Source organism: Xiphophorus couchianus, chromosome 5 (genome assembly GCF_001444195.1).
Source record: "Xiphophorus couchianus chromosome 5, X_couchianus-1.0, whole genome shotgun sequence".
NCBI lineage: Eukaryota > Metazoa > Chordata > Actinopteri > Cyprinodontiformes > Poeciliidae > Xiphophorus > Xiphophorus couchianus.
The window spans coordinates 22,276,867-22,560,082 of NC_040232.1; the positions used below are offsets into that span (position 1 = coordinate 22,276,867).

At 39.8% G+C, this 283,216-nt stretch overlaps 2 protein-coding genes and 2 long non-coding RNA genes across 7 annotated transcripts; 2 read left to right on the top strand and 2 right to left on the bottom strand.

Annotated features, from left to right (window-relative positions):
• Positions 1-4,393: 4,393 nt before the first annotated feature.
• LOC114144220 (low-density lipoprotein receptor class A domain-containing protein 4) lies at positions 4,394-242,287 on the bottom strand. 2 transcript variants are annotated; one of them, XM_028016799.1, is made up of 7 exons: positions 242,105-242,287; positions 210,034-210,122; positions 157,725-158,328; positions 126,483-126,623; positions 21,166-21,320; positions 17,139-17,189; positions 4,394-13,356 (listed from the first exon to the last, which is right to left on the bottom strand). In XM_028016799.1, the coding sequence occupies exons 3-7, from the start codon at positions 157,762-157,764 to the stop codon at positions 12,763-12,765; spliced, it is 981 nt and encodes a 326-aa protein (XP_027872600.1). In that variant the 5' UTR covers positions 157,765-158,328; positions 210,034-210,122; positions 242,105-242,287; the 3' UTR covers positions 4,394-12,762. The 2 variants fall into 2 exon arrangements, with proteins under 2 accessions (XP_027872600.1, XP_027872601.1); XM_028016800.1 differs by lacking the exons at positions 126,483-126,623; positions 157,725-158,328; positions 210,034-210,122; positions 242,105-242,287 and adding an exon at positions 45,406-45,836.
• Positions 214,641-216,619, top strand: LOC114144222 (uncharacterized). The gene is made up of 3 exons (XR_003595444.1): positions 214,641-215,762; positions 216,110-216,270; positions 216,451-216,619. It is a non-coding gene; the product is annotated as an uncharacterized LOC114144222 (long non-coding RNA).
• On the top strand, positions 216,637-220,696 carry LOC114144221 (uncharacterized). Its single transcript, XR_003595443.1, has 6 exons — positions 216,637-217,092; positions 217,489-217,560; positions 217,956-218,027; positions 218,315-218,386; positions 219,146-219,247; positions 220,146-220,696. It is a non-coding gene; the product is annotated as an uncharacterized LOC114144221 (long non-coding RNA).
• A 1,817-nt stretch (positions 242,288-244,104) lies between the features above and the next one.
• On the bottom strand, positions 244,105-282,483 carry cep192 (centrosomal protein 192). 3 transcript variants are annotated; one of them, XM_028018256.1, is made up of 52 exons: positions 282,265-282,483; positions 281,680-281,851; positions 280,969-281,076; positions 280,041-280,198; positions 279,126-279,181; positions 278,729-278,864; positions 277,625-277,740; positions 277,399-277,479; positions 276,434-276,580; positions 276,045-276,198; positions 274,951-275,165; positions 274,342-274,446; positions 273,095-273,226; positions 272,216-272,477; positions 271,095-271,244; positions 270,947-271,011; positions 270,584-270,808; positions 270,311-270,452; positions 269,731-269,813; positions 269,378-269,647; positions 268,288-268,882; positions 267,530-267,650; positions 267,270-267,402; positions 265,648-266,302; positions 264,924-265,064; positions 264,610-264,758; positions 263,250-263,480; positions 263,015-263,140; positions 262,489-262,629; positions 262,262-262,325; positions 261,998-262,137; positions 261,639-261,731; positions 261,351-261,469; positions 259,863-260,060; positions 259,345-259,435; positions 258,207-258,386; positions 257,176-257,436; positions 256,911-257,032; positions 256,544-256,653; positions 255,742-255,904; positions 255,392-255,482; positions 254,668-254,746; positions 254,451-254,574; positions 253,450-253,555; positions 252,916-253,126; positions 252,620-252,696; positions 251,235-251,330; positions 250,732-250,851; positions 248,824-248,936; positions 248,529-248,655; positions 248,134-248,192; positions 244,105-245,512 (listed from the first exon to the last, which is right to left on the bottom strand). In XM_028018256.1, the coding sequence occupies exons 2-52, from the start codon at positions 281,844-281,846 to the stop codon at positions 245,380-245,382; spliced, it is 7,941 nt and encodes a 2,646-aa protein (XP_027874057.1). In that variant the 5' UTR covers positions 281,847-281,851; positions 282,265-282,483; the 3' UTR covers positions 244,105-245,379. The 3 variants fall into 3 exon arrangements, with proteins under 3 accessions (XP_027874057.1, XP_027874058.1, XP_027874060.1); XM_028018257.1 differs by lacking the exon at positions 282,265-282,483 and having other exon boundaries at positions 268,300-268,882; positions 281,680-281,846; XM_028018259.1 differs by lacking the exon at positions 282,265-282,483 and having other exon boundaries at positions 264,924-265,049; positions 281,680-281,846.
• Between the last annotated feature and the right edge of the window lie 733 nt (positions 282,484-283,216).

Consider the following 283,216-nt stretch of genomic DNA (forward strand, 5'->3'; position numbering starts at 1 on the left):
CTAAGTATTTTGCATTTCAGAATAGAAATCATTTATTATCTAAACAATTTAAAGGGGGCGGCGCCCAAGCGCCCCCTACTGGCCAGCCGCCACTGCTTCCAGACCAGACCTGGGCAGTAACACGTTGTTCATTTCCCATCAGATGGCTCTAACTTTGGCCCGGTCTTTTCTACAGGAACACATTTTCCATACATTTCACCGCTCAGCTATGGTCAGGCTTTCTTCACCTGGCTTTTATTTTTAACACTCTCAGTGTCAGGTTCTGCTTTAGAAATGCACCACAGGCCTCGAGATCTAAAGTGTCATCAGACATTATTAAGCCATTTAGTTTTCCTGAGAGTTGAGGAAAATATTGAGTTTAACATTTGTGAAAGTGATTTAAGACCCAGGTCCAGACCCAGACACACTTCAATAAATACTTTTTTCCAACATGTTAGATCTTCAACATTTTCTGCCCCCTGAAAGTTTGTACAATAAAAGTTGCTAAAGCATTCTAGCATCAGAGGACTACAGACCAGTTGCTCTCACATCTCATGTGATGAAGGTCATGGAGAGACTGGTCCTGGCCCAGCTGAGGCCTCAGGTGAGGACGTTTCTAGACCCCCTGCAATTTGCCTACCAGCCCAACTTAGGAGTTGACGATGCCGTCATCTTCCTGCTACAACGAGCACTGGATGGTGGAGGAGGCACTGTGAGAATCACATTCTTTGATTTCTCCAGTGCCTTCAACACCATCCAGCCTCTGCTGCTGGGTGAGAAGCTGTGGAGGATGGGTGTCAACGACTCAGTGATCTCCTGGGTGACTGACTACTTGACAGGCAGGCCACAGTTTGTCTGTCTGGGCAGTGTCCTGTCTGATGTGGTGGTCAGCGACGTAGGAGCTCCACAGGGAACTGTGCTTTCTCCCTTTCTCTTCACCTTGTACACCAGTACAACTCTGAGTCATGTCACCTACAGAAGTTTTCTGATGACTCAGCTGTTGTCGGGTGTATAGGGGATATAGGGGATGGAGGGGAGGGGGAGTACAGGACACTGGTGGACGGCTTTGTGGAGTGGTCTGACCAGAATCACCTGAGGCTCAACATTAGTAAGACCAGAGAGATGGTGATTGACTTCAGAAGGAAGAAGATACCTTCACGGCCACTAAAGGTCAAAGGGGAAGTGGTGGAGGAGGTGGAGGATTACAAATACCTGGGAGTTGTAATCGGCAACAGACTGGACTGGGCATCTAACACTGACGCTGTGTGCAAGAAGGGGATGAGCAGACTCTATTTTTTAAGGAAGTTGAGATCCTTCAATGTGTGCAGCAAGATGTTGGAGACCTTCTATCACAGTGTTGTTGCCGGCGCCATCTTCTTTGCTGCTGTGTGTTGGGGAAGCAGCATCAGAACCAGCGACTCTAATAGACTAGACAAAATCATCAGGAAAGCTGGCTCTGTACTGGGACTAAGGCTGGAGTCCCTGGAAACTGTGGTGGAGAGGAGGACACGGAAGAAGGTTCTGTCTATTATGGACAATAATCAGCAGCCTCTCCACCACATAGTGGACAGACAGCGGAGCACCTTCTCACATAGGCTGCTCCAGCTCTGCTGTCGTAGGGACAGCAGAGCTGTCCCTACAACAGCTAAATCATTGTTCTGCACTAATCAGTCCAATTTTGCACAACTGCACTGTGGCACACTTGCTGTACATATATTTACATATACATACTGTACCTGCATTTTTGAATCTTTGCAAGGACTGCTCTAAGCTGCTTTTTATATTGACAGCATGTCATATGTTATTTTATTTTTTATTTTATCTACAACTACTACTCAGTGGTGGTTGTTGTGTGTCTTGTCTCTATGCTGTAACTGCGAAGTAATTTCCCTGCTGGGATGAATAAAGTAATTCTATTCTATTCTATTCTATAATGTGGATGCCTGAAGAAAAGACCATCAGACCACATCAGGTTTACTTCTATGGAATGGTAGATGGCAACAATGATTGAAAAACTGGTTTATCAACAAATTTACTTCTTTTTTATATAAAACAATCCGCCTGGGTTTTGAGCCGCACCAATGCACTGAAACTGCACTTGTAAAAGTTTCAAAGAGTCAGTATTATATAAAATCCACTTTTTTTGGCTTTACATGATGTTATCATGTTATTCCCTCATCATAAACATATCTGGAGTGTTGCCTTGATGCTTTAATGCATGTTTGTGACGTCATTTATTCTCCATGGCAACCATTCAGCTGTGCAAAATGCCTGGTTGGACCTAGCCCCGCCTTCGAGGACAAAGCTCCTCCATAGAGCTGCAGACTCCAGGTCTTCAAGCTTCTGCTCTGAGGGAACCCTCCCCCACTCAGTTTGGTTAACTGGTCATTTTAAGTTTCCCTCAGGTGTGTGTGTGTATGTGTGTGTTTGCATGGCTGCAAGTCTATGTTGCCCAGGACTGGCGACCTGTCCAGAGTGTACCCTGCTTCTCGCCTGATGACCACCAGAATTAGACACCTTTGGGCCCTGTGAAGATAAGTTGCTAAGGGCCAGCGGTCCTCAACTCCAGGCCATGAGGGCCGGAGTCCTGCAACCTTCAGATGTGTCCCTTGTCCAACGCAGCTCAATCAAAAGGCAGAATTACCTCAAGTTCTCCAGAGTCCCGCCGAAGACCCCATTATATGACTTTCTGGCCCTGACAATGCAAGGTCAGAGGAAAATGAGACCAGAAACAAGCTTGGAAGCAAAACATTTCACCACAGCTTGATGATGAAATATGACGGCTTAAAACTTACAGAACAGTTTCCTCCTCACTTCCTGTTTCTTGTGCTGCTAAAGGCCTGGAAGACGCTCCGACTCAGAGACTGCCTACTCGGCTGAAAGGCTGATGTATGCGGGATTTCTCCACATCTGTCTGAGTGGTGTGTGTGTATGTGTGTGTGTGCAGTCTGACGAAAATGAGTTAAAAGGGGATCTTGTTCCCAGCAGCATTTTGCAGCTCCAGGTTCACACAGAGGACAAGACGTTGTGAGTGAGTTGAAGGGCTTTGAACACGAGGTTTGTTTCACTCCTGAGGATGTTACGACAAGTCGCCAGATGGAGCCTGTCTATAAATAAAGCATTCTGGCTTAAATATACAGAAACGCATGTTTTATGCATAACCTTACTTTACATGGCTGAGTGAGTCATTTCCTGCTTGCTCCTCTGAGCAATCTCTCTAGATTGCTGCTGATGACTCTCTAGAAAACAAAACAGGGAGAAAAATGAGGAGCGACGCTTCCCTTCGGATCTGAGCAGGAAGCAGAGGAATCAGCAGATTTAGAAAAGCAACGCTCTGAAAGCCATGGCTGAAGAGTTGGGTCGGATTAATTGATTATTGAAACAATCATCGACTAGGACTGGGCGATATGGACGTAAAGTTTTATCACGATATTTTGTGGGACTAATCCGATAGCAATGAAAATGATGATAAGAACCGTTTTATTGCCTCTTTTTTAGGTAACTGGACACAAACACTGATATAGAAAACATTTCCATTTTGTAATGGAAACATCAAAGTGTGATTATTATCACTAAACTACACCCAGCTGTATTTAATGGTATTTTCAAATTCTGACAATACAGTTTTAAACATTAACTGAAATTTAATGTTTAAATTAGATTTAAACATTAAATTTTATGAAATAATGTAATAATTTATTAATTTATTTTAATGAATTATGACAATTTATTAAAAAATGTTTAACATTTATTTTACTAAATTTATAAATTCTTTAAAATAATTTTTCTCATTAGAATTTTGAATTGCTGTTAACATTATAAATTTCAATTAATGTTTAAAACTGCTTTAATGTGATAAATGCCCACCCATGCCAGTTAATTTAGTAATTAATTCATCATTAAGAGTAGTAGACTCAAAAATTGCTGTTTGCTGAGGAGTTTTTAAGCCAAAACTCTACAAAATTCACATACATTTTGCATTGAAGCCCTGCACTGTCTGGAAATGTGTTCTACCCAAATGGCAGTTTTGGCTTCACCTGGTTGAAATCCTGCAATTATTAGACCATAAAATAAACAAATGAACTTGTATTTTGTATGTGTTTTTTTTGTTAACATGTCTTCAGTGCTGTCTGAACAACAAATGTATAGAAACTTTCTTGCTGTGATGCCAAAACCCAACCACAACGTTGAGTTAGAGACTAAATTTTGAATCTCATCACTGAAGCCCGTCGGGAACGCCAGGCGCGTAAGCCAACTCCTAACGTTTCATTTATTTCTCAACAAATAAATGAAGCATTATGCTTCAACAAAGGAAGCATTAGGTCTTGGCCCTGGGAGCAGAGCAGGAAGCAGCAGCCATGTTCTGGAGCTCCGCTCCTCTTTCCTTGAACAGACAGGAGGCCCAGCAGCAGGATCACTTTTAAAGTTTTATTTGTTACGCTGCAGTCTGACTACAGCATAAGTACAAGCATAAAATCTTTGACTACAACAGCACTTAGAGCGACATTTTTTGACTTTTTTTTCTGCTTTTCTGTAAAAGTATTGCAATAACAGACCTTAGGCCTAAAACCTATTACATCACAATTGCTTAAATAAAAAGAGGCAAAAATACACAACAATTTTACCTCTGTGTTACATGCATAGATATATATATTTATATATATAGATATATGGTTACTAAGCATGACCATATAAATATATATCTATATATATCTATGTATCTAGATTTCAGCACAGAGGGGGTTGGAGGGGTACAAGAAGGATTCATTTTTGTAAATAAAGCAAACTGATGTTACAAAACCCATAATGGAAGCAGTCCTATGGTAAATGTCAGGACAAACTGTTGAGGCGTTATTACTGGAGGTGGAACGATACGGACAGCTGCTGCACTGGAGTACAGACTGCTGAGAGGAGCGAAGAGGGAGCGTCAGTCTTTTCTCTTCCAGGAAACAAAACATCCAAACAGGAGGAGAGCAGAGGCAACTTTATCCCCAAATCAAAACAACACAAGTGCCACTTATTTGGTGCTGTGAAGAAAAAGAAGAAGAAAAAAAAATGGAGCGTAGCTATGTACATCGTCTATAGATAAGAATGAACATGCTCTGCAGTTATTGTACAGTGGAGTTCTTTTTAGTACATATTAGAAGTAAATGGCTGCAGGTTAAACATGATGCCCGTTATACATTGTGCCACATATACTGCCGTTATGTAGAAAATAAGCGACTAAATAGTAGAGTAAAAGTAACTGATAGTTTTTAACCCGGAGCTTGTTTCCTACTGCTGGTGCAAACTTGTGAAGCTAACTTCCTTTGGTGCTTTGCCTTGCCGTCGTCCTGACGACGAGTCTCCCCGCTGACAGGAAGTAAAACTCCAGTCACACTGCAGTGTTCCTAACTGCTGCCGTCACAGAGGCTGATGAGCCTGGCTCATTCGTTGGCACGCCTGGCAAGGATGTCAAAAAATAAAAATAAAAGATCAAAACTTCAAATACATCCAGCTTTAGCTGCAGCACTGAAAATTATGAACTTCAGAACATTTATTCAGTGGGGAATTTCATATTTTTTATTTGTTTTTACAGAACCTCTACTGCCTCAGCCTCTTTATATTTTATATTCTTCTGCAAATGCTTTGGACACCTGCGTTTTTCCACCACAGAGTGCTAGGGCATCCTTAAAAAGTCTTAAATTTGTGTATCTAAAAATGAAAGCCTTAAATTAGTTTTGAAAAAGTAAGTTGGCCTTAAATATGTTTATCACAGGTCTTAAATTTTATCTTGGCAGGGCTCTTTAATTGTAAGTTCTATGTATTTTTTTTCTTGAGTCACACACCGACATCTTGACTGTGTTCTGTGACTCCATGCTAACATGCCCTTCCTAGCTAGCAAGGAAGTTTTTTGGCGTCCATCACGGGTCAGTGTAAATTTATCACCAGTTGACTGGACAACGTTCATACATGTCTTTGGAGATATAGTTCTTAAATTCTATTCATAATGGTCTTTTTAAAAAGTCTTAAATGTCCCATCCATCCCTTCTAGGACTAAAGACCCATTTTTAAATAATAGCTCAACAGATTTTTAATCAGAAAAAGGATTTTCTTGTATATAAAAAAAATATGTTTTTGCACATTAATGAGGTTTTTCAGACTTCAGGAAGAAAAACAAGCCCACAGCATCACAGATCCTCTGCCAAACCTAACAGAAGGTTTTTCCTACATCCAACCTTTTTATCCCATATGGTTCCTCCAGCCATGACGCTACAGCAACAGGATCTGTTACTTCTTATTTGTTCCCCAGAGTAACAGGATGTTATGGATTACTAATTATAAATTCTTTGATATTTTAATCAACTTTTAAAAAGTGTACACTTAAAAAATTAACTATTGCTTTACTTGCATTTTTCCCACTGAATAAATGCGCCAAAATGCAAAGGTTGCATTTGTTCACGTTTTCTGAGCTGCTGCAAGTAAATCTGGATTTAGATAAAACATTTGTACATATTTTTAATGTCCAATCTGTGATACCAAAAGATCATTTTGATAGAACATTCCATCTGTTCGTCGGTCGGGATGAACCCGGCACCTTGTGTCCGGGTTCTGAGTGACGGCTGGCGCTGCGACAGAGGAAACCCATCGACAAGCTACTGAAGCTCAGCTCAGCCACATCATAACAGCCTATTATTAATAAGAAAATATCAGAAGTTGTAAATTTGTGTTGCAACCATATATTCTGAGCATACTTTGGAAAAACATGTTCTCTTATGGAAAAAAAAAAAGACAAAGCACATTTTTAACTGTAGGCATTTACAAATTCGATGTTGCCCTCTTAAAATTTTTATATTGTCTATACAGTATATTACATTATTCACAACATCTTTTTTGTGGTTTCTACCCATTGGGTAGGATATGTGCATAATATATTCAAGTTATATACAGCACCTTACAAACAAACATAAAGAAAGACAGACTACTGAAAAAAGCACCGTTGGAAGTGAGGCACAACGAAGGTGGGAGCTTTTTGAGTGCAAGTGGGTTCCTATGTCTGCTCCAGTCCCGTTACAGTGCTGCTCGGAATACCTTCAGGTGCTGTCAGGGGAGAACAAGGCGGAGAGCTTGATTGATATCCGAAAGGACTTTTTCAGATGAAATTTGGGATCCGATTCAGATCAGAAAGCTTTTGATTGCCCAGAAATAGATGATTCCGGAAGGACCGTGAACATTTCAGCTGTACTCCGCCAGACCGGAGACGGCGCCTGCCTGCATCCCGAGAAGCAGTGTGACAGAGGCGTGATCTGCTCAAACATGAACATTAGGCACCGTATTTACTCATATATTAGTAACATGCAAACCTCCTTGTAGAAAACATAAAATTTATCTTATTTATCCTCCATTTACAAGCTTATGACTGCGCAGTACGAACAAGCCAAAAAAATGAAAAAAAAAGAAGGGCGGGAAGGGGAAGAAAAGAAGAAAACCATAGAAGAGATTTGAGTGTGAAGCAGCTCCCTGCAGCTTAAGACCAAAAGTACCAGGAGTCCCAGGGACCTGTGGGGTTCACTGCAGCTTTCTCTCCTAAGCTTCAGATGAGTGGAGGAGGACAGGATGGACAAGACAGAGGAAGGCTGGCAGAGGAAGGGATGTGAGAAGCAGCAGTAGCAAAGACAGTGGTAGCAGCAACAGCAATAGCAGCAGTGATGTAGTAGCACACACACGCGCACACACACAAGCAGAAAGACACAAGCCGAATATCTGCATACGTACATTCAAACACACTGAATTAGAAGGGATTCAGGCGCTTTAACCCAAAGTGAGCCAAACGTCCCTCTTTGTGATGTTAGAACTTAAAATCTAGCTTTAGGTTAACCCTCCCGCGGTCTTAAGAGACGGGGCCATTTGAACCCCACAAGCTTTTCGCACTTTTACAAGTTTTTTTCTGTGTGGTTTTGGGAACTGACGGTCTGACAGCTTCGCCGCTGTCCGACTGTGTCATCTGCCGCGCTCCTCCTGAGCGTTGCGCTAAGACCACGGGAAGGTTGAAAAACACAATGTGGAGGAACATGTGGACTTCCAGGCACATTTTCTGTTTGTTTGATATTTCTAATTCACTCTCACTGCATCTGTACTGCTCAAGTCGCACTAAACTGTAAAGAGGCTGCAGCCGATGGCTGAACTCCAGGGAAGCTAAGGTGTTACTGCACCTGGAAATGTGTTTGCTCCGTCTCTACCCAACGCAAATCAATGTTGGGAGGTAAAACAGTGTCGAAATTAATTCAGCCTCTTCATATTTTATATTCTCGGACCCGTCCAACAGATCTCTTCTCAAGAGAAGAGATCTGTTGGACGGCAATAGCAGTCTTTAGATCACTAAAGATGATCTAGTTGTAGTTGGTAAAAAAGTTCTATTTTGTAAAAAAAAAAAAAAAAAAAAAAAAAAGTCATAGTCTAAAGTCTGGATCTAGAGAGAACCACTGTCAAACATTTGAAAACCTTCATCATACTACGTTTACCTGCCTTGTTTTTCAGTTGTGGAAGTAGATACATTATAACTATCATAAGGGTAAAAATGCTCCTCAGCTTCGTGGCCTTCAGGTGCGTCTAATATTGCAGTGACACTGTTTTGAAGTGCTTCACCAACAGGGGGCAGTCAAAGACCACCCAGACAGAGTTAGGTTCAAAATTAGTTAAGGTTTTGGTAGATTTACACTTAAGATAAAATTTTCAGTTAATGAAAATGTTTCTTCTAACTGGAAGTAATATTATTAACTGGTCAATAATACCAGAATAGAAATTCTAAGATTTGATTGCGGTAATGCCAACAGAGATTTCTCTAGTGATTCAAACAGCTGAGTTTGCCAAATGTTTGGTAGGTAGAAACGAGCAGAGATCCACTAACATTTCCTTCATTCAGAGCACGGGGTACACATGGTTTTGATGTGTTCTGTTTAATCTTTGTGTCTGAGACATTTAAGCTCAGTTTTTCATCTAAACCATTTTGGTTTCTTAGATACTAGTGAAGGGGAGAAAGCTATACGGTTGTGTGTAATGTTACTTTCATAGTAAGTTGATAACTGCGATAAAGAGGCCTTCTGAATCGTAAGCGAACGGTGAGGTCTGCGGTTCGACATTCCTGTTTCCATTCAGATCAAACTTCTTGGTTGAATGAAAGCAACTTTTAAGTTAGCCAGCAGCATGAATCACTTAGGGATGGAAAACAATAAAATACGATGTCAAGATAAAAGCAGCCTCATCTGCCAGAAAAGAAGAAACACTGTAATGAACACCATATAGCCCAATCTGCATACATTATTTTTCATAGGGACGTATCTAAATTGACACAAAAACACTGTGGAACATTGATGTTAGACAGAAACATGCATGTCAATAGAAGCAAAAATAGCTGCGTTTCCATTACAAACATGAGCAAATCTTTGTCTATATTCCGCTAATATAAAAAACCCCTAAATTTTGACATTCCGTCATTTCCATTAAATAGAAAATTAGAATCACACATGAAGTTTATTCATGTGATAAGCCATGGCAACGAGGGTTGTAAACATGAAATATGTTCATAATTCAGCCATGGCGCTAGCGCTAATCTATCAGCCAATCATAGGAGACGCCAGTGTCTTATACAGGCGTTTGAGCGGCAAACCACTTATACATGCAACTATGTAGTTGGTGTGTTTACAGAAAAGCTTTGGATTAAACACGCTGGAATGACACACAACTCATTATGAACTGTGTGATGCTGTGAGAGCTGTAGTGGAACCAGCTGCATACTGTCTGGAAAAAAACAAAAAGAAACCATCATCCTCCTACCACTTCCTGTTATCTTATTTGTCATTTCAGCCAGTAGTAATATCAGGCTGTTGACCACGTGACTTATGTGGTGGGAATAAACTGCTTCTATTACAGTTCTGCGAAATACATCTATTCTGATACGGCTGAAAAACCACCTCATCCTAATACTAAAACATTTTATCGAAAAACTGTTTTTTCAGAATTAATGAGTTTCCATTAAGAGAATTTATTTACGTAATTTCAATTTGTGCATTTTTTTATGGTCAATGGAAACGCAGCTTGTATGATAGTAGATTGAGCAAATTAGATAAATATGATGTGATCTGAGAACTGATATTTGATCTCGTGAGTCATTACTTCTCTGTCGCTGCACATCTGAATTTATTTCCACCAGATCTGAGTGGGTTGGAATGGTCAGAAAGTAAATTTGTCAGGAGATTTGTTGATACCTTGCTGCAGCTTGAAACTGAATCTGAAGCTAACTTTGTGAATGTTACTAGAACCTGTTGCGTCTCTTTGGCTACTGACCCTCGTCCATTCCTGGGTTTTTAAGAAATGCTTTGCTGAATTCAAACAGGAGAAAACAAACAAAAACAAACAAAACAAACATGTATTTAAATGTTAAAAACTCTAACCAGTCAGATCAGAAATCACTCAGCTGTACGCACATGCACACATACAATACCCATGCAGGAGCTTTAAGTGCTTTTCAGTGTTGCCTAGGGTCTGAGCAACAAACACGCCGACACACTCGTACTGCAAGGAGGAGACTGCATCAGCGTGCTGCCAAACGACGACTCCACTCCAGTCTCAGCTTTAAAGGGCTTGGCTGACTCTGCATCATCTTTGCACACAAATGGCAGGATGGGCGATGAGCAGTTTATCTTTGCAGGGCAGGAGTGGAGGAGGAAGAAGGTGCACTGAAATGTGCTGAAGTGAGATAGAGCAAGCGTAACAGCAGAGATTGAAGGCAACAATGAGGTGAAAAAAAGGCTAGATTTTCTAGTTTATCAAAAAGGACCCTCTGGTAGCCCTTTGACTTCAACCACAGTCAGTTTTTTTTGTGGAATCCTTAGTTAAGCGATCTTTACTTGATCTTTTTGTTGTGTGTGTGTGTGTGTGTGTTGGGGGGGGAGGGAGGGGTCGTCGCTGATGTGAAGACGAAGCGTTGAGCCTTCTATTGGTTGGCAGAACTGCAGGAGGGTTCTGAGATCCGTGTGGCAGAATGCACTGTGCGGGTCGACAAAGAAAAGGGTCAGGTGCTCAGAGAGCAGGACAGGTTTGAAGAGAAGAACCTCCTCTGACCAAGACGCCAAATAAAACCTAACACACGTTGATGTCACCCCATGGAGTCAAAACACAGTTTTAAAGGGGCGGTATTATGTGTTTTTCAGGGACACAGTGCCATTTTATAGCACAACTCAGTAACTATGTTACTTTCAGTTCTTAGAAAACTGCTGTACATATCAAATATGGCTTAAAAGAAATTTGACTTTTTTAACTTATCACCTTGAAATTGGGCCTTTGTCTCTTTAAAAACTCCTGTCCTGGTGAAAGGTGATGACTTCCACCTTCAGGAAGTCATCACAACATGGCTCATTTATTAATCCTTTAACAAAGCTTTTACCAATAATGAGCTCAGAAGATATGTAGTTCCACCAGATGCTTGCTAACTGCTGCTGGCTAGTCTGAAGGAGCCGAGTTGGGGAGTCGGCTGCTCTGTGAGGCGGAACCTCTGAAACTGGGAAGAGCTTGGTCCTCAAAGGCAGAGCTAGGTCCGCCCTGGAAATTTGTCTAGCTTAATGGTTGTCATGGAGATTAAAGAATTTCTTAAACACTCATGAAAGAATCCAGGCAAAACTCCAGGTATGTTTTTGATGAGGGAATAACATTACAGCATGACGCAAAGCTCATAAGAGTCGATTATACATAATACTGCCCCTTTAAGCTTGGTTTAAATTGATGGTCAGTTCAAGAACTGACTAAAATCTTTTTAGTCAAGATTTTAAGAAGCATCACTGCTTGGTCACAAGACAGATTTCTCTCCCGGATTAGGAAGCAGACGTAAAGCAGTACACGGTTATTCTCTTACTAAGTTTCAGTGTGTCTGTTGTGTGAACAGATGGTTTAGGCTGGATTCAAGGATTTCTTGCGCTTTTCGGAAAAGGATGTAGATAAGCTTATACTTGTTAGTTTTTGTTCAATTTTTTCCTCGTTTTTTTTTTTTTTTTAATGACAACTTTGGAGCGAGATTTCAGTCAGTCGTTCAGTCCATCCATGAAAAGAAACCCTTGATTTAAAAAAAACCAAAAAAAAACAACAACAACAAAAAGCAAAGAGTAACCCTGCAACAAAAATAAAATGAAAACACAAACATCAGCATCACATGACATCATGTCCCTCCTCTCTTACGACAAAAGAGATAGTGCAACTTTTAGGGAACTTTTCTTTTTGTTGTGTTGTGAATGTTAGAAGATGTTATTTGCCATCTTTGCTTTGCTTCCTCGTGAACCTTGGCACTAAGATTTGGGTTTGTGAGTCTTTTGTTTTGTTTTTTGTTGTGTTCTCTGTATGTCCTGGGTTCTCAGTTCTCGCGTTGTGCACAGATCCCGGTCCGAAAAGCAAATCAAAAAGACAAAAGAAAATAGGAACTTTCTCCCCCGTCCCCATCGTAGAGCTTTCACTGAATGAAAAAAACCCAAAGGCTGTGCTAGCTAGAGTTTTTCTCTCTCTCTCCAAGAGAAGAAGGAAATCAAAATTCCCCAGCGGTGCCGGCTGGATAGAAAGTGAAATTAAATCAACTCTGGGTTTCTCCTTCCTTGTTTTGCTGTAGCTCGGATCGAGATTTGTTTGTGCATGGGAGTGTGGAGAGAGGACATGAGAGCGACAGAGCGATACAGAGGCTGATGCTTCCATGTCAGCCGTAAACATAGGAGACGGTGCTGAGTCCGGGGTGCTTGGCCCCTGCCTGCCCCACTCCCCCATTCCTCACACCAGGTCCTCTGGTTGGCCATCCTTGGCCTTGGCAGGTACTATTGTGCTTTCTGATTGGCCCTGCTGCTGGATCGTCCTGCTCCCCAGTCCCCCCGGATCCCCTGGTCTCCCTATTCTCTGGTTATTGCTGTGCTGGTGTAAAAAGAACGTGGAGCCTGGGAAATGGCCCATCACCTCACTATATGCCGGCGGGGGCCCCTCCATGCGCCCGTGGCTGCAGGAGTTGGCCACGCTGATGCCAGAGTTACTGCTGGGCGGCCTTGGGCCCCCTCCTCCCAGGCCCCCCCCGGCCCCGACTAGGCCGCCGCCGTTCCCTATGTCGATCAAGTCACTGTCGTAGATGGTTCGGTTGGGCGGCGCCCTCACCGACTCCCGGTTCAGCTCCATCTGCTGCTCGGGGTCGCGGAGCTGCAGCGTGCAGGGCCCCTGGTACGGTGGGGGCTCCTCGCCGTCTGACAACGATATGGTGGGCGGCAGGTCGATCTGGTGCTGCATGTAGGGGTAGGTGGGCTGGAAGCGGCTGAAGCGGTCGCGCTGCATGAAGGAGGGAGCAGTGAAGCGATCCCTGGCCTGGGGAGCGTATAATACCTGGATGAGAGAGAAACACACAGGGAAAACCCAGCATTAAGAGGAGGAGGGACACTGATAACATAAAAACAAACAAAGAAATGTTCTCAAATGTCTGAGTTTTACTCATTCAGAACCTCTAAAACCAGAATCTATAAATGGCCAAAGGAACTTTGTTTGTTTAGACACATTGCAAGGTGACATCACACGCCAGAGTTCCTGGCCTCCAATGAAGATCTGCGATAAAAAAAAAAAAAGAAAAGCACAACTCCTTCACTAAAAAATGGCAAATACTTACTTTGGATTCATTTCAAACCTACTCCACACAATGAGAACTCTAGTCATCGTGAGAATAACATCCAAGGTAATAAATCCATTAGGTCTGTCTCAACATGGTTTTATTCAAAAAGGATCATTTAGTGCTTTGGCAATTATAGAAATTCTTTAAAGTCATAAAACATTTTTAGCAACAAAAACAACAAACATTGGCAAATATATTTCTGGCTGAGATAATGGTGATATTTTACAGCTCAGCCTCTCACGATCTCTTTTATTTCTTATTTTTGTTAACTGCTTAAATACAGATGCAGGATCAATGGCTTTGATGCAAACGATGGCGGATCATCGTGATGTACCTCCACACAGACCAGTGAACTACCAGTTGGTGGTTACAGATGTTTTAGCTTGATTACAGGAGAGAAAGGAGATCCCTCACTCAAACAGGACAACCATCAGCACATTAGTTCATCTGCCAGCTTTTGTTCTTCACTACAATTAACTCCTCAGACTGGAACGTCATGATCCATGTGTTAATATCTAACATCTCTATCCAGCCCCACTCCCTGCTGCTGCAGCAACCCATTATCAGAGGGAACTTATTTCAATTAGGGACTGTGTCTCTAATCATCAACCCCCACTGACAAAGCGGTCTGGGTGAAGAGAACAACAGGCTTGGAAACAGAAGCTGGGGGAGAGAGGAAGAGAGAGGATCTGGGCAGCTGAAATGGAGAGACTGGTTGAAACACAGAAAGAGTCAATCTGAAAGGATTTAAAAAGAAAGGCTGTTGAGATAAGTACGGAGAGAAAGGAGAAGGGAATAAAAAGAGCCATGGAGAGAAAGAGAGCAGGGCGAGATAGGGAAAAAAAATACAGAAGAGAGAAAGTGGAGACGGAAAGATAGAAAGACAGAGGGGGGAGAAAGGTGTAGAGCTGATGGAGGGAGCAGAGCGCAGCGGAGCAGGGCAGCTCTCAGACGGCTGTCTAGACAGTGTCAGGGGAGGTGTTGCTGATTAATGACGCACCAGAATCCACTGGCCCCCGTCAGCCCCTCCTCAGCCCAAACTGCCACACACACAAACACACACAGATTCAGACAGCATCCCTGCATCTATCAGCCACCCACACTCACTGGCTGTGTCTCCCTCTGTGTTTGTCTCTGCATGGCCTTTTCCTCTCCAGCTGCTGCAGCACCAGCACTGTTTCCACCTGCCGTCACTCTCTTCCTCTTCGGCCGCTGGTTTCTCTCAAACCCCACTTCCTGTCACTTCCCATTCTCTTTTCTTGTGTTTTACCTCTAAGGTTCTCACTGAGGGAGAACAGCAACTTTATATCTGATGAGTATGTGGAAGCACATTAGGACCATTTTAACTCATCGCTCTAATGACACCATGCATCACATGTTTCTCTCTTCACCTCTCCAACTCTCTCTTCTCACCTGGACTCAAACTCTTTCACCAAGCAAACAATCATTAAGCTAAGCTCGCTACCGGTCATGGGAAGTATGCTGGCATTAGTTTACGTATCTGTACCCATGATTCTTTGAGAACACGCCAGCTTTGATCATGTCTGATGTACGGTGCCAGACTTGCCCAGTGCGGCATATGAGCTCCATTCCTGGACGATCAAATATTTACAAGCAGCCAGAATGCAAATGTCAGGCTGCTTGTACCTCAACTGTATTCCTGTGAGCGTTGAACATTTACAGAAGGCCGCGTGCCAAGAAAGAAGTCGGCAAGGAAACAAAATAAAGAGCTGAGAGCAGATACTGAGAAGATTTGCTGAACAAAAGCATTCTGATTAGATAACAGACCCACTGGAGCAGTTTCAGATTTGCTTTTAAGTATACTACAATGGCCACCTGGTATTTGCGGGGGTTGGGGACCACAGCCACCTGCAAAAAGACTAAAATCCATTAACACTTGAGAATCCCTCTAAAAATGCTCATAATTTCATGTTTTAATAGTTCACACACCAAATATTCCTGAGTATGCTTTAATGTGTACATTGGAAATCATCTTAATCTAACAGCAGAAGCCAACATCTACAGTCTTCCTTAATTCGTTCTTGGGGTTTCAGCCAATACGCACCAAGGAAAATAAATTGAACTCCTTGAAGTGAGAGTGCTGGGCAACGCAAGTAATGACCCGGCTGGAACACGGTGCGCTAAATAATAAAACATAATTTAACAACGTTTCGAGGCAGATAAATTTTCCTCGAGGAATTTTAATAATCGAGCTACTCGAATCAGTCGGGGAATCGTTTCAGCCCTATTTGTGTACATCATTCAAACTGAGCCATTCATCTGCCGTTAATCAGCTGAGAGACATTACTCTTAGATGTGGCGGCTCCAGAATTAAACAGGGAGTCAGAGCTCTGAGAATGTTGAGCATGAACAGCAGCACTTCAGTGTTAATTGTTGAATGTGTTTTGAAGCAATTAAGTTCAAGGCATAAAGAAAAACACTCAACCTTGTAGTAATGCACGACATTTACAGGTTCCATTGATGTACATCTAGAGCACATTTCTTAATTCATCTGCTGCATTTGTCTACCTTAACGTTGCAAACAGATTCCTGGTAGTGAGATTAAAGCATTTAATAGGAACCATTTGATCAGACCTGTTAGTGTTTGGCTGTTTCACAGCAGTTTTATTCTAAAGCACAACCAACTAGTGGTGGGAGATAAAATCTGGTTTTTGGTCAATCCAAATGCTTACCTGAGCGATCCTGACTGGATGAACGAAGACCAAAACTTGGTTGTCATTAATATTAGTACCAAAACCTAATTTTGAGGAACACCAAAATAAACACACAAGTCTAACAGTAGAGGGAGAAATGTCTTTTGGTCTTTTGCCAAAGATGAGAGAAACCTGACGCCACTCCATTTTTGTTTACCCTTTGTGAAGAATGAAGTAGCTCTCAGTGTCTTCTTCACATGTTTCTGTTTACTTCAGTGGTTCGTGGTGCAACACCCCCACAGGCGACGGGGAGTGTGTATGTAGTATGTATGTGGGGCGATTATGTCAATAATTGATACATATTTGTATATCAGTATGGAACATAACCCATATGGAACAATGAAGTGTCTGAAGATTCTTGATCTTCCAAGTAGAGGTGATCTGTTTGCTTGTTGTCTTTTTTCTCCTCATTTTGTATGTTGTGCTTTTGAGTTTGGAAAAAAGAAAAAAAAATCTACATATATACATGTATTACAACTTTTGTTTAATTCTGACATTCTTGCAAGATATAAAAAAAAAAACTAATAATAATAATAATAATAATAGCCTTTGCAATTATTTGACCTTCCATGCATTCCCAAAGCTAACCTGACAATTACAGAGCTGAAATGAGTTTTCCTCAAAACGTTAAGACAAGAAACATGTTAAAATTATTTCAGGACAACTTCTTGTTTTTGAAATACATATTTTATGAAATATTCTATTTTTGAATGTAACATTTGAGTCATGCTCATGATGTGCAGAAGTCAGAACTGTGTCTAACATGAGGACCAGAGTGGTGGTCTTACCTCTGAGGCACCTTGTCGGGATCCGCTGTCTGAAGGCCACAGACAGCCATCCTAAAGACAGGAAAACAACAGAGGTCAAGCTGCTGGCTCACAGATCAGGAGCTTGAATGTTTAGCTGTTGACAGCTGCTAGATTTTCTGAGCAAGTACAATGCAAATTGTATACTACTGATGATTTATGACTTATGCAGCACTTTGGTCAATTCATGTAGTTGTACGTGTGCTCTATAACATAAACTTTGACCTGCCTTTGACTTCTGCCCATGTTGTTTATGTTCATATCAGTCCTTGGTGGGCAAACATTATATTTCCAAGTGCATGTTTCCATAGCAACCAGAAATTACACGAGAAGTGCCAAACAGGTTTTTTGATTGCTTTATAGGAGCTTTTATTTGTGGTGTTTTTGCTTTGTAACTGTCTCTGAAGTACAACTAATTTGATTGGTTAGCATGGTTAACATACAGACAATATGGAAAAGACAAGAAGCTAACACAGCATTAGCTCAGGTGTAGAATTAGGAAAAACATTTCCAGATGCTGGTTTGGAGTACCTGGTTAGTTTCCAACATGTTTTGTACTGGAGCTTGTTTCGCACTGTTTGTGAAAGTGCCTGTATTTGACTTGTAGTTGAAACCAGAAGTTTATATGGCCAGAATGAGAAAGATGCACCTATTTTCTCACTGCAAATCAAACCAAACTGTTCTTGTTTCACGTCATTAACTACATTATTTCTATTTGCTAAAGATTTATTCAGTAATGTCACAGATCATCATCCTGGCTTTCCTCCACTGCTTAAGGAGATCGTAATCGTAAACAACTTCTGATGTTAAAGACATTAATTAATAGATCTCGAAATAGAAAAAATGTAGGTAATTGTGACAAACTTTAAATACAAGAAATTTTATCTAGTTTAACTTCAGACAGTCAGAAAAAAAGATGCATGTAAACTTCTGGTTACTTTTTTTTCTGTACACATTCCCACTTTGAAAATGGTCTGCAGGTTTGAGACAGAGCTAGCATCTCCACGTCACAACCCAAAGTAACGAGAATGCTGTAGCCCAGTTGATTCAGCTGAGCCAGTTTGAATTGTAGAATGTTTGGCAGCAAATATTTTACAGCTGTGTTGTTAAAAAACAACATAGAGACCGGTTCCACGGAAACCAAGTCAGCGAATTCACTTAACAGACTGCAGCAAAGCTGCTACCAGTGTAAAACTGGGACAAAAGCTCTAAGTGGGATAAAAAGATTCATTTAGCTGCACTGTAGTTTACTGGGAACATACTGGTAAGGGTATGTTTGTCCTGTTTCACAAATACATAAATGTACTAACACAATGACTGCACAGGAACACTCAGTGAGAACAGATGAGCAGACAGTCAGACAAAAAGGGCCTCACTCACTATCAGTTTGGATCAAAACGACGGCAGCATTAACTAGACAGACTAGACTTTGCTAGATCTACAGCAGCTAGAGGGAAATAGTCCTCAGAATGAGGAATCATTTTACAAATTCAGCATTGGAATGAAATAAATGTTACCTCAAGTGAATGAGGTGACATTTAGTTACCTCATTAGTTAAACTAATTAGCTTACGTGAATGTGCTGTTACACATTCACTTAAGCTAATTCTGTTCAAAGTGACATTCCTCTATATAATTTGGAGGATTGTAGAGAAACATTTTGTCTTAGTGGTCCTTTAGATAGTGTCTTCTATAAAGGATCTAATATTTTTGTTTGTTTTGCACCAAGCCCCAAAAGAATATTTTGATCTGGACTTTAAATAGGCCACTGCAACACCTTGATTCTTTGTATTTTCAGGCATTTTGTTTTAGACTTGTTTCTAGGTTCGAGATCATTGATGATCCAGTGTGAGTCAATCTTCAACAGGTCCAAACCATTACCCCACTACCACCACTGTGCTGCAGTACTTAGAGTAAGTAGTTTGTGCTCTGTTATGTCTAGTTTTTTTTCCACTGTTGTGAATTATTGTCAAACATCTGCACTGTGATTTATTGTGTCTAAAAGAAATTGTTAAAGGCATTATTTACTTGAGTGCAATACCAATGAAAAGTTTTTTTTCCTGGTAACACTTCCAAACAAGCCATCCATGTTTTTCTTACATGCTCTTAGTGTACTGTAATGAATTGTAACCCTGAAGGCCTTGAAGAACTGATCAGTTAGGATATACAGTATTTCCACTGTTATACTCATTTATGTTCCTGGATAAATCTTAGTGAACCCAGTTTGTCAGGTTGGATCCAACCTGACAAACTGGATTTGATATCAAAAATTGGATTACTTATTTTTTTTGCTTTTGAATTGTGACAAGACAGGAGTTTTGTTCTTTACTCACTTTGGTCGGCATTGAATTGTCCTCCATAATCTAAATGACTTTGGTGTCATCTTGACTGGGATTTGTCATTTAAATCAGGTTTCTAGGATTTCCTTCTTTCACCTTCACAATACTGCCAAAATTACAAATATCCTATTCAAAAATGATTTACAAAAACTAGTCAATGCATTTGCTTCTTTAAGGCTAAAATATTAAATTTTTTTTAATATCAGAAAGACCACCTTATCCAAAACAAAGAGTGAGATTTCATTCCGGAATAGAATATAAAACTCTACATGAATATAAAACCATTAATAATAAAACATAATTCTTCCAACAGAGCCATTTTCTCTCACATGGCAGGTTTCCTGCTGGTTCCTAGAGGTTTTAAAAGTAGAATGGGAGGAAGAGCCGTTAGTTCTCCTAAGGAACAAGGTCCATGTTTTTGGCCTTGAGGCAGACTCAATATCATTGGAAATGGTGTGACACTTTATGTCAAATTACACCTTAAACACTCATTGGATGAGACACGCTGAAGTGCAACAAAACACAACAGATGGCTTTTTCTATGGATTTTAGCCAAATGCAGTTGTCTAATTAAGTGAGCTGGTGCCATAGTCTACCAGAAGAAACTAATAAATTACTTGGTACACTGAAAAGAATTTATTACACCATAAAAAGTTTACTGTGTCAATCTTTCAGATATTAACTTTGTTAGAATAATTATCTAAGTTCAAAAGACAAAGACAATCGACTGGTTTGAATCCTTGCTAGATAGGAATTAAAATAAACCTATCAAGCTTACCTTTTCTTCTATATGACCAAGATTTGTCATTAGAATAGCCAATCTTGTGAGAAATTCATCACCAAGTCACATCATGTACATAGTGATTGCATTGCAGGTCCTTTATCTCTGGATATTTTTCAACCTCAAAAATGTCTTTAATTTTATTTTTTATTTTCCAACAAGAAACAACACTACAAAATAAGCACAGAAGAAAAACTTCCAAAGTTCCAGAATGCAGTTGAGTTCCTCAACATAACAGGTTGAAAAACGATTGCTGGACATTCGGCAACGGCTGAACGAACCATGAGGAGTTTGACTTTTGACAGATGTCTGATGTCACCAATGTGCATTGCCCTTTAGGTTGTTGGAGGGCATATCGACCACATTTCCCTCTGATACTTTCTTCTACTACTTTCCATTACTGCTGTCACTAACATCATGTTCTCTCTCTGTTTTTATGCATTTCAGTTTAAGCTGTGGGACATTATTGCAGGGAACCAGCGGCTCAGATTCCTGTTAACTCTTCCAATAGATGCAGATGAAGGAGACATTGCTGCAACTAAAGTAGATGCTACCAGAGCAGCTACTGCTGTCATTAACTCTTCTCTTTTTCTTTAACATCCAGGAGAAGTGCTTCTGTCCACTCGGTTTTCTCAAACTCCTGTTTGATCGTAGCAGACAGCTGCTTACAATGAGCTAGGTGTGGATTCTTCTCAAAGATGTGATTTAAAAGACCGTAGAGTATTCTATTCTGTACATCAGCACATAAACAGGATGGTTATCTTGTAAAGTGTCTTGAGAAGATGTATGTTATGAATTAGTGCTTTTGAAATAAACTGAACTGATGTGAACTGAATGGTGACAGTGAAGACCAGCAGGTTAGCTGTAGAGTGAGAAGCAGCGGTCCTGACCTGCTGCAGGGCGTGGTCGTGCCTGCGGGCCTGGCTCTGCCGTGTTATGAAGGACCAGGTGGAGAGCTTGTAGTGGTTGAGCAGGCAGATGATCACCACCACCATCACTGTCATCACCACAATGATGATGACAATCTGAACAAACTCCAGTTCAGCTGCACAAAGACACAGAGAGAGGGAAGAGATTAGAACTAAACATTCAGTGATGATCTTTGAGTTGCTGATGGAGCACCGTTCTTCCAGTCCAGGTGTGACATTTACAAGACAAGCTTAAGAGAAACATTTTTTTGGAAGTCCGGACACATGGTACATTCTGACATTACAGTTTTTATCAAGTCATTCTGGTAACTTTTGTTTCCCAAGGAAACTGATGCATCCCCCTTGCCTGCTCTTTTCCCACTTTGGATGTATAGAAAACAGACACAAAAAAAAACAAAAACAAGAATCTCTACAACTCTTAAATGCTGCCAAGTGAAAGCTCCACAGTGCATGGATTTTCTTGAAATTAGTGCTAAATGAGTCAACTTGTTGGGAAAAATGGGGCTGGATCTTGTTGCAGCAATCATCTTCCTCCAGTTAGGTTGACTGTTCTGAACAACAGCTGAACTTTGGGGACTCACAATTTCAATTCACAGATATAAACAGTAAAACAAAAAAGCTTTTTACCACAAAAATAAGTCAGTGTTGTATCTCTACAGTTTGATTTCACATATGCAGCACACTATAGACTACCATTTTCACTTTGAAACCTACTCTAAAAACGTGCTGTAGCGTTTGTTTACCAGCAGGGGGTAGCACAGGTCAAACTCAGGGGAAGACTCAGTAATAGTGTGTATGTGTGTGTGTGTGTGTGTGTGTGTGTGTGTGTGTGTGCGTGTGTGTACTCATGTATGTTACCTATTTTGGACCCTTTCTGGCATATTCTCTAACCTTCTGGAGACAGAGGGGCCTCATGGGGCCACATGGGGCCCAAAGCCCAGTCTTAGTGAAATGAACCGCCTATTTTAGGGTTAGATTCTAGGCATGGTGCAAATTAAGTTTTGAGGTCAGGGTTAAGAACACAGGTAATGGTTAGCACAAGTTAAGCATAACTTCAGTTTCTAAAATAAATATAAGTCCTAAAATGGGTAGAAACACAAACTGGGGCTGAAACTGATGATTAGTTTAGTAATTGAATACTCTATTGATTATTCTGATGATGTATTGATTAATCAAATCATCAATTAATTTAACTACTTAAGCTTGTTTTACACAATATTAATGAAAGCAATTTGATTCCATTTTTTAAATAAGAAAATAAACATTTTATTATCTCAAATGCAGTAACAGCATTCCTCAAGTGAACACTTGATCATCTGAAGCAAAAGATGCATCTGCAGCTAAAAAATATTTCTAACATCAACATGTGAAAAGCCCTTTCTGCTTGACTTATTATCAATACAGAGTAGGGCTGATCTGCTGATTATTTTCTGGATTAAGCAATTAATAATTGAATAGCAAAAGGTGCTTAATAGGAGATTTTTATTTATTTAACAGAATATGAACCAAGTGAAGCAAAACTGCCACTTCTGAGTAGAACAGATTTACAAACAAAGAAGGGTATTATTATTATTATAAATGCAAAATGTATATTTTCTGTACCATTTTGTCTTAATTACTGCTCTGACTTTCTTTCATCAAATTACTAAATTAGTTGACTATTATTTCAGTAATGAATTCATCACAATGTATCTGATTAAACTGTGTTTGTGTGAATGCGTGTGTACACTCAGAAAGACTTCACAGGGGAGAGCGCCAACCCAGAGATCTGAATCTGTAGTGACTGTCCCACCATACAGTGGTTCTTTTGTCAGAATGCTGAATGACTGTGTGTGTGTTTGTGTCAAACAGCAAACACACACATCTGGGATGACCTTCCAGATCAGGGTAGAACTGCCCACCAGTCAAGTTTCCATTTTGTTATTTTCCACTGGTTTGTGATTTGCCTCACTTGCCTGCTGCCTCTTCATCCACATTCCCTCCAACGGTTCCCATTCATTCTCTATCATCTTCCTCACTGCACAATCTTCATCAGTTGTCTTGCATCCTTCTCTTGCCTACAACCTCTCGAGTTTCTCTTTCTTCCAGCTTCTCTCCTTTACCTCACTTTGACCTCGTCTTAGCCTGCAGTCTGATCTCTGACTCACACTCTGACTCCCTTCTGGAAACTCTGTGCATTTCAAGTGACTTTCTTTGTCTCTCTGTGTGGATGACACATTTCACATGCAGCAATCTGACTTACTAAGGCTTCATTCTGGTGCATATTTTCTCCAAAAACCACATCCACAGTCCACCAGGAAAGCTTTAGAAACATAGTTTGAAGTTTTGAAAAACTGGCAACAATTCAGTTGAAACATAATGCGACCCAAAAACGTGCCTGCATTCTTCAACAACAGCCGTAGGGGAAAGTCTGGCAGGAATAAAACCAGCCGCGCTGAAGTAGGAGGAAAAATTAGATAAAAACCAAAAACAGACAAAAGGTTTAGGAATGTGGTACCATGTGGAAACCAGCAACACAAGATCCTCACATCTGTCTTTTAGTGGAGAAACAAATGTTGAGCAACTGAAAATACTGGATCAGAATATGGTTTCCTTAACTCTCAGAAGAACAAACTTGCTGACAAATCGGTGCTGAATAAAACTTTAGATGATCCTGTGAAGCCTTGAGGAGCAGGACTTGACCCGGAAGTTCAGAAAACTCATAACTGTCATTACCTGGTTTCTTCAGGTTGAAACCCCATAAACACAGAGTGCTAATGAACAAATGAATCATTTCTCCAGCAAAAGAACCGCTTCATAAGTCCATTCACAAAGAAATCATGTAAAACTGTTCACAATAGCAGAGCCCTAAGGCCAGATGTTTTCAAAGTCCCCAGATGAAACAAAGTCTAGATGGTTGCAATGCTAAATTAAATTTTAACTTATTTGCCAAGTCTAAACAGCAAATACAGAGAAGACTAATGGAAAATGTCCCTTTTATTAAACAGAAGTCAGTGTTAATTTTCACTTCAGGGTCATGTTTAGAGGCAAAAAACTGCTGCCAAATGTTTTCACATGTAACCTAGACAGTGCTTTGAAAAAGTATTTGCAGAGGTGTGAAACAATTAATCGCATCAGTCGTGATGAATTTATTACTGAAATTATCGTCAACTAATTCAGAAATCGAATAATCATTAACTTTAGTACACTGACTCAAAAAAAGGCCAGGATAACAAACGATATATTTAGAGCCATAATTAAGCAAAAACTGTATAGCAAATATAGATAAAAAGACAAAAAAAAAACCTTCATAGAAGTTTTACCTGGTTCAAATTCTGCAAAATAAATAAAGTCTGAGTAAGCACCTTTTGCTATTCATTTATTAATCAGCTAATCAAAAATATAATCACCACATCAGTCCTACAGTTCTGTATTGATGTTAAGTCAAGAAGAAAGAACTGAGCTTTTCACATGTTGATGTTAGAAGTATTTTGTTAGCTGTAGATGCATGATTTGTTATAAATCACACATTCACGAAAGGAATCCTGCAATTTAACTTTATTAAATTTTCAAATTTATGAAATGAGTTGAATTATTATTTTATTTGCATGTTCTAATGTATTACTAAGACTGCATATAAAAGGCTTTAATGAAAAATCTGCATAATGCGCCAGTTCTTTATCCAATTAATTGTCAGAATGATAGATTAATTGATAGCAAAAATAACCCTTAGTCGGAGCTCTACTTGTAATTTGAAAATAAAAAACAACATGCATGTAAAACCAAAAGTGATTAGTATAGGTATTGTGTGAAAATGTTATCAGTTTGTCACCATCAGTGTTACAATCACCGTTGGTGGCAGTAGTATTTGCGGAGTTTTTCATCATTTTATCACACTTAGAAAGTCTTCTGTATTAAATATGTGGCATGAATAAATTGCAGCCTGCAGCCCGAACACACAACGCACACTGCATTCACTGTGCTGTTATTAGAGAAGATGATATTGTATGTGGCTTTAATTAGCTTTATGCTATTTGAAGTTCAGAGCGCTTTTATCTGGATAAGGATGTTATTGTAAAAGGTTTGCTGTATTGATGCTATAAATAGAGCCACAGACCATCATGTTATTGTTTTAGCTGTTCTGTTCGGTGTAATCAGAGCCTCTGTTGCAATGCAAGCAATCACAGCTAACAGTTAGAGATGAACTGGAGTAGCTGCTAGCAAGTTCCAAGCAGAAGTGTTCTGCTGCTGGGCGTGCTGTGGTGGCGTAGGGGATAGCGCGACCCACGTTTGGAGGCCTTGAGTCCTCGATGCGGCCGTTGCGGGTTCGATTCCCGGACCCGGCGACATTTGCCGCATGTCTTCCCACCTCTCCTTCCCCCTTTCCTGTCAGCCTACTTTCATATAAGGGACACTAGAGCCCACAAAAGACCCCCTGGAGGGGAGAAGTGTTCTGCTGCTGCTGTAGTTTCCCTCAGCACTTACTGGAAACAGAAAGACTTCAGAAAGTCTTCCTTCTGCACTTGTAAAGTCCAAAGTTCTCTCTGATAGTTTCAATATCTCTGCTCCGAGAATGTATGTATAGACATTAAGGGCCGTATAGACATTAAGGGCCGTCAGACATTAAGGGCCGTTCAGTATCCATAGAAAATACATATTTGATAGCACTTAGGAATCAAAAATGTGTTTCCTCTCAAAAAACATAAAGTATTGAAAATAAAAACGCCAAGACGAAGGTAAGGAAAGTGATGACGATAATGATGCGGTGAGTAGGAGTTTGAAGTAAGTGGACCGGCTCAGCCTCAGTCTGGTTATGTGCAGATTCCTTCCTGCTGGTAACCAGACAGTTAATGCCGGGGAAAACTTCCTTCTGTGAATAATGAGGGCATGCACACTTGCTCTGTTTGGCCCTGAAACAAGAATCAGGCTAATGGCCACCTATGGAGACTGCGCTCACTCAGCTGGGGCCTCTAACATTGTTATTGCTCAATAAACTTCACATCTGAGATGGGCCGACCTTAGACGCTTCGGTAAGGGAACCAGGGGTGTCTAGTTTAGTTTGCACACTGGAAACGTTGCTTTGTCTGCAGCTAGCAGGCTGCGTTCTGAAATGCAGGTTTGAAAGCAGATTTATGCTGACAGCCAGGAGGAAGTGCACGCTAGCTGCTTGCTAATTTGGACTAGGAGCGTTCCTCCTACCAGCAAAAGGAAATGCCGTCCCTCTAAGCTTCAGCTGTCAGGAACCCGTGTGGCTGGAAAAAAAACACTTTATAGAACCTAAAAGAGGAAAGACTCCCATCCTGACTGGCTGCTGCCTAGGGAGGCCACAGGACAACAGGAAGCAGCTTAGGAATGACACAGAACTTTATCTAAAGCTAAGCTACTGCCTTGAGTTCAGATTGGATTTCTGTATACAACACAACCCACTCATCAAAACCCTGCAGCTGCCTCATTTCCTCTGTTGCCGTTTACAGTTTCCTGCTGCTCTCCAGATCTCAGTCATGAGCAAAAAGTAAAAAAAAAACCTGTTACATTCTCACAGTCACACCTGGCAATCCAGAGCGCACTTGGCCGTAAAACACAGCACTTTTGCAGATGTGAGGGGTGGTGGGGGCGCCTGTGTCCCTGTGCCTTACAACGCTCGGGTTTTCACGTTGAGCCACCGTGTGTGTGTGTATTGGCGTGCGTGTGTGTGTGTCTGCATGTTTCGGTGATAGCTTGCGCCGTGATGTGTGTGTTGAGCGAAAAGAGAAGGAAGATGAGTGAATAGAGGGTGCTTTGTTTGCTCCGACTCGCTCGTCCTTCTCCTGCTGCCCAGATAGAGGCCTGCTGAGTTCACAGCCTGCTGCCCACCACACTGGGCCCACACATACACACTTCTTCTACACGGAACCCTGTCTGCTGCCACTGCCGTTGCCATGGGAACCCCTGGGCACGGTGCCGTGATCAACAAGGCCCGGAGCTGCTGAGGCGCCATGGCAGCGACCTGGCTGGCACACATACACACACACAAGTATGCTGTGGCACAGAGAAAGATGGAAAGGGACAGACTTGAATAGGCTGGAAGGAGGAAGAGTTCTCAGTAATAAGGAGACAGAGAGAGTTGGTCGAAAAGGAGGAAATGATGCAACAAACACATGCTGAGCTCTGCGACGTCTAGACGGCGGCGAAACCCAGGCCAGTCCGGCTGGATGTGCTACAGCCGCCGCTGAGGCAACACTCTGCTACAGTCGGCCAGCTCTCTCTGTGGAAACAAGTGAACTAGTTTAGTTGTGATTAACCCCAAGAAGAGGGCTGCCCACTTGTGCGTGTGCGTCTTCCGCCCATTAGACACGCAGCTCGGAGTCGGGGACACAGATGCAGACGGTAAGGACAAAAAGGTAGGGTGGATGTAATGAGTGAGAAGAACGGAGAGACGGCGACAAAGAGTGGAGGAGAAGAAGAGAGCGAGCGAGCGAGCGAGGTGCCAGACGGGCTGTGGGGACTTAGGGCAACAAGAGAAAAAACAATTACAGCTCTGCAGCTCCGTCTCTTTCCCCCTCTGTCTATCCAGACCTTCTTCTCGCGCTCACACAGCACAGGGGGGACACACACACAGCACCAGCTCTAGGCTGTCTGGATTACAGAACACGCTGCCTCTGACTTGTTCTCGCTCGATCACAACACATCCATTTTATCATTAGGGACTAAAAAATGGAACTGGATTCAGGGCGCCACGGGATTTCGACTAGCCACCTGAAGGTTGTTGAAAATATTCAAAGAATTCAGCCATTATCATCTCAAGCTGTTACGATCCATCAGAGTGGAGTTAAAGGAAGACTCTGATTGCATAGTTTGTTACTCACATCCTAGATGTACAAAGGAGTGTTACAGGAGATCCTTCCTTCCAGTAGCATTCCAACTCTAGAACCATCAACCCGATAAGTGTTTACATCCTTGTTGTTGCAGATTATTTTTGTTGTTATTTATTGTATATAGTTTGTTTTTATAATGTTCATATATTCGTGGTGGGACTCAAAATTTTAATGGAGGGTCTCTAACTAATTGAAATTAATCCTGTTTTTTTAGTCAAAAACCCCATCTCGACAAAATAAAGTTTTGCTACATTGTTGAATAAATAGACATATGAGCTTAACAACAAAGATATTTTATTGTTTTTAATCTGTTATTTAGGTTATTCAACGATAAAACTGGTGCAAAGTTTTATTCTATCCATTCAGCTTTCCAGAGTTTCAGAATCTCTGCTCATTACAGAACTACACAGTATGTTGAAATATTGCCCAAGTTACTGTACAGTATTTTGCTCCTTATTGAATTTTCATACGTCTTTGTGTGACTCTACTTGCTCTCATTGCCTGTCGCAGAAATTTCCCCATCGAGGTGCAATAATATTTCTATTCTCTGATTCCAACAGACCTGCTCAGCCATTTTTATCCACCACATGAATTCCTCCTTCTGCATACCAGCAAGTCGTCTCTTCTACCCCTTCCTCAAACAAAGCTGAACTTTGATTACTGCTAATGCGGCCCATCATGATGATGATGCTGAGGCGGCAATAAATGGTTACTTTGGCTGGTGAGGAGGCCTGACTATCATCTCCAGCTGCATGAATATAACATTAATAAGACAGGGAAAAGGCTAGGCTGTGATAACATATCATGAATATTACAGTGTCGCCTAATATTATCAATATTCCAGTGCTGTAATATTCATGAAGAGCGGTAAAAGGGGAGAGGAGGGCAGTGTTAAAGAATTCATTGGCTTGCTGAGCTGTCACATGCTCTTGGTCTGCGGTATCTCAGGTGAATGTGTGACTGGGTGGACATGATCAGAGCCAGACAGCAGAGTGTCTGAAACATCAACCCCTCCCCCCATCCCACTCCTCTGCCATGAAGCCAGACTGACTGCACTCTGAATGTCTGAACCAGACTGGAGGGTCAGACTGATGTCAGGGTCAAAGTGTACACGCATGTGTGTGTGTGTGTAGGATGGTAATGGGGGTCAGCTGGGGTCGCTGTGCAGCAGGGCGTTGGAGCAGAATGTGTGTGTGTGTGTTTACAATAAGAGCTCTGTATGCTGCAAGATGGTGAGCTGCTGAAATGTAAACTGGAGTCTGATGGGACATAAAGCTGTTTAGTAACACTGTGGAGACAGTTCATCTTCTCTGTGTGCAGAAAGTTCCATCAGCTGCAGGAAGAGTTGATTGGTCTCTTCTACTGGAGACACTGAGTCACATTTTGGACCGCTGCTCATTTCACCACTCCGTACTTATGCAGTTCTGGTTGCTTCCCACCCAAAAAACATCTAAGTCTGTCGCAATAAGCAATTATTCAATTAATAGATTGACAATTTTCCATTCTTATTACTAATATTTTATGATGGGCAATTTCATTTACAGAGTCGTCCGATTCGGGGTTTTTTATGATTTTAATTTTGTATGTGTTTTTGGTTGTTGTTTTTTTCAGTTGACTTGTCGCGATTATAAATTTTGCTGAACAATAAACCGTCCCAGAAATTATTGCGATATATGACAATATTGTTTAATTCTCAGTGTAAAGACAAATGAAAGAAAATGAACACTGCAAGCAGCATGCCTAATGTGAAACATTTTAGCGGCAACATCATACTGCGGGGACATTTTTCTTCAGCAGCAATCAGGAAGTTAGTCGGAGTTGATGCTGGAGATAAATGAAGTTAGGAAGATGAGGTGGAGGTTAAGGGTCAAAGCACATGTACGTTTCCACGACATGCTGTAAAACCACAGAGCCATATAGTCCGCCTGGCATGACAACCACAGCAGATAGCAGAGTTAAGCTATGTTGGAGGTGCCATTGAAACCTAGAACTTCTCGTTCACACCTGAAAATACGGGCAGTTTCCAGGCAGCGGTCTCATGCCGAAGAAGAATAATAATAATAATAATAAGAAGAAGATATATTTCAAATATCCAAAATAAAAAACAACAACCAAAAACAATAAATAAATGGGAAATAAAAAACATGTACAACTGAAACTGTAGATAAACTGGATTATAAAGTCTCTGTAGACAAAATTGCTCTTCAAAAAAATATCAATCAGAATGAAAAGGATCAGCTCATTTTAATTCATCATGTGATTAGTTAATTAACTGCTTATTGCAACAGTGCTACCCCTATAAGAGATTTTCTGTGAAAAGCATGTGTCATTTCCAAATCGTGCACAACTTTGAGTAGCCAATCACATGAAGTCCCAACTGAATTTTGTTGTCGTAAAGAATCAAAGCTCCAGGGGTGTGAAGACATTTGTAAGAAAGTCTAATCATCTACATTTGGTGGGCAGTTTTCTTCGGACTGTTTGAACTCACAAGCTTTACATCTGAAATAAACTACAGAGGAGTGGCTAAGTATCAGGCCTAGTCAAGCTGCAGAGCTCCTGTATTTTTGCAGTATTGCTGCTGGTGAAGGCCAAGGTGTGAAATTATGATCTAGCAGAACAGAACCAAGAAGAGAGAGGAAAAAAAGAAAAAAGCTAAGCAACACAAAAATAATTTGAAAGCGGCAGCCAATAGCAGCCAGACTGGCACAGAGGCAGAGAGAATTAGCCATGGAAATAGAGAACATAACTCAGACTGGAGGGAGATGGAGAGATTGGCAGAGAGGGGAGACAGGAAGAACGATAGAGGGCGGAGAGAGAGAGGTGCATGGAGGATGAGGCTCCATGCACCCTCAATGCATGGGGGCTGCATGCAGGCTACATGCCTCCTTCATCAAGATGACGAGGAACTGTGGAAGCAGGAGGAAAGGAGTGGGATGTTGTATCTTCTACCAGGCACGTGTTCGTTTGGTGAAACAGGAACCCTTCCAGCCCCCCTTTCATTCCTCTCCGGTTACCACACACCTCCACACTCGGATTCATGGCGCAACGCTGAAACAGGTTTTCAACATCAGGGGGGTGAGCAGACACCTCGCAGACGTAGGCTGCACGCTGCATATGTGCTGCAAACCCTGGGTGGCTGCTGTGAGCGGCTGAAGCTAGACGGCAGGAGAGGCTGTGGGTGGAACATGGGAACAAACCGGAGCCGAGTCGTCTCCTGGGGTAACAGAGAGGTACTGGGATCACACCAGACAGGCTGCTGCTGGGACAGCGGGGGGAGTTTGAACCAGCTTTAACTAAAACTACATGATCAGGTATTAACTAAGGCTGTCAACTTTAGCGCATGAGATTAACCACATGTTAATACTACATAACGCAGTGAAATCAAACTACCTATCTTGACCTAAAAGCCTCTCTCCATCACAGGGTTATCTAGTTCACAGTAGCTGTACACACAGAGCAACAAACTACAGCAAAAGATGAAACTTTTCCATGACAGCAGCAAACGTGGAATATTTTTCAACTTTCTCATGTTGTGCCGCTAGCCCTCGTGTGCATATCTACGTGTACAAGATCGAATTTGCATGAATTAGGCCAGTCGCCGGGCTGGATGAGGACAGAAGACTGTCACCTCATCGCACAAGTTCTATAGGAACTGAATGGAGAGGGACATTTCTAAATGAATGTTTAAAACTAAACGACTTCCTTTAAACCTTTCTGAATACAAAAACCCTGGACAGCTGAGAACATTCAGACATGTTTGGTGAATTAAACATTTTTAGAAAACGTGCATACAGTGGCAGTTTTTGATATGGGCAGCTGCCCAGGGCAGCATCAGAAAGGGGTGGGGCACTCAAAAGCTAGAAAATAAAATATATCTTATCTGTCAGTTGTTCTCTCAACAAGTTTGGTTCTACTTGTTGTATGCATTTGTAGGGGAGGAAGTTTCCATTGAGTACTGGGGCTTGTTCAGATCACTACACTGCATGCATATTTATATTCCAAGCTTACAAAGTTAGACAAAGAGATTAATCATGATTTATCTGAATATTTTAATCGACTGACAGCACATACCTCAACCAGCAGTGGTTAGAAACATCATCTGGTGTGATCTGCTCAGGTCTGACCGTGTACTGAGTTCTTTAGGCAAACTTTGACCTTCGTTGAAAAAGGTTTGCATATGAACCGTTTGAAACAGTTCAGAAAAATTGTTTTTTGTGGTTCTAATTACTCCAAAAGCTAACATGACTTCGCTAATAAACAGGAATCTGTTTTTGTATTTCATATTTCTTTTAAGATGTTATTTATCTGTAAAAAAAAAAAAGAATTCTTGCTCTACACAACGAAAAAGTGTCTATCTGCATCAACCACCTATGCTTGCACTTTGGACACTCATGCCCTTAACATGACAGCTAAAGTCATCAGCTTTAGTTCCCAATCAGCACAAAGCAACAAGAGAAACTTTGATACATTCTCAACATCCAGAATTTATCATTAGTAAATGAAAAGTTTTATGTGTCAGAAAAAAATTCCACATTCCCATTAGCTGTAATAACCCTACCATGATACACGCAAAGGTTTTATTTTTGAATTCCTGTCTACAACGTTCCTAACTTCCATTTTAAAGAAAGACGGCCCCTCAGCCGCAGCATATGCTTGTGTGGCAGTTTTTCAGCTATGACTCACTGTCACACTGGCTTTCTCTCCTCCAACGGGGACCGTCTCTCCGACTCTCTATTTTAGTCTGTCCTCTTTCTCTCTCATTATGTCTGTCCCTTTCTGTGTTTGTCACACTCCTCTCACTCTATTCCATCTGCAGTTTTTTAGTTCAACCCGTCTATCCTTCCCTTTCATCATCCATTGCTCTTCTCCTCCTCTTCTTCTTCTTCTTCTTCTTTCCCTTTCAGCCTCTTCTGTATCCCACCTCTTCTCTTTTCCATTCACTATATATACACACACTTTTGTCATTATTTCTGCCTCCCTCACTTTGAATCCCACCTCCTCCTCCGTCTCCCACTTCTTCCTCCTCTCCCACTCCCTCCAACTCGGAGATGAAGGGGTGTAAACATGTCTTCCACATGCGGTCTCATTGTGCTGAGCCAACAGAGCAAAACAACCACGCTTAAGTTGCTCAATAGGCTTCGGCGGATGACTAGAACCTCCTCGTCCTCCCGTTAGTCTCTCTGGCTTTTTTTTTTTTTTTTTTGCAGCCCCTTCGGGTTGAGATGCATAACAACCATGAAGCAATGCCTGGCAGACAGGATTAGGCAGGAGCGGGACGGAGACAGAAAGGAGGGGAAGGAAAAGAAAAAGAAAGCAAGAGCAAAAAGACAGTGAAAGTGAAGCGGGGATAAAGACTCTGGGAGGAAAGCAGAAAAGAGGGAGTAGAGTGTAAGTGCTAAGTTCTACAAAGCAAGATTAAGGAATGTATAAGTAGGAGAGGGAAGGGGGAAAAAAATAGAAAAAGTTTTCCCCTCACTGGAACACTTTGCCGTGACCGCAAGCTGAACTTTAGAGCGGTGCTGAGCAACAGCTGCCGACAACAGAGAGAACTACACACATACACAAAGAAGAAAAGGTAGACAGGCTGGCAAGACCTGGGGTAGGAGGGGTGAAGGAAGCAACCCGCACTAATGATTGCACTGGTTTCTTCACGTGTCGGGATGTTTTAACGTTGTTGACGCTGGCGATACACAGATGTAGCGTGCCAGAGGAACAGAGTGAGTTCAAAACAGAAGGGAAGACTGTTAGAAGGTGAAGAATAACTTGTGTCTTTCTGAGGAAAAAAAAAAAGCAAACCTGGAACACTCTGGGAAAAAAGAAAGAAAGAAAGAAAAGAGTCCACCCTGCCAGCCAGACAGTGCAGAAACATGGTGTAAGTGATGCCCCGGCAGCTGACAGCTTCACACAGCTGGCACCGGGGCAGGAACGAAGGGAATTTTACAGCCCCGATGCAGGAATTTACAAGTTGTATATAGGTCATGACATCACTGGCAGAGGGTTTGGTCATGCCGGTCTTTCATCTGTATTTTGGCGAATGAAACGCTTCTGGAGGCGCAAGTTCTGCTGCCCTGCGAAAAGGTGAGGAGAGATACTCCTTAAAGCGTGAGGTGGGAAGGTAAACCAACCCATCTGGTTCCGACCGCTTCCCAAATTCCGCAAGTAGAAACTCACAGGAACAAAACCAGGACTAAGGGTGAGTTGGCAGCAGCCAGGGAGCGCCAAACAGATCAGAAGATCTGCAGCAGGTTGGAGTGACTGCAGGAAAACTGTTTGATGGAGTGTTCAGGTGGCCTGACCTTGATGCTGATAAAGAAATCTATCATCATCAATATTTTTACTCCACACACTGTTTTTAGATTTTCATCTTTATTTTCTTGAAATTTCTACCAGAAAAATCGCGGCTTCCTCTAAACGCTGTGTGTGCAGAGAGTCCTCCATCCCGTCTGTGCCTTTAATTCAGTCAGGGTTTTGGTTCCAGTCGTCTGTGTTGCAAAAAGCCTGCCAGATGTACCGTTTGATAGCTTTATAACGAGTGGGGATATAAAAGTCTGGAAGGTTTCATAACGACCCTCAGCAGCCCAGCGGCTAGCATTAGAAGCAGCAAGGATGAACCCAGAGGTAGGATTCATGGCTTTAAGCTGCTGATGTAGACACATCTACTGCTTCCCTATTTTCTCCTGCATGTTGGGTTGATTAGTTACCTGAATATATGGTGTCAATATGAAGAGCTTGAGCAAAAAATCCTAAATGATACATTCAGCTAAGTTACAGTTTATTTTATTACACTTTAACTAAAATACTGATATATATTCTCTGGAGTTCCACTGAACCAGACCGGCTAATTTAGTTCCACTTTAATATATATATTAAGTAGAAATATTAACATGGGAATCGGCCGATGTTAGTTATTTTTTAACATATCGGCATCAGCCCGACAAAAATAGTAATAATGATACTAATAGTAAGTAACAGCAGATTTTATCTCCATCTTACTGCTGTTTGTAAATGTCTTTTGGGTGGAAGAGGGGCCTGGTCATGTTTGGTCATGTGACATTGATGCAGTGCAAGATTTGGGATTTGTGTTTAACTGAAGCAAAGAGGCAAAGTAGGTAGTTATAGATAAAACGGGTAAATATCAGCCATCAGCCATAACTGCAATATTAATGTCAGATATCAGTATGGGCCAAAACTTTTCACATCAGTTCATTCTTATTATTAACATATACAATCTGAACACCCAGGCTTTTCAAGATTTTTAAGTTATAAATACATGTCACTTGATTTTTTTGGATGCAAAAAACAACATTAAACCAGCCAGTTTTTTGAGAACTAAGCATTGACAGTTACCATAATGTTAACAATGTGGAAGGGCAATCAGCAATGATCTTAGAGAAACAGCAGTTGCAGAGGGTTTTAAAAACTTTTCCAGCTTCACTATTGTACAGTGAGACTGACTACTGACAAGTAGAAAACATTCAAGACTGTAAAATGTCTCCCCTAATATCCCAGAAATATTTGCCCAACTCAGTCTGATGTTGGTATGGTCTTTCCGCCCTTTTGGCAATTACTCTACCATATACTCAGGGTGTCATAAGGTGTAGGTGTTGGCCCAGTCAAAGTCCACACCTCAACCTGTCGCTGTGGTGGGACTGCAAGAGATTCAAATAGCTGCAAAACTCAGTCAACTGAAGCAATGTTGTAAAGAATAGTAGACCAAAGTTCTTCTGCAGATACTAAGGCCGTTTTGCAAGCAGTGGAATCGTGTTCTGGCCTTTACTTGTTACATATGTTTTACCATGATTCGTGGATCTTTACCAAGTGTATTATTGTATTATTTTTATAACTCCACTGTCCTAATATTGGAATAGCACAAAGAAAACCATTAAATGAAGGTTTTCTTGTTTTTTTTTTTATTTCTGGACTAGAGCCCAGATGGCCCAGTTCCACTTTAGTTCTTAACTGTCCACAATTTAGCATTTAGTTAGTTGCCTTTAAATTAGGGATGCACCCATCCACTTTTTTTATTTCTGATACTGATATTTGCAGTTTAGCATCAGCCAATACCTAAAAACAGTGGTGAATTGACGTAAGCATGTCTTTCTTGACTTAAATGTACTGAATTACAAATTTATTTATAACTCTGCACCAGTACAGCACACTTAAATACACCAATAGCTTCACAAGCTTGGTCAAACATGTAAGAACAATACAACTTTAATCTGTTTAGTCAGTGCAACTAGAAGTGGAACAGTCAACGGAAAATAAATAATAAGGAAACTGAAAGTGACAAAAACAATAAGTTGACTACCTCGGTAAAAATAAACTAACAGATCTTCTTTTATGTGATTCAAAAAGTGCAACTAGGAATTTTAAATATAATGTAAAATTGATAATAAAGTATGATGTGCTCTACAATTAGGCTGACTAGATCTGCCCTTATGGATTGAGCACATTGTCATATTTTTTCTTCAATATCAGGACTGCTCTAGATCTTAATATCAAATTGTTGCTTCTCTGTTTTAAATGTCACTTAAGCATGATGCACACTGTAATACCTGTAGCCTTTATTTGCTTAAAGTAAGGAATTTTGGCTGGTGTCAAGAGGGTAGAGGTCAGATGGAGGCCATGCTTTAGCACTGACCTCAGGAGACACTTTAAAAACAACACTAGTTCCTGGTTCATCAGCTGAACGTTGCTGCAGACTCTGTTGGAGTCCAACAGCACTTGGACATGTGATCCAGCTCCTTGGTATTTAACTACACAGGTTCACGTTTGCGGTCTACTACGGGAGGAAAGCTATCCGACGGTAGTCGGTGAAGTCACCGTTCGGAATCCACACCCACTGCAGACACGGGTGTTTGTGATCTGCTGGGTTAATCTGGCTGACAGATGGGCCAGGCCGTGGGTAAGCAGAGGGTAAGCAGGGGCCGTGTACTGTAATAGTGCTGGGACGGGCACTGGGCCGGGCCAAGCCGGATGCTGTGACTATGACCTATATTAATAATTTACACACAGGATCTCCATGCTGCTCAGACTGGGAGCCCTAATTATCATTAGCAACACTAGCCAGAAGACACACATGCAAGCCTCCAGGAAGCTGTCAGAGAGGGACAAACCTTTCGCCATCCCTTTCCTCGACAACATGTCCCACACAAAACGACAGAGGAACTGCTACAAAGTCTACAACTTCCTTTTACTCAGTGATCAATTATTTCCATGACAACCAGCTTCAGGGTGAACACTAAACCTGTTCCCCACATAACTTTCAAGTCGACATGATTACATAATCACACAGACTGAAACAGTCAGTTTACCAGGAGCTGCTTTCAGGTGCGGATGCATCTACAACTGGTGCACCAGTCGGTATTTTTGGTGCTGTGTTGGTGTACAGAGTATTCAGTGTCAGCACCGTTAACCTTGATGTTCTTTCCAAACAACACAATGCCGATCCGTAACACTTTGCATAACAAGCATCAGATGCACTTACCAAGAGGGGAGGAGGAAGCAAAGACTGAGGTGGAAAGAAAGAGAAATGCTGCGTTATGGTTGGGGGTTGGGAGTCAGCACAGCAGGCTAGACTAGACCAGACAGCCTCTTATCTTTCTGACCCCCCGTCTGTGTGTGTGTGTGTGTATGCATGTGTCCAACAGTGTGTCCCCCTATTCCCAAGCCAGACAATAAGGAAGGCCCTGTGCCTGATTGGGGTCAGCTGGTGGCTGCCGAAGGGTGGAGGAGGAGGCGGTGGTAGCAGAGGGAGATGGGGGTGGGAGGTAAGTATCAGACACCACTGTCTGACTTGTATGTCTGGACTTGGATGATGACGGACTTAAAAAAAAAAAACACACAGACACACACATACAGACAGCCAGCCCTCTGAATTGCTAATGAACAGAGAGGAGCGGCGAGACAAAAAGGCTGTGGCTTCTCTTCCTGTCTCCCACATTTGTCCTGAGCCACTTGACTCCCTGCTGTGTGGTTAAACTGGGTCAAATTCTGAAACAAATATATATTAGTGAGATTAATAACTACTCCAGTGCCCTTCTGTGGTTACTGCAGAATACCAACAGAGCAGAATTTATATCTTAGACAATCCCTTTCAGATTTCAACCAGCTGACCCAAACTGTCAGCCTAAGGTCAAAGACATCTGGGTAGGATGTTTAAGACTAACCCAGGAACTACCAAGGGTCAAGCATGCATTTATCTACAAGATACTACAACCAGCGTTTCACTGAGAAAGAACTCTTGTAATGAGCTCAGCAGATGCGTCGTTCCAAAAGGTGTTTGCTAATTGCTGCTGGATAGTCTGAAGGAGCTTAGTGGGGGAGTCAGAGGAGAAGGGGTGGTGCTCTGTGAAGTGGAAGATTGGAAACTTGGAAATTGCAGTCCTGAGGAGGAGCTTTGTCCTCGAAGACGGTGCTGGTCCAACCAGGTGTTCTGCACCGCTGAATGGTTGCCATGGAGATTATAGAACTTCTCAAACATGCATGAAAGAATTAAGCCAACACTCCTGGGATGTTTTTGGTGAGGGAATAAAATTATAACATGATGTAAATCTTAAAAAAGCCAATTGAACATAATACTGCCCCTTTAAAACATTTTCTTTCGCCTTCACAATCATGTTAATCTATCACAAAATATACCAACTAAAGTTAAAGTTTGTTGTACTTTGACATAATATGAAAAGGTTTAAGGGGTATGAACACTTGTGCAAGGCACTCTGTTCTCAGTATTAAGAAGTTGCTAAACCATCAGCCTTTCTGTCCAAGTCCACTCACCCATATCGGGCTATTTGACTGTAAAGGATTCGTGCAAAACATTTCCTTGGAAGTGATATGAAAATGGTTGGCTTTTGGTGCCTCTCTAGCAGAAAATGTTTTAAATGCTGCTTAAAACACTCGAGGTCCTGTACTGCTGTAATCACAGAGGCTTCCGAACTGCCCCCACCCCGGAGCCACGCCACTGGAATCTTTTCCATGTAAGCCCCCTAAAATCTAAGGAAAACCTTTCTAACCACTTGAAGAGACATGCCGTTATTCCTCTGACTGGGTGTTCCAGCTCACATAAACAAACAGATTAACAGAAATCTGACAAACAGCGGGTGGTGCAGCATTTCTTTTTTTTTTTATCATTTGGAGCTTGCATTGTTTCATACGATGCACCATTAGTAATTTCAAAGCACGGAGGTTCGCGGAGGCTAATAAACACGCCAACCATTTCATTTGTCTGAATGCTGAGAAAAACTAATCAACAACAAGCATGGGTGGGGGGAGCTGCTTTTGTACTGTCTGCCAGCACGTCTGCAGAACAGCATCTATTTTGACTGTAATAGCTCCAATCCAGCCCCACAAACATGGAGTCAGAAGAAAGGAGCTCTTTAACATCTCAGACAGTGCAACTTTGTGTAAACTGTGTGTAAATAGATGCTGACCGAGACACCCCCCCCCCCCCCCCCCCCCCCCAAACTTCCACCACCACCACCATCCTCCTCCAACAGCCATCAGTGTCGTTCTCTTCCTTGACGGACAGGCCTGTCCTCAAACACACTACAAATGCAAATCTGTCCCAGTCCCAAGGGCATTTTGGGAACTCGGGGAGTAGGTCTGGGCCGTGGCTGGGAGTGTGCTGGGGGTGCAAAATCTAGACACAAAGGGAGTCCCAGCAGCCAGTGATGACAATGTAGTGCTGAGCAGAGAGACCAGAGCTAACCAAGTGCAATTTATGACATTGAATAGAGTTTAGACGGCACTGACTAAAGTTAGCCTGAACAGAAAAGTGAGAGTAGGTGAGCTCTGGTGGGGTTCAGAGCTGCCAGGGGTGTCACATTCAGTTCACAAAACACCAACTGACACAGCACACAATATAGGAACGACAAGTTTCTTCCTTTATTTTTGGAAAGCCCAACACCTGTATGAAAACGTCACATAAGCAGATAGCATCGGCAGTGTTTATACAAGTCGACCAGTTATTCACAAAATAAAAAAAACTTGAAAATATCTACTTGAATTGCATCTAATACAATAGAACTGTACTGTAGAACCTGTGTTATATTGAACCATGATTGCAATATCACAATTCTAAGGGCCAGCTTGGATCATTTGGTATGATATACTTTTATGTTTGATATGCTAGCAGCTCATATCTCATGTATATGTTAGTGGCTGATATCCTAAAGCTCATACAGAGTGGAGATGCAGAGTCATGCTAAAGAAAGAAAAGAATCATCAAAATGAGGGTTAATTATTATTTCAGTAATATTTTTTTTTCTGAAGTTGTGCATCCCTAGGATTGAGGTTTACAAATGTTTCTTTCTTTTTTCTTTTAAATACAGTTTCAACCCAGCCAAAACTTTCCATCACTATTCCTGTGACTCCAGATAAACTGCAAGAGACTGGAGTTTCCTCTACTTATATGAAGCATAGAATAATGCAGCACTGCCCCCTCCCCACCTGTTGCTGCACACTGCCGGTTAGTTGGCTCAGAGAAGACTCGAGCCTAGAAAAAGGCTTTACCCAACTCAGACTATTGGGAACTACTACGGCTAACATTTGTTGGGTGTTTATGCTATTCTTTGCATTAGTTTATAACGTAAAACAATGACAACTAAATTGAAATAAAATATAGTTAGAATCAAAATATTGTAATTTTTTGCAACAGTGTGTAAAGCATTTGCTTTAAATAACAAAAATTAAACCATGTTAATAATTTTTGTTTGAAACTTTTGTTTAAATACTGTGAACATTTTTTTTTTTTCCAATTCATCTGGTATTTCCAACCCTGAGGTCCACATTCAGTCAGAATCTGATCCCGACTCATATCCAACAAGCCCAAAGTTTCCAAACATATTGATTTTACTCAACTTAGAATGAAACAACTGTCACTTAAACTCTTTCTGTAAATAATCTCCCCGTCTTGAACATGTTTGCAGAAAAAAAAAGAAAAAAGTCACAACTTCCTCAGGCCAGCAGTGTGACTCTATGTAAACCCTGAGGACCCAGAAGTGTGGAACTGTGCACCAATACATCCTGATGTTTAACAAGGAACTCCTTATTGCTCAAATTTTATGAACTGCCAACTCATTGCAACAAGCCGTCCGCTCAGGAGACATGGTGGATTATTTAAGGCTCCAGAGAGACCCACCAAATATGTGCAGAAATCCCCGCGCCCTCAAATTACTTACAAGAAAAAGGAAAAATTTTCTTCTGTAAAAAAAAAAAAACAAAGTCAAAAGCTCCCCTTCACAAAAGGTGCACACCTTTCCATTCATACCCAAAGTCATAATGAACTTCTCTTTTAAGCAAAAGCTTACCTTAGGTTTAATTACTAATGAAACTGAAAAAAAATGTGAAAAGTTACTTTTGTAACACACCCAACCCAAACCACAGAGCAAGAATGTTCTCAGAGTACTGAGAAATGTAGCTTTCTGGCAGGAGACTACGGTAATAAATAGCTGAGGCTGCCTGTATCTGGATGGAAATGTCTTATGCATAACACCTCACTGAGTTTCAGGTGGATGATCTGATCGCTGCAGACTTAACGGTTCCATTTGCAGACAGTCATACATCTAAGAAAAAAAAACAAGGCTACCAGGACGCAGGGGGTGAAGGGTGACGTGTGTTTACTTTAACGCCTAAAAAGATGATGCTGGAAAAAATTTTAAATATGATTTGGTAGACAGCAATATATATTGTTAATTTATCATTAGCGTAACATGCATATCACAAAGAACTGCTAGCGCTGCAGTAAATGTTAGCTAATTATTCAAGTATTTGGCAATCAGCCCCACTATACAATAACAGATGTGCTGCTTATTGTTTGTTGTTGAGCTATAGAGATGATGAACTGGCAAAGTCAATAAAGAATTATAACCAAGTGGTTTTATTGCCTAAACAACAATAAAACTCTTGTTTTTGAGATGGAAATAATGCCTTTTTTTCCAATAGCAAGATAGACAACTCCCTCCCTGGACTCTATGTACACGATAACAGGATACCTGCAAGTTACAGCAAATCAAATCTAAGACTTTTTAAGACCTTCAAATTAAATTTAAGACCAAAAAACCATAAATATTGGAGATGGATGGGAGATCCTACTGTATTATAGTCAAGCAAAGCAAAAGCAGTGAAACTTCAGGGTTCCGTTTGTGGCCGTTGGCTGCAGCTTTGTGCTTCTCATACTGCATGAGGTTGGTCGTCAACAGAAGTGAGCCAGTAATGAAACCTCATCCAGCCAACTAGCAATAAATTTACACTTTTGCCAAAAACGCATAAAAGCTAGCCATGTAGCTAGCAAGGGTATATTAGCAGCTAGTTAGCAGTAGCCTCAAATAACCGAATGTATACAATGTTTTGCCTCATAGAAAAGTCCTGTGATAAAAACAACTATGTACTATACAGAAGATTAAATTTTTGACCCGTGATTAACGTATTTCAGGCCAACTTACATTTTGTTAAGAATGCAAGACATTTTAAGGCCTTAAATTTAGACACAAATTCAAGACTTTCTAAGGATACTCAGACACCCTGAATAAACCCAAAGAATGAAGATAAACACTTGAATTATTTACCACAAAAGTCAAATGATTGCAACACTCGCCAATATTACTACTGCATGTCTCATACTTCAGTAATATCAACTCTGCAAAATATTACTGAGTGCTTTTACTTGTTATTTTAAGAAGATGTGAGAGCATTGTTACTATCCTCACTAAAAAATAGTCACAGTCAGAACTAGTGGTGCACAGATAAATCGGCCTCAATTCCCTTCATTTTGGGCAATTGGTGATCGACCGATACATAAATGTGAAGTCACTGCCAACTCAGCAACCTTCTTACTATATTTTGCAATATTTCAAACAAACAAAAACAAAAAAATAGTAAAAGGAAAAAAATCAGTGTTGGCCAAAATTTCAAACTACAATTGGTGCGCCCCTAGTAGTTTTCCACACAGAAAATTAATCTGTCATAATTGTCGACAATATGGTTTGGGCTTTACCAGGCATGACATTAAACTGAACAAGTGGCTCACTTCGATCTGCTGAGCGGCACAACTCTGCTGCAAACCTTCTCCACCCAGAGCACTGAGTCAAATCCTACATTTTCCTGAATGTCAGTTTACTTTTCCCTTCATCCCAGAGTCCCCCAGGATCCACATTGCAAAACAACCCCGCTGCACTGTGATCAGTGTGACATCGCCTGATGGAAATGAAAGGGGCAATTTGCATTAGCTTTAAGTGAAACGTCCTCACTGCATTTCCCTGCAGGGCAACCGAAAGACAAGGCTGTAGAGTCACACAAGGCGATAGAAAGAATCAATTCTAGATTAAATGGCTTCAGAGTGGAAAATGTTTGCAGAACACGGGCTTGTAAACTCACCCTGTGGGCACCGGATGTTCACAAAACACAGCAGCCGGGCATCTAGTTAAAAGCCTTCCCCACCATCTGACGAGTGAGTGCAAGTTATCGGCAGAGAAAGCGCGCCTACAACTGTTCCGACTTCGCGGCTCCATTATGTTACAACTACAATAAGAACGTAGCAACAGCGAGGGGAAGAACACTTGTTAAAGGGTTCCTGCCTTTCAAATCCTACATGAAAATCCCAACGTGTGGGACGGGGTTCGGTTCCTGGCCGTGACACGCCGTCTGAGCTGTGATCCCTCTGTGCTGGAGGTCTCTTTCAATTCCTCTCTTGTCGAAATAAAAGAGGGAACGCACAAGCAAGACGGCTCGCTCTGGTTTAAAGGAAAGAAGAGAAAAAAAAGGGAGGGAGGGAAGAAGAAAATGAATAAAAAGGAGAGAAGAGACTGACTGTAGCTCTTTTCTTTAGCCAGATAAATCATCAAAGCATGAGCTGCAATATTCAGCCCTGCAGAGTCTGCATGACAACACAGCCGACAAACAAGAGCTCTTTTCAAACCAGACGGCCACTACAGTAGGGCAGAGCTATTTCCAACCACTTGTGAATGGAGCTCCCTCCGACTAGCGAGACGTTGGGGACGAGCAAACTTAGTGAAAAATCAGCCGCCTGTCGTTTATCTCTGAGAACACACACATGTGTTAACCCAAAACGCTGCACGGTTTGCTTTTCTGTTTCATGTTGGCACAGTAGTCAGTCAACACAATCTTCATCAACCTCCCATCCATCCATCCATCCATCCATCCCTGTGTGAGCTAATTAGGCGCCCTGCTGTATCATATAGTCCAAGCCCGGCTATGTGTATTTTTCCTGGCTAGCATCACTGTGGAGCCACAGAATAGTGGAACACCAGCCTTTCTACCACACACACACGCAAGCAAGCAAACACACTTCTTGGTTACAATGTGGCGTCAGCACAACCACACGCAGCTGCCAGATCTAAATCTAATATCCTGGGTTCATCTCATGTTCCCCAGCTCTGGCCTCAGCACCTATGGAAATTACACATCACAGTAACTCTGTCCGTCTGTCTGTCTGTAGATTGTCAGTGGGTCTGTCTGTCTGTCAGTCAGTAAGTACATATGCCTGTCTGGCTTGGGAGGTGTCTGTGCCTCTCTGTTTATATCTTTGTCGGTACTTGTCTGGCTGACTGGTTATGAATCCGCCCGCCTTGTCTGCTATGTGGTCCTCTACTGTTTGTTTGCCTTTGTCTGTCAGTGGATCTGCCACACTGCCAACAAATACCCCCATCCCATGGCTGTCTGGCTGGCTGGCTGTCTGTCCCCTGCATTGCTAGCAGCCCTGTCTGCTCTCCTAAACGCCCCTGCCTCGGCCATAAAGAGGAACATCTGCAGTGGATCAAGCAGGCAGCCAGCAGCAGGGCAGAGCTGATAATGATAGTTTCTCTCTGGGCTACTCTGGAGAGCAGACAGACATAACATACCATTCCAGCGTTTCCTGTCTGCGCTGACAGGCAAACTATTTAACCCTCTGTGGTCATTCCTCCTCAGCATATGCGCTGCTGCTTGGAGGACAAGGAATACTTCTAGAAAACTACCATAAAACTATAGCAACTCGTTAAAGTAACCCCGAATGTTAAGTTACGGAACTAATTCAACCATAAGCTACCTATTACATTTTTAGAGCCTTTATTTTTCGAAAGCGTCTTTAATATATACGCAGACAATATCACTTTCGTTGAAATACACGCATTGAAAACAGTAGGTTTGCATGAAGTTAGCTAAAAGTTTGCTCCAGACAGCGTAGACAAACTGCAGCTCCTTAAAGAGGACTTATAGGTTTAATGAGAGGAATTTTCAGCCCACCGCGTAGCTGTTAAAGATTAAGTCTAACATGTTGTCCTTCTGTGGCTACACAAAACGCATTAAGCACTAAAGTCTCTCGGCAGCTTTTTAAGGTCAGGAGACCGTGAGAGGAGCAGCGAATGTTACTCACATATCTCCATTCCCTGTGGCTGGGAAGCGGTGCAGTTGCAGGAGCAGGTGACATTGGAGTTGCCAGGGCCGCCAGGGGCCGTTACGTTTTGCATGGGGCTGGGCAGACCGGGACACCGCTCCGGGGAGAGAGCCGCCGCCACCTCCGCCGCCGCCGTCGGGACACCCCGACGGAGAAACAACAGGAGGAAAAACTTCCAGGCAGCGGCAGCGCGCAGTCTGCCGCTACGAGTAAACTCCCCCGACAGCCTTCGCACTTAGTGTCACACGTCTCGTCTCACGCCATGTTTCTTCCAGGGCGGCTCGGACGGAGAATTGGAGCTAGAATTCGGGTTCGAGCCATCGCTTAACGCATTCTGGCAACAGCTCTTCTTTGCCTTCCTCCGCTGCTGAGGGCAGCTGTCCTTCCTCTGTTGGTGCGGAGCAGACACAGAGGGTTCTGGCCCCGCCCCTAACAGACAGACTTTCACTGAGGCCAATCACATTTCTGCAAGGGAGGGACTCAGCGGCTCAGAAGCCGCTACCTTCAAGTACTCAAAAGAAGTCAGAATTTTGACATAGTCGAGAAAAAGCATCCCTAAACAAAAATAAAATTAAATCACTTTAGCATGATTCATTATGGCATAGCAAAAATATTTTTACATTTATTTTTCATGATTGCTTAGTTGATGAGAGATATATTTAAATAAGAACTATTTAAGCAGAAATTGGTTGTTTAAAGAAGTCTAGGCTTGTGTGACAACCTGGGATGCTCGAAAACCATTAATAATTGTCGCAGGAGTAACTGCCTTGTTCACTGCAACGTTCATGCAATTACAACCCGATATCGAAAGCACCCCAATGTGTGTTGCTGACATTCATCACTACACTACGCAGGAATGCATAAAGAGTACGTGAAAGCACCACCAGGGTAATACTAGTTCTCCTGAGTATGTCTGGGTGAAGGGGCATGTTTGTGTGCCTTAGCCTTTTTTTTTTTCCAATAGTGTAAGTATTTGTATTGGTGTGAGTGTGTGTCGGTGCTCGGGGTTGTGGGAAGGTTGACCTGACACAGAAAACCGGCAGACGGCCGGGTCACAACTGACAATGGCTGTGGGAGAGCAGAACAGGGGAGATGAGGAGGGGGAAGGAGAACTAGTTGGTCTGGTGTGTTATTTAGGGAGGGTGGGGAGAGCGTTTCAAGTTTCAATCCCTTGTTACGGCAGGCCACAGCCAATGGAGACGCTTCTTTTAGGGATCTAACCTTGAGGTGACCCCCTCCGGCCCCCACCAATTCTGGTCTTGCGGTTCAGTGGCACATGTGCAGCTGAGAGGGAAGAATCCTCACCAAAACACAGCCCCTGCTAATGTAACCAGAAAAAGCACAACTCTGAACCAAAACCATTTAAACTCAATCATCAATCTGGAGTTTGCAGTTTGAAAAAAAAAAAAAAAAAGGTCAGTCATATCTGCAGAAAGGCTCTGGACCAAAGGCTACCCAAACTACGATCCAGAGAAAAGATGAAGAGCTGTCAGAGTTCGACCAATGGAATGACATAATATTCTCACCAACATTAACCTTAAAATCATGGCTGTCATGCATGTGAAATTATGTATTCCTGTACTGAAAATGAATCAGTTTATCTACTCGTCTGATAGTTTATGTATTTTTACTCAACTACATTGACAACTTCCTATCGCGAACATGTTTCGGGTTTGAATGCAAAACTTGCTGAGATTAAATTTGGTTTTAGATTGCATTTCTCTCAGTAATTAGTAATTAGTATATCACAGTTTTCATCTTCTTTTAAATGAAAAACGGTTAACAACATGATCCAAACATTGAAACATGGATGATAGATGTTAGATTTCTTCCATCATCCTGAGGTCATGTTCTTCATAGGTAGAGAATGAGAAAGATGACCGGTGCAAATTATAAGTAAATTCTTGAATGACACCTGTTGGAGTCTCCCAGACATTTTAGACTGAGATACGGCTTCGTGCTTCAGTAGAACAATGACCATAAGAATACAACAAAAGACAATACTGCAGTTTATGGGGGAACCAATATATGTCCCAGAATGTCCCAGTTTCAAGACCAGACCAGATTATTTCAATTAAGAATCTCTGGTATGATTTGAAGATTGCTAAACATAAATCATGTCCATCTAACTAGAAGGAGAGCATTATTTCATACACATTGTGCTCAGATTTTAGGAAATGGGGAAAAGCCGCTCAGAGAAGGAGCAGTAACCAAAGGCAAGAGAAAAAGGAAATGGAACGTTGTGAAGGGGAAACGAGAAGAAAAAGTCAACACCTCCAACAGATGTTCAGCATTAAGTGCTGCAACACTTTGCCAAGTTCCATATCCAATCATAAAACAGAAATGCTCCTTGACTGTAGCTTCCAGTGAATTCCACATTCCTCAATGAGTGCAACACCTTTGGTAAAGGGAAGAAAGGCACAGGGAACAGTGGCACACTATTCAGACGCCTGGCACCTGTCAACATTTCAGTGAAACGACAACCTGACATGCTGCCACTTTGTCCGCTGAAGAAGCAAATACCAAATCCATGCACTTTGCTTTTTTTTGTTTTTCTTCCACGTCTTTAGGCTGAGGTCACGCAAATCCTAGACAAGCTCTCATCCACAGACACATTCAGACAGCCATCGATTCTCCCTCACACAGCCCACCTCCATTCCCTCACAAACACACACGCGGCCGCACAAACATGCACAGTCTGTCTGGAGCGTCAATTCAGTCCCCCAGGGAGTACGTACGGTGACACCACTAACAGGCCAGACCAGACTAGACAGCCAGCAGACAGATAAATACTAGGCACGGCTGAATACCAAATGCACTCCAGTCTACCAGATCCCCTCCCATCCCCCCCTGTCTACAGTCTGCACACGCACACACACACACACACACACACCAGCGCACACACACAGAGCCTCTCTGTGCGTCTCCTGGGAAGTGTCTGTCTCATCGTGTATTTGAGGAACGCTAACTTTAGGTTGATAGGTCTATCACGCTCGGCACGTGTGCCTGCGTCTATTTTAGGAGCAGTGAGTGGGGTTTCCTTTCTACTGATGCCTACTCAGAAGTTCACTTCGAGCCTTAACGCTCTTGTTTCAAATTCATTCAGATCAAAGCTGCTCATGCAACACAACCTGCAAATCTTTTTTGTTTTTACAGAGTTACAAACAGGCATTGAGGAAAAACAGCATTATCACGAGACGTGCATGCTGGTGCAGCTATTGAGAGTATGGAAGTCGAGACTGTATTTGAAGTCACTGGAGGCCTGTCATGTATCAATGTGTGCATTCAGTTTTATCTTACAACTGAATGCTGGAAGGTTTATTTCTGATGTTAGAGAAGAGACAGTGAATGCAGAAAAAAAGGATTTGAGGTCCATGTGGGGAAAATAAAAAAAAGCAACACAACTATAAAATTCAATTCTTCCCCCTTTTCCAGTGCAGTTTAACCATGTAAACCTGTAACTGTTAAGCTAGACAACACTTCATAGCGCCATCTTGTGGCTGATATTTAAAAAGGTCTGTTAAATGCACAATCCTGACCATGGAGTGAACAAAACTGTTTCACTGACTGCTTTTAGTTCACCTCCCATTTAGGACAGGTTGCTCCCTTTTCTTTCTGAACTGTCTTCTGGTTCAGCTTGGAGTTATAAACACACCATAGACATGCAGATAAACAGAACACAGAGATATAATGTACACAGAGATATGTTCATAGAGATATGAAAGTATTTTAAAAATGAAGGCTAAATATCAAATACTGTTCTAGACTTTCAGGATGGTGTGGTTAGGGAAGTCACAGGGTCTCAGTAGTGTGAAAAAGTATTTGTTAATTTATAAATTTCTTCCATGTTTGCTTTTATACCTCACTATTTGTTTTAGATTTAATGTTTTTCTTCTTGTAGACTTGATCAACCTGTTGTAACTGATGGTCCTTAAGTATTTAAGGAGAATGTACAACCTTCTACTCAGGCGCATTTGGGTTATGCAGAAGAACAACGATTGAAGCAAACCTCTAAATGTTATGCAGAAGAACAACGATTGAAGCAAACCTCTGAATGTCTAATTAAAACAAAAGAAATGTTGGATTGGCCTAGTGAAATATGACTCTTCAGCTCATTTGAGTTACTTTGACATGGCCTTATTTAAACAGGTCACTCATGCCCATCCACCTGTCAATGTGGCTGGGTTACAACTGCAAAGAAGAGTTGACCAAAATTTCTCCACAATGATGTAAAAGACCCTCTACCAGTTCTTACTAGCACGTAGTTGTTGCCACCAAGGTTTATTCAACCAGTTATTAGGTTTAGGAGGGAGCTCCTTTGTTATACAGGGAAACGTTGGATCAGATAGCTTGTTTTTTAAAAAATATTTCTAATTTATCAAATCATAATTTCTTTGTCCAGATGACAGGGGTTTGTTGAAGCAGGTACATGACGGCATCATCAACTCCAGTTCATTGAAGACAAGCAGGATTGTCAGATGAGCTTTCTTTGGTACTATAACAAGGTGATGTCACAGCACTGGAACTTTCCCCTGGGTCAAATTAAGGTTGAAGAGGGGCTAAGGAATCTCTCAAGGCTTCCAGAAAGCTTCCAGAGTCTAAAATCTGGGGTTGCATCTTCCCTTGACTTCTACAGAGATATGAAAACTCCAAGGTTTGGTTCTACAGGGATATGGAAACAGGGCTGGCATCTCCTGAATTGGTTGAAGACAACTGTGAGGGAGCATCATGACCCTTGACTGCAGTGAAAGACAAACCATTTGAGGTGCAACAGGAAAGTTGTTGGTCAAGGAGAAAGGATGGGAGGTCTGATTGGCTGGGGGCAGGAGGATGCTGAGGTTGTACCTGAACTTAGCTTAATCAACACACATATTTTACTGTTCTGCTAGAGCCAGCTTTCCAGCTACTTTCAGTATGCCTCCTTGTTACCTCTAAATTTTGCTTTGCGCTGCTTTTGCATGAATCACATGCTCTCATTGTGAGAGCACCTCACTGTTCTGGTGAGGATGGTGCTGTTCACAGAGGTGCTTAGATTCAGTCATGCTACAAAGAACTTTAAAAAGGCCATGCTTATCACTCTTCCTATTGTACCTTTTTTGCCACACTGTTCCCTTATACTGAACTTTGCATTCAAACACTCTCTCTTCAACTCCGTCACTGCATATGTAACATGACTATAACATAACATGTATGCATCTAATTCCATTTTCTGTAATGTTCAAATTTTCTGAGAAAAAAAGGCTTGGAATATATGACTCTGCGTCTAATGATAATAATAATGATAATGTATGAGTTTCACATTCTGAGTTTGATGTAGGCCCCCAAAATGCTTGGAGCCTACTACAACCTCAAGCTGACTCTGTGGACGGAAGTAACTCCATGCAAAATAAGCATTTTGATGGATGCTGAATTTACAAATCCCAATAGAATGGGCAAGAAAGACCTGCAAGATATAGGCAAAGTGTCAATAAGCAGTAGGTAGTGACTGATTACAGACATGGTAAAATGTTATGCAACAGTAAATGTACAATGCTGGTTTGTAATCTTCAACAGAGCTAACAAAATACTTTTGAATCACAGAAGAACTCACTGAACCTCTCGTGGACACAACCGTCATCATGTGACGCGCACTACAGAGGCTGTTAGGCTTGAGGATGATCCATTTTGCCTGTAACGTAACATTTTCAGCAGAGCTATAGCTCTAACTTCCTTGTGACTTCTATGTGCACTAAGTATGTCATTACAAATGTCAGAACAAAAAGAGGGAGATGACTCAGTCTTCATACTAGATCAAGAACAGGACTCATGAATTCACCACGAGGCATTTCAGCCGCTGACGAGCTGGCAATAACAGACAATAACAGACAATAAAAGGATGCGTTTGTTTTAAGCGTCCAGTGGAGCCTGCCTTCTTGAGCAAAGTACAGGTGAACAAAAAGGCCTCTCCAGACAGTGACAAAGCAGAGCGGAGAGCTGCGCTCGATGAAAAACAACTGGCACGCCACATCACATTTGCTTCTTGCCCTTGTCTGGCTGCAGCGCCGTGTCATATCCTGTCCACACAGGTGCACCAGCTGTCTGGCTTCCCAACTCTGTTATTGCCGCACACAAACACACACACTTCCCTGTCATTTAAAAAAAAAAAAAAAAGGCACCCCTCCTCGCCTCCCTTGCTGCCGCAGGCACCACTGCAATGACACTACAGCATTTACCTAAAGGTTGTTTTGTATCTATGTGTGCCAGAGACAGTCAGGGTTGAAGAAAGACAGAGGAGAGAAAAATGCAAGAGTGCATGGAAGAATGACTGAATTCGAGACATAGCCAGACAGACACAGGTTGAGGAGACTGACTTAGTGAATGAATAAATCAAGAGCAGAGCAGAAAAAGTAACAGAGATGATGAGGGAGACAGGGGAATACAAGAAGGAGGTAAAACAGCAAGAGAGGACAACAGGAGATGGAAAGAAGTAAGGAAGGAAAGAAAACAATCGTAAGGAAGAGAGATAGCAGGGCACAGCCGATTAAAACAAAGAGAAAAGAACCTAGAGACAGCGACAGTGAGGAAGAGTAGATAATCAGCAGGTATTGAGCTCTCTTCACCCCTGCGGTAGGGCCCTGCAGAGCATTGTAATGGGCTGTCTGCCCAGCTGGGGCGATGAGCTCATGTCTGGCTTTTAATGCCAATCTCCTAAACTGGCACACGGCGAGGCTCGATGAGAGCCGATGCAACGTTGCACCTCCGCTGGCCAGCCGCCGTGAGGAAAGGGTCAGAGGAACACTGAGGAGAACGACAAGCGAGGGGGGGAGTGAAGGTAAGAGCCATGGAGGACGAAGGTGTGCTCCCGAAAGCCACTTACGTCACCATGCCGATAAGAGCCTCAACCAGACGGCAATAATCACACAGCCGCTGAGACGGCGGCTGCAAATGTGTGTGTGTGTGTGTGTGTGTAAAAGTGAAGGCTAGAAAGAGAGAGAGAGAGAAAAGGGAGAGCTAATGTGCGTGTGTTTTTATGCAGCCATAAACAGCCATGATTATAGAGTGCGGATGGGACAAGTTACAGCTTCCTGCTGTTAGGAGGACATACATTGCTGAACACACACCGGTAATAAAAGGAAAAGCAGGAATGATTCAAGAGTGCGCACACACCTGTGTGTGTTTGTGTGGTTCTTTGATGTCTTTTAAATGCCCAAATTTGAACTACTACACAAATGGGCAGAGAGCTTACTTACTTGCAAAGTAGAGGCTCTGTTGAACATCAGTGTTTGTGAGGTTTGTAAGAAACATTACCACCCCAATGCAAGTGTTTGCTTTTACTCCATGTGATAGTTATTCTCACTGCAGGCATTTGGAGCAGCCATTATCCATGTTTCTCTTGTCCCCAGGTTGGCTGCTCAGGCAGGGTATTCAGTAAAGGAGAGCCATCAATCCAGTAAGCATTAAAAGCTCAAAGCATCTACTTCAGTTCTGTTTAAAAAGCAGTGTGAGAAGCTCAATACAGAATGAATCTAATTCTATTTAATCTAATGAGATAGGATGTATTTATTTTACTACAGCCATACATGGGAGTGGAGTGGTTAATAACTACACCAAGGCTGTTTTCCCACCTGATTGTTCGAGCCATCGCTTAGCGCAACCATATGTTTTCCCAAAATTGCAGCATTTATTAGATTTTCGGTTTCACACTGCATTGTGACAAACAAATCAAACCCTTCGAAAAACCAGTTTCCCTTCCTTGGTTGTAGGAATTCGCTTTTGTCTTTGGTAAAAGACCATGAACCATTTCTCCCACTAGCTCTAGACGTTGCATTTATTTTGGTTATATTTACACAGAATGCCCTGCACTACAGCTTCCTTCCTGGTTTTGCAGCAATATCCAGTCCACTTGGTATTCACATTTACTCTCACACCAGACCAGAGTTCACTTCATCCGAACCCAGACCGAGGTGTTTAGGCAAACCAGAGTTAGTTTTTTTGTCCTCATCTAAGTTCAATTGAGCATTCACTCCTTTCAAAATGAAATGGACTTTCTAGGCAAACGGACTAAGGTTGAATAAAGCAGACTAAACAGGGCTGGTGTGAATGCACACTAAATCTCTTGACTACTATAAACATTTTGGCCTCCATGTTTTGGGTTTCAACTGCATAGGCTGGCAGTTTGAGACAAAATAAACAACACGTAAGTGCCACAACTATTTGATTACCCATCTGCATCATTACATTTAGATGTTCCAGTCTCTTCGATGGCCACAGATATATTAAACTCAGCACCCAGGAATGCAGACTAAAAACAAACATTTAGGAAAGAAAGAAGGTTGGGGAATTCCAGTGCAGTGAAGTGATGGGATGCAACCTGTCCAAGTAGTCAGGTCGTGAAATTTCCTCCCAATGAAATATTCCATAGTCAACTGCTCATGGTGTCATAATAAAGTGGGAATAACAGCAATTCCATGAAGTGGTAGGCCACATGAAATCACAGAGCAAGTTGCATGGACGTGGTGCAGAGAGCACTGAACTACATTCCTTCAAACTTTACATGGTCTTCAGTTTCACTCAAGAACAGGAGTGATTCATTATGAAGGATTTTCATAGCCAAGCAGCTGTATCCTAATCTTTCATCACCAAGTAAAATGCAAAGCACATGGTGAATTGATGTAAAATATGCTACCAGTGATTTCTAGAGCAGTGTATGCATGTGCTTTGGAGTGACAAATCATGTTTCTCTGTCAGGCAATCAAATGGAGCCGTTTGTACGGAACTTAGTGTTGAAATGGTTATCCAGTGGATACTTTTACAAAATCACCAAGATTTCTAACAGTCTTTCTTGGCAAAGATGAGACGGTGCTATTATGGGCAGTTACCAGTAGAATGGTAGTAGACAGACTGCACTGTGCCAAGTATTAGCGTTGGCTTAGACGAGATTATGACGGTTTATCAGGAGTTACAACCAGTCCCTTTGTTCAAAATGAAAGGAACTCTTAATGCTTTCAGTACACTGTAATATCTCAGACTGAAGTCTGAGGATGCCATCCTTCCTGTTCCAATATGAGTATGTATCATTGCATAATAACACAAGGTTCATAACGTTGAGTGAAGTTGGTGTGGAAATGTTTATTTTACATATGTATTCGTTTGTCTAAAATCAATGCTACATGAAGCGCCTACCACTCCATACTGAACAAATTAAACACTGTCTCTGGGCGTCACCATGCTGAAATCCCAACTTCTCTAACTTTGTTAACGGGAACGTTGTTACCTCAGGAATGACGTCCGATGTAACTGGAAAGTAGCGTAACACTCTATGCCTGTTCTTAATGCGACAATGTCCCCTGCTGTTGTGACTGATGACTCAGTCAATGTAACTTTTCATTTAGAGAATGTGACAGGATGATGACCCTGGACTGGAAGCTTGTTCTGGACTTCTCTGTAATGTACAAGTTGTCAGTTTGTCCCTGGTTCCACTATTGTGGCAAGAAGGGCTGATGTTTGCGTGGGTTCTCAGGCAACGGCCGAAGTGGTGGGTTCCCATTGGGTTGTCTGTGGCCTTGGCTGCAGGGGGGTTTCAGAGTGGTTGGGTCAGGGTGTGGCGGGAAGTGGGGGTGGCTTGGTGCCTTAAGTTTCACTCTGTCCCCCTTTGGCCTGGGGCTGCTGCTCCTGTGAACTTTGTTGTCTGTCCTCATGTTTATCATCACTCATGTACTTATTAGCAGTGTCTGCCATCCTTCTTCACTCTAAACACACAGCGCACAGCTATTACATTTGCAGTGTTGCACTTTCCTAATTAAAAAAAGGATAATTATCCACTCTCAAGCTCACATATTTTGAAAGCAGTGTGTTGTACTTTGTTCTTCAGCTCCCAATATCCTTCAGTGGCAGTTAAAAAAAACACAATAATTAACTGTGTTCAGCTGCTGCATTTTATGCAAGTGAATTATTCAAAATGATACTTTATCCAAAAGTGAATTATAGTTTTTGTGAGGCAACAATTTAGCATTGATTAGTATGTTAGTATGAATTTGTTTCAAATCAATGTAATTCCTTTTTATCCTCTCTATTGACGGATTAGGTTTATCTTCTGTGACCAAACATTTTACATTTGGAGGAAAAAGGTGGATGATTACAAGCCTAAGAACCCCATCCCAACTTTGTAGAACAAGATTGGCTGCATCATGGAACAACGAGTACAACTTCACATAATAGATGGCATCATGAGGAAAGAACATTATGTGGATGTAGTGAAACAACATCAGTCAGGAGGTTAGGCTTGGGAGGTCTTAAATAATCCATGAATATAAAACTAAATTAGTTATTATCAGTAGTTTTGAAGTAGCCAACAAGACCCAAATTTAAAAATTTCAGCAAAAAGTTGAGGAAAATGTTGAGAAAGATTTCATATCCACATGGGGAGCTCTAGACAGGGGCCAACAGGGGCCAATGGCCCTATATGAACTGGATCTGGCAACTGTTACTGAAGAGATATGCACTGGCAGTAACTAATTGATCTCTTTGATCAGTTTCATTGTTTCACATCTGCGAATGCTGCAAACTACAGTAAACTACTGTAGGGTTTGCACTGAAAACACAATACAAACATTTGTATTGCCTTTCTAATACAAATGTGAGGAAATCTTTGTCAATATTCCACTGATATCAAAATAAACCAATTTTCCAATTGCAATGTTCTCATGAAATAACAAATACAATTAAAATCACAGGTGAATAAGTTTGTTCTACATTATTTAAAAGACATGCGGCGCCACAATCCTCCAACATCCTGTCGTCTTCTTTCTTCACGGTCTGTGCCAGTGGCAACATCCAGTTGTTGATCATGTGACTCGTGTGATGAGATAAAAGTGTTCCCATTGCAGTTTGGCGACATAAACCAATTCAGATGCGGCCGAATAAAACCTATCTCTTCCAGGTGGCAAAACTTTTCATCATAAATGTGAATTTTCATAAAAATTACATTTCAATTAAGCAAATTTATTTTCGAAAATGTCATATTGCTCAATTATATGGTCAATGGGAACGTAGCTTCTGAGGGCAGCAGGTGTGGAACAGACAGAAACTCATGTGAATGTTTAACTAAACCTGCAACACTGAGGAACACAATGAAAACATTACATTAGGTGAGAGATGCTGGACTCAGAGCAACAGCTAACAGATGGATAGTAGTGGGAACATGTTGCAGCGCCCCAGACCTGCTACCACCCCAGCAGAACTTCGTGACATGTAGGTTAGCACGGCCCGTGAGCTAAAACTGCCTACACTAACACAGCTGCTTCCAATGGACTCCTGCCTGAACTGGTTTGGTTTATGCATAACTGGTATCGCGCCACATGGCTTTATTAGCTCCCGCATTAGCCATGTAGCTCATAAACATCAACCTGTGCCTGCTTGCATCGGTGCCATCCTCCGGCTCTACAGCAGGACAAAGAAGGAAACAGCTTGTATCAGTGAACGTCTCTGCTTCACAGCTTGGTTTGCTAGAGTAGGTGCCACTCCCCACCCACCCGTCTCCGCCCCACTCCCTGGCTTTCTGTTGCGGTGGTGGCGAGCAGGACTATGGGGAGTCAACAGATCATCCCACAACAGCTTGTAACCGCAGCGTTGACTGCTGAGGTGCTAAAACCGAAAGCAAGGCTCGGCGACAACATTAACGCTGCATCAAGTCAGCAGTGGCAGATAAATCGTCTGACAGGGTGGAATTAGCAATGAAAATGATGCTTATTTCATCCATGACTCCATATGTGAGGTATGCTGACAGATGCCACCATGCTTAGCCATAACCTGATGAGACTGCAGGAAAAAAAAACCTCTTAGATGTAAATATTCAATATGGAGGTTTATTCATAAATTATAGACTTAGGAGACAAAGACAAAGAATTATTGTGGTGGTTTGAGCACCAGCTGGAGTTAGGAAGGTAACTCCAGATGAACAATGGACTTGGATGGTGAAAAAACTATACATATCTTTGTTACTAGCAATTTACTGCAAGTGCTAAGCTCTATGAAGAGTGATCATAAGGTTTACACTTCAATGTGTGCCCAACAACACATAATATATTTTATAAAGAATGCAAAGACAGTCCAGACCACTGTAGGTGTGATATCACTGACCATAGGATTGTGCAATTTGACATTTCGAAAATGATTTTGCTTAATGGAAACACGCCCATTTCGATAAAAGCTCTCTTTTGTAGATAAAAAGTTTTGGAGATAGGATGTGATGTTTTTTGTATCGAAATTGGTTTATTTTGCAAAATTGACAACAGACGTCGACAACGGGCCAAACTCTCGACACACACAGAGAGATCAAACCAAATTAAAACACTCGTGATGTCAGGTGTAAGAAATTGGAATGAAGCTGGAAAGTTTTGAACGCGCTTTAGAAAAACAGCACTATTGACAATGGCAATTTCTACACTTCTATTATATGGAGGAACTAGTAACTAAGGTCTCGTTTTGATCCATTCTTTCACAAAAACTGTCTTCTATTCTGGAAAGTTCTTTGCATGAACTCTGACATTCATTTCTTTCCACAGATTTCCAGCTGAATACAAGTCATTTGATTTACAGAGCCGCACTAATAGTTCAACTTTCGTTGCCTCGGCTGCATGTTTGTGACTCTTATGGGAGTCTTATAATCTGTACATTTCTTTATTCATCCTTCTCTCAGATAAATGAAATCTGCCAGCAACATAAACTTTAAGTCCAACACAACACATAAAAAATGTATTAAATGATTTTGAACTGATGTGAAGACCTATTGTTTCTTTAAACATAGTGTGCACAATGTCATCCAAAATGTCAGTTTTGGCCAAAGTTTTACACATTTTATTTTCTCAGATTTCAGTGTTCTCTTCTACAGGAAACAGGCTTTAACATGTTTTTTCTTCACCAGTAGAGTCATGTGCAGTGAGTGTGTCACACAGGTGTAGTGCATTGCTTGTTGTTTTCTGTATGCTGTACATAACATATAGGCTGTTCCCCATCATGCAGGGTGTAGAGATGCATAAAGTCGTCATCAATCAGTAACATGACAAGGCCTACCAGACATTTATAATCCTGTGTCTTGTGATCTTCAGAAGACACAGAATATACTGCAGCCTTCTGTTAAACTCCTGCTTCACTCCTGTTGCCACCACATATTTCCATTGCTGCCATTCTAGACTTGCTGATTTTAAATTAAAAAACTAAAATACCAACAAGTATATCCTCATCCCACCCTTCTAGGGGTTTTACTTGTGTTTTCAGCAAGTGTAAAGTGCTTCTTTTCCATAGCAACAGTCTATACCTAACATGAATAGCTAGCTGGAGAGCTAATCCAAAGAATGGCACAATAGCTTGTCAGTTTAAATCTAACATCGACCCTCTAGTCAGACTTGGTATTCATGTGTGCTGGCTGATTCAGATCCAGGTAGATGAGGTGTTTGATTTTAAAGCCAAGTACAACTTGGCTTTAAAATCAATATTGAGAAATTAGATTTCAGTTGCGTGAGAATGATCAGGTAGTCACATCACACACTGGGACTACAGCTGAGCAATAAAGAAGATGTCAACAAAGCTGGGATTCAGGGGAGGCATATTTTAGGGAGTAACTTTGACTTCAGACTCTTTATGAGAATAATGTAGCATGTAACAGATAGAATATGAGAGAAGAGAGGAAGAATAAATAATGTAGGACTTTACAGAGGTCAGAATCAATACAAAGACTCTAGATTTTACGACTGCATACAAAAAATAGCAATGTTCAAATGATGCAGACAGAAGCATCTCAGAGCATCTCTGAAGGTGACCTGCATACGTAGCCACTCCCAAGTAGGTGGTGCTTGTCCCTCCAACGTCTGAGTAAGAGGCCAACATCTCCTCTGGTGGCTCATGATGATGAGTTCTAGCTTCATGGCTGAATTATGAATATATTTCCTGCAGGGCGTTGAATGGCTCAGTTGGAAGAGTGTGTGCTCCATGGATATAGTCCAGGGTGTACTGGGTTTGATTCCCAGTCTCAGAAATTTACTGCATTTACTGGCCATTTACTGCATGTCTTCTCCTTCTTTATCAAATCTATTTCGTGTCTCTATTGTTCAATAAAAGCCGCTAGTGCCAAAAACTTCTTTAAAAAAACCTCAATGTAACTATATACAGCCGTCGCTGCCATAATTTTTAATGGCTCATTGCGTAAAAAACCTTATTCACCTGATTGTGATTAGGGATGCACTGGTTGCAGTCGTCTGGCCGATCTCTGATTACTGAGCTTTAAAAAGCCTGATTTTTTGATTCAGTCTTTGGTCGATACTGTCTTTTTTTTTCCCACCTGAAATGTTGTTAAATATAGCAAGAAAGTCACTGAGTTGGTAACAACGGGGTGACTATTATTTACTACAAATGTAGTAAATAACCAGAAATGGTTATTTACTACTAGACTATTTACTAGACATCCCACCAGAAATGATCTGGTGGGATGTCTGCCGAACAAACCTGTCTAAAAGCAGAGCAGTAGGACAGTGGTTGATTTTAAGATGTTTTCTAAGATAGATAAGATCGGTGGATGAGATCAACTTCACTTATCTCCCAAGATTAAGGAAATCCATGCTGTTTTCTTGGTGCAACCTAATTTTAGTTGCACTTTTATTTAATGAAATTGCCGCAATTGTGAAATTGTTGTTTTTTTTTTACATTAGCAGAATATTGAAAAGTTTTGAATGCATTTGTAATAAAAATGCACCCATACAACATACAAAAGTGTGACAGAACTTTTATCTTAGTAGCAGGATGGAAGCTGATAAAATTTTTGCAGAAAAGGCGAACGCAGCTCACTGCAAATTGTGAGAATGATTTACTGTCACACTCCCTGACACTAGAATAAAATAAGTCCCCTAAACTGAGATTAGACAGCTTTATCTTTCACCGTACCTTGTGCATAAAGGATGCTCTCTGAGCCCATATTGATATTCCATAATTCTCTCTAGAATCAAATAGAACTCTGTAGATGATGTCAAATTTGAATACGGGGAGAAGAAAAACTTGACAGTGACAGCCCTGTCTTTTTGTCACCAGCTCATGATGCGTGACAAACAGAGCTTGCTGTCACTCTGCCTCTCTACATGGGACATTGTGCCCAGAGCTCATTCGTCTCATGAGCTGAATCGGCCCTTATCAGACTAACGCTGTGTGGGTTGAAGGGTGTGGCTTCCAGCCACCAGGTCTATTTCTCTCAGAGGAGCAGTATCGTCAGACTCTGTTCTTCGGTTTTCTGTTGGAAGCATTCACTCCATCTTGTGTCTAAATCAGCTCTGACTGACGTGTTTCTCTAGATCTACAACATATCAAACACATCCCACAAAAAAATAAAAATGAAATCAAATAAAACAAAAATCAAAGCGGAACAAACAATCCATGCAGTCGGCAGAAGAGCTGGAGAGGCTTAGAGAGATGGGTCGGGAAAATGGGTTCTGCTGCAATTTAGCCAAACTTGTCTGATTTGTGTGTGTGCTTGTTGTCTGCCCGGTGACACCCTGTGAGAGGCTGCTTCCTCAGAGAGTGATTGGTTTGCTAGCGAGGCAGTCTGTCCGTGCAGGTGGGACAGCTGCCCATATCATCATCTCATTTTCTGTCTGCTTTAACCACTGTCCACTTCCCGTCATTTACCATTTCCCAGGCAGCTAATCAAGCCGCTCTCTCAGTCAGCTCCATGTTTCACGCTTCAATTTATCTCTGATGTTTATCTCACTGTGATCCCACCTTCCCTTTTTATTTACTTGTTTTTCCTCCTGATTTAGAATATTTTGAAGAAATGAAGACAAAAAGCAAAAATCAGGATCATTTACATAAAATGTTATCAACTTCAAAAAGAACAGCTCTATGCAACCACACAGCAAGGCTTAAGGAATGTAGAAGTAATTATTTTAAATCAGATCTAAGTCTTATCTAATCTCAAAGCTGCAGTTTTTCTCTCTTTTTTTTTTTTTACATATTTGTTAAAACTGTCATCATGTGACAGAATGATATGAGACAGATAATCTGTGAAAATATCGAGTTCATCCACCTCCTCTCTGAGCTACTGCTGCCGTCTGAAGAAATGCACCGCTCCCAACAAAAAACAAAAAAATCAGAGGCAGGAGGAGGGGCATAGTGCTGTCAATCACTTCATGTTCTCGCTGCTAAATGTGCTAATGGCGAAGAAACAACTTACAGTTCCAGGAAAACCATTTCTCCGCCATCATCAGTGGCCATGCTAACTAGCCTGAGCATTAACAGCTGTCTGTAGAACCTTACAGAGGTGAAGCTTTTTTCCTGAATTTTCTGTTGGCGAATGGAAAGTAACTTTGCGACATACAATATAACGGTGATTTCATGGGGGGGAAATAATTACATGCGCAATAATCTCAAAGCTTTCATCATTTTTAATTAGAACAAATCTGTTCTAAAGCAACACCAGTCAAACCTCTTTGAAGATCTTTCGTTTTTGGCCGAGCTTTATTATCCTCCATGAGTGCAGAGCTCAAAGAATGAGAAATTTTGGCAGTATGCAGTATTTTTTGCAGATGTGGTCAAAGCATTTGGGCACATCATTGTAGGAATGTTATCGATTCTGACAGATTGGATAATTTATGTATGCAATGTTCAGCCAAAAACTCATTCTTGTTTAATCTTCTGAGGATTAAGTTTAAGTTTGCTTGAGTAATGTACGTCCAAAAAATCTGTCAAAAATATTCAACTCAGTTGATATTTATTTGAGGAGATAAATACAAGAAAAAATGTTCTGTAAAACTATTCACTAACTAAAGTAATGTCTGATGTCATGTTGGTTCATTTCCGTTGAAAACTTCTTTGGCTGCTGTGTTAGGAGATGGAGAAGATTCAGCTCCATGCTAAGCCATTAGAAAATGTCTGCATATTTGTTATGCAATAACAGAAGTCTCAATTTCCTCCCTAAAATTTATTTGCACTAATATCTGGTGACTTGTGAGGTCACCGAAGTCCACTGATGTCAATTTTGAGTTCATTGAACCAATCTGACATCTGCTTTTTGACTTGATACATTATGATACAAAAGGTTCTTTCTCTTTGCAAACAGAAGTACAAACTTCTGAGTTTCAAACTGAAAAATAAACTGAGATTCCAGATAGAGACATTAGATTTGTCAGCAAGGTAAACATAAAATCCAACATCTGTTCTTTATATACTGTATAAAACACAGCGATAGCTGAGTTTATAAATCAGCCTGGCTGTTCTTCATATGCAGTTCCACTTGATTCTCATCTCACTTCACCGCTCCATCTGGGATTTCTCACATTCAGGAAGATTTCCCAATCAGAGAGCAGAAGGAGTTTTGTAAGATGACTTTTCTGCACTGTTTTAGAATTAGCTGTTTTGGCCAAGCAAGTCTGACATCATCACCAAGTGTAATCCAAGGCATTGGAGCGAGTGGCGTTAAGGACAGTGGACTCTAGAGCAGTGGAGAGCTGTTCTCTTCAGGGATGAACGCTGTTGTATCTGGCAACCAAATGGACAAGTCTGGAATTAAAGCTGCAGTATGTAACTTCTAGAAAAGATATATATTTGTACACATTTGTGAAACTGTCACTTTGTTATGATAGTTTGGTTCCTCTGCCTTCTCCCAGTCCTAACTAGAAACAACCAATCAGAGCCAGGAGTCGGATCTTAGTGCTGTCAATCACCCTCCGTGTGGTGCCACTCATCCCACCTCCTTCTCCCACTCTTTGTTCTCTGCTACTGCAGCTAGCACAGCCTGTTCTAAATGCTCAGGCTAGTTAGCATGGCCACAGATGACAGCAGATAATCAGTTCTCCAGTAACAGGAAGCTGTTTCTCTGCCATCAGCACATTGACTGACAGCGCTAAGACCCTCATCCTGTCTGATTGGTTGTTTTTGGTTGGGAGCGGTGAACTTCTTCAGACAGTACTAGCTGCACAAAGAGGAGTTGGAGGAGATCAAACTTTTCCTAGATTATCTGTCTCATACTGAGAGTTTTAACAAATATGTAAAAAACATTATTTCCTTTACAAAAGTTACATACTGCAGCCTGAAAAAAGCAGCTTGTTAAAACCCTATGCACCATATGTTCAGCTTTGTGTTTTCCCTAAACTCCAAAAGACAACCAACATCTCTACCCTTGTAAACAGGAGTACTACAGGTAAAATATCTTAACGTAATTTACAGATCTTAATAAGGCTTTTGAGTTCTTCAGGGTTCTGCCTGGGTTTTTTCTGAAGTTTCAACGATAGTATTCTTAAGATTTTTTATTTTATTTTCTGTTTTGCAAAGGACGATTACCCAACACTTCAAAGTATCCAACAAGGTGGTCAATTGCAGTAAAAAAAGAATGAAATTAAAAAAATAATTACAAGACGCTGTTGTTCCTTTGAGTCTTTCAAGCTTTTCATCCCTCACCATTTTCATCTCTCATTTATCTCTCTGTAGCTCCTCTCTGTAGGAGGTTCACCTCAATCATAGTCTCAGAACAACCCCCATTTACCCTGCACAGCATAGGGAAAACAACCATCCAGGAACACACACACACGCACACGCCCACACACAGTCATTATCAGCTTTGCTCCGTCTTGAAGACATACAGGCTTACACACACACCCAAACATGAACGTGGCCACATTAATTACATAAGCGGTGGGGGTTTTCCTCCCTGCCATGTCCACTGCATGCCCTGAGATATTTAATAAACCTGTCACTGCCACGACTCCCCGCTACAACCGGGTCTTAATGAGATACACCACAACACACTCATGCAGATGGAGAGGAAGTCCAGCCACACAGGTTTGTCACTTGGAGTGGATTTGGAAGCCCGTTTGATATCATAGTGGGGGAGGGGGAAAGAGAAAAAAACCTGATCTGAAAATCTCTAATCTTCCATGAAGATGTCCAAACCGTGTGGAGGAAGTTTTATGAAAACCCAAATATGAATCTTTGAGGTCCCTCCATACAATTTTATACAATTTCACAAAAAGAAAGTCCGACTTTTATTTGCACAAATGTTTCATTTATTTTCACTTTCATGGAATAAGAATGTTCCAGAGCTCCTTTATTGCACTGACGAAGGATTTAGAACTATTTTAACTTCAATGTTAACAGCAGAGAAACATGGAAAGAAACGTTGCACATGAGGAATGTAATCAGCATTAGGCGTGATGATAAAATAATGTGTTTGGTTCTAATTACATGAAACAGCAACATGAATTATGTTTTTGTTATTACTCTGGAACTGGAGGGAGTGGGAGGATTACATCTTTTGTACCACAAAAAAGTTAGAAACTGACGGTACAAGTGAAACTTTAACTCTGTATGCAGCAGCACAAATTGCAGAAGCAGAAGCCAGAATGATGTCACTCCTATGGTTCTATGTGTGTAAGCCTTCACTGTGTTTGGTTTTAATGGACTAGAAAAACATGATGGGATGGGAAAGTAACAGGCATTTAACACTGTAGCATATTCAACCTGATCACCAGGTAGACCAGGCTGCCACAGGTTGTGGAATATGTCACATAATTCTGCTGCGTCAGCAGACAGGCTCGGACGCGGCGTGCGTTACCACAGAATCGATGCAACTGCTGCTCCAACATGGAAGCAGACCAAACAAAACGGCTGAATCTCGTGTTCTCTGCTTTGACGAAGAGTCATTCACCTTTTAATGCTGGATACCTGAATTTCATCCACAATTGGAAAGTTGTACCTTTAAACAAAGCTGCAAAATATAAAGGATAGAAAATGAGGTCTTGAGGCGCCACAAGGCTGCAGGTCATTAGCTGCATGTCTTGCCTTTCCACCTCTGACCTTATTCCTTTCCAGCTACTGTTAAATAAAGGCCAGTAGTGCCACAAAAACCTAAAAAAAATAAATAAATAAATAATTCAAATATCCATGTTTACAATTCTGCAAACAGAAAGAACTGCTTGGATGAAACATGTTTCAGGTTGTCCTGTTTCAGGCTTTCCAGCCATATTTTTGTCAAATCAGATGAACTTTCACTTTAAGAGTAAGATCAGCATGTTCTACACAATGTGTTGACAGACAATAATTAAAAAATTTTGGAGTCCTCATTTGAATCTGATAGAGAATCTGTTGAGGAAAATAAAGATTAGAAAAAAGGCAAGCAGGCTTTGTAATCACATCGATTTAGAGCTCAGCACTAAAGGGAAACTGACAAAACAGCAGCGGAAAATCATGAAAAGCTGGTCAGAGTTTGACTGCTGTGATGCCACTCCAGATTGTTCCAGTGATTATTAAGAAATTGATATTTTTTAATTAAAATATAAATAAAAACAGTAAATCACTTTTTCTAAACTGATCCTCCGTCTACAATGCATTATTATCTTTAGAAATGTGTCTATATCTTTTACTATCATAACCAAACTTATTTGATGACAGAAAAAAAATATGAATCAAAATCTGCCAGGGGTAAGATCAATTCTAGCCTTCACTGCATTTCTAAGATGATCTTATTGTTCCACAAAATCCACCTAATTTTAGCCTAATGCGTCAGAATACATGGCAAAATCTGAAACAGTTTGGCAACAGCTTAACTTATCCACATCCTAGCTTGACCAATTAAAATCATAGAAAAGACGTATCTCCATTTTTGGGAGATTTAAGCACTCAACGTGACAAAACCAAACAGCTACCTCACCCTCAGATCATTAGAAGGTTCTATCTCCTGGCACCTTTGGGGCCTTTGAGTTGTTGCAATGATTTACAGAAAAAGGAATGAAAACATTTTCATCAGCCTCTCCTTGTGGGACTTAAGGCCTCTGACTCCTTTTGTCCACATCGAAAGAAGAAAATAAGAAAATAAATGGCAAGGTACAGTAAGGAAGTCAATGAAAAAAGTCAAATTATGTTGAGCCTTGATGGATAATTGAAGTGCCACATTGCTTCATTGAATGATTCCTCATAGATCCATAGAAGTGGCGGCAATTTCTACAGTTGGCCTTGCATTGCCAGAAAAACAACATTAAGGAGCCTCAAAACCCAATTTCTTGGAAATTAGTAAAAATATTTTGACATGTTGAAGCCCAACTCTGTTCACATCCACACCAACCTGATGTGGTTTTGTGGTCGTGTTACATGAAGGCCCTGTGATATTTGGTTCACTGTTTAAAGTCATTTTCAATGTTTCCATTTGGATGTTGACATCCTGAGAAAATATTATGTATTCAGAAGGGCCTTTATGGAAGGAATTCATTCTGTGATGATCATATGGCAGCATAAACAGATTCTGTGAAGTCATAGACTAGATGGTTTGTGTTGTGGTTTTATTCAGATGTGTCTGCATGAGTCAAAGCCCCGGAAAAAAGCCGCTGAGGTCTTCAGTCATTCAAAATCAGAGCTGGACATTTACCATATTGTTTGTCATTGTGATAAATGTTTCATCATGATCATTTTGATTTATCAAAATCGGATTAAATACAGTTATGATTTGCAGTTTAATTATAGAAAACACACTTCCTTATGTGACCGATGTCCTAAAGAATCGTATTACAAATAGAAATGTTTTCCAAGTGCAGTATTTGTGTTTGTGGGGCGATTATTGCCCCACAACTAATAGTCCCACAAATTTGGGGCTATTTGAATGGCAAAATTAAAATCTGTTCACCCAAAAAAAAAAAAAAAAAAAAAGATATAAAGGATTTGTGCCACTTCCATGTGTGGTACTAAATCGGATACGTAAACTTAACACTGCTGAGAGACGTCTATGTTCTTCTTCTGCACACGCGGGTCGCTTTGGGGTTGTAAACCTTTTGCACAATATTCTGATTACAGTTGCATGATTCAATAGTATGAATGGCCGTACAAAAATTTTTTTTAAATTCTGCAAAAATTCACAATTGAACATCAAGACCTTCTGTGTGAACATAGCCTTAGAGATTGTAAACATTTCAAAAGTCCCTTTGTTGTATTCCTGAAGACTTTGCTCGGATAACAGAAATCAACCCAACAGCAGGTCATCACAGCCGGACCAAAACCAGGGGAACAAAGTTTGTGAAACAAAGGAATATAAACTTCAGCTGGTAAAAACTCTGCTTCAAAATCCAGTCGGAGTTTAAGCAGGAGCGTTAATATTCATCTGTGTAGATACATTTCAAAATGGGGTAGGCTACTGCTGTTCTACCAGATACCCTAGAAAAAGACGAGTGGAAAAACTTGGCTGAATTGTGTTCTGTGTATACAGGGTGGAACAACTGATATCAAAAACACGGAGACTGACAAAGAAACTCAGAAAGCACCCACACTCTGTACAAGTCAGAGAAATCCCAGTCAGCCTACATCTGTCACACACCAAAGCCCTGTGTGTACTCAGAGCTACTGTCAGGCTTCTGTGTGTCTTAACCTGAGTGTGTGGAGCAACAGACTACTGAACCAAGTGGGGGAGGATATAGGCCGTGCGTATGTGTGGATGTGTGTCTGTGTGTGTAAGTACCTAGTTTTAGAACCACTTAAAGTCCTTTCCTGATATAATCACTGACATTGTAAAGTCAGGCAGTTTTTATGGGCACCTTGTCCAGTTCTACTGTATGTTTTGGGGTTAGAGTTTAGGGTCAGGCCTAAAGACAAAATGTGTCAGGAACTCTGTAGTTTGCCACATCATTGGACACATATGGAAGAGCACCAATTCAACACAAATCACAGGACTTACACTTTGAATGATTTTATCAGAAGCTTTGGCACTCGAAAAAAAAAAGAAAATAACTAATTTCTAAAAAATATAATTTGATCTGCACCAATTTTAACATGAAGGATGTTAATCCAACCACTAAAAGATATTCATGCACATATTTGGTGGCTATGGTCTACTTCCTCCACAGCGCCCCCCAGCTTTAAAACAAGCAGCCACACGCTGTCGTGATTTCATTGAGGATTGCGAAATTTTGTCCTGAAAAACATATCTGGACTACAAAGTAGTCAGAGGGCCAAACAAAGAGATTTTTTTTTTCTTTTTGCAAAAATAGTCATAGTATCAGCAGAGTAAAGATGCAATATTGCCAGCAGAAAGTTGTAAAATTGCAAGAAAAAAAAAAATTACAAGTAAAAAGTCATTTTATTGAGAAAAAAGTTTCAATGGCGTTATCAACATCTAACATGACCAGCCCAAGAAGTCCTTGTGCTCAATCATTTCTGTCCTGTTACTGATAATAATTTGATGATGATGTGTTAACCCTTTAAGCCTCACTCCCAAAAAAGCCAAAGTAAAAACTGAACTAATACTACTACTCCTGATTTTGGACCAGAGAAACCACACAGCTTGTATTCCTATTTGAAATATAATATTTTAAAACCAATGCAAACAATAATCATAGTAAGGTGTTTGTCCTTATCTTGTTTTAAAACTTTTCAAGATTTTTCCAGATATGGTTATGGTTATGGTTATGGCTAGGGTTAGAGTTAGGGTTAGGCCACACAAAGGAAGTCAATACGATGTCCTTATAAGGACAGAAATACAAGCTATGTGTGTGGGTGTGTGTGTGTGTGTTTTCATCCAGACAAGGTTTTAGAGTGATGATAGGATTAGATTAGACTGAGTGTAGCAACCAGGCCACCGTACATCTGAACCCTCTTCTCAGCCACTCTTGGGATTAACGTAGAGCTTCACACACAAACACACACATTTTCCCCCCACTTTAATTGTGTAAACACAAAGCATACTGGACTATGGATCGAAACTGCGTTTCACGACCACACACACACTCCAACGTAAGCAGACATTACATACAGGCACAGACATGAAAACACACTTGCTTCCCCCCTCCCCCCTCCCACCCTGCTCCTAGATTTGTAAAGAAACACACACAAACACGCCATCCCACAAATTCAGAGATGCACACACACACACACACACACACACACACACACACACACACACACACACACACACACACACACACACACACACACACACATAGCCCGGCACAATAACCTGATGAATTCTGCCTTTTCGTTTTTCTCCCATCGAACTAAGTCCCATATCCCCTAACTACCACCTCGTGGTTTGCACAAACCGCTCGCAAACAAATCACCCAGCCACCTACCTGCACACACTCCAATCCTGAGGCCCACCCAGAGGTGGCAGGCACCGTACCACACAGTCAGCCTGTCTCCTAAAACTGTTCTCTCCTCAATCAGCCTAGCAGGGTCAGTTTGTCATGCAAATGCAGTCCTGGCTTGCCTCCTTTTGTGCCCTTGACAGATTAGTGTGTTTTTGTAGGTAAGTGTTGTATCTGTTGGATAGTTTTTCTTCATGTCTTTTTCTTTTAAGCTTTTCCAGTAATCCACAGAGAGAGCATGACGATGTACCTTTTTTTTCCCTGCTAGTCCACAAAAACTATCTATCATTGTCCTACTGTTTGGTCTCCCTCTGGTCTTCCTTGACCATGAACAGTCCTGATAAGGCCTCAAACCTTTCCAGATTTAGGAACATTACAAAACAAACCCAAACTCATTTCATTGGGATGTTAGACCAACACAAAATAATGATTACCTATGAAGTAGAAAGGTAATAATTATAGCGGAGTTTTTGCTTTAACAAATAAAATCTGAAAATTGTGGTGTGAGTTTTGCATTCAATCCCTTTAACCAACCAATCAAGTTTACTTGCATAGCACAGTTCAGCAACAAGGCAGTTCAAAGTGCTTTGCATCATGAAGACATAAAAACGCCACAAACACATCATACAGTCAACAATTGTGAAAATCAATAAGATTACATTTTGTCAAGCCCCAAATAATCATAATACAAAGTAATTTAAAAAAACCATAATACACATCATATACTGTATGTTTCATTCATTATGTTTCAAGATCAACTCTAAGCAGGTGGGTTTCTAGTATTGATTTATAGAATAGAATAGAATAGAATAGAATTACTTTATTCATCTCAGCAGGGAAATTATTTTGCAGTTACAGCAGCATAGAGACAAGACACACAACAACCACCACTGAGTAGCAATTGTAGACAAGATAAAAATAAAAAATAACATGCTGTCAATATAAAAAGCAGCTTAGAGCAGGAATTTGGTGTTTTGGTTGTTTTGAAACAAATCTGTTCCAGATTTAAGGTGAATAGAAACTCAATGTTTTAGCTCACCAACATTAGTGTCGCACACTAATGGTGTAGCTACATTGTAGCCAAAGCTGCCCTGGGGCTATTAGGCTGCCATGCATGGGCACCTCCAGGCCTTCTGACCACCACCATCAGGCCAGAAGGGTGAAGGATCTTGCCCAAGGACACAACAATGGAGACAGACAGTGGGGGGTCATACCACCATCGCCATTGTCACCTCAATGTCTAAAGCAAGGTTTGATTGTAAAACACCATCCAAAACTGACAATTTTATGGTAATTTAGGATATTTGATGCAACAGAAGACAATGGAAAAAGCATGACAGAACTGAAAACCTACACAGTCATCTATCTATAATAACAGGGGAGTCTTAATCAGAGAAGAAGCTCAAGTTAAATGTGAAAAGGCTGCAGAAATCCACAGTTTGGTATGATAGGATAGCTACTAGCCATGCACTCCAACAAGTTCCATTTGCAGTTTGCCAGTAGGGGACATATTAAATATGAAAGAAGACGAGAAGGTGCTCTCTGGTCAGACAAAACCTAAAATGGGATTCGTTGGCCTACATGCAAAATTATATGTGTGGTAGAAAACAAATACTGTATGTGATCCTGAATATCTCTACATCTCTACAACACATTAATGGCTGCATCATGCCCTGAGGATGCAGCGAAGATATTCAGAGGTGAGGGAAAGATGGATGGAGTTAGATACCAGGACGTTCTTGAAGGAAGTCTTTTAGAGGCTGAAAAAGACTGAAGACACTGGAAAAGGTCCACTGCCCAGAAGGACAACTACACTAAACCTACAGCCAGAGATGATTTACACTCGTGATACAATACAGTACAATACAGTACAGATACAGTATATGACTTTTTGCCAACCTAGACAGAGGGAACTGGACCTAAGTAGCAGTCAAACAAACAGGTTTTTAGGTGGATCTGGACCCAGTTGGGCATTGTGAACTTGTAACCAACCCAACAGTGAAACATGTTGCCGACAGTCAAAGTGTGGCTGGGAAAAGGCAAAAGCTTGGAACTGACTTCAAAAAACACAACAACTGAGCACAGCAGCAGACTAAACAGCACCCTTCTGATGTTTGAATGTAGGGTAAAGTAATCTCTGATGTGCCATAATTTGATGCTAAAGATCTGACAATTACACGATCTTGGAAAGCTTCAGATCATACTTTAAGCTCCGAATAACTTGAATGAAAAATGAGAAAGTATCAAAGAAAACTAACTTTAGCTAACAATGACACAATCAGAAAGGGAAGCAAACAAGTAATCATTTCAGTGATGTTTTGTATGAACTTCTAAGCATTTGTCATAATCACAATCACACTGGTCCCACTGCTCCTGCATTACAAAAATAATCCATTAAAGAATTCATGTGTTTTTCTGTAAACACACCCACTGAACACAAGTAGTCTGCACAGCTTTATTAAATCAAAGTTGTGATATATGGTTTAAACCAAATGTTTACATACAAGGAAGAAAGTAATTATTATGATTGAAAGTGGACCTAAACATTAGCTGCATCTCAGACTAACAATTGTGAAAAGCTAAAGCAATCAACCCACATAGGAATACTTTGCTAAGCAAGGTGATCTCATTGTTGTCTTTGTGTGTGAAGAACCCAATGATAAACAGATCTGGTATTTAGTTAGAACACCGGCTGTTACAGCTCATGTTAGAAGCATCAACAGTTTTACATAGATTTCTATTTACACTCTTAATTAGCCGTCTACACACTTTACTAAGAACACACACACACACACATGCGCCCACGCCCGCCCGCACACGCCCACACACACACACACTACAATGCTATTTTTCCAGATTTTAATAGTAATTTACTATTACTGGTAGTAATAGTAATCTGTACACAAAACAAGGGGCTCGAATCTAAAACTGACACTCTATCAGTCGGTGTGGATTTAGAGTCCCAGTACAGTAAAAGACCCAAATTAGAATATTCTTTGAATTTAATTTGAACTGTAAACACAGTTATATACTTAAGTATGTATCTTCTTTTCAGACTAATTGCTCTCATGGTACAAAATTATGCCATCTCAATGTACAGTCGTTGCAGGGAGGGAATTTCCAAAATATGATTATGATGCGGCGGTGCGGGGGGGGATCAGCAGTGCGTTATGTAAACGGGAGTGGCAGCCATTATAATTTAAAACATTATAATCCTTTAGAATACTGTACAGATCCAACTTGGAATCCAAGCATGTTTGTTAAAAGAAAGAGAAATTTTGGAAATCAGGAGTCAAGGAACAGTTGGGGTGAGATGGCTCCTGCAGAACTTCATAGCCTTTAAAACATTAAGGTTAAGCCATCCTTGGTTTTGTTGCCAGTTTTTAGTGCAGCATTTGATAATAGGTTAACCCACAATTCTTTATTGCTTCTAATATGTTGTTCTCTCTATGGTGAAATCATGTACTGTTGGGTCCTTTTACTCTCCCAGGTTCCTCATGCATACGTGCCATTAAGTTTTACAACCAATTTATCTACACTTGTGGCCAAAGTCATTGGCAGTTATGTTGTGCTTTGCAAACTTTCTGGCTTCAGATTTTATACAAAAATATCCACATCAGTTTTGGCTTATATCTTTAGACTCATTAACTCATCGTGCAGTACCGTGTTAACTTAAAAAGTATTTTTCTAGTTTTGTCCTACATCAGACACATCTGTGTAGATACCTTTTTATGATTGTGTACGCATACTTGGTATTGCACAGTAATCTGCCTGATGGGAAACGGTTTTCAAAACGAACTGTTTTGTATGCGACACAGAGAACCAACTCATTCTCACTCCCGACTCGTCATTGTTGCGAAAACCAGTGCAACAAGTTGCAAGGACTACGTTTATTTCTCCAGAGGGAGAAGAAACATGCTAAAATCCATTCGGTTTGTGGGAAATAACAGAATTTGTCACAAGAGATGTAGGTAATCAGTATGCTTCACTATGAAATCCCAGATGTTCGCGGACAGTTACCTTACCTTTAGTTGCCTTATTTACGTCACAGTCATTTCATAAGCAAAGGTAAAGCTGAGAAAGAGTTTCTTGGGCATCATTCTATCAATCTAATTAGTCGACTGATTCTAAGAAAAGAAGGAGAGATTTGCTTGAACTTATTAACCTCATGTGTTAGCAACAGTGATGGCATAGTTACTTTGAAAAAGTAACTTTAATTGGATTACTGATTACTCCTTGAAAAAGTAACTTAGTTAGATTACTGATTACTTGATTTGGAAAGTAACTAGGTTACATTAAAAGTAACTTTTCTAGTTAATTTCAGTAGCTCCTAACAGCAACACTCCGCCACCTGTGAAAATTACATTGTTCTTTGCCAATACTTAATTGCAAATTACTTTATAATAGTAACATCAACAATATACAGTATCTCCACTTATAAGGCTGAACAGAAGGGGAGATTGTTTAATGGTTACAACAGTACAAAAAGAAACTTTAAAAATTTGTCCGTGGCTTTGTGTGGTTTTTATAAATAGGATTTTAGCCCCCCTACCCCAGCATCCAGGTTGTGCGTTACGTCTCCTGCGGCTCCACAACTCAGATGGCTGCACAGATTTGTGACACTTATCTTAATATTAATAATTATAATGGCGTTTAATTGCACAACTTTACGGACTCGTTCATTGCGCTGTTCAAATTATTCTCGATGTCTGCCGTTCTCTGGAGCGCAACGCGAAGCTCGACGTAATTCAGAGGTAATATATTAACTTGACATTTACAAAGACACGGTGGGACGGATCATCCAGGAAATGATGGAGAGGGAGAACCTGACTAAAACTAACTGGATGCCAGACTTATGTCTGTTTATTTGCAAGCCCCAAAACAGCAACCGTCGACTCATTAAATCTGCAAGTGACTTTAGAAAAAAACAATTCCAAAGCTGCTTATAATCGGATTTGGTGAGCGAAACTCAAAGTAGTTCCTGTTTTTCCAGCAACAAAATGCGCATCTCCCTCTTCCCTCCATTGTTTATGTTTCTGTCGCTGCTGATAACTGTCTCATAGAAACGGTGGTCACTCCGCAAGACGCGTAGAGGAAATAAAATTAAATTACAAAAGAAAATAGTAACGCACAGTAACGCAAAGTGGTTTCGATAAGTAACTGTAGTCTGACTACTGGATTTGAAATGCATTAGATTACTCATTACTGAAAAATGTGGTTCGACGTCAATAAAGCGTTAGTATGTAAAGCCTAACTGACATCACTGGATAGCAATGCCTTCCTTTAAAGAATTGTGCCACTATCATTTCATTGTTATGCATGAAAATGGACACATATGCAAGGAAAGGTGTTGCTAAAAATTCAAGGTCAGAAGATCACATGCTGAGAAGACTACAGGATGTCTAACTAGCTCTACTGAATCCTGTTACAGCATCATAAGGCCTGCTTATGAAGGGCAGCAGGTGGGAGCGAGCACAGCTGCATGTAAAGTGAGGTAAAGACTTTTGGACTATGGCCCTTTGACAGAAAGAGCAGCAGAGCTGCAGTGGAAACCTTTAACCATGGCTGCAGGTTTGCTGAAAATGGCAAACATGGCAACAGCTTCAGTCAAGTGACGGCAAGTTTTCATTAAGCCTCTGGAACAATCTGCATCCTCTCCCCCATTCATCCGCTGAATGTGCCGAGTCTGGCATTAAGAAGGGCTTTTGATGAAACTAGCTGTGTGATCATTCCATTTTGGTGCCACTTCAAGGGTCTGTGTAAAATTAGCTTGACAGTTAGATGAAAACACGTCTTTGGTTATTCTTTCACTCTCTATTAGCGCTCCCTGTTTTCACTTCTCTTCTCTCCGTATGTTAACATCCCCCCCAACCCCAACATCTTCTGATTCCCTCATCTATCCACCTGTCTTCTCATCCTCTTTCCTCTCTTGACTATTCCATCCTCTTTTTGCCCCCATCCCCTCCAATGCTTTCCTCTTTTATCAGCCTCCTCTTTCTTCACTCGGCCATCTATCTACTTCCCCCTGTGTCAGTGCATTACAGAGCAGTCAGAGCCAATTGTGTCCCAGTCAGCAGCACAGGTCAGGTAATGAATCTCTCCCCTCTGGTGCCTGGTGACACAGAGCTCTTTTATCACCTGGCTCAGTGGGAGCAGGACAGAGTGGGGTGGACATTTGTCTGCGTGGGTCTGGGTTACTACGCCGAGACCACCATACAGGCACTTGATCAGCCTGCAATGTGGGCTAGAACACCACGGAGTGGAGCATGGAGGTGGAGCTGGGTCAAAGAACGCAGATGATTTATATGTAGTGGTGAGACAAAGTATTCACCCCCTTGGAGGCTTTTGTTTTACCCTCTTATTGTGTTTACAAAATCAATCATCATCAACCAGATGATAATTAAACATTAGACAAGAGATTGCATAAATATTCACCACCTTTAAAGTGACTGACCTAATTCAACAAAGGTCCAGCCAATTGGTGCTAGAAGTCTCATGATAGATACGTTTCCATCCAATAGTCATGTGGGTTTAGAGCGAACTTTTTATATGTCACCAAAAAAAGGAAACAAATCACCACCCGAGATCCAGAGGTAATGAAAGAGATCTATAGTGGAATAGATCAGGTCAAAACACACGCGTGTGTCAAAATAACCAAGTCAAAGACCTAAATCCAATGATGGAAATCTGTAGCAAGATTAAAAACTGTTGTTCACAGAAGGAGATTAAATATTTGTGATATGTCTGCCTGCTAATAAAAATGTTTCAATCCAATTGTCATGAGAATTTGGAGCAAGCTTTTAAAATGTCGCAAAAAAAAAAAAATTATTTTGACGCTATGCAAGTCTGCAATAAACATAAAGTAGATGTTGCAAACTAGCATGCAGCGCACAGCTCAGGTAAATGAAGAGAGGTTTCAGGAATGTGTTGCTATCAGGCAAGTTGTAATTGTTCCATCATTTACCCTTTATGGAAATATTCAGGAAAAAGGAGACAGAAAAAACAGCTGATCAGTCCTGTGAGGTAAAAGTTCGACAGAACTTATTCAGAAAATCTCTTCTCTCGAAAATAAAAAAACAAACTAGCATAGAAACTTTTTTGCAAAATTGAGGACATTTTTCTTCAAATGTTGTCTGTTGTTTCCTTGCTCTAATGAACCTAATGTCATGTATCATTTAGTCTTGTGAGACGTTCAGTATCGCTACATTGAGATGTGGCTGAAGGAAGATGTTCCAAGTCCGGATCGTCCCGCGGTTATTTCGTTCGCTCAAGCTGAATATTACACTGTGCTTAAATTGTTTATCAGAGCCAGTGGCTGCATTTTTTTACTCCCTCTGCCAGTTGATTCACTGACAGCGAGGACGATGGGCTCAGCAGACAAGTTTCATTTAACATACAGAGTTGTGAAATATTAATTTACTTCTTTGTGTAAGATTTTAACTATGTTGACATAGCTAAAATGTTGGTCACAAAACATTTTTGTGACCAAAATTGTTTCACACAAAACAATTTTTAACATCAAACAAAAATAATCTGAGCAGCTTTCACATGACAATTTCACTCAACGCTGCAGTATGTGGCTTTTATAAAACGTACTTCTTTACATATTTTTTGAAACTCATGTCATGGCAGCATGGTATGACACAGATAATCTGTGAAAAATCAAGCTGTGAAAAATCTAGCTCCCAGTGCTCCCTAGTACTAACTAGAAACAACCAATCAGAGAAAGGAAGCGGATCTTTGCACTGTCTGTCTAGCACCCTGCATTTGTCTGTAACTGTAAGTTGTTGCCCTCTCATTAGCATGTTGAGCAACTACATGAGGATGATTGACAGCACTAAGACCCACCTCTTGGCTCTGACTGGCTGTTTTTAGTCAGGAGTGGTGCATTTATTCAAACGGCAATAGCAACTCTCCTTGGAGGAGGAGATCCATCTTTTCGCAGATTGGTGACATGGTGACAATTTTAGCGAATATGTGACAAACATATTTTTATAAAAGTTACATACTGCAGCTTTAAAAGAAACAAACAGTCAAAACTGACCGGGGCCTTGGAGAAAAATGAACAGATAATGATATACAGAATTTTGTTTCTGATCTAGGTTTGAGTTCCTTTAGATTGGGGTATGGCAGCTTTACCATCCTATAAATGGAAATCATACTTTGAAAACCAAAAACCAGAAGCATTGAAGTGGAATAAAAACTAAAGAAAATAACAGAAGATGTCGTCTGGAGGGTGGAAAGTAGTTTTTCATGGCACTGTGAGTCACATCTGCAGGAAAAAAAAAACTTCTGCGGCTGTAGAGCATCACAGTCTCTGCTACTTTACCTTTCTAAAACTTTGATTGCTGGTTTTGTTTAAAGGAAAAGTTATATATATTCCTTTATTTAATCAGGTAAACCCCGTTGAGATCTAGATCTCATTTTCAAGAGGGACCTGAGCAAAAAATTTGCAATACATAGCGAAGTTATGCTACATCACCACATAGCCACTTCCTCCCTTGCAGTTTGGGTTTATTTACTCAAGGTCATTGTCAGTTTGACAGAGTAGGTTCATTTGGCTTCAGGTTTATTGACCTTGTGATTACTACAGTTTCTGCTTCGATTCACGTCACGGCTGCTGCTCAAAGAAGTCTCAGTTTCATTTCTTTTAGTCCCGTCTTTTTCTTTGTAATAAACGTATTACTGGGAGAGCAAAAAAGGACAGAGGTTGGTTTTTAAACCTTTGCTGTGGTAGATAAGATTCAGGGAGAATATCGGCTTCACATGTAAGTTCGGCCCATCACCGGCCTCATTGTCATAAATCGACGAACCCTTAATTAATAATAATACATGCTACTTATAATGCACTTTATATTTAAACAAATCTCAAAGTGCTACATGACGAAAGAAGAGCTAAAAAAATACAACTCAAAAAGGAGCAACAAAGACTGTAACAAAAACAAATGAGATAATGAATGCAGCAGAGAACTCCTGCTAGCCACGAACAGGAAACTAGGGCAATTCACACAGGCTCATCAAAAATGGATAAAATGGACATTTAGAAAAATTTACATGTCACCTCAGAGTTGGCCCGAGCCATTCTGGTGTCCTAAACAAAACCCTGGTTATCCTCAGCTAGCTCTGTAGCTATGTTGCTACGGCTGCTGGAGGACAAACTCACCACTTCTGTTTGCTCTGCTATATTCTCCTCCTGTCCAATCTGTAGCCTGGTCGTTGCCTTGCCACGCAATTTCACTCGAGTTTCATCTTCTTTCAGTGCGCCATCTGGGATTTCTCCCATTGGCCTGGATTTCTCCAGTACAATTTCTAGTGGGCCAATCGGAGAACAGTGGGGCCTCTGGATGAAGCAAAGCGTAGAACAATGAGCTGGTTTTTACCTAATTTATTTGCTGTTTGTTCAACTTTTAATTTAGTTTTCTCTCTTAAAAATCACATGAATTGAATTAATATCAGTTGACGTATAATTTGAACTCCTTATTTAACAGAAACACATCCATTCATTCATTTTCTTTACACCCTTGTCTCTAGTGGGGTCGGGAGGGGCGCTGGTGCCTATCTCCAACAGAAACACAGAAACAGCAAAATTGTTTGTAGTTGTTTGTTTTTTTGTTTTTTTACATTAGTGGAATACAGACAAAGATTTGCGCACATTTGTGACAGAAACGCTGCTGGTAAGTCAGTCGCCTTTTCGCCCAGCCTTACTTCATCGCTCTTCATTCCAGCCAAATCCATGACTAGATTCCTCTTTGCTGCTCTCATCATTCTCCCTCATCTTCTCCATTCAGTTTTTTTCTTCCTCTCCTGCCACTCTGGACATCCCTCTTCTTCCTCCCCTCAAACCTTCCATCTTCCCCCCACCACTCCCTCTCCTCTCTCTGCCTCTCTGCTGGTGCAGTTAGCAATGATTACTCATCCTGGATGGCTGAGTCTCAGCCTCTGTGCCCTTCCTGTCTGCTTTGCCTGCAGTGTGTGCGTGTGTCTATGTCTCACAGATTGGTACAAGGGCAGTGCGTCACACCTTCTTGTGTGAAATGAGTGATGAATAAATGACTGTATAATTCAATCTGAGCGCGGTCAATATGCAGAGGCTGAATATTTAAAAGCCTGTAAGCCAGCGGAGCCGCCAGCGGAGCAGAGCCCAGCTGGACGCTTGGGGCTGATCCGATGACCCTTCTCCTGACGCGGTCATTGGTGCCGATGTGCTCCAGCCTCAGTTCATGCAGTGCTGGTTGCTCCGTGTAGCGACATGCCGGTACATCGGCGTGCACAGTCACTTTTTTTAAAAAATAAAAGCTCTTGACTTTAAACAATCCTAGCTCTTGTCTTTCCCTCCAGCTAAAAAAAAAAAAAAAGTAGAAACGAGAGGTGCTTAGTTTGTAAAAAAAAAAAAAAGATGGTGGTGGGGGGCGGGTGGGCTGTGCGCCTGATCAGACAGGCTGAGTGGGAGGAACAATGACCTAGTTTCCAAAAAATACTCAGCAACTCCACCGGCTCCATCAGCGCACTGGAGAACAGATCACGCAATGCGCTGCCTCCATCAGATCAGCCTGAGAATGTGTGTGAGCCTTTTTCTATTTATTTGTGGTTCCTTTTCTTTTTTTGTCTTTTTCATCTTTCATGTTCCGTTTTTTGCCTATTCAATTTCTCCGCAACCCAACATTTCTCTTTCTTCCACTCCTTTTCTTTTATCTGCCCTACTTCCGGCTCCAAGGCACCGGGCTGGAAGCAGACAAGGGTGTGTGCGTGTGTGTGTGTGTATGCAGAATGTTAGTAGCTGTGTCACGCTGCACTGCTGGGAGGCCACAGGGTCCCTGACTGCTGTCTGAATCTGAGCAGGACGAGTCGCAACATGCAAGCACCCTTCATCCTTGGCATTTCCGCTCTCTTCCACCTCTCCATCGGTCTCCTGCACACACACACCCCCACGCACGTCCACACACCGGCTAACTGAACTGAAGTGACCTGTTGGCCCTGGAGACAGAAGGTGTGAGAGATCTCACTTGGTTTTACGTTCATTTGAAGGATGTTCACGTGGCCCAGCAACACATTTGCAGAAACAGTTTGGGCAGCCGCCTCAGAGCTGCTCCAGATCGAACTAAATGCATCGCGGTGACGTGTGGTACGAAGGGGCAGACGCGCTTTACTCTGAAGAAAAAGAAAACACGTGATCCGCCTTCAAAAAAACTGACTTCATTCATTACAAGTAATCAAAAGTTTATCCAAGTAAATATAGTAAGTTTATTAAGCTGTCATGCTAGGTTTGACTAACTTAATTCAAGTTAACAAATTGTTTTTCTTTTTTTTAAGGCTGGAGCTCCATTCACTTTTTTCTGTGAAGCTGACTGGATCTGTTTCCCATGTAAAGCATTTAATGGAGGCTGATGTATTTCTATATGTGTATCTCCATGTGAACGGTTTCTCTGAACACTCAGGTAAATGAACAACCTTGAAGCTCAAAACTGTCACAATGTTGTGATTTTGGTATGAGGCAGATAATCAGTGAGAAGATCAAGCTCTTTTGCTTTCTCCCAGTTTTAAATAGAAACAACCAATCAGGGCCAGGTGGAGGGTCTAAGTGCTGTCAATCACTCTCCGAATGGCGCTCCTTATCCCTCCTGCTTTGCTCTCTGCAGTGCTGAATTAGCACAGCCTGTTGTAAATGCTAAAGCTAGTTAGCATAGCCACCAATGACGGCAGATAAATGGTTTTCCTTTTACAGTAAGTTGTTTCTCCGCCATTAGCACATTCAGCAGCGAGTGCATGAGGTGGATTGACAGTGCCAAGCCCCGCCTCCTGGCTTTGATTGGTTGGAGCAGTGCATTTCCTCAGACAGCAATAGCAACTCAGGGAGGAGGAGGAAGAACTCAATCTTTTCACAGATTATCTGTCTCATAACACACTGTCAACATGGTGACACTTTATGGAAAAACTTTTTTAAAGAAGTTGCATCCTAACTAGTGACCTTTTTTTCTTCCCTATTCAACTTGAGTTGCTAATTCTACCAAATAATATTTCGAGAGGACGGCACAGTTAGACTGTTGCCTTGCAGCAATAAGGTCTGGGGTTTGAGTCCTGACCTGGGGTCTTTCTGCATATTTGCCTCCTATCTCTGTGTATGTGTGGGTTCTTCCTGGGTACTCTAACTTCCTCCCACAGTCCAAAAACATGCCTGATAGCTTAATCTCTCTAAATTGTCCTTAGATTTGAGTGAATGTGTACGGTTGTTTGCCCTGTGTTGCCCTGGCGACCTGTCCAGGGTGGATCCTGCCTCTCGCCCAATGAGGTCACCATGACGTTAAAAGTTTTTAAAGGTAAATCAGAATCGGCAGAAATTGGTAAAAAAAAGGGCAAGGTTTTACAAAACTTGGACAATCAACCACAGATTTGTGATCTAATGACAAGTTTAGTGGTTTTGTTTGACTCTTTCTCTCTAACGCTGTTTACCATCATGTCCACGCAATAGATATGAAGCTCAGCATGGGGAGCTATTTATAATCGAATATTATTAGTTATGAAAGCATTTCTGCTAAAAGGTTGGCGGCAAAGCTTGAAGCCAAACCTTTTCCCAAAATACTAGGGCCCACTAATATTCAGAAGACATTACAGTGAACCTGTAGCTGAACCTGTAGCTGAACCCACGCTGCGAGTAGCTAAAGTCACACTGTGTTGGGTTTATTATAGAACCAGATGTGCCCTGAGGCTCTGTGACACAGTATGTGGTTTGATCAGTGGACCCCAACCTGGAGGTCAGGATCTATTGAATGGTTCACAGAATTTAAAAACAGAGGACAAAAGACAATCTTCCACTTATTTCTTAGTAATCCTGTTTTTCTCTCATGCAGATTCTAACTACACACAGTGACACAATGTTCAAATTCAATTAATACATAGTCTGCGTCGCCTTTAGAGTCTATGAGCTCCACTAGCTCTAAACAAAGTCTTTAATTAACACAGAGTCAAGATTGTACACACAATTTTGACTCTGCAAACCTGTTGGTGTGCATGAATATGTTCATCCACACTAACAAGTTGTTGAATTCCCTCTTGCAAGTTGAACCTCAAATTTACCCTTTTTGAAGCCATTCAAAAACTTCATTTAAATTTCCACCTAGATATTTCATCGGCCATCTTGGTAAAATTAGTAGAGTTCATTTAAACTGATTGGTTTCCTGGAACATCACTTTAAGCTCAAGTAACCTTCTGTAGGGTTTAGGCCATGGCTACAATGGTTTATTTATTTACAGTAAAATCAGCTCTCATGTATGTTTGGAATAACTGTCAGCTGTGCTCAAGTGTTAAATTATTGACAGCCATGTGAATCTCTGCAGCAAAACAAGTCTGACCTCATCTTTTACTTAAAGAGTCTCAACCTTAAAACGAGGCAACTACTCCAAACACACCTTCAAATACACACCTTCACGCTTGGCTGCAAAAATATTTTATGGTCAGAGAAGACAAAGATTAAGCTATTTATCCACAATAACAAAAAGTATGTTCTATAAAAGTCAATATGAAGCTTTCAGACATAAAAACACTGTACAACACGCTAAAACTGTTATGCAAGGCAGACTTCCTAATGTTCTTTTTCTCAGCTGCCAGGTGAGAAATGTAGGATTATCACACCAGAGATACATACTGTATTTTCCGGACTAGAGCGCACCTCACTATAAGCCGCACCCACAAAGTGTTATTTTTTAAAACTGGATACGTACATATATATATATATATATATATATATATATATTCCTTTATTTAATCAGGTAGACCCCGTTGAGATCTAGATCTCATTTTCAAGAGGGACCTGAGCAAAAAATAAAAGTCGCACCGGGCTATAAGCTGCTGGTATCTCTGCCGCTTTCAGTTTTCCACAATAAATCTGCTATTAAGGACGCAGCCCTGCGTCTCCAGCGCCGAACCATGGATTCGGTCACACCGAGCTTACGTGCAGCAGCTATCGATCTGCACTGCCAGATCGATAGCCTTCAACTTAAAACCTGAATCGTATGAACTTCTTCGTGTGGTCTCCATGATGAGGGGGGTATGAGTTTGAAAACATTTCTCCGTCATGCCTGCTGCTAGCATGTACTTGTTCTAAATGAAAAGGCGCGCTTCCTTCTTTGATTTCCAATTTTGACTTCCAATGATTCACTGCCCGCTAAAGAGGCCCCTGGCAATTGAAGAAAAATCCACAGATTAGCCGCGCCGGGCTATAAGCCGCATGGTTCAAAGCGTGGGGGAAAAGTAGCGGCTTATAGTCCGAAAAATACGGTAATTAGCGTATTTTAAGGGAAATTATCTTACACCTGTCACAACCAAAATAAGTCTATGGATGCGCTGTAGTCACTAGTGTTGATTAGCATCTAACAGGCAATCACAGCTTTGTGCCGTCAGTACGGAATGGATTCAGAAGCAAGGCTCTGCTTCTTCATTTCATTTTTTCTTCTTTTTTGTTGACTGGCTGGAGTTTCCAGTCAGTCGTGCATCTGTTTCTGGAAGCAGATGCTTTCAGGGTTTACAACAGACAGTTGCGACAGGCTGATTACAACCGATTACAACCACATATTCACACAATGGACAAATTATCATATATTTGGCCTTTTTTGGGATTATTAATCTTACATCACGCAGAGGGCAAAATTATCATATGACTACGATAATTATGGTACACCTGGCAACACTGTTGTGTATGCTTCAGTGTCACATGTGGTAATGCCACGCTGATGAGATATTTCACACTAACATTGTGTCATCTTCCACCACTGAAATGACAGGTAGATATAAACAAAAGCATGATGGAGGACTAGAATTAAATGAATTTGTCATTTTTCCCCAGTCTGCTGGTCCTAGTTTCGCCCTTTTTTTCCAGTCCAGATGTAGCACCTGTGCTAACTCTGAGCAGGAGGTGATTCCGAAAATTCCTCAGGTCATTGGCCTGAGTTGACTTTTGCCATGTGTCCCTCAAATATCATAGCAATCATCCTAAACGCGTGTCCCAAATGCTTTTATCGCCTCACACAGCTGACATGTTACTCTCACCAGCAGCATGGCGGTTTGTCATTTGTTGGCAGGTGAATTCCAAAAGGTGACAAACTTTCTGCTGATTTACTGGAATTGTGTCTTTAAGAAAAGGGGGGACAAAATCTGCTTGCCCATGTTGACCAGAATGTGTTCCTTTGGCCATGCTGGTTCCCATGGCGACCAGTGTCACTGGCGCCTGGCACTTCCTCCAGACTGGCACTGGAGAGACACTTTCTTGCCCTGCTTTTCTTTCCTCCTTTTCATCCCTCCTTCCTTGGTCACTACTGGCTCTGCTTTACTTCTCAGTCGTTCTTGGAAAACGTTGAAGCTCACTGCTAATCTTCCCCTCCCTCTGCCTGAGTTTGTCTTTATCTTGACAGCCCCACTTCCTCTTTGCAGTATTTATCGCAGCATCTCTATCTCTCTTTTTCTCTCATTCTGTCTCTTTCTCTCTTCCCTCTCTCTGATTCAGCATCCCCGTGCTGCTTTCTCTTCCTCCATGCTTCCTCCTCATTCTGCTCTCTTCCTGTCTCTAAGCCTCTCAGCCCTTATCTCGCCCTTCTCTCTGCCCTTCCTGTGCTCTGTGAATTTCAAACTCTTCCTCCTCTTGTGTTCCACTCCAGTTTAATTCACAATAAAACAGGCCTGCATTTAGAGAGAGAATGTGAGAGAAAATATGGGAGAAAAAAAACAGAGAGAGCGTGTGTGTGTGTGTGTGTGTACAGGACGTTTTCCCCATACCAATTCCTGCATTATTTCTAGCACAAGCACAGTCCATTTTCTTTCATTTTCCTCTCAGAGTATCTCAGCAGCAGTACTTGAGTCAAAAAAGCTGGCGAAGCTGCAATTTTCCTGATATGCATTTTGTTGAGCTGAATAAAGGGAACTTTTAGTGGAGGAAAAGTAGCGAGGCAGCCGGTGCTCTGGTTTCACAAACTAAAAGAAAACTTCTTCTCTTCTTTGTGTTCTTCTCTATCTGCTCTGTTTCCAACATTCAGTGGTGGGGTGTGTGTGTGTGTATGAGAGCGTTGCTGGTCCAATCAATAAAAGCTTTGCAGTGGTAATAGTTAAGACATCTCCTTGCAGTTATCGGAGATGTCTTGGTGATATAACTCAATTGGAGGATGACTGATGGTTGAAGGAAACATTTAAGCGAATCACAATCAGCATGTTTGACAAATGACATCTCCGGTCTTTACGCCGTTTCACTGATCAAAGTCGAGGTAGGAAACACCCGCAGGCTTTAAGACGTGCCGAGTTTCTTCCTTGCAGTGCAGAAGAGATTCAAATCATAATGGCAGATGGGAGCAGGTAGGAAAAAAAAACAACAAAATATGTTATAATTAGAGATTTGGATTGCATGGAAAATGTATTATTTTTATTTCACCCGGTTTTAGAATAGAATAGAATAGTTAAGGGGGACATGCATATTCATACAAATGTAAAAAAAATAAATCTGTACCTATAAAAATAAGAATAAAAGACTGTACAGTAAGAAAAAAATTGACAACAAAGGTAATGAAACACTGCAGTTACTAAAATAAACTCAGATTAAAGGCACTCTCCATCTGAGCAAAGTTATAGTTAACTAAAACTAACAAAATAACTAAAACTGAAATTGAGATTTTTGTTACCTGAAATGAGAACAAACACTATAACTACCTGGAACTATGTCCAGTTCAAACATACTGAAATGATACATATATCCTTTGTTTTTATGTTTATGAATCTATTCCTTAGTCTTGTAAACCAATGTGAATGTTTTTTTCCCACACAAGGGGTCTTCGTCAGCTGTCAGCAAATTAATGTTCTCCATATTCCCCCTGGTGGGGCTTAAGCTAGACCGCAAAATGGCGACAGCAAAAGTTGTGAGAAAACTCCAGAGTCAGTTGATTATTTTTAAATTGTATCTTCTGTTGAGTACTCATTACCCAATCAACCTATTCATAATCACAGTACAATACTTTGGTTAAGTGCAGAATTCAAACTGGTCAAAATATGAAAAAGCTAAAAAAAAAAAAAAAAAAACACAAAACCAACTACTATAACTATTAAAATCTAAAACTAATCAATATTTAACAAATGATAACTAGTTATGAAGATTTATTGAGTTTGCTTAGAGCAGTCATGGTTCTAAAGTCTTACAGCTGCTGAAAGGAAGGACCTGTTGTAATGCTCCTTTGTGCACCAAGGATGCAGAAAAATCCAGCCACTGGCAGGGTGCACCCATCATCACCGATCCTGTTTGGGACAGATCTCAGGTTGTGGAGGACAGTGTCTGATTTTGAAATGCATCGTTTCATCCTTGCTTTTTACAGATGACACTGTTTTGTTGGCGTTATCGAAGAGTCAGTCACACCTCCTTCGTCCTTCAATCCCAATGTAGCAATTTGTAAGCTCACACGTGGGGAGGAATTAGTTTCTGAAAGAGGTGAGTGTTAGCTTGAGTCCTTAGGAAAAGGTAGAAAGTCTTAACATGTGAAGCCCAAAGATTATAAAACCAAAATGTGATGGTTTACAACATGGTGCTATTGCTGTTCCACTGGCCCACTTGACTGATATATCCCATTAATTGAGTCTCACGCCATGTAAAGCAGGGAGTCTGAGAGCAGAACAGAGATGGGCCTGAAGCCACCCAGGTGGAGCCATCCATTTATTCTCTGTGACATGAAGCGAATCCCACATGGAGACCACAAAGACGTGACATGTGGCCAGAGAGACAAGAGGGAACCAAGAAGAGGTCAGTGTTCAGATGAATGAATCATAACCCTGAAGCAGCAGAGTCACTATTCAGGTTTGACATCTATTGTGTATTTAACAGATACATTTGAACAGCAATTTTTACAGGGTGTCAATTTGTGGCAGAACTGAATAGCAGGCTGTACAATTCATTTAGACAGCTGAAATGTACTAAGATGGCTTCAGTTCATTAGATCCATCAGTTTCCAGATAATGTGTTTTATATAATTTTTTCTTGTTTTTGTTGTAGACATCAGAGGCTCTTCAAAATATGACGCAGACATTAAATAATGCTCACAGATAATTTGACTTCGAATTTTTTGATCTGTTGTTTATTACTGTTGTTTTTTGTCAACTAAGTGGTTCTATTAGATTATTCAATTTGTATTTTATTTGTAATGATTGAAAGAAGAATAGTCATCACAACCATGAGGGTGTGATGTAAAGCAGTGACACTATGATGGGAAATACCGGTAAAGGGTTAGGGTTAGGGTTAACATTCAAGAACACTGGTGCAAAAATCATCCCAATTTTTTTTGTACTGGTGCATCAACATTCAGTGGTAGGTGTGCATGTGTGAGCGTCATCTTTATATATGTTGTATATAAAGTTTGAGATTTCCAAAGATTTTTCCCTCAGGGTGTTTGTCCTAAAACCACGACGCTCAGGCCTGCATCTCAGTTAGCATCTCTTTCCCCGTTTCATCAGCACTCTTTCTGGCATCGCCACGCAGCTACTACCACACACACCCACAGACAAACACACAAATGCAGTTATGTAAAACAGAGAAAGAAAGGGCTGCACACACAACTGCTCACACAGACATAAAAAACACACAAAGCCACAGAAACGAAGAGGTTACACCAAACCTAAACTCAGTTCATTATCCTAAACTCAACTAATAACCCCAAAAACAGCACTTCTTTTTTCCAGGCCCCATAATAAGAAGTGGGTTGGTACAATATAGTATTTGTTAGAAAAATGGTCCTTACAAGGTGAGAAATGCTAAAACACACACACACACACACACACACACCCGCGCACACACACACATTTGCATTTTTACCCATATTAAAACTTTGTATAGACTTCCATTCATTTTAGTAACTGAATTTATGCCTAACAAAGACATTTTCCCTAACCAATGCTAGTCTATTCCTAGCCCAAAAACACACACACACACACGCACACACTCTCCATTTTTTTCCCATCTTTAGTAACCGACTCTGAAGAATATCTGGACCATGAAGCCCACATGGTTGTATCCAACAGTGTCAACATGGAAAACAAAACAATATTGAGGACTTTACAAGAATTGACTAGTACAATACTAGAAGTGGTTTATTGCATCAATATATTGGAAAAAAATAGAACAAAAAACTTAAATGTTCCCTGTATGATGCTCATGAATTATGTTTAAACAATGAATTATTATGAATCATCGTGTACACAGTTTTCACTGAAGAGTCACGTAAAAGCAATTCTCCTAAACCTATCAGCTTCCTTGTTCATACATCAGCACAAAATCTTTAGTAAGAACATTTTGCCCAGCAGTTAGTCTGATGTTTGCTTGTTCCTCATTTCTGGACTGCAGCTGTAGAAAGATCTTTTGGTGCTGTTTTTCAGCTTAATGTTCACTGAAATGAAGTTGCACCAGCGAGTGTAGGTTGTGTCAAATCTGTTGACTTTGATTTGCCAAAGTGAAACTCTGCTCAACTCAGCCCAATTTTGTTCTTCTTCAGTCAAAGAAAACCCAGTTTTCCTTTAAGAGAGTTTAAGATCCGTATCCAACGATCTCGGCGCTTTGATAAGACATTCTAGTTATTAGTGGGAAATAACTAGAATGCCTCCAGGCTAAATCCAGTAAGAACTTAAAGCTGTAAAGCAGTACCGGAGAAGGTCTTGTTTTATTAAGCAAAACTAAATTTCATATAGTTATAGTGGATGTAAAATGCCTACACAGCTTGGCTGGAGTAATGGGGTTTGTGTTAAATCAGTAAATTATATCTGCTGCTGTACATTGTGGTGAGAAAATGTCCTTCTTCCTGGGATTTACAAAGTCTGTCTATATGACAGATATCCTGGACAATTCAACAGAGATGGGCAAATCTGTTGTAGAGGGACAAAAAATGAAAAATAATGGTTAAATATCCACCCTTAAACTACTACCTTGTTAAACTTAATATAATTTCAGCCTTCAGAGCTCCTTATTCATATATAGTGAATCTAATGATGTTGAAATAAAGTATAACTGTTCAAGTGATGCTTTCTTCACATTTAACTAAAGTCATGGTTTGCTGAGGGATTAGAAAGGAGCAAAAGCATTTTTTGTTTCCCCAAAGGTCATGAATAGGTTACAAAAAATCCAAAGCAAACTGTTTGCAATAACTGAAAAAAAAAAGTAGAAAGAATATATATATATATATATATATATATATATATATATATATATATATATATATATATATATATAGTGACGCTACCAGTGGAGTCCTGCTGGAACGTCTGGTTAGTACAGGTTGTGTTCTGCATGTGATGTAGTTTACTGTAATCCATTATGTTTACACTAAGGAGGTGGAGAGGCAGAAAGCATGTCAGCTATCTCCAAAATCTGTGTGAGAAACAGGTTATGGTTTGATGAAACCAAAAATGAGTTTTTTAATAACAATTTCAGTAGTGAGTGTGGTACAACATAGCATCACAGAGCGGAGTTGTTTTCAAAGTGGATGGACTCATAAATATTTCTAAACATCAGTTGTTTTGATGATAAGCTCTTCAAAACCAAACCCTGAAGACTTGGAGTCCCAACTGACTGGTGTTTGGAACTGGTTGAGTTCATCTACATTACATAAAGTCCAGTTTCATCTGAAGAGAAGTAAGAAAGCTGAAGAAGAAAGATTTCAGTTTTCAGCACCAGAGTAAGCCAATGTGTGAAAACTGACTAAAAGTGGCTTCATGAGAGTAAAGTGACAGTTTTGTCATGGCCTAAAACTCAATCTGACAGGAAATCAGTCGGGTCAAGTGAAAATGGCCTAGGACGAGATATATGCCCACAATCTGAGTCAGAGAAGTTACTTACCTGGTACGTTACCAGGAAATGATAACTTCTACCATTACCTGTGGTACAAGTTGACATCGTGAGCTTGTTGGAAATAAAAAAATAAAAACTTGTTAGTCTGACATTTAGTAAAGAGGTAGAATTTTGATAATCCCAACTGAATTGAAACATGTAAAGATTAGTCTGATTTAATGTCAGGAAAAAAAACCAATTAGCTGTCTTTACAGTGCATGAAAATATTTGGTTTCATCGGTATGCCCGCTTCTGCCCAAAATCCAAGCAATTAAAAGCTGGCTTTTTGACACATTCGGCGATTTAAAATCCTTAACTAAAGTCAGCCGAAGTCAAAACACAAGAGAGCCACCAGCAGCATTAAGGACAGTTTAAAGAGATTTGTCAACTTACTGTTAACTCTACTTGACAGGACTGGCAGAACAGCCTTGTGTTCTTTGCATTTAGTCTGTGGGCTTCGAAAAATATGGAAGAATAGTTACAGGATACAACAAATCCATCAAAAAACATTTAGAGATCCAGAAACCACCTCAGGCTCCCACACATCTCAGTCGATATCTGAGAGCACCACAGGCCAGACTCTGCTCTCATACTCCACTTCTAAATCATATAGAGAACAGATAAGAAACACACAGGAGTCAGTGTAAAGCAGCTGCTGGAGGTGCGAAAAGATTATAGTGGATGGACGACTGTGCCTGTTCCTGGCAGCACACACAGCTGGTTCCCAACAGACAAAGGAATCAAAACAACCAGAATTCAGCAGTGTTACTCCATGGTTTACTATGATGGAGAGATAAACATTAAGCATTCTATAAACTATCTGCTCAATTCAAGAGAAAAAAAAACACGTGGAGGAACAGAGGCGCGTTGATTCCCTGTGTCTCCTCCTCACGCAGAAAACAATGACTGATTTCACTGTTCGCAGACATTCAAACACATTAAGCTCTGAGGATGATGAATCAGAGCCTGGATCAGCCTAATGGCAGGCAGATGTAGAGCAGCAGATCGCTTGCAGAGGAGAAAAAATAAAGGCAGGCAAAAAAAAAAAAATCCAATTCCAGAAGGACGCAAATTTCAAAAAGCAGCTCACGACGGCACAAACAATCGATTCATAACAGGAACTGCTGGTGTGAGGTGTCGAGGGAAAAGGATTAGGAAGAAGGAAGAAAGTTAGGAAGGAAGGAAGGAAGGAAGAAACAGAACAAATGAAAAGGAGGTGAGAGGCAGCAGAGTGAGTTATATTTTTTGTCTGCGCTTTTGTTGACCATTTGCCAGAGCGTTATTGCAAAATTTAGCCAAAGAGTTATCAATTTCTCCTTGAAACAAAGAGAGCCGGCGCTAAGCTGAATACTAATAGGAGCCCGAGGCGTTCCAAATAACTTTGAAAAGGGCAGAGCAACTCTGTCCAAAAAGGAAGGCAGAGAGGGAGGTGTGGAGAAGCAGGCAGATTAAGAGAGAGGACTGAAGGACGGAAACCCTTTTGTGTTTGAGACCAAGTTTAGACCTCTGCACACAAAATCCTTATTTGATGAACGCAGTTCTTACATTTTTTTCTCTAGTAACATTAAAAACATTCCAAACGTGTGGTATTTTATGACCACATGTTAATGAGAAGAAAATAGAGTTGCAAAACAGGAATAAGTAGTTTTATATGTAAATTCTGATTCTTGTGTTGCCACCACGCAACAGTAACATACAGAGCTGTAAAACAACGCATTAAAAAAACTAAAATCTATGAGGAGGAAAACAGTTTTTACAACACTGTATGTTTCATGTTGCTTTATGTTGCACACTTTTGCATCAGTAAGCGTAAGCCATAGTTTGCTAAGAAAAAGGTTGCAGTCAGGAGAAGGATACAAAACAAATCTGCCCTATTTTATATAAAACAAGTAAGCCAAAGAGTTTAGAGGTATTGTATTTAAAAATCCTCATCAAACCTTTGAAAGTGAAGACCTTACATTTCAAAATAATTGTCTGCAGCTGCGTGTCTGTTGACCACGTAATTGCACAATTTGACATTTCAAAAATAAGTTTGCTTAATGGAAACATGACAATTTAGAAAAAAAGTTTTTTGATAAGTTTTGGCGCTACATCAAGATGGCTGTATCGAAATTGATTTATGTCTCAAAACTGCAATGGAAACAACTTTTTCTCATCATATGAGTCCCATGATCAACAACCAGCTGTTAGTATTGGCACAGGCAATGAAGAAGAAGAAGAAGACGATAGGAAGTAGCTGGATGATGATGGTGTGTCATGTTTTTTAACCCATGAACAAACTTATTCACATGGGATTTTAATTGCAAAATTGTGTTTTTCGGCATTAGTAGAACAAAGTTTTACACATATTTGTAATGGAAACACAGGCAGAGTTCTAGTTCTCTCACAGAACTACTAGTACAAGACATGAGAAGTTTTGCTTCAAGTCAGCACATTGTGAAAGTGACTCAGGTTGTGCTGCCATGTCACTGCTCTCTGGATCAATAAAGATTTTAAAATGAGTGTGACTGCGGCAGTAATGCAACTGGACATGATTGAAACTCAATGCTTCTGGTCAACTCAAACGCAAGAGTTCATTTCCCTCACGAAAGTGACAGATCACCGACACTAAAAGTCAATCAAATTTCACATGCGCCGTTCTCAGAGAAAAGAATCGCACGCATGCACGCGAACACACACACACACGCGAACACACCCACCCACAAGTAAACAGAGATTGGATGAGCGGAGGGAGCATCGGCGGTGGGTTTGACATATGAGCCAGAACCATGGGGGTTCTCTGCTTGACACGAAAACATGCCAATGTAATGTCATATCTCTCTGTCTTCTCCTAAAACACACTCACTCACACACCCCTCCCCACACACACACAGTCAGCATGGACCCCCTGGGGTCCAGCAAAAGTAGCTTTTGATTTGCATACCACATCCACATTTTTAGAATCACGAGTGTTTGTTGGGTCGTCCTAGCTGGTAGGGAGGAAAACCGGCGCCGCGCGCTTCAGTGATGTCCACAGGGACTCTCTCCATTGGTCTCCATGGCGATGTGAGGATACAGGTAGAAACTTGCTCACGCACCAACACCCCTACATGCGCACAGCTCCCACACATGACTGACGGACTGAATGACTGACTTGCTGCTGTTCTGAGAAGCCTCCCAGTCTGGATTCCCCGAGGTGGCAGACGGTTATAATTATTGCTTTGCTTCCTCACACACTGATGCACATAGGAGCACACACACTCATCTGTACCAGTTTTGAATGGCATCCACTTCAAATCAAGTCCTGTGCACCAGTTTGGAGTAAATAAGAGGAAAGATGCTCTCTGGAAGGCTGGTGTTCCCTCGCTTGTACAAAAGGATGTTGACTTCCAGTTTTTACCGTCTGTTATCACATTTTGGAGTCATAAATAATTCATAAATAATGTTTCAGGGCTACATGGGGCTTGTGTTTTCTCTTGCACCGTGCATAAAACTCTGCTGAGAGGATTGCTTGTGTAGTCAAGATGCACCTTGACATTATCTGGTTATTAGAACTGGCTCAATTTAATAGGTTGATAAGCTATTGGTGATCCGAATGTCAGAAGCTCAAAACCAAAATCGATTTCCAGTCATTGAACTACTAGGTGCAACCAGGTAACAGCAAATTCTCCACTATTTAGTGGAGAATTTGATGCTGTTAGCTACTTTCATATTATGCAAGGAGTTTAAAAGGAAGGTAACCTGGTCACTGCCTTCCTATAATAATGGCATAAGTCATTTTTTGCCAAAAGTGATATTTTGGCAACAAAATGGGACAATTATTTATTTATTTATTTTTACAAAAATCATTTTGGCAAAACATTTCTAATTTAGGAAGATGACGATATACAATACAGCTCGATTCTCATCTCCCTTCATTGCTCTGTCTGGGATTTCTCCAGTTGAGTTTAACTTCTCAGGATGAATTTCATCCTGGCCCATCAGCGAACAGAGGGAAGAGGAAGGAACGATGACTCAGATTTTCTGTACTGTTTTAGAATTGTAGTCTGCCTATGTTGGGTTGCAGTTTGGCAATGGCAGCAGAGGAATTGAATGAAGCCATTCAGTCGGTGTTAGCCATTAGCCACTCTTCCGAATATTGAGTGGTGAAAGATGTAGTGACCCTGCCAATTAACAGCCATCTCATTCAGCTGTGGATTTCTCTCTTCGCATGGAGGATGGTTGTTTCCGGTATGGTTGGCTCCTTCATGATCAAGCTGGAGCATTATGTCACGGCCACGCATTAGTGATTGGGTAAAATCAGACCCAATCATTTCAAGCATCTACAGTGTCCAGGGAGCAATCGCTCCTCAACAGCCGAGGGTCCAGACACGAAGCAAAGCGTAGAACAAGAAGCTGGTTCTTACCAGGCTAGAAGGATGATGGCAGAGAAAACACAGAAATCAGAAAAGCTTTCCTAAGACAGGTCGAGACCTGTTGAAGTTTGATTCAATCTGCAAAACACCTTTTGTTATTGCATTACGGTTTTGGCATTTTGGTGAAAGCACTGTGGAGTCCTCAGGCTTGATGAAGCACTTTACGTCCATAAACTGTGAACAGTTGGATTTAGTTTGGTTTAAAAAAAGCAAGACAGATTTCTTTAAAAACTAAGGATAAAATACCTAACTTGCACCTCGTCAGATGCTTTTTGCTTTTGTTATTATAATTGTAAACGTCTTTAGTTAAAAATCTTTGCTTGTTTTTCTCTACTATGCCACTACAAAACTAGTGCTAAATCTTAAAAGTAAAGTACTGGGTGGAACAGAAACAACTATATATTTTACAATAGATGTGACAGAGACTAAGGACATGTTATTTCAGAAAGAAATAATGAAATTGATGCCTAAGCAAGCACCTATCAGCGCCACGGCAACCAGCCATCCGACCGCACACGCAGAGGGAGAATGAGCGAGGAGAACCCTCGCTGTGAGGGCTCACACTGCGTTCTCAACTTGTATAGTATGCTGCACAAACAAACAGTAATGTATGTAAATGCATGGGTGAAGTAATTCACTATGAGAAGTCACTCTTCATTTGAACATAATGGCTTGTGTAATGACTAGATTAGCCTCCAGAGAGGCTTTATTTACAGTGCTTAAAACTGAACTAAGGACAGAGGCAAGCTAAAGTCATTATCGACGTACAATCAGCTAACTGCATGCTAATAGCTGCCAGACACTATGTAGGCAAACATGTTAACTCATACACTAGCTCTATGGCAAACGGATTCTTTAAACTCTGCACCAGTTCAAACCAACTCACACTGCCTTATCTAAGTATGCAGGTGAAGAGATTAATCTCCACAAAAGGTTTCAAGATATTCAATATCACCACCAAAGGAATCTACAAGGCTACTTTTATTTTGTTTACTTTAGTTGCTATGGTTAAGCTACTCCATCTACTCCATTGAAATGCTTCTCAGTTTCATAGATGAGGTTCATAATAAGTATCACAGCTCAACCTGTGAAGAGCATAAAGCAATAAAGATGAATAATTAGAGTAAAAGAGGAGTGATTACTGGGGTCAATAACACTTGTGAGTGAACTGTGAGATTCTTTTTTATAAGATTTACATTATATTGAGGAGACGCTGGTAGAACCGACATCCTTGCTCTGATTCTTGGCTGCATATTAACTCTGATGTAGCTTTGGGTCTGTGTGCAACCAGTAGATTCATCAGAGATCCAGAATTCGTAATGAAAGAGTTATAATGGAATAGATCAGCTCAAAGCTCACTTGTGTGTTAGAATGGCCCAGTCAAAGATTAATTACAAATCTGTAGCAAGACTAAAAAAAGTTGCTTTTTTCAAGGAATGAGATGGAGCAAAAAAATCTGCCTGGATACTAAAACTTTAGCAATGCACTATGTGTGTGTGTGTGTGTGTGTGTGTGTGTGTGTGCCTGGTAACAGTTGTGGTTTGATCTAATTGTCAGGTGAATTTTCAGCGAACTTTTAAAATGTCATAGAAAAGAAACAAAAATGGTGAATTAGACAGTTTTCCCCTTTGAGCAGGAGGTTTGGATCCATCCCAGCTAAGAGTGTCTCTCACCGGCCACTCCAGCCTGACAGACCTCCCCTCCATGCTTCAGGTTTGGATTTTTACTTTTCCAAGACTTTCACTGCCAACCAGACAGTACAGTTCAAATGCTAATCCCACAGTCCTCCTCTCCCCACTGGAGACATTTTCCAAGTCTTGTACGCCTGTTAAGGCACTGACCACCACCAGTGGATGGGAGCATTCCACCACTCTGGTTCCAGCCACTGCAGGCTAACAGTTCTCACACTCCATCCGCCACTGTCACTGCATCCTTGGGCAAGACATTTCACCAGCCCTGACTGCTGCTGGTGGTGGTGAGTGTGCCAGGACAGCTGTGGCTACCAACCAGTAGCTTACCACCATCAGTGCGTTAATGGGGGAATGACTGAATGTAGTGTAAAAGACTTTGGGGGCCTCTGGGCTTGATAAGGTGCAGGTTATTTACTTTTTTTTCTTGGGAAAAGCCAACCCTCTCTCAAACAAGTGTAAACATGTTTTTGGCAAAACTGAGGAAATAATTTTGAATTTTGACTCTTCCATCAACCTCTTCTAATGCAATACTCAACAATATGCACAAAAAATGTCAATGGAAACATGGCTAATGACTACTAAAGATTTAACATGTCAAACTTTTCATGTTTTTAATGTAGTGTACTACAGCAAAAAAAAAAAAAAAAGCTATGTATGTGTATGTACATATATGTATGTGACAAAATGGGAAAAACGTGAACGGGCATTAATAAGTTGTACTACATGTGTGCACACTCACCCATCCTTCTGTCCCTTACAGTGGACCAGAGCCTCTCTGACTGGCATTTCTGTTCTTCAGATGAAAACAGCGGACCACCCAGAACTTTCAGAATAGAAGTGCCGACCTCAGAGGCTGATGGATGAAGCTTATTCACATCAAGCCTTCAACACCTTCAGTTCTTCCTCCATGCCAACAGAAATACACACACGCACCCGCACGCAACCCCCCACGCCCACCCCCACATGCACTCACACACTCAATAGTCAATACAAGCTGTCCACAATCTTCTAAGACAAATGGACAGACTTCAAACACATACATACACAATTTTCCAAAAAGATGTGGGCGTGGGAGTGAGGGAGGGGGGGAGACAGTCGATAGAGACAGAGACCTAACTTCAGCTCTCTTTCTCTGCACACCCACACCCCTCCCTCTCCTTTCTGCAAAACAAATGCACAATCCTCATCTAGAGAGAAATGCTCAGTGTCAGGGTGACGGCTCCATTTACTCCCGTGGGGGATCATTTGGGTCCATTCAGGGCCTGTGTGTGTGTGTGAAAGTGTGTATGTGTGTTGGGAAGGGGTGCAAGGAATGAAAGGCATGGGATGCTGTCAAATAGCCCTCCCCTGCTTTTAATGCCCCAGCTGCATCATTACCTAGCACACACACTGGGCCTAAATAGACTTAGGGAGGAAGAGGAGGAGGATGACAGACAAGTCTATCAAACTAAGCATAACAGGGATGGCGGAGGGAGCGGGGGCTTATTACCTAGTGTACACTGTTGGTGGGTGGAATGGGTTGGTGGAAGTGAAAGGAAAACGTACGGGGAGGAGAGGGAGGCGGAGCTGGAGGGAACAGAAAAGCTGCTAACTACAGTGCAAGGCATTTTAGTGAGCTTTCCTCTCATTGTGGCTTTGCTGCTACTCAGAGTTGACAGGAAGGTTTAACAGCAGCTCCTTGTCATGAACAGTAGTAGAAGACCACTTTCACTCTAAGGGTGTGTGTGTGTGGGGGGGGGGGTGCATGTGTATGAGAGAGAGAGAGAGAGAGAGAGGTAGGAAGAGCTGAGGGCAGGACCCAAATGGCCACACAAGGCAGACGTGTGAGGGAGAAACATCAGTTGTTGCCTGGTGACACTCGTGCTGTATTACATCAGGTCTAAAACAGGAAGATGCATTCAGGCACCATGGAGCGGCTAAGATGATACGCTTAAGGTGGAACTGAGCAAAGGGAATTTAAGGTACTTTGACCATAATGTGGCTGTTGGGACAGAGAGGAGCTGTATTTCCATTAACCATAAAATTGCACAAATTGAACATGCCAATTTAAAAAACAACAACACATTTTTTGATAAAAAATGTTGCCACCAGGATGAGGTGGTTTTTGAGGTTTGTCAAAATACATTTATCTTGCAAAACTGCAATGGAAACACTTTTTCGCATCACAAGAGTCACAACAGGTGGATGTTACTACTGCAGGAAACGTCAAAGAAGACGACAGGAAGTAGGAAGATGACAGTATTAATCTGCCGCTTCCTTGACAAATTGAAAAAGCTTGTTCAGGTGTGATTTTAAATTCAGTTCTTATTTAGTGGAAATAGCAATTTGTATTTTTTTGACATTAACAAAATATAGACAAAGATTTTCGCAGATTTATAATGGAAATGCAACTACAGTGGTATTTCAGAAACGGCTGAACTCATGGGCTTTTCACTCACAGCCATCTGTAAGATTTACAGAGAATGTTCTGAGAAAAAGAAAATGTCCTGTGAGTGGCAGATGTTTGGCAGAAAATGCCTTATTTATGACAGATGTCATAAATGATCTCTTCAGTTCTGAAAGTTTGGAAGTATCAGAAAGACAGACAACTGAGAGAGAAGTGTACAAAGTCATGTATGTGTAACATAAAAAAACAACCTTGAACAGGTTTCATCTACCTAACACCTACTGTGCAACCTCGAGACAAGGTTTTCCTTCACTTTCACAATTATGCACTGCTTTCTGTTGGCATGTCATATAGACAAACAAAACAGACAAAATACACTGAGGTTTGTGGTTGTAGCACGACCAAGTGTGAAAGAAAAGTTTGAATACTTTTACAGTAACATGAAAACAGAAATTCCTAAAGAAAACCACGTTATCTTTTCCAAACACCAGTTTATTGGTACCAGACTGGCGAGTTCTGCTTTTGACTGCAGAATTGTATTTTTTCACCTTGGAAGCAAAATAAAAAGACATGAAGTCGTACTCAAGATAATTACCCTGAACCATATATGATGATACACGCTGTCAAAGCAGAGGCTAAGTGTTCTAGCCCTGAAACTCCAGGATATCAACAACAGTCTCAAAGAGATGAGGTCTGACAGCTAGTGTTTGAAATGTTACCAATGGAAGCAGTAAATGGTGTCAATGTTTCAAGTGGTACTTGTCAGAGATGCTTGGAATAAGACTCACATAACATTAGAAACTCATAAACGGTGGTTTTTTTATCCTCAAGAATTCCAATTTGAATTAGGAGAATGAAACAGAAATCAAGACATTCAAGCGCTCCTGTATGACCTGCTGCATTTAAGATATTGTCATAAAGTGAAGTTAATGACAATTGCTTCAGTTCCTTTGTTTTCAGTATATCTGAAGGAAGAACATTCCAAGGTCATCTTAAACTACTCTCCATGTTGAAGGATAGCATTATTATGCAGAGTCCCTACAAGTTATAGAAAATTACACTTAAAACATTTGAAGACCATCTTAAACCGTCATGTACAATGCAAAATAAGAAGGTAACTAAAAGACTTAAGCAAACAGAATATGAAATATAGCTTTTTACAATCTGATTAGTTTAGATCTATAAGTTATCTTGTTTCAATGCTTTAAAACATTACTATACACAGTAAGGGGACGGGATAAAACGTATTTTCAAAGTTTGAGTTGCAGACATGGATGATTCTGAATCTATTACCAAATGCTAAAACTTCATCATTTTAATTAACCTGATTTTGAGTAATGCAAAAAGGTGGAACTCAGAGGAGCCTAAATGTTCTACATGGACACATGATGTTGAACCAACAACAGTCCTAAATGCTCTGACACCCACCTCCTCTGTACCAATAGGTAAGGGAATTAGGCAAAGAGCAACACCACATGCAGACTGTGCAAAACAAATTTGAAATATTAAAAAAATGGCAATGATGAGGAGTTACAAGACACATTTCCACCTGGAAGCAAAAGAAAAGCTGCTGATCATAACAGCCACCAACAATTGGACCATGAAGCAAGTAAAGACAAAGTTCCACCCTAATGAACAAAAGGTGAAGCTAATTAGTACTGAAGTGACTGAAGAGCTGGATCGACCTCTTGGTACAGTACTTGGCTAGTTAAAGTCTCACTTGAAACAACAGGGATTTCTTCATGTCAATAGGTCAGCTCTGATCTGGGCTTACAAACATGAGGGTACATCCCAAGGTTCCAGCTTGTGGCCCCTCTCATTTAATAACCACAGGTCCCTGCTTGCTCAGATTACAGCAAATAATAAGGTAAGTTATCATAACTATGGGGAGCATACACAGCTGTATATTACAATGTCAACAGGTGACTATGACCCATTCAAGTATTGAGCTGACAGATGGAAGTGCCATAACTTTTTTCAGTCGAGTATAAAACAAAACTGAAGTAATTAACTTTGGACCTAAAGAGGAACAATCAAGAGTCAACTGCATGCAGAAAGACTTCAGGCTGGGTTTCGAACCATGGACCTCTTTGCTGCAAGGCGACCATGCTACCAAGTCAATCACTATCCAGCTGTGTTGGAGGTCATATATTAATTTATAAATCACACTGTAACCTTCTGAATTGGGATCAAATCAAATTGTGAAATGTTTAAAAACCAGGCAGTAACCTTCACTGATTTTAATCGATCAGGTTGCATGCAACGTTTCAGCAACACGTCAGTTAAAGTGTTTTACATCACGAAAAAATAAAAAACATCAAAAACACATGATACAGTCAACAGCTGTGAAAAGCAATAACAGACACTTTGTCAAGTGCCATTCTAGTCACGTACTGAAACGTCTGATGAATACTCACTTATTCATGACAATAGAGCGGGTAAAAAATAACCAACCAGAACGTTTTGGCTTTGTTACCATAAAGAAACTGCAGCGGCACAATTTTGGGAGAGTTGTTTCAGGGGTTCACCTTTAAATTCCATCATTCAGAGCTGATTACTGGCATATATCACGGGCGCTGAAGTTTCATCAAACATTAAAGTACCTCAAATCCTCAGCCAGCGACAACAGTACAAGGTTGCTGCAAAGATAAAATCCATCCATTTTCTAACACCCTTGTCCCTAGTGCGGTATGGGAGGGGTGCTGGTGCCTATCTCTGGCAAAGGTTTTGGGTGAGAGGTGGGGTACACACTGGAAAGGTCGCCAGTCTGTCGCAGGGCAACACAGAGACAGACAGGACAAAAAAAACATGCACACACACCTAAGGAGAATTTAGAGAGACCAGTTAACCTGACAGTCATGTTTTTGGCCTGTGGGGGGGAAGCCAGCGTACCCGGAGAGAACCCACGCATGCACAGGGAGAACATGCAAACTCCATGTAGAAAGACCCTGGCCCGGGAATCGAACCCAGTACCTTCTTGCTGCAAGGCAAGAGTTCTACCTACTGCGCCACTGTGCAGCCCAAAGATAAAATATATTAACCAAAAAAGAAAGTCATTAGAAGAAACAAAAAATGAACAATGTATTTATTTAAGTCCTAACTAAAGGAACTTTAAGTCCTCATGTAGAAAATCTGGGAATTATTCCCTTCTAAGCAGAGATAAAGAAATCTAAGGCACTTCAATTCTTCTTAAGACCCTGCAGAGACCATGTTGTCCAGTAAAGGGAATGTTATATGACTAACCAGGCAGCAGCTTGTTCATCAGTGCGTCTCCTGAAGGAATGTCAATAACAACCAATACCTACAAGCTACACCACTTGCTCTGAACTCTATTTTCCAAGATACCCCCCTTCTCTTTTTTTCTCTCTCCCTTTCCATCATCCACATCCATCCATCTCTTGTCAAAGCCTCTCAGCAGGACTCAGGCTGTTGCATGTGAGACATACTTGGGCCGTGGCGTCAGTTTGGAAATGAGGCTCGTTTGCATTTAAACAGTCAGCTCTCTTGGTACTTGGTAAACTTGATGAGAGGAAGATGGAGAGGCAGAGGTGGAGGAGTTGGGGGTGGAGGAGGAGGTGGGGGGTGTCAGAGAAAGCAAAGGGAGTAACTCCACCTTTGAGGGAGAGAGGAGGTAGTGTGGCTAATATAAATTCATTATGTAAATCCGCCGCTCAAACAAATTGACAGGGTATTACACCCGAGAGGAGTTGAATCAAGAGCATGAAAGCATTAGCTCCACTCACCCTTGACCTCCAACCTTGACCTGTTCACCGGAGTGTGCCTGTTATGCATACTAACCACTAAGGAGGGCCCCGCACAGAAGCATTCAAACATGTTTCTTGTTTTCTTTCGGCAGCTAGAGACAAAATCCTCCATCCAGCGTCTCGGTTGGAATGTAAGCTATGCCCAAAGGAAAACACTGGAGAGGAGTGTAGACCCAAAGCACCAGCACCAGCTTTCCTCCACCATTCAAAACACACAATCTCCTCATTTTTATTGTAATTATTGCGGATCTACTTGCTCATTGATGTAGTTACCTAAAATTTGCTTTTTTAAAGGGTCAGTATTATGTATTTTCCAGGCACATAGAGCCATTTTATAGCACTATCAAGTAACTATCTCACCTTCAGCTGTGATAAAAATGCTATATGTATCAAATATGAGTTAAAATAAATTTTACTTTGTAATGTAGCACCTAGAAATTGAGCCTGCTCTCTCTGAAACTCTGCCTTCAGGAAGTCATCATAGGTCCTCTATTAACCCTTCAACAATGTTTTACCAGTGTTGGACTGAGAAGTAACTCCTATAATGAGCTCAGCAGATGAGCAGTTTCACCAGGTGTTTGCTAATTGCTGCTGGCTAGTCTGAAGGAGCTGGATGGGGGGAGCAGCAGGGAAGGGCTGCTCTGTGAGGCCGAAGCTCAGAAACTGCAGCTCTGTCTCAAAGCCGGGGCTAGGTGCAACCAGCGTTTTGCCCAGCTGAGTGGTTGCCATGGAGATTAAAGAATTTGTCAAACATGCATGAAAGAGTCCAGGTATATTCTGATGAGGAAATAATATTATAAAATGATGTGAAGCTCCAAAGATAATGTCCCTTTAATGGTGTTAAGAAGTGTTTAAGGGAAATGGACTTTTGATGTTTGTTCTTGTTTTGTTTCTTCTTAAATTGGTGGTTTTCAAAATGCTTGTGCCAGATTGAGAATTAAACAATACGAGTCTAAGTTTGATGTTTAAAATGGGGGACTGTATAAATATGGTTAAGATGTAAATAGCGAACTGTGACAAGAATACACTTGTGTATATGTTTGTGTAAGACTTGGAAAATAAAGAAATTCAACAAATAAACAAAAAAAAAATACAATCTCTGAGTTCTGGGCCCTGGAATAAGAAATATGGTTCTGCAGCAAGCCAGCGATAATCATAATAATAAGACGATTAATGTGACTCTCAGATCATTCTGTTGCTTCAATTTCATTATTTCAATTCCACTTTCCCTGATGTTTGAAGCTGCAAAGGAAATTTTCTTAGAGGCTTTTCAGTTCAACATGAGAGAGATAATGAAAGGCACGGCTCAAGCAAGGCCACAGTAACTGGGAATATCACCAAATTAAAAGACATCAGCGCATGATCCTGCAGGATGGAAACAAAAATAAATCTTAAAAACTCCATTCGCTCCATCAGTGGTCTGCTGGTAACGTCTTGGCTGACGTGACGTGAAAACTCTCATGCATTTTACTGCATCCGAGCCGTTACTCATGGTTGAGCCCCGAACTTTGAAAGTTTTATGACGTGAGGAATGCATGAAGAAGCATTATGCCACACTTTACAAACGAGCGAAACAGAAAGAGGTTTTTCATTGAAATTTCCATGTTGTATAATCGGATACGGCGCGGTTGAAGCTCGGAGGTGATAGATGAAAATTTACAGTGGCTTGCTAAATATTCATAACCCTTTCAACTTTTTCATGCAGTATTTGGCCGTGCTGCAGCCACAAACTTCAATGCATTTCATTGCCGGGATTTTATGTAATATACCAGAACAATAACAAAATACTGCAAAACTATGAATTGGGAGGGAAAGGTTTATAAAGGTTTATAAAATGTTTTAGTAATAGGAATTTGAAAGAATATGAATATGTTTTTACTCTGATATCCCTAGATACAATTAAATGCACCTATTTGCATTCAAAAGTTACCTGAACAGTGTGTGACGTAATCTCAGTAAAGTGTACGTTTTCTAATTTTATACCTCATTTCTTATACATGACCTGGCCAAAAAAGAAGTGGCCATCAAAAAAAGTCAAACATAATATTTTTTGGGTGGTTTCTGATTATAGCACACATTGACTGTGGTTTTGTTTTTCTCTTTCTACAGGTTTAGAGGCAGACTTCTATGGTGTTGCCTTGCATCCCTCTCTTTTCTACTCCTACTTCCGTCTTTAAACATTTCTGCCTTTCTTTTCCATCACCAAAGGAATTTCGAATAAAGTTTCATATATCAAGTGGAGCATCGTGGTGAAAGCTGTAACGCTCCGCTAGTGAAAGTAAATCTACTGGGCCTTAACTTGACACTCAGACAATAATTCTGAGTGCCACACTGCCAGACAGGACACTGTAAAAAAATGATGATGCTAAAGTTTATTTCATAGCACAGCTCACTCTGCTGTTTACATTACCTGTTAACTCTTTACTGAATATAGATCTAGAACCCTAGATCTAGAAATACAACCCTCGCTATAACGCAGTTCACCTTTCACGGCCTCGCCGCTTCGCGGATTTTTTGTGTAGTTTTTTTTCACAGTGCATTGTTTTCTGCGTCCTGATTGGCTTAACAGTCTCCGCGCTTCTTCTCTACATGTGTGCCAATAACATTACGGTCTTTAAATATACGTAATACAGCTTGGCAAATTTTGGTAAATGTTTTTGCCCAGAAGAAAAAAAGAGCGACAACAACTACCGATAACTATGTTCTTCTCTCGGAAAAACTCACCTGCACCACAGGCTTCTGGAGAAAAAGCCACTAGAGAGCAGAGTCAGGCCGCAGGGTCATAGTCAGAGGAACAGTGAAATACGCGAGTCACAATTTGTCCTACTGTACTTCGGATTGATGATTAAAATAATTATTTTACTGTAGTTATTTGTAAGAAAGCGTTATAGTTGTTTAAAAACTGCTTGGGCCTGAAAACAGGTTTTGTTCTATGGTTTCAATGTAGAGTATTTAATTATGCTGTATAATAACTGTAAAAAGTAAAGGTAACCACTTCACGGATTTCGCCTATCACGGGTTTTTTTTGGAACGAAACCCCTGCAAAAAACGAGGGTTCACTGTATTTGGAGAATTTTTGTTAAGTCTGTTATGCAGGGGTGACAAGAGGAAAATGGGAAGAAGTGTATCATGTTTCTATGCTGTAAATTCGCCCCAACTGCAGAATCTCTTATTCTTATTTTTTTTTTTTTTTTGGAGGAAAATGGAAATTTATCTCAGTCAATGAGGATATTCATTTACTGTCGGCCATTTTTAACGTGTCCATACACCAAAAAAGTCAAATTAAAAAACACACAATCCTGACAACAAAACAGCAGCAACAAAGACCAAACCAATACAGAAATATATAAACAATATTTCAATTTATGTCAATGGTAAAATCACAAAGAGTAGGTAGAAGCACAAACCTATTCTACCTTCACACAGCGTCATCAAAATCAAAACGGCAGAATCTTTTCTGTGTATTTATCTATCCTGAATTAATTCCAGGCGAGTCTGCAGGCAAACCCGCAAAATAAAACATAATCAAACCTTATTGTATTTGTTTAGCAAATTATTATTATCCATTTTTTTATTTAATGAGTGAAAAACAGAGTTTTAACTCCTCACAACAATTATTCCACAACTTAAATACAGTTTTTTTTTTTTTTTTTTTTTTTTTATAAATTTTATTTTAAGTTTTCAAGGTTTAGAACATACAGATAGGCAAACAGACAAAACCCAGATGCGCAGGTCATTTATGAAACAATCCAGTTGACAAATGGTGTATACACATAACAAATGTGTACAAAGTCACATACATGCGAATACATACATCCATTAAGGGGAGGCAGAGGGGAGAGTCCATGGAAAAGTTTGTTCAACTCAGTCTAGTCTGTGAAAAGTGTTCCAGGAATGGATTCCAATAGTATGAAAAAGTGTCTTTAGAGCCTTTACGAAGCCTTTCCATCTGTATTATGGACATCATGTCCGTCACCCAAAGGCGAAATGAAGGGGGAGCAGAGGACTTCCAGTCCCTAAGGATTAGTCTCTTGGCAACAATCAGTCCCAGTTCTAACGGTTGCCGCATTGTAGCAGGTATAGTCCCCTGCACCAGAGGGCATCCAAAAATTATAAGTCCTGGTTCAGGTTGTATGGGAGTCTTATATGCCTTGGAGTACCAATCAAACACTTTGGACCAAAGACCCGTTAATGAAGAACAAGACCAAAAGGCATGAGACAGTGTTCCTTCAGAAATGTTACACCTGTCACACATTGGGGATACAGAGGGATAAATATTATGCAATCTGACCTTTGAGTAGTGTAACCGATGCGTGATTTTAAACTGAATTAGCTGGTGCCTGCTGTTTATTGAACACGAGTGAATTTTGGAAAGGCATCTGTTCCATAAAGGGTCAGGGATTGTTATCCCCAGCTCACTTCCCCAGGCCTCCCTGATTTTTGTGGTGTGTGTCACAATGTGGTCACCAAGTAGATGTACAATTCTTGTGACGAGATGTCTAGAGTCAGGGGGACTCCCAAGGATGTCAAAAATGCCTATTTCCCGTGGAAGAGTGTCGAAGTTCTCAATTTTTGACTTAATGTAATGCCTGACCTGCAAATATCAAAAGAAGTGTGAATGAGGCAGATTGTATTTTTCTTTCAATAGGCTGAATGATGCAAACTTATTGTCAATATACATGTCCTTAATCGACACCAATCCCCTTTCCCTCCAATCATGATAAGCTTTGTCCTGCCAAGGAGGCAAAAAACTATGATTAAAGCACAACGGCGTCTGTGCTGATGTATTTGGCAGTGCAAGGAAAGTCCTGATCTGATTTAGAATTCTCACTTCATGCTTTAACACGAAGCTCAAGTTTCGATAGGCTTCTGGCTTTTCAAGCCGGGCAAACAGCATAGCTGGTAGGGAGGAATTATTTGCCAGATTGGATTCCATCTTGAGCCACAGAGGGATATTAGTTATTGGGTTACCCGGAGAGCCCTGTTGCCAATACATTAATGCTCTGATGTTAGCAGCCCAAAAATAGTGTTTAAATACAGGTAGGCCCAGACCTCCCTCTGCCCTTGGCCTTTGTAAATGCACTTTAGAAATCCTAGCATTTTTCCCATTCCATATGTAGGATTGAATGATCGAATCTAAGTCCTTGTAGAAAGCTGCTGTAAGATAAATAGGAAGATTTTGGCATAAGTACAAGAATCTAGGCAGGGAGATCATTTTGATTGAATTAATGCGTCCAATCATTGACAGAGGCAAAGTCTTCCAGTACTCGATATTGTGCTTTAATCCCGATATAAATTCTGCAAAGTTTAGTTTGAATATAAGTTTGGGGTCTTTGGGTATAGCAAGACCGAGATAGGTAAGATGGCTCTCAACCACCTTGAACGGGACATTTTGTAAGAATCTAGATGGGAACGTATTGGAGAGAGGCATCAACTCACTCTTTGACCAATTGATTGTATATCCGGAAATTTTACTGAAAGATGTAATCAGGCTGAGAAGGAAGGGGACAGATTTCTCAGTGTCGTCCAAATATAATATCACATCATCGGCGTATAAACTAATGAGTGTTTCAACACCGCTGACTCGAAGACCTTCAATGCTCGGGTGTGCCCTTATTGCCACAGCAAGTGGTTCCAATGCTATAGCAAAAAGTGCTGGTGACAGCGGGCAGCCCTGCTGAACTGAGCGCTGCAGGCGAAATGGAGCTGACCGATCATTGTTTGTCAGGATGGAGCACATGGGTTCTTGATACATCAGTTTCACCCAGGAAATGAAAGTCTCGCCGAACCCAAACCTACGCAATGATTCAAACATAAACGGCCATTCTACCTGGTCAAAGGCTTTGTGTGCATCAAGGGCCAGAATAGAGGCATTAGTATTTTTATGGTCGAAGTATACAGTGTTAAGTAATCGTCTTACATTAAAAAAAGATAATCTACCAGGGATAAATCCTGTTTGATCCGGATGAATGATAGATGTTAAACATTTATTCAGTCATGTGGCCAAAATTTTTGTGATTATCTTGCGATCCACGTTTTGCAGTGCAATTGGCCTAAAGCTGGCCGGGTCGGTTTTGTCCCTCCCCTCTTTAGGAAAAAGAGAAATGTTGGCCTCGTAGAGAGTTCTGGGCAGTTTTCCGTCCTTTTTTGAAGCAGACATCATTCTAAACAGGAGTGGTGCAAGAAGGTCACAAAATTTCTTATAGAAATCTGAGCCAAAGCCGTCAGGCCCGGCTACTTTGCCAGAAGGGAGGGATTTTATAGCTTCTGTGACCTCTTGAAGCGTCAAGTCGGATTCCAGATAGTCCCTGTCAGACTTATTTAGTTTGGGCATCGGGAGGGAATCAAAAAAATCATTAAAATCAGATTGTGTTGCATTATTCTCGGAGGAATACAGGTTGGCGTAGAACTCTCTAAATCTACAATTTATGTCAGCAGGGTTGGTTAAGAGCACGCCGGATTTTGACTTAATGCTATAAATTGATCTTGTGGCTTGGGCACCCTTGAGCTGTAGTGCCAGCAATTTTCCAAGCTTATCACCAAGCTCAAAATTCTTTTGTCGTATTTTCCAAAGCAAGTTACTAACATGGCTGCTCATAATTTCGTTATATTCATATCTAAGTTTAAGTATTTCTTTATAGTCGTCAGGTGATTCAGAGATTTGGTACTTTCTTTCCAGGTTGGAGAGAGCACAATTGATTTCAAATAGACGTTTATCTCTTTCTTTTTTAAGGGCTGAAGTGTAGGAAATTATTTCACCACGCATAACGGTCTTTAATGCTTCCCACAAGATGGGATCAGAGACTTCACCATTATCGTTTATTTCTATAAAGTCCTTTAATTTGGAGGTTATGTTTTTAACAAAGTTATCATCGTTAAGAAGATTTGCATTAAGATGCCAGGAATAAGCCTGCCTGGGGAGGGACAGATTTAGTGATATAGCTAGGGGGCAATGGTCAGAGATCAGTATATTATGGTATCTAGAGTCAGCGATTTGAGAAATAAGATTGTTACTTATTAGAAAATAATCAATCCTGCTGTAGGATTTATGCACATGTGAGTAAAATGAGTACTCTCTACTCGTGGGATGTTGAGCCCTCCAAATATCAACCATATTCCTTGCTTTGAGAAGATTATTTAGAAGTTTGGTAGACGCCGCTTCAGGTGCTGGTCGTTTAGATGATCTGTCAAGAAAGGGGTCAATATAACAGTTTAAATCCCCTGCTATTATTACGTTTGAATGGCTATCATCGGGAAGCAGATCAAAAACTTTTCTAAAAAAATTAGGATCATCTGAATTTGGGCCGTAAACATTAAGGAGAATTAATGGTTTCGAGTTTAAGGTGCCAATTACCAACACGTATCTGCCCATAGGGTCATTGACCACAGATGATGCCTGAAATGGGATATTCTTTCTCAACAATATGGCCACACCACGAGCGTGTGAGGTAAATGGTGACTGGTATATTTGAGACACCCAGCTACACTGTAGTCTATCTTGTGCGTCTTTTCTAATATGGGTCTATTGTAGGAAAACAATGTCTGCAGCTAGGGACTTCAGGTGTTTAAAAACTTTCCCCCTCTTCCTTACACTACCAAGACCTTTTACATTCCATGAGATCAGTTGCAGATTTCTCCCCTTCATCCGCCCCCCACCAGGAGCATCAGTCATTGAACACATATATTGTCAGAAGTGCTAGATTTGATGCTGTGTGATACAAACAAATACCATATGCGCATCTGGGTAGAACAAAACAGACAAATAACATCCCCCCACCCCACCCGAACTCCCCCCCTCCCACATTCCAGCGTCTAAGGAACACGACGCACATCCCTCCCCCCCAAAAGCAAGACAGGGGCTGCCGGACAGAAAGCGAACCGATCCCAGTCAAGTCGCAACATCCTCCACCACAACAACCCTTAGACTGGCAAAGAAATTAAACAACTCTACCAAATAATCTCAAAATATATTTCCTACAAGAACAGGCCCGGGTTATTCAGCATGCGCTCAGGGCGTCTGTACATTATTAAAGATATAGTTCGACAGATAAACCACTGCATGGTGCAGGTGGCTAACCACAGGGAGTCAGCACACCTTAAAGCAGAAAAGAGGAAAAAGGAAGAGAGAATGCCACCTGGCCCACTATTCCTCTTCAGTCGCGCTGCTCTTCTTTCGTAGGCGAGCCGCCTCCGCCAGATCCGGATCGTTGAATACGTCAGGGGGATTGCCGTCCAGCCATTGCACCTGCAGCCGGGCCGGGTACCGCAGCTGGAACTTGATTCCGTCCCCTCTCAAGGCTTGCATCACGTTTCGAAATGCGCGGCGCTGGCTCATCACTTCGCTGGTATAATCAGGAAAAATCAAAACTTTGTTCCCCTTGTATTCCAACGGCTGCGTCCTGGCCAGGCGTGGAATTTGCTCTTTCATCTGAAAGTGATGTATTCGGGCGATGATGGTACGCGGTTTCTCACCGGCCGCCGGCTTGGGCCACAGAGAGCGGTGTGCGCGGTCGACCTTCAGTGGATGCGGGAAATGTTGTTTGCCCAGCAATTCGGGAATGAGCTTAGAGACAAACTCAGTTGGTCTCCCTTCTTCTGAGTTTTCTTCTACGCCAACGATTTTGATGTTGTGCCTTCGGGAACGAGCCTCCAAGTCCAGCAACTTAGTTTGCTGCTGAGTAACAAGCTTTGCGAGCTCCGCACATTTCGTTTCAAGTTCCCCCAGACGCTCCTCGTGTGCGTTGATTGCTGATTCTTGGCCGACCATGCGGTTCTGTAGGTCAGTCTGTGCAGCTAGAACGGACTGGAGCCTGGCCTCAAAGGCGTCGAAACGCTCGTCAAGTTTCTCCAAAATTGAGGCTGACATATTTTTACATATTTCCTGGCACATTACCAGCATCTGGGCCTTGTCGCCAGAAGCGCAGTCCCCAATTTATTTATTCTTATTTTTAAGTTTTTTCTTTTTTTTAATTTCCTTTGTGTGAACTTGCATTTTGCTATTTGTCTCTCACTTTGCTGCTTGTTACCTGAATTTCCAAATGAGATTTTACTAGTTGTAGGATTTCTATTTTGTCTTTCGCAAAGGACAATGAGCCATTTTTCATTCTAGCATAGACTTGCGTGTTTGTTTTGGTTGTTTTTACCCAGAATACCCTGTGCTGTAGTTCGCTCCCTGCTCTTGGAGTGGTCTCTGATCCGCTTGGTGTTCACATGTGCATTACACGCATTCACACATCCCCAAACAAACCAGACTTTCTAGGTAAACAAACTAGAGTTTGACTAAAGCTGACTGGTGTGAATGTGCCCTAATCAAACGATATTGTGGATCATAACAACTCAACAGTCATCGAACCAGTTCTGTCCACATCGGTTGAATTATTTTTTAACTCAACAGGTGGTGTGTGTTTGCAGCTGACCACATGGAAGGATGGCCGTTTGAGCCATCATCTTCAAGCTGCAGTCCTACAAATCAGTTGGAGATTTTAGGATCTGCAGCTGCTGTCGGCTTTAGTTCACTGGCAGATATACAGCCAGACACCACTCATGTCTGGTTTGAATGAAACAAAGACTAGGAAAGAAAAAAAAGGGCTCAAAAGGCTTCGAAGCCTGCCACCAGGTTTAGAAAGAGACGCGTTAACAAACCCAGGGAGGATGAAAGATGGGAAACTGAAGAGGAACCTCCAGAGAGCAGGAGTGAGAAAGGGGAGGTTAATGGGAAGTCTTCTTGAAAAAGTCTAAAGTCTTTAGAGCACAGGTCTAAATCAAGTTGGAAGTCTTTGCTTCTGCAGCTCAACTCCAAAACTGTCAGAATTTAGGTGGGAAGATCAATTGTTTTAGATTTTGTAGTAACTCTTTGCAAAGTTTAATATTCACAGTTGTCTCTGGAAATGTAACACAAACAGGCAATAAACTCTGTATTAGGAAAGAAACTTCCTGTCCAACCTGAAGAATTTTTCTTGACTTTACCAATCTCTACTTCTTCACTAGTTGATATCTCTTTAAGGTAACACTTTATTCGATCTGGTGTGCATGAGACTGACATGAGATAACACCTGCTATGAATATGAAAGACTCTTCATGAACATTTACGACTGTTGTTATTAAGTGTGATTCGGTAAATAATAACACTTTTAATGCAAAATCTCATTAAAAGTTGCTTTAAACGTTCTTTGAAAGGGCCGACTTTGCATTATTCGGTAAATAGTTACACTTTCAATGCAAAGTTTCATTAAAACCTGCATTGAAAATCCATTAAAAGTGTCAACTTTGAATTAAAAGTGTGATTATTTACCAAATGACACTTCATGACAACAGTCATAACCATTCATGAAGACTCCTTCATGTTCATGACAGGTGTTATGTCATGTTTATGACAGTGTGATGTCAGTCTTATGCACACCCCTTCAAATAAAGTGTCACCCTCATTAAAGATTAACAGGAAGCACACAGGCTCCAGCTCTATTACTACCAGTACTGCAGAGTGTAGAAAAGTTCCACATTAAAATGTTTTACTATAAAAGTGAAAACGCACGATTATAAAAACATTTAACTGCAATCTATCTGGATCCAAATGAGAGTTCATATGGGCCTGAATCAGAACTTTGGTCTACCATTTTGTTCCCTCTGCCAAAGAGAATATAGATATTTAACTTAACTCCAAGGGGCTGCCAGCGTTTCCATATTCAGCATGTTCCCTCACAAACAGAGCTCAAATGGATAAAACAGAGTGATGTGGCTGTAATATGTTCAGCTTCCCTTACATTTAGTGAAGACTTGATGAAAGTCTGGACAGAGTGAACACATTCTCCAATAGAGTCCTATTTTCCTTCCCAAAGTCAAACAGACCTCCTGCCCTCTCTTCACCCACAACTTCCCTGTCACACATCAAATGTTTTATCTTCAATTTTAATCATGGAATCTGATGTTTATCCATTGTTATCGTCAACCAAATCAGGAGATGGTCAGCAGGACAGGAGAAGCACAGGGTTCTATCCTCTCAGCATTCCTTTTCATACTGTGCCTCAAACTTCAGTACAAGCTGGAGTCCTGTCCTGTGCAGCAGTAAGTGAAAGACTTGGCCGTTGTCGGGTGTATCAGAGAGAGAAACAGACTCATTGCAAAGAGCTTGTGGGCAGCGACAGTGAAGCTGTACGGGAAGGAAGGACAGGATAGACTGTACTACTTAGGAGGCTCTTCTAAATCTCTGTTATGGAGAGTGCAATCTCTTCTGCAGTAATCTACTGGGGTAGCAGCATCAGATCCAGGGACTTAAAGAAGCACACAAAGCTGATAAAGAACACTGGCTCTGTTCTGGGCAATATAGCCAATATAGATGGATTGTACTAAGAAGAATGCTTCAGCAAATGAAGAATGTGACTGACAACTCTAAGAATCCCCTTCACATGACTATAATACAACAGACTGTCTTCAGTCAGAGGATCCTTTAGATCAGTACAGAATACAGAATCAATACAGAAACTTAATACAGATTGATAGAACAGATCATTTCTCTGCTCAGTTACTACAGTAAAGTAATTGACAGTTTGGGTTACAATACTTTGATTTTGAATTGGCCAGAAGTCAGGCAGAACCAACATGATTCTACAAAACATACAATTTACTTTCTTACTAGCTTTGTGCTTCCTGTGTCACTAGTACTTAACATAGTTATGATTGAGTGTTCTTCAGTCAGAAACAGGCCCTACACCAAAGCATGTTGTATTTACTGCAACATGGTATGCTTGGTACGATGATTTTACTTATTTTAAAGAGGGGGTATTTTGCATTTTTTGGTTGACAACCTTTCTTAGGAGCAGTGTAGTCTGTATGATGAGCTCAGATGAACAGTTCTACCTAGTGTTTGCTAATTGGTGCTAAGCTAGTCTGGTGGAGGGAAGGGTGCACTGTGGAGCAGGAGCTGGGGACTGAACCTTCAAGGTGGAGCTTTGGGTAAAAAGGTGTCGCATTGTAAGAGCAGGCATTCAGTGTGGAGTTGCAAGAATTTCTCAAACATGCATGAATGACTCAAAGCAAAACTCCAGGTGTGTGTCTAACGAGTTAATCACAGCATAGCATGCTCAAAATGTTGCATAATGCTCCTCCCCTAAAAGAATTTAGGATTTTTAAGTTGCTGACAAGTCTTTAGCTGATCAAGGTGAAAATTCCATCCAATTGATTCAAGTATCTCTGTTTACAGGGCATTAAAACCTTTTCATTGCTTATGCTAGATATCAACGTTCGGCCATTCCCCAAGATGTTTCCCTCAGATGTCTGTTGTGTGATGTTATTTTTTCTGACATGCAGAGCACAATGTAAACTCAGATCAGCTAACATGGCAGCGACAATGAGAATGCTAACACCTCAGACAAATGAGTCATAAAACACTGTGGCTAAACTCGGTCGGCTCTTGGGGATTCCTCACATTATACCAGAGACTTGACATTCAGCGGATGTTTTATGTTGAGACGAGCATGTGAAGTGTTTTCTAAGAGCAAAGAAATCTTCACTGAAAACGATCGACTGCAGATTGTGTCAGCTGTCACAACTTAAACCCAACACACATCAATCACGAGCAACTCATTGATCACAGAGAACGAGAACAAACTGCCTTCAACACATGAGAACAATGAGTGGAAATAATTTATAAATGCTTGATGGGTTAGGTGGCAGACAAGGAGTTACAGATCAAAAATATAAATTCGGGACATTTTTAAGATGCTAAGACAAGCAGATTTTTATCTCACCATTAATGTGATCCTAATTCAGTCAAATGCAAGGATGATTTACATTTGATCTCTGACACACACATACACACACAAACATTTCCGAGGCATGTCTGTGGTTTGGGCGCCACCGTCATCTAACCACAGCAATGATCAACCTATCATCCATCCCTCTGCCACTGGTGCCCAACTCCCAATGGTTCTTTTCACTTAGCAATAACATCCTGTGGCTAGATTCACTTGCTGCCTAATTGACCAATGAGTCACAGAGGAGATTAAGTGGTGGCAACGACTACAGCTGCACACAACGCCACTCTGACATCTTACAGACGCCATACTTTGAAACTCAATCAATTGGACTACCGGGAGTCAAAACTGTGTGAAAAATAAAAGGCAGAAAGGTTCAACTGTAGGAAAATTGTTTTAGATTGAAAGAGTTGGTAAAAAAAAAAGAGTGAGGAGCGAAGAGAAATTGCAGATGACCATCAGATTGAGAAGGATCAGATTACAAAAAGGATAAAATAAAAAAGTTCCTGGGTTGCTTTTACGATTAGGATTGGTGAGAGTAGAAATCAAAAAGATGTTTTAATAATCTTTGCTGTTGACAAAATTGTGAAAGGCATTGAGCTAATAATGGGAGAGCCTGATAAAACCTTAAAGACATTATGGCCTGAAATTTCTGTACTCAAAAGAAATGTTCACAACCAAAATCAACAAACTAAGCTGCTCTCATATAAAAGTGTGAAAATAACAACAGTAGAAGCATTTAAAAGAGTGCATTCACACCATACCTGGTTAGTCCACTTAATCAAACTCTAATTTGTTTCCCTAGAAAGTCCAGTTTATTTGGGGAGGTGTGAATGCACAATCAAACTGTGATGTGGGCCAAAAAAGTGAACTATGGTCCACCGAAAATTTTGCTTCAGTTGAAGTGAACTCTGGCACGGTTTGAATGCGTATGTAAATGCCAAGTGAACCAGAGAATGCTCCAAAAGCAGAAAATGCACTAAAGCGCAGGGAATTCTGGGTAAAAACAACCAAAACAAACGGGCGCCTAGAGCTAGCAGAAGAAATAGCTCATGACGGGCCCATTGTTAAAGAGTATTTGGCACATTTACTAAGCACAAAAGATAAATCCTACAACCTCTAAAATTTGACGTCACTCCATTTTTGTTTCCATTTCAGGAAAAAGAAAGCTGCGCTTAGTGTCTTTTTCAGAGGTTTTTCTGTTATTTCTTTCAGTTGGTTCTTCAGGAACAGGTTTTTCAAAGAGTCTGGTTCTTTTGCCACAGTGCAGTGTGAAAGCAAACCCCATCAGCTAAAAAAGAAAACAATGTTGCAAACAAAATGTCCCCAAACGAAAGGAGTCTACCAGACTATCACATGTGAAAACTCCCCTTTGAGAACTAAGAAACTAAGGAGGAAACTTAATTTTAGTTCCTTTGGATTCTTTCACATCACACACAAAAGCTCACCTTCCTCATTACATGAACTACTCACTAGTCCTTGAGAGAATTTCGCTGTGAGCACACGAACGTGACGAGTCCATTTGGAAGGTGTGCAAAACATCTGCGATATTTAGATCACCGTTAAATGCTTAAGTTCTGAAGTCTTTCTGGCTAACACAGGTGTAACTGTTTATTTAAGTTTAATTCCTTACAACAATAGTGGTAAAGTAATATGTGAAATGTTGGAGGGAATTAAGATGAAACAGTAAATGGAAAGGCTGCAGCTCTGAGGTTTGAATTCTATTTATCGTTAAATAGAATTCAATCGCATCTGATACGCTTAGAAAAACAGCAGATCAAACTGGATAAGACATTCAAACAGCTGATACAGTCATGGTAAGCCAAGGTTAAATTCTGAGAAAAAGCTGAAGGCTCAAGAGATCTGTCTTAGACTTTGCAGGACTCATTTGGTAGTTCAGAATTTAAAACAAAATAAAACTTTCAAAACAAGTTAAGTTTTGCCTGTTTGAAAGGGTTTGGCAGGACAAGGTCTGCTAATGTTTAGTGTCCGTAGAACCGGGCCACCTTTCAGTGTCTGAGTCAAACATGAGCTCTCCTGTATGCAGGAGAGTCACATGTGAGGCTGAGGCTGTCTGTCCGACACCTGAACATTGGTCAAATTTAAAACAAATATCAAGACGCAGCCGCAAATCTATAGCAGCACAGCTGAAAATGAAAAGAAAAGAGTTTTGCAGCGGTCCAGTCAAAGTCTGGACTTCAAAACTGATCAAAGGTCTATGGTGGGACCTTCAGAGAGCTGTGCAGAAACAAACTCCTGACAAGAATTAATGAACTGAGGTAATATGATAACTAGCGGTTCTTGTAGAAAATGAGTGAATCAGGTTCTTGCTGCTCAAGGCGCCTTTACAGGCCTTTGAATCGTGCTGCCCTGCCCTATTTGAGACTGAACCCAAGTGGCAGGAAGGGAGTACTGCATCCAAAATGTAGAAGCATGGAAACCAAAGTGGACTGGGAAATCTGAAAAGTAGCTGTTGGCCTGGCATTTTGGAAGCAAATAACAAACACCAAGCTTTTAATTGTTGTGTGAAATGTTTAAAGCAATCCACTTTGACTCTGATTTATCGTTATTAACATAAAAACAGCATATTTTCACAATAATGCTACTTTCATTTTCATGTGATCGGAACTGTATAATGGTTTGTTTTTCTTGCTACATAAGTGCTAACCATTAAGTATATTTGCCATTTTTCAGAGTTTCTTGCTTTTCCTCGGAATAGAAAAATAATTTTGCTGCTTCGGAATAAAAGATGCTGAGTCAGCAGCACCCGGCAACCCTGTCTGAAGCACTGTCTGCAGTCACTTGGTAGTCAATAATGAGCCTACGCAGTTATGAATCCCCAACACAAACAGAATCAATTGACCCGCCTGAATGCCTGCTGGATGCTAGTGAAGTGCTCTTTGCACTGAATGGTGATCAATGGTTAAGCTGGAGCTGACCATCGATCCAACTCGTCCTCATGTCTCTGTCCCCTCCCTTCACTTAAACGGAGCTCAACGAGAGAGTAGAGACGAGCTCGTCTGAAATGAGAAAGCAGAGTGCACCGCCACATTCCCCTTGTGATCAGTGTTGAAACACACTCTCAAGAGCGCGTATTGTCTCTGACGGCTTTCCACCAGATAAAGGGCACTTTAGGCTGCCAGTATTATTACCTCACTGGTTACTACATTTTCATTGTTTTTAGAGAAAAAACACTCCTTACGGGCACAATACTGTCTGGGTACAACCATTTTTGCTATTTTTTTCATGCAAAATTATATGGAGTGATCAATATATAGCAGATTGGTAAATAACTTTGATTAATCTCCTAGATGTGTACATATAGAATTGAATAGAATATTCTTTAATAGTTGTACAGTGGGGAATATACAGGTATGACGGCAGCATCGCATCGAGGTATGTAGGTTCACAAAGATCAAAGTGATAATTATATCTATCTACATGTATCTATCTATACATATATATATACAGTATATATGTGTGTGTGGGGGGGGGGGCGGGGGGGTGAGTCGGGGTGTGTGTGAAATAAAAGGAGTGCAGAAAAACAGAAATGTGATATCCCATTAACATTGGGGAATAGGCTGATATGTAAATCTGGGCTGATATTGTAAGAAAAGTTCATTTGGAATGTGTATTAATATTAAAAAAATTACTAAATGCATTGTCGGGTTGTGCAAAAATATACTAGTTGTAATATGAACTTCTGCAAAGAATAAATGAAGAGTAAAAAATATATATATATTTTTTTAACTATGTGAATTTGAATTCAGTAGCCCAGGTTCTATGGCACTGAACAAACCCTTTGCCCCATCACCTTGTTTCATAACCCTGAATCCAATGTTGGTCTGAAACATTGCAGAACTGTTGTTGGTGATATTAATGAAGATGACTTGTGCTGCTATAAAACAATGTGGAATCTTCTGTATTTTTGTGTTTTTGTAGAACAAACGGTCAGGCTCCAGAAGAATTTGTTTGAATAACTGCTCCTGAAAAGGATGGAGGCTGGCCTTCAAAGTGTCTAAAGAGATTCAAACCTTTCCTGGATTGATGGACAGCAACAACAACCAAGGTCAATGTTTCCCCAAAATACATTTTTGTCAAGAACTCACTGAGTGGCTGAAAATGAAATAAAGTCTTCAATTTGCAAGCGTTCTCAGCAAAAAGGCCACTTCCATGTGGATGACAGGTGCGAACACAGTGGAAGAAATGTGTTTTGAAAGGCATCCATGTTGGTGGACACACACACTGACTCAGGCAGGCATTTTCTAGGTAGACGGCTGAAGACTAGATAGTCTTTTTATTATCACACGTTTATGCTTAAAAAAATAAAAATGCTATAAAAGTATGATGTCATTCCATTGGAGGGCAATGGTGGTAGGAGTTCACCCTACAATCTGTGGGTCACTGGTTCAATTCCCACTCCATCTGCCTCTGTCGTCGTGTCCTTAGCCAAATTACTGGAATGCAATTGTGACTACAGTCCAGTAGCTTTCCACCAGTGTGTGAACGTGTGCATGAATGGGAATTACTGATTTCTTTGCAAAGCATTTTTGAGGGTCCTGAAAAGTGCTATACAAGTCTGGTGTTAATTCATAAAATGTCAAATTTAAAGAGGGCACGCTAGATAATGACAGAATCCCTAGAAGCCGTTGTTGGGTTGTGATTGAAAATGGCTGAGAGGAGCTAAAAGGGTGGTCAAGCACTGGCCACCTCTGGTACCTGAAGGGACACCGCAGGTGCCACCCATGGAGACTGACAGTTCACTACACTTGTCAAAATAATCACTATTTACAGATGAGTTACAGAAAAAAAAGCAAATACCGAGACACAACGAACTACGCTTTGTGTGGACTCTGTTGAAGCTTGAAACAAACGGATCTGATTTCACCCATTCACTAATGTGATGTGTGTAACGCATCATCTCGATCATGAAGTAGGCTGCGCAATGAAACTTACCTGAAATTGTGTGCGCTGTAAACAACCGTCCTTCATGGTGTAGGGAGAATTACCGAGCCAAACAACATCTTTGGTATCAACAAAAGGTCTTAACCATTCCTCTCACTCCAACTTGAATTGCCTAATAGTGAATCAATTGTTCACGTCCTTCAATGCTAAAACTACACAGACGTCCCAAATGCTAATGTCAGCGTTCACAGATAACATTTCTAAATAAATATTTCCATGAATAATCAGGAGTTTCTGAAAAACTGAAAGAGGAAATAACGCCCATTGGGTATAATCTGAAGGTTGAATAAACTAAATAACAGAATGAAAACAAATGTCTTTGTTGTTGAGCTTCTATGTCTTCTTATGGAATAATTTAGCAGCAAAATCTTTTTTTTTTGTTAAAAATATTGCTTATTTTGTCGAAACATGGTTTGATTAATATGTGATTAGTTACAGACCCTGCAATTAACCACATTAAAAATTTGAATCAAGTCCCACCACTAATCAGAAGATACTTAATGTTAGACACATGGAGTCAATACGAAACCAAAAATCCTGGACAATTCACTCTGAAAAGTCTCTTACCGTAACAATAGTGAAAAATAAATTAAACAGTCAGAAACAGTAGCACTGCTCAGTTAAATAGTAGCTTAAAACCACTATCATTTGATCTGAGTGATATAAAAGACCAGCCGTCTTTCATATTGAATTCAAAGAAACTTGTAGCCAAAGCATTGTGAGCCTCGAGTTATTAGATTTAAAGAATGTTCAAAATTTGATAATACAAAAAGAGGAATTCCAAAATTAAACATAAGTGCACTAAGTTTAAAACAGCTTAAAAAATATTTCAACGTCAACAAAAGGCCTTGAACACCATTGATATTTTTATAGTCTATCCTAGCAATTCAAACGGCTAACTGATATCATTCACCATCCAGTCAATGAATTTTGGCTCTGCCGATTTGACGACGTACTGAAAAGCAGGTAGTGACATTACTTTACTTAATTAAACAGAACAAGATAACAGTTAATTACCGTTTTTTAAAATTTTTTTTAATTTGCGCTATGATGCTAAAACAACTGGCAGTTGTGGTGACTGCCTCTGTTGGAGGGTCCGGGGGGGTAGATAAGCTGGGTGGGGAGCAGAGGAGGTGCAGGCAGTGAGATGTGGGGCGTCAGGCTGCAGTGTGTCTAGACAGTATTCATGATCCATCTGTCTGCCACCGCCACGGCAGCAGCCAGCGGCAGGAACAAGATGGCAAACTCCATTACCACGCAAACATTTGCTACGTCTCTATCATTATCCTTCTCCTCTTTTCCCTCCTCATCCCCCTTTCTTTCCGTCTATCCCACCATCTACATCCATCTCTCTTTTATCGCTCCTCTCCATCCGTCTCTGTCTCCGATCTTTTCAAAACCCTGTCAGCTTTTTTTTTTAGCCAATAACTCCCTTTACTCCTTTTCTCTCTTCCTTCACCCATCCCTCGCTCCCTCCGGGTCTCTCAGGCATCGCAGGAAAATGTGCACCAGCTCAGAAAATTACAATCGCTCTACAGCTTTTCCCACAGCAGACACATTAGCATTCACCCCAGACACCTGAATACAGTATTTTAAGTACCCATCTCAAGGTTGTATTTATCAGGAATGACCCCCCCCCCCCCCCCCCCCCCCCCCCCCCCCCCCCCCCATACTCTATCAAATGCCTGCCAAAACCCCCCTAACCCCACCAACAAAACAAGAACAAACCAAAAAAAAGTTTCTTACTACACCTTGTGGGATGAGAGAGAGGTAGACAGAAGAAGAGAAGGGAAAAAAATAGATGAATTCACAAAACAAGGTTGGAGAGGTGAAAAGCATTTAAGGGGAGGGAAGTGGATGAGAGAGGGTGAGATGAGAGAAAAAGATGGAGGAGAAGGTAAGGAGCCCTGCCAGACACACACGTACTGCTCTCTCTCAGAAAGCCAAGGATGAAAGTGCTGCTGTAAAAAGTTTCCCCTCTCCTCCTAAAAGTTGTTGAAAGCAACTGCTGCAGCACATCAAAGTGGTCTGGCAGACAGCCATCGAAGAAGCCCACTGGTGTCCTTCACCCTCTCTCTCTCCCTCCCTCTCTCTTTCTCTCTTTCCCTATGTCTCTGCATCTCCTCCCCTCTCTCCCCCCTTCCCCTGCTGTTCCCATTGATCACGATGAGCTGAGGGAACGTTCTCATCTCGCTCCCTGGACAGTGGAGCTCAACAGTTCATATTGAGCTCATAAAGTACGACGCGAACAAATCCACCAGTGCAGCACAAAATACAGGGAACAAAATGCTTTTCCCCTCTTAAAGGGACAGTAATATGTATTTTCCAGAAATATATTGGTATTTTATAACACAATCAAGCAATTATATTACATTCAGTTGTTATGAAAGTTATATATATATAACTTTCATAACAACTGAATATATATATATATATATATATTTTTTTGGGTCTGTACTGTTTGCCCTGCGACAGACTGGCGACCTGTCCAGGGTGTACCCCGCCTCCCGCCTGGAACGTAGCTGGAGATGGGCACCAGCAACCCTCCCGACCCCATTAGGGACAAGGGTGAACAGACGATGGATGGATGGATGGATGGGTCTGTACTGTATATATATATATATATATATATATATATATATATATATATATATATATATATATATATACAGTACAGACCAAAAGTTTGGACACACCTTTTAATTCAATGAGTTTCCTTTATTTTCATGACTATTGACATTGTAGATTCACACTGAAGGCATCAAAACTATGAATAACACATGTGGAAATATGCACTAAACAAAAAAGTGTAAAACAACTGAAAATACCCCTTATATTCTAGTTTCTTCAAAGTAGCAACCTTTTGCTGTGATTACTGCTTTGCACACACTCTGCATTTTCTTGATGAGCTTCAAGAGGTCGTCACCTGAAATGGTTTTCACTTCATAGGTCAACCTGCCCTGTCAGGTTAATAAGTGGGATTTCTTGCCTTATAAATAGTCATGAAAATAAAGAAAACCCATTGAATTAGAAGGTGTGTCCAAACTTTTGGTCTGTACTGTATATATATATATATATATATATATATATATATATATATATATATATATATATATATATAAGTTTGACTTTGGTATTCTACTACTTGAAATTGGCTCCCTCCTGCTGTATCTGAAACTTCACCTTCAGGAAGTCGTCACAACATGGCTCCTCTATTAACCCTTTAATAAATTTTTTTACCAGCGTTGCACTGAGAAGTAGTTCCTATAATGAGCTCAGCAGATGCGCAGTTCCATAAGGTGTTTGCTCATTTCTGCCGCTAGTCTGAAGGAACTGAGTGAGGGAGTCGTGGGCGAGGGCAGCAGTGTGAGGTGGAAGCTTGGAAACTGGAGCGCAGAGGAGGGGCTTCACCTCAAAGGCAGAGTTAGGTCCACCAAGGCGTTTTACACAGCTGAATGGTTGCCATGGAGATTAAAGGATTTCTCAAACATGCATTAACGAATCAAGGCAACACTCCAGGTTTGTTTTTGATGAGGGTATAACATTATAACATGATCTAAAGCTAAAAAAAAATTCACATAATATTTCTCCCTTAAATAAACTAGTATTAACAGTTTAAATGAACATTGATGGGTTTATTTTAGTTCCTAACCTGCAAAGAATCAACCAGAGACACAAATTACTTTTCTGCAGAAGAGGAGAGCAGAAACCAGACGCGGAGAACCGCCGTCAAACACTGTCTGGGATCAACTCTGCCAGCTCTTTGTCTGCACTGCTCTTTAAGCATATCTTAAGTTAAGATAATACAGTAAATATAAGCATGTTGTAATTACTTTAAAAGGACCCAAAGCCTTTTTTTGTATATGTAAATAATCCCCAAAGTTTTCTGAAGGCACATTTTTTACTTATAAAAAGAAAATTACTTGATTGAAAAAGTTCCTGCCGCCTGCTTTTTATTCGTTTCTTTAGTCAAGCTTTAACAGGAAATATACAGACCGCTGATAATTTGCTTGCTTTTTTCTGTAAATCAAGCACAGCCATATGCAAGGCTGCGCCCACAGACAGAAACGGGGGTCATGCCACCAGTGAACATACAACAATATCATTTACATTTACAACTTAATGTAAATGTAAATGATAAATAAATAGAGAAATCAGGCCTATTCTTGATGAACTGAGTGCATAATTGAAGCTTTGGAATTGGCCTTTCCACCTTAAACATCTGAAAACTCAAGTAAAAAAAGGTCTTCCTCACCGTCTCATACCCTTTCACATTAGTTCAAATGAACTAAGTTCCTTTTTAAAACATTTTCACATCAAAAGGCCCTCAACGTATGTAAATTGAGTGCTTATGTATAACTGTGTAAAAATAGATGAAATCCACTTTATTTGTTTGATTAATTCACTATACATAAAAAACTCACTTGACTTTAATTGAGTGTTACTAAGACCTTGACCAAAGCCAGTTTACCTTCACTCATCTTTTTCAATTAAATACATGTTTCTATATACAGCATAGGGCGAACAGACATATTTTTTATTTTATTTTTTTTACCTTATGTATAATGTAGCAAAAGTTAGAAAAACTGTATTTATTCTGATTTTCAGTAACAAACATGTAACAGTATCGTAACTACAGACCCTCTGATCCCTGTGATCCCTGTGATGCTGGATCTGCAGAGTTAAACACAAACACGTCCCATCCGAGGACAGACACAGACTGTGGTTTAAAAAAAGAAGAATAGAAAAAAAATGAATCACACAGATCTATTTGCTTTGTGCATCTCAGTGCAAATTACAGAGGCAGTTGCCGAAGCAAAAACCAGAAAAACATGCATGGAAAAAAATGTTCCGGGTTGTTTTCAGCTGTGATGCCAGCTGGAGGAGAGAATCTATCAAGGATGAGATATTTTTAATCCGTGTAGAAAAGTCTGCCAGTAAAAGATGTTATCAAACCAACTGCTTGAGCTGGATAGAAATCCCTGTCTAGAAGAAGTGAAGCTACACCAACTATCCCAGAATTATGTCAAAATTAGTTTTTTTTTTACATCATTTTGTAAAAAGAATTGTGTAAAAATAATTTTTACACAATGTTTGGTTTATTTATTGCTTCTAAACAATAAATAAACCAGCCATTGTGCTGGAGGCAGCCCAGCAGCCATGACAGGTTTCCATTTCTGCTCTCCAGCATTAGTGTGTGTTAATATAGAGATTATTGATGAGCAGCAAAAACTTCCTAGAATGTGGACAACCTAGAGTGTGTCAGTGTCTTCTCTGCATGAACAGGAAGAGAGCTGCGGCCACTTAATATGGGAACAGGGGATATGCAGAATTTGTTTTCTCTTCTTTTGCATTTTGTAATTATTCAGGTTATCTTTGTGAAGTAAATATTTCATAATCTAAAATACTAAAGTCTAACAAAAACAGAAAACATACGAAAGGAATTCATTTTCTACAGTACAGCTTTATGTACAGGTTTTTGCTTTTGGTAAATTCTTTTATTTTTCTGTTGTGTGTTACTTGGTTTATTTGTTGGATTCTTATTTCACATTATTGTTAGAAGTTTGGTTGTTTTTACGTGGCGTCATTCCAGGATTGGAGGACATTTTCTGTTCCACCCATAAACTTTTAAATAATCTATAAATAAAAACGCTAAAGCATTCACCAGCCGTATAAAATACATTTGTTCTGAGAAAAAAAAAAACAGTAAACAGAATTATGGGCGTATAATTATTTTAATGTTGGTAAAAATCTTTTCTGAAATGAATGATCATTCAGCTTGAATACGACTCTCTTTATTTAACGCTAACGGATTTATTACACTGTAAAAAATGCTAGACATGTGAGCGTCGCGTGGTGCAGCGGTTAGTGAGGGCTTTAACTGGACCAGTGGTATTTTTGGTGATTCATTACATTGTTTTCTTAAATATACAGCGGAAAATTTGAAAACAAAGAGTCGATTTTTCAACTCTCGGTTTGACGTTTCTATTTTTTAAACTTTACGCGTCAGTTAGGTAGAAAACAAAGAAACCGTGTCTGCCTCCCGGTGGCTGACAAGAGCAACCGACAGATGAGACAACAGTAAGACAGCAGATAGATGAGGTAAAAGAGACAAACAGCAAAAAAAAAAAAAAAAAAGGAAAGATAGCTCCTCTATCCTCAGATAAAGGAGCTGAGGTGGAGCAACATCCCGCAGCACTTACAGTTGAAGATTCCAGGTGGAGGGTGCTGGGTCACCACGGGACAGTTCTCCTCGTCGCTGTTGTCCCCACAGTTATTCAGCTGGTTGCAGATCAGCGAGCCCAGACGCAAGCAATTCCCGTTGGTGCAGTGGAACTTGCACTCTGCACAAAGCAAAGCAAAGCAGGGCGGGGAAGGGAAGGGAGGAAGAGAAGAAACTTTTCTTAGCGTTGATATTAAAAGCAATTAGTCACATCAATAGAAGTGAGCTTCAACAGCAGCGAGCTGCTTTTCATTGTAATTAAGCGAAATGTTCGGCGGTCACGCCGCCTTTGAAGAGCAATGAAACATTCCAGCTGCCTGTTGTAGGACATTGTTACATTAAAACAAAAATTAGAATCAAGTAATGGAAATTGTACAACAACAACAAAAAAAGATGTATTTTGATAAAAACACAGAGTGTCCTTGCTATTGTAGTGGAAAGAGTGCGCTACTACTGATAAACTAATTGGTCTACAACAGTGAGAAGCTGGGCTGCTGTGTGAAGTTTCTCGTCTAAGTGTTCAGAATGTGCAAGGCTATGTGTAAAACCAAACACAAAGCAGAGTTAATGGTTTGAGTTCATATGAAAACAAGGTCAGACAACAGACATGGAAAAAAAGGGCCTCCCATGAAAAACAACAATTGAATAAACAGCTTCTTTTTTTTTTTTCTTCAAATGAGCCTTTGATGTTTAGCAGCCTCAAACCATGATGTGCTCTTGTCATGGTTATTACCAAAACGCTTTCCTTCTAAATATTAATATGCCTGATTAGCACTATCTGCTGAGGGGGAAGTAAAAAAACCTCTCAAACATATGAATGTGAGAATGAAAAACATATTCTGGAGGGAATGAACAACCGAGCAGAACTTTCATCACGGTGAGGGATAACTGCAATAACAAATGTTAGACGCACTGGAAAGCAAGGCCGGGTTACTGTGGCCATAAGTGTCGTGTGTGTGTGCGTGTGTGTGTGTGCGTGTGTTGAGCCGACATTTTGGGATAGCAGAACCCATGCTGAGGCTCCGCACAGAGTTAGAGGGTCAGCAAAGGGAAGCAAAAAACTCCAACCTGAAAGATAGAGTCAAACAGACAGTCAGATTATCCTGGTTGTTCCTCTGATATGTTGCCTTGCAACCACGACCTTAACACCATTAGCTCTGTTGCCTCCAACGCAAGTCTTTCGTTCGTTCTTTTCACTTTTGGAGCTTCATTTGTGTAACAAAACATCCCATCCACATGTCTCCATCAGGTCTTGCATGTTGCTTTGGATGTTTGACACCATTCAATATTCTCCAAGTCTAATACAAACATTGTTTTCCCAAATTTAGCAAATAATCACTTTAAAAATATCACAATTCCAATACTGGCCCAAATATTCTTTACTCTACCCCACCTGTCTCCCTGCCCTCATGCTCCGGCCCAGTCTCACATATTTCCCTCTCTCTCCAAACGTCCAAAGTTTCTTTTGCGGCTGATATCAGAAGCTTTCTTCAGATCCAGTAGTCTGACGTTCACACAGCAGGTCTTGACGCTCAGCTCTAGTTTTTTTGCTGGAATCCTTTTTTTTTTTTCCCGTTCTTACCAATTAAATGCGACCACAATCAGATTTCTGTGTGAACGATTTACGAATGGATCCCATTGTCTGTGGATCATCATTAAGGTTATTCAGGAATGGGAGTCGATGGTATGGTCACAAGATCATACCACCACCAAAGGACCTAATAAAATAAATAAAACATAACTAATAGCAATGGCAGTGTTGTGGAGCACTGACTGCTGCTTGTCTGTTTGGATGTGTAGTCAGAGCTAAGAGTGGTGGGATTGACACAGACTAGTTCTAAGAGTTAGTTCTAATTTTCAGCCATTGTTAACATCTGGATTTACTGTGTCTGTTGGTGCAGAATTATAATGTCTCACGTCAACGACATAAATCATAAATAAAGTCAGATTCAATGCAATATGTCTGTTCAGACTGCAGACGGTCTGAAAACTTCCAGATACATATCCAAATTAGTACGACATATGAAAGTGGCTGCCTTACTATAACCTGACCTGTCATTTGTAAAAACTCACAAACATAGTTTGAATCGGGCCTAAGCATTCCAGTTTGACCCGTAGACATTGTGTACAAGTCCGATCCAACCCCACTAATTAACTTTAACTAGAGGCCTGAGCCCAAAGTAAACCCAACATATTTTTAATTAACGTTTTACAGCTTTTGTTTTTAGACCATAATGTGAGCAAGCAGTGTAACGTTTCCCATTTTTAGCTTTAAGTTTAACGTCTCCCGGCTCCATCTTGCCGCTTCTTGTTGCCGCAGGGTGAGTCAAGTGCAAATCATCTGGGCTGTGTGACTGAAAGCAGAGCAGCGGGGTGGGGCCACATGGGGATTTAATGTGCAGAGCGCTGTGCTTGTTACAGTCTAATGAACTTCTGCGCCTTCGTTCATTCTATCCTCTGTTTAGGCTATAATAAGAAGATAAGCACAACTTTGTAAAAATGTTGCATAAACTTCTCTTGCTGAGTCCATTATTACTGTCACTGCTAATGCAATTCCTGTTACACAGAAATGTCCAATAATTTAATCTAAATGGATGAAAAAAAAAACAACTTTACATGCTTTGAGAACACTGATATTCATTTCAAGGGATGTATGTAGAGACAAATCTATTTTTCAGACTTTGCTCCCTAATTTAAATCCATAAACAGGTTGTCGAGAGGGTTGGGGGAGATGTGCATGCATGTATGTTTGTGTGTGGGGGCGTGTTGGGGTACGTGTTGGTGTGTGTGTGTGAATTACTAATTCTACCATAGAACAAAAAGTGGCCTTTTAGATGCTGTTGGATGCCGCCTATATAACCTACATCACATTTCTCATTTAAAATAGCCTCCAAATTAACAGTGCCAGCAAAATCATTACTGTAATTAAAACTGCACAAACTTGAGCAAGTAATAACAGAGCGGTGGAGGCGTGTTCACCTGCGTGTCATCTCCATGGATATGTTTTCTAACTACAAGTGCTGTTTTTTCTCTCTCTTTTAGAGTTTGATTTTTTTTTCCCCAAATTGACGTTGCAGAGGATAGAAAACCATCCAACCATCAGCAGCAGGGAAAAAAACCCAGCAGCAGCAGAGCGAGGAAATGACTGAGAACTGGACAGAAACGGATAAGCTCTGTGAAGTTCACATTTACTACAGTGTTTCTGAAAATATTTGATATTCTTTTCCTTTTTATTGCTTTGCCAAATCAATCATGATCAAAAAAATAGAGCTTTTAGGACAAAATAATTTGGAAAAGAACCTTTTTTTGTCACAATGCAGTCCTGTGTGTATTTGTCCAGTACGACTCGCCAATGTTTGAGCTCCTGGTTGTGACCTTGCTTCTGCCCGCCGCTGCTGTCAGACATTTATTTCTGTTTTCTGGAAACGGATCATGGAATCGTGAGTTTCACCTGAAACAGCTGAATTTTCCCAGTGAGAGAAAATAAAGGACACTTCTGCTCTTTTTTTGTTATGGTTTTGAGGCAGAAAGAGCAAAGAGCAGAAATTGGTACCATCTTTCAGCCAGCTGAACCCTACAGTGAAGTCGGCATTAATTCTGCTAAAGAAAAAAAACCCTTAACGCTTTAAATCTGTTAATTTAAAGCGTTAAATTAACGCATTAATCGAAAGTAACACATTAAAGTCCCAGCCATATTTGTACAATATTATGTTCCATATTCCAATATGCCTTGTGATTTTTACTTAGAATTGAAAATGACCAATTCGAATATTTATTTGTGTAGCTCTCACCCTAAACGTATTCTTTTTATCTTTCTATTTTTTTTTTTCTAGTCATTAGCCGATACTCAGCCATCACTTACCAAATGTTTGGTTCTCATAGAACAGCAGAACTGGAATGAAAAAAATCCTTTGAATACTTTGACTCCTTGAAACAGAAGCCAGCACAAAAAAATGTGGTTCATCACAATTAATTCCAGATTTATTAAGGAGAAAATGAGTTTTGTTTTGTTTTTGTTTTTTTGGCAGGTTGGTTCTTCACAGCACTGTATGCTGGGTCTTCATTCATTGTTATTTTGGGGACAATGTTTCTTAGCCAGGTGACAGCAAAATATGCCACCTTTAAAGGTGCAGTATTATGTGTTTTCTAAGCACATATTGCCATTTTATAGCACAATCAAGTAATTATGTTATCTTCATTTGTTATAAAAATGCTATATATATCAAACATGACTTAAAAATTATTTGACTTTGTATTTTAACGCCCTGTCTTTTTAAAAAGTCCTGCTATTTCTGAAGCTCTGCCTTCAGAATGTCATCACAACATTCCTCCTCTATTAACCCTTTAAGCAGCATTTTTACCAGCATTTCACTGAGAAGTAACTCTTATGATGAGCTCAGCAATTCCACCAGGTGTTTGCTAATTGGTGCTGGCTAGTCTGAAGGACCTGAATGAGGGAGTGAAGGAGGAGGGCTGATCTATGAGGCTGAAGCTTGAAAACTGCAGCTCAGAGGAGGAGCTACGTCCTTGTAGGCGGAGCTAGGTCCACCCAGGTGATTTGCACAGCTGAATTGTTGCCGTGGAACATTAAAGGATTTCTCAAAAATGCATGACAGAATCAAGTCAAGCCTCCAGTTATGTATCTGATGAGGGAATAACATTATAGCATGATGTAACCCTCAAAAAAGTCAACAATTTTTCATAATACTGCCTCTTTAAGGAAAAATCAGGAGCGGTTGAGAAGGAAAGTAGTTGCCAGCATGCACACACACACACACACATGCCCACGCACCCCCCCACACACACACGCACAGTATGAACATCACAGCACTGGAGAAAGAGCTTTGCTGGCCCTGCTCCTGATGCCAGCACTTCCGCTTTGCCTGCCTGGCAGGGAGCGACCCCATGACAGTGCACATTTTCTCTTCTTCCACCCATAACAAGAACAGCTTGTTCTGCTCCTGTCTAGACGGCGGCGCAAGGAGGAGGGGCAGGAACAGAAATACAATTCAACGAACAGGCCAGCATGACTGTTCTTTGGAAAGCTCTTTTTCCTTTCTTTGAAAGAGCAATTAGTAAAGGCTGAGTTACTTGCTCAGGCTGTCTGCTCCTCCAGTCTTTGATTTGGTCTCACCTATTACTTTGATCATCTGTCTGACCTCCTCTTTCGGTTTCATCACCTCTCTCTGCTAGAAGCTTCAGATTGATTACTTTGTTCAAGCTTGTCTTTTACCCCATCTCCATCCTGTGCAGCACTGCTTTTACTCTGCTGTCGCCCGTTTCCTCTGCCGCTCATCCTGCCCTCACAGTCACACAACGCTGCTGATAGGTTGTTATAGAAATTAGAAGCAAAAAGCCTGGAAACGCTTGAAAATGTGAAGAATCTGCTAACCTGTCCTCCCCCTCATACACACGCAGGTTAATTAATGTGATCAATACAAGACAGAGGGTTAGGTTCAAGAAAGCTCTACAAAGCACTTAGTTTCACATAAAGCTTTGAGAAGTGAGCAAGAGCCCCCACCCCCGGTCCGCGTGACTAAAAAGGTTGGGGACCGCTGCTCTACACTGAGCCGAAGAACAAAACCTGTTTTCAGGCCCAAGCATTTTTTAAACAACTATAACGCTTTCTTACAAATACCTACAGTAAAATAATTATTTTAATCATCAATACAAAGTACAGTAGTACAAATTGTGACTTGAGTATTTCACTGTTCCTCTGACTGTGACCCTGCGGCCTGACTCTGCTCTCTAGTGGCTTTTTCTCCAGAAGCCTGTGGTGCAGGTGAGTTTTTCTGAGAGAAGAACATAGTTATCGGTAGTTGTTGTCGCTCTTTTTTTCTTCTGGGCAAAAACATTTACCAAAATTTGCTGTATTACGTATATTTAGAGACCGTAACGTTATTGGCACACAGGTAGAGAAGAAGCACGGAGACTGTTAAGCCAATCAGGATGCAGAATACAATGCACTGTGAAAAGAAAACTGCACAAAAAAATCTGCAAAGCAGCGAGGCCGTGAAAGGTGAACCACGTTATAGCGAGGGTTCACTGTATTGTCATTTAAAAAGATCATAAATATGATATATGACACATTAAATGAAAGGCCACAGCAGCGGAAGAATACTGTTAGAAATATCTTTGTAATTAGAAAATAAATCTCTGTGCTACGCTGGTTCTTTAGGACAATATAAAACCTTGATTTTATATTGTCTACAGTTGTCAAGTCAACCGTAGTGCTTGACTTGACAGAAAGTGCTACGGCTACCTTTCAAAAAGTCACTTCTCCATGTATTATTTCTCTTTCACTCATCTAAAACCCAGTAAGTCACTATAATGTTTTGCTTCTTGAGACTACTGGTGTTTTCATGCCTGACAGTCCGGTAGACTCGATCCAATTTGGGACCAAATTTGCAACATTTGTTCCATTTTCAGCTGGTGTGGTTCACCTTCACACGGCACTGTCAAACAAACCAAACCCTTTAAAAAACCTGTTCACCTCCTCACCTGTGGTGGCGCTGCACCAAAAAACACTGAAGTTAATGACATGAAAACCTCTAAAGAAAACACTGAGCGCAACTTCCTTTTTCACAAAATGTGAAATGGCGTTCTTCAGTCAGGTCGGCATTCACACATGCATTAGAACCACACCAGAGTTCCCCAGATGGAGGTTTGGAGGTGGACTATGAATTTGCTTTATTGGTCAGCATCAGAGTTTGTTGACGCATTCACTCTTCTCCCCCAAAAATCTGACTTTTTAGGCAAATAAACTAGAGCTGGACTAAACAGGGCTGGTGTGAATGTACACTAACTTACAGGCACAGATAAGAAGCCACAAGTCAACGCAAAAAGTATTATAACAGGATTTTCTTTTTCTTGAGGTTAAAGTTTTCCTAAGCCTGGTTTAGGTTTCTAACAGAGGTGTGGTAGCAATATTGCTGTAGCACATATTTTGTTCTGCTTGTCCGTTCAAAAACCCTGGCTGACAACGAGCGCTGGGAGGTCATCAAAGAGAAGCAGAAACCTTCCTTTCTAAAAGCCTCCATATACAAAGTAAAGCGTCTGAAAGAGATCATGCTCACAGTCAAGAGATCCATCAAAGGGCCAAAGAATCAAAGAATGAGAAAAGTGAAACAGAAAACAGATGGAAGGACTTTAGAAGCTGCAGCGACACTAAGCTATGATATAAGTGAAGCAGTGATCAGAAGATAAGCCAATCAAAGTAAAACTAATTGATCACAATCGAGAATATTCATTTAATTAGGGCAAAATCAGTGGAACAGGGCAAAGACAGAAATCAGACTGACAGGTAGTCTAAAAATCTATTTAAATGGAGAGATTGTATTTGTGAAGCACGTTATTGCAACAAATTATATATTCATATATGACATATTTTGGATTAGAGGTTCTCTTCCTCTTCACAATGTTAAATGTCTGTTAAGACTTCAGCCAATTGAATGTTATTTTAAGTAATTAACTCTTTTTTTCTCCTTTTTGTACATCTGGTGTCAGACATGCAATGTGAAACTCCTGTTAAGCAAGGCTGCCTGAATGTTTAAATTCATCAACAAATTCTGTAGCATGATGTATACTAGACAATATAACTAAACTACTGAACTAAGCTAACCTACTGCACTAACCACCCAGTGCTACCACATTTTAAATCAAGTCTTATACAAATATGGAAGTATTGACCAGCATCTGGAACACAGCAGATCCCCTCTGAGGTTCAGCGCTCATATGTTCAGCTATTTGTGGAACTATTCATGTTCCATAACACCGCACTTAACTATTCTTTCTCACTAATTCGGCTAATAATTGTTTGACAGCCGAGACTGTGTCCAGGACATTGAAATATAGCCCTTGATTATTAGATTAGGTTAGTCAATCATTAAGTATAAAGAACAAAAGTCAACTAGAATTAATGCCACACTCAAGGCATGGCACACTTACTGCATGGACGATTCCCATACAATAACTCAATCTGTCCTGATGCAGTTCCACTTTATACATTTTACACTCTTCATCTTGTTGCAGATGCACTATTTGTAATGGAACAATACACATCCAGCATAGCAAAATGATGAGGAAAACGTTTAAAAGCTTCCACCAATGCTATCATGACTTAACACAACTCAAAGCCAAGGCAATCAATCATACAGGCATGTAAAAAAAACCAACACTTTTTTTCTAACCAGCTAACCAATCAGCCAGCCAGTCAATCTATCAATCAAGGTATCAATAAATCGAAACATAAGAGCATAAATTCACTAAGGACACTGAGGCTAGAGGGACACAAAACAAACTATTATAATAATAATAGGCTGATTAACATTTAATATAGAAGGATAAATCAATCAGATATGGCAGATGGAAGCAGTGCTTTATAGCCTGGTCATTGCCTTCTTCTTGATTCTCATCTCCCTCCAGTGCTCCATCTCGGATTTCTCATATTGAGCTTGATTTCTCCTGTTACATTTCATCCGGCCAATCAGAAAACAGGAGGAGTTGTGAACGATGACGTCGATTTTCTGTGCTCTTTTAGAATTGCAGTCCTCCTATTGTAGGGTTGAAGCAGAGGACATGAACAAAGCCTTTCAGTCCTTGTTGGCCACGCTTCCAAATATGGAGCAGCGAAAATCGGAGCAGAGGAATGTTTAAGACATCTTATTGCTGGAAAGATGTCGTGGCCCTACTTCCCACAGGGTTGTTTACAGCTCACACAATTTCTGCTAAGCTTCTTAATGCTGGTGTATCACATACATCATGGCCAAACATAAACAACTGGTAACATCAGATCCAATCATTTCAGACTTTAACAGAGTCCACGCCTCCGACAAATAATCTTTTCTCAATAGCCAAAGGTCCAGACCCTCTACGAAGCAAAGCGTAAAGCAAGAGGTTGGTTTTTTCCAGGCTGTGTCATTCTAGCGTTTTCTATCAATATTTATTTGATGACGAACCAGTTTCTCTAAAACTTTACTTAAAAAGGCAAGTTAGAAATTTGTCTAAAATAATTAAACCTGAATGCACCAAGGCTGCTTCTCTTCAGCTGGAGCTCAACAATGCATCCCTAAAAGTAGTGACAAAGACACCATTCTGAAGACCTAAAACAATAGATTTCAATATCAAGCACATCATTCTGAAAAGAGATGAATAACTTTTAAGGCCTAAAAGGCACATTTTCTGTTTTAACTGAGAAATGGCTCTGCTTAACATCTCAGCATCAACCAAATTCTGAAGTGTTTCCTCACTAACCAACAATAACTCTCAGATAACAATACCTTCTTGTGGGCTTTGGGATGAAGACGACTAAATATTTTAAACTTCGTCTCTGACTTGTATGTTTATTAATTTATGTTTACTTACTTAACATTTTATTGTTCAGTAAGTAACAATAAAATGTTCCAAATCCTCTTGATTAGCTCACCTGTATCCAGCGCCGCTCTCCGCCCTTTCCTCCATATGTAGCCTTTCTGGCTGCAATAGCTACGTTTTCATTACAAATATGCGCAAAACATTGTCAATATTCCGCTAGCTGTTTAGTTTGTTTATTTCCATGTAAGGGACATAACAAAAACCTGTTTGTTCAGGTACAACTTGAACGCAGAGTATAAAGATTCCTGTTCGTTGCCGGCCTCTTGTGTCAGAATGCAGGTGAATGGCAGGTATGAACAGATCAATATACCGTTGAATGATCCCTTAGAAACTTGATAAAACTTCTCTAATTTATCTCTCTTTTTTTTTGTATTCTCTCCGCATGCCCGTCATCATTTGTGAAGTAAATCTGTCTTTCAACTGATTGACAGGCAGGTACAAAAACATTAGTGCTCCAGGAAACAGAGACAAAGGAAGCAACAAGACACACCGACAGAAAGTCAGAAAGAGACGGGGAATATCGTGGAAAGAATGCGATAAAAGAGAATGACGATAATGAAATTAGGGGTGACGATGAGGGCTTTCTGAAGGAGCGATAGGAGAACGGGAAGAGGAAGAGGATTGTTAGACATCACTACACAGAAGGTAGAGTAAAGCGAGATCTAAACGGATCGAGCCTCTTTATTACACTGCAGCAGACAGGACGTGTAACGCAGACTTTCATCTGTCTGAGTCTCAGCAAAACTCAACACATCCCATCCAAGGTCTCACAGGGAATTCTTTCTGTTTGAAGAAATTATTGCTGAGAGATGCACAGAGGGTAGCCTCTGTTATAATGCCATTTCCTGTTACTGTCAGCTCCTGCTCTGAAAGTAACAGGAGAAATCAAATTCCGCAGTGGGGAAGAAACCTGTTCATGCTGACTCTGACGGGAAAAGTGTGCCATGAATTGCACTTTGACTAGTGTGTGTGTATGTTGTGGGTGTGTGTGTGATTAAGTCAGTGAAGGAAAGTTTAGTGGTTGGTCTTTGTCAGTGACAGACTTGGGGCTGGATTTTCCTTTTTAACAGGTTCTATTTACTTGTAAGAAATGCCAAAGGTGACCTTTGACTTCTGCTTCAGAGTCTTGGGTTCTTATTTCAGAAAAGTCAGTGGAATGTAGAAGTTTTTTGTTTTTTTTTACATTTAAGCCACTAAGTTGTCAATTTCTGCAACAAAATGGTGGATTTCAATTCACTTATGGCGCTGGACATGTGAAGGCAGAAAGACAAGTCATTTAAAGAAATATGGACCTCTTCTCTATATTCTGCTGTTTTAATGGTAGAGTGTTTCACTCCCATTATTGATTTTTCTATGTGGCGAAAACTGATTATATAGAGTCATTTTATCATTCCAATGAAGTGCTGACATTAATGTTGCTACAGCAAGACATACCGAGCCATTTTAGCGGGGATGGGGCAAGAACATTTGACATCATCCTCCTCTAACTGAGGCTTATCCAATCTTTTTTTATCATATGAATTCGTAATGTGCTCAATTAAACTGCAATCTTTTGGTATGTGGCTCTGCGAGGTACAAAGTGAGTCCATCAGTCAGAACACCAGCCTGGTCCAGAAGGAATATGTTGGTTAAAATGGAACAAAAATTGCTTCAGCGTTGACGAAAAAAAAAAGCCTATAATGTCACCGACATTCCACAAAGACGTCAAAATAGCCGTAATGTTCGTTGTGCGCAAAGAAGTTGAAAAGTTGAAGCAGAATTGCTTCTGCATATGAAAAGTCTGGGATTTTTTTCCATTAAGCTTGATTTCTCAGGCAGAATTTCATTTTTAAGTCAACTCTGAAATGTTTATTTTTACTCTTTGAATTTTTTTTTACAACTTTAAAATGTTCATTCTTTTATCAAATAAAAATATGTTAGTGAATCTAAATAAGAAACACAAAGTTTCATGGACATTATTTTATTCAAGTCAGGAACATTTTCAACATTCAGTTACACATGCTACTGTTAAACCAGATATACTGCAGCCAAGGCCCTCGACGTAGAATATTGTGAAAAACTACTTAATAACTGCAGAGTATCAAAACATCAACTATCAAGACATCTGAGCCACAATAGAAGCTACACATTTGCTCATAATACCAGCCTCCCTGTATGCACTACACCAGATAAAAACCCAGACAGACTGGACTAAAGTGGAATGGCAACGGGGGAGAAATGGTGTAGTTGTCATAGTCACCAGAAAACACAACATTTGTTCATTTCCTGGAGATTCTAATGGTCAATAAAAACCAAGTACCTTATTTTCCTCAAACTTTGTTCTAGCTCAGTGGTTCTACAGTAGTTTTCTAATAAATGAGTCACCGTCTTTACTATCTAAGCAACATCTTATTAAACGGATCTGTGATCCATGAAATAGTTTTGAAGCTTCACGTTAACATTTGATCCCGAGTCTCTGTGTGTAAAGCACAGACAGAACATCAAATATCGCTGCTGATATGTCAAGTGCTGCGCTCTGCTTTCTCCATGGTAACAGTGACTTGTCGGTGTCAGACTGTTAAACATTCCCTCTTGCCTCGATCACTCCTTGTCTTTCACTTTTTATCTTCGTCCTGTTTGCTGCCCTCCAGCCTGCATCCTTTTTATGAAGTCTATAACATAATGATGTCATCTTTGAGCCGTGAAGGATCAGGACATCGCTCCAGCCTGGCTGCATCGTCTATCTTTTTTTCACCTTCTTTCTCCTTTTTCCATAACTCTTTCTATCTCTTTATCCCAAACATCCCCCTGTTTTGGAGTCTTTCTCTCCTTCACTCTCCTTATCATGTTCCCCCCTCCCACTCCCTCATTCTTCAGTAACTCCGCTCCCCGTGTCCCTCTTCACCTTCCTCTCGCCTCTCCTCTCTCTGGCTCGGCCGGGATAATTAGGCATGCCTGAGATGTGCTGACTCAGCTGAATGTAGCACCGTAGTGAAGGAGAGATAGGGAGAGACTAACAGCGACGGGATCAGGGAGAGGAATAGAGAGAGACCTTCAGGCTGCGTCTCCTTTCTGCAGTCCAGACTGTGCATCCCCACTGCTCCGCTCTGTGGGTGTGTGTGTGTGTGTGTGTGTGTGTGTGTGGGGGGTGTGTGTGTGTGTGTTCTGGGCAGCCGGTGAATGTGCTTGTGTGTGCCTCGGGGAGATCAAGTCATGCTATATGACCACAAACTGTTCTGCATTTTCAACCTTACATCTACTACTTCTTTGTCATGAAGCCTCCTATTGGCCAGGCTGCAAACACACACACCTCATGTGAATTCAACTAGACATCAGAAAAAGGCCTGTGGGATAAGAGCAGCACTGTTTTTACCTTTTTTTTGTTTGTTTTTTGTCACTTTCCACTTAGAAGAGAAATCAGCTCACCTGTCCCCATGGTCTCTGAGTGAAGTTACCAAACTTCAAAGATGCTGACACGTCTTGTAAAACATGAACTGTGTGACGCACTTCTGTTCTGTTGAGGTGCGCATGTGGTGCAGCAGGGGTGTGGAAATGACAGGATTCTGCCGAGTCAGGATTAGCTGCATTACTGTTGCCATGGCGTCATTGTCTAATTTTAGCTTTCATTTGATATTTAAGGATCGATGGACAATCTGGGAATGAAATTTCAATGTTCTGAAAGTCATCAAATAATACATAGTTCTATTATTTCTATTATTTTTCCATTATTCCTTTATTTAATCAGGTAAACCCCGTTGAGATCTAGATCTCATTTTCAAGAGGGACCTGGGCAAAAAAAAATTGCAATACAGTTCTCATGTGACGTCACACTTCCAGGAACTTTGTAGCTGACAGCCATCTTGGTAGGCAGTTGATATGGAGTTACTATGAGAACAATAACCGAGCCACAAGCTTAGAATTAGCTCTCGCCTCGTTCCTATCTAACTTATAAACAATGGCTGTGTCCGAATTCAGGGGCTGCATCCTTCGAAGGGACCAGTCTACGTAGGACGGATCCTTCAAAACCCGTGGATATATGACGACCGGACAAGAAAAGATGTGAATTCGGACAGGTCTAGCATTTTGACCCCGCCTCAGTATAACTTGTGTCGCGTAGCAACTTTGACAGGTGGAAACACACACAGAGCAGCAAAGGGGGCTATATCGTCTGACATGTTTCCATTGTCTGTCTCATATGGGTCGATCCCGTCAGCTGTGATTTTGTTGATATATATTTCTGTTGCACTGTTTAAATTAGCAGGAAAGTGAGGTGTTGATCGACCACCAATGTAAAAGGGGGGTGGCAACCTCCAAAACACAAGACTTGTGCTAAAATCCAGACTGAGTTGGAGTTTTTCAGGCTGCCCAGAGTCAAAGTGTATTTGTTTGCTGGTACAATGTTCTTCTTCTGAAATGCTATGATAATTTTACACAAGGTGTAACTGAACAGACATTCCAAAAAGTGTCTTTCTCAATAAATCAGACCACAGAATATTTTCCCGCATTTATTTTCAAACATTAATTTATTTCTCTAGTAAGTTCACAGATTATTACCACTTGTGTGTAGAACTTTTTTAAAACACCTACCTCAAAAGAGGTAGCTTTGTCTGATACACATCTGATGGAAGTAAACAAAAATAAAAATACACATTTTGAGTCCCTCAAAATCAGGCTGACTTGTCTGTGTAGTACCTTCACTCCTTCCGCTTTCTTCCATGCCCCAGTGCTTTAACTGGATTACCTCAGATGAGAAGAAAGAAAACGTGAAATGTGGCCTCTGATGGGTTGTGCAGCTCAAGGTACTGGGAGTGCATCAGGTTAATATTCGCTGGTTAGTGTCGACAGAGAGAGAACTCATAAATATGTCTTCAGGTTGCCTGCTTACTGTCAGCTTTAACACTCTACCCACGCAGATGCCCACAGACATGAATAACGTGTAGTCACACACACACAGACGCGCGCACACACCCCGCATGTGTGCACAAATACATATAACACACCTGCCAACATACAAAGACACAGCCACGCTCACACACGCACACACACACACACGCAACCTAGCCATGGATCTCAGCAGGCAGGCGGTGCCGACAGGCTGAGCCAAAATAACAACTTAAACTCAGTAACCCCAGCCATCATATCAGCAACTGAATCAGAGCAGATAGGCAGTCTGGCCGGCTGGCTGTTCAGCTAAACAAATCAAGTCTGGTTAAATGAGCACGCAACAACAACAAAAAAGATGTGTCCTTGCAACACAGAAAAGTCAGCAGCTTGTGCTGAAAATGTTAAGAAATGCTTGTAAATCATTTCCCCAAACGTCTCTCGATTTGTTCAATCACCCGTGCAAACTATTAAGGATGTGGAGGCATGCAGAGAAGGTGAAAAATTGCCTTTTTACAATATAACAGAAGGGTGCTTGAGGGAGATACTTTATATTCTCTAGTTTTTTTTCCCCACCATTTTCTTTTTTCTGGTGAAACACAAAGTAGAAGACGATAATGACGATGACGACGACGACGACGATGATGATGATAATGACGATGATGATGATGATTGTTAGAAGGTTCAAAACATGGTTTGGGTTTAGTTTAAAAAATTGTGTTATTTCTATTTTCAATCATTTTTATGTTCTTCTAGAATTTCTTTTTGAACATCAGGTTACTTTGTCAGACAGAGACCTCGTAGCCCTAACAGTGCTGTCACATTGTTTCCTGCCCACATGAAGCAAACACAAAAACAAGACAGATACACAAAAGAGTGATGATGAGATAATTCTCCAGAAAATCTGCTGGTTTATCAGTTCTACCTATTATCTGTGAGTATGTGCTAAATTTAGGTTTTAAAGTCACACAGCTTTTAACAGAGGAGTCATTGAGTCTTAGGAGACGTCGTGTTCTCGTTGAGGTTACAGCGGTAGGTTACAACGAGGTTACACCTGAGGCAAAGATGCCTCAACAAGTCTTAAATCATGTGTTTGGCAGAATTTCAGGTTTACAGTAGGAAGGATAGATGGCGACAGAGTGGCCAACAACACGAGCGGTGTTTATTTAGGCGGTGAAAGAGACGAACGCTTTGCCTATTGTATCTCCATCTCCATCGGGCAAGAGTTGGATTACATACTGGACAGGGCAGAGAGACACACACCCACTCACACACCATCCTAGAACAATTTGGAGACATCGGTTTATTTTACATGCTTGTTTTTTTAACCGCGAGAAGAACCCAGAGAAAACCCACAGCATGCACAGGCAGAAACACAGGAGGACGCCAATGATAACACTTCAACCACTTTCAGGCTGTAACACATAAACATAAAAGCATGAATGAAAATTCCCACTTCCTTACTGGTTTTACAGACATTACTCTGCCTTTAAGACCCTCATCACCACACAGCCTGCTGCTGGATTTTGGATGAATCCTTGGAAATGATGTAGAGAAGCTGAGTTGGGACGGAAGAGACCAAGCAAGATAAAACACTCTAAAACCGGGGCTCCAACTTTGGCTGTTTCATTCAGATCCACTGTCTCTCTATCGGTTTGGAATAAAACCTAAGGCAAGCGCTCTATATCCCAGCCAACAGAACGGCAGATGAGCAACATGGTTTCTCTTTTACACAAAGGGAGCAGACTTGTCTTTTTTTTCCCCTCTGAAGCACTACGACCCACGGAGTACATTTCTAGCAACGCTCAAAAAGGAGAAGAAGAATAGCATGTGGTGCCTGTTTGAGTATTTTTTTTTACTTAAAAAACGCCCATCTCTAAGTACAAGAGAAAAACACTGAATCACTTGTGTTCACTGACCCGGCAACCTTTTGTTGGTAATAAATAGCAAAAGCACTAATTTTACTGTAACATCCACATACAAACAGCCAAACAACAAGGCAGCTTATCGGGAGGAAGAGTAAAATATGCAGATTGTATGTTTACAAATCCAAACACTTTATAGTACTTGGGCTTGTGGGCAGGAACATGAAGACCTGTAGCTCACGTACAAAGACAGGGGTCAATCCCTCAACACACACACATTCCTGTTGGGGTCAGTGTGAACATGAGCATGGTGGATTTCTGACTGACTGGTAAATAAGCCACACAGGAAATAAACAGAGCAGACAGTAGGAGACAGCAGGCTGTCATGCACAGGGAGGCAAGGTAAACACACACACACACACATGCATAGCTGCACGCGGAGTAAATCTGAACCATTATGGAATAACTAAATGTTTGCCTACTCCACTCAGACAGACAAACACTGAAGAGGAAATTAGTCAAGGATGACGGCTTATTGTATTTGAGTGAATGGGTGTGTTTCCGCCGCGCCGTGCATGCTGTCACACACAAACTCACACCAGGCACACTTTTGTCAACCTGGTAATGATGATGAATAAATATCAGTATACATATGTGCACATTCACAGACACATGCTTGCCATTATGCTCCAAATCCTCTAATTATGGCTGCTTTACATATACACATATACAGTATGTGTATATGTATATACACATATAGACAAAGCACAAAGCAGCACAAAGACAGACAAGACACCTGCAACCCAGCCCATAAGGCCCAGGGCCGTAACTATATATATATATATATCCATAGACACAGAGATTGTCACTCTGCGACATGCGAACCACATGTACTATTATTTTTTCATGCATCTGGTAATTAAAGTGAATTAAAAAGACACACATCCTGTGGACCTGTTCACACAGGTCCCAGCTGACAACCAGAATCAAAGAGTTTTTCTGTTACAGATGTGTCACTAGCAGCGCTTCCATGAAACACTAAGTAGAAAACATTGATCTAAAGTTAAACATTAACTGTAGAGGAATCTATAGAATCTGTTTTGACTTCAACTTTGTGACTTCTGCTACAAAATCCCCTGCAGAGGTTAGCCTGTAATGAGCCAGGCAGGCACATGTGGGATCTATAATTATTCAGTAACGAAAAAAATAAATAAATCAGAAAAAGCATAATCGTTACATATGCATGGTTTAAGTTTAAGCTACAAGTCTGAGTCTTTTGTCCGTGTATTCATCAGGAACATAAGGTCATTTTGAGGGCATCGAAGAAAATACAGCCCCCACATTCATTCAAATGAAAGCAATGTTTTCTAAGCACTAAGCAATAGCTAGAAAAGAAACTGCTTGATTGTCTAACGAGTAACAGAACCCTGATGTTTAGTTATTGCTTTTTGGAGAAGGAAAAGAAAATCAAATAAATGTGCAAGCTTGCAGTGAAGTGTCAAAAGTCAAAACAGAAATTTAAATCTCTACACATTATGTGTTTATTTAAAAGGACACAGGCAGTAAAAGGTTTCCAAACTACATCAGTGATTGTAGCAGAGTTGGTTCCAAACTGTTTCTATAAAACACAGCAAGGAATCAGTTTGCTGCCACAGTCGAGTCGGTAGTTTCCTTACATCACTAAAAACGTCTCGTACAGTACATACTGTATTTCACCCTAACTTTTTTAAATGATCAAATTATCATTTATAAAGTTGTCCTTTAATAAATTTTGTTTTGAAGGCTTTTAAAACGCTAAGTCGCCTTGCATGCATCTGATCAGCATTTATAAACAGAACTAAAAACAGACGTTATGCAATGTTTAACTCATGATCTAATATCTTTTAGCTGCTGATATCTTGAAGATCTTTTCGGCTTATTTTGAAGTTAAGTCAAGTTTTTTTTGTTTAGCACATTTCAGCAACAAGGAAGTTCAACGTGTTTTATAAATTAAAAGCATAATACAGCAATGAAACAAGCAATAAATAATATATTTTGTCAAAGGTCATCATCAAAATCAACTGTACATCAACCACAATGACTAATGTTCAGGTTACTTTGAATCAAAGGGAAATCTAAATATTTGGGTATTTAGCCTTAATTTAGAGGAACTTGGTGGTTCAGCAGTTTTGCAGTTTTCTGGAAGATTGTTCCAGATTAGTGGAGCAAACAAACTGAATGCTGCTTCCCTACAATGCTTTGCGAGAATTGTGTGCAGAGTTATATAACCATCATTCTTACATGTAGCCAAACTACATGAAATATTAAAAGATACATACTGTACATCTCACTACATTGTTCTTTGAAGGAAATTGATCCACAAAACTTAACTCCTTCCAAAATTATATAGTGAAATCCCATGTTGGACTATTACAGAGTAGCTGCTATTACTGAGTCCAATCCAACACAATGTGTACCGACTAAAGTGGCTGGGAAGTGAAAGTCACATTCCTTTTTATGGTCACGTCCTATGAGTTGCAAAAAATAACAGACCAGAACATCAAATCATAAAACCACCTGTTCCTTCTTAACACGGCCTCAGGTGTGATGTCAGGACGCTCTGGCAGGACAGCTGACAGCTTTCATAATTCCCCCCAAACACACATCCCCTCACGCCCACGCACACACACTCATGGCATTCTGTAGTTAGTAAAAAAAAATAATTATTTACCATTTAAAAATATGGTAAATCTTAATCTTCCAAATTATCTTCCAGCCATTGATAGCTAATACTAGCTGTGTTTCCATAACATACTGTATATGCACAAAAGTTTGTCAATATTCCACTAATGTTGAAAAAAATACAATTTCACAATTGCTGTGTTTCCATTAAATCAGAAATGTGTAAAAATAACTTTGCTCACACGATAGGTTGTTAAAAAACATGCCATGCCATCATCCTCCAACCACTTCCTGTCGTCTTGTTCTTTGTCTTTTTCACCAGCAGCAACAGCCGGTTGTTGATTACAACACTTGTGTGATATGCAAAAAGTGTTTCCATGGTAATTTTGCAAAATACACTCATTTTCATACAGCCTAAAGACAACTTCATAATAGTGGCAAAACCTTTTATAAAGAAACAAGTTGTCTTCGGGTGTTTTTTAAAAAAAATGTCCATTAAGCAAATTTATTTTCCAAATGTAAAATTAAGCAATTACATGGTCAATTCAGCATATTCTAGTGACATACTGTATGTGATAGTTTAAAGAAAATTACAAATATGTCAAGTATTTACAGTGGAACCCAGACGTTTACAGACACTGAAATAAAAAGACATATAAGCCATTTTTCTCACTTTCTGGAGTTAAATCAGACCAAACCTCTCTGTTTTAGGTCAGTTGTAATTAGTAAAATTATTTCCAATTAATTTAGTACATGGATTTCTATTTCTGTAAAAAATGTTCACATGCATAAATAACAGTTTTGGGACTTTATTAGTTATTGAGTTGTGGCTTTCCATACATGCTGTGGTTCAAATTATTTGTATTTTGGGCTTCTGCTTGTCTGACATGTTTAGATGTGAGATCCAAATGCTATTGGCTGAACCTTCCTCTGACCGTTGGGCTTCTACAGCAGTTTCTATGGCCGCTCACCTCTAGCCATAGATCCTGTTGGCAGGTGCAGCAGTGAGGACGCACCTGGTAGCAGAGTCAAGCTTAAGCAAGTTATGAAACAGCGCAGCAATTAACATTTAGCAGCCTAAAAAGGTTTCCTATCGGATCTGTCCTAATTATAACTTCCACTAGCAAAGATACACAGCTGGTCTCTGACAGAGACTTCTGGGTTTGAAGCACCATTAGAGCAGAGGATGCAGAGATGAGAGAGCTCCAGCTGTACAGGCTGTATGTTCGCCAGGTGAAAGTCGCACCACCGTTTCTTTAAAGGGGCAGTGTTATGGAAAATCCACTTTTTTTAGCTTTCCATCATGTCGTAATGTTATGTTTACATGAAGTGTGGACTTGATTCTTTCATGAATGTTTGAGAAATCCTTCAATCTCTATGGCAACCATTCAGTTGTGCAAAATGCAGGAGTTTCTTAAAGAGACAGAGGCCCAATTTCAAAGTATTAAATTATGAGGTTAAATTACTTTTTAATCATATTTGATCTACATAGTATTTCTATTTAAACTGAAGGTAACATAGTTACTTGATTTTAATATAAAGTTATACTACGTTTCTGGAAAATTAGTTATTCAGATGCTTTTCAAGAATGGACAGTAGAAATATGGAAATGACAAAAAAAAGAAAAGCTAAATAGGTTTTCATAATAGTAGTAAGTCACAACAGCAGGTTCTGTGTAAATTCAGATGGCAAATTAAGGCTATGTCTCTATGATGACAGTTTCTATGCTGAAAATTGCATTAAGCTTTTACAGGAACAAATGCTGCCTGCAAAACCAGGTCTTTTCCAAGGACAGCCATGCATTTTTCAAGAAGACAATGTGGTTTGTTGACTTGATGGCGCACTTTTACTGGCACATTGCTTCCTTTACCTGCTGCTGCATGCCTGTGATCAAGCTACAGTGAAAACAAACCCAAGAAGTGAATGTAACACACATTAACTTAGGAAAAACCGGACCATCTCGGAACCTTCTGTGGATGACTTTGATTTGGAAAAGTGTCGAGTCGCAGCGGGGGAGAGGACGCTGTGGAGAACACTGTACCAAATCGGTTCGTGTACGGAGGCTCTACTCGGGCACTACTGTGGAGTTGTCGACGGTGAGAGGAGAGAGGCTAACAAGGCTAATTGGAAAGCTAACTGGAAGCGGGCAGAGGCTGGTATGGCGATTTGACTACGGAATTGGATGAAGATGGCATTGAAGGTAATACAGAAAGATATCGAAGAACTAAAGGACGCTATGAATATGATGTCTGGTGAATTGGCGTTACTGACAAAGCAACAGTCAACTATAACAGACTTGCTAACTGAGATCAAGCAGCTAAAGATACAAACTGCGGAACAAGCAAAGAAAATTGACTTTTTGGAAAACAGAGTTGCAGACCTAGAACAATACTCTCGAATAAACGATGTCTTGATAACAGGACTGGATATAAGATCAAGCTATTCTCAAGCTGTGAGAGGGAGCAGGTCTGATACTAACTCTGAACATGAAGCTACTACCGAGGAGCAGGTTATTGCATTCCTGCAAAGTAAAGACATTGACATTGAAAAGGAGAATATTGAAGCTTGTCATACTCTATCAGTTAAAGGTCAAAGAGGAAAGAAAGTACCATTACCAATAATTATTCGGTTCACAAATAGAAAACATAAGATTGAGCTGCTTAAACAAGGAAAAAATTTGAAAGGTACAAGTGTCTATATAAATGAACATCTCACAAAAAAGAATGCAGAAATTGCAAAAAAAGCCAGAATACTGAAGAAACAAAATAAAATTCAGGCAACATGGACGATGAATTGTAAAGTTTATATTAAAACAAAGGATGCTCCTGAAAATGCTCGAGGTATATGGATTAGATCCTTAGAGCAACTGGACAAGTAAATAGTGGATAAATAGAGGATGTCCAACAAACAGTGAGGTGGCTTTATGTTAACATTATGGGTTTATTAAGTACTTTTTTATTCTATTTTTTTCCTTTTTTTAAATTGGATTCTTTTATATTAAAATACAACAAACAAAAATAATGAATGACTATGAATTTTCAGATTCTAAATTGTATGATGTAAACTTGATAACTGCAGATCCTTTTCCAGATATCGAGTGTGAATACTATGATGAGGAGAAATTTAACAACAGTAAAATGATAAAAGCAGGTTTCTCTGTAATTCACCTAAATAGTAGAAGTATGAACTCTAATTTCTCAAAAATAACAGATTACTTAAAACGGTTGAATGGACAATTCAGTATAATAGCAGTTTCAGAGACTTGGTTGAATGAGGAAAATAAAAACAATTTTCAAATAAATGGATATGAATTATATTATGTGAATAGAAGTAGTAAAAGAGGTGGGGGTGTTGCTTTGTTTGCTGATAGTGAAATAAGGTGTAAAATAAAGGATACTATGTCAACAACTGTTGAAGGTGTAATGGAGATGATTACTATAGAAGTGTTAAGCGAGAAATCGAGAAATATAGTGGTGAGTTGTGTGTATCGAACACCAGGATCTAACTTAGAATTATTTACTGAAAATTTAATAGAGCTTATTGAAATGAGTAAAAATAAAACATTATTTCTGTGTGGAGATTTTAATATAGATTTAGGAACCCAAATTGATTTAAATAGTATGTTTGTTGATACAATGTGTAGTTTGGGTTTCTTTCCATTGATATCAAAACCAACAAGAATTACGACACACTCTGCCACAATAATTGACAATATTTTTACTAATATTACGGACGGAGAGGTGCTGAGTGGACTCTTCAAAATCGATATAAGTGATCATTTACCAGTTTTTGCTATTTACAAAAATCACCAGAAAATTATTACTGTACCTGTGCCAACGAAAAAAGTGTTCAATATGTCAAAAAAAAATTTGGATAAATTGAAAAATGATTTGTGTCAACAAAATTGGACTAATGTATATGTGGATGATGTACACAGAGCATATGATGAGTTTATGAATATTTTGGGAGTTCTGTATAAAAGACATTGTATGACAACTAATTTAGTTAAGAAAGATGCTGTTGACAAGCCATGGATGACAAAAGGGTTGAGAAATGCTTGTAAAAAAAAGAATAATTTGTATTCATCCTTTTTGATGTTAAAAACGAAAGAAGCAGAGGATAGATATAAGAAATATAAAAATAAATTGACATGGATTATAAGAAAACATAAAAAAGAATATTATACCGACCTATTAACAAAAAGTAACGGTGACACAAAAGCAATATGGACAGTTATACATAGTGTTTCTACAAAGCATACAATAAAATCTGGTATTGCAACACACTTTTTAAAAGAAAATACTGAAATTTATGATCGGAATGAAATAGCAAACGAATTCAATCATTATTACGTAAATGTTGGTCCAAGACTTGCTGCTCAGATACCAAAAGATGATAGCGACGTTACCCAAAAAATTGGGAGTTGTCCAAACAGCATCTTTCTTGGAGAAACGGATGAGAAAGAAATACTGAGTATCGTAAACAAAATGGCGAATAAAAAATCATAGGATTGGGTAAATATGGATATGAAATTTGTAAAGGAAATTATGTCTTATGTAATTAAACCATTCACCTATATCTGTAATTTGTCATTCTCATCAGGAAAATTTCCAGACGCCATGAAAATAGCAAAGGTAATTCCCATTTACAAAAATGGTGAGAAATGTATGTTTAGTAATTACAGACCGATATCGTTGTTGCCACAGTTCTCAAAAATTTTGGAGAAACTATTTGTAAATAGATTAGATACATTTGTAGATAAAAATAATATATTAAGTAGTAGTCAATATGGATTTAGAGCCAAAAATTCGACATCAATGGCCCTTATGGAACTGACAGAACATATAACAAATGCTATTGATCAAAAACAATATAGTGCCAGCATTTATGTCGATCTAAAGAAAGCATTCGACACGATTGACCATAGCATTTTACTCAAAAAACTTATTAAATACGGGATTAGAGGGCCGACATTACAGTGGATTTCGAGCTACCTGGAGAATAGAAAACAGTTTGTACAAGTACATGATACTAGATCCGAATTTTGTGAAATTACATGTGGAGTTCCACAGGGCTCAGTACTTGGACCAAAGTTGTTCATCTTATATGTAAATGATTTGGTAAATGTATCAGGGTTTTTCAAATGTATTCTATTTGCGGATGACACCACTTTTTTTTGTCAGGGCAATGATATAAAAGGGATGTTAAAAGAAATGAAAATAGAATTTATGCAAATACATAAATGGTTCAAACTTAATAAATTATCTTTAAATTTGGACAAAACAAATTATATGTTATTTACAAGGAGACAAAGAACTGTAAACACTCCATTTAAAGTTGATGGTGTAGAGATTTGTAGAGTTAGTGAGGTGAAATTTTTGGGTGTGATAATTGACGAGAAATTATCATGGAAATCCCATTTGAATTATTTAAGAACAAAATTAGCAAAATCAATTGCAGTGCTTTATAAAGTACGGGATTTTCTGAATGATCATGCACTATTTATGTTGTATAATGCACTAATTGTTCCACACTTGGTTTATTGTGTTGAGGTATGGGGAAAGGCATGTTATACTAGTACAAAATCTGTTTTTGTTTTGCAAAAAAGGGCAATAAGAGTTATTGCTCGAAAACATGGTAAATATCCAACAAATACATTATTTTGTAATTTGAGGTTTTTGAAATTCAATGATTTAGTTGATTATAATATTTTGTTGGTTATGTATAAGGCACACCTAAAAACATTACCCTTAAACATCCAAAAAAATTTTGAAAAGAGAGAGAGTGGTTATAACCTTAAGGGGACACAGATTTTTAAGAAACCTAAATTCAGAACTTGTTTGAAAGAACGATGTACTTCGATACAAGGAGTCAAACTGTGGAACGACCTGCAAAACGATGTTAAAAATGTTAAATCATTACACATGTTTAAAAGAATGTTAAAGATTGTTTTTTTGAAGAAGTATGAAATAGTATAAAGTCAAGTTCAGTTGAGATTGATGATTGACCTTGTTTCTTTGTTCTTTCTTTGTTTTCCTTTTTTTGTCACATAAGACAAATAAAAAAAATTTTAGTTTTTTTTTTTTTTTTTTTTTTTTGTTTGTTTGTTTTTTGTTGTTTTGATCCATAGTTGAGAAAAAGGGGCAGATATTATAAGATTATTTTCTTCTTTCTGCTACCTTTCATTTCATTTTTAAATTATTTTATTTTTTTCTTTGTATTGTATTGTATTAATTTTTTTTTTTTATTTGTATTGAATGAAATGAATAAAGATTTAATGTTTAATGTTTTAATGTTTGAAAAATTCATAACACTGCCCCTTTAAATCCGTAGCATTCTTTACTCTACTGGAGTTAATGAACTCAGAAGTTGTCGGCACCCAAATCATTTTGTGTTTGGGTGGGAGTTATTTCCCACTACTGCAAAGACAATTAGGAAGAGAAAATGAAAAAGGTTTTATGTAATTTAAATATTAGGGTATTGTTTTTTCACCAACAGACATATTTAAACAACAAAAAAAAACTGTTTGTGATCATGATTTGACTGTTGGAGGGTCCAGTTCTGGGTCCTTTTCACATTGGACAACTACCTGGTCATCCTACACTTTAGAAAATGAAATATGTTTTATAGAGTCAACTGACAAAACTTTACCTTGTACTCCTGCTCAGAGTTATGAATATAAACAGCCAGCATTTGTGTTGCCATAACTTCTAAAAATGTATTTCCAATAACTGCCTGGAGCATTATGTGCTTATGAATTCAATTGCAATGCATTTGTGAGAAAGCAGAGTATAAACTGGTATGTCGTATAAACCGGTACAAGCGAGCAACTTTCTTCTTTCGCAACTTAGAACAGAAATTTAATACACCAGATCATGAAATTTGAATTGACTGCCTTAAGCATGAACGCTATTATCTCCTGATTGTTTTTAACATGATGATTTTGTTCCCAAAACTCATTTTCTCAGCTCTAGGGGTCCCAGGGGGTAAAGTTATTTTCCTCTCTACCTACTCACTCGATAGCAAACCGGCTTCGCAGAGACAGAATAAAAGCAGCATGTTGAACTTTAAGGAGCCTAAAGACGTCGGCAAAGTAATTGTCTTGGGGAAATTTGCTATTAAAACAACAGCGGGAAACTGTGGAAATATGACTTCGATATGAATTAAGCTAGAAAAATATTTTTCTGCCTGAAAACTAATTAGCACAAATCTCTAAGAGCTTTTCGGCTGAATCAAATCAGTGTTTGTCATTTTTATTATCTTCTCTGCCATCATGGTTGGAAAGTCAACTAAGAAGATACAAATGAGTTCATAAGTGGACTACAGCCTATCTCACTCCTTTTAATTAAACTGGGGGCTATCATTCTAGCTCTGCACAAAAAAGTAGACGCTTAAGGATTGTGTCTAAAGCCTCAGCCTGTGTTAGCAGCCAGCCAGAGGGTGGGGGCGACAGCAGGTCCCCTTGTAACGGTCAGAAGCTGTCAGTCATGTTTTGGATGAATGAGGGCTCCACATTAGTGCAGCTCAATATGGAGTTGCTGCAGCTGGAGACCGCAATGGAAGAGACTAAACCCCAAAGGCAGGAGGGGAGGACAACAGACAGCGTGAGATAAATGGAGGCAGAGAAACGAAGGTGACCACTGAGGGAGGGATGAGGAAATATGTCAAGGGCAGAAAACAAGACGACTAGCAAAGAGTCAGTGATGGACAAAGTACTCAGCTCTAGTATTTGAGTAAAAGTATTGATACTCATGGTCAAATCTTATTCAGTCAAAAGCGTACTGAAGTGAAAGTGCTGAAGTACTTGCTTTTGAAAAGTATACCAGAAAACAAATTATATTTTCTAATATAATTACTTTTCTATATTGTTTTCTGAGTGTTTTTGTAGAACTTTGTAACTTGCTGAAACCACCTGGCGATGTGCTGACATGCATAACCACTCTGCTACAAAATGTCTCCCTCGAAACGTGTTCATAACTCTGCTGGAGGTGGGAGTTGGAGCTCCGACTGATAGGAGACGCCACCAGACGTTTCCAGAGGAGGATGCCAGGTCTAACCAGCATCCTCCTCCCCCATTGGTAGCAACTCACCACCAGGTAACAGCTGCACCCTCTCTTCACCTGAGTGTCCATGACGCAAAATAGAGGTATGGTGGAGCCGAGAACAGGAGGATTTGCAATTGTAATAAACAGATCAATAATCACTTCTTGGTATGCTTTATAAATTTGTTCATTTATTTAAAAGTATGGATGCTGCTTTCGATTTGATTGTCTAAAATAGTGCATCAAAAAGCATTTCAACGCCTCCAGATGTTTTCTTTTGTGGATTGTGTGTGTGGGTGTGTGGGGGTGTGCGGGAGTGTGTGTGTGTGTGTGTGTGTGTGAAACACAGCATTTTACCCAACATGAACTCTGCAGAGTAAACAGAACCTTGCATTAGCCTTGCAGCTATCGACCACCGCCGTCTGCCTACATCTGAACGGTTTGTTTACTATCGCTCGATGACTTCATTCCCCTCCTCTTCCCCTCAGGGCTGCAGCGGAGACTGACCTGAGCAAACCCAAACACACACACCCACGCCCACACGCGCACTCATAAACACAGCTGATGAATTATGTAATACGAGTGATTTGAGAGTAGCGAGAAAGCCTGGCTCATGAGGGATTTCTCCACAGACGCAGCAGTTTACTACACTAATAATAACAACAGAAGGAAGCGTGCGCATATCTTCCGACAAAACTAGCAAAGATTCGAGCACATGAGTTCAAAAATTTACCCACACCATTCCAACTGGTCTTTCTGTGAACTCACAGGGTGGACCAGAGAGGAACAGCCTGAGCTATGAGTCAGTGGGGCCATCAGTGTTGGCTGCTTTAGGTCTCCAGACTGGGAGTTTCTGTCTTGATGAATCATCTTCTCGGGAGTAAAAGTTCTGTAAGTCGTTCCATGTCCACAGAGTCATCTCTGGGCCATCCAACCCACTTGAGGTGAGAGTCAAATTGCTTTGACAAAAGAGCGGTGAATGGTGACCCTGTCCCTGGTGTGTTCTGGTTAACACTGCCAGTGGAAACATCCCAGAGGGACTCAGCGATCAAAGGCATAACAGCAGAACGTGAACTTTGTGGAAGCAGTTGGAGAATCTGTACTGTGAGACATTAGGAGAGTGTGATGTTTAAAATGTCATCCCTCACCCTCACGGGCAATGTTTTGAGGGGGTGTATTAACGGCAGAGGTCTGAGCTGTTAGTTCAAGCAGCTGTTTGACGGAGGACTGCTACATTTGAAAAGAATCCTCTCCAGATTTTTATGGAGCAAGATCCATGGGGGACAACTAGCTGGCAGGTTCCTTTTCACACTTCTTATCTATGTAGAATGTTAAAGGCTCCTAATTAACCTCATGGTGCTTGATGAACAGTCAAAGGTTCTCCAGGTTTCTTGGGCTACATGAATCACAGATTCATGTAGAGTTCAAGTGAAAAGGCATTTACTGGGAATAATGCAGTTAAAATGCTAGTGAGCTTTGCTTGGGAGAGTTACCAGGATAAAGACGGTTTACGCTCCAAAGAATACAACGTTACAACTTAAATTGACAACGTTGCATCTGAATGAACTTGATCACCTCTGGAACAGTGTTCTTCTGATAGAAGAAGATGTTTATTGAATATCCACAACAACATGTTTACAGAATACCAATCAGAGAATCTAGTCGTAAACACTTCATCTCAACGCAAAGGAGTGTAGAAGAGGAATTCTGATTTGGGCTCACCTTGTCAACATAAACTCCTCTGTATACCAAAGTATTCTAGAGTCAGATTTCAGACCGTTTCTTCATCAGACATCCTCATAACAAACTGAGTCATGAAATAGAAATATGATCTATCTAAGACTTAGATAGAGATACTTAGATCCCCATCCCCATCGTTTCACTTAGAATCTAGGTTTGTGAAGTTTGTGCCTGCAAACCTCAATGAACTGAAGCAAAGGTGAAAAACATAGCAAGACCAGATTTTCATAAAATGTGTGTAGAAACTACTTCAAGTCAAGGGGTGTACTTTATTTTTCTCATAACTTTACAAGACTTTACCTGAGAACAGACTTACTGATTATTTAATATATATTAATGCTGTTAACAAGCTGAATTCATGAGGTTGAGGACATGTAACATACACACTCTTGACTGGATTTGGACTCTCCTTGTTAGATAGTTATGCTAACATAAAGATGAAACCATGTTATTCATGAATTCCATTGGAAACACTGTCACAGACATAAAAAGGAGCGTACATAAAAAAACAAAACATATGACTTATTTCTGTTAGGATCTTTTTTACATTTCTTAGACACTCGCTAACAAAAATGTTAAGCAAGTCGGTCCAATTTGAACACAACTTTGACTTATGGTGATCCTGAAAATGCTTTTATACTGCTTCTGACCGATAATGCCACTCATCCCCTCTGGTGATGTCCTCGACGTGTTTTGACAGTACAAAGGTACAAAAACCATTTCATTTATACAACAGGCTTCCATATGAAAACATGAATTGATTTAGAAATTGAAAGAAAAGTTGTTAGGCTTTGCTAAGGCAGAGTTTGGAGCACTCCAAATTGGCTAAAGATTGCCTGACAAGGCCAGCCTTGAACAACTTTTGGTTGAATTTGGACAAGAAACACTGGCTAAAAAAATTATTTTTCATCACATACATCAGGGCCAAGACAAAACAATGGCCTGAAATAGCTACAGACAGTACTTCAGGGGGTTTAAAGCTGGCTTACATAGTACAAGCAAACACAGGTATGTTGTCTCCTGCAAGAGATCAGGAGACATATTTATAACTAAGTATGTAGTCCAAATTATATCTCACTGAAAGTAAGATCTCTCTAGAAAATCTGGGTGGGTTGAACTTAATTTGTATATGATATGATCCAGAAGAAGCTGTGTTCATATGGAATTTGGACTTTTGCTTCCATCCTTTGGATAACTCTAATCTGAACTATTACAAATTATAATCACTCTGTCACAATTATAAAACATATATATGTTTCTGTTCTTTAATCAGCCAGGTGCTTGCTGGAAACTGTATCTTAATTTTTAACGCTCTTCTTGTACAATGTTAAAGAATAATATTTAAACACATGTATTCAACCAAAAGATTTTTTTACCCCTAACAAAATAAAAATTACCTGTTTTTTTTTCTGTCTTTTTAACCAAAAATAGGTTAGATGTGGATGTTTCGACATAAAAAATGATATTTATTTCTGCACATTAGAGTGAAAAGGAGAACATTGTACACCTGTTTCACACTTTAGAGGGTTTAAACAGGTAAGCCTGTTTAAAGGCTTAATTACTCAAACTGCAAATCAGCCAATAAATGCTTTTAGGCATCCGGTGAAGGCAGCCTGCTGGAGTTCAAAAAACCAGAATGGAGAAGAAAGGAGATTTAAGGTTTGTTGGAGACAGACTATTAGGTCTGAATATTTCAGAAAACGCTGGGATTTTCACACAAACCACGTAAGCTTTACAGGGGATAGATGACGAAACAGAAGTTACTCAGTGAGGAACAATTGTGTGGATAAAAATGATCTATTGACGTCAGAGGAGGTTCAGCAGTAGTTCAAATAAACACTAGCTACAACCAAAGTATTAGATGCATCATATATAAAGGGTCCTTGTGGAACATTGAAGCAAAAGATCACATCAGGTGCCACTCCACACAGCAAAGAGAGAGAAACCAAGGCAATAATTCACAGATGCTTACCATAAGATGGCAATAATAATTTGAAAAATGTGACTCGGTTGGATGAGTCTTGCCACAGTTTGCTGTGAAACGGCATTGTAGCTGTGCAGCTCACAAGTATCTCTGAGGAATGTTAGTGGCACCTTGTGGGATCTGTAATATGAAGAATCAGGGCAATTCTGGAGGCAAAGGGGCAATTTGGTCTGATACTACAGTAGTTGTAATGCATACAGCGGTGTTTATACAGTTATGTTACAGACTGTCAGTGAACGCACCAGAGAAAAGATGCAAGTGTGGTAGAGAACAGATAACATCCAGAGACGGATTGTAACCATGTATTGCTGTAAGAGAAGCATTTCGTATGATTTGACTAGTAAAGCGACAGCAACTCCAATCCAGTGTATTTCTTTCTAAGCGTACAAACATCACACTAGTAAGGAGTATATCGCTTCTGTCCACTGATCAATACTGGTTTATAACGGTGCATTCATGCCAGCCTTGTTTGGTGGGCTTTAATCAAACTAGTTGGTTTGTCTAGAAAGTGCGGTTCGTTGGGGGAGTTGTGAATGCATAATCAAACTGTGATGCAGACCAAACCCAAGGTCTCAGTTTGGTTGAAGTGAACCCTGGTGCAGTTCGAATGTGAGATTTTCTTACAAGGAGACACAGCTTGATACACAACAAACACACACAGTAAGGGACACACAGTGGTGCTCAATGTCGGCTTTTACCTTTGAAGGCATTTGTAGCTGGTAGGTCAGTTTCCTGCATACTGCTCCTTCCCACGCTCAGCCAGCTGCTGCGGATGCTGCGATGGATGCCGATGGACCGACCTTAACCTGTCCGGGCAGAGGCCGTCGGAGGGGGGGAGGGTGGTCGAGAGGACAGGGTGGCACCGGCCAGTCTCACCGCCATCTCTGTTCATTAACAGCCCATGTGCTCAAGTGAGAGGCAGCTGTCAGGGTCCCTCCTGTGCTTAGTGACAGCTTGTCTCGTCACCCCTTGTTCTTTTTTTTATTTTTTTTGCTGCTGCAAGGATCACTGGTCTGTAGAAGGGGGTTCAGCTATGTTCTGAAGGAGGGGAGAATAAAGGGATGGCTCACAGGAAAAGAGGACGGATTGTGACAGAAATTGATGGGGATTTTGTGGCACGGTGAGAGGATGAAGGATGCGGCCTGGGCGCTGCTCAGAGTTGTCTTTCATAAGCGGCTCTTATTGCCGTCCCCTCTGATTCGTTTTGATCTTTTGCTTCCTGGTTTTATTTTCCTCCTCTCACATACGTCCCATCCGAAATGCATCAGCAACTCCTCCGCCACTCTCAGGTTGGCTCCACAGCTGGGGAAAGGAGAGGAAAAACACAGACAGAGGGAGGGAACTCGGTGAAGAAATTCATGAGATACCAGAAACAACAGGTGGGTTAGGTGGACCACAGCAGAACGTGGGCAGGGCTAACCGCTAGCCTGCAGTACCAAGCTGAGAGAGCACACACCTCCACTAACTCCCACGCACAAACACAAACACACACATGCAGATGCGCTCAGCGGTGGACGACTGGCGTCTGAGCTGGGGTTGCGGGCGGCGGGCTGGCATGGACCCCCTTTGGTTCCTCTCACACACCAGGCTCTCACATGAAAGGGGAAAGTTTTTCTTTCTTTTCTTTTTTTTTGTGAGCCAAGCGCCGCCTGTGACCCTGTTTCACAGAGTGGTGGAGAGATAGCGCCACATGTCAGCGTGCCACTTTGAAGTCTGCCTAATAAACAGGGATGGAGGAGGCTACAGCTGAGGAAACAACAAAACTTTATTTCCATTTCAAAAGTACCAAGTGCGGTTTTTGTGTGACTGGGAAAGAAATAAATTCCAAAAGAAAGAGAGAGGGGGGGAAGAGGACAGGAAAAGAGGGGGAGGAGGTGAAGCTTGTGTGTGAAGTAGGAGAAAACTACTTTTTCGTGTTATTGAGACATAAAAACGAGGGTATGAGGGAGATGCATCACACACGGGGATGGGGTGTGACGGGGGAAGGAATCACAGAGGGAGGAAAGCCTGTGTGAAAACATGAAAGAGAGAGACAACCCACATAAAATGAAGCAACTAGGAAAGGAAAGGAAAAGAAAAGAAACATACAAAAAATATTTCAAAGAACAGACGAGGCAGACGCATAAAAGCATAAAGAAATCAAACACCAGATAAGAAAAAACAGGCTTAAAAACAAGTTCAAGGCAAGGAATGACATGGAACAAGTCAAAGAGGGGAGGAATAAAAAAAGCAGACAGACAGATAAACAAACATACGCCCTGTCTGAGTTTTGGAAAGGCTCAATGGATCTCAGTCTTATCTCGGCTTTGTTTGCTGGTTCTTATCGAGCCTCATTACAGTAAGCAGATGCACAATAGCTTGGAATAGAAGAAGTGAGAACCGAAGTGCTGTGGGAGAAAATTCAGTTTGTGATGTACCACACACACGTTGTGACTCGTCACAGTCTTCTTTTGGCTTAAACCAAGTCAGCATCCAACATGTTGCAATGTCAAACAACAAGAACAAATCACAGTAGATAAATTTGACTTTTTCTATGTTTTACTCTAAAATGTTTAAATTCATCTTGTTTTTAGCCAATCAGAGGATTTATTACTGAGTGGACCAATCTGGCCTTCATGGAAAAGCAGCACCAATCAAGCCACTGCTGAAGGAAAGCCATAAAAAAAAAGTCCAATTTGCCACAGGTCATGTAAGGACACAGCAAACATGTTGAAATGCTCTGAATATATCAGACCACTTTCATTCTTTGGGCAAACTGGTGAGAGTTGATGGGTGAACGGAAATAATGGAAGACCACCAGTTTCAGACAGCTGACAGAAGTTGGAGGTTTTCCTTCCAGTGGAACAATGATAATTAGATTTTTAGATCTACAAGGAAATAGTTAGTGTTAAAGAATTCTGAATGACCCAGATGTAGATCTAATTGAGAACCTGTGGCTTACCTGAAAATTGCTGTTCACACACCCCTTTCCAATCTGACTGAACTCACCTTCACTATTTTGCTAAATGTATCTGAACTTGAGTGCCATCCCATTCTTAATCCACAAGGTTTAACATGGTGCTTTCCACAACATTTCATATTATCATTCCGCCACATGTACATTTGTGAGGTAAGATACCGAGACCTGGCTGAATGTCCACCGCAAAGTAATCTTAAAGGTCTTCTATCAGGTTGAGGTCAAACCGGCCAAGCTCCTCTGTATCAGAGTTGTTCACTCTTGTGTTTGTGGATATTACTTTGTGTACCGGTTCCCACGACATTGAGAAAGTGGAATAGTCCAAAATGTCCTGTACTGTGCAGGCAGTCAAGAGACGTTCTCCTGGCAAACGTCCATTTGACTGCCTGACAGAGAAACACGATTCATCACTCCACAGAACACATCTCCACTGCTCTAGATTGTAATTGCAGCATTATTTGCACAATAGCATGCAACACTTTGAATTCCACTTGGTGGAATGTTGGGCGGATGCAACTGCATAGTAACTGAAACACATCACATGATGCGTTCAAGGAACAGTTCCTGAGCTAACGTTAGGGCAACGGCAAGTTTGGAAGTCCGTAGCTGTTGATTCGTCAGAAAGTTAGTTCCAGTTTTCCCCATTAACTCATTTCAGCTAACAAAAATGATTTCTCGGTTTCAGTTTTCGTGATTTTGTTAGTTTTACTTAATAACTATAATAGCCTCGAAATATACCAACAAACGTACAGGTTGTGGTTGTAGAGTGGCAAACATTCAAAGGCTTATAAATACTTTTGCAAGGCACTGTAAAACTATAAGCTCAGGAAGCCTAAATTTACACTGAAAACTGTACAATGTTCACATTTATTTTATGAAATAAAAGTCGATCTTTCTGTCTCAAATTGTTATAATTATTATTAACTCAATTCATGTGATGTAATCTCCTGGCCCTCAAACAAAAATGGGCCATGGATCAAGCCTGAATCAGTAGAAAAAAATATTAGCTCTTTCTTTTACGCTCCAAATGTGATTCTCCTACATTCACGTGAAAGGAATCAAAACCAACTACAAGCTGAGGGTGTTAAAAAACACACACAAATTGTGCAAATTCAAATTTTGTAGTCAAAATTTGTACTGTTCTGGAGATATTAAAACACCACATTGTCAATTCATGAGTCCAAAAACACTAAATTAGGACAAATTTTTAAGTACTTGTTTATAGATCAATACCATATATAGAAGCAAAACAGTGTAAAGTCATTAAACAGCTTATCAGATGGACAAGAGTTTTTCCTACCTTTATGGAAGAAATGCCAATGTGACCCAGCCAAAATGTGGAGAGAAAAACTATTACTACAACTACTTCCTAAACTGTTGGCTGTCTGTCCGTGTGCCGTGTCATCTGAGGACAACTTGTTGTCGAGGCTGGCTGAGAAAGCAGGGTTCCAAGTGCATATTTGCTTTCTGGTCATTTGAGGACAACACTTGGTCTCCAGTCTCATCTCAGACTGTGTCCAACTGCAAAATGTCAAAATCTGACACTACTGAGGTATTCCAGATAAAAAGCTCCTGGTTTGTTGAAACAGAACCAACATAAATTCCAACGTTTGCTGCAGGATGTACTTTGTGTTATAGTGTACAGGAGAAACTATTGAGTTAAACTACAGAGCAAATCTGTGAGAGTGTTATAAGGAGATCTACGGGGATTTCAACCTAAAGAAAAACATAGATGAGTCTGAAAAAAAAAGCATAGGGGTGAATAAAGAAAACGAAGAACAACACCTGCTGTGTTATCATCAGAATGAAATCTTTAAGTATATAGGTTGCTATTTATTTGCTCCTTTTAGAACAGTGCATGTGTACTGAGACCAATGGTGTGGAATTCACATTGTTCTGCTGCATCAGAACAGGGTGCATCACTTTTGTCTTTGAGTGGTCCTAAATGGTTAGACAATCATTAATGGTTATCAGAAAGTAAGAGGGGCCATTAGTTTCAATATCCATTAGTATCTTACTCAATCTACAGTGAGGACAGCGTTTCCTATCCTAAATTCTAGCATAACTTAAACTAAGTTATGCTAGAATTTGAAAATTACTGCTATTTTCATACTGGTGTGGATTCTGGAGAAGTTGCAAATGGTCTGTCACTCATGAAAAGCTCAACAACTTGATGGGTCACCTAACCTGTAGGAAACCACAGGGATCAAAATAGGATCCCTTGTGTTCCTGTTTTAGCATGCTGTCTCTCAGCCGGCGCACCCAAGAATATAAGGTACACTCACACTTTTACTTGACTGATCATTAATTATACATGTTGATAATTCCTACTAATCCCAGGTTGCAGTTCATTATTAGCGGATTTACCTATCCGAGGATTTTTCTGTGGAACGCATCTCCAAATGATTCACTCAGAACATATAGAGCATTTCTAAAATACTCAGCCTGGGAAGCTAAAGTTCCTATAGGCACAATGAACGCTACTTAACACATTATTGTCTGGCGTTTGCAAAGCAATCCAGGATTTACTTCCCTTGGTGCTGATTGTATGTCAAAGAGCGGAGATAAAGAAGCCCATGGATGTTTATATTGCACATATTAATGCATATTAAGGGATATTTAGCCTATTAAAATAGGCAGTTACAAAGTTTTTAGAGGGGATCTGAAGTATTTGTGGATTTCAGCTGTTGTGGTCATTAACTCCTGAGAATACCAGAAGTCCACCATGTCATCCACTTCACAATTATGCACTGCTTTGTGTACGTAGTTCAATCACATAAGATCCCAGTGAAATTCACTAAAGTTTGTGTTTATAGTGTCACAGAAGGTGAAACATTGTTCTTCTGTAAGGCAGTTTGAAGCTTGTCTATGTCTACTGTCACCTTGATGACGGCTGTACGCTTTACCCCGGAATCAGTCATCAACAGCTGTACAACGGCTGGACTTCTCGCCATTCTAAACATACAAACACACCATCATCATTCGGATTTTGAATTCGTCTCATTTAAAATTGATCACCTTAAAGGTTCTTGTTTTGAAAGTAACTCTCCCTCTTATCTGGTCTCCAGAACATGGAGATCCAGTTAGGATTTCCAGGTCACAGTTTTGTGACAAAGAGAAGACATCCGCCTTCCATTAGAGCTCCAGTTTTATGAAAACCTTTGCCAGATGAACTAAGGCATCTCTTTCTACTTTCTTTCTTTATTTTACAAGTCATAGAAAAGCAAACTCGGGGGGGAAATAGCCAATGAAATCATTTCTGCTGTGGCTCTGAATGCCTTTGTGACTGTGCTGGTCCCTTTCTCTGAACACACACTCAAAAAGGTTGTTCCCCCCCCCCCCAAATAAACCTCTGAGGGTCCGTTCTTAAAGACAGGTGCAGCAAGGCTTTAAAAAAAATCCCCCGGAATAGACGGCACTATGTTTGTGTTCCTGTTTGGTGTTATTGCATGAACTCCAACAATTCAAGAGCGGCCTCGAGAGGCTGCTCTGACAAAACAAAACCAACAGCAAACACAGCAGAAACCCTCTAATCAAGTGTTCTTACACTGAAGACTCAATGTTTACCAGCTTCAACCAGCTTTATGCTAAGTGTGACCTTTCACCTGCTTAAAGTGGGTAAAGAGGAAAGCTTTCACCAGAGTGTTATTCATACTGGATGACACTTGTGAGGCTCTGGAACATTCGGTGACGTTGCGTGGCGCTTTGCAAACCGCCGGGGTCATGCGAGGATACGGACTAATCAACGAGACGGCAGTCAGACGGACAGAAACAGACGGAGGAACGCAGCATTCAACCTGGAGCTGCTCACATCTGCTGCACTGAAACATCCAGGCATGCTGAGAATTTGATTTCATAACAAAGAAAGCAAATTAGGTCGGCAAAGAGGCTTACAGCTTTGCTGCAACAGAGGAGGAGAAAGGAGATTTGAACTCACTAATGTCCAGAAGTGTCAATTCCTGCTGATATAACAGTATTACAGTGTGGTAGCATGCATAACCTTTGAACTTTGTCACAAACCTGAAATCATTTTTATAAGATTTTTTTTGTGAGAAGAAAACACACAATAGTACATACAATTGTTTCACTTTTAAGTTTTTTTAGAAATAAAAATCTGAAAAGTGCGGCATGCATATTTTGCCTCACTAAATCACTACTTTGTAAAACCGTGGTGACGAAAGTTTTTAACTCGTGGGCCAAAAAACAAGCTCCCCATTAACTCTGGACGCCATGTCTGCTCCTGCTGAAGAAAAACATCCCCACATCATGATGCTGCCATGGCTGTGTTTCACAGAGGGAATGGTGTGTTGAGTGTAATATGCAGAGTTAGTTTTCAGCAACGGATAACTTTGAATATTGTCTAAAGGCGTCTTTTTTTTGTCTCGTGTGATCACAGCGCTGTCGTCCACAGGCGTGCAGTGCCACCTACATGGCTGGTGGTGAACCGCGAATGGGAATTCTTAAAGCTTTCTCTCCACCGTACCGTCCTTCTTGTCACAGGCCAGATTTACGCACAGCACAAATCTGACCTAGAGAATGACTTATAGATTCTTCCCATTCGGTCTGTGCAGCTTCTATCAAGGACTTCTTGGCTCCTCCTCTGATTAAAGCCTTCCATGTCCGGCCTGTGAGTTAAAGTGAATGGCTACGCCTTGGTAGGTTTGCAACTCATTCCATTTTTGGATAATGGATTGAACAGAGCTCTGTGAACTGGGATGTATTTTATAACCCAGCAGTGCTTCAACACACAGGCAGACTCCGTTTATGATTGCTCTACATTTCATTTGGGGGGATTAAAGGATGCTGAATTCAGATGATGGACTCCGCACTGTTGATACGTTTATTTGTAATTAAAGAATTGAAAACCATGCATATATTATTTCATTCCTTCTATAGCAGGGGTCTGCAACCGGCGGCTCCGGACCCACATGTGGCTCTTTAGTCCGTCCACTGTGGCTCTTAACCACTGAGGTCAAAAATGCTGAAGAATTAGAGTTTTATGACGTAAAGGTGTTGAACAATATAACATGCAAAAACCTTCCAGAAAAAATAACACCAACTGTAAGAAATATTCCTTTTTTGCTTGCAAAGCATGTGCTTATTTGTCATAATTTTCCATTTAAAAAATAATACATGCACCGTTGATGATGATTTTTGGTAAGGCTATAAAAATTTCCAACTTTGCATTATTCGGTAAATAATGACATTTTTAATCCAAGTTTTAGTACAACTTTGCATTAAAAGTGTCATTATTTACTGAATGACACTTCATGACAACAGTCATAACCATTGGTGAAGTCTCTTTCATGTTCTTTACAGGAGTTATGTCATGTTTATGACAGTGTCATGTCAACCTTTGGCACACCCCTTCAAATAAAGTGTTACCTGATTCATCTGTATTTTAGGAGGCAGATATAAATCTAAACTTCTTTCTGCTCCTTTAAAGTCACTTTGTTTTCTTTTTTTTTTTTGGTTAGTACATGAACTATTCATATTTACGATTGAGTGAATGAAATAAATCAAAAGAAAATAAATTTTAAAACCTGAAAACAAAAATTGTATTTTTTTTTTTGGTAGCTTAAAAACATATCTTAATGTAGATTTTGTTAAATTAAGCTACTTTGTTCTGTGAAGGTTTTGTGGCTCTGAACTGATTTTGTTTTGCTGAACCAAAGACAAGAATTCATCTCATGATTGTAAAGGTCGCTGACCCCTGACCTGTAGAATGAAGCCAAAATAAAACACAGTAAAGTTTGTGGTTCTAACTTGATAAATCTATTAATATTTTATTCAAGGCACTGTGGATTAGACTCGCCTTACCAATATCAGTTCATGACTAAACACAAAGAAGAGAAATGAGGTACAAACATAAAAGTAAAGCAAGACAAGAAAGGAAGACTTAACACTGATCTGCCTTAAAGTGTCTCTTACTGCCAGAAGAGTCTGACAGGTTTAATCTGGCCAAGCATCAACTCCAGCATTGAGAAGATGGACAGACTGACACACAACCCACTGAGAGGCAAATGACAAGCAGGAAGTTGGTGTCAGACATGGGAAGGCTCAGCTGCCTCACTAGATGACGGACGTCCAGGGTTATTCTTGCTTTTTGGATATCAGACAAATAAATGTCTGTTTTTAAATGATTTTATTTTCTCATACACGAACACGCGTTCACATGCAGAAGAAGGAGCTTTAGTTTCTTAGAATGAACATGTAGCAAACAGGATAAAAATCAATTCTCAGTTCAAGAGCTTTAATTGAGATGGATGTAGATGTTTGAGAACAAATAAAGCTTTTCTCTTTTTTTTTTTGCATCCATCATCAAATTGTACTTTGAATTAACCCGTTTCTATAGTGTTAAAGGAACATAAGAAGAGCAATAAAAAAACAAAACATCCCAACTTAGAAGCTTCAAAGATTTTTTTTTTCAGGAAAATGAAAAAAATTCAATCTTTCAGAATTAAGAAAAAAAGAGGTTGCAAACAGAGAAACTGTTGTCACTCCTTTGAAGAAGCTTTGAGCAGCATAAAAAGGACCATTAGTTCTGTTCGACAAAACAACTTACATCTGGTGAAGCACCGGTGCTTTTAAAGCTTCTCTGAAAAGAACAAAGACATCACCATCTTCTGCTATAAAGACATCAATGGGAACAAAAATACGAGCCATTCAAAGGAGCATGTCAACACGAAAACATGTGTGCATATTTAGATGCAGACAGAAGTTGGGAAGTGAAGCACAGCAATGCACACAAACAGCAGAGACATAGTCAGCCTGTCAGGGAACAGGGACGACTTTTCCCTGTTTCCTCTCACTGTGGAGGAGAGAGGTGAGCGATTCACATCCCACGAGAAACTCTAAGTGCGTGAGAAGCTGGTGCCGCAGAAAAAGGTGGCATGGTTTGCTTAAAGGTTCTGCCAAAATAAGCTCACTTGGACTTTATGCAACCCTAGACAAGAACGAAAGCAGATTCTGCTGAGAGCTTCACTTTAATGTGAAATTTTTAATTACATGAACGAAGTTATGAAATTGCGAGAAAAAGGCAGAACACTGAGAGAAAATGTCATACGAGGATTAAATCAGAATAATACGAGAAAGAAGTCGTACGACAGGAAGTCAAAATGTTACGAGAATCAATTCGCATTGATATGAGAATAAATTTGTTCAAGAAGTCAAGCTACTCTGAGAATAAAGTTGTAATAATACCAAAAAAGTCATAATCATATGAGAATAAAATCAAAATATTACGAGAACAAAGTTGGAATAATACAAAGATAAATTCTGACAGAAACAAGTCAAGATATTATGAGAATATAGTCGGAATAATACGAGAATAGTCATAAGACAGGAACAGATTTGTATAAAAAAGTGAAGATCTTATGAGAATAAAGTCGTAATAATACAAAAAAGAGTCATAATGATACGAGGATAAAGTCATAATATTACCAGAGTAAAGTCGTGGTATTAATAGCTTGAAGTAGTATTTTTATAAAATAAAATATTAAAATGAGGAATGTTGAGCATTTGGTGAAGTTACTGGTTTTACTAAGAAGCACATACTTACTCATTTTTAACACATCAGCATCAAATTATTATCAGAACTTTAAAACAATTGTGCTATTTTAAATAAAGACCCACAAACTGGACGAGCTGCTCTCGTCAGATCTTTATATCTATTGAAGCTTTGCTCTCATTGAAACCACTTTTTTCTAGTAATTCTATGATTTTGCTTCTGGTAATATCATGTCTCTATTCTGCGAATATGATTTTGTCATAATATTATAACTTTATCCTCATAATTTAAAAAAAAACTCTTAGTCTGGCTCTAATAATCTGTCACAAATGTGTCCCTGAATGAAGGTTTGGTTCCTGTTTGTTTCTTGTCTCTCTTCCTGCAACGGATTTTTGGCAGATATTAATGTCCCGTTTGTCTTTGGGGGTTTTTTTGGAGTGACTGTCACACACCAATGACATTTGGGACGAAGTCTCAACAGAAAGCAGGGTAAATAGGTCAGGGCTAATGGCTCGTTTGCTTCAGCTGTGGGCAGACATTAGGGGTGACACTCCACTTGAAACGGCCTGTTATGACACCTTAATCTCCCCATTCAGTCGCTGAGCTGCCATAAAACGGCAATGAGACAAGAAGCTGACTAAGGACAATGAGAGTGATAATAAAACAGTTAAACTGCTGAATCTTTTGGGTGCTTTGGATACACTGACCTTCCCCTAAATCTATCAGCTAAAGGTCATTGTCTCTGTATTGGCTTTTCTACACAGAGTTCCTCTGTTGCTTTAAGACTTTAACGAACATTTGATTAGTTTGATGGTGGAGACACCAACAGGGACGAGACTGAACAAAAGTCACCCTGAAAAGCTGTGCTACGCAGCAGCAGTGTGTTTAAAAAAGGTCGTGGGAACTTTGACATCTCTGTCACATCTTTCAATTCCATTTACAGCTTTGGAAAAAATTAAAAGCCCACTGCACTGGACCCCAATGAAAACCTCATGGTTATTCCACCAAATATTGATTTCTGAGTTAAAACATTAGCATTGTTGTCTCTAAGTGAATATTAACTTGTTTTCTTTGCATTATTTGAGGTCTGAAAGCACTGCATCTTTTTTGTTAACTTAACCATTTCTTTTTTTCTGCAAATAAATAAATAAAATTTGCTTGAAATTTCAGAGACATGTTGTCCGTAGTTCATAGAATAAAAGAACAATGTTCCTTTTACTCAAACATAAACCTATAAAAAGTAAAATCAGAGAACTGATTATAGAAACAGAGTACATGTTACCTTTAGTTGTTATAAAAATGCTGTACATATTAAAGATGACCAGATAAGTAGACTTCAGTCCAGCTGAAATGAATCTATCAATCTAATTAGAACTCTAACTTCTACAAAAGATGCACATCTGACTGAAATCATTGTTTTTTTTAGGTTTCAATTAGTTACTGTTGAGACTCTTATCAAGGACACACACTCACAAGCTTTTACACACCTGGCATGTTTCACTTTCACACAAAGGCCTTTGTAGAAATAGAAACTTTAGCTGACGTACGACATCAGGCAACCACTGGGCGTGTTTTTATATATAACCAACGATTCTTCCGTTTTTGATCAGATCTGTATAATTTCGGTTATATTCACTCCACAACATATTAGCCTGTGAGGGTAAGCGTCTCTCTTTTCTAGCGCTAAAAAAGAATAAAAAAAGTAAACTCTGGTTATTCTGTGTTGGCTGATTTCCTGTTCGTGCGCTCACACGCTTTTGATCCGTCAAGTTTAAATCACAACATTACCTAGAAGCAGACTGCTATGGGTTCGTCTGTTGGCGAAGACACTCAAGATTCAAGAATCTTAATGGCATTATTGAATCTTCCACACCAATTGATTTTATCTTATTAAACTGATGGTTGACTGATGAAACTGAAGGAGTGTCTGTCACCGTCTATAGAGATCTAGTGGAGGAGACATTTCAGCTGACTCTGGTGGTTCATGTTTACAGGATGCGCCCCCTGAGAGGGACGGGTTCACCAGCACAGAGGGCAGTGACAGTTATCTCCTCTGAGACCTGTTGCCAGTCGATACGCAACATTCATTAAGCTACAAATGATTGAAGGCTCTAATAATCAAGCTGCACACAAAGAAAGTCCTGCTGTCCATTAGAAGATTAGCTGTAGTATATATATATATATATTTTTTTTTTTTGGGTCAGCCAATAGTCATCATTTTTAAAATGAGGAAAAAAAGTGTAGAAGAGTTACTTCTGATAACGATGTCTTCGCATGCATGAAAACTACAGTCGATTACTGTATATTACATTTCTGGACAGTCAGGAATTTCAAGGTGACAGGTTCAGTTGCAGCTAAAAACGAATGAGGAGATTTTGACCAATAAGCAGCGGCCATAGCCATGAATACAGGATGGAATCCAAACATTCTCTTAGAGCGATTTGCTTCAGCAATCGGTTCAGTTCAAATTAATTCAATTAAGTTCACTTAAAAAAAAATACTATTATTATTCAAAAGAACAATGACATTTTTTCATAACTCATCATCCAAGTATGTTCATAGAGTATTGGTGGATGATGACGCTGTGGCCAGGAAAGATCTCCGGTAGCAGTCAGTCTTCCAATGAATCTCAAGTTTTACATTGGTTATTATACTCCCAGTTACACTGACTGTACAAATTAAGGTTGTGTTATTTTTTTACATGTCTGGCCAAGCTTGCAAAGTTTACTTAAACCAATAGCAAAGTTGTCAAATTGATAATTCAGTACCTTTAAAAAAAAGGTACTGAATTATGTGTTTAAAAAAAAGTATATATAAATTTAGGTCAGTTCAGAGCTGATTTTCTGTATTGGTCGGTATTGGCCGATGCTAAACCTCAGATATCTGTATCGGTATCGGAAGTGAAAAAAGCGTATTGGTGCATCCCTAGTAAAAACAATGTCTTGTTGTCACGGTAACACATTTTAGCAACTATCTGAAAGTAAAAAAAAAAAAAGTAAAATCAAAAATTCTATCCATCAGCACATCACCTGGTCCAGAGAGAATGAATGTTACAAAGAATAATGTCTAAACAAAATAAAAAGTATGAACAAAAAGAACAAATCAGAACAAAGAGAGCTCCTACAGCAGGCTGCCACCATGAGGAACCCAGTTCAATTATAATATTTTTGTTTTGAGCCCATTTCAAGTAATACATTGATAATGACACAATAATAAAAGCCCACCCTCTCAAAGACTAATAAACATTCATTATTTACATCCCTCCATCCATCCATTTTCTATACTCTTGTCCCTAGTGGGGTCAGGAGGGGTGCTGGTGAATATCTCCAGCAAACGTTTCAGGCAAGAGGCGGGGTCACCCTGGACAGGTCGCCAGTCTGTCGCAGGGCTTATTATTTACATTGCATTTAAATATCCAAAAATAAAATATGACAATCAAAAACAACAAGTAAAAAGGAAATAAAAACCACACACAACCAAAACTATAAATTAAGTCCCTGGTATTAAAATTACCCTTCACAAAATATTAATCACCAAAATAAAAATAAAAATAACGTGGAAGCGCAAACACAGGATTTGTCTGTGGGAAACTTTTAGAGATGACTGTCTGTGGTCCGTCAAGTAGGTTTGGATGGTGGAAGACGGTAATAGATGATAATTAACGAGGGTGAATGCTGTTAAACATCACTGTCCTCATTCCGGTTCACTCTGGTCGTCTTGTAGACACGATTACACATCTGACAGTCAGACAATCTGTCTGTGTGGCGGCGCACAATTGCATAAGTCCTGATTACTCATCATGCATTAAAAGCTGTATTAGCCTAATGTGTGTGTGGGTGTGTGTGTGTGTGTGTGTTTGTGTAAATCTGCGGGTGTGGCGCACCAACCCCGGCTGCGTGTTCGACTACGACCCAGCAGAGGACAACATCCAGTCCAGGAGTCTGCACATGATGTCAGGTGAGGTTCACATCCAGAGAGGAAAACTTTTTAAACTGGTTCATCGATAAAAGACGGAGGTTTGGATTTAATAAAGAAGAAAAAAAAAACTGGAATAATACTCAGTCTGGAAAGTATGAAATTGATTAGTATTGGTAATTTTCCATATATGCAAAAAGAAGAGTGAGAAAAAATGTTTACTTTTATGATTTTTTTTATCCATGTTGCCTTTCCTTCCCCCTTGTGTTTTTACTTTTCCCTTTCCTGTCTTTCTTGTATACTTCATGAATGACTGCTAAAAGAAAAGATTACTGGATTTGATTTTTACAAAAAAAAAAAAACAAATGAGAGGATACTAAGTCATGCAGCTACTTTTATTGACAGGAGGAAAAAAAAGTGTCAGGTCCTAAAATCAAATAAAAGTTGGTTGTGGTTCAGATTTGAATGGTTCGTGGTTTGTCCACCTCACTGGATTAAACCACCATTTATGTTTGGTTTTTTCAAAGTAGCCATGTTTGATTCACCGTTCATTACTTCTTGGCCAAACTTCTAGTTACGTTTTGATTCCTAGTTCTGTGGTTCAACGTCGTCACTATTCAACTGCCTCATGTTTGCCTTCTACTTAATTTTTCCTTTATTTCTCAAATTAAGGACATGGAATTGAGCTACACTGAACCCAGTTAAAAAGAAAAAGGCTTAAGCAGAAGCAATATGTCCCACTGGGCTCAAAAGACAACAATTTTTAAGGTTAACAGACATTTTAGTGACTTTAAGTACCACACAAATTGCAAAATGTAAATCCAGAATTGCAGGTGAAGGAGTTAAAGAAAGAAAGAAACATTGTGTTGTCTTACAGAAATGCTGAGTCATGGGTTTTCCCATTGAACTGAAGGTTTCTCAGCGAACATGCATTTGCATTCAGCTATGAGTCGTCATCATTCCCTGCCCACAGGAAAATGGCCCATTTTCAACAAAGACGTTCACAGAACCAACTACAACCCACAAAGCAACAGCTTAACAAATCTCAGCTCCAAAAGTTGTGTCATATAAAGAAAATCCACAGGCTGTTTCCCCTTTTATCTCTAAAGATGGTTAGTAATTAATAACGCATATCAATTCTCACATTTAAAGACGAAAGTGTTTTTGTTATTTTTGATTAGTGTTTTTTCTGTTTGTTTTTGGGGTTTTTTGCTAAGGAGGTCCCATCCTGCATTGTTCAGGCTCTTGGTAGCCATTTGTGATCTAGATTTCTACAGCTTTTTGTTCCATGACTGAAACAAAGAAATTCTTACACACAGTTCAAGATTTTCCTTCTCCAGCCTCCTGCGCATCCCGTCCTCAAAAGTGTTTTCATGTAAAATGCTGGGAAGCTCATCACTCGCAGGTGTCTCAGTTCTTTCTTCAGCCATTTTTTTTACTCGTGTTGCTGTAAAGTCAAGATTGCCGATAGGTGTAATCAAGTATTGTTCTTCTGACATTTAGATTTAGCAATCTGATCTGTAGAGCAAATGAGTTGGGATTAAAGGGACATGGAACAGTCATCAGTGATGTTAAAGAGCATGAGACATCACTGGTTCGTCAAAGCCACTAGAAGTTTGTTTTGTGTGGGTGTGTATTCTGTATTTTATATATTGTGGGGACCATTTTCCTGGCACATATTACATTGTGGGGACTCACTGCTCCCAAAGGAGAAATACTGTTTTTGGGTTTGGGGTAAAGTTAAGATCCACGGTGTGAATTGAGCTTTGGTTAGGGTTCTGCAGTAGAAATGAATGGAAGTCAATGGAAAGTCTCTGCAAAGACAGCGAGACAAACGTGTGTGTGTGTAGGCGTGGGCATGTGCGTGTCTTTGTGTGCTGTCTAATCTTATCATGCAGCCTAATTAATTGCACAGATGTCTCCCGCCTGATACTTCTGTCTCTTAGCTTTCTTGCTGTTTTTTTTTTTCAAGCAGTTTACTTGGATAACTTGTTTGTGAAAACTTTCTGAATGTTGTATGTTCCTAAAACGGCGACCTGATTCGAAGGTGAACCTCCTGCTAGAGCCGGCGCTGTTCCAGTTTTCCAAAAAGCAAATACATTATACATATTCAAACAGCGGTGTAATGGAAATCCATAAGTGAGAAAATACTTTTTCATATCAACCAACGATGTAATGTAAAATGTGTGGGATTTATCTCACCCTTCTCACAAAGGATTTCATATTGATATTTCTGGATGCTAAAGAATACCGTTTCTGAATGGATATATTCAGCTATATATTGTTACCTTCCTAAAATAATGACTAAGTTATTTTGATTTTTTTTTAGAAGTTTGGAATAGTTATTCCAAATAATCAATCCATCCATTTTCTAACATCCTTATCCTTATTGGGGTCAGGAGGGCTGCTGGTGCCTATCTCCAGCTAACGTTCCGGGCGAGAGGCGGGGTCACCCTGGACAGGTCGCCAGTCTGTTGCATATTCCAAATAATAATTATTCTAAATTATTATTTGGAATAATAATTATTATAAATAATAATAACTATTATTATTTGGAAAAAATAATGATAAAGAAAACTTACCAACTTCTTCTTTCCAAAAGATGATTTAGGCAAAGAAAAATTAAAAAATGACTTAAGCCATTATTTCACAAAGGTGACATTATATACGTTGCCTGGAACTGTACTGCCTAAGCAAAGTCACAGGATCCATATGTGATTTAGGTTCTTATCAGACTGTATGGTTATTTAACAGCTGCTGGCTGTTAAATAACCAGCTATGTTTATTTAACATGGGGATAAAAAAAAAAGCAAGATGATTCTCGTCTTTCAGCCAAATTTCAACTTCTGCCTCTTAAAATCCATCAGGTCCAAACAAACGTGAGCTGAGAAGATCCATTTGAATTTATTTGGTTGGTAACAAAAGGTGCAGCACAGAACAGATGCCTAAAGTTTACAGAGTGGATGTAAATGTTATCTAAAGTCCGACTTTGAAAAGGACACATGAGAGATAAACTTTATGACAGAAAGTAGAGCGGAACAGATTAGAAGAAGCAACACAGACTGAGAAGCACTGAAGCATATCAGGCTGAAGCAGCTTCAGGAGACATCCTCAGCTTAGGTAGCACACACAAGTATTATTAAAAACAATTAAAAATAACATCTTTTTCTGTTTTCAAAAGACTACACAAAGAAGAAAATCTACAGTAGAAAACCTAGCTTGTTATTGTTAGCATGGCTAACTTTTGTTTGGTTGCTTGGTCAGCTTTAAAGCTTTAAGAGGAAAGTATGTGGATTTTTAAGAAAGTATGAATCATTTGAAAGGTTTTTTTATTTGCACCAACTATGAGCTGGGAAAAGGGAAAGAGATGAACTTATGGCTGCCAACCAGCAATCAAGACAGTGTGAGCTCTATATTTGAAACTTCGGAGTTGGATTCTTTCCGTAAAACCAAAATAAAAAAGCTTTAGAACACAGTTCTTCAACTTGAAGTAAAAGCTCAAGTTGAAAAACATGGAAAACATGAGTTATAGGTTCACTGTTTATTTTCTCACCTGTCAGGTATTTTAAAGCCAATGCAATGCATAGAGATGAGCTTAATTTCCTGCTGAATCCATAAAAACCATCTTTCAGTCATTGTTTAGATTTAGACATTTTTAGTTACACTCTACTTTAAGGCACAGTTGATACTAAATACATCTTGCATTAACTTGTATTTTTCAATGATGTTATGATTGTTATATGTTTTGTTTGTTGCCGTGGTTGCCGTCTGATTCTTTCGCTCTTTCTGCAGGTATAGAGGCAGACGTCTAGGCTGTTGACTTGCCTCTGTCTTCCATCTACTCCCATTTCCTTCATTCCCTTTAATCCTTTTCCCCACCTTTCTTGATTTCTTTTCTGTCTCTGTGTCCATTACAGTGAAAGGACACTGAGACAACCTTTCAGTGTGCCACCTTGCCAGACAGGACATGTTAAAAAAAAAGAAAAAGAGAGATTGAATTCAGAAAAAATTAGAAGATGGGGGAAAAAAGGAAGATGAGGCATAAACTGCCTGCTGGCAAGAAGATGAAATCACACAATGTCAATCATGTCTCACATCCTATATGATTCTGGTTCACATTACCTTCTCAGGACTCCAGTAATGACACAGTGTGTTTTCCCCATACAAATACAACCCACAGCTGAAAGCTACATTAACGGAGTCACACAGCAGCACACGCAAACACACGGGTTGCTCCCTGCAGTCTAAAGCATATGGCTCACAAACATGGCTTCTTTACCTCAAGCAAACATAATCTTTAAACATGTAACCTGCACCGCACAGACGCTCACACACATTCACGGTACATATCCACAAAATGTCATTACACCCCAAACACCCCCAGCCACAATATGCCCTGAACAAGAAGTTCAGAGATGTGTTATTAGAGATAATGTTTACCTTCCCAGAGAAATTCCCACAGTGACAGCTACATTCGGAGTTGGAATAGCTTGGAGCTACGACATCACAGAATGTAGCTGTAGATGTTTAGACGCTTATTTTTGCTTTAAGAGATAATACGAAACAAGAAACGGGGCATGAGGGATAGATGTTCCAGTGTTTGAACACACGGGAATACATGGGATCCCTGCTGAGAACAATATCACACTGGTCCTAATGGTGCACACAACTCAAACAGGTGCATTATTTGATACAGACCAGATTCTATTAACATCACCCAAAATCTATTTGTCCCATTTTGGAAACATTAGGAACACCACTCTCTTGGTCTGCACTGATTTACCGGCCAGCCGATTTATTGGCCCTGATTTCCTTAATTTTAGGAGATCAGTGATCGGCTTCCCTTACATGGGAAGCTGATCTTATTCACTGATCTTGCGTTAAGAGAGGTTTGACTGACAACTGCTAACATGACCTGGTGGGGGGGTCTGTCAGTCAAACCAATAATCACCCCACTGCTACCCACTCAGCAATTTTCTTGCTATATTTAACAACATTTCAGACAAAAAAGTCAGCATTGGAAGAAATTGTAATCGGCAGGTCAGGCGTTTTAAAGATTGGTAATCGGCGATCGGTCAGAAAACTGCAATCGGTGCATCCTTACCATCCTCTAAAGATAAGCTACTTCAGTTAAGCTAAACGGTTCTTTGCAATAAAAAAAAAAATCAAGTAACATATTAAACTGTACATGTACAAAAATATGTATATATTTTTTTCCTGCTTATTTTGCAAAAATATTAGGACCCAAACTAAGACATTTTAATTAATGACAGAATCTAATGTGTCAACAAATCTTAATGCAATGAATCACATTTTATTGTTACAAGTTTCCATCCGTTTCTTGTATGCCCGTAAAGCTACATCTACCCTCTACAAATATGGGCAACAGATCTGCTTCTCTTGGCCAAATGGGAGTTCATTTTTGCTTCGCCATTTTTAGAAGGAAGGAGGAAGTGAAGGAAGTCGTTCAGTCCAGGTTGGCCACGCCTCCAAATGTTGAGCAGTTAAAGTCGGATCGAGAGGAAAGTGTAAGACATTTTACTGCTGACAAAGATGTGGCTCGGCTCTGCATTTCTCTCTTCGCAATGAGTGATGGTGTCACGGCTAAACGTTAGTGATGGGGTAAAGTCAGATCCAATCCTATCAAATTTCAACAGAGTCCACGCCTCCAGCAAGCAATTATTTCTCAGCAGCCGAGGGTCCAGACCTTCTGGACGAAGCAAAGTGTAGAACAAGAAGCTGGTTTTTACCAGACTAACAACATCTATAAAAATTCTTATTTTTATTCTTGCATTTTTATGATATAAAGCACTTTAAAATGCCTTGTTGCTGAAATGTGTCATATAAATAAACTCTGTTGATTGATTGTACAGATTAAGAGACATTTAAAGATGAGTATTTCTAATTAACTGGATGTATGTACCTAGAACAAGTCTCTTGCTTATCAACAACTTTATCAACAGTAACGATAAAAGGCATCATATTACCCCTATACATCTACCTCGTCGCTACTGACGACGTCAGGGCTTCACAACTGCAGTTCTCAAAGTCTTAAAAGGAAGGACATGATCATATTAATATTCACAGTAATATAATTTCACCCTTCTTTTGAATGTTCTGTAAAAGAAAATAGAATGTATTTCTCTAATAAACAGAATAATGAGGTACTTTAAATGTGCACTTAGTTCCGTGTGAATGATTAAAGCTGCATCTCATAGACTAGAATTTAATCTGATGAACTAATTACCATCTTTAACACGGATACCACACATTTGACTGGTAATGTTATTCATAGTTTTTGATTGCAGTCATTTTCCCCATCTTGTAAGCTGATGTTCTAATCCTTGCTTCACTGGATATAATCCAGGAAGCCCAGATACCAACATGATAGTTTGCCTGTCGTCTGATTGCTTAAACTGCCGTAAGAGGGTCACATCAGACGATAGCGAGAAAGCTGCTGGTCAGGCATTCTTATAGGCTGATAAATAAAAACAATTGTTTTCTAGTGGATAACAGAAATGGTAGACGGGGAATTGCCTTACAGCATGCAGCTGCACAACGAAATGTGAAACCTTTGGTACACAAATTGTACATACGCTGTGCATCCACACTCACAAGAGATGCACAAAGGCTTCCTATGTGTGTCCGATTCATACAAATCCAGCTCAGACAGGGTGTAGTGCAGCGGTATTAAAGATGAGGCTGTGAAAGCCGGATGGGATAAACACTAACAACAGAATGGAGCACGGCTGCTGAAAATCTCATTAACTGTAAATTGAAAAACAGACCAAAATAATGTCTTGCAGAGCGATAGCCGAGGCAACTCCGTGTCTTCTTCCTCTCCCCAACGACTTTCCTGACTGGATTACCCCCCACACACACACACACACACACACACACACACACTCGCTGTCTGTCTCGCAAACAAACATGTATTGTCAGTGTGAGCTTCTTGTTTTATACCTGTGGGGTGGAGGAGGTTTCCGACCTAGGTAGGTGATGTCTGAAGAAATGAAGAGCAAAAATCAACATTGCCTCAGTGAGGCCTGTTCTTATAATTTGAAGGATTAATCCAATTTTATTCAACCTTTATATGACCAGGATAAAAACCCATTGAGATTGAAAATCCTCTTTTTCAACGGGGTCCTGGCCAAGAGATAGATACAAATACACAAAATTACACAGTTAAAAGCGTGTCAAGCTATAAAAAGCATTGAATTAGACTCAAGAACTTTTAGTTTGGATGCAAAGCATCAAATGAGATGAATTCAGTCAGTCTAAGTTTAACTACTCTATGTGAATACGTGATTCAACATCCAACTTTTTTTAATCACTCTCAACGTCATTGTACCAAAATGGTCCAATTCCAATCCGGAGCTGACCTCACCATGTTTCTCCTCAACAGAAAGTCAGATTTTTCTGGCTTTGAGAAGAACATAATTACAGAAAAATATTGAACAAGCCGCCACATTTCAGCCTTACTAGCCAAAATAACCGCAGACTGTATTTTAAAGTTATTTTCCAACTTTTAGCTTGTACTTCTGATATGTAATGGTGTGACTTCTTGGCCAGGTCTTATTTGAAAAAGACATGCTGATCTCGAGGTTAAATAAATGCCTAATTAACTGCTCTACTGATTGAGGTTTACTTAACACTCTCAACTTAACTTTTACACTTCAGTCAAACATAAAAGGGCAGCTGGTTTGAAGAATGGAAGAGCCACAGGTGAAGTGGGAGGAGGCTTCCTTTTTAGCCACAGGCAGACTGCAGCATAAAGGTGAAGCAGCAGACAGCAGTGAGCTGAAGGTCTGCCATCAATAACGCCTGTCTGTCTCAGACGTGTGCTCATCTGACCCGCAGTTTCACACGAGCACCTTGTGTGACCATTCTCCATTCTCATCCAGCTTCACCTACATGTTTCAACATCATTCATTCCTCACTTACTCTCCCTCCTCCCCCATCTGTTTCTAACTCCTGTCTTATGAATTTAGTATTCCCTCCACTCTTCCTCTTTTGACGTTTGCACTCACCCTATTAATTTCTTTGTGAGTACCATCTTTCTCTCTCTCTCTCTCTCTCGTCTTGCTGAGGTGGTCTAACTCAGATGAGCTGCTGCAGCTTTCGCTACTCTGCTGATGATTTATCGCCCCACTAGTGATCAGGGATGGGAATGATGGAGGCCAGCGTGTAGAAGTCAGAGAATGTGGTGGGAGGGGAGCAATAAAGAAAAGAGGATAAAGGGAGAGTAGGGACAATAGATGGTGTGTGTAGGGGGGCGGACCGGGGAGAGGCAGTAAACCTGCTGTGATCATGCTTTTTATGATGAGCAAAACGAGTCCGGTAATCAGTCTGGTCTATAAGAAGGCTTCAGTTAAAGAGGCAGTGTTATATAAAATCCAATTTTTTTATTTTTCCGTGATGTTATTATGTTATTACATCATCAGAAACAGTCCTGGAGTGTTGCTTTGATTCTTTCATGCACATTTGAGAAATCCTTTAATCTCCCATGGCAACCATTCCGCTGTGCAAAACACCTGGGTGAACCTAGCTCCACCTTCAAGGACAAAACTCCTCTTAAAAGCTGTAGTTTCCAAGCTTCCGATTCACAGATCAGCCCTCCAGTCTTAAACTCAGCTCCTTCAGACTAGCCAGTGGCAAATACCTGATGGAACTATGCATCTGCTAAGCTCATTATAGAGCTACTTCTCAGTGAAACACTGGTAAAAACGATAAAGGGTTAATAGAAAAGCCATGTTGTGATGAGTTTCTCAAGGTGGAATTTTAGAAAGAGGAGAAGTTTGTAAAGAGACAGAGGCCCAATTTCAAGGTATTAAAGTACAAAGTCAAATTGTACCTTATATACCATACACCTAATATGGTATATAAGGTGTTATATGACCTTTACCTGCAGTTGTGTTTATAACAACTGAAAGTAACAGTTACGTGATTGTGCTGCAAAATGGCATTATGTGGCTGGAAAATACATGATATACACTTGTCAAAATCTAATGTTTGTTACAGGTTTCTCTATTGGTGACTGTTTTTATGATGTAAAGCTCTTTGAACTGCCTTGTTGCTGAAATGAACTTGACTGACTGATTATACTGCCCCTATAAGCAATACATTTGGCAAAGAATATCATTTTGCAAATCCGACATATTGGACTTGAGTGTGATTGAGAAAGATACATACATGAGAAAAAAATGAAAGTCATTGTTAAGAGAGCAAAAGGAATCAGCAGGAGAAGTCAGAAAAATCAAGAAAAGAAAGCATGAAGAAGGGGAAAAAATGAGAATCAGATCAGCCTACTTAGTCTGGCTCACCAGACATCATGCAGAAAACTAAAGATGGAAGACAGAAAAAAGGGTGTGTGGAGGGACAGAGGACTTGATGGATGAAGATAGGACGGGAGGAGTTTGGGTGAAAGAAGGATGGGAGAGTGGAGAGGATGCTGAGAGAAGCAGCCAGGAGTGAATTTATTGCAATCATTACACTTGATGGACTCACTGAAGCTGCACCTCATACACACTGTCTGTCTCCTCTGTGTGGGGGTGTGTGTGTGTGTGTGTGTGTGTGTGTGTCATATGCACATGTATGTGATCAGTCTGGCTGAGTGTTTGTCTTTAGCACGTTAACATTTACGTTGCAGTGAATAATTTGCCAGGAAGGAGGGCAGAAAGGTTTCTCTGTGTGATGATTAAAACATGCTAGCTGTGCTTGTGTCTAACTACTGTATATGTTGTTCTTGTAATTACATTTTCAAAAATCCTTTCTGTATTTTTCCCGAAACAAAATTATGTATAAGTGGATGGGATTTTAACACGGTGGCTGACAGGTGCAAACGCGTAGCAAGCAACGAAAATAAAATGCAACAGAAAAGTCGCTGCATACAATGAATGCTGCAACCACATATAAAATGTTGCAAATACACACAAAAAAGGAGCAAGAGTGGAATTAGTAAAAACAACAGCAAATATGAAATGCTGTAAAGTCGTTCCACAAAACGGAAGTGCTCCAGACCACCAGGGGGAGTCGACTGACAAATCATCATGCATATAGAAAAGACAGGATGTGATGGTTTAATGGGATGTGCAGCAGATGGAAAAGCGCTACACATCATGTTTCTGAAACATGCAGTCTTTCGTAACATTATTGAACATCAGGAGATTTACATGTAGTATTACTGACTCCAGACTCCCTCTAGTGGTCTGGAGTACTGTCGTTTTTTTGGAGCAAGTTTGGAGCTTTTTTTTACTTCCATTGGGTTTTTCTTTTAGAGCTGCAGTATATAACCTTTACAGAACATGTTTTATACATCACACTATCACAATGTCTAACAGTATGAGACCCATCCATCCATCCATTTTCTGTACACCCATGTCCCTAGCAGGGTCGGCAGGGGTGCTGGTGCCTATCTCCAGCGAACGTTTCGGGCGAGAAGTGGGGTACATCCTGGACAGGTTGCCAGTCTGTCGCAGGGCAACACAGAGACACACAGGACAAACAACCATGCACACACACACACACACACACACACACACTCATTCCTAAGGAGAATTTAGAGAGACCAATTAACCTCATGTTTTTGGACTGTGGGAGGAAGCCAGAGTACCTGGGGAGAACCCATGCAGAAAGACACCGGGAATCGAACCCAGGACATTCTTGCTGCAAGGCAACAGTTCTACCAACTGCGCCACTGTGCAGCCCTGTATGAGACCCAATCTGTTAAAAAGATTGAACTCCAGTGCTGCCAGTGCTAAATACAGAAATACACCACTCCGTCAGAAACAACCAATCAGAGCCAAGTGCTGCTGATCAGTCGATAGAGTTTAGAGTTCGATTCTAGTTTGTTCCACATTTTTCAAATGAAACAAAAAAAATACAAAATTTAGTGTGTCTGCACTGGCACATGACGACTTAAAGGAAGCATCACCTGGAGCGTGTTGGCGCCCCCTGAGGGAGGGGTTGTCCACCCAGGGCACCAAACAGATTAGGACTGCCCCTGACACGGCTACAGCCCAAGTGCTGTCACAGCGTGTTGAGCCCAAAAACATTCTGCATAGTGAAAATATGCAAATTCTTATTTTCCTGGTCAGACATGATGAATATGTTGGTTCAATTGCTCAAAATGCATCTTTTCTCAATTTACAGTACCTTCTAAATAGTAAGCCTCTTAAAAGTTATCTCTGTGTTTTCAGACATTTCTCTAAAGGCAAACTTATTCCACTAGTTCCCTGTCGGTACGTCTCAGGTCAGCTGTCCAGTCATTCATCCCACTCAGCCGCTTGCCAGACACCGACCCCCCGCGCCCCACACCCTACCACCACCAACCCAGACAGCCTCTCAGTGTATCCCACAGCAGCCGTTGCCTTGCGGTGCTCAGGTGACAGCGTGCAGATTTAAAACCCGGCAGCAGCGTTTTGTTTCTGCCCCGTTGACTCTTCCTATAACCTAAGCAGGCTTTATCAGCCCGGCGCAGCCCGCAGCGAGCTGGATGCAGCCCCCTGTGATGGGGGGAGTGGGAGAGGAGGTGCAAGAAATAAAAACCTGAGAAAAACAATCTACCAGAGTGGATGTGGAGGGAATGGGAGCAGAGAGGAGGATAAGAGCAGAAGGAAGATGATGGGTGCAGCAGGTGGGGGTGGGGGGATGTAATGGAGCAGCTAGGGAGCTCTTTAACACACCACTGAGGTCTTGGCCTGCCGGTGACCCTGTCATTATAGCGTGCATATGTTCGTGTGCTCTGGTGTGTCACAGCTTTTGACAGGTGTGTGATATCGAATCTTTTCAAGCAGCTGTCTGGCATCCAAGCCACACGCTCAACACACACACTCAGCAAAAGGTAGCTCATTCTTGCGATGGTCAAATGAAAAAAGGGTTTTTACCTAGTCGTGTAATTTCTGCTTGACCAGAAAGGGGAGAAAGAAAAAAAAAAGTTTCAGCAGTAGAGTGTCGGCCAGAAACTGAAAAAATCCCCCAACAAAACACACATTTGCAAATAGAAAACCTGTGTTCACAGCTAAGGTCATCTGGAGGGATGGCTCTCCTGAAATGAGGCCATCTTTCTGTGTACTTAACTGTCCTTCAGTAGCAACCTGTTCTGAGCAAAAAGCAGAGGTTAAATATTTCAAAGCTTTATAAAAAAAAAAACAAGTATGTTGGAGCAATTTGTAAATAGGAGTTAATAATGTACAATCGTTGTGGCTGCTTAAAAAGCAAGCCCTAATAAAATGTAATCAAGTTTTCTACATTTTTTTTTAACAATTAGCTTTTTTCCGAATTCCATGCTCCACATATTTTTTTAAGCTAAAATGGAGAAACAACTACAAAAAGCATTATGTTTCATATGTTGCTAATACTCCTCTGACACTGCTGTGCTTTTCACTTCAAAGGTATAGTTAGTCGTGAATTGAAGTGACGATCCAGCATCGCCAGATTGGAGACTTAGGCCAGCACATGAACCAGGCTGCCACAGACTACGGCGGATATAATCAAAAAACCATGAGCCTCGCAGTTCTCACAAGCCATGGAGACGACAAATGTGTGTGTCTGCGAAAATATCACAGCAATGAGCCGGTGATGACATTCTGATGCCACACTGTGTAGAAACCACTCATGTCAGCATGCAGGATGCTTGAAGTTAAACACGTGACTTACACTCAAATTAACTCAGATGAATATTTATAATCTGATTACTTGGGAAAACTCAACTTCCATACAGACACTGTTGGTTGATCCTAAAATTACTAAAAAATTCCGACCGGGACTAGTTAACTAGTTCATTTTGATTAAATAATTATGTAGATTTTAATGCATTAAAAATTTCTGCCTAGAACCTCTGTATTTGTGTGTTTTTGGTATGTCTGTATTTTTAATCGAGTCCTATGGCTGCTAAAAATAGTGACGTTATGACAGCATGAAGAAGTTACGCACCCAATCATGACGTAGCAGGACATTATGAATTCTTTGAATTTTGATCACAGTGTACTCAACATTGTTCCAAACAAGAGCATATCTAAATTACACACGTTTCAAAAACATGGCAGGTCTTGATGTTGGACAAAACAGTTCATTTCTTCATGTTCAGACTCAAGTTACACTTTTTTTTAATGCCAGCATACATGGAAAGGCAGAAAACATTGTGACAGCAACTTAAAAGTGCAATCTCATTGAAATACGCAATACTGCACAGTATTTCATTTTCAATGTGAAGTGAAGTGCTTACAAATGTGAATTTAAAATGAAATCCTAAACCAAAAGAAGTTCTCATTAAGCAAGCCCCGCCCATTCACATTTAAAAGACAGGAAACGTTGGTTTGTAACACAAAAATGGCAGAAAAATGACACTGTTTGGCCTTCAGAATCAATTTCTCTTTGTTGAAGTCCAACATGTATCAAAAGTGACGTTCCCTCTGCTAAGGTTTGACTTCTGGTGTAAAATATTCTTCTGCTTTAATCCTTCATATCGACTGCTGAGTTGCACATTAAATGGAGGCTATGTGCAGCAGTGAAATGCTGGACTCCACCATGCTACTGCAGCAATAACTGCTGCAACTCAGGCCTGATTTCCTGAGCTGCCGGAACAACCGAACAAATCAGCCTTTCTAAAAAAAAAAAAAACTAAAAAAAACCGACAAAGCGAACACAGGGCGCTACGAAGGCGACAGCCATATCCACAGAAGAAGTATTCTGGTGCCTCTTGGTGCAAGAAATGCATCATATTTATTAAAGATAAGCATGAGAGCAGCGGTGTGCTGTCAGGGTTCCTTCTCCAGAAGCCAGACGCATCAAGAGCCGACAGCTTTAAGTGTAAATCTGATAGGCTTGGACAAGAAGCCAGAGCAAAGAGATGTTTTTGCCAATCATTGTCATCATGAGCCATGCATGCGCCTACACACACACGCATACACGCACGCGGGGGTGCGCAGTCAGGCCTAAGTACAGTAATCTTGCATGTTGGAATACTGAAGAGATTGGTGCTGCTCTTGCTTTTGCAGCTGGGTGTTATCAGAGTTGTCAGGCAAGCGAATCTGCAGAACAGGAAAACGTGGCTGGGGTAGAAAACAGACACACTGTCAGAGTGTGTGCGTGTGGGGGGGGTGCATGTGTGTGTGTGTGTGGGTCGGAATCAGATGTTTGTGCTGATGAGGTAGACTGAAGGACCTTGCCTTTTTAAACACCTGTTCTTCCTACCAAACATGTTCAAAAGAACTGAACTCAGGAAGTAAGAAATCATTGGCATTATTCTAATCATCACCAGAAACCGTTAAGTTTGTAAATGATGACATACTGATTTAGGTAGCTCTTATTGGGAATGCAGTATTTTATTAGAGTGACCCCAGAGTTGCCTTCTTTGTAGGTATTAAAATGCTAAAGCCTTGATTTTAAAATGGAGAGAAATTATGCAAGCAGTATTTGTAGATAAAATTAAAAGCCTGACTAAAACGCTCTTAAAGCTTTAAAGCTTACATATTTGTTAAAACCGCCAGCATGTGGTGACAGGATGATCCAAGGCTGAAAATCTGTGAAAAGATCGATCTCCTCTACCTCCTCCCTAAGCTATTATGGCACCATTCCCAGTGAAAAACAACCAATAAGAGTCTGCAGGGGGGATCTTAGCACTGTCAATCAAGCTCATGTACTCACTGCTAAAATTGTAAATGGTGAACTCAGCTGAAACACTGAGTTCCGTTAAATTAAGACTAAACACCCACCTGTTGGAAGCTGCCTTTGATTCATAATAACTGGGACATTGAGAAATGATGTTGTTTGATGTTGCTTTTGACAAAATGTGTCATAACTGATGACTGTGTGAAGCACTTTGAAGTGCCTTGTTGCTGAAATGTACTATGCAGATATTCTTGATTTGACTATATTCATTTTCTAGCAAAATATAAATAAAAATGGCTAGATTATTAATTTTCCTGCTACACTGCTTGATTATCTTTTAAGGGATTTCCATCTCATTTCCAGCCACAAGCAAATTTCTTGGTGGAAATACATTAATTCAAAATCTAACCTGTGGCCTTAACCAGATATAAATCTGAGATTCGTTTCACCTCTCGTCCCGACACCGGAGTATTTTTCATCTCTGTAAAGTCCGTCTTCCAGTCTACAGCGTGTTTGGTACAGCGTACCAAACACGGCCGAAAACAAGCTTAGCAAAAACGGGGAGATGAATTTTTGAAGCCCAGCAGTGTTATTGTTATTGATGGGATCCAAAACAATTTAAGACTAATAAGCTTCATATACATTCAGCTCTCCTCCAAAGGGTTCCCATTGTCTTCTAAACAAACGCTTTTCCAAATGCATACAATCCCAGGTGAGACCTTGTAATAAGGTTCATTGGCCTAAAAGCGAGCTGTGGAAAGCAGACTGAAAGAGAGGTCTTGCTGGAATGAAACTGAAAGAATGAAACTGATTAGGGATGTTGAGCAGGGATTAAGGAGCTATTTTACTGCCGCGGTTCTCAAGGGCTGAACGCAGAGTTTCTCGCTTTTATGAGTTTAACAGCGTCGGAGGAGGCGATGAATGGCCTATTTAAAAAAAAAAAATCTCCCTGATGAATAAAATGAAACCAAAGGAACGTGGAAAAGCTCTGAAGGCATAACAATTCATGTTATTCAACCGACCTTGCTTAGTTCATACCAAATCTGTAGACAAGAGCAAGTTAAGCGAAAGAGAGAAATGAAAGACTCGGTTCAACTGGAGTGGATAGATCTGAGCAGATACTGGAGAGAATTACACAATGCAGTTATAAAATATTTAAACTTTAAACACACTAAAAAGATTCAATGATTCAAGACCCAGAGAGAGTGTTAGAAATTACTTTAAATTCCTAATCTTTACCTAAGGAGTCCAGTTAAACGTAGCCGAGGTCGCTGTGGCAAGTGCTAAGGGTGCTAGCAGTCCAGGGCGCCATAAAAAGGGGCAAGAACAAAAAGTAACTTTTACATATAGATCATATTATTTCCTTATATGAAAGTCTCTACTCTAATTTTGCTGCATGGTAAATAATATTAAAAAATATACTTAATAATAATGATACTTTGCTTAACTTTTCCTCCCAGTGCCCAACTGATGGGGAGAGTACTGCCATAGGAACTGAAGATAAAAAATATTTCAATATACAACAGCAACAATGTGGAGCCTTTACTGGCACATTGCATGCTGGGTATTGGAAAATAATCATTTTTGAAAAACAACAACAAATGCACACCATGTAGGCTGTCATTGTTTGCAGAACCTTCCACTCAATTAGCTCTCTAGCAGCAATTTGACCTTTTCAAAGGGCTCAACTCAAGTATATCAACAGTATCAATAATTTAAAACTATCACAGATTCTGCTACTATTGGGAAAAACAGACAGAAATCATCAGTATTTATTTAGGGTTATTGTCTGATATATCAAAGCCGGAATTGCCTGTGTAGTTGATCAGATGTCTAATACATGCAGTGCTGCACATCAACATTTGGGTTGTGGGTGAATCATGAGGATTCTAAGTTCTCATAACGGATATCAGTTATTATTGTAGCTCAACAATGCCGAAAAGATTTTTGTTGTGTTTTTATCTTTTCCTGTACTTAGTATCTTTTCTTTTTAATTAGGTCAATGTGTGGACTGGTAGGCTAGAGATGAATTGTCCATTGGCATTTAAAATGTCTCATTTCTGAAAAGTAAGCAACTAAAAAATATATATTTTGAGCTAAATTACCAGTCCATCCTTGAAAAATGTATCTAATGCAGCTATTTAGTCACAGTTTGAAACCCTAACTAGGTCATTTTATATCTCCATCAATATCATGAAATCAGTCATTATATAAAACGAATCCAGGTGAAGTTTTGGACTTGCATTATGATGGTACAGCATCTGTTAAACTCACAGTGATCCGTCAGAAATATTCAAAAGTTGTCTGAAGCTAATATTGATCTTGTAACTGACGGAATAAAAATAATCTGCTCCATCTTAGCGCTATGAATAAGACAATTTCAACAAGTTGTACAGAAAGATCTTACTCTCTGTGTTTCAAATATCATAATAATGAAGGCGCCCTGAGTCAATATCTGCTCAAATAATCTTCTCTGCAGACTGCTGCATATGAGAGACCCAGCATATTTGTTCACAGGTGGCTTTTAAATCTTCCTTAAATCTGAAAGTTAACGAGCCCTGCACTCCAGTCTTGGGAGATGTAGCTACAAGGCAAAGCTATAAATTACAGTGGCACAGAGGAAATCATCATATTTATTGCACAGAGAGATGTGTGTTTATTTTTGCACTCCAAGACTGACAGCATGGGCCATAAATCTGCCCTTAATAATTCCTTAACGTAAGTGCTGCTTTGATGAGTGTTAGAGAATGAGGAAATGTCTTGAGGCATATATCTCTGGAAAAGAAAGGAAGTAAAATCAGCCTCTTGAGGTTTACCTTTTATATCAGACACATTTGTGTCTACACACTTTGCAAACTTTATTTGTGCATTTTTTTTTCCACATTTACAGTCACTGATTAGTATCATTTTGTAAAGGTTTGGAAAAAAGCAATCTCATGCCTGAAGATGCTATTGTGTTACCTGCTATTGCCTACGTGCATTCAATCCAAACCAGATGTTCCGACTCTCAGAAAACGACAGGAAGTGGTAGGAAGAAGACGGCACTTTTCTTTTGTCACACAGACACACACCTGGGGTTTTCCTCTGCTCTACCTGCATCTGATGCAGGTAGAGATGTTGCCATCTTTTCCATTAGCAAGCCTCACCCTAAACCTAACCTCAGTTCAGACCTTGGTCCTAAATCTAACCTGTACAAGACAGACAAGTTTAGTGGTTTGTTTGCGACACAAAGAGAGTGATGGTGCAGGCAAAACTGTAATTGTCAATGTTACATCATTTTTAACAAAGGAGGAATAATTGTTGGTAATCAGTTTTAAATGACATCATTTGTCACGTTAAATATTGTTGTTGTAAAGTTCTGTGTGAATGAAAAAAACACTGCAAAGCAATAATATTTTTATGCAAAATTATATTATGAAGTTTGTTTGATTTGTATTTTTTTTTTACATAGGAAAACAACATTGAATAAATATTTGGTGTGAAGTTGGGGAACAAGTGTTTGTCTCAAGGTGGAGTTTGAGGGACTTCCATCAACATCTAATACACTCATTAATGCTTAATTGTTTTTGCATCCTTGTGAGTTTTAATCTTATTAAAATTTTAAAATGCACAAGTTACAGATGGCATCTAAAATTATATATTTTGCCACCAGTGAACTAAACCTGTTAACCACTGAGTTGCTGCCCTATGGTCTATATAAGTGTGGTGCACTTGAAACATTCTCCTTTTTGCTTTTATGCCTCTGGCAGATTTATGTTTAAAGGAATATTTTTATTTTGACCAGCATGTTTCTTCTGACTGGAAGCCATATCAATATTTTACAGATTCAATCTCTACTTGAATCTGAGAGCCTGTGAAGGGAACTAAGATTAGGGTGACGGCAAAGAGGCCCTCCAAAATAATGTATCAAATACAACACTAGCGTAGCTAAAGGTTTTAGTCTAACCTAGTGAGAGAGGGGCGCTGTGAATACTGAGCCAAATGTTTCAGCTTTTTACGCCAGTGGAGGAGCAGAAGACTTCCTGGAAGTTAGCATCTCCAGTTAGCTTCCCAATAGCTGAATGAACAGCTTCTGACCCAGTTTTAAATGGCAAGACATTTTTACTACAACAATTTGTGATAATTTAGCAGTTAGTTAATCTGATAAATGTTTCTTTACGTAAGTTATATAGACTAAATGCTAAAAAAAAACAAAAAAAGTTAGCAGATTTGTTTATTATTATTTTATTATTTTTATTGCAGGAAGAAAAAAAAATAATCCTCCTAAATTCTGAAAGTTTTTATGCTGTTGGTGTGAAGCTAAGAATAATTTAAAGCAATGTTTTATATTTTAAGACATTCAATATGTAGGAAACGTTTAAAAATAAGACCATCTAAAATCACAAATAGATGGTTAACTTATCATTAATATTTGGGGCAGTGTTTAGCATAGCACTTCTAAGACAATTCATCTTTTATGTATATTTACATTAAAAATTATTATCATATATATTTTTGCTGAAAATAAGTGTAAAATAAAATCACAAATTTGTCTATAATTGAGGTGTTTCCTACAAACTTTCATGAATTTTTTGTTTAATTGCATATCAGTCTGAAACTGTTCTTTATAGCTAAATGTTGTAAATTATAACAGAAGAGCTCCTCATATAAAGTACAATCAAACTTGGATATTGTTCAGAATCAATAATCTAAACATAAGAAGTCATTTTCAGGTCATACATCTCTGTGTTTTGCCCCTTTAAAATAAATGAAGCAGAAATGTTCATGCGATTGGATTATTGATGTTTGTGTTCATCTTCTCTTCCTGCACTCTGTCTGACTGAAGAAAGAAAAAATCTGATTTGTCTTTATTAAATCTAGGCATTAATTATTTTTCATTTATCTTAATTGTAAAGGATTAGAAAAACAAAAGAAAGCAGGAACTTGTCGATAAGACGAATTATGTGTGTTATACTTACAAATAATAAGAGAGATAAGCTTATTGACCACAAATTACCAAAAATTGGAGTCGTTTCCCTTCGTTCCTGTGGTTTCATGTTAAGTGGCAGAGACTTCCGGACACACACCGACCATGTGACAGTTGATTGTTTGGGTCATCCATTGTCCGTACTCGCACATCTACAGCGCACCAGTCTAGACAAGTGGGCAGAGTGATCACAGAGGAAGGCAGAAGGAAAAGTGAAAAAAAGAGGGATGGAGACGGTGAGAGCTAATGAGGTTTTAAAAAGTCTGAAGTCCGACAAGGAGAGAGAGAGAGGATGAACAGAAAAGAAATGTCTGAGGCAAGAGATTAACGATGCCATAGCTGATGCGTTCTTTTCTTCAGCCTACAAAAATTTAAGCACATCCTGTATCTTCAGAGGATGCGTTCAGGTACGGTATCGACTGTAGGCCACCCACATATGGAGTCCTACGCCTTTCTGCTGTTCAGGGCTGTGCTGCAGTGTGTGTTTGTCTCCGTTTAAGACAGCTTGAGTGAATCTCTCTTCGTTTTCACCAACATTTACTGTCCAAAATCTATTTTAAGCCACATGCTTTTTATGGTCAAATCTAGGGGGGAGTGAATTGTTTGAAAGCATTCTCATCTTACATTTAATGCTTAGCAATGCACAACACAGCACTATTGGTCTTTTACAGTATAGGGAAGAGCTAAAATTGAATCCCCAACAATTGTGGTCAGTGTAAGGTTTTCAGGGAGGACCCCAGACCTTCCACATATGGGAAGAGGGATGGAGCAGTGGTTAAGATCCTTACAGTAAGATCCATTTAAAGCCCAAAGTTAACACATTCATAAACACCAGTGTGTTTGCGAACAAGCAGGATGCATAATACACATTCTGTGTAACGCTACAATTCCATTTACCTTGCATTAAAATAAGTGCTATTGATAAAACAACCATACACACTGAGGCACAGAAAGAGAGAAAAAAAGCTGGATGGAAGAATAATGGAATGGAAAAGAATTTACAAAGTGAAGAAAAAAAAAGAACATATATATATAAATATAAAAGGAATACGTCTGTTATTCTGGAAACTAGCTTAATACTTTAGTAAGAAACGAAAAGGAAGAAACGGAAACGGTGATGTCACAGAAAAGTAATGGACCCAGGTATTATGGGACACCGTGAATTGCACCTCATTGAAAACCATTGAAAATTTCTCACAGCATGAGGAAATCAAAGCAACACATGCTTCAAAATTTTTGGGCTTGATGTTCTACAAAATTCCCTCAATTTCCACCAAACAATGCAAGACAGGCAGCGGTGTGGCCGCATCTTAAGTTATATAACTGAAATTGTACAAATCAGTGGCAAAATAAGCACATTTAAATAAGTGTGAACAGTCACACTTCTTTCTATGTGCATTGTAAGCATTATATTTGTAGAGTGTTATAGATATGGGTGTACCAAAAAAAATCAGCCCAGATTTCCTTAATTTTGGGAGATCGGTGATTGGCTGATACTTACATGTGAAGCTGATCTTATCCACCGAGGTTATTTACCTCTGCAAAGGTCTAACTATCAACCACTGGCCTCTTCTGAGAGGTTAGACTGACAGACCCGCCCACCAAGTCATGTCTGCACATTTGTAGTTGACAATAGTCACCCCACTGGGTGCCAACTCAGTGACTTTCTTGCTATATTTGCCAATATTTCAGACAAAAATAATTGGTATCGGCCAAAATTGGACTGATACCAATTATCGTTAATTAGGTAAACGCGTGACCTCTTTAAAAGCAGGTCAGGCTTTTTAAAGATCGGTTATCGTGATTGGCCAGGAAACTGCAGACAGTGCATCCCTAGTTAGAGCTACTTTCAAATAAGCACAAACATTTGAGTACTATTTTCCTTAAGATACACTGCAAACACTCCTTCAATTAAAATAAAGAATTCTTCTAGCATTGTGCCAATTTCAGAAAGCACAATGTCAACAATGCCAAAAACCATTTTTCCAGAACACTTCAGTAGCTATTGATAATTGATTAATGATTATTTATAGCTTTCAATACTCATGCTCCACAGTATTGATCAACCTCTAGCAGCTGGAGTACATCACTCACTCTTCCCTCATACACCAAGGTGAAACCAGTCACACTGCAGAGCCAACACCTCTCACTCTCAGCGCTGTCTTTGCCTCTCAGCTTGTCATGTTCGCTCCTCCTCATTATGGTGCAGAGAAGCTGACAGGTTCAGACGGGTTCTGACATTTGTCATTTGAGAATAAATCAGAAAATTGCATTCCCTTGATCTCAGTGCAATCTTTACTTGCGACTTTTAAAAAATGTGCAAGAATGTAGATTTATAAGACACACAATTTTTTTTCTTTTGATTTTTTTTATTTGAGCCTAAAGGAGATTTTTATTTAAGAAAACGACAGACAAATGAGTGCATGTATAGTCCAGCAGAGGAACTCAAACTTTGTTGCAGATTTAGTAGCTATGCTTCCACCGACCATATAATTGTGCAAATTGTAATTAGAAGAAGAAGCTTGCTTAATGAAAACATGCCACTGAGCAATGTTACTACTGGCAGACATGTCAAATAGACAACAGGAAGTGGTAAGAGGATGATGTCACGTGTTTCTTAATGACTTGTCGGGTAAACAAACTTACTCACCTGTGATTTTAGTTGGGCTACTTGTTTAAAGGAAACACAGCAATTCCGAAATTGTCGGCGGCTTTTTAGATTAGTGAAATTATCGACAAAGTTTTGTATACATTTGTAATGGAAACACAGATAGTGTCACACAATACAAAAGCAAATGCTTAGTGGTGCAAGAATTGAAGTAATGTGTTGTTTTTGTTTCAACAACTTGCTTTTATAATAACAGAGGCATATTTCATATATTCCGCAAAGGTGTGGAATGGCCAATTTCATGAGGAACCTATTTAGAAAATAAGAAAATTGTACACTTCCTACCTTATTTGATTATGTAATAATAAGACAATGAAAAAACAAAAGCTTCTGAATTTGGAGATGCTGTCAGTCTGCAGTGACTGTGCTGAGGATTGGTGAGGAGGATGGTTGTTGTACTTAAAATAATGTTGGCATGTGCAAAGTTTCAGTTACAAGAGAAATGAAACACACATATACGTATACTGTATATATGTATATACAGTATATACATATGTTATTATGTTACTACCGTTTTACTACCTGGGTATTGATACATATTACATCTCATGATGTAACAATATGGAACTTAAAATCATTGAGGTTATTCTTGAACTGAGTCTCTCTACGTTCATTATGATGGTCCCAGAATTATATTAAATGAATTCAATTTTATAGCACTGGATCGTTTGCTGTACTTGTATACTTTTTGGGACATTTTCATTCAAAACGGGTTATTTTGCCACTAAATTGTTGAAACTATATAAATTAGCCAAATCATTAAAACATTTTTAGGTGAAAGAAATGGGCTGTATTGTAAATCTGCGAAGAGAAATTTGATCGACTGGATTTTTTAAATTTTTTTTACTATAACGTGGATTGTGTTTTCAACTTAGTGCATGTATTGAATTTAAAACAAATAATCATGTTAAACAGTGTTACAGTAGGAATCTGCAGTGAGTGTGGGATTGATTGCCAACTGATATTGTGGAGCATTAAATACCATATGATCATGATCTGCTAATCATCCAAGTGGATCTCTTCTTGGATGATTGGCACAAAGGCACAAACAGCTGTTTAATGTGGAGAGACTGACTGCTATGAAGATTTTTTTTTCCAGAGGCAGTGCCGGTACTCCACCCATGCAGATCATGCGACGCACGCAGGGCTCCAAAAACCACAAAAATCAGGCTTGTGAAAAATCATCATAATGATAATAACAACATATTAGAATAAAATTGTGTAAAGCATGTTAAACGGTCATGCTGACATCGGTGTCCTCGTGAGCCAATCAGAGCAGCTGTGAGCGCAGCTCAGGAGCGGCTGAGAGAAAGAGAAACGGGAAGAACCAAAGGAATTATTTTACTGTTGTAGACACAAAATAAGGTAGCAAGCGATCATTTTTAATGCTGGTATTCACTACTGAAGCAACATTAAACTTCTTTGAACAAATAAAAACTATAAAAAAATGATAAATACAAAAAGCAACAGAAATAATTTCATCTGTCCTGTGTCAAGAAGGATTTACGTTGAACAGCAACGTTAAAATCTGATCTCTTAAAAAAAAATATGTAACTTAATCTTAAAGTGACAATCTGCTCATTGTACGAGCTGCTTCTCAGTGAAACACTGGTAAAGATGTTAAAAGGGTTAACAGAGGAGCCATGTTGTGAGGATGTCCTGAAAGCGCAGTTTCAGAAAGAGTAGGCGCTTCTTAAAGAGACAAAGGTCCAATTTTAATTGTTCAAAATTAATATATATACAGACAGACAGAGCATTTTTACAAGAACTGAAGGTAATATAGTTGCTTGTTTGAGCTATGAAATTATTCTATGTGGCTGGAAAACATGTAATACATCCATCCATCCATCCATTTTCTGTTCACCCTTTGTCCCTAATGGGGTCGGGAGGGTTGCTGGTGCCCATCTCCAGCTACGTTCCAGGCGGGAGGCGGGGTACGCCCTGGACAGGTCGCCAGTCTGTCGCAGGGCAACACAAAGACATACAGGACAAACAACCATTCACACACACACTCGCACCTAGGGAGAATTTAGATAGACCAATTAACCCAACAGTCATGTTTTTGGACTGTGGGAGGAAGCCGGAGTACCCGGAGAGAACCCACGCATGCACAGGGAGAACATGCAAACTCCATGCAGAAAGACCCCGGCCGGGAATCGAACCCAGGACCTTCTTGCTGCAAGGCAACAGTGCTACCAACTGCGCCACTGTGCAGCCCACATGTAATACAACCCTTTTAATACATCTTCCTCTGATATAGACATTTTCTGTTTCAATTTCAATTGTTGCCTACCCCATGTTTTATGATCTCAGTTTGTAACTGCACTGTAGTTAAGAAACTCCTACATGAGGAGAAGGACGCGTAGGAGCTGAAAGTTCATTGATTCAACATGCCAGACTACAAGGAGAATAAGCCGAAAGGGAAAGAGGAGGAGAAAAGTGCATTAGCTCCCAGACGAAAGCCAGCTTATAGCTTGTATGCACAATTTAACCCGGCTTATCTCCACAAGCTTTACATCCTTCTGACATCCACACGTACATAAATAACGTTCTTATTTTGATGAAACACAAGTTCCAGTTGCGGTTAATAATACAGTCTTCTCTTTTTTATTTCCCCAGCCCCCCTCGAGCGAGGAAAATAAAGCTCTAGTAAAGTGTTATGGGAGGTGAGATGAGGGTGAGAGACAGGGTGAGGGAGATGAGGGGAAAGCAGGCAGAGAGGCAGCAGAGAGGACGCCATAGTGCTGCAATGCAGCAGCAGCAGAGCCGACAAATGGTCCAACTTTGCAAAGCGGGGGCCCGGTTACGCTGCGATGACCCCATCTGAGCTGCATCTAAGAAGCTCCTTCTTCTCCAAAGATAATCATGCATGACCCACTGGAGGAAGGAGGACACTCAGGCTGACCCTTTGCAGCCGCTTTATCAGCCTTTAAGTCCGCGGACGTATCTCGAGTTCATTTATCTTTCGCTTCACTCTGAAGGATAATAATGGCCGGGCGGCAGGGAGAGGGCTTCGCGGGGCTACGTGTCGCTCGGAGCGCCCTGCCATGATGGAATATATATATATATATATATATATATATATATATATATATATATATATATATATATATCTTGTCTGGATGATTTTGGAGTTGATAATGATAAGTTCGTTTGTATGACACTCTTTTCAAAACAAAGTTTGGAAAGTGCCAGAAGATAGGGGGAAAAAAAAGACTCTGACTCAAGGTTACATAAGCAAAAAAAAAAGAAGAGGAAAACAGATGGAGGAAACAAAGTGAAGCATTTTATATAAGAACAATCATTTAAAGGGAGGGTTTTATGTATTTCCCAGGCAAAGAGTATCATTTTATTGCACAAGTAATTCAGTTGAAAATGCTACATATATCAAATATGATTCAAAAAATATGACTTCGTAATTTAACGTCTTGAAATTGGGCCTCTGTCTTTTTAAAAACTCCTGCTCTTTCTGAAACTCCGCCTTCAGGAAGTCAGCACAACATGGTTCCTCTATTAACCCTTTAACAACATTTTTACCAGCATTGTAAAGTAACTCCTATCATGAGCTCAGCAAATGCTGTTCTACCAAGTGTTTGCTAATTGCTGCTGGCTAGTCTGAAGGAGTTGAGTAGCTGAGTCTTGAGGGAGGGCTGCAGTGTGAGGCAGAAACTCAGAAGATTGGAAACTGCAGCTCAGAGGAGGAGCTTCAACTCGAAGGCGGAGCTTGGTCCACCCAGAACGGCAACCATTCACAGCTGAATGGTTGCCATGGGAGCTAAAACTATTTCTCAAACATGCATGAAAGAATCAAGGAAACACTCCTGATATGTTTTTGATGAGGGAATCACTTTATAAAATGATGTAAAGCTCAAAAAGTCAATTTAATATAATACTGCCACTTTAAGTTATTCTAAAAAAAATAACTGAAATGTTGGACCAGTTAATTTACTATAAGTTACTGACGTGATCAGTAGGAGGATACGGTTTGCTTCATGATCGCCAAAAACGACATACAGCTATTCCTAAAAAGCTAAATTTGGAGAGATGACTAACGTTGAATAAACTTAGTTCTGTGAAGCGTCAAACAGAAAGAGGGGTGGAGTTAAGCTGCATGCAGCCAGCCAGTCCTGCAGTCAGCCAGCATAAACACAGTCAGTTGTCAGGCTACGGCTGTCAGTCAGTGCTGTTGTTGCTGCAGCTTCTGCAGCAGAGTGGTGCAGTGCCACAGTTTCCCTCCCTGACTCCGCTCTCCTGTCGTTCCTCCCCCAGCTGTCTGCCTAACTCTCCTCACACCTGGACATTGTCCTAAACCTCTCCGTCCACTTTTCTTCCCACCCCTAATGTCCTTCACTTTTTTTTTCAGTATTCATGTCCTTTCTCCCTTCCCGTCTCCTTAGCACCACAGCCCTCATTCTCCTCCCTTTTTTCTGTGGATCTCCTTTCATCTCTCCACCAAATTTCTTTCCCATCATTTTTCCATTGCTATTCTGTCCTTGTCACTCTCCCAGTTCCTGTCTAAACCTCTCACATCTCCCCCATCACCTCCTTACTTTTCCATTTCTTAGACTGAAAGTGCTTATGAGAATGTTGATTAAAAATCCACATAAGAGTCAAAGAAAGAAACTGACAGATCCAATGACACCTTTACTAAGCGTCTAACCTTCCCTGGTTTCTATCCAAGTCTTTATGGTACAGACCAGGTCTGCACCGACTGCATTTTTCTGGCCCATCGTCAAGAAAAAATCTTTAAAAAGCCTGACCTGCCAATTCCAATTTTGCATGAGACTAATTTTCTTGTCTGAAATGTTGGTAAATATAGCAAGAAAGTTGCTGAGTTGGCAACAATCGGGTGATTATTGTTAACAGAAAATGTGCAGACATGACCTGGTGGGCAGGTCTGTCAGTCAAACCTCTGTCACTGCAGAGCAGTAGAGGACAGTGGTTGGTTTTTAGATCTTGTCAGAGGTAGATAAGATTGGTGGATAAGATCGGCTTCACACGCATGTGTCCACAGATCGCTGATCTCCCAAAAATAAGTAAATTGGCGCAGATTTATCAGCTTGCCAATTTATCAGTGCACCCCTTGTACAGCCATAACGGTCTGATACATGCAATAAGCTGGTCACAGGTGATCACTTGTGTTTCTTTGAAAAATTATGAGATAATCAAAGGACAAAGATACTGTCTAAACACATCACACAAAAGCAATGCAAGAATACTTTTCTAATGAGTGAATACAAAGGCACTTAAAGCTTCTTCCTTATTTTTAAGTCAAACGATTAAAATGGCTGCACTTTCATGCTGTTAAACCCTGAATGTGTTTTTGTCTTGTAATACCAGAAACTAAATGAACACGACCAGACCAAAACACCGACCTCCCCTTCCTTTGTTTTGGTCTGATGCAGCGGGTGAAGGCCTCGTCAACACCTGTCGTTTCTTTTTGGCTTCCGATAACGTGGCAAATTAAATGAGATTTTCCAGCTCATCAATTATTTTTTCCTCCTCTTCTGAAAGAACTGGTGGCCAGCAGGTCCAGCAGGGAACCTCAGACATTCCTTTCCATCAGCTCAATCTGAAGATGCAAAGGCATTCTAAGGCCAGATGGAATACATAATTCCCCCAGAGAATTCTGGGTTTTCCCTGGGCAATCCTTCATGTAGCATGTGACTGGAAATCCTCCAGTGGAGGCAACCAGTGTGGCATCCTGATCAGATACCTGAACCTCCTCAACTGACTCCTTTTAATGTGGAAAATCAGCAGCTCTACTTTGAGCAGTCACCTGATGACACAGCTTCTTACCCCATCTCCAAGGGTAAGGCTGAGTCCAGCCAACCTCCAGAGGAAGCTCATTCTGGTATTTGTATCTGGGATCTTGTTCTTTCAACCATAACCTATAAGCTCAGCTCTTTCTTCACCACAACAGACTGGAGCGGTGCAAGCATCACTGTAGATGGACCCCCAATCTCTCCATCCATCACCAGTTCCATCCCACCATCGCTCATGAACAAGACACCAACTCCTCTACTTGAGGTAGAGACTGAAGCGCAACCCATAGGGGGCAGTACACCTTTCCCTTTGAAAATCATGGCCTCAGACTCTCGCAGCACACTTCACACTTCTCCACGACTACGCCTTGAGAAACTGAATGTCTCACTCTTTTACGGTTATAGTATTTCTAAAGTATAGAGAAATGTTTCCTTTCTGTTCCCTCATTCTCTCAATCTCTCAATGTATTCAGTAGTTTCCACAATGCATTTGCAAAAACCCCAGTCTGTTGCAACCTTCGTCCATCCCTCCATCTTTGGCTTTCTTCTGCTCAAACTCTGCTTCATCCATTTACACATTACTCTACTTTCATTCAGCCTTCCCTTCACGCCTCCCATTCAATCCTTTTTGCATTTATAGTACTGAATAACATCTCATTTGCCAACTCTTCTCGTACCCAGTTATTCTAGCCCTTTGCTCACCTTGTCTTTCCATTTCACTTTTTCTAACCTCGTGTCTTCTCTCCCGTCTTTCTTTCCCCTCCTTCCTTCAGAGAGGTGCTCTCATCCCATCTGGTGAAACACTTTGGTTTCTCCTCACCCAGGGCAAGGATCAACTTGAGCCCATTTCACACATGACAGAGTATGCAACACACCAGTGATGTATGTATGCCGCTCGAGGAGCCATTACAGACGAAGAGAGGACAATGAGGAAGAGTGACTGTATCAGTGTGTGCCTTTTTCTTGGTGATCGGCAACAGTGCTGACTCGAGTCTATCTGAATTTCAATGTTCTTCGTCAAATAGATGCATTGAGATTCTGTCCGCATATTCTGAAATATTCTCAACATAAAAAAAAAAAGGAATCGGGAGTCGAAACAGCCAATGAAACAGGCAGCTATTGATATGCTCATTTACCCCATGCCAGCAAGACTCAGGGAAAAGTGAGAACGGAGTCATAAAGGCTCATGAGAGCGAAGGCTGAGAGGAAGAAAAGAAAAATGAAAAAGTGAGAGGAAGAACATTATATTTCGCAGAGAGGGCAGGAGGTGAAGACGGAGTGGGCGAGACAGCTTATACTACTCAATCACACATGAATCAAATGGACCAGTTTTTCTACAGGGTGAAATAAAAAAGTGTCTTTGTGCGAGAGCGTCATGAGGAGTTTAAAAAATACCAGTGTGACCGTGGGTGCATGTGGAATATCTGCAAAGTGTTGGTCTGTTTTTTCAATGTGGGCATAGTCAGTATTGAACTTGAAAGACTGACTTCACTCTTTGGTCAAGCGCAAAGACAAAGTCTTTGTGGTCCAGCCTCTTAAAACGTGGAGCGAGGCATGCGGTGACTTGACAGCGCCAGGTTTTCATTAAGGTCTTTTTACGGTAGAGGAGCCCTTGAACCTGAGCTCATCTGTATGCTCTACCACGCAACTAAACAAGCTGAAAAGACGGAATTTCTGCTACTGTCCTGAGCCGTGTGCCTGGCGGTGGATATGCCTCCTGTGCATTTCAACAAGACATGAAAACGTTCCCGCTGTGCCTTGATAAACATGGCCTGCAGGCTGTGTTAGTTGGCAAAAGAGTTCCTGCTAGCCCACACTTTCTAGACAAACTAAATATTAAGTTCGGTTAGTGGAAGCTGGGGGTTATTCTTCCACCAAACAATTTAACAATGTGATACAGTCAGATATATACAGATTTTCCTGTCAAAATTTCACACTTTTTCAGTCTTAGACCACGGTCACAAAGCAAGTCTTAATGCTCAATTCTGATGTTTCCGCTGAAATTAGATTCTTTTTGTGTGATTGTACATATTACTAATTAAAAGCGAGCACAATCAAACATCTGTGTGAACTGTTTACAACCCTAAAACAAACCAAATGTGCAGGAGTACAACGTAGAAGTCACAAAGCAATGCGCTTCTTATGGAAGTAATAATGGATGCCACCGTCTATGGATCAATTGCAAATTTGCTGAAAGGGGGGAGCCGACAAGATTGTCACAAGATCATAACAAGATGAAGGAAGTTAAAAAAAAAAAAAGAAGTTGAGTATAGGGACTGATTGGTTCAGCCATAGTTTGTATCCAGATTTACAGCATCTGATTTCATGGTGCAGAATTATAACACCTGTCTCATGTCAATGATGTAAAAGTCGTAGAAAATGCGAAATGACCATTCAGACTGCAGACATTTTGGGAACTATCAGATTCTCATTTAATTTAATATCACATATGGCAGTGACACACACTGGACTTTTGGGGGATTGAAAGATATGGAATTGGGCCATTAAGATTGCAATAAAAACATCTGACATGGGCTCACATATGCCTGCTGTTTGAATGTGACCTTAGTTCATTTGCTTCCAATTTACAGTAGGTATACATAAAGGATGCACATTTGGGATAGAATTAGACAATATTGAGAAACAATTTCGAAAATATCAATGAATGCATTTTCTCTTTCCTCTCCATCACTACGGCATACCCACGTCCTTCCTTTATCTCAGAGATCCATTTGGTATAAGCACATAAAAGGCTATTAAAATCCATCCAATTTTCCAAATAGATTAATTAGTAACAGAATGTGAATGAATAAGAACTACCAGAAGTTCAGCCTTGCAGACCTTTTCAACTGCAATATTTCACACACTGAGACCATGATAACATTTATTCTAAAGATCTAGGTTTGGAGAAAAAGGTCAGAGAAAAATACAAACATGTTCCGTACTTTATTTTCTTTTTCCAGGCTCACCCAGAACTTTAAAGCACTTTCCCTGAACGCTTTTAACTTAATATACGTCAGGATTTTTAGACATTATTATAATTCAGAATGTATTGCTCATCTAGTTGCTTTATTGAAATACTAAATCACCAGTTTTACATGTACCTGTTTGAAATACTTTAATGTATTCAACTTTTAAAATGTCATTTTATATGGCACTGTACAACTACGTGCAACAAAGACACAATAATGAACTGAATGGACTTTCTCACCAAAACAACTCTACCGCAGGGCATGTGATGATGTCACACGAGGAAGTACAAACCAACACCAGAATAAGCAGCGGGTGTGAAGTGATCAACTGGATTCAGTAAACCCTGCAGCAGGTGAGCTACTTTTGAAGGACTCTAATGTTAATTCCGAAACAATTTCATCAAGTGTGGCGCACTTGACACCAGTAAAATTCAACCTTAGGACAAAAAGAAGCTGGTAAAGGTCAGACACGGTGATGGTTCAAGTTGCGAAGGGTTTAACTTTGCATGTTTAAGTCAAAGTTTGCACCTCATGCTGCCTAAGAGGACGAGGATGATGCCATGGTTGACAAGCTAGAGAAAGTGAGACGATGTAATTCTTGTTGGGACAAATTCATTTCTATCCCTGTTGGAATTTTTCCACCTGAATGATTTTTCTAGATTTTTCCCAATTACAAACTCCATATTCTGCTAAATCAAATCAAATGCAGTTCAGAAATGCAAAAAAAAATGGCTTCATGGACAATTCAGTTCTGCTGCCTTCTGACCTAAAGCTACTGTGATTAATCTTTATGGCTATAGAACAATATATCATCTTTCTGCTACCTAAAGTAGATTTAGCTGCAATGAAGGACAAAGTAGATTAAAAACATCCAAATGAAGAGTAAAAGGTTGAGAGTAAAATACAAGTGGATGACTGCAACTGAAATACCTTAACGGTTATTAATTTGCTTTACTAGATGAGCTGCTTATCAACTGCAGATTCAGACATTATGATTCAATAAAGGTTTGATAAAACTGATGCCGTTTTTGTATTCATCTCAAAACTGCCAAGCTATTTGCTGTGGCAGAAACACCATTTTCAGCGAAATGGTGCAGCTGGGAGATTTGGGGGAATTGGAAAAAAGGCAGACATGTGTTCTGGTAGGAGTTGTGAGTCAACATCCGGTAAGTTGAACCATTACAGGCACTGCCAAGAAAACATGAGCACAACGGCACAGACTCTCTGTACTCAAAGTCATTAGCTATAAATAAAACCAGCTTTGGTTAGGCTTCGTCAAATTACAAGTAGACTATTGGGGGGGAGAAAAAGAAAAACACGATAATAGTTCAACATTAGACCAGCAGGATTCATTTAAAACCAAACCCAAATGCTTTTCATTCGACTGATACCGACACAGTCAGCAAAGAAATTCCGGGATCTTGCTGCAGGAAAGGAAGGCTAATTAAAACACTCACTCAAGAGTGAGAAATGACATTTTAAACATGCATGTCATTCTTTCATATTTACATCAGAAAGGAAACAAAGTAAAGTCAGCATGTAACAATTGAACCTTAGCAGAACCTCTGTTCTGTCTGCACCTGAGGAGACTTGGGGCAGGAACAGGTCAGGTTACAGAGCAGATCAGACGTTGTGCTTAAAATGATCAGACTCGGGACAAAATCGTTACAGTGTTGACAGACAGCGTTAGACACAGCTACGCTAGACACAGCGTCCCCAGTGATTGAAAAAGCAAGCAGGAGAGAGGCATACAAGAATAAATGAAAGTTATGGGATCATCACACCAGCAACATGACAGCAGAACTTAAGGCCCTATGATTTTTGGAAAAGACAGATTAAATTCAACTCACCCTTTAATGCTGAATACCTCCAAACTTGAACGACTGTGGATTTTTACAAGCTAAGAGATTTCACCCTATAACTGACTTTCTTACTGAGAGCCAAACCCTGTTAGCTGCTCCCTGTCTGTTTAATGTGACGCGTTCAGCTGAAGCCCACTCTGCTTCATGTTGGAGGGATCTCTGCTCAGTGCAGCAATAACAGCAAAGCTCCTAGTTTATGAAGCAGGAGAACTGTTTTGTTGTTTTGTCAACATAACACATAATTTACAGTAAAAAGGTAGGTAGACTGCAAATACATATATTTCAGTTATCTTTTTCTTATTTTAAGCTCGACATCAAATTTATATGATAGCATATTAACGTCATTGTAGATAGAAATAAAAGGAGTAAATTTCCACCAAAAACCTCAGGAGTTTTTAGATTAATCTCAGAAAAGTTCAGAGTTTAAAAAGTCAAACATTTTCTAGAAAAAAAAAACCTCAGAATTTATTTTGGAAAAAATATATTTCAGAAAAAATATATTTTTTAAATTAGCATAGATCGCATGCACACCACTTTTCACTCAAACTGAACAATTTGGATGTTTCTCTTGTTTTCTGTGCACAAGTTGCATTGCCACAGAGTTGCAGTTACACTTCAGGTCTATTTTAACGAATTATTGAAAGCATGAGAAGTGCATATAGTCAGAACATTTACTCACCAATTCAATTCTATTTAATCCGTTCAATGCAGTCAAATCCTCATAAGGTTTTACTATATACACGTGTATTACTATGGTGTCCAGATCTACGAGCTGCTTCCAGAATTGTCCAGAGTAATCTTTTTCCACTGTGCCACAGAATATGTATAACCTACATGCCTTTAGGGTGAGCCATTCCCAGAAATTATGCCTTTTTTTTTTTTTACCAGGAACCTTTTCAAAATGGAAAAAATACAAAGATGTGTAGGCATATTCACCCAAAAACTCACTAACATTCTATTGTAATTTGCATGAGTAAAGGAAATGTGTGTGGGAAGGGCTGCATGACTGGCTTCAGCCCAGGGGCCCACCTTCTCCTAAATCCAGCTCTGTTTTTGGCCATTGTTTAAGACACATTTAGACAGCCTGCAATGAAACAATAAAACATTATATCACCAAGCACATTCCGCTTTTGCTTGCAACCTCTGTTTTCTTAAACCTCCCCACAGAGAACATATGTCTGGATGTTTATGGGAGGTGTAAGCACTGACCAAGCAGCAGGACGATAAAATGAACAGGTCTCTGTCTGCACTACACAGAGATGTCTAATTAGTCTGAATTGGGATGATAAAGTTGTCTTATTTCAAAAAGATGTGCAGCCCCAGCTTGAGAGAAAACCTTTTGTCTGATGAACAATTGTACAAAAATTAGCATTACAGTCAACGGTGTTTGTCACGGCACACTTGTAGTCTGTAAAGAAAAGCCATCATAGACTATAACAGCTTGCTCTGTGAGACGATGATCATATTGGCACAAAGGCATGTTCATTCTTGTGTTTTATTATCCAAAACCAACAATAAACTTTGGGTGTATCAGATCTATAAAGTCTGACATGTGTTCCAACATTTTTTTAATACCGGATCATTTTATGATCAGCAGACGGCCCACAGCCCCAGCGAAGTGATTAAACCGAGACAACATTTGCAGTTTCAGGGAACTTTTATTGAATTCCACATTTCCACTCAATCAAAAGCCTAAATTAACGTTTGTCCATCGACATATACAAGAGTCTGGGCATGTGCTTACAAGAGTCTTGGCATGTGAGGAGGTACAGTAGGAAACCAGGCCAAAAGACAGACAGAAAAGAGCCGAGGTAAGAGGACGGAACGGGCCGCATGCCTTGAGAAGTGCAGTTGCTCTTGGAGGCCCAGAGAGCTGCCATCTGTCCCGGGGCTGGGGAGGCCAAGCCAGGAGACAAGCTCCCATGACAGCATGCAACCGCCATATGCTGCTGGAGCGTGTACACGACGAACTGGCATGGCTGAGAGCGACATGGGATGGACTGGCCTGGTCTGGTCTGTGGAAGCTGTGAGCTGAGCTGACCTTAAATGCTGTAGCTTCATTTCCATGACAAAACAGCCTAAAAACAGTTGAGCATTCATTGGGATCTCTGCTGAGTCGGGAATACACAGGACTTTTACCGTTGCACTTGTGACTGGGTATTGACTGAACAATAAAAAAAACAAAAAAAAAACAATATCTGCCAATTAAGTTGTTGTCATAGCAACATTACGTATAAAAAAATACCATAGAGAAGTTTGAATACACTCATCATCGACATAAATGTTAACTTTGGGTTGTAATCATTTATCAAACCCATCTTGGTTCATTGTGGAATGATCATACAGTAAACAAGTTCAAACTCCAGAGAAGTCAAATTCTTCTTATTTAGTTTGGGTTTTTGATATTTAAGAATACTAACAATGTTAACCAAAAACACCTTACATACTCCTATTATTGTAGTAAATGTTGTACATAGTTGCCTTTGGGCACCAAGCCACCATCTCTCCTACAGCACTAATATGGTGAGAGCTTCGCGTCCTCTTGATGAGAGAGGTGTGTGTTATTCTGTGATTGTGCCACACCCAGCAAACTTGGCTGGGTCAACAGACCAACCAAGTTTAAAGAAGTTCTGATGTTTATGTGTACACACTAATCAACACACTCACACCAAGTCAACATCAAAAGTCATATCATGGCATTGTTTCTCTGTTAACGATTAGGAGAAGATAGAGCATGCGGTATTCCATTACTGTTATCCTCCAAATGTGGGTGCAGCTGATTGCACTTAACTTCCAGCCTTCAGTGAGAAGAGCAGGCAGAACTGCAGGCTTTCTGTTGCTTTTGTAACAATGTGTAGTATACCTTTTATACATGACGATTTAGCTTGTATGATTGAAACAGTCCTCCTTCGCATAGACACTAACCCACATGCAGAGTGAGAACTTCAAACTCCACAGCTACACGGTTACTGAGTTCAGCACAGAGTTTATTAGACTCCTGACTTTTCTGCCATCTCTTCCAGCCTCAACAATTTGGTGTTCTGACATTCATAAACAACTCTAGAGCCTTATAGTCAATAAATATCAACATAGTCAGTACACTAAGACACATCAATAGACATCAAAACTTAATGTATTAAATCTAGGTTAATGTATTAATTTCAATTGAGCAATTACATAGAATTCAAGGCATTAAAAAAAATCAACAGAATTATTCTTACTTTTTTTTTTACATCCAAAACTTCCAAGCACAAATGACATATGCAATGATGACAAAGCTGCTTCCTTGACCCAATAAGGCTTTGTTTTTGCTTCAAAAAAACAATCTGATTGGACACTGGAAAAAGTGTTATGTTCACGTTGTGCTAAAAGAAGTTAGCCTATCACTGAAACTATTCAGTGTAACATTCTTTCTTAATGCTAAACATGCTGTCAGTGTCCATATCTCTAAATTATCTTTTTTCCAAAGAAGTTCCAGGAATGTTCAGGAGTTTCTGAAACACTTGAAATGAAAGCTGAATGGGTATAACTGTACTTTGCACCAATCTTACAGTTGAATTACCTAAATAACAGATTATCAACAGGAAATATCTTTGTTATTGAGCTCATCTATTTATTCAATAATAAAAAAAAAAATCTAGTTTTTGAATTGAAAATGTTCTTTATGGACGCAGTCGTGGAGCAGAGGCAAAGCGCCACACATGTAAGGACGCCTTAGTCCTCAGAGTGGCCATCACAGATTTGAGTCCCGGCCTGCTGACCTTAGCTGCATGTCTTCCTCCTCTGTCATAACCCACTTCCTGTCTGACAACTTCTAAATAAAGGCCATTAGAGCTGATAAAACCTTTATTTTTTTTGTCAATGTTTGGTTTTTGACTGAAATGTGATGAATTACAGATCCCGCAAATAACACAATTAAAACTTTAATTGAGTCCCATTACTTTTTTTGAATATTCAGAGTCACTGAATCACATCAGCTCTGTCAGCGCACGGCAGAGCTTACCGGGTATCAAATCCATTCATAAAATTAATTCTGATAACTTTAATATGCCTTCAGGGAGATGTGCAGTGCAGGGAGATGCAAGGATTGGCAATTATCAAAACTGCATCAGCCGGTGATCCCTAAAGACTCAGATCCTTATTAAAAAACAAATTATGATACATGTAAATGATTTTTTTTTTTTCTAAAATGACCCATGCTGCCTGCAGCCATAAAATTCCTCCAATAAAATGCTATGAAGTTCATCCACAAGTCATACTGGGGAGAGATGGCTGGCTTTGTTATTAGTTTTCAGACATCAACATTCTGTAAATGAAATTTTAATTTGAGCCTCATGACTAAAGTTAGGTTTTTGAATCTGACGCATACATAGAGAAATATACAGCTTCTTTCTACGTCAGGAAGAGACAGAAATGTCCAGACAGAGAGGTACAGATGGACATGCAGATAGACAGCATGGAGGCAGATAGACAAAGGATAAAGTGAGGTGAGTGCCAGGTAAGCAGACTGTTAGGTTTTATGAGCTGCACACGTAACACACAGCATGAAACAGGAAGGGCTCCTCTCAGCAGCGCTGCCACTGCTGACACACACACACACACACACACACACCAAAGATTTTATCCGTTAATGTCACAGGTGTCAGTGTGCTCTACTGAATCAGCATGATTCAACATTACTGCACTGCAAACACACGTTTCTAATTATTCTTATGAAAGTATTTCCACTTTGAGGCTTTGTCAAATTTGGAATTCCACATTTGAAATACACATTGTTGTTGTGCAGTCATGTTAAAAAAAAATTAAATAAAATACACATTCCAAGGATGCTGGCTCCTCAGGATAAAATGACCTTTTAAAAATAAAAAAAATTAAGTCGATGGTAAACACACTTTTTAATTAAGCCTACTTTTCTGGATTAAAAGATTGATTGGTCTGCTGTAATATACTAATTTTAAATGTCACGTTTTTAATAACCAAGTGCAAAATTGTCATTTTGAAAACAGAAAAAAAAAACGTTTTAACATCCATCTGTGTGGAATTAATCTATATAAAGTGTTTCACTTTGTGATAAAGTTCTGGAAATTAAATATTACAATATCAATAATATTGTAATTTCCTGAATGGGTCTCTGCGACTCAGTACTGACTAGTTTGCAGTTTAATGAGCACTATTGATGTTTCCTACACTGTATTTTGTCAATCTGATAGTATAATCTTTTAAATAAGTGTACTAATCTCCCACATCCAGAGTAATGTTTTATTTTAATAATATTTTATTTATACTGCATCATGTGCATCATTTCACAATTCACAAGAAATTATAAAGACCTATCTTTGAATGATGTGTTTTACTGTCCATAATCTGAAAACCATAACTAAAATAAGTCATTTTACTGCTCGGTTATTAATGTTTGACAAAGCACATCAAGCTGAATTTTTATATTGTACCAATACGCAATGTTTATTACTTGAATTATTTAGTAATGTAACAAACTTATGATACCAGGCCTTCTTGTAAAAAAAAAAGTTTTTTAGAAATAATTATTATGCAAATTTATGTTTAAAATAAAAGTAGATATTTACATGCAGTTTTACTTCTGTTACAGCTCCTCACCTTATAGTAAATCTGCAGAAGGTTTCACAAAAATATGCATTTTTTACAGAATAGTGTCACCAAGTAGTGAAAGCATAAAATGAGACAGATAATCCGTGGGAGAAAAAAAGCTAAGCTCCTCTGCCTCCGTGAGCTACAACTGCAGATTGCAGAAAAAAACAACTTACCGCTCCAGGAAAACTCTTTATCTGTCGTCATCAGTGGCCATGCTAACCAGCCTTAGCAATTCCTGGCAGGCTCCGTTGTGGTGAACCAGCTGTAACGTAGCAGAGAGACAGGGATAGAGCATGAGCAGTGTGTACATGAGGCTGACTGACAGCGCTAAGACCCTCCTCTTGGCTCTGATTGGCTGTTTCTGACTGAATCGTTTCTGCCGTTAGTTCTGGGAGTACCGGGAAATGGAAAAGGAGCTTGATTTCTTTCCACAGATCATCTATCTCATACTCTACTGTCACGACATAGTGACCGTTTTACCTGCTGCATCTCTAAACCTGCACAGTGAAAATGCTGCTGTTAAAAATTGAGGCGCTTAAGAAGCTTAAAAAAGTTGGGGTCGCCTTTAACTGAAAAAAGTTAGATACACAAGTGCAAGGAGAGCAAAAATGTTAGCATGAAGCTCCAGACGACAGCTCTTTCAGTCCAGAGGGTTTTATCACACACAGAGGGTGCAGCCCCCTGGTGGGTATGAGCTCATTTCAGCCTCACTGACAAATAAATGGCATTTTCATGCGCGTGTGGGTGGGTGTGTGTGTGTGTGTGTGCGTTGGTGTATGTGATTTAGCAGGACATTTTGTCAGAATACACACAACACTAGAAGGACATTTTGAATTAACAGGACAGGAGCGGTGTCCTGCTAATTCTGACAAAAATCTAAAAACGTAGAAAGGTTTCTATTGGTCCATAAACCCCAAAAATGCAAAAAAAAAAGGAGATGTCCGCTTAATACACATAAACCTGATTTTGTGTATAATCTGTGTATCACCACAGTGCCCCCTATGGCAGGTTTGTGTAATAGCAATACCTCATGAATATTCACACAAGGTCTTATTCTGATTGGTTGTCTGCCGGAAGGTCCTGCTAATGATTACACTGTCCTTCTAATTCATGTGTCGCTATTTACACTGGGGATGAGTTGGCAATATGATTACTCTGTACTATAAGAGTGAATATTTTATAAAGGTCAGGATCTTTTCCTTAGCTGTGTTTATTTTTAGTTTCTGTCTCTCTGAGTCTCCGTGTTGTCCTGTCTCCCCTTGATTGTTCCCAGGTGTTTCTTGTCTCCTTGATTACCCTCTGTGTATTTAACCCCACCTATGTTCTTTGTTCCTCGTCGGGTCTTTGTCGTGTTTGTCCAGTACCTGTTGTCACTATCTGCGAGCTTCTGCATCCGCTCCTTTGTGCTGCCTGGACTTTGTATGTTTTTGGATTTCTGGACTTCTTTCATTATTAAACCATCTTATTCATCTTACCCTGGGTCTGCTGCCTCTGCCTCACCACCCAAATCATGACAAACCCAACCTTTTGTCCAACCTTGGAATGTATGTGGCACCTAAAAATATACAGAAATTAATATATATTTTGATCAAATATTGTTTATTTAAAACATTATGGTTAATAAATGTGTGAAATAAGTGCATGGATTAAAAGAAATATGAACCATAAGACAGCCATTTTTTCACCAAACTATTTTTGCACTCCACTAATAACATTTTGTTGATTCTGGTCTGCTCTGCGTCCCCAAAACCAAGCATTTTGAAGCAGAATTTATGTCTAGACTTTGACTTTGCCATTCTAACACATAAATATGTTTTGATTTAAACCATTCCATTATAGATCTGGCTTTATGTTTAGGGTCATTGTCCTGCTGGAAGGTGAACCTCCATCACAGCCTCAAGTCTTTTGCAGACTCCAGCAGGTTTTCTTCCAAGATTGCCCTGTATTTGGCTCAATCCATCTTACAATCTTTCCTGTCCCTGAAGAAAAGAAGCACCACCAGAGCATGATGCTGCCACCACCATGTTTGTTAGTGGGGAAGGTGTATTCAGAGTGATGTACAGTGTCCGTTCTCCGCCACAAATAGTGCTTTGTATTTTTGCCAAAAAGTTCAATTTTGGTCTTGTCTTATCATTTTTGCTGTATCGCAACATGGCTTCTGGCGAACTGCAAATGGGACTTCTTATGGTTTTCTTTATATAATGGCTTTTTTATTGCCACTCTTCCAGAAAACCACATTTGTGCAGTGCATGACTAATAGTTGTACTGTGAACAGATTCCCCCATCTGAGGTGTGGATATCTCTGCATTTGGTCCAGAGCCACCATGGACCTCTTGGTTGCATCTCTGATCAGTGCTCTTCTTATTCAGCCTGTAAGTTTAGGTGGATGGCCTTGTCTTGGTAGGTTCACAGCTGTACCATGCTCTTTCCATTTCCAGATTATTTGTGGAACAGTACTCTGTGAGATATTCAAAGCTTGGAAAACATGTTTATAGCCTAAGCCTGCTTTAAGCTTCCCCACAACTTTATCCCTGACCTGTCTGATGTGTTCCTTGGACTTGATGATGCTGTTTGCTCCTAAATATTCTCTTAACCAACCTTTGAGGCAGTCATAGAGGAGTTGAATTTTTACTAAGATTAGATTACACACAGGTGGACTCTATTTAGTCATTAGTAGTCATCAGGCAACTTCTGAAGGCAATTGGTTGCACTTAGGGAAAGGGGGTTGAACACTTTTGCACACTGCACTTTTCAGGTTTCATTTGTAAAAAATGTTTTGAATCATGTATAGTTTTGTCTCTACTTCACAAATGTATACCACTTTGTGTTTGTCTTTCCCATAGAATTCTGTAAAAATATGTTTGCGGTTGTAATGTGACAAAATAGAAAGGTTCAAGGGCTATGGACACTTATGCAAGCCACTGTACCTACAATAAGTAAGGCAAGTCCAATGAGAGAAACAAGGTCCAGACAATCAACAGCTATGCATTCACAGTTATCATATAGCCTGCTGGGATGATAAGATGGAAAAGGGAGGAAATTCAGTCCACTGATATAAGAATACAAAAGCTGCTGATGATGCATGGAAAATTGTGCTGCTCAGGTTGTAGCACATTGGAGTAGTTCTGTTCTTTCATTGATAATTTTACTTTTAAACTTTTATTCCTGCCTTTCTGGGGGAAAAATAGCTTTTGTTTGGACAGTTCCTTCTTGTTTTGGATACTGTGTATTTGGACTGATTTTTGGAAATATTTTTCATACTTTGCTATTTGTTATGATGCACAACCATAACAACAGGGTGTTTTACAACAAAGAGTAAACAATACTACCAATGGACAGAAGGACTTAGACTGAAACACAGCACAGAGGTAGTATTCATGGTGGCACATAAGCAGGTGCCTAGCACCAGAGCAATAGCGGCCCTCTATAATACCAAGCAAGATCTTGGGTGCATGATATGCAGAGTCCCCTGAGACAATCTAGTATCTAAATCCAGGATGTAAGATGGTAACATGAAAAGAATACATGGAATGCCACAACCAAGTACCCGGAATAGTGTAAAGAAACATCTGAAGGGAATGTAACCTTGAACACACCTCGATAAAATCGAAAATGCCACATATGGTGGTAGAAAATGAACAAACTAAGATCGTGTGGGACTTCCAGATACAGAAAGACAAATGGGAAAAGTAAACCAACTGGACATGGTGATCACTGAGCAGCAGAGCAAAGCAGTTGTAATGATAAAGCTATCCCAAATTATCAGAAGGAACAGAAAAAACTAGAGAAATACCAAAGGCTCATAAAAAGCATCATCCTCCTGGAACCTGAGAAAAACATTTTCCATATAAGTGGATGACTTATTTTGGGCTGTCTAGTCCACAATACTAAATTTTGCTCTACATGGGGTCTGGTGTCTGCATGTTAGGTCATTATTTTATGACTTAGTGGTGGTGGAAGATTATAACACATTACAGGCTAGACCCAAGATGTTCAGTGTTTATTGTTGTGGTGTAAGTTTACAAAAGTTAGCAACTGTAGAGATTTACAAAGGCGCTAAATATGGTGATTTAAAATGAATAAATATTTTTCTGAAAAAAAAAATGATGTCCACATATCATGTAGAAAGATAATTCTTTGTTTTTGGAATCATTAGGTCCCAATCAGCCCAAATATCGAAGACGAATTAATAATGCATGCCATGCATGATAGGAGGTTAAAAGAGTGAGGAAGGTGATGGCAACAGTAGTGCCTTTGGTCACTGAAACCCTCAGGGTGATAACCCCTAAACTGGAAGAGTGGCTCAAACAAATACCTAGAAATAAATTGGAATGCATGATGCAGAGAAGCACACCCTTGGGAACTGCTAATATACCGTGAAGACCACTCAGACTCCAAGGCCTGTGGTAGAGGACCCAAGCTTTTTTTAATTTAATTTCCCTTTTAGGATCAATAAAGTATTTTTGAATTTGAAAGAAGGGATAACTATTCATGGAGTAATACAGAATTACAAATATAAAAATAAAAAGCACTTATTTAAATAATATTTAAAGTGCCAAAAATATGATTACTTATGTTACTGTTAGCACAAAACTTTAAAAATTGATATTTTGTCATTATCTCAATGTTGCTACTCTGCCTACATGCAGATTAGGTAGTCTAATTTGTCTGTAGGCAGGTACAACAGACAACCATTTTCTGCTGGTGTGTCTGTCATTAGACAACAGTTTTTGTTTTTATGATATAAACTGAACTGCACTGCTGCTGAAATATGCTATACAAGTAAACTTGATTAATTGATTGAACAGAAATGATTAAAAGAAGTGACTTTCCTTTTAAATGATGAAACATTGCTGGTGGGAGATACCATCTGACTGCTGCCTCCTAATTAAATAAAAATGTATGATAAACTATTTAACTTTGAAATATTGAAGGAAAGTTACAAAATATTACTCAAATAAATTAATTTTCTTGTTCCTGAAAAAAATCAAACCTTGTATGCTTCCAAAACAAAATGGATTTCTCCTTTTGTTGTACCCCTCCTCCTCTATCAACGTGGTACAGTCCGTCAAGACCAGGTGCAAGCAATTAGTGCTAATAGAACTTCTTTTGCTTGGAGGAAGAGGTAAGACTCATACAGACTCTCTTACGATATGTAACATTGTAATTCTGAAGAATGTTGTAGGTTACTTGATGTTTGGATACACCAAAGCATCTGATTTGCTGCAGTTTAGCTAGTTCTTACCAACCATCTTAGTCAGCGTACCAGAGTTTAAAGGGAAGGTGACTCACTCCAGAATTAGACAAAACTGTATTTGGTCATTTTCTGTGTATCAGTGAGTGATATTCTTTCACAGGCACAAATTATCTAGGTAATAATCATTAGTATTAAGATAATGTTTTAATATTTGAAGGTATTGAGAACTTGTCAATAGAAAGTCAATTATGTAATACTGTGTACTTCAATACAGCATTTTCTCATACAATAGCATCAAATCATATTGTGTACAGCAGAGGTGTCAAACTCAAGTTCTTGAGGGCTTGTGTCCAGCAACTTTTAGATGTGTCTGTGATGCCACACGGCTGGATCAAATGGGGTGGTTATCAGCAGGTCATCAACTTGACTGCACTTAGAAGCTAATTCAGTCATATAATTCAGGTATTTTGGACCAGAGGAACATCTAAAAGTTGCAGTACACTGGCCCTCGATGCCTGGAGTTTGACACCCCTGGTGTACAGTGTCATGTTGTTACTCAACAGCACGTTACTCTGATCTTTGCAGGAGATGTCAGCAACAAGGTCTCAGAGAGCAAAAAGAAATCCCAAACATGATGCCAGTTATTATTGCTCCTTAGGTGAAGATAAAGAGGGATTTGATGAAAATACATTAATTCATTTAAAGGTGAGTTGTGACTTTATTATGCACATGATTCCAGAGTTTATTGAAGGATTGCTTTTTTCTTTAATCTTGCGTTTTGACATTTAAACTATTTTTATACCGCACATTATTAACATATATATATATATATATATGTAAAGGAGGACTGAGTTTTGAAATTACAAGTACAAAAGAATGAGTGACATTTAGAAGCACCATTCTGTTGACAAACAAATGTTTATGTAATCACAGAAAGACATCAAATTAGATCAATTAAGTGATTTTGAAAAATGTTAATCTCATTTGCTACTGTTTGAAAGATCTGCATTGTTTAAAGTTTATTCTACTTTACTCCTTATGTTTACCTACAGGTCGGGGTGTGTTCAGTTGCCGGTGCTTTCAAAAAGGAGATTCTTATTGAGTACAGAGGGGAAGTCATAAGTAGAAAGGAACAAGAAAACCGATTGAAAATTTACCATGATGCACTCGAGGCTTTTATGTTTGATTTCAAGTTCAATGGACAACAGCTTTGGTATGTGACTGTTTTAAGGTTGTTTTTTATTTTATATTTAAACAAAGTGATGTAAACATTTTCAGCTTCATCAGTAAAAGTAGTTTTAGTTGGTGGAGGAATATTCTTCCGACATGCAAACATGCAAAATCCTTTCCCTTGCATGGTATAATTATTCTTATTGCTTACTTAATATTTTAGTGTTGATGCTGCCAGAGAGGATGGATCATTGGGGAGGCTGGTAAATGATGAAGAGATGAACCCAAACAGCAAATTGAAAGTTACAAGGGTGGATGGAAGACCTCATCTTTGTTTATTTGCACTCAAAGATATTGGTCCTGGGGAAGAAATCACTTATATTTATGGTGATTCTGACTGGTCATGGAGAAGAAAGGTATTGATAAGAGTGAAAATTCTATCACAAGTCATTTTACTAGCATTGAAGACATTTTTGAAGGATATGTCATGTTGTAGTACAGAGTTTCATTATAGTTGAAAACAAGAAGTGATTAGCAGTGCCTAAAAAAACAGATTTTGGAGAAAGACTTAATCAGACCAATATTTCAACTTGGTTCAGTGCTATCCAAAATGCTAGAAACTGTCATATGTAAATTAATTTATTCTAACCTTATATTTATGAACATTTTATAGCAGGAGATATATTTTGCAGTGTCAATACACAAAGGTTCTGGTTAACAATCAGCTGGACAGGTTCATTCAGTAGTAGGTTTAGAAGTACGGACTCATTCAGTGTACATCCCTTCATTTCAGATTTCCAAAGATGAACTGTGTCAGGCTGTTGACGTGGACGCATGCGGATCCTGTTCAACTAACCCTCCAGAGGTAATTTTGGTTTGAAACGACCAACATATTTTCTAAAATAAAGTGATTGAAATGATATTTAGTACTGTTCAAACACACAGGACTTGTGTAATACTTGACATGTAAGCTGCATAAAACGGGAGGACTGAGGTTTGAAATTACAAGTACAGAAGAATTGAAAGTTGCATTTAGAAGCGCCCATACACACAGGTCCTGTGTAATACTCAACATGTAAGGTACCAGAATAAGGAGGACTTAGTTTCGAAATTACAAGTACAAAAGACTGAAAGTTAAATGTAGAAGCGCCCATACACACAGGTCCTGTGTAATGCTCAACATGTAATGTGCTGGAATAAGGAGGACTGTTTTCTACATTGGGAACAAACTCATATTCAGTGAGTGTTCTTTACATTTCAGATTTCCAAAGATGAAAGGTGTCAGGCTGGTGACGTGGATACATGCGGATCCTGTTCAACCAACCCTCCAGAGGTAATTTTGGTGTCCAACAACCAACTTATTTTCTAAAATTAAGTCATTGAAAGGATATTAAGTACTGTTCAAACACACAGGTGTTGTCTAGTATTTGATATGTAAGCTGCATAAAAAGGGAGGACTGAGGTTTGAAATTACAAGTACAAAAGAATGAATGTTACATGTAGAAACGCCCATACACACAGGTCCTGTGTAATACTCATCATGTAAGGTGCCAGAATAAGGAGGACTGAGGTTTGAAATTACAAGTACAGAAGAATGAAAGTGACATGTAGAAACGCCCATACACAGAGGTCCTGTGTAATACTCAACATGTAATGTGGCTGAATAAGGAGGACTATTTTCTACATTGGGAACAAACTCTCATTCAGCAAGTGTTCTTTACATTTCAGATTTCCATAGAAGAACCGTGTCAGGCTGGTCATGTGGATGCGTACAGATCCTGTTCAACCAACCCTCCAGAGGTAATTTTGGTCTCCAACAACCAACTTATTTTCTAAAATAAAGTCATTGAAACAATATTAAGTTCTGTGCAAACCCATAGGTCTTGTGTAATACTTGATATGTAAGTTGCCTAAAAAGGGAGGACAGAGATTTGAAATTACAAGTACATAAGAATAAAAGTTACATGTGAAAACACCCATACACACAGGTCCTGTGTAATACTCAACATGTAATGTGCTGGAATAGTGAGGACTGTTTTCTACATTGGGAACAAACTCACATTCAGTGAGTGTTCTTTACTTTTCAGATTTCCAAAGATGAGCTGTGTCAGGCTGGTGAGGTAGATGCATGCAGAACCTGTTCAACCAACCCTGCAGAGGTAATTTTGGTCTCCAACGACCAACTTATTTTCTAAAATAAAGTAATTGAAACGATATTAAGTGGTGTTCAAACACATAGGTCTTGTGTAATACTTGATATGTAAGCTGCCTAAAAAGGGAGGACAGAGGTTTGAAATTACAAGTACATAAGAATGAAAGTGACATGTAGAAACGCCCATACACACAGGTCCTGTGTAATACTCAAATGTAAGGTCCCGGAATAAGGAGGACTGTTTTCTACATTGGGAACAAACTCACAATTAGTGAGTGGTCTTTACATTTCAGATTTTCAAAAATGAACTATATCAGGCTGGTGACGTGGATGCATGCAGATCCTGTTTAACCAACCCTCCAGTGGTACTATTGGTCTCCAACGACCAACTTATTTTCTAAAATGAAGTCATTGAAATTATATTAACTACTGTTCAAACGCACAGGTCTTGTGTAATAGTCATCATGTAAGGTGGTGATATCAGGAGGACTGAGTTTTGAAATTGCAAGTACAAAAGAATGAAAGTTACATGTAGAAGTGCACAGACACACAGGTCCTGTGTAATATTCAACATGTAATGTGCAGGAATTAGGAGGACTGTTTTCTACATTGGGAACAGACTTACTGTACATTAAGCAAGTGTTCTTTACTTTTCAGTTGATTAACCCCATAAAGGAGTGTTTTGGACTTCACAGTTTAAGGAACCTACCTACAACAAATAAATGCTCATCCAGACCATTATTTTTTTATATGTTCTTCTTTTCAGCACAAAGTAAACACAGAGATGGTAAGGGGAAAGAACTCAACAGAAAACTAAAACGGAAGGACATAGAGCCCCGCAGAAAAATGAACACAAATAAAAATTCTGGTAAGTCACCACACCTACACAAGTCAAGAAACACCAATCTACTTAAGCTCAAAAGCACAACTGAAGCATGGTCAAAAGTAATGATCCACACCACTGAAAGGCAATAGGATGACCATGCACATACCATATAAAACTGTACCTTGTATTAAAATGATAAACTTTCACATAGTCAATGTTCAGATGCTAGAAAATCTAATTTAGTGATGAGTAATGGGACTGTTTATACTACTTTCTCTATGCCAATCTTAATCTGAAATACATTCACATAGTTATATTTTTTCAAAGTAGCAAAGCACCACAAAACTGTAATAAGCAAAGTAATTGGAATATATCTTTAAATTTTGTTAATTTTAAGATATTCACCAAATTTAAGATGTTAAATTTGGTTAATCTCTGGTTTAAGGAAATCAGAGATATCAATCAATGGGCCTTTGCTGATGCTGCACCTGTACAGAAATGTATTTTGGTGGAATCAGTGAGATGGTTCTGAGTGGGATCTCTTTCACTGGAAAAAAGACTAGGAACCAGCATGAGAAGGAAGAACAAGTCTTTTGGCTTTGGATGGTTCTTCACCAGCTGCTGAGGTCTGTTTGTCAAACAAATGCAATTTTAGATTATGAAAAATATTTGTTTTTCCAGAATTCAGTCAAATAATCAGTCATACATACCAAGCAACCATACCAAGTGTTAACAGCAGTATAAGCTGTTTGGCATTTGCAGAAATTAATTTTCATCGGTGCAACCTACATGCTCATTTCTGTAGCTTGTCCCACTAATGTAAGTTCTTTATGAATGCTCATTTGAAAAGGGGAATAAACAGGCATTACATAATTTATAACAAAGAAAAATTAACAATTGGAGTTGGTTTTTAATAATGAATTATTTGTCTTTTTTCTAGCATCTCTGGAAAGTGCTAGGAGAGCAAAAAAGCATCCATGGTCTCCCGTAGAGGTTGCTGCGGTCATGAGGCACTTTGGTGAACACATCAAGAAAGGACAACTGGCCACTATGATAGAATGCCAGCAATGCAAAAAGGCTGAGGATCCTGCTCTAGCTAGTTGTGATATCCAAAACATAAGAGATTTTGTGAGAAATCAGGGTGTAACATTGAAAGTACTTTCAATAAATTAATCCAGTATTTCTACTGATACTATGAGTAAGTTCATCTTGTTCACACAATTTGTTTTATCTTTTTGATTTAACAATAGACCTGTAATTCATTTAATTTTGGCATTCACAGATTTTCCTTTATGTTCACAAATAGAATTGTTGCTCTAGTTCTTAGAGCAGAAGGTGCTGTAAATGCAGTCCACTTTCTGCGTAGTTATATTCCATATTTCCATGTTTGGACTTAATACAAATACATTTCATGTTTGTGTATGCCGTGGTCCTGATAAATAAAGTTGGCCCTGACAATTACTGTTGGTGTCATGGGCGGAGCCAAGCACCTCATTATCGTTTGTCCTTTTAATACAGCATTGCGTCAGGTTCTTGTATTTTGAGTTCTGATGTGTGTATCTAAATTTTCAAGTGAGATCTATGTTGTGTAACTCAAACAAGATTTTTGACAACTTAGTAGGTCTTCCTAGCACAAGTGGAAAGGGGTGACTGTTTAGTGTTGCAAAAAACTGGTTTGAAAAAAGTGTCCCTCTAATCCACCAAAACCAGTATGTGTGTGTGTGTGGGCGTGCACAACCCTACATGTATGGTATTCCTCTTGAAACCCCTGAAAGTACTGTCACAATTGGCATGGTGCCAGTTTCAGTTCAGTTAGCAATTCAGGACTGCAGTTCTCGGCACAGACTAGTAACACACACACGCCGACACAACGTAGAGATAATGTGACTCTCCTTAAAGAATACAGGCCCCTCCAGTGCTTAGAAGTTTGTAGCCTCATTTTCAAGTCTGACCAACTTTACAGGACATTAACCACTAAAGTCAGGGAGAGCTTTCATACGATCTCCCACATCCAGAGTAATGTTGAAAATATGCTGGCAGTGGAAATGGAAATTCTATGTCAGAACATGATTATCCAAGTGGGGCATTTAGAGGAGAATAGAATTATCCTTTATTGTCTCTCACTCTCTCTCAAGAAAACGAAAAATGGTGCTGACAAATAAATGGCGTTGGTGCTATGACAGAAGTGTTGTCATAACACCAAGCTCTTTTTGTTCATAAAAATCTACCTTACTTGAACTTTTTTCCTGCTGATTTGTAGAAAAAAAGGGTTAAACATCCAAAGGGTGAATACTTTTTAAAGGTGCTGTAAAGTAGGACTGCTAAAGTAGGAAAACAGAACATACAAGACTGGTGAACACAACTGGTTTATAATATCTGGTAATTAAGAAGTCTTTGCTGTGTCTTCATTTGATATCCTGCCAAACAGGTTCCCCTGTTACTGCCTGTTTAAAAAGGGTAACCCACTTGGCTCCTTTTTCAGACTCCCTGAGTTGTGTTATTGTTTTGTGGAGGAGAAATCTCTGGGTGTGAGTTTATAAAGCCTAATGTTGACAAAGATTTAACGTTGGAAAGTGTGTGTTTGACTTTAAAGACATTGAACATTTGCATAAAAACACAATAGTGAAGATATTAAGGTAGCACCAAAACAATTCTAAATCAAATCAAATTAAATTTTATTTGTATAGCACATTTCAGCAGCAAGGCATTTCAAAGTGCTTTACATCATATCAAACACAGAAACACAATGCAACATAGAATCAACAATCAAAACAAAACATTAAGTCAGGTTCCATCAATAAATTTGTAATTGATTAAGTTTCAAATACAACCCTAAACAGGTGGGTTTTTAGTCGGGTTTGCATCCATAGAAGGTTTACCTGTTACACTCCTACTGTGTTATATGGAACAAAATACCTGTTGCTATTTTTATTCCCACTCAAACTCACAATCACACAGTTTAAAACGATGTAGATGCATTTTAATGGGCTTCTGGCACAAGGCTTCGTACACCTCTTTCACGGAATTTCGAGCAGGGACTCCGCCGTCCCTCACGGATTTTTGTGCAATTCTATGGTACCTGTTAGTGTCTAGAATTTACAGGGTTTGTGTTACAGGGTTTGTGTTACGCGCAGTGACCCTCAGTCACTCGCCGTTTTTCTTCCGGCACTGAAATGTACACAATGTACATAATCGGGCATAACATTAAAAGTGAGGCAGCCTCCCTGTTGCTGCCAGCACCAAGCTCCGACCTCCATCAGACCCCTAAAGATCTCCTGTGGTCTCTGGCACTAAGATGCTGGAAAGAGATTGTGAAAGCCTGTGAGGTAGTTTTTCCATCTTATCCCTCAGATCCTCAGTTGGATTTAATATGTGGGGAAATTTGGAGGATCTTTTAACACTTCAAACTCACTATTATGCTCCTCAAACCTTTCCTTAGCCATTTCTACTTTGTGGAAGCACATAGGTAGAGGGAACAGCCATTACAAAATGTCAGTTCATAGGTTGTGCATGTCAAAGTAACATCAAAACATGGATGATGGGATCCACATTTGCATCGTCTAGCACTACGTATGCACTTTACTTCATTTTATTAGGTCCCAGAACGTTTGTCTAAGAAAAGACACAGAATAACAAAACTAAAAGCAAGAAACAAAAAAATAAAACGGTCACAAGTTAGAGGTTTCTTTAGGTCTTCACAAAGACTCTCAGCTGCCTAAACTGTGGGTTTAGATCCAAAGAAACTTCCTTAAAGATCTTGGCAAAGGCTACATGGCTATTGGCTTTACCACAGTCTCTCTCTCTCTCACACACACACACACGCACTCACACCAACCTGCAACCCAAACTGACCTCCAGTGGCCTCCGTGACCTGCAGTATCCTGCATTAGCTCACATTCACAAAACAAAAACCTACATGAGCCTACACCAACCCACACTCACTGAGTCATTACACAGCACAAGCAGGCAAAATCTCACATGCACACTTAATTCAGTGCAGCTGCCTAGTAACAGGTAGGTTATTTTTAATCGCTCGGAAAGTCTGCAAGAAATTCATTGTTTGTCAGATGGAATCTAATTGCACATCGAATGCATGAAACAACTTCACTCCATAATTTAAGTCCGGTCAGTTTAATTAATGTTTACTCGTTTACAGACTGACACACCATGTGTGGAAACACCTCTGGGATTTAATCCCAGAATCCTGCCTGCCATGAAGGACCAGAGAACCAACATGGAGTTCCCCAGCGCATGCTTCCTTTGTCTTTAATAGCATCAGACATTCATACATGCAAATTTTGATTGTTTTATGTCATTACATAACAGCTTTCACATTATAAAAATACCAACACAAAGTGTTTCCTTTTGTTGTGCGATACACAACATTTTAACAATGGATGGAAATTGTTGGTCTTAACTTGCATTTATTAGTTCTACAATTAGAATTTGAATAAAGAGTCAAATACAGTGGAACACATTTGCTTGGACTGATATTTAACTTTTCTCATTTTGGAAAGGGCCTTGTGATGATTTTTGTATTGAAGAGGTTTAATAAAAAAAAATATTCAGGCATTTTTGTCTGGGCACATTATGTCATGAAAAGATGAAGTCAAGAGGTGTGAAGAGTTTTGTCTGCTCTAACTTCTGCTTCCTCGTTGAAAGAAACGTAATACTGAACTAAATGATACCCAAAGTTCAGATAGAGTTTAATTAGCAAAATCATATCATCCTATTCTGACCTTTTTTTTTTTAATTCAATAAGTATTTCCTTCGTCTTTCGAAATTCTAGTTTATTCTAGTTTCCTTAGTGACAGTTTTGGTAAGATAAATAACTGGCAGTGGTCAGAGACCTTCAGAAACTCTCAAACTAGGAGTAGATGAAATGATATTGTCCTAGATCATCATTGGTAACTTTTAGAACTGTGGTTCCTAATCCTGGTCCTCAGGCCACCCAGCCCGACTTATTTTAGGAAGCATTCACACCAGCACTGTTTAGTCTGCTTCAATCAAACTCTTCATCGTTTACCTAGAAAGTCCGGTTTGTTTGGGGAGATGTGAATGCCCATTCCAACTCTGATCCAGAACAAAAAAGGCAAACTCTTGGTCCTGATTGAAGTGAACTCTGGTGCGGTTCCAGAGCATAAGCGGACCGGAGAGCGCTCCCAAAGCAGGAAGCGGACCTGCTTTGGGATGTGGGGCATTCTGGGTAAATGCAACCAAAATAAATGCATGAGAAATGGTTTATGGTCTTTTCCCAAAGACGAGAAAAGTCCTACAACTGCTAAATCTGAGCCCACTTCGGTTTTCTTTACATTTTGAACCAAAGGAAGCCCTAGACCAAAAAAATAAATAAAAATGCTCGAAAAACCAAAAAAACCAAACATCAGTGGTGGACATGCCTCTGTTGACAGAACATAAGCTTCAGGTCAAATGATCACAGTTCATGTGTATTTCTCTTTATTTGGGAGTTTTTAATGATTTCAATGGTGTTAAGATGCTTTCTCCATGCTTGAAGCAAAACATCTGTACTATGTATGATATCCAAATCAATTGGAAAAATTAAAACACAGAGAGGCAGTTTGTAAAAAGAGGACCAGGGCAGACTGGAACTGGCAGATTTGATCAATAAGCCACAACGATTTCGAGCCAAGTTGTTATAAACGATATATCCTGCCACAAGCTGCAGAACTGCTGCATCATCCACCACTAATGCCAAGAATGATCGCCAGGCAGACTTATGATGAGCTCCTTCCCACCAGTTTGCTCCATTATGCCGGCGCTTGCAGTACAGCTTAAGCCATCAACATTATTCCAGTCAATACCAGCGGGAAATATGGAAAATAGAAATCACACAGCTCTGCAGCCAAGAAAAGAAAAGTTACTTCAGTGTTCTCACCCTTTCTGTGTAGCTACGTTAAACTTGTATGTATTACTCAGTCAAATGCACATCTGCACCAGCCTGTAATGAGCTGAGGTAAAGAGAGCAAAACATGGCATTTACATGTGGAGAACATGCACAGAAACCAATCTGGTGAAAAACTTCAAACAGGAAGATAAACATAGATAACTGTGGAACAGTTGATGATTAGAGGACAATAACTGTCCTTGTAATTTACTTGAGCTTTGTCATTCACAGCAGTTTTGATCATTTCTGAGGGAATAAATAAATAAACAAACTCTGAGTCACACAAACTGAACCCATTGAAACTCTGAACACTCACTGATCTTGGTTGTCTTCATCTTCAGATAAGTTGTAATCCTCTGGGGTTGAGTTTATCAGATAAGATGGAAGTCCTTCAGTATGTACATGAGTCTGTCGCAGAATGATCATCTACCACAGGGATTATTAAAATCAGCTGGCCATATAAACCATCTCAGTCCCACTGATGATGACTGGATGCTGTTAATTCTTCTGTGGCATAATCAGCCTGAACAACAAACTGAATCAGTATTTGTTAGCTTACTTTAAAAAAAGCCTGTATTTTTGTGAAATGGTGTCCACACACACTGTCTTCACAGGTTTGCCTAAAAATCAAACTCGAGCTGCAGTTGATCCAGAACGCTGCTGCTGGTGTTCTGACTAAAACCAGGAAGATAGAGCAGATCACCTAGTTCTACAGTCCTTCTACTGAGAGAATAGACTTTAAAATACTGTTGCTAGTTTATAAATCACTGAAAGGTTTAGCACAACAATACATTAAAGATCTCCTGGTGTTGTATCAACTTTCCAGACCTTTCAGGTTCTTGTTCTGCTCTGCATCCAGAACCAAACATGGAGAAGCAGCATTCAGCTTCTATGCACCACAAATCTGGAACAAACTTCCAGAAAAGTGGAAAAATAACCATGGACATTCATTTGTATATTTTATGTGCATTTTGTGATGATTTTTGATGAGTATGATGATGATGACAAAATGACAAATTGTTGCTTGTGTCATAATTGGTTAATGTGTTCTGTTTCTATCATGTGAAGCATTTCAAAATGGTCTGATGTTGAACTTGATTTGACTTGACATATTTAAAACAATTGACCGTGAGTCAAATGAATTTGTTTCTCCAGAGTGTTTCACATTAACTTGTATACTTGTGTGCAGTGGATCCCGACGGTTCAATATTCACTTATTTGCAGATTCTTCTATGGAACATATCTCCAAATTTTTTTAGAAAAATTTGACTATTGTAACAATAATTATATTATGTTGCATTTGGTGTGGAGTCTATTAAAATGAGCAGCTATTAGCATTTTTAGAGAATCTCCCAAGTACAAATTTTACCTATATGAAGGAGGTTATGCCCTCAAATACTGAGGGTCCACTGTGTTACCAGGTACAATTCAAACATGATATGGAACAAATATATTCAGTTGCCTTCAGGTGAACTAAAAGTAGTGCACAGCACGAGTAGAACAGGAAAGCAGAACAAAATAAGAAACTTGTAACCATGCCAAATTTAGCTTCTCATCCACATTCTGGACATTTCTGTCTCTGTCTTTTGACGTCAAAGTCAAAAAGAAGAAAGAAATATTTAACATGGTGATTATCTTTAGAAAGACAATAATAACAGCCGAAGACGTCAAACACAAACTAGATAAACTCCCAAATGCATCTTTGGGTTTCCACCTTCCCACTCGGCTTATCATCATGAGCTTAGGGCTTTACATCAACTCTCCCTTCTGTGTGTGACTGCAAGCAGAGTCAACGCAACGCTCAATGTGGTTAGATGATTGAAGTGCTTTGTCTTAGCCTTACATCCTTCACTGAGACGAGGGTGTGTGGGATGCAGTAAGGCATGCCAACAAGCTGATTTTTTTTACCCCCCTAATTTAAAAAGCTTGCTCGCGTCCTGAGGGCAGCAAGACGTCCTCCACTAATTTCCATTTCTGAGGCATCAGCAGTACAAGTTTGAGGAGGTCTGCAAGTTTCTTCCAGAAAGAAAAAAAAAATAAAAACTTCTTGGTGCAAGTGAGAATTAAATAAATATACATTTATACAGTTCCCACAACACAATTAATACAGACTTGTCTCATCAGAATTCCTCTCTGCAGCCTGTCTTAATTCTGACCTCGCAACCATCTGTAGCAAAATAAAAAAGTATAACATCGCCATCTGATTAGTATTCAAGGCATGCATATATTAATAACCAATGACTGAATGCATAAATGATCATGAGGAAGTGTGTAGAAAGGTTAACAGTGAACCTGAGGAACAGAAAGAGACGAGGATAAAAGAAGCAAAGCAGACTGGTGAGTAAATTAAAGTGAAAGCATGCAAGTAAATACAGAATAAACAGAGCATAATAGTGTTGCACAAAGTTATCAAGAGTTCCTGAATACCTGCAGAAGAGTTGCAGGGGTAATGCAGCATTTTACATTAATAATCAAGTTATACATGCATTCTAGCCTCCTGATTCATAATCATTTCTCAATCAAAACTCCATAGAGATTCCTTCCTCCAATAACAATGATAAAACAGCATGTATGTTTGCATCATGCCTATCTTGAGCAAATTCATCACTGTGACATTCCCAGAGTCAGATTTCAGCAATTGCTGGATTTCTCTTTTGTCTTTGGTGAAGGATCACGAGTCATTTCTCCAGCTAGCACTAGACTCGCACGTTTGTTTTGGTTGCATTTACCCAGAATGCTCTGCACTGCAGTCCACTTCTTGCTTTGGAGCGGTGTTTGGTGCGGTTCAAATATATGTGTGAACACCAAGCGGACCGGAGTTCACTTCAACCGAACCCAGACCAATGTTTTTAGGCAGACCAGAGTTTGTTTTTTGGCCCTCATGAATCTGGGAAAAGGTATTGATCGCCATCTTCATCTTCATCCGACATCAGTTGTCTTCATCGGAGTGGAACTAAACAGCCTCAGAATTCCTTCGTCACACACTTCCTCTGTCTCTCAAATTATGGCAAAAAATAATCTGCTGTTCATTTACTTTTTTTTTAATTATTATTATTTCACGTATCAATCTTGCTAGTGTGAGCTACCCAAGTTTCCTTCTTGATCCCACTGCAGCACAACCATTCGTGTTCACCACTGTACAAGAGACTGGTTCAGAAAAGCAAAAAGATTGACAAAAGGTTAGATGCTTGTGTGCTGTTACGCGTAGCAGCTGCTACCACAAGCACAACCTGAACACAAAGACCACTGAAATATTGCAAGCTGTACTAACTATAGGAGGATTCCTGGTGTCAGTCCCTGTTATTAACAGCGAAGTCTCTCTGGAAGTTACTGTTTATGTGACATAGAGCAGAAGATGATATAAGGACAATAATGAGGCGGCTCAGATTTGTGCTTCACAGCGCTAATGGGGCAGCCAACATCAACATAATCAAAGTGAACGGTAACTTAACCGAGCAACGTTTTACTGGCTGAATACACACGTAAAGTTGAGTCTAAAATATTTTAACATAGCTCACATTTTTTAAAAATATTTTTCCATAGAGCAGCTAAGTCCCTGTCTAAAGAGGGGCGTTCGAAACTTTAGCAGCCTAAATGCTAAATTTAATCATCCCAGCGTCGCCCCGGGGACCCGGGCTCATTAAAACGCTGCAGTAAACCCGACGTGTCACAACAATTAGGCCGTGTTGTCTCAACTTCTGGTACAAGGCGCTTCAATGTTAGCATGCGATCCTTATCTGCAAGTCCTCTTTAGCTAAATTCCCTTCGAGTTCAGCCGGAGTTCACTCCAATTCTTTTTTCTTTTTTTTTTTTAAGTTGTAGCCTATGGCAAAGCACAGCCTCGTCGCAGTCTGCATCAATAATGTAGACACCACAGCCTGTTAACATCTCAACCTTTAGCTAGAGGTCTGCTTGACAGCCATGCACTTAAACAAAGGCAGGCTGGAGCTGTGATTAGCACAAAGAGAACTGAAAGCTGGACAATTTTAAGTGTGGGAGAATAATAATTTGAAGTTCAAAGTACAGCCGAAGAGATGAACACACACGGCTACTTTAAAGCCAGGCATACAGTAGATGAAGGGATAAATGTGTGTACGGGGGTGTGCATGGGTGTGTGTGTGCGTGTGTGTAGACACTGGCTTCAGTGGCGTATCTACCAAATGATCACACAGCAGCAGAGCAGAATAATTTGGAGTAAATTTCAGCCAAAAAAAAAAAAAACTCCAACATTTTCCCACAAATTGTCTGAATTTGAAAAGTTCTAAATTTGATAGAAAAAAACTTGGAAATTTCTGAGTTTAGAGATTTCAACTTTTGACAAAACAAATTCCAAAAGTAAAACAATTTCAACTTGAAACTCAAATTTTGAGATTAATGTCAGAAATTTTCAAGAAAAAAAACTTGGAGGTTTGAAAAGGTGCAATTTTGTAGAAAAGCTCAGATATTATTTCTAGAAAAACTTCAAATTTTAGTTTCGAAAGCAAAAAATGTTTGACTTTCAAAACTGAAGTTTTCAACTTTTTTCAAAAACATTTCTGAGATTTTCAAGTTTTCAAACTCAGAGATTCCCCCTCACCCCCCAAAAATTCTCGTATTTTCTTTACTTTTTACACTCAAAAATGTTCTGTTTTTTCTAGCTAGTTTCTGAGATTAATCTCAAAAAGTCTAATGAAAATTTTCATCTGTTTTTTGTTTCTCTCTCCCCGTCGTATCCCCTTCTGTCTTTCAGACAAACACCTCGTCTTGGAAGAATCTCAAAAAGTGCCACGCTTTCACACACGAAACTACAGTATACTTTAAAGATTCCAACAAAATTCAGTTTGCAATAGAGATGGTGTAAATTATTCATCAGTAAAACTAAAAAGCCACAGAGGAGGAGATTTTTCAGGCTAACAGAACACGCATGAAACGTGTGTGGGTCTCGCTCGACAGTCCTTTCTCCCATGCAAGGATGCCGCCGAATTATTTATCTACTACTTAGACTCCATAGTTAAATTAAACTATGCAAACAAGAGCAAACTGAATTAAAATCACATGAGCAGCAAATGAAGCTACCGTTTGACAAAACAGCTTTAATGTCTTCAATAATACGCATTTGAAGAGGAAGACCTGATGAGACTGCTGTCTTCAGCATTTTTCTTTGCAGGGCTTCTTATCTACTTAATCACCGACGTAGCACTGCGCTTTCTGGACTGCCTCTAATCAGCGTGGGAACTGTGGAAACATTTACCCAATGCTGAGGAGGCTCTTCTTTATAGAGCTTAAGGAGCTGTGAGATGTGGGAAGTGGATTCGTTAAGAGAACATAAACGACAAGAGGCAAATATCTGTCAAGTGTGTTCCTTCAGGACCACATGCCAGTCAAGGCAAAGCGGCTATTTTTCTGCGTTTTACTGGCAGTTTATGTATTTTAAGGACTGTATGCTGTGAGCGCCGGAGTTCTTTGTGTGTTCAGGTTGCAAATAGAGAAATTATGAGTTTGCTGGTGAGAGACAAATCACAAGTAACCATACTACTAATAAAACTGATAATGTTTATGCTGAAATTAAAATATAATTTTGATGAATTTGCAAATGGCAACGATGGTAGAAAAAAAAATCTGAATCTTCTATACCTAATATGTACCAATGGAGGACATTACCTTAATGGAGAGATCAAATCAATCAATCAATCAAATTTTATTTGTATAGCACATTTCAGCAGCAAGACATTTCAAAGTGCTTTACATCATTACAAACACATAAACACAATGCAACATAGAATCAACAATCAAAACACAGCATTAAGTCAAGTTCCATAATTGATTACATTTCAAATACAATTCTAAACAGGTGGGTTTTTAGTTGAGATTTAAAAGAAGTCAGTGTTTCAGCTGTTTTACAGTTTTCTGGAAGTTTGTTCCAAATTTGTGGTGCATAGATGCTGAAAGCTGCTTCTCCTCGTTTGGTTCTGGTTCTGGGGATGCAGAGCAGACCAGAACCGGAAGATCTCAGAGGTCTGGAAGGTTGATACAACAACAGCAGATCTTTAATGTATTGTGGTGCTAAGCCGTTCAGTGATTTATAAACTAACAACAGTATTTTAAAGTCTATTCTTTAAGCTACAGGGAGCCAGTGGAGGGACTTTAAAACTGGTGTTATGTGCTCTATCTTCCTGGTTTTAGTGAGAACTCGAGCAGCAGCATCTGGATCAGCTGCAGCTGTTTGATTGATTTGTTGGACAGACCTGTGAAGACGCTGTTGCAATAATCAATACGACTGAAGATGAACGCATGGATGAGCTTCTCTAGATCTTGCTGAGACATTAGTCCTTTAATCCTGGAAATGTTCTTCAGGTGATAGAAGGCCGACTTTGAGATAGAAACAAACAGATGAAACAGCATATCATTTCAGAAAGAGCTCAAACAAAATTATTAATCCAGGATTTTAAAATTTTAATTTAGCAAATCTCATCTAGGATACAAGGCCAGATTTAAATAATCTACCGGATATCATTCTGGAAACTTGCATCTTACTTCCTATCAGCTTGCATATCTTTATTCCATATCCTCGTGAATTCATTATTTAAACAATTGACATTTCTGTTCACAACTGAAAACCAAAAAAATATATTTTTACATTCTAATCTGTATAAAAATATGACTTATGAATGTTTAAATATTGGTGCTGCCAGCACTTCCATGGTTTGTTCCATTTCTTGGCCAATGTCAGCAGAAGCAGGTTCAGAGTTCTCATGACTCAGCACAGTGATGAGTCATGACTGAGCATCAGCATGCAGAGAGAACGAGAGAGAGAGAGAGAAAATATGTCACTGAAGCAACTTCAAGTAAAGTGTGTTTAGTCCACTGGAAAGTCAGAAACGTTTGAGAGCGAATCTGTCAATGGAGCGAACTGCAGTTCTGGAGGAGCAACGGCAGAACGCTGGATGCCAGATTGGATCCGCATGGACAACAAACAGGACAGTTTAACTGAAGTGTGTTAAGCATGGATATGAAATTTAGTTTTCCTTTATTAAACTGTTAAGTTCAAATATTAACTTTATTCATTTTGTAGAAAACTAGTAGACATGCAAAAAAAGAAGTCGTGAGAATTCTTCAATTCAAAATTCTGAATCAATTCTAAATTCTGAATCAATTCTAAATTTAAGCTGTATGTTTTAAACGCGATATTTGCAAATAAACTATGTCGCCAATATTAGAAATTCAAGTTTTATGCACAAATTTATTTTTCTTTAAATATAAACAGATGAAATTTGATACAGAATGGATCCTTACACTGTCTTTTCCACGTGTCAGTCATATAAAATAGTTTAAACAGAACCGTGTGAATAGAAACGTTGGTTTCTGAATTAAAAATTGTTTCTGAATTGACTCGTGACCCTAAAAATCAGAATCTCATCACTAGACATTTGCATCTCAAAAAGTGATGCATCTTAGTTGTTTCTGTACAGCTTTATTTAACTAGCTCAGGGCTACTGTGATAATAATCATCTGCACTGATCTATTTATTCAACACATATTTTTTCATTATCCAATCTTTTTGATAAAAAAAATAATAATAACCTAGTTTATGTTCAGCGAGTATTTTATGTAGTGCTGAATGTAAACAGTCTCATTTGGCTCTAATCATTGACCGGCTCTGTCTGAGTTTCCAAACATAACCGTGTGGTTTACGACCCGCCACAGACACAACTCATGTTTGTTTTTGAAGCAGCTTAAGGCACTCTCTCAGGTCAGACTCATTGTCTGGGCGCCATATTGTCCTCTGAATTGATGTAAATCTGGACCCACATTTACTGATTCATACTGGACCTGCTGTGCCAAGCCGCAGACTTCATCCTGCCAACTCTGTTTATTTTACTGCTGCTCATTTTATAAAACATTACTGTATAGATGTCTAAAACCTGGCATGTAACAAAGCTCTTATTAATAATTCGTAATTATGCTACACTGAATTGTGTATTTTAAGAGCTTCATTTTATTTTATTATTGTCACTGCTACTCACTGTTATTTTAACACATTTTGTTTTTTGTTTTTTTTTTGGGGGGGGGCAGGATATTTTAATCTGTGGTACACACCAAGAATCATAGCTGTTAAAAAATTAGTTATTGATATTCAAGAGAAAATGTTCAATAAATTCTAATTACAAAGAATTAATATTTTCCGCTATGAAATGGGATGCACTGCAATACACATACAAATAACTTTCCAGCAAGGTATTGTAGCTTGTTTTAAATCAATAATTTCTTAATATTGATGAAAAAAAATCCTACTTCCACTGGTGGATTATTTCACTTATAACAAGGGAAAATATCTGCCAGTATAACTAATGCTTTTTATCTATATTCAAGAATTCAATGTCAACAGCCAACACCATCTACAATAACGCTTTGAAGAATTTGAATTATTATGAATTAAAACATTTAATTTCCCCTTGGGATCAATGATATTTTTGGATTTTGAATTTTTGGCTGAAAACAAGCTTCCATATTTTGCTGAAAAGTTAGTTTTGTCTTATTTCAAAACTAAGGTATTCGAACTAGAAACTAGACAAAAATACTTAAGATTTGGTGTTTATGCAGCGAGTATCTGAAAACTGTTGCTCTAAGTTGTTGAAAAATCTTTATTTTATGTAATGAGTGTAGAAAAGTTGGCAAATATACCACAGAGGAGAGTTTGGATAGTAATCCAAATATTCCCTGAGGAGCATGTTTACTTGAAAACTACAACTAAATGTTTCTATATCTTTGCTTTAGTTCATGCATGAAAATCAAAATCAAAATTGTGATAAAGTAGGTATAATTGTTTAAATATACATAATTTGGTCATGCCATACAGTTTCATGCAACAATGATTTCAGACCACTATGGTATTTTTACTAGATTTTAACACACTGAGGATCCTACGTTGGCCCAAACAGACAAACGGCTCCAGGCCCGGTAGCGCTGGTGAGATGAACTTACACTGATTGGTGCACAAACAAACTACCAGCATTTTAAACGATTCCTTCCGATCACAGACAGGATGGCAGGCTCGGTGCAGCCTCTCTGCCGCTGTGCAACACATCCACAAAATGGGACTGCAAGCAGTGCACTGCAGGGGGCAGCCTCTCAGTGAAGAGTCAGAGTGTAAAAGCTGGAACTGAGGCAAAGTTAAGCATTCAGTTTACAGATTGAAGCTTTAAGAGACTTTTTTTGTTTTGTTTTGTTTTTTGCTAAAAATCACAGGAAAGTTGAGAATGATAAATATAGCCTGGAAATAGTGAACACTTAACAGTCTTTGTACATTGAACAATAGGATTTAAAGACTTCATTAAGAATGAGACATTATTCTGGATTTGATTTGTGACAGAATAAAACGTAATGCTAATGGCTTTGATGGTCTTTTTGCCAAGACCTTTCAAAAGACAGTTTCCCTATTCACTCCACAAAAAATTGACAGACTCAAAGAATTGAGTCTTTACAAAAGACACAATTACATAGTGCCAAATTCTGTCAATTTTTAAAGGGGCACTATTATATTTTAAAGCAAAATCAAGAAATTATGTTAACTTCAGTTAACTACATATGCTGTATATATTAAATGCAACTTGAAAGAAATTTGACTTTGTAATTTAACACCTTGAAACTGGGCCTCCGTCTCTTCAAAAGCTCCTGCTCTTTCTGGAACGCCTCCTTCAGAAAGTCATCACACCGTGGCTCCTCTATTAACCCTTTAACAACATTTTTACCAGTGTTTCACTGAGAAGTAGCTCGTAAAATGAGCTCAGCAGATGCGCAGTTCCAACAGGTGTTTGCTAATTGCTGCTGGCTAGTCTGGAGGAGCTGAGTGGGGGAGTCGAAGGCGGGGGCTGCCCTTTGAGGCAGAAGGCATATTTTAAATGCCTGTATGTTCCAGTGTGGAGTGTTCTGTACAAAATTAAAGTTTTAGGCTTTGAGAAGGTGAACTTGCATTATTGTGTCATAATCAGCATATTAGCTGAAAGTGGTTGCAAAGTAACAATATTATCATTTATTGCAATAATTCCTGGGGCAATTCATCGTCCAGGAAAGTCTGTTATGGTGATTAGTCAATTTTTTTTTTATTTCTTGGCTCTTGTGGCCTGTATTTGATAGTGAATTGACAGGAAATTGGGTAATGAGAGAAGGGGGAAAACACCTGCGACGCCACGTCAAGGACTAAGGCCTCAATATGTGGATTGTGCTTAACCCTTCTGCCACCACAGCACTCTGATAAGCCTATTAAACAGGAAGTAAAAATGTATACCTGACTGAAAGCTGATCCTGAATCCATGACCTGAACCAAAGCTTGGATTTTGTGAGCCGTTCCACCCCTACTGCTTGCACAACTCATTAGGTAACCGATAGAAACGAGAAGAACAGCAGTATAAAAGAGGCAGAGAACCACAAAAAAAATAAAAATAAAAAAATCTGGAAGCCCGTTCTGACTGAGCTTTCTTTTCTAACGGGATGGAAATACTCCCCGATGCTGCGGTGTCTGCGGGTTAGAGCTGAAAAATACAGTTTGGGCAAATTCACACTTATCATGGTGTTCCAACTGGGGTTAAAACTGAAGGTTTTCTTCAGCGGTTTGATCTCCTGTTTGACTAGCACAATATCTTGGATGTATTCAGTCAGAACTCAGCCAGATGATTAGCTCTGGCCAAGAAAATATCCTAAAACATTTAAAAGTAAAAAAAATAAAATTAAATAAATAAAAAAAACAGAGCAGAGATGTAAAACTGTTTTCCTTTCTTTGGAAACAAAGAGTAAATCTAGCCTGCAGTGCTTTAGAAAAGATATACAACAATTCAAACTGATTTTCTTAAAGGGTTGCCAAATTACACGCGGTATCAAGCTGGTTCTAAAACAGTTCAGTTGTGATGGGGAGAATTAAAGCGAGCTAACGCAGAGCAAAGAGAGAAACTGCCAGAAAATTTATACATTTTAAGGGGAATTACATAAAGACCAAATATGAATGTGTGTGCATTGTGCTACATCTGGACAGACCAGGCAGTAGTTCTTCTGTCTGTTTTGTCCACATGGTGTGCTTTCTTTTTTACACTTTCACAATTTTACAAACACTGTTGGAAAAGAGCCCATATATTTGTGGATCCAACACACACACACACACACACACACACCAGTGCACGCAGCCACTGGTTTTTATCCGTCTAGCGCCTTCGTTCCACCAACACAATACTGTCACATTTCGCCGTGTCACATGGACTTGCAGACAGACAAGGCTCTTGTGGGCGTGCGTGTGTGAGAAAGCAAAAGCGGGAGTGTGGAGTTCAGATTCCGGCTGATCCGTCAGCAGCAGACAAGCTCCATCAAGTCTGTCTCCTCCGACAAACACACACACCGCCTCTTGCCTCAGGAGGTGAGAAGCCACTAATTGGCAAAGGGCAAAAGAACACACACACGGTAAACACACACACACACACAAGGACACGCCGGTACGCACGCACACACACACACACACATAAGAACAAAGAAGCAGACGGACACAGAAGTCTGGCTCTGGGAAGCACTTTTTCCACCGTGTGTGTGCTTCGAAAGGCTCAACCTGGCAGACGTTACTAGAGCTAAGAATACACACCGCCTGCCTGCCGAGTTTCTCCGCAACTTACCTTGTTGATAATCCGTTTGATCCCCCCGTCCCCATTACCCTTGCTTTAGTCATTTTATGTGATGGCTAAAATATAAGAGACTGCAATAATAATCACCAGATCTCCTTTAGGCAGAATATATCTGCATTCTGGACTTTTACACATGTGAGAAAAAAAAAAAAAAAAAAAACTTCCAAGTGGAAATATTTGAACATCCTGGGATTCATGACAACACGCCATAGTTCTGGTTAAGAAAACGGCACACGCCCGAAGGCTGGAGAATTAATGAGCAAGTGCTGAGGTTGTTTTACCAACAGCTGACATCCCCCTCTTAAAAAGATATGATGAAAATAATTAGAAAGCGTTACTGGGGTGCTAATATGGAGCTTTTTTTAAATAGGATCCCTGTGGAATCACAAGTCATCGTGACAACCTGCAGACATTTCATACAAGTGTGACCCAGTTTTTTTTTCTGTTCCTATGGAGATCCCAAACACAATTCCCAACATAAATACAACACAATACTGTTAATGTGGGAAAGCTGTATTAATCTAAGACTCTAACCTGTATCGGCCGTGTGAACATAATTCTACAACGAAGCGCTATTGTAAAGTAAGCCAAATAAGGCTGCAGGCGAAACGCTAACTGCTAGCCCTTAATCCATGAATTTCTTAACTTACTGTGTATTAAGATTAAGAGAGCATTCACAGCCTTCAACAATGTCTTATAAAAAACCCCAAGTTTGAATGTATTTTATTTGGATTTCATTTGATATCCCAACACAATGTAGCTCAAAATTGTGAAATGGAAGGAATTTTATTTTTCTCAACAAATAAAAACAAAGTTTGTGCTTAGCCCGCCTTACAAACTGAGATTTATCCCTGTTCTTCTTTGCAAAGTTGCTCAGCCTCGTTCAGATTGGACAGGGAGCATCTGTGAGCGTCCATGATCAGAGTCAGTGTTGAAACAGTTAGAAAGTGAACCTCAAATATCAAACGTTTGGTTGCATCCAACAGATTTGCTTTTAGGTGTATTGTGTATTTATCTCACTTACCCATCTTCACCTTCTCTCCCACACGTCAGCCCAACGACCAGCACGTGGTCACATGAGCAGGCATTTGTATTGGCACACACACCTTTCATTCATAGCGCAGTCCACCTGGGGACTACCCTCCCACTCAGTCCCTGTATTCTTTGGTTTGGTTAACATGGTCATGAAGAGAGTGCCACAATGTAGACAAAAATCAACTTAGCAATTTCCATCCTAGAGTTTTCAACCATTTGACAAACTCAAGCTATTTTGTAGCCTGGCCATTGAAATCCTACACAATGCTCATCTCCCTTCACTTCAATGTCCAGGGTGTCTCCCACTGAGCTGGATTTCTGTTTTAGAATTGCAGTCTGGCTATATAGGGTTGTAGTTTGCCAATGGCATTGGAAGAAGTGAACAAAGCCATTCAAACCGAGTTGCTTACGCTTCCAAATATTGAGCAATTAAAGGTGGAACAAGAGGAATGTCTAAGACGCTTTATTGCTAGTAAAGATGTCATGGCCCTACTCCCCATCGTTTTGTTCACAGCGCAAACAGGTTTCGGTGTGCTTCCTAGCGTAGCTTTCGCATTACATACGTCATGGACAAGCATTAGCAATCGCCAACTTCAACAGAGTCCATGCCTCCAGCAATCAACCGTTTCTCAATAGCCGAAGGTCCAGACCTTCTGTACAAGGCAAAGCGTTGAAATAGGTGCTGGTTTTCACCAGACTAGGTATTTTGTGAGAAACTGTTGCATCTGTTGGATGCAATTCCTCACTCTGTCTGATAAACGCTCCTCAAAAGTATTCATGCCGTCTGCGTATACAAAAACTAGATGGTGGAATAGTGGACAGGTTGAAGCGCAATAACATAGCTGTCTGAACGCATTTCTCATAAAATGTGCCCACAAACGTCTGACCAATCACACAACAGAGTTCTGTGCGAAGTAGTTTGGCCTGATGTGGAGGAGAGGAGAATGCAACAAAATGACACACTTTTTGTCATGCAGCTATGTCAAAGACAGCAGATTTTGATGGTTTCAGTGCAGTATGAGAGTCGTACAGTTGCACAACAAATAAATATTACGTCATTGGAATATTATTGTGTGGAATATTCATATCAAAAAGGACTTTTTGGAATGCAATAATTGCTGGCTATGGTAAATTTGTATCTCAAGTGATGGAAGCAAAGAAGAGAATGAGTTAAGAAAACAGACTTTTCTCAACTATAGACAGTATATGGTGTCTAAGAAAAGGCATAATTAATTTAAAAGTAAGAAAAACTGCAGAGCCTGTTAGTTTCATAAATGACAGTAAACAAAGAAAGAAAGAAAGCTTGTCAATTACATGGTGTCACACTTAATGACTCCCCTCATTCAAGAAATCTCACGGTCATCTCTTCCAGTAAGATGTCTGGATGTGCATATTTACTGTGGAGATCTCCACTTGACTCTAGCACAGTGAATTAATAAGTCTCTCGGTTCTACAATGAGAAATTGCACATCAGTTTTTACAGAAGCATCTTATCAAGCTGGAGGAGATTTAAAGAATTTTACCTGGAGGACCAGAGCAAATACAGACAGCTACAGTCTAAACATGGGTCAGAAATAATTCACTCATGAGAGAGTAAACCATGGTATTCTTTGGGCTGAATGTAACTGTTTGTACAGTGAAGATATTTTATCCTGAGTCTTTTATCCTCCGTGCTGTTTTACAACACAGAGGATAAAATATCTCTGTGCACAGAGGTTGTTGGTTCAAATCAGAGCAGGAATCTTTCTGCATGGAGTTCAGAGTTGGGTTAGGGTTCTCTTGGGGTACACTGGCTTCCTTCCATCATCCAAAAACACAAGTGAAAGTTAAATGGCCACTCTAAGTTTTGCTTCAGTATTGGTGTTCCCTTTTGACTGGGAACCTACCCATGGTGCACCTAGATATGTTCAACAGTGGCAACAGGTGTGTATGTACCTTTCAGGAATGGTTTACCAGTACTCAGAATTTGACACAGAAGGTGATATCATCAAGCACCCCAGGATGGATTGTAAACGTTCTGAGCAAGAATCTGCACTAGAACGGTGAACTTTGATGTACTTGCTAAAATAATTGACATCATACGAAACTGAATTCAGTCCAATTCAGTTTGTTTCTATAGCGCTCAATTCACAGCACATTCAATTCAATCCAACCAGACAGATTCAAAGTCAATGACACATTCCTTTTGATCCTAGTTATCAATCAATCAAATTTTATTTGTATAGCACATTTCAGCAGCAAGGCATTTCAAAGTGCTTTACATCATTACAAACACAGAAACACAATGCAACATAGAATCAATAATCAAAACACGACATTAAGTCAAGTTCCATCAATAAATTTGTAATTGATTACATTTCAAATACAATTCTAAACAGGTGGGTTTTTAGTTGAGATTTAAAAGAAGTCAGTGTTTCAGCTGTTTCACAGTTTTCTGGAAGCTTGTTCCAAATTTGTGGTGCATAGATGCTGAAAGCTGCTTCTCCTCGTTATCAAGTAGTACACAGTCAAATTCAGTTTATGATTTAAATTAGCAAAAACGTTTTCTGTCTAAGGCAATCTAGCCAATTGCATTGAGTCATTGACTTGCAGCATTCACGCCTCCAATGTACATTACATTTAAAATTCAATGCACATAAGGCTGAGTAGGGCTAATGGGATTCCTATAACTACCACAATGTCAGTGTGAACCAATAATACTGTTACTTTTAAGACAGTCCGTGGTACAAAGCATTGTATGGTGATGTGAAAAAATATATGCTCCCTCAAAGATTTATTCTGTTAAAGGTTTTTCCTACACTTAAATGTTTCAGAGGATTTTTTTTTTTAGTATCAGATGCTGATTATATAAAAAAACAAAGACAACAAAAAAACTATTCAAACTAGACTGGCTCAGGTGAAAGAGCAATTATCTACTCATAAAATCAGTTTGTTTAACAATTATTTTTGTTCAGTTTCACAAACCAGGTCTGATTATTGCCAGACTGTTGCAATTATAAAAACACTTAAAAAGAACCTGTCTGACTGCATGAAGTAGTGTAAAGCGTTATCTCAGAAAGCCTTGTTCATCACGCCTTGATCTAGAACAATTCAATAACATGGGATGACTAACACTCTATTGATCTCCATCAGTCTGAAAAGAGTTTCGTAGCCAATTCTAAGGAATTGGGACTCCACCAAACCTCAGTAAGCGCCATTGTCCACAGAGAGAAAGACATGGATCAGTGGTGAACATTCTCTTTAGTGACCACTGGCCAGCTTGACAAAGTTACTCCAAGGGTGCATCTACAACTCACCTCGGCGGTCACAACAGAAGCAGAACATACAGCCTCAGCTCATATTTGCTATAAGAAAAGAGAAAGAAACCATCTGAGATTATCCCAAAGTATCCTGGGAAAACAATTCTTTGGGCTGATTGCAAAACTAACATTTCTACAACTAACAATCATCACCGATTGTCAAACATGGTGGTGGTAGAGAGATGTTTCTGCAGACTAATGATCACCAGAAAGTATCTGAACAGGTTGGACAGTATTTATCCCCAATAATAAAAAAGATACAACTGCATTTAGTTTTTGCCACGGTTATCTCTGTCAAATATCAACAACAGTTTTATGATGGGAAACATTAAAGTGTGAGGAAAAAGCAAAAACTGTGGAAATCCATCATTGGGCAAAGACTTTGCTGAGTCCTTTAGTGTTGACATTTTTACCAGCTCTGCCTGCATGAAACCACAACAGTAGAACATCAAGTACTGCGCCTCATTTGCATTAGGAAAAGTTGTGGGGAAAAAAAAAACCCCTCGGGCACAAATTGTTTTTTTAAGTATTTAACTTATACACCTCCCAGCTAGCTTGTTCTTTAAAATATATTGAACATGACAGCTCTTGGCACAGAAGAAAAGAGATGAAACAGACCTATTTCTATGTTTAATAAAGCAAAAGGAGAAATCTCGGTCAAAGGGAGAGACAGGGTTACTCGGCTGAGACATATACATAGCGGACAAGTGTTCTGGTTCCCTAGAGGGAAGGAAGGAAGGAAGGAAGGATGGATGTGCCTTCTTCATGTCTGCTAATTTAGCATAGTTAGCTTAGCTCTTCAGTCTGGCGCAGCTCAGACAGTGGCTCCCACTCTGCACGACAACTTCCAGCGTCTGGCCCAAAGTGCAGAGCAGAGCCAACCCCGGACAGCCCAACAATTAGCAGGACCAGTTAGCTTGGCCAGAACATTCCCCCATCCGCCTACGACAGCAGTTTGTCTTTTAATATAAATGCATATAAAATACAGAAATTACTTTCAAAAATCTCGCCGGCTTCTTACCTGCTCGTGCCACCACTCACGTGTAAAGCCGCCGTGACCGGCTGGTTGGAGTGTGTGATGCTGTGGATGTTAGACGTCAGGTCCAACTGCACTACAGTGGTGTCACGGCTGGGAGGCAAAATAAAGCTCAGCTGTCCTACTGTACAGCACGCGCTGCCGACAGCCGGGGCCTAAAATAACGCTTTGGCGACACCTGCTGGCAACTTCAACAAATAGCAGTACAACAAAAATGATGACCTCGTTGAGAAGCTGCAGCGTCCCAGCAGCGAAGGGCAGGGGGAAATTTCAGAAAAGTACGGATTGATTTGAGTTTTCAGTCTGCTTTTTAAGCTAAAGATTTGCTCGAGAATGAAACGGGTTCTTGACTTAATTTGTCAAGTTCAAATGAGCCAACCTAAGCTTATTTTTATAAGTTAAATATCATTTTCAAGTGGAGAACAACGCCATTGACCTGGGAATGCTAACCTGCAACAAATATCCAGTTCTCAATGGATCAGATTGATAGAGATTGAATAAATAAAAGTTATAAATAAAAGTTATCTGGGCATGGAGTTGGAGGACAAGCTAACCTGGAGCACCAACACCAAGGCATAGCATTGTTGAAGAAGGCACAGCAGAGACTGTACTTTCTGAGAATACTCAAGAAGAACCGTCTCCCCTCAGACCTGCTGCAGGCCTTCTATCACTGCTCCATACAGAGTGTGCTCACATACAGTCTGTGTGTCTGGTACGGCAGCAGCACATCCGCGGACAAGAAGGCGCTCCAGAGGGTTGTTAGGGCAGCAGAGAGAACCATAGGCTGCCCCCTCCCCACTATGGAACAGATTTACACTTCCAGGCTCCACAAGAAAGTTTTGGACATTTTAAATGACTCTTCACACCCTGGCCATGGTCTCTTCCAGCTGCTGCCATCAGGCAAGAGATACAGAGCAATAAAAACCAGGACAAATCGCCTAAAAAACAGTTTTTACCCGATGGCAATCATGGCACTAAATTCAAAGGCATAAGAACTTCTGCTCTTGACACCACTTTGTTAAAAATGTAAATTCTGTTGCGAAACCTCCAGGCGCTGCAACCATCTTCTGATGTCTATTTATTTCTCATTTTGTACTATTTATTTCTTTATCTTTGTATATTATGTATATACACATAACCTGCATCTTAACTCGAGTCGAGCAAATCTCAATCTGTAATCTGTTGATGACAATGACAAATAAATCTTATCTTATCTCTTATCTTATTTGCAATAAATGCATATCCTTTTGAATATGGCGTTTTATTTTTTCCTAATTCCAACATAGGTTACATTCATGTTCTCCTTCAAGATTTAACATATGGTACCTCATGACAAACTAAAGTTAATTTAATGAATTTGCCAAATTTATTATTCACAAAATATACACAGGTTCAGACATGTTAACAGCCTTAGAATACTGTTGAAGCAACATTAGCAGTTACAGCTTCAAGTCATCTTGGGTACATCTCTACAAACGCAGGACATCTGTTTTGGGTATTTTCCATCATTCCTCTCTGCAGATTCTCTCAAGCTAGCTCAGACCGAATGGGCAATATAACTTCAGAGTAATTTTTAAGTCTTTCCAGGGCTCAACTGTATTTAAATAAATACTCAAGGACAAGTTTTTCTGGAAGGTGAATCACTCTTGTAGTCTGAGGTTCAGACCGATCTGGAGCAGGTTTTCTTGAATAATCAATTTTTTTGGCTTTAGTTGAAACAAATAGTTACTTTGCAGATGCACTGTGTCAATAAAGTTGTTACTTCTCAGGAACAATGGTTGAAACAGCAACACGCGTATTAATCAGGGGTACTGTGGTGGAACAGCGGTTAAGCAAAACCCACTTACGGAGGCTTTAGTCTTCGACGCAGCTGTCGCCGGTTCGATTCCTGGCCTGGTGACCTTTGCCGCATGTCTTCCCCCTTCTCTCATTACCCACTTTCCTGTCAATTCACTATCAAATAAAGGCCACTAGTCAATAAAACCTTTAACAAATTTATCACAGAACTTTATTTTAAAAAATGTCTACATACATACATAATTACATAAAGTTAGTGCAAATTGTCACCAAGATTTCAGAACGTTGCTTGGATACCACTAGACACTACAGTGCCCTCGTTATAAAACTTGCAATACGTGCTGGTAAACAATGCCAGACATTAGTGTTCTCCTGCCAAAGTGTGTCATCTAACAAGTTAACAACACATGCTTGATGGAGTTTGCACACCTTTCCCCATGCCTATCCCGCTCCAGAGCTCATTACGGAAATGGATCCAATGCTCCCCACCCCTCAAGCAATTTTGGCGACTTGCCTTGGAGCCAAAAAAGGAAACGGGGATCAAATTCTCTGTGCCTGGAACGGTGATTAATCACATTTTGCTATGGCAACCATACTAGGCAGACCTGGCAAGTTGCTGAACAAAACCCCCCTAAGGAAACCGATTTAGCATGTAATCAAAACCATTAACCATCCTAATGTTGTTGTGAGCTGCCTTCATCAAAACTAAATTAGAAGCATGTGGACAATTTTGGAATCTTACAGGTTGCAGGGGTGTCAGCACATGGTCCAGATAAGCCCCCGTTCAGGTGGGCTTTTAAGTAGATGAAGTCTTGTCTCCATAGAACCGACAAGTACAAAACCTGAAATGCATGAAGACCTAGAGAAGATGTTTAAAAGTAAAGCACCGCAAAATAAGACATAGCATCTCCAAAACTTGCATTACCACAATGGCAGAAATGGCTTCCGTTTACGTTTCAAATTTCGGGCAAAAAAGGTCAACAATTCTACTTTTCCAAAAGCAGAATTGCTCCAGTCATCTTCTCAAACAGCAGACAGAGGCCTTCCTGTATGATCAAGCGCATGTAATGCCAAATAGATCTCAACTGGTACTGCTACTCTCTGACGAAGGCTGTGGAAATAACAATGCCGCTTTGTGATGGAACTGAAGGAGAGAAGGCAAACACCCAGCCTAGAGTCAAGTGACAAAACTGATCCTCTGTTTCAAAACGCCACAGTGGTGCAGACTAATTGTAAGCTGGATACATTCAATCACTCTGCATCAGACCATCTTTTCATGGGTGAGCTGAGGACAGCTGAGCCTTCTTCAGAGATACAAAGGGCCCTGTTGGTGTCTCCACTCAATAAGTTACAGTCTACAGCTAGAGTAATAATTCTACAAAAAGGAATCCAATGCATGCTTTGCTTTTAATTCATATGCAGGAGCTGGTGTTTCAGTCTTTGTGTCGCTCTTGAGCAAGAACTCAAAGTAATGCTTCACCACTCAGCTGGACAACCAGACTTCCACTTGATTCTGATTGGATGAGCAGCAAGCCGGTGTGCTTGCCGGCGGTCGTGGGCTTGAATTGGACCGGTAGCTTCACGTAATGCTGTGATCTAATGGATGAAAGAGAACAGGAGACATTAGACAATTTTTTTGTCACAAATTAAGAAACACACATGCTTGGGATGTATTTGAACTATAAAAATAAAAGCTTTACTTCTTTAATTCTTATGCACATCAGATGGAAATGAATGAAAACAGCTTCAATATGAATGTGGGAACAGTGCCTTCCAAAAGCATGCATAAACCTTGAACTTTTCACATCTAGTCACATTACACCCCAAAACCTAGAGTTTATGTGATTGCTTTACATAAAATAGCACATAACAGCAACTTCTGTTATGTCAAAGTCAAATTATACAGGTGGACTCCATTTATGAAGAGGATGGCTAGTGTCTGCTCTCTTAAAACTAACACCACAAAAGAAAAATTAGGACAAATTCTGTTCAAAAATACTTAATTTATCACAAAGGGCAAGTAAATGTTTAAGTGCCTATTGATGCTTGAGATGCTAATCAGCGTCTCCCAGTTGAAAAAATTATGTTTTGTTGCCAGGGTCATGAATCATAGCAACTGCCCAAAAGTGGGGTGAAAAGAAAGAATCCTTGAAGCTAGACAGCATCTAAAACCATGGGGAGTAACTGTCCAAACATGCAATGTCTCAACAAAACAAAATTAAAAGTCTACAAATTTTCATTTGTTGAAAAGTTTGAAAAGCATGAATCCTTTTGCCTTCCCCTTCACGTGCCACTTTGTGTTTGGAAGAAAATCCCAATAAAATCCACCAACTTCTGCAGCTGTAAAGCAACAAAGGCTCAAAAGTTCAGGCGGTATACATACTTCTGTAAAATGCTACATGTAGAATAGCTGATTTCTGCAGGATGTTTCCAATCTTTGTTAGAGCCAATAACAATTTCAGAATTGTTGTGTCGCTCTTGAGCAAGAACTCAAAGTAATGCTTCACCACTCAGCTGGACAACCAGACTTCCACTTGATTCTGATTGGATGAGCAGCAAGCCGGTGTGCACATCAGATTTCCATCTGATGTGCATAAGAATTAAAGAAGTAAAGCTTTTATTTTTATAGTTCAAATACATCCCAAGCATGTGTGTTTCTTAATTTGTGACAAAAAAATTGTCTAATGTCTCCTGTTCTCTTTCATCCATTAGATCACAGCATTACGTGAAGCTACCGGTCCAATTCAAGCCCACGACTGCCGGCAAGCACACCGGCTTGCTGCTCATCCAATCAGAATCAAGTGGAAGTCTGGTTGTCCAGCTGAGTGATTTCCTTTCATTTAGTTCGAAAGGAAATCTGATATGCAGAAACATGAACTGAAACTTGTGAGTCTTTTCATGACCTGCAGAGATCCCGATGAGAGCCACAGCAAACTGCAAAGCTGGCATCACACAAAACGCAGCTGGGGGACGTTCAGGTCAGACAACACATGGTGTTAGCACATAATGGAGAAATGTATGACAAAGCTTTATTTTTGGTAAATGAACAAACCAATCCCAGGAGGTTTGCTCTTCATGCCCTACAGATCTTAACGTACACTTAACAAAAACTGATGAAGGACTGTTCTCAGAATAGGCATGCTTTCTTTTTTTAATCACTACACAGATGGTACCTTTGAGTGGGGACTCCTGCTCTGAGAAGTGCTGGTTCGGTAAAACAACTATAATCTTTAAGGCCTCAAGTTTATCCCACACAGCAACATTACCTTCCAGGACCCAGCATTTCAGAGGACCTCCATGGAGTGCATTCACAATCAGAAAACTGTTATAAAGTTTGTATCACAACACGTTATAGCTAAGCATCACCGGCTACGTCCTTGAATTAAGTAAAGTATGAAAATACAATTAGCCGCATAGAGAGAAAAAAAGCGGAAAGAAATCAGATAATTAAGAGTTGACTGAACCCTCTGTTCTTAATGAAAGGCTACGTTCACACGGCAGGTCTCAATTCTCAATTCCAATTTTTTTTTGCTGAAATCCCCGGAGTTGTTCATACTGCTAATTAATGGTTTACGACGCCCGAAGCGACCCTCGTGTATGGAAGAAGAGTGTAGATGTCAACACAGCAGAGCACTGTTTACAGAATTAATAATGGACGCCGCCGTCTATGGATTTTAAAGTTATTCAGCAATGGGAGACAATATTACTGTAAAATAATGCGACAGAGGGAGATAAGTTAGTGGCATTTGTGAAGCATTAATTGCAAATTCTGTAGACAAGTTTGTTTGGATGTGTAGTCGGAGCCAAGGTGGGATTGTGATGTGCTTCGCTAACACAGACCTCTTTCAGAATTTTGTCATCAGGATTTTTCAGCCATTCTTTTTGTTCGGTCTTCTTCTGGTGCAGAATTATGATGTCAATTATGATGTCAATGACGTAAAAGTCGGATAAGTGTGACATGACTGTTCAGTCTGCAAATGCTTTGAAAACTATCAGAACGAATCATATTTAGAGCCACATGTGAAACTGGCTCAAAACCTATTTTTGGGGGGGTGATAAGATCAAAATTGGGTCGTTCAGACTGCCACCAAAAAGTCAAGACATGGGCCGCACATAGGCAAAAAAATAAAAATAATCTGGTTGCATTCGACTGCTGTGTGAACGTAGCAAAAGCTACAAATCTAGCAGCAGTGTAGAGATGTGGCCAAGCAACTCACCTTAGAGAATACTCAAAATGCTTCATGTGGAAGGGCTCCTTAGGTTTTATAAATCTCAGCTGCAAGTTAATTAGAAAAGCCACACGTCAAATCCATGCAGAGCACAGACAAAAATGCATAAAATAATATATAAATACATCGAGTTAGTCATGCAAGTTCCTTGTCGATCCACTGTGAAAATTAAAAACACACAGTAAGCTGGGATCCTTGTCAGCATACACTATGAGCCTGATTTGACAGTCTTGCCTAAAGCAAAAACCACGACTTGTTTTAAATGAACACATTCTATCTTCTTTTAACTTCTCATTGGCTAGCCTAAGTTAGCTGGTGCTAAGCTGTTGCCAGGAGAACTTTGAACTTTCCGCGGGGTTTTGGGAGAATCTGCAGGGGCTCACCTCATGCCTGTCGGAGGAATTGTTCCGGATGTTGACCTTCAGCGTGCTGGACTCCCCCAGCTGAGTGTGTGGGAAGGTATACACATCCTGAGGGGAATAAACACCTCGCCGCACCACCTCCTCCTGGCTGAAATTAACAAAAAACAATTAAAGTTACACTCCAATTAGATTTTAAATATTCAAGTTATTCCTTTAAAATACAATTTTATGTGTTTAATCTACAGCTCCAGTCATTTAGTTGCAAGAATTTCACTTTAACGCCACCAACTTGGCTAGGAAAAGTAGCAGAACTCACCCAGCTTTGCTTGCTGACGAATCAGATCTCTTGCTGCTCTTCACCGTGGCTTCGGTCCTCACCAGGGAACAGTTTCCTTCCTGGGGTCCCACCATTGGCCCAGATTTTACCCCCTTCAAAACAGACATGACTTCAATATTGCTGCTTGAATATTTAACAGAACTGAAGAATTTGTGAAAAGTGAATAAAGCATGATCAGTATTGCTGTGTAAATATGCATCAACATATTTACGCCACAGAGTCAAAATATTTGTTTAAATTTGACTGGTTTTCTAGTCACGACTGATGAGAAACATCCCGCAGTATGATGCCGTAGTTCAATAGAAAATGGTTCTTTCAAAGTATCATGAGAAATGTCAGGTTGTGCCAGATAAGAGAATTGTCCAGAATGGCCCAAAAGTTGCGTTTCTGTTTCATCTGACCCCAGTCCCATTTTTCATATGCTGGTGACTCTCCAATTTATAATTGGAAAAATAAAAAAAATAAATAAATAAATAAATCTTTTTTTCTTTGGCATTTTCCTGGCTTACTGTCCGTAGCCTAGCTCTGGGCGATGCAAGCTTTTGCTCCAGTGAACAGATGCTTTTATTGTTGCAGAGCAGCTGCCCAGAACAATCACGATCAACTTTGGCTTCCTGGATGCTTTTCTCATTAATGCCCTCTTTCCCTGGTTGTTGGGTTTGGAAGATGACTCCTCTGTGATGGCAGTATCTTTCTATTTTCTGATGGATTCGTTATCATTGTTTCTTAATGCCTTTGTCTCGGACCTGTGTGGATTCGTTTGCAGACAAGAAAAGTTGCATTCTAGAGGCTACCAAAGCAGATGGACATTCTGAGAACATGTGAAACTTAGGATAAAAAAACTGCATAAGCTCCAACTTTGGGCCCTCTATCAGCTGGCTAAAGGAAACAGGAGTGAATAATTACTACTAGGGCTACAACTATTGATTGCGTTAGTAATCGATTATTCTACTGACTACTTTGCAGATTTTTTTTATCTAATTAATTAATCCATCATTTCATTTACTAATTTAAGCCTTTTTGTATATATAAAAAATACATAAAAATATGCTAAACAAATTACTAAGCTTCTTTTATATGACAAAACATGTTATTGCCCAAAAGGCAACAGCAGCTTTCCTTTAGTGAACAAATGATCGTCTGTACCAGAGGATGCATCTGGTAATGAAATGCTTCCCACATATGAAAAGCTCAGCCGTTTCTAATCTCTAGATTATTTTTTGTATCAACTAATTAGCAATTTGTTCACAAAGGTGCTAAACAGGTCATGACTTTCTACAGAATTTGAACTTGAACTGTGGCACTTCAGTTTTCAGTAAAACGTATATTTCTTCTCTTTTTTTAAAATTCCAAATGTATATTTTTTTTCTATAAAGTTAATTTCATTACTGCTCTGACTGTGTTCTTTTTTACTCTGTATGCTACAGTTAATTATTGCATGAGTTAATTTAGTAATTGAATCAATTATTTCAATTATCGATTCATCACAATTATTCCAATTAATCGTTTCAACCCTGATTACTAAACTACTTTTCAGATGGTTTTTAATGGATTTAAAAGGTAAAACTGATATTACATTAGAAAGAAATCTAATTTGGGTGATATAACACTAATTTTTAAAAACCATCTTCAGCTCATCATTTGACGTTGTTTGACTGCTCCGCCCTTCATGTGTGCTTCTGGTCATTTAGTTTCAGCTTAATTCCAGACAAAACAGTTCCTCAAACTACAGCAAAACAATGAAAGAAAAGCTGCGAGCAACACTAACTACTTATGGTGTGACTGGAGGATTGATCGGATAAGAGTGCGAGGCAAAACATAAATACCAGTATTCAAGTGTTATTGTATTTATTCTAGTAGCGGCCAAAACAAGAAATTTGTCCTCACAGTGCCAGAGAGCTGAAAGCGGATTCTGGATTTCTGCTGGGGCTCAGACACGGGGTGGCACTCCATGTCCCAGAACTGGACATAAGTCCCTCTGTCTCTGGGGAGGAAGGTAACAGGCACCTGGAAGCAGAAAAACACTGGAGGAATCTGTGACGTCAGCCACATAAAGGAACTCAAAACTCTGAAAGACTTTTACATTTTCTTGTAAAAGGAGAGATCTAAAAGACTCAATCTAACTGTTTTCTAGGTGTTGGGATTGACCATCTGATATTTATTGGCTTCATATGCTGCTTGGTGCTGTTAACCTAAGAGTAGTCACCAATGTCAAGAAGCTGAAAAGTTCTTTCAATTGGACAGAAAAAAAAAAAAACCTCTTAGAATTCTAGTTTTCTATTTGGGCTCTTCATTAACTGCAAGAACAGCTAGACATTTTTTTTAGCAAACTTATTAAACTGAAATGACCTTATGAAAATGGAACAGTGTGGTTGGGAGTGAGTGTCTACCTGCATCTTCTCATGGGCCCCCAAGGTTCCTGAGACCCTGGAACATCTGAAGGCAGTGTATGTGGCCCGGTAAACGTCTTCACTGTCATCAACTCCCTTCAGAGCAAACAGGGAAAAAGTATTTCCAGTTAATATGAACTATAACAGAACAAAACAGGTCAAATATAACTTACAGTGCACCAATTAGAGGACCTAAGACAAGACAAGGACAAAGTATACTTTATGTTGTCAATGAAAGAAAATGGAGGTCTGTGGTGATAATATTTTACAGGATGATAAAATGCAGAAGTTATTGCGATAATTGATAAAATTGTTGTTTTGAGAACATTTTCAAAGGATATAATGACAAAGGCATAATAATGCAAGTTCCCCTTTCAGAGATCAATAAACGTTAATTTTGTAAAGACGACGTGATACTGGAACTGGAAGATATTTTAAATATCAAAAAAATAAATTAATAAAGACAACCAAAAGCAAACAAAACTGAATAAAAACCAAATGCAACTGAATCCAGAAATGTAATGGTATATGACTCATCTGTAGATAGATTTACTGTTCAAAAAATATTAGAATGGAAATTATTGAGCTCCTTTTAATTTATCATTTAATTAATTGATTTATTGCTGATAGTGACAGGCTTATACCAGATTGCTACTTATTAGTTTATTTCCTATAAAATGCTGGCTCTAGACCTGGAAACAGCAGGAAAAGCTCAGGGCAGCAGAGGATTTCACTGTGACCTCAGCCTTATCTTCCAAATGCACAAATAGATTTTAGATTTTCAAACAGGACAAACATCTGGGTTTCAACAAATCTACAGAGATTTACAGCAACAGAGCTGTATGCTTTGGGAGGAGAGGAAAAACGAAAAGGTCTCTGATAGTGGTGGGCATTTATTGTATCGTTTATCATGATATGTTTTTATTATAAGAATTCTGGTTTATCATTGTCATGATAAAATCCAACTAATGGTGTTTAAAAATCCCCAAAACTGTTATTTTATTATTTTTCCACTGTTTTTGAAAATATAGATATTTTCAATAAATTTAAAAATATGATTAAATGCAGTTACTGTGTGAAATTTAGTGATAATCTTTATGTGACTGAGGTGTTAAATAGCAGTATTTGTGTTTGAGGCGCTGTGATTGCTGCCATGCAGTCACAGCCAAACGGTTACCTAAACAAAAAGAAATAAATAGATCTTATTGTCACTTTTATTGTGATAAAATTAAGTCCATATGGTCCACCCTGCCCAGTTGTGTTTCCATCCCGACCTTAATCATTTTGGAATCAGACTAAAGGAGGCTGGTTGACTTTTCAGCTGCCATGATACACAAAGTCATTCAAACGACGAACACAGCTGGAAGTCAAATTCTGAAGAGTACCTTAACATATGGAGGAGCGAATGAAGACAGGTACCACCTGACTTCCACTTCACCATTCTGCACCTCCAGCTGGGCCTCTGAAGTACAACAGCAAAAAACAAAGTCTTAGTCTCCAGCAGAAACAAACACATATTAAACAGTCTGCATGGTAAGAGTCAAACGTCTGGATTGTTTTAAGATATTGGGGTTTTTTTATTATGCCTTCTGTAATTCCACTGTAGACTTTCCAGAAAATGTTGTTTTTTGTTTGTTTTTTTAGTTAAACAATTCCTCAAGTCAAAGTACTGAGGAATAACCTGAAGTTTCCCCTGAGAGCGTGGCAGGGAAGGTGATGGTCTTGTTTTTTATTTCCACCAGGCCAGGAGCTGCCGTTGGCGGCTTGTTGCTGAGTCGGGGAACAGGCAGCACAGGAGTAGCAGCCTGAGCAGGCAGGGCCGACAGAGATGCATCTGCTGGAGCTGCAGACACGTCCAGAGCCAGGTCCCTGCGAATCTGGACCTTAATGAACTACAAAACATTTAAAGTGTTAGGAACAACTGTGCCTTTAAGCTGGAAGTAGCCATTTTATTTTATATAATGTGTTCTGTTATGGTACATCAGGGTTTGTACGCACAGGAGCTTCAACACTAAATTAATTTATCAGAAACTGTTGGTGGGTTTTGTTAGCCAATTATTGAGGACCATATCATCCAATCAGTTTATTACAGTCATGTTCAGTCTAGTCAATACTGCCACCTTCTGACGGTTCTATGACAACAATTAACTCCAAAAACATAAAGAGGATCTGATTGAAATTTCTGATATTTGAATGGACTGTTTGATAGCTATACCTTCTGCTGTCCATCACACTGGACATAAATCTGTCCGCTCCACGGCAGCAGGGCAGATTTAGTGGCTAGTGAGGGGTTGGGGCTGATCAAAATCTGCAGCTGGCTCCTGAGTTTTGGAGAGAGAAAAAATCAGAAAAGTGAAGGAAAACAATAATAAATAGGAAAAGAAAAGTGTAAATGCACTCAGATGTATAAGAGGGCCAGTTACTGTGCAGCTGCCAGAGAGAGAGTGGGGAGAAGGGTGATTGGAATTTTCTCTGGCTGTAAAGAACTGCTCTGCCCCTCCCCTACCTGTTGCTAAGTAATGGAGTAGAGTAACTGAATCAAGATACCTCTATACTTTTCCCTTGCTTACAAGAAAAACAAATGAATCTATTCATGGTCTAAAACCCACTTGACCTTGATGTGTTGCCGGGGGGCTGGAGCCCATTTCCCACACAGAAAAAACAACCATATACTCACAAAGGGCAATTTAGAATAACCATTTAAACTAAAAGTAACGTAGGAGGGAGCTGGACAGAACCGACACATGCAAAGAGAGAACAGGCTCAGACCATGCAAGAGACAACCCCAGAATGGGATTTGCACCCTGGACCTTCTTGTGCTAGGCAACGGTGCTACCAACTGTACCACCTTAAAGGTGTCAAAATGGAAATGGTTCTTATTTGACAACCGTCTTAAAATGACAGCAGCAATAACAGTTTTACAGCTAAGCATATCATAATTTTAACAGCAGTGCGAATAATGTTTTCTGATTTAAATAAAAGAAGCTAAATCATATGAATTTGGTTATAAAGTTGTACGCAAAAGGAGGAAAGTCGTTGCATGAGCCCATGTCCAGCCAGATCATCAGTTCATTATGTTTATCTAGGGAAACTCCAGTTATGAAGGTTAGGATAGTGAAAGGCCTTTACCTGTCCGGGCTTACAAAATGCATGAACCAAACATTTCACAGGCATGTTAAATCATACACGGATACCAAGACTCAAAGAAAGGCTTACTGAGGCTCAATGACTCCGTGCTGTGGGGTGATGGTGAGGCAGTGAGCCGGCCACGAAAGGTCAAAGTTCAGCTCTCCAGAAGTGTTGTTCTGGATCTGAACTTGGCTGGTACTAGACGGACCATCTAGAAATATTGTGAATATGAATATTCAACTGTTGCTTCTTCCAACTAAACTCAAAACGAAATGACGACGTCCAGAATTCATCAGAGACTCACTGATAGTGGGAGCTGCGAGGACGAGCTGCTGTGGGTGGATGATCCACGACTCGGACTGTGTGTGCTGTGAGTCTGGAGCCTGACAGGACAGCAGTGGAAGATATGGCAAAACATAAACACAATGATCGCTTTTAATACAGTTAAATCTTTAAAATTAGTCTGTCTACAACTAAAAGCCAACTACGTTGAAGTAGATTATGTCTGATGAGCTGAGTTTTTTTTTTTTTTTGACCATCCTAAAATCCTTTCATAAAATTGTGGTAATGAAACATCTGTTATGGCAGTTTCAATTTAATTCAACAACTGGTCCTTTTACCATGAGAACAATTAAAACTACTCTAAATATGTTTAATTTAGGAAGCTGAAGAAACAGGAGGAAAACAGGACTGATAAGTCTGAGCAACAGCATAGAAAAATTGACAGAATGCTCCGTTAACACTGTTCTCTCTTTTCTTTGGCAAATCATCAACACATCCAGTTCTTAACCCAATACAACCAGATTACCAACCACTCGTCCAAATCAGGTCTGCACAATAGCAGAAAAAAAATTATTAATTCTTACAATACTACAGCTGACAATTGCTGTGGTGATTTTACTTAATTCACATTTTTCTCACATTGCTTTTTCACACAATGTTTCCACCACTCAGATTTAGCATCTTAGTCACTACAAATAACATTGTGACCTTTGTTCATTAAAGGCCACCAGAGTCTATTCAGGCACCTTAGAAGAGGATCCTGTGACTTTCAGTGATGGACCCTGAGGACCCTTCACTGGCAGCACATCCAGGGACACGCTGCCATTTGGAAAACCACTGTGAAATAACAAAAAGGTTTATTCTGGGTTTTGTTAAAACATATTCACGGTTGTCACTGCTTAGAAATATAGCCGGTTGTGAATAAGATGGGAAAATTAGCCTGGCATGTTTATGTGATGTATTTATGTTTTATATGCATTGTTCCCTTTTTGTAAAATAGAATAAAAAAAAAGAATCACAATTTATAAGATGCAACAGTCAGCTGTGTATCACCAGCAGGTTACTGATATTTTTATTATTACTACTGGTACAATACCCGTCTGCCTGGAAGCAGTGGCTGTCAGAGGGCAGCTGAGGTTTGTCGTGTTCGCTCTCCTCACTGTCTGCACTCTTTATTTTCCCCAACAACGACACCAACACTTTACTCATGTTACTGTTGAAGATGTGGGCCTCGTTAGGCCTCAGGGGCAGGTCGTAGGCTGTGGATAAGTCAAAGGATGGGTGAAACACATCTCCAGATGGAAAAAAAAAAAAACGAAAAACACGGTCAAACTCAACGTCATCCCAGAGCTACAATTGTGGTCTGCAAAAATGCACAGCTCCCTATCAGAAACAACCAATCAGAGCCAGGAGGAGGGCAGTTATCGATGTCAGGCAACCTCGTTTATTAAATCCCAATGCTAAATGTGCTAATGGTGGAGAAACAACCTACAGATTCAGGAAAACCATTTATCTGCCACCATTGGTGGCCATGCAAACCAACATTAGCATTCATAATAGGCTCTGTTGTGGTGATTCAGCTGTAGCATAGCAAAGAGCAAGTGGGAGGGTTGAGCACAAGAGTGGTCGACAGTGCCAAGACTTTCCTCATGGCCCTGATTGGCTGTTTCTGACTGAGCAGTGGCATTTCTGTAGTTAGCACTGGGAGAAGGCAGATTGTCTTATATTGTCATGACAATTGAAATTTTAACAAATTTATAAAACAAGTTTTTTTGTATAAGTTACATACTGCAGCTGAATGTGGAAATTACAATAAAGTGTCCTCTATCGTTGGATGATTTTTAAAAAAATCATAATGATGAAATGCAACGAACAGCAGGGTGAAAAATGCTAATTACCTTCTTTGACACTTCCTTCCCCCAGGAAGGTTTCGGTGAAGTCTATGTTCTTGAGCAGACTGTTCTCAGACAGAGCTTTCCTCCCAGCCTCTGGTTTGCACTCTAGCAACCTGTCACACAACACACCAGGAGTTTGGTTCAGGTATGAAGTTCATTTTTCAGAGCACGCTCCAATTAAAAGTGACAAGAAAAGCTTGTCATCAGCCTCACTGCATTATTGATCTCGGGGGACAATTTAGATTTAATTATCAGTGCCTTGCAACTAATTCACAGGCCTGGTAGCATTTACAGATAAAACATTTCATTAGGAGTTCTACACAGTTTCATTAAGCAGCAGCCGAGGCTAAACGCTGCTGCAGCATCTCACCTCCTATACTGCTGCCTGGAGACCTCATCTCCACAAAAGAGGCAGACTGTGGCCAAGGGGCTACTGGCTGACTCACACAGACTCGTCTCTCTGTGGCTGGACTTCATTAGAACAGTGATCACCTGGACACACACAGAAGAGTGACAAGGTCAAGAGAAGATGCTGTTATAATTAGAAGTATTGTCTTTGTCTGCTGCTGATGTTACCATCTCCAGGGTAGAAAAACAACAAATTAAAAAGAAAAGTTGAAAGAGCAGCTCATCACCTCTTGCGTCCGTTCCTTCAGGACGAACTGTGACGGGGCCAGGCTCATGACGGAGGAATGCATAAGCGACCGGCTCTGGATGTCAGAGAAGGCCACGGCTTTAACAAAGGCAGCTCTGGAGCCGGTGTTCCTCACACACAGACACACTTTGCTGACACAGCCAACAGCGACGTCGGGCAGCGTCGCCACATAGCCGTCGCCGTGCTTCCTCTGGTCCTCCAGGATGATATTGCTGGTGCCGCCGTAGCCCGACAGCGGAATCTAAGAATGGGACAACAACAAAGAAAGGTGGTGCTATTCAAACGTGCAAAGATGCACTTGCAAGCAGGCGGCTCTGAGCAGAGCTTTAAAACATCAAACCAATCCGGACAGTTATCCTTCAACACGTTTTCTTTTAAACATATGAAGCAAAGTCACATGTGTCTGATTCTCGTTTCTCAAGAACTCAGAAAAAACGATGTCGATTTGACCAACAACAAAATGAAGTCAGTCAGTGAGATTAAACATGCATATTGCCTCGCAGGGGAACCGCATTAAGAGCCCTTCATTATTATAAAATATAAAAAGATGATACAGAAGTGTAACATGATTCAAACTAATTCAAATGCCATCTTTAAATAGCCAAGAAAGTTGACTGAGGTTGGACAGAAAGAACAAAGAAAGTGAGTGACTGTTATTCTTTTACCAATCTGGCTCAGATCTTTCACGTGTTTCCACGTATGGATGCCACTGGGTTAAATCTCTAGTACAGATAGATTACCAGATTGTTTGGTGACCTAACATTCTGTATTTACATACAGCAGAGTGCAAATAGAACAGATCTCATAACAAGGGATGACTGAAGATGTACAGCACATAAATACATTTACTGTCCTGTGTGAACAGATTACCCAGAATGCAAAACAGCTCAAGTCCTCCAAAGACAATACATTATGGGGGGAAAAAAACATGTAAAAGTAGAGTTGTGTGGTTAATAACTTCTGAAACGGAAGGTAGAGAGCATGGCAAAGCAATAAAGGTCGCATTCTTACAATGAATTTGACTCCTGGTTGTGATGAGCGGACTCCAGACTGTTTAATTTCCAGCTTGGCCAGCATGCAGGCCACCCTGGTGGGAGCAAAGAGCAGGTGGATGGATACATCCTCCCTGGGCCGAATGGACAGCTCTCCATGGTGGGTCAGACACTCCTCAGGGCTGAACAAGCTCTGGAGCTGGAAACAAGGAAGTCGTTGTTAATTTACTTTAACAACTTTTAGCACAAATTTTTCTTCACTATTATTATTACAGTGCAATATTCTTACTTTCAAATACTCAATTTTGTGTTTTCATTTGTTGGAAGCCAGGATCTTTAACTCCATATGGACTTGTGAAGCTAATTAGCTTCAGATCACATTTTGCTGAGAATATTGTCAAACGAATGTATGAATGCTACAAATGTTGGTTGATAGTGCTTTGATAGCACATATCTAGTGGTTAAAGGTCAAATGTGTAATGCTAACATTAATGAGCAATATAGGAAATTCATATATATTTGTAGAAGTACATTTTGTGCAAGTATTTTGAACATGAAACTTTTAATCAAAAGCTTACTTTAAGCTTTTTATTATTTTCACAAGTACATGCATCATGATAATACTTTATCATGAAACGGGATAAAAGCTTATAGGACACCTTTTATCCCCAGTAAATAGATTTTTAAAAATATTTAACTGTATTGGAAATACTGTAGGATGAACATCAATGTATATTGAAAAATATATGTTGAAATTGAATTTTTGACACTTTATGGCAAAGCCATGGTTGTTCAAAAACATATGTTGACTCAATTTCAAAGATTTGTCTGAGCAACATACAATCTGTTTTATTCCTTAAGTGCTTGGTGGATCTAATAGGCGTCATACCTAAATTTACATAAAAAATTTAGTGGGTGAAATATTCAAATATCTGATTGACAGTAAAAACACAATACATTTTATACAATTGGGTATTAATTTCAGCAGTAAGGAATTAAATCACTGAACTAAACTACAGTTATTTACTGAGACACATCTGTGAAGACTAAGACTGCGACAACGTGAAGTCTCAGTTTACAGCTTGCACATAGTGCTGGAAAGCTCAACAATCAACAGAAACAATGGAAAAACATCTTCACCATTTAAAGGGCCATACCTGAAAACAGTCTTGGTCCTGACCACGGATAAGCAAACGCAGCTGCTGTGTGGTGCTGGTTGAGTCGTTTCTTAGAACCAGCTTCTGTTGGCTAAAAAGAATAACCGTTATAAAGAGTTTAAACATTTCAGGTCAAACCTCCTCTGCTTTGTTTTATCCCAATTATTATTGATGTGCAATAGCTCAATTACAGTCAAATCTGATTGACTTTAATACACAGATTTCTCGTTTCTATTCTGTTGTGCTGCTCTTTATCTCTCCTCACAGAGCACAAATAAACTGTGCATCACGTTGAAATAGCTTCTGAGGAACAGCGCTCCCTGCAGACCCCCACAGTGTCCCCTCTCATGAATAACATTACACAAGCCTTAATAGAATAAGATGGAACACTGAGCTTTAAGGTTGTTTTTTTGTTTTTTTTAAATTGACTCCTTTCCAATGAATAACTGATACCTAGAAAGTGATGGGTCTGTAATCAAGCGGCACTCAAACTAATGAAAAACTCAAAAGTTGCCTACACAGCTCGCCCCAGGGTGACCCCTCCCCAGGCCACAAACTGCTTATTGGAGAGGATTGGTGGGATGTCACTGGTCAGCGAGGGGCCACAGACAGGAGCAGAGGGAGCCGCTGGGTTCCAGGAGTCAGAAGGGACTACTTCTCCTTTCAGCGTCACCTCGTACTGAGGGCCCGACGGCAGCACCAATACCGTGAGAAGGCTGCGGAACAACATGAACTTAAGTGAGTAGGTTCAGTATTGATAGCATGCTGCCTGGGTGACAAATTCACAATGCACAGTAATTAATGATCAAATATCTAGAAAATACATCTGCTTCCTTAGCAGACGTTTTCATTATTAATATTCAATCTTAAAAATAAATAAGATACAAAGATTTAAGTTCTTGAATTTCCTCACTACACTTTTCAGTTTTGTCAGATTCAAATTTAAGAGACATACAAATTAATATTTTTTTTCTAAGGATGCGTTCTACGGAAAGTGAAAAGTGCCAAATTACAATAATTAGCTTATGAAATATGTGAATGAATCAATATTTTAAAACTGGAAATAAATAGACATAATTAAATACAGAAATTTTTGTGTCCCAATTAAATGTATTGATTTCATTTTAAAAACTTGATATACCTATTTAACGCTTTAATAAATTACTACATGTTCCTCCACAGAAACACACTATGAATAAATCAACTTCACCCATCACACTCAGTGGGTGGGATTAGGGCAGCTTCTGTAGAGACCCCGATGTCTGATTGGCTGCTTCAAACAGGAAGTCAAAAGAACTTCTACCAAGTTTGCTACAACTTAGAGGTCAAAATTTTCACTGTCAGGAGAGAGCGCACTGGTCCTACCTACAGGAAGCTGCTACAGATTCCAGACAGACAGGCCCCGCCCACTAGCTAACACCAGCTCACACTCCCTCTTGAGCCATTTCACACCAAAATAGAGATAGGGGCTGGAGCTGTTCGCCCAGAGGTTGCATTAATAAATTACAACTTACTGAAGTCATTTCCACACTTTCCAGTGGAAATATTGACCTCATAGTCATAGCAAAAGAGGAAGAAGTTCTCTTGACTTGCTGTTTGAAGCAGCCAATCAGACATCGGGATCGCTATAGAAACTGCCCTAAATCCCGTCTACTGAGTCTGATGGGTGAAGTTGATTGTTTAATTTAATTCATGATATGCTTCAGCACAGGAGTATAAAATAACTTAAAGCAAAAAATTATCTCGTTTTTTATTTTTTAGATGAAATCAATACACTTTATTGAGGCACATATAATTTTATATTTAAGAAATTATTTCTAGTTTTTATAAATGAATGAGATTTAACTAATTACTTCACAAGCTATTTATTTTTTTGTAATTTGGCATTTTTAACTTTCCACAGTATTAAATGTGTGATCAGATTTTTTTTTTATAACCTTTTAACCAAAAAGGCCTAAAGATCTCCTTTAATGTCTGAGGAGTGAAATAAGAAATCTCATGTATACCTTTCTTTACGCTTCCTGCTGCTTTGTGCTTTAAATGATAAAACAACACCTTGTTCTTCTGCCACTCTCAGGGACAGTTCATCAGGCGTCACCGAAAAGCTATCACTGTTGTCACTGATCTAGAGAAAAAAAACAAATGAAAGTCAACTGCAAATAAATGGAAGAGTGCAAGAACAAATTAACATTTGAAAACATGCTTCTCGACTGCTAAAGCAGAGTTCTGAGGCCCAAATGTCAGCAGCTACCGTAAACCCTGAATCTAATCATAAAAGCAAAGGTCAGAATTACCTTGAGTTTCAGCCGAACATCGATGTTTCCTGCATTCTTTAATGGCAGATTCTGTTCACTACATTTGCCCACAGGCGCAAAAAGGCTCACAGTCTAGGAAAAAAAACAAAGATATGTTGCCACTAAATTCAAATTTTTACAGAAATGTTGAATCTACAACAAAGTTTGTATTATCTCCAACTTCAAGTCAAATAAATTCAAATGAAAGAAAAAAATTAAGACAAGTCTGGACACATTCTTCTTTAAGTGTTTTGTAAAGACACTTAAAGAAAAAGGTTGGATATCTACCCTTTATATTTTAAAGTAAAGGGTAGCTATAAAAGAATGACAAAAGAACAACCACATGATAGCTGTGGTACCTGCAGATCTTTAGGAGCATGGACTCTTGCAGTTCCAGACCTGGCCTTCAGGGGGATACTCCTAATGATGCGACTGGGACCTGGAGAGTCCATTTCAATGTCCACACGAGCGCTGTACTCATCAGCTGGACCAGGGTCTTCTTAAAAACCAAACACACACCAGTAGAGTCTAGTGATTTAGCAGTACAAATTTAGTACCAGACTTTTTAAAAATAATATGCTGGATGACTTCCCAAACAGTAAGTTAACAGTACATATCAGTACCTGAAGAAGTTCTGAACTTCTGAGGAGCCTTGAAATGGACCCAGACCATGAAGCTTTCTGGGTTCTGGGAGAAATGTGTTGTGTTAAGGTGCTTTATAGACGCATGGTAAAAACAAAACATTTACTAATGAATCCTATATTACTACACCTCCTGCATGGCATTATAAACAAAACAATTCATACTTTCTGACATCATTTTATTAACAGAAGATTTAGGCAGAACTAACCTCTCCATAGCTGGCGTGCATCACATGATTCATGACCGAGGGAGAGGCCAACGGGGCCATGTGTGCAGCCTGCTGTGTCATCTCAGGCGTCATACCAACGGGGTCTTTGGAGAAGGTGAAGCATCGCCATGCTGTGGCATTCTGAGAGGAAAAGTACACAAAGGATAAGGAAACCAAGACGTGTTCAGGCCTTCAGAAATGGGTAGACACAAACTAGAAAAAATGTGAATATAGGGGTGGCTTTGTATTTAACCACCTTACATTAATATTGTACATTAGTGTTCATAAGCTTGAACCAAAAAAAAACAAAACTACAAAACATTTTATTTTCTTTTTCCTCCGATTTGACATCTTTAAACTGTTAGGTTTGTTTGTGTTGATCCTTTGGGGGTTTTTTTGCTTAGTTTACTGTTCTACAAAAGGAAAGTGTTCAAGCTCAGCTATAGAAAACAAAAGAAAGTGTCACCCTTTGTTTGCAACTAGAGATGACTGGGCTAATGGATCAGTACGGCCTATCAGAACTCACAGCGCTGATCACCAGGCGGACGGGGACAGTAGCGTGGGTTCTGTTCAGCAGTCTGAGAGGTAGAGATTTAGAGCTCCCTTCTGGCAAGTCTCCAAAATCCAAACAGCCAGATTCACCAACTTCAATCTATTAACCCACAAAGGAATATTTCATGAAAACAACAATCACACATTATCTGCATGTCTCCATGTCTGTTCCATGACTTCATGTTTGGTTTCACGTTAGAGTCACTCACCGCTAAAGCTGGGTTTTCTGCCACTGCAATAAGCACCACCCGTTTGGCGAAGACGTTGGCTCTGGCAGCCAGCTCCGTCTCAGCTGAGGCGGGCCAGGAGCAAACACTGAGGATGCACTGGTAGACTCCAGGCTGCGGAGGGACAAGCAGCACTTTCTGCTCCTCTGTACTCTTGGGACCGATGATGGTCTTGTTTTTCACCATCAGCCACTGGTAAGGCAAGCTGTCCACCTGCAGGTTGAAGTTGAGTTTCAACTTCAACATGTGAAGTTGTTGAAGTCTCAACTTCAACAACTTCCTGGCTGTCCTTGTTTTAGGGCAGCAAGGATGCTAAATGTGCAAGATAATTTATCAGATGTTTTTTGAACCAAGATCAGTTTACCTTTAAAGAGTGAGGGGAATGCTTAAGTGACAAGCTCACTTAAGAACTCCAATATCGGAGTAATTGGAGTTCAATAACTCCAATATTGAATTAACTCAATATTGGAGTTAATTCAAGTAGGGGTGGTCAAGTCAAAATGAAAAGAAATGCCACCCAGCAAAGAGGAAGTCATTACTCCCAAAAACAGAATTAAAATTAAAAAAATTTTAAAAAAGCTTTATACAAGTAGAATTTTGGGAGATTTGTCTTGTGGTTGAATGAAACTATAAAATGACAATTGATACATTTGGAGAGGAAAAAAAAAGAAAAAGAGGTGATCTGCTACCCTTAGAAAAACACCATTTAGAAGTAGAAGAGTGGCAGCATCATGCTGTAGGGATATGAGGTGCACTTCACTAAATAGACGACATCATAAAGAAAGAATATGTGAAAATATTGAAACATCAAAACTACAGAAAGGATGTTTAATAAGACAAGGAGAAATGGTCTAAAATACCTGCAAACTGTTGTGATGTTAAAGGACCCAAGTGATGCTGCTTAAATGCAATTTTGACAAGTAAATTTATGTAAACATCAAACAAAAATATAAAGAAAAAAAATGCAGTGTTTCCAATATGTAACTAATAAAAATAGCTTAGGTGATCTCAAAAGACCTAACATAGCCAATTTATTATCGGATTTAATCTTGCAGAGATTTAAAAAAAACATATATGAGGGTACTGTATTAAATATGGTGTGTATTTAATGTTTTCATTTTATGGTTTTTAATATTTTAAAGTATTGAGTACCTTCTCACTTTTAATCACATTATATTTATTGTGCGTTTATGTAAAATTCCCTATTTAAAAAGAAATCCAACTCACCTCACTGTAACTAAACTGGCATAAAAGTTGAATAATTTAATGCATATTTTTTACACAGTGCATGTGATCCTCTGGCTTTACCGGGATGACCTTTGACACACAACCATAAACAAACCTTCTCTCCATCAATGGCCAGGCTGGTGACAGTGATGGAGACCTGCTGCCATCTCTCAGACGGGTTGAAGAGGCTGAGGGAGGTTTGAGAGGCGATGCCGACACAGCAGGCGTGAGGGAAGCGAAGCTCCTCTGGTACCACAACTTGGCCTGAGGATGACAGAAGGAGAAGCATAAATTGATGCTGGCAGCTTTCTGCAATGTCTAAAAGGTTTAAATGTCATTATTAAGTTTTGTAACACCTCCCTCATCTTAACAGCAGATTTCAAAAAATTGTAGAATGTAGAAAACTCCCGTTATGCCTACAACTGGTACCTCTCAGTTCTTCATGACCGCCGGTCACCATAGAATCTCCACCATAATGGCTGTAGGGTTTCCCCATTATTCCCATTTCATGATGGCTCTGATGGGGTAAAGTGAGGGGATGAGGTCCAGCAGGTCCTGGAATCAGAGAACCTGAAGTGGGAAGAATGGCTCAGTTAGTTTACTGAGAAATACATCTAAACACAAAGTAGCTGGTATATTTGAAAATATACCAACTACTAACCATGTTGACCAACATGGTTATGTTGCTTCTTGATTTGAAAACATAACTTGTGTTTTAAGGTTATGTTGGTCAGAGATAAAAGAAAAAAGTTAAATCTGTTCTATTGCAGCCTGTATATAGGTTATTGCAGATCTAAAATATTTTTGTTGGCTAAATAGCATGTTATATTATATATTAGGCAAATGCACAAGTCAATTAATCACATGATAAACTATAAATTAAAATTTATAAATACATTTTATTTGTAGTTTCAGGTTTGTTTATTTATTTTAGACATTTGAAATGTCTTCCAGTTCCAATGTTAAATGTTCTTTAGAATTAAAATGTTATTAATCTTTGAGAAGATGTTCTTGCATTATTATACCATTACATTACTTCAAATGGTGTCAAAGCAACAATATTATCAATCACCACAATAACTTCTGGGATGATTTATCATCCAGCAAAATTTGTAACTGACAAACGTTGGGCAGTAAAAACCAGAAGACGTGCCTGTAGAGGACATGTTATAAAGACAGTTTCCCATATGAAAAGCCCCAGAATGCAGCTGGGCATCAGCTCCCAGGAACTGCAGAGGTAGCGGCGAGCTGACAAGGGAGCGTCTGGTGAGGACAGACTGGACATCTCCTTTGTGGGGAAGACCCACCATGCTTGGACACCGAGGCTTAAAACCTGGGATGTGGACATAATGAAGGGCCTCTGCTGTGTAAGGAGGGGGCGCCATGCAGAGCCCGCTTGAGTACAGCGATGACGACGCAGAGGGGGCGGTTCCCCACTGCTGGGGTCCTGGAGGAGCTGCCGAGCTGATGGTATGCTGGATGTTTAGGTTGCTGCTGTAGCCCGAGTCCACTTTAGTCAACTTCCTATTGCTGGAGTCCGGCAGGATCCTGTGGCCTGTGAATCCAGGTACGACGTCCCCAGGAGCAGGAGGGTAGCTACATTCACTCTGGCTGCGGGTGCAGCTAAGAGCGGCGCCGCTGCATTGGACCTCGGGGCTTTTGCCCTGCGATGGCGGTAGGGGGTCCAGGCTTTTAGATTGCTGCATGTTATCAAGACTTCTGGCTGGGTTAGGCTGTAGATCTGGTTCCACGGGTGGGGTAGGACTGAACCTGATGATGGTGGTGCTCAGTCCCATGGAGGATTCCCTCTGCAATGAAACAACAAGGTTCACCAGGAAACCACTCAAGAACCAACAAAAATACCAATTAGGGCTGCAACGATTAACTGTGATGAATCAATTATTACATAAGATGATTATTTCAATAATCGATTAATCATTAATGAAGTATATGGACTCAGAAAAAGGCCATTTGTTGAAAGTCTAACAGAGCCAAAACTATGCACAACATATATACATTTTGCATTTTAGATTAAAAAAATAAAAACAAAACTTGTGTGTGAATATTCTACCAAGAATAAAGTGGTTTAGTTTTAGCTTCATCTGATTCAAATTTTGTAAAGAAATAAAAACTCAAGCAGCTTTTGCTCTTAGATTATTAACTGGTTACATGAAAAAAAAAAACAGATTAGCACTAAACTGTTAAAAGACTATATTAAGCACCTTCTGCTATTCATTTATTAGTCAGTCCAAAAATAATTAACAGTTCAGCTCCAGATTGTACTAATTAGTCCAGCAGAAAGGCTTGAGTTTTCACATGTTTAAGTAGTATATTTTTAGCTGCAGGTTCATCCTTTAAATCAAGCAAACACTAAAAAAAATTAATAAATTTAAAAAAAAGCTACCTTATTGCATTTTAGATGATTTTCTTCAAAACAAACCGAACTATTTCTTTTACATCATTTAATGTATTTCTAATATTGATATTGAATTAAAAAAAGGCTGAAGTGTTTCAATTAAAAATCTACAGAATGTGTAAATTTTTTCGTGCAATTACTTAATTAACAAAATAATCATTAGTTGTAGACATAATATCAATCATTTGAGGTAATACAGGCAGCTTCTTTAAAATATTTACATTTTAAATGCATTTGCAGCCCTACAAAAATAAAATTTGGACAAGAGCTTCCTGACAGTACATCTAAAAAATTAAATAAATAAAAAACTGTAGAAAACTTCCCAAAGTTTCAGTATAAAAATCTCAGTCCAGCTGTACCTTTGGCCGCTCAGGTGAGGGCAGAGCAGTTCTGTCGTTTACCGAGATGTACGTGAGCCTGCTGAGACTGGGGCTGGAACAGACCGACTCAGGTGAGAGGTCAGGACCTGGACATCTGTCTGCCAGCCTGCCACTGGATGAGGAGGGAGAATGCAAACTGGTAAGACGGACAATATTTTCCATTTTCAAATTTGGACCAGTGAAAAAGCAAAGAAAAGCAATATTTAATCCTTCTGATTGATAGATGTTGGATACAATACCAGGGATCAGCAGTGGGAATGGAGGTCTGACTGGGAGAAGAGTGGGTCAGAGGGGAAGTGGAAGGCCTGAAGTTGCTCTGAGTCTCCTCCACACTTGGCTCAGGGAAATGTCCCTGCATGCCTTTGAACCAAATACTGAATCTCAGAATAAACAGTCATGACATCACATCTAGAGATGCAGCGATCTGATATTTATATCTGTATTGGTACCAACACTGAAAAAAATTCTAGATCAGGTATCTGCGACGATGTGTCTGATCCATAAGGGCAGATCTATTCAATCTAATTCTGTTTTGTGCTCTCAGAAACATCATACTTTATTTTACATTATATTCAGAATTCATAATTGCATTTTTTGAAAGACACCATTTGAAAGAAGGTTTGTTTCAGTTTATTTTTACATGTTTGACCAAGATAGTCAACCTATTGTTTTTGTCAGTTTCAGTTTCTTTATATTTTATTTTACGTTGGTTGTTTTACTCCTAACTGCAGTGACTGAACAAATTAAACTTGTTTCTACATGTTTGACCAAGATAGTGAAGCAACCGGTGTATTTAGGTGTGCTGTACTGGTACAAAGTTATCAAATAAATGTGTAATTCAGTACATGTTTGTCTGTGTTTACACAAAAGAAACGTTTTAAATCAATTCAGCTTTTTTTTTTTACTAATCCTCAGATGTCGGTATCAAAAGTGAAAGAAGTGGATTTTCTGCATCCTTGACTGCATCAGTAAAGGTAAACCTCTGGGTACTACTCACCAGGTAGAGGACCTTGTGAAGGCTGAGCTCTCTCTCCTGGGACCTCTGCCTGCTTCTCTGAGCTTTGAGGTAGAGTTCTGGTTAAATTTCTTGGTGTGATCTCTGCAGAACCTCTGGGCCCGTCCTGCGTGTCCTGACCTACACTTCTCAAGCTCTGGGTCGGGGGGGACGAAACTTTGAGAGGCAAGCCTGACTGGGACTTCCTCCAGCTTTGGGAGGCTCTGGGTAAGCTTTTGTCATTCTTACACAACGGTTCTGAATTCTGTCCCGACTCCACTGTCCGTCCGGCAGAGCCGAGAAAGGAATGAGGCCCGGAGCTCCTGTCAGGTCCGCCACCGTTTGTTGCTGCGTTACACTCCAGAGTTGCGCCGTCCTGTTTACCGGAACACCCTGACAGGGGGTTCTTCTGACGGCTGCTGTGGCCATCGGCCCAGCTGCTCAGGTTAAAGGTCGTGTGATCGTCAGATAAGTCGCTGCCGCCAGACACATTGGTCTTCTTCAAGTATTTTTCCATGTCGAAGGCGCTCGTCTCTCCGACACAGATGCTCCTCTGCAGAACATCCGTGACTGTGCTCTGATCTGGCTGAGAGAGGGTCTATGGAGGACAAAGAAAAGGAGTTCATCTAATTTTCAACAAACACTCGAAACAAATACAAAATACCAAAATAGAGATGAAACGACCAATCAGGTTACTTGTGATGAGTGGTTTACTGACACCATCGTTCTCTCAATAATATTATATATTATACAGTATATTGAACACGCACATGAATGTTAGAACATTATTTTAACTCCTTAGTCGGTAAGGGTTAGGGTACATTTCATTAAATTGAGATAAAAGGTATTATTAAATAAGTGTTCACTTCTTCCTATTCCACTTCTTCCTATTCCACTTCTTCCTATTCCTTTTCAAACAAATTATTTTGTTCTTGGTTATGCATGCCCATGTTTTCTCTGTCCTACTGATTGTTTTAAAAAACCTGTTTGAAAATAAATAAACCAAAATCATAATTCATTATGATACGTTTTAACTCTACCAGCCACTATAAGAGGAACACAGTCAAACAGCGAACAGATAAATTAGTCCTACATGATGATCCGTGTTGGATGGCTGTTTGTGGGCAGCGCCGGACACCGGCCCACTCCTGGCCCTGGTTTTCTTGGACAGACCCACGATCATAGCAGCCAGCTGGGACGGGTCAGTGCTGATGGAAGCGTTGGCGATAGCCGAAGCGATTGTGCTGATGCTGAGCATCAGCGAGCTGTTGTAGTTATCTGGAGACAAAACGCTTTGGTTCGCCATGGTCGACTCAGATCCTGAGCCTGGAGTGTATTCAGACATGGCAGCTCCTTTATGGTCCTGAAACACACAATAAACCCAGGTAGATCAGAACATACTATAAGTGTCTTAATTTATTTTTAAACACAAGTAGCGTTAGGTACCTCAATTTTACAAGGTTCTGGGTCAGGATCCCCTTTTGGTGGCAACCTTTCACCAGCAGCATTCAGGGTTTTGTCCAAATCTTCTGCAAGGACATAATGAGACAGACAACATTTAAGAAATTAACTAAATGAATTATGAAAAAGCCAAACTGTAACCAAGTGTGGTGTTAGAGGTGCAGAAAAAAAAAACAAAAAAACTACCGATTAAAAATGTTCAAAAATCGATTTTAGTCTGCTTCATTTTTTGTAAAATTATATAGAAAAGGTCAGACAGGCACATTGACTGGATATTGGTTAAAACAAATCTGTAATTAAAAGTTACAGAATTTTATGTACAAAGCTATTTTTGTTTAAGTACAAACTGAAGGAATTTGACAAAGTGCAGCAGTGCAGAACATTAATGTTTTAAATAAATGTTGTGTTTACACTGCCTTCTCCAGTCACAATTTAAAACTGAATTTCCACACAGTTTGAATAGAAATATTGGTTTCTGAATCAAAAATCTTGACTCTAAAAACAAGATTGAACTGCTATACACTGAAAGATTTGCATGTCTAGTTTCAGATGTTTACAAACACACCTGTGTTGAGAGTTTTGTCTACTTCACGAAAGTCTACAGTGGCACCGAGATGCAAGTTGTCATCAAATGAGAAGTCAGATGGTTGGATGAGTGGAAAAGGTCCCCTCTTTTCTGGAGAGGTGATGATGTAACCAAAAGATGGCTAAATGAACAGAGGATGATTTCAATGAAAACATTAACAAAACACAAACACCAAAACCAGAATCCATCTCTGCTTCAAATAGACATAGAATCACAATAAATCATTAACCTGGACAGTTTGCATCTACTGACCCGTTTGACATCATCTCCATCAGCACTGCCCAGACAGCCCAGAGCTTCTGAGCGCTGGCTGAAGAACTGTCCTAAAGACAGCCGCAGGTAGCTTTCATCTCCCTGCTTGATCTCCGACAAGACCTGGGAAGCCCTCATCAGGATGTGGCTGCTGGGCGGAATCTTCCAGGAAGAGTCACTGTGGAAGGTGCTGTTGCCTCCAGCTGCTGGCTCAATCTGCTCCTCCTGGTGGAGAGAAATACTCAGAAACTGAACAGAGGAGGCACTGAAAGCTAAACCCTGAGGGTTCCAGCTTTGAGTCATCTGGAACAGTTTTAATATAAGATAGAAATCAGGATCAAATTTAATCCCAAAATGATTCACCTGCATAAACTGGTGCTCTTTCTCAAACTCCTCTTGATCCTTCACTATCTTCTCCATAGCATCACCTGCAAATTAGTGTCAGCAAAGTGCATTTAATAGCAAGTCACTAACATATTCTTTTACAAGAAAGTTGTGATCTTGAACTTACTAGCAGGTAGAAATTCCTCATTTTGAACCTGGCTGCTATTATCCAATTTCTTCTCATCAACCTCTTTCTCAAAGTTGGAGTAATAAGCCAGGTCTGTGACCCACTTCCCTTCTTCATTCTGGTAAACGACACTCTGACCAGCGCTGGCTCCTGAAGAAGAAAGCTTGTTAATATTTAACAAGAATATTGGTGCGTATGTAGTTACAGAATCACATAGGCAGAAACTACTGTGGGTGCACCAATAAACTGGCCCCGATTTCTTTAATTACGGGTGATTGGCCGATATTTGCATGTGAAACCGATCTACTAGGTCTGAAAATAAACCACTGTTACCCTTCTGCTCTGCTGTGAGAGCTGGGCTCCTACAGCTTAAGTTAAATTCAAGACAGACTTGTTTAATGTCACTTGACATCAAATTTAAAGACCAACTTCAGAATAAGCAAAATGAAAAATGATTACCTCAGCTAACAATTTCACCCAAATATTTATTTTAACATAAAGACTTTTTGGTCCAGTTTAGGAGCTACAAATTTTGAAAAACTTTCCAAAGATTAACATAAAAATGCACAAATGGCAGGTAATTATTATTTAATCATTTATGAACGAAGAGTCCCGGCTTCAGCAATGTCGCTCTTATATGGAGATTGCGTGATGTTACAGCAAGAAGAGTTCAGTAAACTGTTAAAGAAAATAAATAAATAAATAAATGTTTCCAATTATTTTAATATGAGAGAAACTGCAACCATAAAATCCTATTTATGCCAACGTTTACATCAACATTTTTAAGACTTCTGAAAGACTGATTTGAGACATTTTTATACCAATCAAAGCCTTATTCTTTAGATCGATAAATTCTGATTTTTTTTTAGGAATCTGTGGGAACCCACCAGGTCATGTCTCCACATGTGAGATTAACAACTTTCACCCCAATGTTGCCAACCTAGCAAAATATATTTAGTGACTTCTAAACAAAAAAAAAAAAATTCTGTTTAGGCAGGTTAGACATTTTTTTAAATTGTTGATCGGCTAAAAAACTGCAATTGGTGCACCACCAGATACTACAAATAAATAAACTGAAGGATTGAAGCTGATGTCAGTATTTAAGTGAATTCTTAGCCCACCTTGCTGAAACTCCAGCTCCATGCTGTCTGGACAGTTGGTCCAGCCTTCATCCAACTCCTCCGGATCCTGCTGGAAGCTCTGGGAGAAATACTTTGCTTCCAGCGACGTGGACAGAGGGTTGTCATCTTCACTGGCACCATCTGAAGCTTCAGAAGCTGCCACATCCCCACAGGGGCCTCCTCTAGGGCCCAATGAGTGCCGGCCCCCATCGGGCTCATCCACTGCCTCGTCATCAGTGGCATCCTGGTTGGTGTCCAACACCTACACAACGGTTAGATGGCAAAGATCCTCAAATGGAAAAATAGTAGCTTTTTCCTTATTAATTGCTTACAGGTTGTGGTAACAGTTTGATGTAAATATTGTAACTGACAAGAGACTCAGAGTTAGCCATTATCAGTACCAGTAAGGTATTTATGCATGAACTGAAAGGAAGCACAGAGATGTATAGATAGAGACTATTTTCCATAAACATTGAAATATCTGATGCATTCAGGATGCGAGACAGGAAGACTTTAGTAGATAATAATAGGAATCCTCTGAAATGCTTACAATGTTTTGGAATCTCAGAGTTCTGCTACGAATCTACAGTAGATTCTCCAAATTACACAGAGACAGGTGTTATAAATGCTAAAAAAAAAATATAAAATGATAAAACCAGTTTAAAATGTCAACCACTAGTTTTTTTGTTTGCTAATGAAACACCGTATGCAGCTTCTATACTAGCATATAAACAATAAACACTCATGGAAAGAAGGCCATCTAAAACAAATGTTTTGAAAAATCCGATGAGAATTCAACTACAAAATTCTGACTACTGCATCTGTAGCTACATGGGTCAGAAGACTGATTTAGCTCCATGTCGCTGTAATACACAGAACCTGGGAAAGATGGAAACTGCCGTGTGTGCTTTGAAGAAGAGAGGCGTTAGTTGGATCCTGTGGTCTCCTCAGGTAGACTGAATCCAGGACGCGCTCGGCTGTGGGGCCACAATCCGTGCTCTCCATGGCATCCTGGCATCCGAAACAGAACCAACATGACATCATGACCATAGGGAAATATTTGGATTAATAACGCTATATGTCATAGCCAACTGTTTTTGTAAATTGTATCTCAAAAAGTAAACCAATTGGGAATTCCAAACAATATTTTCAATCTGAAAACTTAAAATTGTAGTAATGCAAGAAGACACTAAGAGTTTTTTAACAGCATTGGACAACTAGTCTTCAAGAATATTTCTTCCAGATGCAGTGAATGTACCTACAGCGTATCTGAAGATACATTCAGGTACATTAATTAAGAATTAATTGGGCTTTTGGAAGAGGAAAAAAAAATTACTAAATTCACAGTCACCTTTTGTAGCCCTTAGAATTTGATTTAAATTAATCTGTAGCCTGGTTAGCTAGCCTGGTCAGTGAGCACAACAATGATAGAATTCTACCCATTTTTAGACTTGCAGCCTAAATGTTGTAGTTTGTATGGGACAGATAATCAAAATAAGTGTGTGTTCAATGTTCTCACACTGGCAGCATCTGAAACTGCACTGTTAAAAACATTTATTTGAATAATTCATCAACACAAAGTGAAACTCAACAGATTTATTCATTCATTATTTTTGGCATGCTTATTTTACCCAAGTTTCTCAGGGAAAAAAAATTACTTACATTTTGGGCTGCTCACAATATCAAACCACAATTGTTATAGCAATATTAATGAATAAAAAAGCAATGTGAATAAAAAAGAACAATTAGAATATCATTGAGATTAATGACCTGAAAGGTTTTCTAAAATGTAAAAGAGTTTACATTAAGTCAAAATCAACATCGATAAAAACACTTGACATATCTGTGTATAATTAATGGGTTTGACTGTTTTTAATTGAATGACTTCTCATTGACATTTTCTGAAATGTTCCTACAAACCAATGTTATAATGCTGCCCTGTCTCCTAATTCTCATAACTACATTTTAAACCATAGTCAATGCTTCACTAGAATTTCATTTAGAGAATTTCTTGATGTTCTGGAAATACAATCTGTTTAATGTTCTATTTTATGCTGCTTTTTTAAGTTTTAAAGGAAATTTATCCCCCAAAACAATCCGTAGAGAAGGAGAACTTGTGTCCTTACCAGGGCCTCTTGTCTGTCCAGCATCCTGCTCCAGTGAGTGTGGGATGCCGCTGCGGAGGACGAGCTGGCCTCACCGGTTCCTACAGGTCCGACGCGGTCGCCCATCTGCAGGACGGAACACACACAAGAAATACTGAAGGGCATTGATCACCAAAGAAGAGTTAGGAATGGATACACCAATAGCACACATGGCATTAAATTAAATTATCAATAAGTTTCTGAAACAATTAAACTCCAAAGATCATTAATCTGCCACGACAATTCCATGTTTTCCATTTTTGGGTCCATAATGGTGGTAAGACTTACAGTATATTCTTACTGTGAAACACTTTTTCTTTTTTCAAACCAATGTTTATTCATGTCTACCTAATAAGTTGCATATTAGCCAATTAAGAATTAATTGTGCTTTTAGAAGAGAAAAGAAATTACTAAATTCACAGTCTCCTTTTGTAGCCCTTAGAACTGGATTTTAATTAATCTTTAGTGTAAACTTAAAGAGGAGCAGTAAAATTAATAAATTGTAAAATATCCTACCAAACCAAATAAGGAGATTTATCCTTAGGTTTACATTCAGGGATTTTTAGCCTTCTCTTCAACAGGATATCACACCTGTGTAAATCTGGGAAAACTGTTCCTCATGTTTTGTGGGAGACTGCCGAAGTCCTTATTGTCCTCGTCAGTGAGAGGACCGCTCCTAACAATCCCCAGGCCACGCAGGGCTTCGTATGTGGTCAGGACTTTGACTGGAACAGGGATGGTGGAAACGCCGCCGTCGTTTCCGCTTTCCTCGCTGCCGCTGCTGCCGTCGCCGCCGCCTCCATCCCCTGTTACAGAAACACAGCACAGACTGGAGGTTAAACCCACAGAGCAGGTTAGGCTTTTCACCACTGATTGAAAGCCATACACCTCACAAACCAAATTACAGCTGAATAAATTAATTAAAAAAATAAAATAAAAAACAATTTCATGCATTCCATGTATAATGTTTGATTCCTGACCTTGAGAACTCTGCCTTGACTTTGCAAACATAATATTTCTGTTTTTTGTTGTTTTTTTTCAGGCCTTTGTAGCCCTTAGCCCCAATGTTAAAGAGAGACACCAGAAATGGACAAGTGTGGTTAATTAATCCACTAATTTCACTCTTTTTAACTTAAATAGATACATTTTTTACTTATATAATTTATTGAGATGTATGAATAAATAAAAATAAATGGAGCAGTAATATTTTTAGAAAAACAGGAAGTACAAAAAAAACAAAAACACAACAGGTTGACTAACTTGGTCAAACATATAAAAATAAATTGCAACAAACTTTCTTTCAAATGATTCAGAAAGTGCAATTAGGAATTCTAAATATAATGTAATATAAATAATAAAGCACGACGTCCCACAGAGCACAAATCATAGAATTAGTCTAAATAGATTATTCCGGGCACATTTTCACTCAATTTAGATATTTTTATCATGGCTTATCTAGGTATGTATGTATGTATGTATGTATGTATGGATGGATGGATGGATGGAAGTAGGGGATGGAACAAAAAAAATGTCATTGACCACAGGAGCTTTGCTCCTGTGGTCAATGACATTTTGTTGATGGATGAAAAAAAAAAAAAAAATTCAAAATGTTTTTATTTTCTTCCTCAATATTGGGACAAATTCAGATATTATCTAATCGGTGCATCTCCAAGTGTGTGTTCTACCTGCAACAGGAGAGCTGATGACCTGTCCTTCAGCTGATCGTCTGTGTCCGATCCCAGGAAGCAGCGATGGACCGCCACGACCAGGGGAAGCCTCGTCGCCCGAACTGCCGCCTTCTAAACCAGGCCTGAAACTGGGACGGTTACTTTCTCCAACCTGTGCAAACATGTGGATCCCCACAAAAAAAAAAAAAAAAAAAAACAGTAGCTGCTGGAATACTGTTGCTTCTGTGGCAACATCACAATCCTGATTATTCTTTAAGGCTTTCTCTGGGGCTCAACATTTTTCATTCCACCTCTCAGCTCAAGTGTAATATAAACCACAGTCTGTCACAGATCCCAGCAAATTAGGTTAAAGACATTTCACATCTGCAAAATAACTATTTCCTGACCAGTTGTCTGGACGTGCTGGGCAACAGCCGTGTCTTGGCGTTGTTCCTTCTGGCCGTCTCCAGCTCGTCCTCGGTGTCCTCGTCACTGGCTGGACACGAGTCCATGCCGGTAGCAGCGAGTCGCACGTCAGGCATCCGGAAATCCTCCTGGAGAAACATTGTTACAAAACTCTTCATCCAACTCTGCAAGGCCACTTTTAAACCAAATTTTCCCACAGTAAAATTCAAGCACTTTTCAGGCACTTTACAGGTAAGTTTTCTAACTTTTCCTGGACCACCATTTGCAAATAAAACAATACAAATAAACTAAAAAATAAGACAGTTGCAATACACAGTTATATATAATTAATTATTGTTATTAAAGTCTTGTGACAGTACTCTACAGCAGGGATAAGATAAACTAAATAACAGAATTTTGTGTTTCAAAACGTTTCTCACACACCTGACTGATCTGGGAACAAAACACTAATTTAACAAAAATATCCTCCAATATCTATAATGTTTTTTAACAAATAAAATAAAAAAACATATTCATTATATTGAAACAGTTTTAAGGTAAAACTATTTACTATTAACCTTCATGGACAAATGTGTTTAAATGCTTAAACACAATATGCAGAAAAGGTTCTGACAATTGGCGAATAAAAATAATTTTGGTGAGTCTAATTAACCTAAAACAAGAACATTTAAATCTATTTAACTTCAGACAGCAAGAAAAATAAAGCTGTGTGTGTAAATAACATTTTCCAACTTTACTTTTTTAATTGTTACACTGCACTTTATTACAAAACTGTACAGTTTGAATATCAAGCACTTTCCAAACCTTGATTCATTGAAGTTGAGGCTTTTTCAGGAATTTCAAGCAGCCAAATAAACCCCAGTTATCAATATAACACTCCATATTGATAAAGTAAACAGTGATTAGGTTCACAAGAAAGAAAGGCAGTGATGAAAAAGAACCCAACCTGATTGAGGAACTGGTATCTTCGCTTATGTGCCTCTTCTGAACTGGGATCAGACGTGTAACCTGCAGCAATCCCCACTCCCTGTGCATAAGCAAAAATAAACAACTTAAATTACGCATTTTAAAGGCATAACTTCAGTTTTTAAACGCATTCGCTCAATGCAGACAAAGATCAAATCACATCAGTTATAAAATCTAACTGATGTGAATAGGAATGGGAATCTTACAGTCACAGGAATCTCCTGCCCCTCCACTCTGCCTCTCTGTGTTGCTGGAGGAACCAGTTTGTTGAAATATGCCTCTAGTTCATCATCAGGCAGGTTGTTCAGGTCAAGGTCATCATCTGGTGGCCAAGCATATTGACATGTAGCGCTAGCATCTATGGCTCGGTCACAAACTACACCCAAGCTTTGGGATTCTTCTGCCACATCAAGACATAAATGATTAAAGAATAAAACTATTATAAATCTGAATTCCTATCATTTTTCCATTTCAGAATTCCACAATGTTCCAAGCAGTTACAATAATATTCTGAACACACAAGTCTAAAACAGTTATCTCCCTGGGTTTTATTATTTTCATGTTTAACAAACCATAAGACCAAAGAATTTTGAAGTTGGTTATGCAGAGTGACAATGAGCTGCTGTGCTGCTTTCAGTGGAATCTGAGCAAATTTAGATCAACTCCTCATAACGTAAGACCTAAAAAACCCTGACAATGTTACTTTCATTTGTGACATGAACAAAAGAAAAGAAAATTACCAGACCAGGTCTGCAGCAATAAAAGAAATCCCACAAAACCAGAAAGATTATTTTTAGCTCTAGAATTCAAAACTTGTTCTGATAATGTGCTTTAGAAACATGTGGCTAAGCACTTGTGTGGTATATACTTAGTGACATCATGATAAGACGTTTCTGTCTGCTCATAGAGCCGAGCCAATGTAAAGAAAAATGCTCATCACACTCACAGTTCTATCTCACCACAGAGATGTGTGTCTGAATGAGATGGTGTTACACCTGAATGTGTGGCTGTAACAGAGTTTAACCAACAGGAACATTTGATTGTAGTAGCCACCATTCAGCCCAAAGAGGGCAGAACTGAGGCAGGTTTAGGCTAAATATTGCAGAATTAAAGACGTTTACGCAAAAACGTCACAATTTGCTTATCATAAAGATAGAGCCCTAAAAGACCAACTTATACAATTTATCTGCTAATTAAAGTTGATTTGGGGTTTAGTTATTCTTCAAGTTTCTTATCCATACTAACAAAATGATCAAATCAAACTTTCCCAAACCTGGAAGGAACCCTGTAAATGGAAAGAGTAACAGTACCCGTCACATCACTGTTCATGGTGTCCATAGACATGAGCTTTTCATGGGCCAGGAAGCTGGAATTACTGCCACTGCAGGAGTCACTGTCCAGTGCACCGGCCTGCAAGCCGTCCGCCTCAGATGTAACAGCTACAGCCTGAACCCATATGGACAAATTTAACATGATGAGTAAATAACAGTGAGCAAAAGTAAAAACACAAAGATCAGTTTAGACCTTTACTGTCCCTCAGTAAAGGACAAAACTAGTAAACAAGCAGTAAGAAAACAAAGACAATACTTGAGGTGTTACAAGCTCCCTGACCAAAATCAGAGAGAAGAATAGAAATCAAATACAACAACAATCACATACAATGGATCCGTCATCAGAGGCCGAAGTTGTAATTAAACAATCATGTACCTTTTTGTTGTTCTTCTGGCCCAGGTGGGCAATTGTCAAAGGACCAGATGAAAGATCTATAAAATAAACATAACTCCATTTGTACGGCAGAAAGATTTCCAGTTACAGCTGTCTTCATCCAACACCAAAATGTTTGTATTTGCATATATAGCACCAGTGAGTCATATATTATAATATTCAAGCAAATAAACGTAGCTTTTCTGGTTGTGTTTTATCAAAATGTTGCTTGGTTAAAATCAACAAGTAATCCCATAGAATTTTTTTAAAAATGCAAATGAAGTAATATAGTAACTCTCTTTGGCTGAGCGTACAAACTAGGTTGGTTCGAACAGCTGCTGCAAGTCAAATCCTGAAAGATTCCACTAATAAGAGATGAAAACAGGAAGTTGCTCATTTCCAAATGAAGCTACCGTAAATCAGGATTATCAGTCGACGTCATGTTGCGTCAGCAGCCAAGTTACTGCGCATGTCACCTTCAGAAGACAGGCAAGAAACTATTTACAATAAGGCTAATAAAATAATTTACAACTCGCTGCCAGTGCAGATCACCTCTCTTTGCCCAGTTAACACCCGCACACCGCTTTGCAGCATCTGCGGTTGTCAGAAGTTTTATTTTAAGCGTCTCTGTACTTAGCACTGCCTCCCGTTCAACCGGCTGCGTTTTTAATTTCTGATGGCTTAGTTCATCACCTGCCTTTATCGATGCAGCTACATCCCCATTTTCCCTGAAGTTGTGCCCAAGCTAGGAAGAAAGGATTTTATTTGTCCTTCGCACACTAAACTACATTTTTGGACAAATAATCCCTCTATAAGAAAAAAGCAAAAGAGCAGAAAAAGGTAAAAATAAAAGTACCATGGTAAGAAACGAAAGAGAGTCTAGGAGAAGAAGAGTCTCAGGAGGGCAGGAGGACTCACCGCTCCCTAGCTCTGTGGGCCGACCAGACACTGAACCTGTTTGGGTGGGAAGAAGGCCAAGCACAGAGCCTTGGTTTCTGGATGCACTCCCATCCAGACTGATCTTTAAAAGCATGTCTGTCAGCTGGTGGGTGGCAATGAAGTCATCTGCATTTTCCCTGTGACACAAGCAAAGAGAAATATTCAAATACAAACAACAAGATTATTTATCTCAGCAAAGCCATTTTCAGTGATCTAGGTTTGTCTTTCCTGACTGTAAAAACAACCTAGCGACAAGACAACTCCTCCAGAAACACTAAAGTACTGCATACATGTGAAAAGACTAAATAAAACTGCTATCCAAAACCTAGAGTGCAGCTACGACTTTAAAGAAAAAAAAACATGTCTAGTAGCAGTGAGCTTTGAAATATTGTGCATTAAAACTTTACACAAAATCTTAATAAATAAATTACAAAAGAGCATAAACAAAAACATGGTTGTTAAAACAAACTTAAAATCTTAATCACCCTAAGTTTGGGTATTTATTGTGATTTTGATCAAAGCAATTATAAATAAAATCTCATCATTTTTTGCCTAAAAATGATTTACTCCATGCAGTTGGAGCATCAAAACATATACCCCAACAGGGAACTTTACAGCAATTACAGTCAGGAGGGCAAATATGCTGTTAAAAGGTCAACAAGAACTTGGCTCAAGCATATTATGAAATATTAGTTATTGATGCTCTCATGGGACCAACATTAAAAAAAAAATTAAAGAGAAAAAAAAAAGAGCTTAATTGTTATTCTTAAAAAATGACCAACTGTTACTGTGATTTTAAAATAACAATAACATAACTCCTTAATCTGGACACGCCATAAAGGGTGTGTGTTTGGGTAATTAGGACAATTTGAAAAGATCTCAGAACAAAAACGTGTTTTTTACTCACAAATCATCTTTGAAGCCAAGGGAAAACTTGGGATGTCCTGCAACAGATGACTGTGACTTGCCTAGTTGCGCTCTGCCCTCCAGATATGAAGCTTCCTCATGATCTCCTCTGTAAAGTGATCACATTGCAATGATTTCACAAAGAATTAATAAAACTTAAAGGAAAGGGGTTGGAGGGCTGCACAGTGGCGCAGTTGGTAGCACTGTTGCCTTGCAGCAAGATTCCCGGGTTCGATTCCCGGCCGGGGTCTTTCTGCATGGAGTTTGCATGTTCTCCCTGTGCATGCGTGGGTTCTCTCCGGGTACTCCGGCTTCCTCCCACAGTCCAAAAACATGACTGTTAGGTTAATTGGTCTATCTAAATTCTCCCTAGGGGTGTGCGTGTGTGAATGGTTGTTTGTCCTGTATGTCTTTGTGTTGCCCTGCGACAGACTGGCGACCTGTCCAGGGTGTACCCCGCCTCCCGCCTGGAACGTAGCTGGAGATAGGCACCAGCAACCCTCCCGACCCCATTAGGGACACGGGTGAACAGAAAATGGATGGATGGATGGAAAGGGGTTGGGACAAATTAATTGAAAACATACAATTTGAGCCCTGGTAGACATGCTGACCAGACGACTCTTTTCATTTCCAATGTCACAGAGAATATCGATCAATTTGATACATTTGGAGGGAAAAAAAAATTTATGTAGGAGGTCCCATCCTTTCCCACCTGCTGTCAGAGCTGGGTCTAATTTTAGCTACCGTGGAGGCAGCCACAGGCAGCCCAGGACCTGAACCCAGAGTGACATTCTCCAGTGTGGCGCGGTCGCTGTCCAGAGACCTGTCGAGGAAGCTGGGGAAGGCTTCATCCTCCAGCTTGTAAAAACTCTCCGCCATATTTCCTAAAAAATAAATAATAAACAAAACTGGTGTTATTTCAAGAGAGCTGCTTTTTTTTTTCTTTATTCAGAAGGACATAAAGACATGCAGGTTAATTTGGTGTAACCATGAAAACAAGTTAAAGTGAGATTTAATGAGATCGGTTTTACTCGGATAGGATCAGTATTTGACAAACGGTCAAATTTACCCTCGAATAATGAAAGTACAGTTTGCTTAGCTAGTTGCTAAAAACAACGAGTTGTCACCCTCCACAGCACAACAACTGAAGTTGCTTATTTTGTTTAATAAAGTTTTAAAACTTACTGGCAAGAAAGACAAACTACCCAGGTTCTGCTCTATGCTAACGTAGTTCTTTATGAATTTCACCAAAAACAAAGAGTTCATAGCCTAAACGTTACTTTGTCTTAAAACTCACATTCACTCAGCAGGAGCGGGCCGAGATTGAATATTCCTCTCCAGCTCGAGCCTTGTCTTTTAAACTTGTTCAAACACGCTGAAAAGTGAAGTTAGGTTCCTGTTGTTCGCTCCCGAACACACATGTTGCTCGTAATTTATTAAAATACAGCGTTTCAAACGGTACGTACTCCGTACGGTAAGACCAAGCAGCGCCCAGACACTACAGGAAGCCCGCGTGAGCGTCATATTAGAAGGGCGGTACCTAAATATTTTAAATGATTTGATTGGCCGAAACAACGCAGAGGGCGGAAATAGCAAAACGTGATAGGTCGGGACAGGTGCCGCACTTTATTGAGCAGTTTGGAAAATATACTACTTGTGTATTCTTGTATCATTGCGTCCAGGGGTGTCAAACTCCAGTCCTCGAGGGCCACCGTCCTGCAGTTTTTAGATGTGCCACAGGTACAAAACACTGGAATGAAATGGCTTAATGACCTCCTCCTTGTGTAGATCAGTTCTCCAGAGCCTTAATGACCTAATTATTCTGTTCAGATGTGGTGCAGCAGAGGAACATCTAAAAGTCGCAGGGCAGTGGCCCTCCAGGACTGGAGTCTGACACCTGTGCAAATGATTTCTTAAATTCACAACTTATGTACATGATTAAAAAACAAACAGACTGTACTTTAGACACAAGTGATTATTTACTAGATTTGAAACAAAACTATTAGTAGTAATTATTGTTAATAAAAACATGCGATATTAATTATATTAATAGTATTAGAATATAATGTACATATTATTTGTGTTCTTTGCTTGAGAGTATAACAAAAAATACGACAACAAAGTTAGCAGCTTGATACAATGAAAACAAATCTTTCATGTATTTTGGGGTTAAGCCATCCAGTGGTTTACAAACTAAAGTATTTTAAAGTCTATTCTCTGAGCTACAGGGAGCTTATGTAAGAACTTTA

Excerpts from the sequence above, each read along its gene's own strand:
- LOC114144220 (XM_028016799.1), bottom strand. The coding sequence starts at position 157,764 with ATGCAGGAAACTGACCTACCAGCTACAAATGCCTTCAAAG. Across the intron at positions 126,624-157,724 it reads AGCTACAAATGCCTTCAAAG|AGTGCAAGTTCCACTGCACC; the intron begins GTAAAAGCCGAC and ends TGCTTTGTGCAG. Across the intron at positions 17,190-21,165 it reads ACGACCACGCCCTGCAGCAG|GATGGCTGTCTGTGGCCTTC; the intron begins GTCAGGACCGCT and ends TCCTGTCTTTAG.
- cep192 (XM_028018256.1), bottom strand. The coding sequence starts at position 281,846 with ATGGCGGAGAGTTTTTACAAGCTGGAGGATGAAGCCTTCCCCAGCTTC. Across the intron at positions 262,630-263,014 it reads TCCGCCTGGTGATCAGCGCT|AATGCCACAGCATGGCGATG; the intron begins GTGAGTTCTGAT and ends TTTTCCTCTCAG. Across the intron at positions 248,193-248,528 it reads ATTCCTCCGACAGGCATGAG|CTGAGATTTATAAAACCTAA; the intron begins GTGAGCCCCTGC and ends ATTAACTTGCAG.